Here is a 263,622-nt window from a genome sequence, read left to right as displayed (position 1 = left end):
TTGTGGAAGCGCGGGGGTCGCTGTGCAGTCTGGGATCACCATAGGGACTGTGAAGGTGTCTGAGTCTCGTCTTGCCACGTGCTTCCTGTCTGTGGCTGATTAGCGTCACGGTACCGCTGCGCTGGGTGGCTGATGTAGGAGAGGGGTAGGGAATGGAGAGGTGTGTGTGTTGGGGTGGGGATGGAGCAACCAGCACGTGCACTCCTTGCTTCACAGCTCTTCATCTACCCGCGCGCCTGCGCACGTGCGCACGTGCGCATCCTTCAGAAACTTAACTACCCAACATAGTCCCGTTATTAATTGTGTGTATGACTGCGTGCATGCCCACGCAACGATCAATGTCTGCCAGCAAAATATGGTCGCAAGATAGAAATTTCGAGTGAGTGAGAGTTCAAAAATGTCCCTCCACCCCCCTGCCGCTGACCTTTAACCCCGTCCCGCCTTACCCCCTACAGAGGAAAGTATTTTATACGCCGTGCCGGTGGCTCCGCCGTTTTCAACCGTGCTGTTTGATATAATACATGTCAAAATGTCCTTACTGCTATTAAGGTGCAATTGCAGGGGTCTTCCCTAGCCACGGGCATTGTTGTGGGCTCCTCATGATGGTCTTCACTCACACCAGGGGGTCGTTAGCGCATGAGAATGCTGGGATGGAGGCACTTGAAAGACAAGTACTGTTTTTACTGGGCAAAGTCGTGTGAGGAATTCTCTCCTCTCTCATGTCTGTAGAAGCGTGGAAATCGTCAAGTAGTGCACAGAGGCAGTAGAGGCGAGGTATATGACTAGTAGAAGTCTAACTCCCCCTTATCAAAATGTCACCGACTCTTTTTAATTTACCTGAAACAGTTGGACGAAGGCATCAACCTCGTCTGACACTTAAATGAATTTATGCTCCAGCATTCTGAAAGATCTTAAAACCGAGTCGTTTTTAGTTTATTAGTTATTGGTTTAATAATTCTCCTATGTTTGCTCAACTTGGTTAATAAATTTAGTAGCTGACTATACAGCGTAGACAGAACTTCATTAGCCTCGTAATTCACCCATCGAAGTGTTTGTTCAAGTGGATGGCAATAATTCACTTGTCAGTCCATTTCGCAGTTTGTCCATGATTGTGACAACTTGTCGGTGCTGGACGTTCATAACCAGACAAATATGACTAAAGTTTGACCAGTTAAGAAAAGGCTTTACAAGAAAACACCATTATCCGAACAATTCCCTTGCCAATCCATTACAGTTCATGACTTTATTGTCTCAGCTGATCATCTGTGTGTTATATATAAACTATGTAGATATCATTAGCCCTTGGCACAAAGTTGACGGTTGGAATCTCCTCCCTTCTTCGTTTGGAGTTGGGGTGTGGAGATGGGACACGAAATCGTACACCTTGACAAACTCCTTCCCAAGGGTGTCTGATCTGCTCCTCTGTTTGTACAAATCTCTCCGCTGCTCTCAGTCGCCTCTCTTTTCCTCCCACACCTGTCAACCGCCGCTTTGTAGGAGCGGACCTCACCTGAGCATGACCTCAAAAGAACCGACTGTCTACTCGCTTCACTTGACACAAACCCTATTGGATGCAGAAAAAAAGACCATAAATTATTCATGGCTCTGTGGCTGCCGAGTGATGCCTGTCTGGACTCCAGAACTTCCAAGATAAAGTGCAAACCTGTCGACATGTTTTGTCACAACCTCGTGAAGGAGTCAGCCTCGTTCAAAAACCTGAATCACCGGTCTTCCTTGGGTGAACTGCAAGGTGGCTGGAAATTACATATTGCTGCCTCAGTGTGGACTGGCTTCCATTATTGCCCAGCACGTCCTCAGATTGCAAAGTGAATGAAGGAGATACAGCAATTCAGATGTCAGCAGGTTTTTTTAGGATTAAATCTGTCGAATTATTATTTTTTAATTTAATTTCATATTTTTTACCATTTACATCCTGTTTGTTATTGTGTACCACGTATTTACAGCCAAATTAAAATCAAACGAAAAAAAAAAAGAAATGATGAAGTATACCGGAAACTGCAATTATGTCTCCTTGCTCTACATTTCAAAAGGAAAGTCCGAATTTGGTTTAGTATTATTTTCTACGCAAAACGTGTCAAGTTACGCCATCTTGCTATAAAAAATAGTTTCTTTGAATAAATTTTTAAAAAGTCAGTTTGCTAAGAATCTTTTTTATGAAAAGCAAGTCTTGCATGCCCTTCCCTGTAATTTACCTACAAGAAATAAACAAATATGACAATACTGTCTGGCCCGAGCAGAAAATTATACAGTGTTTACCTGCCGTCGTGAGCTGTGTGTAGCTGTAAATACTATAAAGACAGCACAGAGCAGGGGTTGAGGTGGGGTGGGGTGGGGGAGATAATCGTGAAATTATATACACTTGCTGAAACTGTAAAGAAATGCAAGTACTAGTCTTTCCCACCTCTCTCCACACTCACCTACACACACGCGCGCGCTCGCACTCACAAACCAATCATACGCGAGAGTAACTTTGGTAAAAAGAAGTCTCTTCATCCCAAAAGGTTTAACAACAACCGTTTTCATGGAATGTGACAGCCGTTAACAACACAAACAGCAGTCTTCAAGGCATATTCAACGCTAATGCCTCGGTTTTATTCATCCGCATGTGCGTGCTCCGTGCTGTCACGAGGCTGAGAGAGGAACTCTAAGGTTTGGCCAAGCAGATCAAGTCCACGTGGAGTGGACAGGTACCACGAGCCAAACCCTAGTGTGGGTAGAAGAAAATAGTGGTGGATGTGCATTGCTATCAAAGAGCCAAGATGTATATTCTCATGCCAGCACGCCAGGGCAAGGGATTGGTGTTTAACGCCAAGCCAGCAGCTACGGCTATATATTAGGGCTACGGCTTTATTACTGCAAACCCTGTAAACAAGGGCCACGTGCAGAAAAAGAACAACATCTGAACCCAGGCCGGCATGCGAGGAAGTGCCCAGGTTGAAAGAGAGAAAGAAAGAAGAATAAAAGGAAGAAAAGAGGACGAAGAAAAAAAAAAGGGAAGTAAACAATGTCTCCGTGGAGAAGTGTGTGTCGATGAAATATACAGACGTACATCAGCGCCAAGCGTGTGATAGTGGACAATGTTTTGTTTACAAGGAGAAAAATGCCCCCAAAACTTTCAAACAACAAATAAAAACGTTACAAACATCAAATATCAATGGGACTCCACGAACAGAAAAAATACCTACCAGCCTACCTACACAAAAGCATATTCACACAAATTCACGTATCATAAACATAAACAATTGCGTGCATAGGTTCATCAGCCTGTGTACTTACCTACCTATATACATGTATCGTGATCAGAACTGTAATAATTTGTTTGACAAAGTAAGGAATGTTGTGAATTAGACATGGAGACGGCATCTCGGCCCCTCAAGAAATCGAAAGTGCCTTAAGGAAACTAATTCACAGCGCCCAGGCCCGTGTTTACGGACTGTTGCACCAGCACGCTCTCACAGACTCGCTCTGTTGTCCCATGCAGTAGTCAAGTGACGAGCGCTGCGCAGGACACATGTAGAGGCCTCTCAAAGTCAGAAGCACCCTCGACAAGATAAACACTGCTGGGCAGAGACGTGGGAGCTTGACGGCACTCAGGGATGGGAGCCATCGTCTGTCTATGTAACAAGGGAGATAAATCTACTTTCCTTGCTCTCCAGCTATCGTTCTTTGGCGCAGCCTGCAAGGTCTTGTCTCGAGTAGTTCTAAACAAACTCGTCAGGAAATTTGCTGAAAAGGGTGCACCGTAATCAGGTTGTCCTTAGAACCAGTGGAAGAAGCACAGCCAGGTCTTTGTGTGGGAACAAATCCCACTAACAGATCTAGTAGACCTCGGCAAAGCATTTGACAGCGTCGACGGACTCAGTACAAGAGAGACACATACCAACAGTGGACAGTGCACCGGTGCTTATATTAGTAGGAAAGACTATTCACACTTTCCACTAGGTGATAAAAGGAAATGTGATGTCCTATTCACTTGTTTTAGAAGTGGTTGACCAAGTTGCATGCCTGTATACTGCGTTTTGAGAACAAATTGCTGTGAAGTCGAAACTACATAATTAAATGATGTTCGCCAGCATTTTTGTATCCAACAACCTCGATGTCATTTGACAGATCGATCATTTGACATCGTCCATAAACATGCTTTTGTCTACCACCTGTTCTGCTTTCTTTGCTGCTTATCTTCTTTTTTTTTTTTCCATGACGACTTTCACGTCCTGGTGGTTCTTGGTGCTACATGGTGGAATGCACCCGCTGATAAATGTCCTACCTGGAAGACTGACATTTTCCAGAAGACTTTTTTTTATTGTCTGACTCAAAGCATACTGTTGAGGAAGAAAAAGATGTTCTAGTCTTGTGGGAAGAGGTGCATCTCGTGATTAGTCAAGGCACAGTTCCCACTAAAGTGACACATGCCCCCAAACTCAGGAGTAAAACGGTTTAATTACGCCATAACCACCGCTCACGGCCTGCTCGGCAAATATTACGAGGGCGTCGTGTGAACAGAAAAAGCTGACATTGTACTTGTAGACACTCTTACACAACCACTTTCCCAATCATTTCCATCTTACACGACTTACGGGTAAAGTCAACAGGTCTCTCCCATAGCCAAGCAATATAGTGAATCACAAATATCAGTCTGACAAAACCATATTGTACACTTGATATTATGTGTATATCACGTGGTATGTACCCATGTACAATCCTCTACAGTCGGATACATTTTTGTAATAAATATTCGCCAAAATAAACTTACTATATTAAGTTTATTTGGATTACTTCTGTTCATGCACACGAGCATCAGTAAAGTTTCAATCATTTAGCTGAGCATTTAACATCCTACAACTGCAATACTTTGATGGAGTTCACGCTTGTATAAATCTTTCCACATGACCCACCAGCCCCCAGCAAATAGTTCTGTTTATCAGAATATCTACAGACTTGAAACACTGGTAAAGCTCGTGTACGGAGAGATTGCGAGAACTGCCTGTGTGTGAAACTGTTGCTGTATCGTGTGATAAATGTGATTCAAAGCTTTTGAAAGACATAACTTGCATTGTTGCTACAGCGGGATCCTGATACTGTCATCCAGTGTGTGATTCTTTTATCTCGGGATCCAAATATTTTAACGTTTCCCAAGAAGGTGCCAAGAATTTAAGACCTAAATAATTCTCATCCTTGTTTTTAGCTGAAGCATGTTTATTTACGATGACGATAGCGAGGGGCTAACGATTTCAACTAAACAAAAAGCCCAATAAATCATCCCACTTTATCCAGGTCGGAATTCACAAACTTATCCTTTCTCATACACAAACATACGGCATTTTACTGGCTGCGCCTTTTTGAATGCTTGGCAAGAAAAGATAATCACTTAATTTTTATTTATTTATTTTTTACTTTGGGGAAAGCGACGGTACTGGGTGCCTGAGATGCGGAGACAATTTCCTACAATTACCACAAAGACGCAGACGCTGACTTCTGCCTGGTCCCTTATAAAGGACTGTAGATGAAAATATATTTTGCCAGTTGTAGTGTTTCTGCGGCATGTGATGTCAGGAAGAAAATAATAGAATATCAGCACGAGCCATGCATGTGACCCCTGAGAAAATATTCCACGGAGGTGGGTTTTTGTGTCTTTTTGTTCTTTGTTCATTTGTTTTTTGTTGTTTAAACCAGACTAAAATATATGTGAAAATAATAATATTAGGAAGTCAAGAAAGTTAAGTAGGAAGGTAAATAGACCTTAAAGAAACAAGAAAATAAAGAAAAAGAGATATGAGTGTAAAGAAAATCAGAAGAAAAGCATGTATGAAGATAAGAGAAAAGGGGGGGAAAAAAAGATAGAACGAATGAATGGAGAGGAGGAAGTTTACCGCACTCTCCGCCTGTTTCTTTACTTATTTGACATTTTGCGAACACAGGGTAATGGCCATTTTGGCAGCTCTCCAGTGTTTCAGTGAGACATTCCCTCCAGGGACTGTTGGTCACACTCGCGGATAATGAATGGAGCCACAATAAACGTCTCGCCACCCAGTGCACGCCAACCGTCACAAGTGCAATACGTCATCTGATATCGGCCAATGGCAGCAGGCTATATGTCTAAGTGAAATAAATTATCTCTTTATTATTATTATTATTAAAACATTGAAACATCTGGCTCAGCCAGCCACGTGCTAGGTGAGTGGGATTTATTTTGTAAATGTCCTAGTGTCTCAGTATCTCCACGTTTTGGTCTGGGTAGGTGGGGTGGTACATCTCACACATCATCAGGGTGTTGTCAAGGTAATGTGAACTATTTTATAAGCAGTTTCCGCAGGTCCTCTGAACTAACGTCCACCCACTAATGAAGACTACATGAAAAGAAGGTTCTGGACGTTGAAGCCGTTAACAAAGCAACGAAGTGTCCCGATCGTCTGACCTGTTCTCACTTCCTCCATCGAATGATATTGTCTTCTCTAGTGCTGTGGAGTCAAGGATCGGATTCAACGTCCTCCTTCCGGTGGCATGACCTCGCGGGCCTTCTCGGTCCCCAGAGCGGGATTTACAGATTAGACACGCTCTGCTTGGTGTGTAATGGGAGACACGGGTGGATTACAAGTCAGGCTGTGGAAGCCTTATGTACCGGATGTCACAGTTCCTACACCTAGCAGTCTGCTGAAACACCTGTAAGAATTCTCGCCTTGCAAGGTGGAGGGGAAGGGACCCTCCCTGCTAAAGGGCGACTGGTGCTAGCAGACTACAGGGGACATGTCAGGGATCCTTGTCTTTGCAGCTCTGCTTCGGTAAAGAGGAGAAAAACTCTCCAAAGAAATAAACAAACCTAGCACAAAATGTAAACTGAGACGAGAATTGAAAAGTAAAGCATAGACATTGCCGAGATACCTTCATTAGATACAAACACTAATCAACATTAACCTGCGCCATTAGCAAAGATAGCCGCTGCTTTTAAGTCAGTTGTCCAATTCTTTGCTGATGTTACACAAGTCTGTAAGAGGGTGTATCATAGCCAATACCCAAATGATGATACCCGATTCTCACTGTTGTGGTGACAAGCACATTAGCCACCAACTAACCCGGACATTGAAACTAACAGCGATGGAAGCAAGTGTGAGAAACCGGTGACAGATGGATGGACTGTGAAAATAAAACTTCATTAGAACCTGACGACTACAAACAAGGTAACCGTTGGTTTCACTTTAGGTGTAAACAGCATGAAATTACGAGGTTAACAATCAAGAGTCTGTGGATGTCAGGAAAGACCACCACATTCCTTGCCATTCTGTGGAAACAATGAAGCCCTCCAGCCTAATGTCATCACACATCGCCGCGCGCCGTTATCTGTTCGATCAACGATCTGCTCGCTGGAGTTCCTAGTCTTGTGAGGCAGTGCACGGGACCTCTTGCTTACCTCGGGCCGCTCGGGGCCACTTCACCCTTTCTGCTGGCAATTACAGGCTGGGGAGAGTTTTCTTCTCGGCCTTTTAGTCTCTTTGATCCAAATGGGCATGCACCTATTGACCTGCCTGCATGCGCCCGGAGCGAGGCTTTGCAGAAATATTGAATTACTAAGTTGCGAAAGCCAACTCTTCCCGAATGTTCCAAAGAGCTGACCAGGGTAAGGGTAAGTGTGTGTAGCCAAAAAAATAAAAATAAAGGTGTGTGTGTGAGAGAGTGTTGGGAGGGGGACTGAAAGTGTGCACTGCATGTTTTACCTGTATGTGGGACGTGGGCAGCGGCAGTTTTGAGTTTCCTAAAGAAGCTATCGCCAAGCTGTGATGGGTGGAGCTGTTGAACCACTCGGTGCAAGCGCATTTCAGCCTTCCTGCTTTATTAAGGTAGACCAGTTCGTTAGGATGACGAAACTGCACTTATGTATAAATCAGAGAAAGCAAATGTGTTGAGAGATTTTTTAATTTCCGAAGTCATTGGATTTTGTTGACAGGAACTTCCAGATGTATTACCTCCCAGAAATGGGAAGAAATGGTCTTCCACAATGCATGCGACAACTGCCAAGTCTCTAAATGTTTTTCAGGCCTGGTAAAAGTCTCGGTGTGCTATAGACCACAAACTGACATACAATTAATTAAAATTAAAATAACCATACAATGTACCACGATGTATTATTGCTTGAGTGGTTTGGCCCACTGGATGAGAGTCAGATTAAGACGGTTAAACTGAAGTCAGCCTTAATAATCTTCGACAAAAGAGTGGGTGTAGGACAAGATGGGGCCTCATGAATCAATCATACACAGAAGAACTCAATACAATTCAGCATCACAAGCATCCATGCCGCCTCCTGAGTGTATAATCAGCTCACTGGCCGTGGGGAACAGTTACAGGAGCCGTCTTTTAACGGTCAAGGCGCTTTGATGAGAAGTCATAAACGCACCTCGCCCGTGTGGAATGCACGCGCCATACATTTTGTTTTTTAGCTCCAGGGAGGAGTAAAGCACCGAGTAAATGAAAGCAGAACATTTATTACATCTCCTGCACAGGGTCGAGCATCAAAGGCTTGAGGAAAATCTCCTTTGAACCACTTCAAGTCCGCGCAGACCCCGAGGCCCGAATACGTGGCCCATACCCGTAAAAAGCAGGACATTCTCTAACAGATCGCCCTAATCCCCGGTCACATAAAGTGGGATCTACCCGTGATTTACCCATGACTAATCGGCACACGGGTATAACTTACGATGGTCTGTCGACAGCTCGGGCGATAACACGCGCGACGCCGCGATGTTGTTGTGGTGGCCGAGGTCTGGCCGAGGTTGAATAACCTAACTTCCATGCATGTCTCTTCGCTTCCTATCCGGGTAACGAGCGAGCGCCTGCTTCCTTTGCCGGTTGTAAATCTCAGGAATATCTCTCGCCCTTAGCTCACAGAGGTTTGATAAACTCTTGGGTATGCAGTCGAGGTTTAAATTTGTAAAGCTGATTATCTTTGAGTCCCATGAAAAGTGGTAGCAGTAAGATTAGTAGCTGTCGTCATCATTGTCTTATTAGTGTTAAGATCCTCCTCCTCCTCCTCCTCCTCCTCCTCCTCCTCCTCCTCATCATCATCATCATCATCATCATCATCATCATCATCATCATCATCATCATCATCATCATCATCATCATCATCATCATCCATCATCATCATCATCATCATCATCATCATCATCAATCAGCAATAATCATTATCATGATAATACCACATGTAAACCTGTTTCATTTGATACCTGATGTTAATTTATACTTGAGGTAGGTTCGATGGAGGCAAAGAAAATGTTGAACACAAACCATTATGGTCATTATGTCTGCAATTAATAAAATTAAGGTAATTAACATTTTGTGTGCGACCTGCACTGCACAGGTAGCAGACGGCTATAGGCCATGCTGAATAAGTCCGTAAAACATTATTGTGCATTAAAAAAATCCCTCATCAAGTAAATGTTTCAATAAAGTAATGTCGTAAACATTAAATAAAACTGAAAAATGACAACGGTCAAAGTAAACAAACAAACATCACAGTCACACACCGACCTTCCTTCGCCAAAGCATAGGTGGCCACCTGTGATTATTATACACAAAGATCTGTCCTGTTATTTGAAAAAAGGTAGAAGGAGCGATCCACTGGTTGACTGGACATATGCTAATTGCTGTCATTACCTTTTTTCTAATGTTATAAATAAATAAATGCCATGTCGCAAGAGTGCCAGCTGATTTGTTCTTACTAGTTCGACATCGGGGTAGCTGGACTTTCAGCCCGCTGTCTGTTTGAGGTGGCATGTACTCTGAGAAGAAGACTTGCTGTCCATGTTTGCATACGACAAGCCTTACACCACCGTCATCTGCCTCCCTCCCGACATCCCCTCCTGCCACCCAAGACCGTTTCTTTTGCTGGGTGCACGTCTAAGTGTCACAAACCACCCTAGCAAAACAGTGTCAGATTCCCTCACAGGCTGGAAAACATTACGTGTGCACGAGAAATCAAGATTAACCCCCGCAGTGAAAAGACTTGCAATTACTGCCTTTTAATATTACTTATCTCACGATTATAACATCTTACTTATTTTACAAGTGTTACAGACGGCAGTAATTCAAATTTCTCTGTAATTACTATTTATTTTGTCCGAATGGAAAAAAACAATGTTTTTGTAAAATCCAGATTGGAGACATGAAAATGTGGAAAAGTGTGAGCCATCTATATTAAGTCTTTTAAGTTCATGAGTGATTTTTATGAAGACTGATCACACACACACAAGCAACCATTAAGTGATGCTAGCAATAGAAATTCCAGAAAGATCTCATCTGTTTCACAAGGTAAGTGCGCAGACAAGACTTGTGAGAACGGCGTGAGTGCTTCGGAATTTTTATTTTCCTTTTGGAGAATAACAAACCAAGTAGTTACATAAGCATAACCAATTCACGAAAATCGAAGAAATGTAGGTAGGTAAGCAGAAAGGAGTGTTAATGGTGGTGGAGATGGCGGCAACGGTTAGCTTAGAGTTCTGTTTTGTTTTAATCGTCTTAACTCATTTGTCGTATTGCAGTTCACATTCTAAGTGTATTTTTAAAGCTTACCTTTAATAATAAAAAATTCTCGAATAGAAAAAGCTTTCCATCATGTCACATTGATCTTTCTGATCCTGTACTTGCTGAGAATATCCTCCCTCATTGTTAGATGACTTGTCCAAAACACCATTTTCAGCTCAGTCTCTATGGATTGATGACTCACAAGTCCATGAGTTTTAACATTCATTTGACTTCCGGTAGGAAGATAATACTGCTTTTAAATACTTCCATACAGTTGCCATGTCAGCTTATGCCACTTACTTACCCAGCGTTGACACAGACCAGAAGTGCTCACAATACTGTACATCTAGCTTCCATTGCAAGTGTCGAGAGCTCAACAAAGCTTTATAAACCAGCGCGCGCTCTAGAATGATCAGAATTTTGACATTAAAATATGAAGCAAATAGTCCTGTCATTCACGAGTACAAAACCAGGTAAGTGCCGGACAAGTTCAGGATCAAGAGCTACAGGTGAAGTCTTTTATTCGGTGTATTGGATTGCATCGGGTACTTTTTCTCCACCCAGGGTGTAGTGCTTAATCCCGATGTACCTGGAGAAGCTTAGCACGAAGACCGGCCTTTCTTTACAGGTAAGCACGCACTGCATTAGATGGCAACATTTATTAATTCCCTTCACACAGAAACTTAAGATCCTATAGGGTGCTTCCCTGCCCCCAAAGAAAGCAGCGGTTTCGTGTAGATTAGGTAAGTAGACTCAAGCAAACAGCCAGAGAGGCTGAGATGTCGTGTAGGGGGAATGCTGATCTTCGTCCGCGATGTTTGTCCTCCCGCCACTTCTCCGCTCAGACGTGAACGCGCTAAAAGTAAACCCGTTTATTCAGCGGTCCAGAGCACTTGTGCCGTTAGACACACCAGTTCGGGGTAGCTGCACCCACCTTTCTCCACCTGAAGGTGTTAGTTGGACCTACATTTTTTTTTTTTTTTTTGGTCCTAGTCTTGCGGAAGGTCCTCTTCACCAAATCATTAAGACTCTCAAAAATTGCTCCCTCTTATTCCTCCTCGACAACCTGTCATGCGACGCGCGGAGGTATTTCAAGTGCAGGGCTGTATGAGACCAGTAAAAATATTTCGAGGAATCTGTGTTTGCCATAGTTCTATGCTCCTGAACCACTGATATACTATAAATCCAGGGTGGTGAACACAAGACGACAATAAACGGTCAGTAAATACTTTCGTTGATTGACTGAAGACGGTTGTGCAGGGACAGCCTCGAGATGGTGTGCAAAGGGTTAACCCGTGTCCCACGGTGAACTGACTGTCCCTTGTCCGCGGCCAAACTCCCGTGAAGCCCCCGATTATCCCCTGATTTAATGTCAGGTCAACCGTTAGCGTCTTGCTTTCTGTTGCGGACTTCCGAGTTTTAGGATGTCTCCCAGATTTCTGGGCTTGTGTCCCTAGTCGACCTGCCCAGGTGAGTGAGGTCAACTACACTGACAGTGGCGTGCGGACTGCTCAGTTCACGGACAGGTCAGCTTCCAGGCAGCGTTTGTGAGCAGGACGGGACGGTTGACTGGTCGTTGACAACTGGATACGAATGAGACGTCTCACGAAATGAAAGGTTTATATGCCCGATTCTTCACTACCTCCCGTCTCGTCTGGAGAGTTCACGAAATTTGCAGGAATGAAAAACAGATGTTTAAACCAATGTGCGTACGTCTTCGAGTTTATTCTATAAAAAATGTCAGGTACAAATATGTCATCCTCCTATTCACGAGAGAACAAAGGGTAGTTGGAGAGGGTTGAAGTAGGAGCAAAGTCCTTTACAAAAATTATTCAAAAATAATGACATGCCATTATACATTGATGCCAAGTCCGATTAGTTACATTTTTTTTTTGGTGCCACCAAGCACCTGAATCTCCTTTGCTTCAAGCCGTGGTTGGACTCTTGTAACCAGTTCTTGTCACTCCATTACAGAAAGAAACAAAGATGTGAAGGTTTGGAGAAAAGAACTGTTATTCTCCTTTGGGATAAACCAAACGACGTGCCTGACTGGACGTGTGTTTGAGTCCCTTCTTGGGATCGAGAAATATAGAGCAGACCGCAACCTTTGCCCTCTTCTCGGTGTCCTGGCGTGACACACAACTCGTCCCACAAATCTGCGTCCACTTACATGATAAAAGTGTCATCCCACCAATCCACATACCCTTCCGTGACTGAAGTGTCATAACACTAATCCATGAACACTTCTTTAGATCGCAAAGGGTTCTCATGCCGCTTGCTGTTCCCGAGATATTTTTTTAGCCCTGTCCTTCTAACATTAATGATTCACATCACGGCCAAGTCTCGCCTTCTGAACACCGCTCGAGCTTTGCTCGTATGCCCGCACTTTCACTGCCTTTTCTTGTCAGTTGTTGTTTGCTTACATGCTCGTGGGCCTCATCATGCATGTCACGATGTTGTTTCTTCTTCGAGTCTCTTTAATCTTTATTTCTCTGAAATATTTCACTTCGAACGTAGAAACTTAGAAAGTATATCCAAGCAGAAATATATGATAATTTCTTTTTCGCTATTGTGTGACTCAAAGAAAGGTGGTCCAGTAGTCATGTTACTAATTAAACAATTTAAAACAATTTTAATAACAGTTATATTTTGGCTCAGATATTACCATTTCAACCCATGAGAATTTGTTATGGAAGCATCTAGCAAGGTCGAGCGAACCTTTTTTATTTATTTTTATTTTGGAAAATGGACGGTCCACTGTGAGCACACAAAGACAATACATTCGCCATTATCAAGTAATAAATCTTGAATTATTTATCATGAAATCATTTTTTATAATCAGACTAAACAAGATTTCAAATTGTCATTTTCAGAACTGATCTTTCAACAACAAAAGAAATCAAATATTAAAAAAAATTATTCAGTCTTTTTTAACTGTAGGGCGACGGCTTAGCCACAGAGAACCCAGAGGAAAGAATACTGAAAGTTCCGGTTAAAAGAGGAAGAAAAAGCACACACACACACACAATCACACAGAATCACGAGAGTGCCATACACACAGACGACAATACCTATGGTCACTGGTCAGTCGTTGGGCTGTCATTGTGAGCGATCGTTCATCTCTCCTTCACCTGTGTGTCTATCAGTTTCAGTCTGACGGCCTCTACTGTCATGTCTGTTCAAAATGGCCGGCATGAAGCAGACGGTACAAGGTCTTATCGTGGCCACTCGAGAGAACTGGTAGACTTCAGACAGGTGTCATGGTGTATACCTGACAATCCGTTAAAGTTTTTCCTCAAGTTGAAAACTAGCCGTTGTTGTATTTTACCTTTAGTTTGGTCGGAGATTCAGATGACTAGTGCATAGACATATAAACAGGAAATAAGAAAGAATCGGTAGATAAGAAATAGATAAATAAAAAAAATTTAAACAGTAGGAACAATCTGACCAGCTCAAAGAATTTATTGTCTAGACTTTAAGAAAACTGTAATGAAATGATGTTCATGTTATTGCACGCTCTTGGTTTTTGTAGTGTGATCCTCCTCATGATGAAATTACAGAGCTTGAAACAGATGAAAGATGATCGCGATGAACAAGGTATCATAATTAGATATAATTGACGCACTCACGAGAATCTATCAACGGCCATTTGTGATGAATATGTCATGAATGATTCTATGAACTCTGCATGCACCAGACAGTCGTGAATGCCCGGACAGACAGTCACGAATACCCGGACCAACACAAGCTGGGAGGAGCAGTCTGCGAGTCTCACCCTGTCAGATCCGTCAACATCTCCTGCCATACCCAACCATCTCATTAGTCTTCTCTTTGATCACTTCCACTCCCTCCCACCCTGACCTGGGAAGTCAGCATGGCAATGTCCTATGCTAATCTTGTCAGTGGCATGATTTGTGGCAGACGAGCGACAGTCCTTTGTGTCCTTTCCTGACAAGTGACATTTTGAAGGAACTGCTTTCAACTCCACCTTGCTGCATTCCACTCCAGCCTCACAACTTTCCCACTTCGTAATTTTCGCTCTTGCCACCAACTTGTATTACTGGACTGCTGGCAGACGATTTTTTTCCCCAGTTAATTACTAAAACGAGGCATGAGACTACAAAGCTTCCGGTTTAGTCACATTCTTTGTTTAGCAGAGAACTTCGCAAGAGGCTGAGCGTTGGTCTCGGCAGACAGACAGCAGTCCACCTGTACATGTCCTTGGTCTTCCTAACACACACCAGTGACAATACACAGTCCTTAGTCATCTTGTCACGATGAAGAGAAAGGAGAGAAGAAGAGTCAATAATTTCCTTAATTAAATGAGAAAGTATCACAATACCTTTCCATGCTCCGATACGCTCGTCATTATTTCCTGTGTAATAGAGTTTCTTTATTTATTTGATCGGTTAGCAACAATAAGCATCACAAAACTGTTGGGCTGTGTTGTGTGACTATCTCTTCGTTCCTACATAAACGTGCAAATGGGACCCGGTCTGATATTTACGGGAATTTTAATATGTCCAACTTGAAGATATGAATTAACGTTCACACCCTATTATCAGTGAGCATTACATATTCGCACTTGGCCGTCAAGTCTAACAAGTAATGGCGGCGAAATAGGGGCTGGGAGACACATCAATAAACAAACTTAAAATAACAGGTGTGAATTAAAAAAAGCGTACACAGTCCTGCCTCAATGACACTGCTTATTCTTTTTTGCACTGACTTTCACGAGCAGCAATACGATTAAAAAATAATGTTGTTGTTTGACATTAGTATTAACATTTCCTACTTTACTCGCCTTTAGAGAGGGTTTGACTTCATGTCGGCGGGTGTCAGGTGCCCAGATATTGGGTACAAGAGGCGGTGTTTGCGATCGTGATCAATGTATGCCCTGGAATTCATTTTTCATGCTTATCAGTTTAAATCCTTGTTTACCAACTTGAAATCAATGCTTACCAGTGTGAAATGTCTGCTTAACAGCCTGATTCTACACTTCCGCTAATCAGTCTCCCTACTGGGGACTTGTCCAGAAAATGATTTCATGTTCACAATAGACACACCCAGCCAGTCATTGGAGCGTGCATCATATGATATCGTCAGAATGTCGAAGAAGAGATTCCTTTTCTTTCGTTTATTTTTCTGTGTAATGAAATACAAGATATATTCCGGGAAACGCCCCTTATCCTACAATGGAGGTATCCAAACACTGCGGCTTTATTGTCTTGCTCACGACTCACTTGTCAAAAAAACCGTCGTGTGTCACTCTAACGAACAGGTTTTCTGGCTAATTCATCATTTATGCACGGACGTGTACAGGTGAACTGCTGTCTGTCTGCCGAGACCAACGCTTAGCCTCTTGTTCTTCACTGTTAGTCTCGGCGAGACCAAACAAAGAATGTGACTAAACCGGAAGCTTTGTAGTCTCATGCCTCATTTTAGTAATTAACTAGAAAAAAATCGTCTGCCAGCAGTCCAGTAATACAAGTTCGTGAATACATATTGTCAGCGGGTTTCCCTAGTAACTAGCGGCAGTTAGACTTGCGAACGAGAGCACTAAGTGGCCGTGCTATTTTCTGATCTCGGGAGGTAAATCACGCGAATACGGGGGCTTGTAGGTCGGGGGTTATCTTCCCTTGTAAATAACCTCGGCGCTGGTGCGTAAAGATTTCACTTTTCACGACGGCCGTGTGGACGCTGGTGGTGTGTCGGGACCTCGTCTGCCGCTTGCGCGTGAAGTACCATGTGCCCACCCACCCATTCCTCCAGCCTCCTCCTTTACCACTGGACTACCTTCTTGTCTTAATTTCCAAATTAACCCACCTGATAATCTCTCTGCTTCTGGATTCAGTATCACGTACGGTATTAAAGATAATTTGACACTGACATGCCAGCTGTTGAGACATCACAAGCGACAGCTTCTGATATTAACTCATCATGTCCAATGGGTCTGCTATTCTGACTAGAACTTGTACAGAGAACCTCAAACTAATTCTTGTTCAGTCTTTGTCGACAACAATAAATAAAGTCAACACTTTTTATTTACTTTGTTGAATGCAGTACAAGCTCGTCGATGGCAGCACCCAGCTTGACGACGAGGAATGAGCGGTGCTTAGCGTCACGAGGACGCCCCGTGAAGACAAACTGTCAGCCGTTTAACAGATTATCCATGGTGGAGAGCGCTGACAGTCTCCACTTAGCATTCCTTTTCATCAAACACTCTGGGCCTTGTCAGAGCCTTGGAAACTGCTGCAGGAGCAGATGAGAGATGGCAACGACAGTTTTTAAAAATCTCTTACTGAACGAGTGTTTCCCGGCAGTTGGCATAACAACGATTTGGATAAATGTTCTACTGAATATTCCTTTAAACACCAGTGCATCGACAGTTTACTTATCATAACAAAATACAAACGTGTGGATATTAAAAGTCGTTCTGTTACAAAAAATCGCGTCACGATGATGATGATGATGATGATGATCGATGGATGATGATTGTTATTTCTAAAATAACCTCATTGGTATTATATGTGAGGAACGCATGTGTAATTCATTTCATTCTTGAAGGTGGAGCATGGGACTTGAAGAACGGACGGACAGACGGACAGACGATTATGGCTACAAAGCCAGATGCTCATTCAAGCACTTACTAGTGTACCAAGAAACAATATCGTCTGATATACCCACTGTGATTTGTGGCATTCGGTGTTGCCCCGTTTCTCGATCCGAAGACCCTTGTAAAGTATTTAAAGACCGCAGCGGCTGTCGCTGGACATAAATCTCACACCTTCCACACCCCCTGCTCTAGCCTGTCGTGCTCGTGGTGTTGATGGCGGCAGCAGAGTGTTGGCTAATGAGTACTTTGCCTGGTTTCTGAGTAGAGACTAGGAAGGTAATCACAGGGCAGCCCTGCCCTTCACAGCGCCCTACCTGCCGCAGTAGGGAGAGATTTCAAGATGAGAGTTTGGCGGCCACGATTCTATCTCATTGACAGACGCGCCTGTTAGGTGGAAACACAGTTTTATTGCCTACTATCCATGGGCTATGAGCAACTACAGACTATGTGAGGAGTTGGAGCTCAAAGGTTGAGACAATTAAAAACAAAACAAAAAAAACGAGAGAGAGAGAGTAGTAGAAATGATGTTTTAATTTTAGAATATTGAAACATTCCGATCTGTTTGGAAGGGATGAAGCAGGTCTACCGTTCCTGCTGTTTTGAGTCCTCCTCTCTTTGCCCTCAATTCGTCAGGAGGCTGGAGGTTTCGGAACCTGTCTGGGAATTTGTTTCACTTCAGCTTCAATAAAACGACTGGATGCACTACAGCGACCTTTGCCTATCTCTAGAAAGAAGCTTATCGCAGCCTCGGTTTACGAAAATTTCAGATAACTGTTATTTGTCGCTCGAGATGAACATATTAACGAAGAACCTGGACGAAGGAAGATGTTTGCCAGAAATGGGAGACAGGTGCGGGATGCCAATCCTGACGTGATCTGACGTTTATTTCGCCATCTTTGTACAGACCCTGCAGTGCTACCCGATGCCTATCCATCCACAACCTTCTGCATCTGAGAGAAAGTGTGTGGCTAGACAGTAAGTAAACTCATGTTATGCTCACCACCAGAAAAGTTTTGCCTGGAAACCAGGATGCAGCTCCAAAAAGCGTTTGGTGTTGTGTGAATACACGTTTATATAGATATGTAAATATGATTGCAACACTTTGTGTACAGACATTTACTGTACACTGATTGACATCATCTTCCTACATTCCTCATCTTGGATCGCCAGTGAACACCAGGCTCAAACATTTCTTGCCAAGAATTCATTCATGGCATCCTTAACTTAAAAGCAGAAGAAAAGTGTGTGACCGGTCCGCCTAACCAAGCTTGAAAAAATCTGAATGAACTAACATTTGGGCAAGAAGTCAAATCTCTCTCAGTGTAGACCCTACAGAAATTAATCAGGAAACAAATATTAAAAGCCTTATTAATATGGATAGTATGGAAGCTGTACTGCACTTTCTTCCCGCTTTCTGCTTGTCTTCTTCAGTCCTGCCGTGCATTCCACATATGCCTCACGTACATCAGATATAAAATACGTATGCCACACGTAAACATTAAGAAAGATAAAAAAAAACAAACAAACAAACTATACTTCATGTTAAACAACACCTCAGACAACTATTTATCTCATTTTCCCGAGTCCATATCCGAGGTCAAATGAAGCGCATGTCCGCTCCACAGAGGTTTCTGGAAAACGAACAATAAACGTCGTTCTATAGAAGTCGTCCAACAAAGATGTCAGAAAGAAAACCACCAACTCATACTCATCTTCAAAGAAAATTTGAGACTGAGTCGTTAACGTAAATGAAAAAAAACTTTCCTGAAAACGAAATTAATACCCGGTATCAAAACATCGCCAACCCATCTGGTGTGTCCTCGGTAAGCTTACTTATCCAGATTCAACATTTGAACATTCTTTCCCGAACTGTGTAAAGAACCCGAATCTTTTCAAACATTGCCTTGACGACCGGCGAAGACAGGAGCAAAGGAGCAGAAACCACGATGTAAGGGGCAGGTAAGCGGACTGTTTAACGATGTCGCCTTGTTCGCCAAATGTTTTCACTTGTCCGGCGACAGAAGGTAGCAGAATGTTGTTTCAGCCCAGTGTCTAATCTTGTTCCGCCAGAGGAAGAGAGGACAGAATGAGCAAATGAGCGGATCTTCTTTCTCAGCTAACAAGTTTCACTTTTCAAGACCCCGCAACTGCTGGACGTGTGCTTCTGCAAATAGGTTTTTGACTTACCATGGACAGATTGATCCACTTCATCGGTTACTCTCGAAAATGCAGAAACCGCAGGTTTTCATTGGTTTCTTTCACTGTGAAAGCAGGAGTAAAAGATTCCAAGGGAACGAACTGGTAATTGAGAAATAAATGAGTTAACAAGTGCTCGCCGTTTTTAGTGGTATGCGAGTTGCCCAATGTTTCCAAGTTGCCGTTTGCCTTTTAGTTTTATAATTAACAATATTAGATTAGAGATGTTTTAAAGTTCTATTTTCATCATCGTTAATAAATAAATAAACCTCTAAGTTACTGTATTAATAGTACAATACTTTTATTTATCACTGGTGATTAATTGCCGACAGTTTATATCCGGAGAATGAGAAAGCAAAAGATGAAGAACAGAGGATGATACAACCAAAACAAGCGCAAAAAAAAAAAGTTAGTAAGTTTATTCATAACGGTTATCTCTTGAATAATGAATCGCGTGCTTTGACTACAAAAGTTGTAAAATACATCCTCATGGTGAAGATCAAGACACAGGGTCACCACAGTGGAGGTGAATCTGTCCTCAGGGCACAAGCGCGTGTTTGCACGTGTCCCTCTAACACCCTCAGCAAAGCTCTCTCTTCTTCGCAAATAAGCTGATGGTCTTGGAAATGTTGCTGTAGTCAGTGTGTGTGTGTTTGTGTGTACGTGTGTGTGTAAGTGTGTGTGTGTGTGTGTGTGGAATGTATTTCGAAGTCCGACGACAGACGCTGATTGTCTTGGCCAAAGACCTTTTCAAAACTGAAAAGGAAAATGTAGTGAGCTGAGGTGGACAGGCTGTCAGGAGATGAAAGGTGAATTCTGTTTACCGGTTCACGGGAGTGGAATTAGTTTTCGTCGTTCTGAAAATCTCTCCTGCTTCTAGAGGGTGCATCTCTCTCCTCCACAACCACCTTCCTCACTTTCTCCTAAGCATCTCTTTAGCATAGGCTGCCAAGGATGTGTCTTCTCAGATCATTAATAAGTACTTTAACATAAATTTAAAATGCAATTTGTGTTCCAAATTTAGCCAGCATGGCGCCCAATAACTTTCCTATTCGAAAACGAATAACAGACACAAAAATATTGTTCTTATAAACAAAGCGATTATTTATCCATGAGAATGCTGTAGGAGAAAAAAAGAAAGGGGAAAGATGTCTTTATCGTAGTTACAAACGACGGGCGCGGGTCACAGTGTCATACAAACTTATGAATGAATGAAGCCACAGGTACAGGCTCTCCACCTTCTCAATTGACTTTAAGAGGCTGATCCTAAGGAAGGTATATGTGTGAAGTTTACTAGCAATGGAGCTTTCCTGTCTAATTAGAAGCACCCTAAACAACAGTGGCTCGCTACTCTAAGCTTTGGAGGTCGGGTACATATCCCACAGCCTGCAAAGCTAGAAGTCTAATGGTTGACACCCGGAAGATAAAATTGTGTAAGCAGAAACAAAATGAACTACATTAAACAACCTTGTTCCTTTTACTGGCTGTTAAAAGTAGATAATTGGGATAAAAACACAACATAAAATATAAGCACAATAAAAATATACATATACAAGTAGAAAGTTCGGGGATAGTTATTTACAATCACGGGTATATTGGTATGTATTGCTTATTCTTTATCGTAGGAAAGTATAGTTACCAGTCAGATATGTTAATATCTATAGGCAAGGATCAAATAGGTGAATATCATAAGAGGTGGTTTTAAATTCCTTTCCCGAGTAATGTACACAGGTATACACAGCTGTAATAAATATATTCTTGGTAGGTACTGATGTCTCCATAGAATTAATGATATGTTTAGTGAAGAACGCATTTTTCTTCACTCACTCTCCTGCAATCAACTACTTCCTCACATCTTCTTCGTGTTAAATATATGAAAATTTATTTTAATAATATAGTTTGTCAAGTTTGTAGACTAGAACTAATTCATATATTTTTTTACAGCTTACAAGACTAGTTAGGTAAACAAACATGTTTTCTTCATTAAATCTGGGTGAATATCTCCGTTTCGTTTTCGAGATACATCAGCATCAAACTTGGAAACGAAAACAATTAAGGAAATGAAAGAGATAAAGTAGCAGTTGCTTCACACAACCTTCCCACGTCTAAAATAAAAGTTGGTGAAATATTATTCCTCGCAAGGCAAAGAAATGAAGAGAGCGTTAGAAGAGATAAAAGAAAGTTTGTAAATAACAATCTAGGTTTATGAGAAGAAGCTGCAGAAAAATAACACGCGGTGGTTTACAAGATGCCCAAAAGCCTAACAGGAAATAGAAAAGGCAATAAAGATCTACCTTTAAAAGCTCAGATGGGAAGATGTAAAGGAAGAAAATAGGGAGATGGAAGGAGCGCTTCTAGCAACAACTCAGCGACTTCGCCCTCTCGTACTGGCTCAAATCCCAGAGAGTGAAGAACTGAACATAAATCTGAGCACCATCCAGCAACAAAAATAGCAAACTATACAACAACAAAAACAGCAAATCCTCGGGCATGATGGGATTTGTCCTGAAATGTTAAAGCCAGAGGTAAAATATATCCAGCGCTGCTTTGCAAGATCTTCCAGAAAATGTGGGATATAAAACCAACACCAAAATAATTGGAGACGGGTATAATCTTCAAACTGCCAAAGAAGGGTGCCTCACAGGCATAACTCTGTTATCATAGACAAGCAAACGTTTTAGTGGATAATCATTTTGAAAAAGTTGACCACTATTCTGGACACCATCAGGCAAATACAAGCAGCCTTTAGAGAGAGAAAGTCATGCAGTAATCAAGTCTTCACTTTAAAATACAAATATTACAGAACACAACACACAACAGAACAGCCGTCTCCACACCACCTTTTTAGGTTTTGAAAAAGCGTTTGACAGAAATCATCGTGAGTAATGATGGAAAATCATGCATCACTATGAAATACCAGAAAATAGTAAGTGTAATCAATACAGATTTTCATTGCCAGGGGATTTGTAAACAACTTCAACTTTATCTGCTGGTTTCAGAGATAAATTCTCTCATCATTCCTATTCATGGTGGCCATGGACTGGCTTATGAAACAAAGAAAGACGAGAAAAGAGGAATCCGCTGGACACTTACTTTAGTACTGGAAGACAGAGCTTGTTGACAATGTTATGCTCTCCAGCCAACACAGAGATGCTCAGGAAAAGATCAACAATCTAATCAAAACTGTATTTAAAAAAATTGGATGTACCTAGGAAACAGGAAAATCAGACAGAACGCCAAGTCATCAGAATCCATGCTAAAAGAAATTTAGAACCAAAGGCTCTGTGGAGGAATACAAAATTAAGGATCTTCAGAAGCAATGTTTTTTCTACCTTACTCTATGGAAATGAATGCTGGAAAATATAAGCCAAAATCAGGCAGAAACTAGATACCTAAACCATCTGTCTGAGGAAAATCTTCAAAATATTCTGTCCAAACATAACTACTAACCAAGAAATCCTAACATGAGCCAGCTGCACAAATATGACAACCATAATAAAAAAAGAGAGATGGGGATGGCTAGGGCATGTCTGCTGAATGAAACAAGAGGCACCACCCGAAACAGCTCTTTGTTGAACAGCCGATGGCAAGAGGAAACATGGTCGGCCAAAAGAAACATGGCGAAGGTCAGTGAAGAGAGACCTGGAACAGCATCACTAAACTTGCTGCTGACAGACAAAGATGTAGGTCTTGGTTTCCTTATGTACCACCAAGGTTCGAAGAGAAGTAAGAAGTCCATTAAGCACTCATCCCAGGTTACTGAGTCGAAAGAGAACATGCTCAACTCCATCCACGCATTTAAAAACTGGTGAAAATGGAGACCCTGATTTTCTTGAGCTCAGAGCTGAAGTGGACCGTTTGATCTGCTTCTAGCACTGCATGCGAAAGAAATGCAAATCCCACAACAGATGGTAACCTGAAGCCTGGATCCTGCACACAACCAATAACATCGGCATCATTTTCAGCATGCAAATTTTCACCATGAAGAAATCAAGCCGGACCCACCACTCGGGTGGCCAGCCATACGACACCTTAATGACTGCCACAACCTCTTTATCTTCACGGGTCGTCTCTTGTGGATACCATCCTCGTCTTAAAATGTCAGTCGGAAGGTGTGGAAGGGGCTTGAGCATCGGTTTCATCTTTAGCCTACCTGCTATTTTCCTACCAATTAGGAGCAAGTACCCAGAAGAGGATTTTTTAAAGGGTGAGATGTCTCAACACTTTCGAACGTAAGTGTCTGTTGCTACTTTTGAAGAGTCCATGAAGTTTCAAACTGTTTTGTTTCTGTTTTTTCTTGGATTGCCCTGTTTTCTTACAACTGCATGAGTTACTCTTGAACAAGATGCTTCCTGCTTGCCAATTTAAAAAAAAACGATTTTTTTTCAGAATAAACTCAGGTTACGACTTTTCTCGCGTGTTCAGTACAGGTCACGCCAAAGAGATTACTCAAAAGTGTTAGGTGACACCTCAATTATTGTATAGACCAGTATGTATTCGTACATTGTGCCCTATCTACACCAAGGTATGCACTCAGTCCCTTTCTCATCTATTCAGGATGACATGACTAGTCAACTGGTGGATGTCTTTCATCTTTCTGTGTCAGTGGTATGTTTCGATATGAGAGGGAGACGATGTTCCGGAGTTGGCCATGGACACCAACAAAAAACTGAAAATAGGACGGAAACAACAACAAAGAAAGATTAATTAAGCTCAGGAAATACGGTAAGAAAGAGAGAAGACGGATCTGACAACCTCTGCCGCCTTCAAAAGATGTGCAGACCCTGATCGTACCTCGGTGACCGCAGACTGAACCTTACCCCGTGATACCAATCTCACCGAGGCTGTCCCAAATTCATCATCAAGTGGTCCTTCGTCTTAGTCCAGCCGACACTCACTGACATACAGACCTACAGGGCATATAACTGACCTTTGCTTTATGATCGTATTCTTCATTGTGTCACCAGTGTACAACATACCTGGCACTTGACCATCCCATTGGTATTGGCTACCGACCATGGTCACCGAGGGAAACAGGGTTTCAGGTCCACCATACCGTGTCTGTAGGCAGTTTTAGACAAAGATAAATCGTTTTCTCGCTTGCCTGTTGGCCACGCGCACGCACTCACAAACTCACGTTTGGTTAACATATATATGCAGAGCAACAGACTGCGATTTAATGTAGGGTTCAATAAGAAAGATCATCAGCTTTCAAGATGGAGCACGGCAACAGCCAGTTTAACAAAGTTTACAACACCTGCTTCATTAATTAAACAGAAATGGATGGATAGTGTTGCTTAATATACACTACAAAGTGGTCAGATTGCAGGAACGCTTCTCAAGGCAGCCATGACACTTGATAAATTGCTCATTTAAAGTGTTCATTTTTATTGAAAAGCTTCGCCGTTCTGTTTGTGTGGATTAGTTTTTAGATGGCATCAACATGCTTGGTCTCAACTGTATCCTCCAAACACATTTGCGGCTCAAACCATCTGATTTCATTGGTTGCGCAAACAACTCCCAAAGGAAATGTGTCAAAAAACAAACAGCTGTGGTTTCTTTTTTAGTTCTGGCAGATAGAAGATGCTGTGGTGTTTAAAAAATCACACATCTGGAATACCTGGAATTTTCATTATATTATCGAAATGTTCTTAAGTTTGACTGCGCATTTTTTTTAACATTTCTGGCTTCATGTTTGCTCAGTGCTGTGTTCCACCTCTTCTTCTGGCCTGAAACAACATGAACGAAGCTGCGAAAGCTAATTCTCCTCTGAAGATGCTCTTGTACTTCCGGCTGCTATCGTAGGGAGCAAAACAGGTGTCTTCAGAACCTGCGTCTGTAAAGGAGTCGATTATGGGAGGAACCGAAATGATTGCCACGAAGACATTTGAAGTGGAGCAGCAACAGAAGCGAGTAATACATGCAGATGACTTAATGACCGGATGTAACGAAAGTTTTTAGTTTTTAGTTCGCGGGATGAGCGACTCCATGTACAAAGAGAAGGCAAATAAAGCTAACGGTTCAGCTTTGATTTCGCAAAATGCAGAACAAAAAAGTGAGATTATGTTAACGGGTTTGGAAGGGTATCGGCTGATCTCCACTGTTTGTGGCGTCTTAAAAAAGCTGCTCGGTAAAAGCACTCGCCTGCGGCTGTTAAATCGTCTCGCTTGACAGACGCTCGACACAAGTGCTTTCACTTACCTACAGTTATGCGACCTTTCATGTGGGTGCTCATTCATCATTAGTCTCTTTTCAGCAGCTAGGATCGATGTCGTCAGCCGGCGGTGCCTATGATGAACTTCTTCCTCCAATCCTTAAGCCTGACCAGTTGAAATACCCAAGGAAAACAGGGTGGGAGCAAATTACAAACAAATGTCTACAGAGATTGCAGAAATTTGTCTCGTCATGACAGAAGCCAGAAGTGGGGTTGGGATGGACTGGGACAACATGACAGACAGAGACAGTTGCAGAAAAAAGAGACAGCAAAGGAAGTGGCGGGGGAGAGGGAAAGAGAAGAAAAACATTATTTGAGCAGCCATAAAACCATGACTAGTTCTTTCAGGCTGTCCGGAAGAGCTTCAGAAATCTTAAAAGTAGTTCTTCAACTAGTTCTTCATCCTGAGTTAATACGGAGAGCTGCTCTAAATTATGTTTCTATTTCTACCTTCCCACTGCAAGAACTTTCAAGAATTCTAGCAGGATGTGTTCCTGCTGAATTAGCCTCTGCTTGTTTTCTCTGCAAGTTGTTAACATCAGATACCTTTAACCTTTCGAATGTTCTTCTCAAGGCAGACTTGGTGCTAAATACAAAACTAAAGACCTCTCGGCTTTTATCAGCTTAATTATTTGTAAAACGTAGTAAGAAAACAGACAAACATGGACTGATCGACTCACCCTTCCCCTTTCAAGATCCACTGTAGACAGTTCTGGCTTAAATCGCATCTTAAGCTGACTTTGGTGCGGAAGGGGAAGATGAATCTTATGTCAAGTTTCAGACTAGAAGATTTTCCAGTCGGTTTGACTTTTAAACTTGCCAAAAGCTGCTCTTCTCTCTCCTCTCTCTCTCTCTCTCTCAAAAAATAATTTCTTAACCATTTGGGAACAAGCCCGATAAACTGACAGAAATATAATGTCATTAAAAATAGAGAAGAAGGAGGAGAAGTGATAAGAAGGAAATATGACTTTTCTTTTTAACAGCAGCTCTAAATAACCAAAAATACGCGAAAAAAAGGTTCTTGCAGCTATTAGATAAAAAGACAGTTTTTAATCCATTTTCAAATGAGCTTTAGGAAGCACGAGAAACTCCTTGAAGAACAGAAACTGTATGTAACCTCTACTAAGCAGGATAGTACCCTTTGAAAAAGGTCAAGGAACCAGTCCATTGAAGGGTGGCTGTAAGTTATTCTGACCTCAGTTTACCGGTATCTTGAAAGACGAGGGCTTGTTGGTACCATACTCCTCACCGAGGTTTGGTACTGAGAGGACGGTAGACGATGTTTTCACGACTGCATTGCATCCAGTGGTCTGAGAGGCAAACGGAGGATTCACCTACTCGTCCATGTTTGTGTCTCAGCTTCCTGCACTGTTGCCGCCGATGTTTCCGCCTGACTGACAACAGTAATAACAAACTGTGGCGTCTGTACCAAGTCTTCTGTCGGGCTTCCTGCTATACATCACTGCATCACGTGCTGTTACAGTATTGGAACGTTACTTTCTTGCCAGTGCACACTGAATATTTATGATCGTAAAAATATATTTTTTATCGCACTTGGATTCAATCTAATTTGCTGAAAAATATTTTGTTCTTTCTTCCACGGTGGAGAAATCTCTATAAATATTTTGATCAAAGATGGATAAAATATTCATTGCCCTTGGTCATGATAGCTTTTGACCACCACCACCTCGGCTGAAACCTGCTAGAAGAATAGTAAAACTATTCCAAACAAACATTTTGACTAAAACCATGGCCCAAGCCAAGTAGACACCGAGAGCTTTCCCCTCAAAATGCCGATTGAGCGTTTCTGGTGACCATCTCAATTGTTGCGCCTCCAAACACTCAAGTTCTATTGACACCAGCAGCACCATCTGCCATTCATGTTCAAAGGGACTTGTTTTTTGCTTTGGCTAGTCGACATCAAGCTCAAGTTCTGGTGAGCACTTTTCCCCTCCCGGAAACTGTAGAATGCATTTTTCGGATAAACTACTGACAAAAAGTAGAACTATTCTTTACTATGAAAATATTTTTGCGGATACAAGAAACTTTCCAAATACAAGATCACTTATTTGTCTTGCTTTACCCGGCGAGAGGAAGGATAAAATAATGCGAGGAAGTACCTCGCTTTTCATGTGGTATTTCTGCACAAGGTGAAGGGACATCAAGGGTCTCTCACAAACAAACAAACGTGAAAATATTATTGCCGGAACTGAGACGTGAAACAGAAGCTAGTCCTCACAATGACACCGCCATCAACATGTGAGTGCACCGAACCAAGTGATTTCTTTGTCAAGATGTTTGGTACTTCTGTAACGACTGTCTTCTTTTCCTTCTCCTCTTTCTCTTCTGGAGGTTCTATTTTTTTTATTTAGTATCACAATTACACTGTATTTCATGTATTTGAGCACATTGTTAATTTATTTTTTTTCTTCTAGTTAATAAAGATTTATCTATCTTAGACTCTTGAGAGGAAGAGGGATATCTGGGTACAGTGATAAGATTACTGTGTTTATTCCTATCTTTTATCTTTCTCTTTGAAGATCATAAAGGTATTCATGTTCCTAAAAATGTTTCGTGTCACAGAATAGAAAATAGAAAATTAAGCTGCAAGCGCCAAATGGTCACGACAGCAGAAGGTAAACATTTAGGGGCGAAAACTAATTCCCAAGTTTCTTTGTACTGTATTCAGAATGTCCAACAAAAACTTACCTGCAGAGATAATAGGTGCAAAGTCACGAAAAGAGGCGAGAACACGTCTGGCTGTGTCAGATCTTCACTCCGCCATCACTTCTCGTGTCAGGATATACAGCTCCTGTTTTGATTCTCTCTTCCTCGTGCTTTCTTCTTGCTTTTTGTGCTTATTTGCACACACCGTTCTCTCGTCCCAGTTCTGACTCGAGGAAGGTGTCGATAAACTGTGAAACCTGCCCAAAAGCAATGCGAGTTTTTAGAGGAACACGCAGCAAGGGGAGGATGGTCCCGTTACAACGGCTTGCCACCGTACGAAGAACATCAGTGTTTAGGTTCTGATTATTATTAATAGTCTCTTCACTTCGTTTAGCCCAGTGAAAGATTTTGAATCCAATACCGTATTTTGTTGTAACATTTTACGAAGAAACTTTTATTTTGTTCCCTCACATCTTTCTGTGAGCAAAACGGAACACCCTAATAGGGACACAGTGGTTTATATTTGAAAATATGTGTTTAAATGCGAATGTATTGAAATGTGGCCTTTCAATGCTTTATAACACATTCAGTCATTTAATACGGTGCTCCGTTGTGGTAAAAAAAAAGCGTCCATGAATGGATGGTGATAGCTAAATAATACAATTTCCAAAGAACACAGAAGCTTCACCGTAAGAAAAATGAAAAAGCGACACCAAAGCAATGTAATCAATAACAAGTACAGCATGGTTTACACAAATAACACTGAAAATAAGCGAAAAATAAGAAATAGAAATAAAATAGAAATACTGTAGGAATAGTTGTAGAAATTCATTGTAGACATAAACGACATGAAATACGGAAAACAGCAAAACAAAATAAAATCTGAGAAGACACATTTCCGTCAGTTTAATATCGTCTGCCATTTTCGTGGAAGCTCAAACATGTTCTTGATAGAGTAAGAATACAAAGAAAATTAAATTGAGATAAACGTTGAATATTCAACAGTTCCAACTTCAACGGGGATTAATAAGAAGAAAATTTCTGAAAACAAACTGTATCCCAGTGCCACGTGTGCCACGAAAGTCAGACAAAAACCAAGAAAGCGGCCAAAGCAGATCTTGCAGACAGAAAGCCAAACCCAACTGTTCCTGACAAGTAAAGGGCTGCTTGCGACCCCTGCGAACCGACACGAGCGTTTGGCAAACTAATTTTGTCTGTAATCACTCCTCCGCCCTACAAGGGTCCCTTTTTGTGTTACAACTCGTAAACTGTCTGGGCTTTATTGGGGTTCATCTACCCGAAGGTACCCGCACTACCTTAGAACATGTGCTCGCGCAAAAGAAGAAACACTTTGTTCGTAAACGTCCATCACTTAACGCTGGCTTCTACTGTCTGTCTCTCTACACCGCCCGCCCGCCGTCTGTGAGAACGCGCCAGATGGAACAAGACATGCCAGTCCTCTTTTATTGCCCAGTACTTAACCCTTTCTTCCTCATGTGCGCACTTCGGGACTTGAGTCTGTTCTACCTGCTACACTGGCAGCCGTAATGGAAGCCATTGTTGTGATGAAAGGCCGTTAACTGATGCAAACGTTTACAGTGGGAAAACAGTCTATCGTCTTAAGCTAGTGAATTTTTTTTTCATTCGTTTGGAAGAAGCAGAAAGGGAAAAGCCTGTTTCCTGAAAAACTACAAGAACCCGAGTCAAGAATACACGGTGCAAGTCAGGACCTTGAATTCATTTCCAGCCTCAGTTTCATGCCTGTTGTGGTCGACTGTGTGTACGCACTATGTTATCTTAGACCATTGATGCATGGACGTGTATAGGTGGACTGCTGTCTGTCTGCCAGGACCAACGCTTAGCCTCTTGCGAAGTTCTCCACTGTTAGTCTCGGCGAGCCTAAACAAAGAATGAGACTAAACCGGAAGCTTTGTAGTCTCATGCCTCGTTTTAGTAGTTAACTGGGGAAAAAAAATCGTCTGCCAGCAGTCCAGTAATGCAAGTTCGTGATTGATGCTGTCAGCCAGTGTCCAGGGGAGTTAAGACTCTCAACTAGTGTCCAAGGGAGTTAAGTCGGGAGCTGCTCTAGGTGGAATTGTGGTTGGTTTCTTTTCAGTAGCGAAAACGCCACCTCCATATCACTATCAGCAATAAAATAAGTATACTGTGAGCGGGATGGGAGATAAATCAACGTTCCCCAGAGGAGGTCGTCAAATGTCCAGGGTTACTTCATGCGTTCCTGACCTTCTGGCCATCCCCTTAGTCTCTGAACTTTTGGCAACTGAATTTTTAGGCTTTCGACAACCTTAGTCTTTGTGTTTTTGACCAGTGATTGTTGTGTAAAGCTCTGGAATTCAATCATACATGCACGCGCACACACATTGAAGCAGGAAAAAGAGAGAAAGATCGGGGTGAGAACTCAGAAGCACAAGAAGCTACAGAAAGTGAGTGAGATGTGTTCAGCTGTGCTGTGAGTCACCTGATTAGGCGTCACCTATAAGAAACCTATTCTCGCCAAGAGAGTGCCACGTTTCGCCTTCACGTGCCAAAGGGAATATTACCGTCTTCGTCGTGCAGACGTCAAGGTAACTCGAATACCTTGCCTATGAACAGCCATGAAAACATTTGCTGCACTCTGCAAAAAAAAAAAAATGCAAGTGGTCAAACAAGGCTGTCGACAACGAAGTCCTGTCTGGTTAGAGGTACTGGAATTCTGGATCATGGGCCTGGCAAATATTGGGATATGAACACGATAAATAAAAACCGAAGTAAACCACGAGCGGTCCTGAGATAAATTTATGGCCATCTAAATCGTAAATCCTGTATGAAGGAATTAATATCGTAATTTGCTTGAGGCTCGATATTAAACTTTATGAGGACTATTAAGTAGTTAATAATCAGCTTATATCGACTGCCATCGTGTGAGATTTTTAGCATTTGGAACATCTACACAAACAAAAACACATAACCGGAAATGAGAAGCACGTCTGTCTAATCAAACAATCAAATATACTGTCTGTCTAGTGCTGTTTTCAATCTCTCTGTTTGTTCCATTCATCCCACTGAGCCAAAGGTCAAGCTGGTAGAGAGTAAGAAAGGTCGGGGATGTAACAGCGTTTTAACTGCGCTCGGCAAAACACGGGGACTCTCAACACAAACTTGCTTTGCATGGAAAAACAGGATGCAGTCTCTGGAAATGGAAGACAATTGTTGTGTAATCATTGTTATTATTCGTATTACTGCAGGTTATTTATATTAGGAGGCTTGCTAGATGCCATTTTGCAGGGCAGGTATATTTTTACCTGTGTTTTGATAGTGAGAGTCTTAGAAATGGCGGAGGACTTGCTCGGTTTGTAAATAAACGTCTGGTGCACATAATGCGCAGCTGGCGCACACTCGCATCAAGCACTCTTCCCGGGATTTATCGTCTCCAGACTCTGACATCCGTTCACTGAGAAAACATTTTCAGAACCACTGTAAATCAGACGGTCCTTCTTCATCAGCCTACTGGTCTCTACGTATTTATTACCTTCTCACATTCGATTGTCTGTCTCTCGTGAGTACTTCATAGGAGTGATAATCATTACTAGTCAAGTGAGGTACACTTATTCTTTTCTCTTTCCCTCTCTCTCGAAGGTGAGGTTAGGAAGGTAGAGACTTCTCAGGAATTACATCCATTGGGTAATTTACAAAGATATCCATGTAATCAGAAGTCGTAAAATCAAGGAAGTCTGTAACTGTCATAACTCAGAAAAGAGGGGACTGGGCATGCAAAAGTTATATAATTACATACCTAAAGAGAGAACACATAAACAAACCTCTGAACTGCCCATCAGTTTTCTGCCAGTTCAAATCCGTTTAATAGATAAAGAAATTATGACATCAGAATTCTTGTATGCACGTGAAGGACAGTAGACATTTGTGCGTGCGTCTGTGAACACCTTTTCTTTGTGCTTCATGGTAAAAGGAATCTAGAGGATATCTTCCAAATCATTTTGTGTGAGAAGATACAAGTGCTTAGGAAAGACACCGAAATCAGGAAAATATTCACGGAAATTTTTTGGAAATCAACGAAATCCACATGTAAAGCTTACTTGCGATAAATTCTTTCTAGCGGTAAAGCTAACTTTAAAAAAAAGAAAAGAAAAATAAAACTCTCTCGTTCTTTTCCACCTTGTTTTACAACAAACTACTTTCTTCTACAGAATGCAGTGTTGGCGGCACTTCAGACCCATCTTTTCTCTGTCCCTGTAATGACGGTCGGTGCAAGCCGTCTGCTGGCAAAACAGAAACTAGTTTTACCAGTTTTATTTTATTCCACACACCAGACTTTCAAGTACATGCTCTGCCATGTATATACCTGGAAACAGAAATTCACTCCCGTTATTTATTATGATAAGATTGTCCAAAACTGCAAGTTTTACTGCAAAACGAAAAGCGCAGGAGGCATTCAAGGTCGTTTCTGTATTGTTTCCTGCATTTTTTTTAGGTAACCCCAAACCACGAAGAAAGCAGAAGATAATCGGGTGGGAGTGCACTTGTCACATCTTGGCTTCAGCGTGTTGGTGAGCTGTTGCTGAATACCTGCAGCGCATAAATTTCACGCTTGGTGTAGGCGTGGTGTGTAGGAACACAACAGGGGGACAGCACAATGCATGCACCCGTCAGTTGTTCAAGTGCGTCTTCATCCTGATTTTCTTCCAACAGATTTCGTTGAGTACTTGGGAAGATTTTGTCTCGGCTTTCGCGATAAGTAGGGAGGCCAGGTCATAATTTGTCGGGATTTTTGTTTTTGTTTTTTGTTTTTTGGTTTTTTTTTGTTTTGTTTGTTTGTTTGGTTTTTTTTTTTTTTTGGTTTGTTTGTTTTAACTTGGAGGGTATTTAAAGACCAACCTGAATGGCTTGCGTTTTTTTCCAGCTGTCAGTAGCTGGAGGGGGCATAAACCTAACCTGTAAATTTTAGCTTCAAAATCCATGCCTTGATTAATTATCCGCTACGATTCACACCTGCGATCAACAAGCCGTAACAGCGTACTACGTCACGTTGGTACACCATTCACAACATTGCCAGTCGTCAGCAGCCATCTGAGCGACAGTTCCAGTTATTCGGACTTTGAAAGTCTGCCTTTCTCGTGCTAAAGTAGCAGTTTCTTCAGAACCACGAGAAATGCAGACTGTCAGCGTCCGATTAATTTGAACTGTCGCTCATTCTCTCTCTCTCTCGCTTTCTCCGAATGGATCAGCAAGTATGCTTTCTTTACATCTAGTCCTCGCCCTAAGAAGCATAAATTTTGTTAATCTGATGGACTGGTAGAGTAACAATACAATTTTAAAGTAAAGAAAATCTAATTAATGAAATGAAGAAAGAAAGGGAGAAATTGTTTGCATGAATTCGTATGTGATGTCACGAAGTAGCTACAATATGTTTCTGTTATTTGTCTCTTAAATATGATTTAATAACACTACTTGAAGAGGAGATGGTTGATATTTCCTACTTTCATATATCACCAAATTGTAACCCCTTCATCAAGCCATGAATGAGATTAATATTTCACTCCCCCGACACTACTCACTCTTGAGTTCAGACTTGCTAACCCAATCTGTAACACCAAGCAGCTTCTTCAGAGCTGTAGACTTGTTTTCAAAGGAGCACTCTCATGTTCGGCCAAAGGACAGCAGTGATGTTGATAGAGTACATGAATTCTTTGTCACCCAAGACAGAGTAGTCTTGTCAAAACCTTCTCGTCACTCTTGTTGCTGTCCATTCATAGCACCAGCACATGGGCGGCGGGCACGTGCTTTGAAGACTCGCTCCTCCTGCCAGTCACCGGCGTCGAACGTGAGGTCGCCAAAGCTGCCTCTGGATGTTAGAGGGGAGGGGTACGACATGTACCGGGTAACGTTCATACTTTCTTAACACCTGGTGCCAGGTGCACAACACGCGAGCCCCATGGTTAATGTGAAGCAGTAAACCAAAACGATCATAAACTTTAAGCATTTCTATTCTGCTTTCTTCGCCTCGAAACTGAAGACTTTTATGTATTATTATCACAGTAAATAACGGTAGGAGTTCCGTTTTCATGCGGAAATATGCGAGAGCATGTACTTGGAAACCTTTGCATTTGGATTAAAATAAAACCGATAAGATAAGTATCTGTAAGCTAAAAGACGTTCTTGACGGGGCTAAGTGCCGGAAGCTTTGTAGTAGCATGCCTCGTTTTAGTAGTTAACTGGAAAGAATCGTCTGCCAGCAGTCCAGTAATACAAGTTTGTGGTACCACAGGGCAATAAGTACCTACACTGCTGAACAAGTCCAAGGTCTTACAATTGAGATGAGATAATCGAATAGCTAACGCCCTCCTTGGAAACTTGATGGATGGAGGGATTAAAAAGAACCTGTTTATAACACATGTACTCCTCTGACACACATCGCTCGTTACAAATGCTCACTCACAAAGCAGAGACAGCCATGTACTTCCTATGACCACACCTAAAAGCCGGCCCCAGGAATGCAACATTCTAGACACCGAAACAGGCTTTTCTGGTTAATTAGCAACTTTGAAAGCTTTAATTCTCACTAGCTTACATGAAATGTGGCAATGAGAATAGCGATGTATGTACCTGGCTCTTATTCTGTGAATATTTAAACAAGACTGTTCGGCAATTTCAGACATTGTTTATAGGCAAGTCTAGGGCAATACACAATTTTTTCATTCTGGTTTAGTTAAAGATCGTTGTTCTTAATCATTAATTTGACATCCACTTTCACTGTGGCTGATGTAACGAATTGAAAGTTTTAAAATGTTGTTGATGGAAAATGAAACCGGCTCAGTTTAAGAACCGATATTTAAAAATACACAAGATCTTTCTTCCCTCCCAGTGACAAGAACAATATCATATTAGGAAACGGACTTTCTTTAGAGAAAGGAGCAGGATGAGCAGAATTTGCTACCGTGTAGAAACGCAGATAATGATATGGATGCAAAAAGTAGAGAGAGCATTAGACGTCTGCGTAAAACAAAAAAAATTGTTTAGATATTTTTACTACATTTAAATTTTTAATGACCAAAGATTGACCTTTTAGCGCGTCTAAGTAAGAGGCCATCTCAAGACGAGGCCTTTGAAACGCAAAAATCTGTGGAGGATATCGGATCTCCCCCTAAATTGTGAAAAGCGAGACTTACACACACACAAACACATATATATAGCACCTATCAAGTACAGTGGCAGTTTTACAGGAGTTTAAGTGTAGCATGTGTGACGGGTGTTTTACCTCTATCACTCACTTGATTTGAGAAAATAAAGGATATCTGTTTTATATATTTCAGGCATAACAAATTCTCATAATGTTTAAATAAAGCAACATTAATGTCAAAGATACTGCCGAGGATCCAAATGCACTCTTAAATGTGAAAAGAAGAATCTGCACTGAAACGCTGTTGAAAGGAGAGACATGATCTCTTTTTAATTGAATATGAATGAAATTTTTCTTCTTTCTTGAACTTCAGACTTTTAAATTCGCCGTGAACATTTCAGACGTTCTGGCCAAATATAAAGACTAGCATTTCCTTCGGGTATAAAAATAATAACAAAAACCTGGCGAAGTAACTCACATCAACATGGTACGCTGAGCCTGGGAATAATATAAAAGGCGATATATTTTTCAGCGTCTCACCCGAATCATGAATCTGAATTCTTTTAATTTTCCCTTTGAGGCTCTTGAAATCAGCACAACAGTTTTAAGAGAGACTAAAAGTCGTCTGGATTCTTATGTCTGCTTGCAGTGTTGCCTTGTTAATGTCAAACATGCCTATAAAAGAAAAAAAAAAAGACGAGCTCTCGTGATTTTGTTGACCACACGGCAGCTGCAGCCAAAGTCCTGGAGGCACATATCATGCGAGCTTCCCCAGCAATCAGATCTCCTCGTGAACTCTCGAGCAAGCTTTAAATTTTTTTCTCTCCTTCTTTATTGCATCTTGAAACAACACAACTCCATCTTGCAGGTGACGTATAACGTTGCACAGAAGTGCAATCGTTGACAATCAGCCCCACACACGAGTTAACAGACCCAGAGAGGTGAAAATCTACCCGTGGCACTTGGCTGATACGGTCGTTACAACGACTCTGTTGCAAACTTAAGGAGTTGTGATGCTACCAGTCTTATCACCTGGACAACATGCCACCCTGGGTTTGGTAGCACGCCAAGAACAAACATCTGTTGTCTTTCATGGGAACCTACACTTAACATACTCGCATTATTTGTTGAAATATACTGTTGAAAACATCACCTTCATTTTCGGGTTCAGTACCTTAGAATGTCTTTCTAAAGCAGAAAATTATTGAAAAACTTATTTGAAAGTTTGTTAAAAGCCTTAACAGGCAACGTGATTTTGCCAGAAACCAAACCAGTCTCTTTCGTGGAGTGCCAAGAATCATCTAAAACTGAGCGAGAAATGGTCCAACATGTAAGCGGAATGCGTCTCTAGGACATTTCACTATTGAATATGGGAAAGACTGCAAGTCACCTGCATGTCACATCTGACCTAAAGATAAATCAGTGTATCCTTGTGTGTATTTATGGTCGTTTTGGGGAGAAGTTTCAAATATACCTCCAAGATAATATCTTTTTAAAAAAAAAATGCGCCAGTTTGAGAGTCCCCAAATCAATCACAAACGAAATAAGAGACAAAAAAAATCTAACAAAAAAAAACAAACCAAACACTAAAGCAGTCAATTGATCGCTATACACAAAGTATAAAGTGTACCTTATGGTTGAAATATCTAAAAACATAAGGTATAAAATTTATATGGTTAATGCATAGTTTGAAAAGCGCTCTAGAAAGAAATAGAACCAGACAAACGAACGAACTGAGATATAATTGTCATTTTTTATGTATATTAGCAACTAGATAAAAATTATCGCTTAGTTAGGTGAAGCTAAATATATATCTCAAGGGATAAGGTGCAAGAAAAAGGAAAGACTTAATTGCAGTTACAGCTTCCCTATGTGCACTGTTCGGTTACATGCAACAGTCACACCAGTAACTGTGTTAACGTCTGAGTTTAATTCGCAGCGAGTGGCTCTCAGACGGGATCGTGTTCTTGATTGAGTATTTTCAATGCATGCTTGAGAAGACTGATGGGTGATGGTGTCTGTGCTGGCATTGCTTGATTGGAGCGCAGTGTTTGATACCATAGACCATGTCGTCTTGCTTGAGAGACTCCGTGAAACATTTGGTTTTGATTGCTTGGTTTCGCTCTAATGTGTATGGTTGTGTGCATGGAATGTCGGGGATGACATTCAGTCCTCTCCATGCCCACTGAACAAGGGGGTTCCACAGGGCTCGGTACTCGGTCCAGTGCTCCTCACACTACACGGTCAATCCTGCTCCGATTTTATCAGCGTTCTTGACAGTTCCTTTCTTGAGTACCCTGACAACATTAACTTGTTCAAAAGCTGCCTACCCCAAACATTTCCTCAGTGCTTTGACTGGCGCTCAGGTGTTAGTGATGTTCAATAAGATTAAAATAATTTCTGACAAAACAAGTCATGTAAGTTGGCTAATCCCCCTTTCTCTGTCTTTTAGATAACTTCATTGACGCTGGAGTCGGAGTACCTTTCCAAACTTCTGTAACATATTTTGGCATCTTTATCAAAATCTTTTCGTGAAACTTGTTAGTTCCATCTGCCGAGCAGCCTTCTGACAACTTCTCAAGACTGTGAAAGGTAATACTGCTAGACTTCTCTCATCATTGACTACTTGAGGGTTTATCCTTTGACCAGATAGTGGGGTTGCAAAGAATTTTCACTACAATGCTGCGAGGCTTCTTCTCCGTAAAATATAACCATGAGCACATTACTCCTTTTCTTAGGGAACTTCTTTCGTTCCAGTGAAATTTGTACATTGTACAAAGTTGTAACGCTTAACTTTTCGCCATTTTGAGGGCACGCTTCGAGCGTATTTTTCTGCAACTCTGTCCACATATTTTCCTTCTAGGCTCTCAGTTTCTCTAGAAAAAAATCTGCTGTCCCTGGGATTAACTTAAAGTCCTTTGGTGTTCGTATGTTTACCCCTAGTTGCCCCAGCTGTGTGGGATTCCCTTCCCCTTCACCTGAAATGTGCATCATCATTGTCAGCTTTTAAGCAGCGGTTGAAGACACACTTTGATAGTATGTGCTTGGTTGTTGAGATAATTCAGAATCCTGTTATGCTGTTTTTATGATCTTAGTGTTATTTTATTTATTAAGTATTTTTTAAAGCGATGTGAGCCATTAGTAATCTAACTCTATTATAAGTAATCCTCATTATTATTAAAACCTGGTTCCAAAGAGGAAACAAAATACCCCTAAATTTGAAAATAAAAGATAGCATCTAGTCTTTACTGGCAACAACATTTACGTGCAGAAATATCAGATTTTATTACACAATTTTAGGATAATGCTTGGCGCAGTCTTCATCCTTCCGTAGTAAATTAGAATGTCCAGCGGAGCGAAATACTATGCCGTGGGAAACTTTATCGTAACAGGCAAGTACAGCGACAAAGTGTGACATTTTTCTTATGTCAGCCAGGCATTTCGTCAGGTGCCCAGGTGTCAAGCTATATCGTCTTAAATGTATTAGTTCCTGTAGCATCTTTTACGCTATAGAGAGCCTGAAGAGTGTCAGTTCTCTTTCTGACAGGCCAGTAACTCACCCCATATGTTCTCAGTGGGGTTTTCCTTTAGGCATATTTATGGACATTAAAGCTGGCACACCAGCAGTTTTCTGTGCAACAAAAACAAGGTGAGTTATATGCGGCAGGAATTAAGGTGTACATCCTAATCCATTTTTCCTTTTTATGTGGGCCCGAAACGAAACAAAGCAACTGGCCATCTCCGTTTAGCAGGTATTTTAAATAGAAAGCCCACTGCCGTGGTTTACAGCTCCGTATACAGAAAAGCAGCCGTTTATCAATATTTCCGTAGTCCTGGCTACAGCTGGAAGCATCTGCTTGAAGCAACATCGCAACATGGAGATGTTACAAACTATGGAAACTACCTGACGTAAGAATACACAGTCTGTACCGATGTCCTTATTACTCATTTCTGTCAACAGTCGTTTCTATCCCTCGCTCTTTCATTATGTGTGTGTGTGTGTCTAATTCACACCAAAAAATTCAGTCATTGCATTTTTTTTCAATCGATCAGTTAGTCGAGTCCACTTTAAATCAAGTGATAACAATTTTGATTTCTAGTCAATACAAAAGAATCCTACAAAAGCGTGGCTTTTATAACTGATAAATGTACGATAAAACTTCTATGGCAGATGAAGATGAAAGCAATGTGTAAAAGCAAAGGAAAACAATACAATTAGAATGCAAGAAGTGTGAATGTGCACATATCTGCTGTATTTACTGTCACAGTTTTTGCTTTTACAAGTGCTGTCAAATCTAAGAAATCAAAAGTATCAAGGGCTTTAAGAGCTTCTCACTACCGAAATATTCTTAACAAAATTAATCATAAGAAAAACTGAAAAAAAAATCTATCAATACTGCTAACCGCATTTTACTACTTCACTAAATAGTGCGTGATGTCTCTTACCGTTGCTGGCTTTAGAGAGGCCAGCTCTCTGTTGATCGTTTTTCTGCATTATTTTGAAATATCTCGCCTTTTGTCTGTTTGGATTTCTTGTTGGAATCCTTTTTAATTGTCTTTGACTGGTTTTCCTTCCTTGTGGCCTTTGTTCTTCCTTTTCAGCTTTCCACTTTCATGTGGACTTTTTCTCTAGGTTGTTTTTCGTTTGTGTAGGCACGGAACTCGCAGAATGTCCGTGGTGGAAGTCACCGGCAGATGGACCTTAAATGCGCCAGCCGCGTTTCTGTATTTGAATGCAGTATAGTCTTTCTCATCCGCAAGGTGGCGATGGAACTAGCTTTCCCATCTGCAATCACGACGTTTCTATTTATCTATTCTGTCTATAAATATATTGAATATTTTGTCTTTGTCTTGCGCATGTAGCTTTAAAGTCATGTTTTAAATGTCATCGTTTATTTTTGCATGTTTCGAATATGTCAAACACTTTGAGCTCTCTTTTGTGGTCGGAAAAAGCGCTTAATTAAATATTATTGTTGTAAAACGCTATGAGTCCGGCGTTGGTGCTAGGGAAAAGGGCCTATATAAATGCTGTATTGAATGATCCTTGCTGCTTTCTTTATTCATCGTTTTTACTTTCTTGAACCAGCGGTCAGTAGATGAGAGTGGCACGTATCGTCTGTATTTTCATTATATTGGAATCAAAGAGTACTAACGATGGTGACATTGTGCCTAGTACCAAACACCATACGATTGTTTTCTACATGTCTAGCTATTTGTGGATACATTGTGCGAGGATCAAAAGCCTGAAAATTCGTTGATGCATGTATTTGTCGTGTTATCAAAGACATTACATTGCTGACATATTCCAAATGTGTATGTTAGTTTTTTTTAAAACATTTTTATACAAATAATTTGATCCCAGTAGTCGATTTTACTCACACACTGATGTCAGCTTCATCCTCAAGCATTCTTTTACACGTTCAGGTTTTTTTCTAGAAACTACGACATAGAGATCTAATTCATCCAAGATCCGGGTATTCGTCTCTTCCAGAGTGAAGCAGACGACTCCCACATACCAAAGCTATGACGTCATTTCCTTCCTTCAGACGTTCTTCACAAATGACGTTTCCCGCAGACTCCAGTCTTCCAGTTGCCACCGGCTGCTACACGAACATTTTCTCCTTTTTAAGGCCGAGAGTATCAGATGTGACCAATGGCGTACTTTGTCACTTTCGGTTCTGTCTGCGCATGAGCCAAGACTGTCGTCTGCTCTCGCCCCGTACTTCAGCTACCGAGGTTTGTAAGCCCTCCCAGCAGCTTGTGTTTACAGCCATGCGTGTGTATGAGAAGAGGGTGAGACTGGACATAAACTAAGCGATGTGAACTGAATTTTTCAAAAGATGGCGAGTCACTAGCTTTCAGAGCAAATTTAATTTTAACTGACATGAGTCCGTGCATTTTAACTTTCACTGTTGAATTTTACTTTAGTGTTATATTTGTCTTTCGTCTTCATCCAGTATTTTAGAAATGTTTCTTGACCTGATATCCAGTTTCGGCAACAGATGATTGTTCGCATCTAATTATGTCTGTTCACTGTCATATGTCATATGCTGTCATACGTCCTTACTCTTACACGGGAAGTTGGTTTCTGCAAAACGACTTATTCAAAGGCATAAAGTACATTAGTACTGTATACGCCATATTCGTGAAATGAGTTTTTTACATTTAATTGTTTTGTTGTCTCACTGTTACTGTTTCACATCAGTTCGCGGTTAATGAAACAACACTTTCGAAACAATGTAGTCACCGTCCATCGTGTTCACGGACATAAAAAGAGACAGGGAAAGAATGAGAGAGTGACTCTGAGTAGAGGTGAAACATTCTGACCAACATCGCTGCTCATTTAAAAAAAAAATATACACACACAAAGAAAATTAATCACATTATTTATTCAACATTAATGTCATTTTAAAGACTCGAAAAAGAACATGACACAATAATGGACCGATTCTTCTGGCTAAGAATCTTTTAAAAGAAGCAACGGTAGCAGTTTTCTCTCTTACAAAAGCAACAAGTTTGCCCAAGACCCAGCATTCATTAGAAATCAGCGAAGGGCAATAATCAACAGGATCTTTTAGTGTCGTTGATTGTACGTGCTAAAAACCAAAAACCCACAAATAATTTCTACCAAAAAAATTCTGTAATAATGCTGAAAATGTATCATCCACAGAAATGACGTACAAAAATGTCATTTTTCAACTGCTCTAACACTTTTAAGTCCCCACTTTTATACTCTTCCTCTGCTATATATGTATAGCCGCGAAAGACACCAAGCAAACAGAAAAAAATCACCTCTGTAAACTAGACTGCAAAAGAATCAGTCCTTAACAGGCAGGTCACGCTTGAAAACGTGCAGAAACACTTGCCTCGCGCACTACAATCATATGCCGTAAGAACGAACACTTTCCAAAACAAATTACACCTGTTGTACTACAGGTTACTGTTCAAATTTAAGAAATGCAAACATGAAAAACAGATAGTAGGGTGGGTATGGGGTAAATGACTCAATTCATTTCAATGCAATAAGCACTGTCAGTATCGTATCGTCTTGCATTAACTATAAGTCCTTTCTATTTTTTAGAAGTCTACTCTTTTGAAAGAAAAAGTCTTGATACTTTGCATTACGCAGAAGCCAACATTCTAAGCGAAAACAAATCATCAGACGTGACCTGCCTTCAAATTTCCAACGTACAATGGTATCACTTTGAACAAGCAACAAACATCACAACACTGCATGTTTTTGGTTTCAAACAGCGGCTCAAACAGTTCTGTGTGCATAAGGTGATGTGTGGTGTCCCACTGTTCTGCCTCAAGTCAATAAACAAACGCTGACTCCCCCTTACATTCCCATCCCACGCGGGGGGGGGGGGGGAACCCGCACACAAATGATTGCACGGCAGTCTGAACGGTGATTAAATACGGACTATTTCCTCAGTAATCAAACAATTCGTAAACAAATTTAAAAGCTTAAGTTTTCGACTCCATTAACCCACAAAATGGACCCTATAATCCCAAAGTTTCTTCCTAATGCATTTTGTATTAGCTTGTCAAGGCCATAGCTTTTGACAGGTCTTGCTGGTTTTCATTATAAGTATCTGCTTTGTTCTGCTATCCAGATTTGAAGTAAATCGAAAGAAATGTATCCAATTTAGTCTTGCTGATCAGGAAAAACAAGCCTTCAAACACGTTTATCCAACAGGCGAATGAAGGAAAGCAGATCATTCCTTTCCCCACCCTTTCTGGGATGGGAGAGGGAGCGAGCACTCAGCTATCTCCCCAAAACTGTCAACTTGCGTAAACTGCACATTTTTGTATATAAAAAGTACTTGGACATATCTGCTTCTAGATAAAATTTTAAAAATAAAAACATAATACTAATTTCTAAAAAATTAACAAAACCCCCCCACACCGAATCTTCTTCTTCACAAACATGAAACCAAAAACAATAAAGGGACTCTGACAGATTCATTAATGAAGTTAGTGTGAAACTGTACGACTGGAAGAAATATCTCTTTACAGTTTTAAGAAAAGTTATTGCCGAAGATACCACCCATGAACAAAACAGAATCTGTCAGGGTCCCTTTACAGGCCCGTGCACTGATCCAAATTCTTGCCATTAAATGAGATTTCAGCTTTGAAGCAGTGCAGGCGCTGGCAGGAAACCAGAAACCACTAACTGCATCCACGACAGTATGGGCACACAAGTTTGCTGGCCTTTGCGCATGGAAGTCCATGTATTGCACGGCCGGGACTGTTCGGCGAACGTACGCAGAAGGTAGATAGTGAAGACGACGTCACATGAATTCTAAGCACCCAAACATGACGTCAACTAACGATGTCTCAGTTGGCCCAACTGCTGCTCGTGATGCAACGCAGTAATGGTTTCAAAGTCGACCTTCGACCTATTCTTCAACATCTCAAAGTGCATGGTGAAATGCAAGGAAAATGTGGCAAAAGAGGAAAACAAATAAATGGTAACATATGACAAAAATAATTAGAATTACACTAATCTTTCCTCTACTTACTCAAGTTAGAGCTATGGGTTTAGAAGCCGATACAAGTAAAATAACATTTCAGCCACGAATGCCACGAAGGAATAGTGTGGTGGCTATTATATAGCTATTCGGGTATGCGCATTTTGGAAGAGTCTTAACTATTACAAATCACTGTCGTTTTACTTAAGGCAGCGTACTATGACGAAAATAAATTGTTCAGCAAAAAGCAGGATACATGTATTTATTGTCAGCAGTCCCCACAAAAGCAAGGTTTTTGGGGTGAATGGAGGGACAGGAAGAAAAGACTAGTTCACAGTTTTAATAATGGGCTCTTTCCATCCATATTTCACAAAAAAAGAAATGAAGACCAGTAACATACTGTATGTACACATGCAGTCCAAATTACCCGTACTTACTGCGTGTTTACTTATGGCTGACAGATGTCCGCAAGCAGTCCAGTGTGCCCACGCTTACTGGCAAAAGACAGTGGACAAGAGAGCAGCGTGGCAAGTTCCGAGAGATTCCATCTCTTGTGGTGCCAACACCGGTATCTCCTCACAACGGAAGGTAAATGCTCAATTGTGCTGGTGCTGCCATTCTCATCATGAAGAACTTTTTAATGCCTTTGTATTGGCACACGGGAGCATAAACACAAGGCCCAAGTCTTCCGCCAAAAAATGCATTAGCCACGTGTTCCGGTGGGTACCAACATCTTCAGCAGTTCGTTCGCTCGCTCGTGGCTGGAATGGGAACTGCTCTTCCTCCCGCCCACTTCGGTATCATCTACGTACTCGGTCTGGTCACGAGTGGAATTCAACCTTTCCTGGTCGCAGAACACGAAGAACACCAGGGCTGTGCCACCACTGTGGCCCCCCACACCGTGTTGGTAGCAAAACAACAGCAGCGGTGAAGTTAGTGTTGACTTCACAGAAGACGTTAATGAGAAATGCAAGCCTCTTCCTGAACGATTTGCAGAAGCAGCAGCTGAGCAGAGCTTTGAAGCAGAGTTAATGGCTTTTCCCGTGAATGGTTGACCTTCCCTCGCGCATCCATTGGGCACAGGCGTTTTGCATTCAGCCGAAGGCTCTTCAATGGCAAGCTGAAGTTAGAAGACCAATAGTACTCAAAGCCTGGCATTCGTCCTGCAGTCGTTCTCACAACTTTCTATGCCGTCCGCCAAAGTGTAAAACGTAGCTGTGGAACAGTGTCATACCGCTCCATTGCACGAAAGACGACTAACGATAGTGGGACTGTGGCAGCAAATGTCCATAAATCAACAGCACAACGAGGGGAGGTGGGTAAATCTCTCTCTCTCACACACACAGCAAACGTGATATTGGTGGACAAAAATCACAGAACTATCACAGCAGCAGTGACAGAAGATACACGTGCTTGAACGAACTCTCCGTAATAGCTACTGAGGAACAAGTTCATCAACTGCTATAATTACAAAACACTGGTAGACTGTCATTAACAGACCACTAAAATGTGTTCCCCCTCCCTAGTTACTAAACCACCTGTGGACACTTGGTGCGAAATCTAGCAACCCTCCTTTAATTTCGGCAAATCTTACTGACATGGGGAATGTAAATATTTTCAGGATAAAGAGAGAGAGAGAGAAAGGGGACGGGGGACGAATGACTGTAATTCCCCGATGAGAATTAAATAAACTGCTTGCAAAGACTTCAAACCCTAACAGTAACGACACTCAATTCATCTTAATCCACTCATTTGCAGACACGCGCAATCAAACACTCTTAATGCAAATGTGTATCAGACGCATGCTGCCGAGAAATGTTATGAGTGACAAGCGCCTCAACTAATAATTACCTCTTCAGAAACATTGACAGGGCGTCGTCAGCAGTAAATGAATTAACACGCGTGTACGTTATAAACAAATGTTGCCTAGGACTTTGTTTCACTCGTGCCGCGTTAGCTGTACCTTGAAAGATGCGTTTCTTACCGATTGTTGCTGCAATTTATTTCTAGTACAGCCTTATTTCAAAACAATGTCCATTGTGTTCTACATGCCACAGCAAGATCGTCTTCCCTGAGAGAGCAGTTCGCAAACCCGGTAGCGAAGATTTTGAAGCTTAGAAAAGCTTCTTTCCTGTTTTTTCTTTCTTCTCTTCTTTCTTTTAACCCATGGTCATAACACTTGAAGCGCAAACGCGAAATTTATATCTGATTCTCTGATCCTGTACCATGGAACCCAAAAGACAAAAGCCATAAAAAGCTGATACGTGTCTGCCTTCTGGTTCAAGTTTTACGCGTCGTGGCCTGGCGTCGTCGTTCTAAAGCAGTGGTCATCTTCACGGAATGGAGCCTTCTCAAGTGCTCCGCCTGTCGTTACCTGCAACCCCATGGTGTTGGTTATGCAAGCGTCCTTTTCTTCCTCCGGTTCTCAGGAGGCCGAGGAGGATATAGTGGCCACATAACCCTGTATGTTGAGTCCAAGTCCCTGGCACTGGGTAAGAATGTTCTGGACGGCTGTTGAATTTTCCTGTGAGACCTCATACAGCAGAAACTGTTGGGGTAGTAGGGACGAGCCACAGACAGAGAAGAAAAAGACAAATGGCGCTGGTTACAATTATTCTAATGTATGCTAAGAGGCACAAAAATAAACAGGAGAAAAACGGAGGAAAAAGTAAATCACAAACCTTTTTCTCAAATAATATAATATGACGTCTGGAAGAAGGCGATATTCCCCATGATAGTGAAATAATTATGCTTATATAAACAAAGGCATTCAATATATCATATTCTTCACATTTGTAGTATAGAAGGAATCTCAGGCTGCTATTTAAAATCATATTAAAGGGAAAAAAGATTGTACACTCAATGGCTAACAAAACAAGAAGTATAGGATGCTTAAGAAGAGAGTGACTAAAATGTTATAGAAAACAAAAACCCAACAATATTTACATCTTTCCACAGTGTTACCGACAGCGGCATGGCTCTCACAGCTCTGACAAACAGCCGTTCCACCTGCGGGTAATACAAACAGCTTAAGGGGCACCCATTCTTTAGACAGCAAAGCACCATTCCAAGCAACTCGTCTACCCACACCTCCCATAGGCATGCCATTCAAAGATGGCTCTAAAAACTCCGGAGCATTTTTATTTTCTTTTGACTTCAACACTTTAGAAGCGAGTTACTAAAGCGTGCGTAGCTCCTTGTCTAAAATGCCTCAGGTAGCATACGTGTACGGATAAAGGCAGGAGATAACATCCGAACCAGCTTAAGACGTTGCTATTTATGACAGCTTCTATTAACCTGGGGGACACACCCGATGTATTTAATCATGCAACGCAGCCCAAGACATTGCAATGTATATGACAACTTCTATGACAATACACATACAAAAATACTAACTCAAATACTATGTTACGATAGATATCAGCCCAATGTACAGTAAATTATCGTATTGTCCTACAATCATTGCGATGTTTTCAAAACAAACCAAAAAAAAGCATACTTCATAAAGGCTGTTATGTCACGAAACGGCAGCAGAAACATTTCCAAACCAAACAAAACAAAACAAAACAAAAAACACAACATAAAAATAATTATAAGCATTGATGGCATTTCTGTACTCTTGACTCTTGCTAAATATTTTTTTGTTATGAAATATGCTTATACAGTGTTACGATATCATCAATCGGCAAGAATGCTTTGTGAAGCCGAGACTGTGTAGTGTGCAGTATACAAACGTGCTCGCATGCATTCTGCACATCCCCCAAGCTACTTACCTCCCGGTTCATCAACAGGTGCTGGCTGAGAAGTCTGCATGTTACACATACATTCTTTGCAAAAAAAACCCAAAAAAAGCCAACTAATTTCCCCCTTAATGAAAACCTTTATAGAGACCTTTTTGTATAAGTAAACTAGACATGAGCCCAGTTCATGAAAACAATCGATAACTGTGTAAAATTTTTATAAATACACAAAAATCATATCATTGATACTTTAACTGTTAAATGTATCAGTCACCAACATGTAACAAGCATTTTTATGATTCACGCAGACTATTATGTATACTATGCTATATAATGATCACAAATATTTTCTGTGAGAAAGGTTTTGTGTCTAATATACAGCAGATGCGCTGAAGCAAGAGGGAGACTTTCCAACTAACCTCTTGCGGCGTTCCTTCCTCCTGCGCTAGACTCAGAGCCCTGCAAAACAGCGCAAGTAAAAGAAATATACATGAACACTTCAACAGAAATTATGCATTTTTTAATTTCTTTTTGGTTCTTGCAGACAATGCCTTCCTTATATTTTGCTGTGAGTTATGCGCGGGGGTGGAGGAGGAAATGAGAGAGTGTGCGTGTATGAGAGAGTTCCGCGTCACTGTCAGAACTCAATTCTCGGCCACAAAAACTACCTGCTCCGAGTTTTCCAGGTTCGGTCGGGTTAGGGGCCAAATACCTTGTTACACTAATGAGCACCTTACCTATTTTTACCCAACCCTCACTCAAACATTTCCCCTACCCCCAAACTAATCACAACGCTATGTTTGATGTCTGACCCACTTTCCCAATTCTCTCCCTCTCTCTTGGTCATATTAACAGCGTACACAGGCATGTCCGTACATGACGGCAGCGTTTGGTGACTGAAGAGACAATCACCATCAGCTTTGTAGTTTAACAGCAGCACTGACGGCGTTTCTGGCTGTCTAGGACAGGGGTAGGGAAACTCCGGCCCGGGAGCCGTGTAGGGCCCGCGGTATCCTTTGATCTGGCCCTGCCAAGGCAACCTCAGGCGAGGGTTGAAATTCAATAAATATAGAATCTATTTTCATAGTTACATAAATTTATATTAAGTGAATTACGATTAAAATAAATTTTAATAAAACTTAACACGTAATTAAATAAAAAGGTAAATTTTGGGGGACAAGCACTTGACGGAAAAGTGCTTCCACCTAGAAGTGATTTCCCATCTATTAGGAAAAGAGAGGTGGTAGGAGAAAACCGGAGTACCACCGACGGCCGTACAGAAACTGATACTTACCGCTGTCCGAAATACTGCTCAACAAGGTACATGTAAGGGCTTACCGAAAAAAACTATCAGTCAAAGAAATACAATCTCGACAGACCATATGCAAAAAAAAAAATTCATCCCCGAAGGACAGAAAAAACAGTTGGTTGTTAAGGGTAAGGTGCGGGAAGTGGGAGGGAGGTAGCAATAAGTGATTTTCAAATTTTCTACAGTAACTATTATTTCAAACAATGAGAAATAGAAAACCAGCATGAAAAAGCCTCAAGTTCTCTCTCTCTCTCTGCGGCAATACTACTCATATAAGTAGTTTTATGAAGAAAATGAAAAGATCCTGCAGATGAAAAGCCAAGAGGAAAACGCAAACAGTGGACTTACAGTTTCCAGAGCTGTAGGTTTGCTACTCGATCATAAACAGAAGTTGTACACAGACTTCGTGCTCTTCGCCTTTGTTCATCCTTGATAGCTACTTCTATGCACCTAAAATAAATAAAAAATCAATCAATCACCGTCACAACCGCCGCGTGCTCTCCTCTGACAGATGACAAGGGCGTGGCGTCATAACAGTTACAAGTGTCATTAGCTATTGAGACATTATAATTGTGCTAGTTCTCCTACAAATTCTCTCCCCTCCCGCGCGCTCTGCCTCCCCCTAACGTGAGTACAGACCTGATAAGCAATAAGACGTTGCTAGGCATGAGGTCCAGGAAGGTCTGCAGCGCCGTGGCCTGAGTGTCCGGTGCCACGAGCATGATATAGAAGTCCACCAGCGCATTCACGTGACTGAAGTCACGCCACAAGGGCTGTTTGCAGCGCTGTCTGCGCCAGTAGGGTGCGGGCAGGAGGGTGGGAGCTGTAGTGACGCTGCGCAGCATGGCCTCCTGCAGCTGTTGGAGGGTGGCCGGCGCCAGAGAGGGCGGGCAGGAATGTAGGCGGCGATATAGAAACTGCACATAGCTAAGATGAGGCGAACATAATCAGCTTCTCAAGAAACATTTCACCTACATATGCAGTCAACTCCAGCAACTCATAAATTCTTATAAGTACGTAGTAAAAATTCGAATCCTGAATTTCATAAAATTTCATGCTATAAATCATCACATAATCGAGTACTCAAACTGGAAACAGGCCTGTCGGTGCAAAGAAAAATGTTTTTTTCTTCCCTAGCTCTACACTAAGGAGCTCCATAAATCTTTCCAGAGCTATAATTTGTACCAAGAACATCTACCCTTCGCAAATACCTCCAGCATTCCACTTACCATTTCCAAACCAGACACAGGTCGGCGGCGTCAATGGTAGATGACAGCGCATGCTCGAAGACGTCTACTGCTTCGCTTGTCTCCCCTTGAAGCTCGAGCAACAAACTGTCCAAAACACAGACCTTACTTAACCTCTCATAGCGTGTGAGCAGCAAATCGATTGTTAGCAAGGAGAACGAGAAATCGATCAATTAAACAAACCAACAACCCTCATTGAATAATTTTTAAAAATAATAAACTCCTTTGAGTTTGTCAAAAGAGGAAAAAGAAAACTACCGAACGACGCCTGGAAGAAGTGTCATCGCTTAAAATCTGAAATTATATTATAAAATTATGAAAGTAAAAAATCACAGGAAAACTGTGTCAATGTGCCCAAATGCGTCTTCACCACCCAATGAGCACTGTTCCTGTGTGTTCTCTTTTCTTTATCTTGCTCTCCTTTCATGGAAAACTTACAACACAAAATGTGGAAACCTCACTTCCTGATTTTTTTCCGTTTCTTTTCCTTACACTTACCTTCTTTATGCAAAGTCTGCTCTTGTCGCGTCATCGCCGTCAAATGCGCGAGATGGAGTGGAGTGGGGTGGGGTGGGATGAGAGCATCCAATGTGAAGCGATTTCGCACAGTTGCTGATTTTGGGGAAAGTGCTTCAACCTTGAGGCGATTTCGCACTTAGGGGAAGAGAGATGATAGACGGAGGAGGAAACCAGGGATAAATCCTCGACGGCCAGCCCTGAGAACGGGTATTACATACAATACAAAGAGTGTCCCTAGACGAGATGTGAATCCAGAGCCTCTCGCTGCAGTGGTACAAGCAAATGATTTAACCACTGACTACACTACCGGGCGCCCAGAGAGAGAGAAGGAGGGAGAAATCCACCCACCATAATAACCCAACCCACGGATGTACTCCTGTAGGTTCGTGAACCAAGTCATCCCACTATTATGGAAAAGACCGGTAATTCACCCAGCTCTAGGCGGATTCAGACGGTCTTTCTGACCCGTCACTTTCTTTTGTTGAGGGGCGACGAATGTCCGAACCCTGCCTGGGAGAGGGGGTACAAATAGCACAAAAACTCCTAGTTTCAGCTCTCGGCCAGCTTTAACGACACGCTTCATCCTAAGTCCCATAATCTGCGGCCTGAAAACGGGTAATCTAATCGGCACAAGGGTTTGGCCCGCCTCTAAGACGGACACATGCACGTGAGGTGAGCTGGGAGGGGTCGAAACGTTAGCCCTGCTCGCTCTGTTAACCACTACCTGATCTTTCGCTACGCGTGAGTCCGGGCGGTTTGCTGTAGCCAGCTCTAACGAAGGATTACCGAGGGTCTTCCCTTCCCATTCTCGTTAAAAAAAAACACACACATACACACACAAAACACGTCACTTAAGGGTGCGCTGCTGTTTATTCATAGGTCGAAAAACTGGATTAAGACGCACGCGTCGCACGCAGAGGAGAGGTCTGCTGTATGTTCATGGTTTCTCATCCTGTAATCTGATACGGACAATCGCCTGAAGCCAGGAAAAACTACCAGTTTTCAAAAATCTCTTACGCCCTGGCATCAGCAACAGTCTTGTACAGACTGAGCGCCAAGCGCAGAGTACGGCAATCACTGTTTCACTGTTTTAAACAATGTCTAAAAGCGTAATCACTATGAGAAAGGACACACACAGAGTGTGGCAAGATAATGCGACCTGTTTTCTCTGCAAATACCAACTACCACCATCCACAAAAAACCCACTATAAAACGAAGATCATAACGGTCTGCAGCTATTGCGAGAATGTAGTGAAGGGAACTCACCAATAGCACAGCCACAGGTGGACATCAGTGCCGCTCTGCCTTTCCTTTACTTCGTCTCGTAATGGCGGTAATTTCTTCATCACGGGAACATCAAGACCCAGAATTTTGCTGCACAAACAACGAGACACATGAAGGCTAAAGGAGATTGCTGTAAACAAAGTCATTGGGCTCTGCCTTCGTGCCCGTTCACCCCTTCTGACAAAAAGGGTGCTGGAGCTAGGCAGCAAGAAATGTAATAATCCTCGCAATGTGCTACAACGGGTGAATCACCATACTCTCCCTTCCTAATACATACACAGACCATGTAAATCATGCTGTCGGGTTTCCTCACCAGAACAGATAGTTTGGATCAACTTTTGTCATCTCCTCGTCGCTCACGTTGAAGTGACTGATGACAAATCGCTCCATCAGCTCGAGGGCCTCGTCTGCACAGTCCTAGAAAAGTCACACACACCCTTTATAAGGATTTCCAGAAAGATGTAAATAACCCTTCCCAAAGTATTTCTTAAAGCACAACAATGCTTGAACGAGAGGCTTCTTTAGACATGCAGTCCTTTGGCATGAGCGCGCGTTATAGCTTAACGCTTTCAGTGACTTCCCTCTTACCGTTCTATAATACAGTTCTGATTACGGAGAAAAAAATGCTGTCTTTCAATACTCGACACCAACTGCTGGCATTAAAATGAAAAATGTATGTGGGGCGGGGGTGGAAGGGGAATGTGCGGATCTTTGTAACGGAACAATAGTTACACTTAATTAACGTTCACAGAGCTCTTAATAGCTGTAGCCGTTTGTAAGGCTGTAAGCGAATCCAAGCCTTATGGAACAGAGTTGACCTTTTATGTGTCTGTCGATCTTTAAAATATTGTGTTTCGGAATCAGAACTGTGTTGTTCATATACTTTGGAAATAAATATATATTGTAGCAGTTAACAGTTTGTTAACGAAAAAGAGACTGTATGCCCATGTCAGCGCACTGGAAATGCTGCGCGTTAGGAATGCTGCAAAATCACAGCTGACACACAAATCATACACTATAATTTCAATCTGTTGCAAATAAACGATGTTTTTCACAGCATACATACCTGAAGAAGCTCGAGTAAGGCGAGGTTGTAATGCAGCTTTGCACTGTAGCTATTGGATGCTACAGAATCCACTAGCACCTGAACGACAGAAAACACCCACACACGCGCGCGCACACATGCACGAACACACACACGCTTGTAAGAAATAATTATATCCATTAGCGTGGCCACTGCTGTGCGTGTAAATCACAAGGCAGCTCAAAAAAATCTCTGGCGATAGTTTTTAGTGGTAGTGACGAGTGACTTTGGAAATGCCTGCCAGTGCCTGTAAGTACGATACTTAAGATAAGTGAGAACCCCATCAGCCCGCAAGTTCTGATCTTCAGCTTGCAGGTGTTCATTTGGTTACTCTTCCTGCTTAGGAGTCATGCATAAAAACCCTTAGAGTATTACTCTTACGCAGATTAACCTCCACCGCCAAGTTAACAGCCTTTGATCACCAGGTGTTCACACAGTCTCGAATAGCTTTTGATGATCTGCTACAGCTCTCATCATGATTAGCTTCACTTGCTGGGTTTAAGAGAATTAAGGAATTACCGCCTACCCCACCCCCAATCCCCCCAAAAAAGACTAGAAGCAACTGATTATGAGAAGAAAAAGATGAAAGCGAGCACATAAGGTTAACTTCGAATCCTCTCTCTCACTTCTCGCCTACAAGCCCTTGCAAACGCATACAAGCAGGAAGAACAAACTAACCTGTCTAGCGCTGTCCATATCGTCAGACCCAGCGTAGATGTCTGCAGCCATCAGCCACAAATCCTCCAAGTGAGGCGCCCATTCCAGGACGCGCCTCAGAGTTTCACAGGCCTCGATATACCTGAGAATAAATTCATTGATTGCATCGATTCCTATCATGTTGGCGTCGTGTTTCACATGTTAAGCTCTTAGCAGCGACATTAATTCAGCAGTGTTTCCTAAAACTCTTAGTTGTTTCCCTCTGTGTTTTCCCACAATGATAATTCTGACAAATAATTCTGACATTCTGAGAAAAGCTGTTACTTTATCAAATAAGACCCTACTCTGTGGTTGTCTGCTCTGGTTCTTATGTCCTATCCATTTATCACAACACAGGAACTGTGCGTATGATGTCATGGCTCACGCGTTCGACTCCTTTAAGATAATACCGATTGTGGTGTGATCTTAGTTTTAAGGCCAACCATCCCTTCCCTAAAATATGCATTTATCTCTCTTCTTGTTCGGCAGATAAGTTCCCTTCCCCCCTCCCTCTCTTGCACACACATATACAAAAACACAAAGCCAGCAGCTTACTTGTTGCGGTAGCACAGCAGCTGGGTAAGGTTCAGCGCTGCCTGCACGTACTGTGGAGAGGTGAGATGAGGAAGGGGAGGCGACTCGACAGGTGTCACTGCCTGGCTCAGGTATAAGACAGTGTATCGAAAGGCGTAGTGGGGTCGCGCTTGCTGTGCCACGGAATCCACAGACCCTTCTGCACAGAATCCAACCAGCCAGTGAGGTCATTTCAATATATGGCGTAATGAATGGTTCTCACACGTACACACGCACCAAGTGAGGATACTCACCCGAACCTTTCTGGTAGTGACTATAACTGACCACTGCCCAATAGTACCCACTCTTCCTACTTCTCCCACTCTCTCTCTCTCAAGCCTTCCCCCTCTGTCCCCCACCCCAGCTTTCGCATCCCATTCCTTGTGTAAAAGAGTTGTCATTCCAAGGAATGTATCCCTATGGAGTACATAGCTTCACCACGGAAGCTTCACTTTCGGTCGAAAGCAACAGGTAAAAATTTTAAACCGGGTAGAAACTCGTTTGGGTCAAACCTAGACTTCTTCAAAAGTGGTGTCCTTAAAGAAACCCTTTTGAGGTCTTGTGACCATACCCGATGGTTAACTTCTTTGGATTTCCATACAGATGTGTTCGGGATTTCCGCGTGCATGCATTTATGCACGCGCAAAACACACACACACACGCACGCTATTGATTAATGCACTAAAGTAAACAGACAACGATTACCATAATTACACTTTGATTTGCTGACCTTTGACATAATCCGTCCTGGATTCTGATTGGATGGGTCATACAGGGCGGCAGGTAGCGTCTGGAACTCCATGAGGTGCACGAGGCAGATCCACAGCACGCAGATGTCAGCATGTGTCAGACTCTGACGGTAGCGTTCCTCGCCGTGCGTGCTCTCCCGCACTCCGGCCACACTCTGCGCCACAAACAAGCAAGCAGCTATTAATAACAGCTTCCACACCACACCTTTCAAATATCATGTTGTTGAGGGGACCCTTTCGTGATAAGCTCTTAAACTCTTTCCGGAAGAATATACAGATATATATAGAATTTGGGGCTGTTAAATAAAAACAACAACAACAACAACCAAAAAACCCATTAAAAGTATCCAAGTCAGCACCTGACTGTAGTATATGCGTGTACATGAGTGGCAGTGATCTTAGCTCACCAGCCTAACACAATGCGTTTCGCGAAGACATTTTACTGTGGTCTTTACACATTACTTTGTGTCCTGAAAATCGCCGATCGTCCCTTAAAATCTCGTAGCTTGCGAAGTGCTTTCATCCGTGAGATTCTCGTGGTCCAAAGCATGGCTCCGAAACCCCACCGCGCCCACCCGTTCAAACTTCCTATTCCTTAACAGAAGCCATTTATCGTTTTCTGACCTAGCATTTAATTAAGCTTCTGACAACCAGCCACCACCCAATCTCTACAAACCCCTTTCTCGTTGCCAGGTCTTTCAATGCCAGCAGTTGGTTCGAGAAGCACTTGCTCTAGCCTTCTATTTTTAGCTCGTGGCAAAATTAAAACTTGCTGTCTTTTCCTTCTCCCAATCAGGTCACCTCCCTTGCTCGCCCACCATCCCTGCTGACGCTCGTTTCTTATCGAACACAGACTGATAATGGCAGGCGGTACGACGGTACCACGTGTCACTCAGTGCCTGATACCGACTGCCGACCCCTGCAGCACTCAGTCAGGCTTTGGTCGCCTGCTGGGCAAAGCGGCTCCAAAGATACTGTCTGAAACAATCTCACGATGCCGAAGGTTGAGAATATTTCACTGACTGCTTTCACTGTATCAGGAACTGCAGCAAGGATCCGACATTCTATACAAAAGTGAGAGAGAACATGCAGCGTCAAATGTCCGCTAAAAGAAAACAAAGCATGAAGCTACATAGGCTAGGAGACAATGATGATGGTACATGACCAAGCAGCACACCTGGAAAAAGTTCAGTGCCGTTTTGAAGCGCCCAGACTGACTGTTCAGAGTGACCTTGTAAAGAATCATCTCCAACATCTGGTGAGATTGAACCTCATCCTTGCTATCCGACAAGGATAACTCGCCATCCACGTCCCTGCACAGGAAGTTCAGAGCTCTGATGCACACTGTGTCCTTGGCCTGGAAACCACTGCTGGCCTCCAGAAGCTGCACATCAAAACAAAGCAGAAATTGGTTAGTGACTAGCCCAATGGTGGATCACAAAGCCTATTAAGAAAAATAGCTGAATTTATTTAAACTATTATTAACTTAACAATGAAACCAAGGCCCCAAGATTCTTCCTGTAACAACTCAGCAAAGAAATTACCAGAGTGATTTAAAGAGCAATTACTGCCAAAAGATTTTTGGCAATCACCTCCCAGCACCATTTCATCACACATACTGCTGACAGTCAAAATCTTCAATCTTGATGGAAAACATTTCATCTCTTTCTTATGCATCAATCCTCTGAGGGCAGCTATGACCCCAGCGGGTCAGAAAGTCTTTAAATTTCATATGGTTTCCTTGCAAAAAAAAAAAAAATTAAAAAAAAAACCCCTCAAAAATGATAACACACAGGAAGCTCCACACCCTACATCAGAACACTTCAGATATTTCTGCCCAGCACGACGTTTCCAGCACCTGTCTTGCCATCAAGGATATGAGAGCAACTTGAGAACCGACATCAGCCAGCTACAACCAGTTAGGCATACTACCTGTAAAAGGTCCCTAACTGCCAGATAGTTTTACACCCTCTCTGCTGAACCCTTATTTAAGACACATAGCTGGCGTCAGCCATCTAATGCCACACATCCTTCTGCTAACTCTGTAGATCAGCAGCTGTGCATATCATCATAACGACTGAGCATGGGTAATGAAGCATAATAAGTAAAGTGTGAAGTCTGGCTCTTTAATCAACATCATCTACTGAACTAGTGTCATAAACTAAAATGTATTGACACTTTGATCATATGTGCCACCCTTTGCCCTTAAACCAACATTGTAGTAACACTTAAAAAAATAATATACTAGTACAAAAGATGTCACCTTCAAATTTGAAAACAATATCTTACCAGAACCAACTTAACGTGCTTTATATCAATCACGAAATCTAAAAACCCTAATCCCTAAAATGGCAGTATTTGGGCTTCACTTAATTTTAAGTTCAAGCGTGATGATGAAAATGATAACTTAGCATCATTGAATGAGACAATAGTAATTATTTTTAATCTAAAACCAATGATCATCTCAAAACACAACTTGTACATGAACACTCATTTACAATGAGTTTTATTTTAAAATCTACAGTGCAGTTATGTATTTGGATAGTTCTCCTTGATAACATCCAAAATCTTATCAACTTTTTAGAAAAAAACACTGCATGAAAAATACAAAAGATACAAATATAAAGTTAAATTGACCTAATAGTTTAAAAACAAAAGAATTTGAAGTTTCTTAATGTTAAGTATAGCCTGAATATTTCCTAATTTGTAATCACATTAGAAAAGTGTCTGAATCATACTTTCAAAGATTTTTAAAATGCAGTATGACATAAGTGTGATATTTGGATAATTCATTCCAACATCAAATACTCTAAAATGGGCGTAAATCACAGACATGAAAGAAACTACTGGCACATTGTGTCAAATATGATCCAAAACAATACACACCACAAAGTCTTAACTGGTCAACCATCTTAAATAGGTGGTTTACAAAGCACCCTTGGGGAAAGGCACATTGTGTCAAAGGGAAGTAATTAATTCTAGGGTTATTTGTTTGTTCCAAATTACAAGGTTGCTTCCCATTAAGCTGCCTACATTTGGCATAACCAGATAGGCAAAGTATTTTAATTTGTAGAATCCTCTTTTTATATTTCATTCATTTCGAATTGAATCCTAACTGTGTAACAGGATTTGTTCAGCTGAAAATAGAGTACAGCAAATTATCTCATTCTTAACTTTAAAAAAACACAAATTCTACAGATACCCTCCCATTAAATAAGGCTGCAGTTGCTAAAAACTACATGCACCAATCTCCATGGAGCAAAAAGAAATGTATGATAATGCACAATGCAAAAAGCACTCATGCTAATAATGAAAATGAAATTTACCTGCCACCAAATTTCATAGCAGGGAGCATATTCCAAAGCTGTGTTGCACAAGTCTAAATAGTCAGTGCTAGAATCACCATGACAACGGTAGAGAGTAAGATAGTAAGTCCACAAGTCCACACAATCTTTGTTGCTTTCAAGGCCCCTGGCCAGCACATTTAGTGCTAGGTTCAAGTTTTCCTCCCTGGAGCTGAACAAACAAGATGCATTTCACTAATATTATTTAAAGAGCTGTGCACACATTGCTGTACTAAACTATTTTTGTTTGATAAGAAAAAAATGTTAACAAGACCAGTTATTTTAATAGTGTACTCAGGATTAAACAAATCAGGAAAATTAGCCATTAATTTTCGACAAAAATTTAAGCTCTTGAGTACATCATGGTGAACTGAAAGCAAGCAAATATAAATACCGAGAGGGATTGGAGAGCTTGCTGTAAGCCAAGCGAAGCCAAAGGTCTGTATCAGTGGGTGTGGCTAAAACTGCTCCCTCCATATCCTGAACATCTGCCCCTGTCACAGTTTCTGGTACAAAGTAGCGCACATCCTCTGAATCTAACACTGTGTCCATTTCTGGCACACATAGCTTTGATGCTGTTTCACCTGAAATGTGACAAAAAGTGTTGACAATTTAAGTACTAAAAAAACAAACATTCTCATGCAGGGACAAGTTACTATTACACAGTGCAAGGAAATTCATTCCTTTTTAACCATTCCCAGTTCAGAAGTTCTTGCAGCTCTTTAGATTCACGGTTTGATTCTTATACAAGAAGTTACTATGTCGTCTTAGGGTTATGGGAATAAGGTTTTTTTTTTGTGCTTCATTTAATATACATTACCTATACGGATATACCTATGGACCACCATATTTTCAATATGCAATATAAAAAAATTTCAGAAAGTAAAATTTGTTTATAAGCATTTATAGAGCAATCACCATGCAACAAGTGATTTAAAACCCTTGAGAAATTTGTTCAGTTCTAATTATAATGCTGTCTACTTCTGCCACCAAAACTTTAATGTAAGGTTACCAGCTGTTAAGCTATGGTGAGGGTGCAGCAAAGCAGTAAACTCCTATCGTATATATGTATGCATATAACTAAGCAAGGTTCTTAAAAGGCAGGAAGAGGTTGTGGAGGGCAAGAAAAAATAATCTCACTTATAATGTTGAGAGATGTTTGAAACTCTGAAGATACAGTCATGGAAAAAGTTCGAGTCTCCTCTGTTGTGGGACGCCACACCCGGCTCTCAAAGAACATGGTATGTGGTCGAACTATCAAATAAAACATGTAAAGGAATTTATGCCCTCTCAAAGAACAAAGCAAGTCATTTTAAAATTTGTAGGAAAAAGATCATTGCCAGCAACCTTTTTAAAATACCTTTTCCTGCTAGTAAAAATATTTCTAATTTAAGCTATTATATATTTATTGTTGTTAATCTATGCAACAATCTATTACATCTTAAGATTTTGTAAATGAAATAAGAAATCAGCATGGGTCCCAACTGATCACAGTTTTTCTGTTCTTACCATGTTGAGCACACTCATTGACCTTTGATGTCAGCAGAAGGCAGATGTCATCAAAGGTCATTTTTCCTTATGCTGGGCCAGCAAACCTTCGACGTAAGAATCTGAAAAAAAAAATTTTAAAACACTTAAAAAAAACTGGTGGGGACAGACAGATCTAGTATGCAATGGTGGTGTAGCTGATGTTTATGATACCCAGTCATCCCTGTAAACTGACAAGGTACCAGCTGAAGAAGCTTGTCAAAGGAAAAGGGCACAAATTCTCCAAAGAACAAAAAAATGTAAGGCTGCTAACCAATTTTCTTGGCAACGCTGGCCTGTTCATCTCCATCTGTGACACCTGCAAGCTTGGGACAGTATGCGACAGGTCCTGCAAGAGCTCTTTTTCAGAAAAGCGGTAGTCACGAGCATGTTGCCTGAAAAAGTCCCACTGACATATTAAACATTTTACAAAATACAGAACCTGCTGATATCTGACTATTTAAATAACAGCAATGAAACAGGCAGAGGAAAAAAGCGGCTACACTTGGTTACTTCAAGGTGCTTCTATTTGACATAAAAGATGGATCAGATAGGTCATATGAAGCAAAAAAGAAACCACTAACACAACCAGTTTAAATGCTGATGACAAAATGCTAACCCATGTAGCAGCTACCATACTATCAAAGGAGAAGATTTCAGCCAATCTCACCATGGACACTGCTGGTCATTACAGATGCCCTGTAGCTCATAACGACACAGGATTCGATTTGGGTTCAACTTGTTGGAGTATGATACTGATGGAATGGTCAGATTTTCTTTTGTGCGATAATAGGGGCTAAACCTGCATGTGTAAAAACATGTTTCAGTACAGTGCATAAAACACAACTGTTGCTTTAACTGCCTTAATAAACTTATCAAAGGAACTTTAAGGTCTATGGAGTATTTTTTTTTTATTGACTGGATAAAGCTCAGTTTAAAAAAAATCTATGCTGTCAGGCTTGTGCAGGGATGTGACTAATTTACACTGATAATCAGTATTAGATGAAGCCTGAAGAGTGTAAACAAATTTATGTAAACATTTATGTTGTTGATAGTAATGTTTGTACTGATATATCCTAAGAACTGAAGAGAGGTATTCACCCAGATTGAGAAATAGTAATATACACTGAATTTTGCCAGTCATTAGGAAAAAAAAAAACCTAACCCCACCAGACTTTTAAAACTGTACTTTTTCATTAGGTTGTTGCCTTACCAAGTTAATGACTTCTGAAGTAAACAGGAGACAATGAATGCAAGTCATTTGTGTAGCACCCAAATGAGACACCCAAGTCAAAGGATTTAAATGCCACTTTAGAAGTGCACTGATCTGTATTTTTGATAAATCTGCTAAATACTTTATTTTGCACTTGCTATTATAATACGGAAGACATTCTACTAAAGGCTGAAGTCTAACAAGTCCATCACTGTCACAATCATTATAAATATAGATGTAAGAACTTGTGCAGAGATCACTTTAGCTATTGCTGAATGATAAGATGATTCAAGAGATTGATAATACCCTTTAACACAGGCGGCTCACACAATTAAACAGTTCACACCTGTAAGCCTTAAAATATAGAAGAGGTGAGGTAAAAGCCAAGCCTGCGGGATCTCCTTTTTCCTGACGCTTCTGCTCTTGCAGACTAATAATCTTCAACTCAGGAATCTAAAAAAAAACATGTAAAAGTATTTATTATAGCACGCATGCTTATATTAGTGCAGAATACTACAGATATTTCTCAATGCTCAGGAATCAGGATGTATGATGCTTCAGAGTTCTAAGCATGTTCTCAATGACACATTCAAGCTGCCAGACAAAACAGCCTGTAAAATCAACCTGTGTATCACTGAACTCTTTGTTGCACTTAAATGAGACACCACCAAACACTTTGCTGTCTGAAATGCCACTTTAGAAGTGCTTTTCAAAGCATGTAAATGAAAACAGTAGTTGGTAAATAAAAAAAGCCTTGGAAAAGAATGGCAAGTAATTTGAAATATAGCAAACCTATCAACAGTTCACATCAATACAAGCCACACCAGAAAGATTTTTCCAAGAAGCTAATGAGCAACTGAATCAGACTAGTAGATATTTTAAAATATGCTTAGCACGTTTTGAACACTTTCATGTGCATAATACACGGTACCCTCCCTCATCCCCTCACATAGCCAGAACTACAATCTCTCAAGTAAACTGTATACCAGCAGTTCTCAACCTTTTACCTGTGACGCCCCCCCCCGACCAACAAAGGTATGTCCACGCGCCCACCTTAGCCAGCAATGTAAGCTAATTTCACTAATACTGGTATAAGAAACTTTTAAAAAATGACCACCTTCCCGCCCCCCCTAGGTTTGTGAACCGCGGCTGTATACTCACTGGGTCACAATGGGGACTCAAGTTGGAAAATACTTCCGGTGAAGAGTAACTCTGGCTTGACAGTATTTTAGTCACCTTCTCCTTCTGCAACATTTATTATTTATTTTTCCTAACATCTGATCCAGTGAGAGCAGGAAACCAGCAAACTCAAGTAAAAATAAGCATTTCAAAACAAAACATTTTCCATTATGACTAAAATAAACATTCAAGTACTTACCTCAGTTTATATGATATTTAAGTCAGTTTTTAAACGAATCTTATCCATGAGTTTAGAAGAGTTTGTTGCAAAATACTTAAAGTATTAGCAATTAACTCTTTTTTTATGCAAAACATTAACAACTACACTTTAACACCAACACAGAAAACTGCATGTAAAATGTACATACACAATTTACTAGCCAAGGACCACTTTTCTCCACTGAGACAAAAGTTTCTTATTCCAAGAGAGTAAAGCATTATGTATTTACCTGAATTTTGCAGAGATTTTGCAGCTGAAAACCAAAAGGCATTTTGAACTTTGCAGTCCCTAATTTCTTCTTCCCTACTGGTGACTGTGTGTTAGCATCTGAAGCTACTTCTGGTTTCTTGGCACTTTTGTGCTCCTTCAGCAAAAGATTAGGTTTGGGACTTTGTGAAATATCCAGCAGTGACCGTCTTCGAAGCTTGTGCACAACAGTGTCACTTTCCACAGGCTCTAGTTTGATGCTTTCTAGGGATGGAAGTCGTGTGCTTCTACTGTCACCTGAGGTGACTGAATCAGTCACTTGCTTGGTCAAAGGCTTTTGGTGTTCTGTCACATAAAAGCAGTGCAAATTAAAAGTGGAACTATGTCAAACCCTGGTCCAAAAATGTGAAAAAGAAAGCTTAACAAAATTGTTAACCATTAATTCACCCAATCTCTCATACGCACTACCCACTCTCCTTCCAACCTCAATATTATCCTCACATCTTACATGGTAGATGTACATTTATGCATGCATGCACACACACATCCTACATAAAACCCTATAACCTACTAGTATTGCTAGTGCCTGAAGCAAGGCCACTTTGCTTCCTTTGCATCTGTAGCATTTTGAGATGTCGAATCTTTTCCTCATACTCCTTTGCTAGTTTCTGTAAGCGTGCTTTCTCTGCTGTTCTCTTGTCAGGACTGCAACTTGCAGCCACTGTTGTGGATGTAACAATATTCTCTTTTTCATTTGTCTTTCCCAGCTTGTCTTCTAGCTTCCTTTTCTTTGTGTCTTTTCCCAAAACAGTTATGCTTATCTGAAACAATTTTGGAAGAAACATTTAAAAGTGTTTATGAATACATCTTATACAAAAGTACATCTCAAAATGTAAAAACAGTGAGGTAATAAACAATGGAGTAAACACAACCAGCCCTAGTACTTCAGCTGTTGTAATGAGACATGTTCCTGGTACTTTAGCGTTGTGATGAGATACCGTCCTACCTAGAGTTTAAGGCTTTTTTACAGGATGTTGCCTTACCAAGCTAAAATCATCTGAAATACATAGAATGGCAAGTCATTAGTGCAAGCATTAACATGAGACACCCAGCCATTATTTTCTTTGGGTTCCTCCCATATAGGAATAAAAGGAAATGAAGAGAGCAATAAACTAGCTAGACTGGCTGTAAAAGCAAGAAAATAACCCTTAAGTCATCATCCTAAACATTTCTGTTTCTCCAGCAGAGAAAAGAATAGCCATAAAACCAGCAATAAAAATTAGGTGGCAAGAGAAATACAAAAAAGAAAGTAAAGATACTAGGAGACAAACAACCAGCCTAGTAACACTCTGATGTTCTTAAAGTCAAAAAGGTCTGGAATGAAGCTTAACAGAGAATACCTAACATGTGCCTACGGGGATATTCTTAGAATTCTCACATATGCCGTTGGAGTGTAATGAAGACTAACCAGAAAAAGAAAAACTAAAATATTTTTTAGATTAATACAGATTGGTATTAAACCTTAATAACTGCCTTAACCCACCTAAAGAACTATGGCATAATATACTGTTTGAGTAACATCGATGGTGACAAGCTACCCAAACTCTAGACTAATATAAGATAGGCAAAGGGTAATAACTGGATAACATTCCCTTTCAGTATACACCCATAGACATTTCCATTAATGGGTTAATAAAACTGTTCAACAAATGTATAACTGACTAGAAAATTGAAAGTACTTTTTTAACTACAGTAAATATAGGGTTTTTTCACCCCTAAATAGGACTAGAACAAAACTCACTCCACAATGTAAATTAAAAAAAAAGAAAAAACATTAATTTATAGTCTATAGCATAGGAATAGGGCAACAGCATCAGTAATCAACACCAGCGGCATCACAGAACAGTGCCCAATCCCGCTTCACACCCACTCTGACCCCATTTCCATCCTCTGCTCCCTTAATTTCCCCCAGACTTCCAGAGTGTGAAATCGCATTTAGGTAGATGCACTGTCCCTTTCCAAATTCAACAAGACACCCAGTCAAATGAAACATTTGAATGTCAGTTTAGAAGTGCAATGATCTAAACATGAATTTTTGACTTGGTTACAACTAATGACAGTATAATTCTAATGTTTATATAAAACACAGCCAACTACACATAGAACTATAAATTTGACTACATTTTGGAAGCAAACAATGCTCTTGAGCAATTTTTTGTCAAAAATATTTTCTAATTAAAAAAGGCCAATAAAAATGCCCTGTGCAAAAATTCTTTTTGTGCGATTTTTCTAAAAAAATTTTAGAGTTTATGTTTCACAAACCTATCTTCACAAATGAAAATAAAACAAATCTCACAATTTCTGCACTCACCACTTGGTGTTTACCAGTGACTTCAACCTTTCGTTTGCTTCGTACCAAAGGAATGGCCATCTGTGGCCTGTAGTCTGCTCCTAGCAACTGCTGACCAAGAGACAAAGTCTTCTCCTCCACCCGCCTGTACATTTCTTGATTCTTCAGAAGCCTAACATGAGCCTCCTGAATCTGGAACAGTGCATTTTCTATTCAAACATGTATCTTCAAAGAGCCAACAGATCATGACAACAGCATTCTTCTTCACTCATCTTCTGACACCAAGCTTCTTCAAGCCCCACTATCTCAACAATAAATGGACTTTGTCCTTCCAAGCCCCATCAACTTGGACCAGATTATCTCTCTGACTTCTAACCACCTTTAGGTCTAAACTTAACACATCTTTTTATAACTGCAACTTTACTGTGGGCCTATCCTGACCATAACGATGCCTTAGCCTATCTGTATTTATATAATATATAAGCAGGTATTTCTGTTGTAGAACTGAACATGTCTGTTATATGTGAATATGAGTGCATGGTTGTTGGTGATTCAGTTTACTTCTACACACCATTTCTTTAAAGCGCTTTGAGCACACATTGTTGGAAAAGAGCTATATAAATGTTCTTTACTATTGTTATTATTATTCTGACAATCACTTTACTATTGCCTTTCTTGTTCTTTTTATCTGAGAAGGTGTGAGGGGAAAAAGTTCAATCTGAGTTACATCACATCTAACAGTCAGCCATAACAACTACAGGAAGAGTGGGAAGCATTATTTCTTAAAAGAAGAGAAAAAAAGCATGTTGTTCACCTGCATCTTTGCCCTCAGCACAAGGGGGCGTTTAGACAAGACCAACTTCTGCGCTGCCATAAGTTGTTGTTGCAGCTGAACGACTACATTTTCTGCTTTTTTCTGCTCTGCCACGATCTTCCTGCCTTTTGTTAAAACATCCTGGTCTTCAATAATCAAATGCCTGAAAAAAAAACCCAGGGAAATGTCAGACTTAAAACAAGATGGAAAAGGCAACAATCTGGAGATAGACACAAAGTTTTATGAGTAAAGACAAGTGACAAAAACTAAGTTATGTTGAACAATATTATAAAATTACAAACAAATTCTTTAAACAGTTTAAGTCTAATTTCTTGGATAAGAAAATAAGTAACTTGCTACCTCAGTTTTGCTAGGTCTGTTTCTTTTTGCTTCAGATGCTGAAGACGAATCTGTTTGCCTGGCAGGGTAGTTGCTGATTTCGCATCCTGGTCTTTGATGAGAGACCCAATCTTCTGTTCCTAAAGACAGGCCCCAGAATTTACAAATGGAACAAGTCATAATCAACTTTCAAACTGTATCTTAACATTTGGTGACAAACAATGCCCTGATTATCATTTAAATACACCTTCAGACCAATAATTTCAAGCCATGTCTTCTAAGGCTAAACTAAGGATGTGCGGACATAGCATTATGTGGGTCTAACAAAGAGACATAGCAAAAGCTGTGAAATTCTGAGATTACTATGTCTGACAAAGAAATTTGGATAGTTTTGACGCAATAATATTTTTACATGCTCTTTTAATCTAATGAAAAATTGCACTCCCACACTTGCATTTAATAATTTTGGTGCCTTTACCCCCTTCCGCAAAACTATTTCAGAATCTCTGCATAGATGTTTATCTTTACTCACCTCTACAGTTTTTCGCTGTAATTTGAGGAATCGATCAATATCAAAGTCCGTAATGTCACTCTTGTTTCCAGGGACGCTCTGAAGCGCGCAGTCTTTTTCACTATCTTCCTCCTCAGATGATGAGTCGCACAAAGGAACTACAACTGGCTTGTGCATTGGCAGCTTACCACAACAAGAAACAATATAGCAGTGAATAAATGCAGACATGCAAGCATTACTTATTCAAAAAGTTGTCCAAAAGTAAACCCCTAAGTCTTTCAATGCAATGACTTCATTCTTCATAAATCTTTTCAGTTTAAGAATTTTCTTTCCTTGCCTATATAAATTTTGTAACCCCCACCGCCTTTCTCTCTTACTAATAACAATGAAAAGAACTTATATAGCACTATATTCCAGTCCTACGGACAGGCTCATAGTGCTTTACTGGGGAATAAAATCCAGACAGAAATACACAGCAGCACGCAACATAACATGCAAAGTCGTTAACAAGAGAATGCCAGATGAGATAAAAAAATATGTTAAGCAAAAAAGAAGTTGCTCCAGCATGCACAAATCATTTGAAAAACTGTGATCCTGATCTGAAATTCTGAATTTAAATTCTAGATCTTAAAGTTTCATCTAAACCTAAGCACAGTATGCATATTGAAAATCATTCAAATGCATGAAATACATATCTTAGGTGGCTGCATATTACCTACTCAGGGAAAAATAAGGAAAAACAGTATAAAAAAAATAACTAAATTAGAGACATGTTAATTAGGGAACATGAAATTAAAGGTTTCAAGACTGAAATAAATAGAGCCTCACCAGGTATGCCTTGTGAACCTTACGGGGCACATCTCTAGGCCTTGTTGGCAGTGTGTGGTGGGGTGACTGGGCATCAAATGTTGCTGGGGATGACCCACCACTCTCTGACTTCTTGTTCTAAAATGAGTCAATATATAATTAAAAAAATCAAGATCTCTTGCAATTTCTGTAATGTATTTACTACTTAATAAATATTTAGTACATACACATAAATGCATGCAACTTGCCTCTGCCTGCCCTTTGCGCTTGATAAGATCCTCAAGAAGCTGTTTTCTCAATTCTATCTCCTCTTCATCATCTGCCCCAAATTTAGCTTCAGGCTTCAATAAGTCTTCAGCTAAACCTGGTGATGATCCTTTTTGGGATGGTGGCTCTTCAAAGCCATCTGCATCTAGTGGTGCAACAGTGTGTCTGCAGGGAACCTGGTCTGACTGGTATTTGATTTCATCTTTCATGAAAGTTGCTCTCGTGTCAATCTTGTTAGCAAATCCAACAGAGCTGCTGTAGCTGTTCATCCAGTCTGCACTGTCCTTTAGACCTTCTGAATCTGGAGGCGGTGGGGGTGGAGGCTGGGGAAGATCTTCTGGGAGTGGTGGCTGGGCTGGGGTGACTGGAGGCAGCACCTGAAGTGGCATAGATGAAATGGGAGGGTTGCGTGAAGCAGATGGAAGGATTGTGGGAAAGGAAATCATTCCTGAGTAGCTATCCATCAATGGATAAGGAATCTGCCACTGCCGTACTCCTTGCAGAAGATCCATAGTACATTGAAATTCTGCTGCATCTGCACCCTGACAAAATATACAATGAAGCAGACATTCCAGTTTAGCACTGAGTCTTTAACAACTGTTCATCAGCCACCGAAAATGCAGATTTACAAAAAGCATGAGTTGGAAAAAGATTACACTCAAGTCCTCAAACCACACACAAGGGACTCAATTGAATAATATGTGACCCTCCATGACGAACTGAGTCTTAAGTCAGAAATTTGAGATTTGCCAAATTGCATAGTTTTAAAAAGTACAGGTTCTGAACTTTACGTTGTTCTTCCAGTCCAAGAATTGACTGAGTTATAAATGTTTGAAGTGTGAAAGTATGGTGGAGGCCATTTGGAAAAAGCCGGTTCAAAGATTAGCGTCGAGATGGCCAACCAGATTTGTTTACTTCTAAACTTTTGCAGACAAATCTTGTGATTGGTTAATATTTGAATCGTTCTTTAAAGAAGTTGAACATACAGATTCCGGCTTTCTGTCAAGGTATAACACGATGGGGTTATGACAGGGAAACAGTATCGAAACAGTGTTTGAATTTCATAGAAATTGGTATGGATCGCAGTAGGGTACCTTGATTAAAACGTATTTTAAGTCAATTTCTAACTTTTATTTCAACATAGCAGTGTATTTTCCTCACAGTTTAATAACCAAGGAATCCATTTTTAAAGAAAAGTCAAACTGCACAAAATTTACCCCTATCACCTTTTTTTGGGGCCTCTAGCACAAAACTGCAAAATTTTGATAAATCCTACAAGGCTGCATCCAAGAATAATATAAAGTCAAAAATGGCAGTAACATTCTGGCTTCATTTGTGATTGAAGTTGACGGCAATGTATATAATGACCATCCATAAAGGCAGTTTCTGACTGTAAAGCTATTTAATATCCCCAGAGTTTGCCAGACTTTACTTATGAAACTAAAAAAAAGGTACCCTTTGCTCTCCATAAATGCATCTTACTTTGCGCCATCTTTCTCAGAACAAAACACCTGGCCGCAAAAACTTCATTTGTAAAACTTTTCTTTAGAAAGTTTAAACTTTTTTGCACATATAAATAGTGCTTACCATCAACTGGAGAGGCTGCAAAGAACTGGGCAATCCATAAATATCAAATCCATCTGTAAAAATAAAGAACAAATAATCTATCAACTGCAAAATAAATCCAAATAGAAAATATGAATTTCTCTTACTGTAACTATTCCACCTTCCTCTGCTTTCTTTTTGTTTGTACAACTCAATGTTTAAATGTGTTTTGACATGTTCTCAATCATTCCTCTTTACAAAAGACAGGCAGACATGTACATGTGACAACCTTACCTGTCACTTCATCTCCACTATCAATGTCCATTTCAACTTCTTCATAGTTGTCCCTAAGCTGTTGCTGCTTCCAAATAACAAAAAGAAATGCAACATAAGTCAACATGTTTCAAGGATGGGTCTGAATGTGGACATACAGTTAAATTTACTTTGATGCAAATTCATCTAAGAATCAAAATGCAACCTGTATTACTAACTCTAAAATCCAGTCTACACTGTCACCCTAAAAGAAGTGACTGGGATTGTTCTTTTTCTGCTAGCCATATTGACGATGATTATGCAAAGCTACCAGAGGAATCTGCCATCTGACAGTTCGTACCACTGTACCCTATTTCTCTCCCTTCGATCGAGTACAAACTACAAAGGTTTGCCAGTTTCCAAGCTGTGCTGCTTTGCATCATTATGTCAGAAATTAAAATGTCGAATTACAAATCGTAAAGCATAAACAATCTCCCATCTAATACCATTTACATCTGGCACATATCTATTTATAGTTCAATCATATACAGTAAAACCTCTTTATTAAGACACTCCTGATTACAACCCCCTTAGTTAAGACCGACATATTTTAAACAGATGTATTACACGATATAAACATCATCTTTATTATGACTACCTCCTTATGAAAAGGAGTAACAAGGAATAAACTAACTAAAGCTCCATCTGGGACAATATGAAGACAATGGGGCTGCATTGTATCGCCCATGGCGACCTGTTGTTAGTCAATATAGCTACATAGTAAGACAAAATAAACTGTATCAAGTAATGTATTACCTTGCTTTGACTGTTCTCAGCAATGGTCACATTGAGGAATCGCAGAAATCGTTGTACTTGTTCCTTTGGATCTTCCAATGATAGTATCTTGGCAATTTCTTGTCGACGTTTTTCCTCCCTGTCTTTGTCTCCCTTAATTTTCTGATTCTTTGTTGGCAACTGCATTGGCTGCTTGTCAGTGGTGTTTGTCTTGGGTGACCGATGCAACCTTCTCACAACGCTAACTTGCCGTGCTCGCCTTTTAACTGCAGAGAACACATAATATAAGATAAAATAAGACTTTATTTTCCCAGAGGGCAATTCTGGTGCAGCTCGATTAGATTTATAGAATAGACATATAACACTGATTTAAAATGATCTATAATAATGCATCAATTGCACATAACTCAAGACCAAAGTCAACTTCTAACATTCCCTCACATGCACGTGTGATCTCATACAAAGATCTTTTGAGGCATTGATACTGAGAATGATGAAACACATGGACTGGAAAAACTTGACACTGTCATACCGAGGAAGACAAAAACATGCTCATTTTAAAGCTAGGCAAATCTTTCAATGATCAAAATAAGTTATGAAAAAGAAATTGTTCAGAAACTGTCTAAAAGGTCTGAACTAATCAGTTGTATGCTTCCTTATAAAAACCATTTTGAACTTTACATTTTTTAAAATGGTGGCACTGATTGATGCTAGGACTACGCTGTAAGCACAATGCTACTTCATGTATTAACAGAGTGTAAAGAGATAACTGTTAAAGCCAGCTCATTTTAACCAGACACAACATAGTTTCATTTTTAATGTCATGATTCTGGCAAAATTGCCATGTTCTGGCCTGCAAGATTTTATATTATGTCCAGTGTGGCCAACAGGCGAGAAGAGGTTGGGCACCACTGTGTTAAAGAGTAACTGTTCAAATTTTTTTATGTAAGACATCATTGAAACAAAGATTTTATCAAGGCAAAACCAACATATCATGCCATCTGCCTTTACAATTTACTTATTACACAATCTGGCTTATTACCATTTACTTCATGTTCGCTTGATCTTTCCATTTCACCTCTTGATGGCTTGACAGTTATTCTGTCCAATCTGGTAGGAGCAAATGGCAATGGGCGAGTTCGTCTAGGTTGCAGAGATTTCTCTCTAGCCAATGTGGAACCAAGGCTGCCTTTGTGCCTAGCTAGTCTCTTTCTGCTGGTATTTTCCCTTGTAAATGATTTTTCACGATCCGACATCTTCTCGCTTTCTGCCTGCCTTCCTGATGATGCTCTACCAGAGCTAAATCGTGACATACGATAGCTAAGTGCGTTGTCGGAAAACTGTCCAACCTTTTTGTCACTGACAAAATCTGCTGACACTTGTGGAGTTAATGATCTTGTTTGTAAAGCTGATTCACAAGAAAGGCTGGTGGATAAATTTCATCCTTTTTCTCAGACTGGCAAGCCATTGCGTCTTCAGCCTGTATTGTGTATGTTGAAGGGCTTGATGCTGCAGCCACATCTGAATCATCATCAAAGGCCATCCTGCGAGCTGCTGACTCCAGGGCTATTCGACGAAGCTCTAATTCATCCAGATCTTCTTCTTCTTCTGCTTCAGGAGTCTATATCATAAAGTTTTAAGATTTTATTTTAATGTTTGTCATAAATACATGCATCTAGTAAATAAATAAACACTGATAAGACAATATAGCTTGTTAATTTCAGTATAATGTCTTGCTACTGCTATTTGAAACAAGCATTAGCATAATGACAAACAGAAATTGGCTTTCTCAGTCATATTTCCTTAGAAATATACTTACTAAGCCACCTTGACAGAAAGCGTCATGTGTCTCCCTCTCATTTGTGTGTGCTCTTTCTCTCTCACGCACAAACTGTAAATGTATTGGGTCACAAAAGTAAAATTTTAAAAAATGATTCTTGTAATACCTCTACAGTGGTGGCAGGATCTGGAGCTGGTTGCTTAAAGAACTGGTTGGTGATGTCTATTTCAGAAGGCGAATCTTTCACTATTAATAGTGAAGTAGCCACTCCAGTAATAGTTTTAATTTCATCCAAATCAACAACACCCTCTGCACTACTTTCACCTGACTCAACTTTCATCTCAAAGACCGAAGCAGAATTGTCCACAACAGTCTCAGCACATGCAACAGCAGCTTTTGTGGACAAATTGGTGCTGGCTCCAACAGCTATGTTGGGAACGCTTTCATTTTCATTGCGATGATCGCTGCCAGTCCAGTTAGACAAGCAGGTATCGTCTGCACTTGAAATGTCAGAAGCACCCTGCCCAACTGAGCCTTCTCTTGTGCACTCTATAAGTGTGGTGAAACCAGTGCTGCCATCTCTGTTCTTGATTTGTGCTACCTGGGAATGCTGCTGGGGAACTGGTGTGGTAGTACCTTCATTTTCATAGGTTGCTAACTGCTGTTTAACACGCTGGTACTTCTTCAAAAGCAATTCATATCGATTGTCTGCATTGTTTTGTTCACCCTCTGGCAAAAAGCTGCTTCGATTCGATCTAAGATCATTATTTTGTTGAGAAGCATCACTAGCAGGGTGAGAAGGATAAAATTTTCTCTGTCTCCAAGCTAAAATAATGTTAAGGTTTAAAAGGTGAATAATAACATAAATAATTGCAATAATGAAGAGGAAACAATTATTAACTAGATATAAAGACACGGTACTGCATGAAAGTGTTAAAATTAAAACTTTATCAAGGATACACTTAGTAGAGTTTGGCGTTGGGTAAGTGCTTATCCTAAACTGCTGCTGATTGTGACGGTCTTTGCAGATTCTGTAGTTATTATACCCATCAGTTTCTCTCGATGATCTCGACTTCGTGTACGGAGTCTGTGAACTACTGGAATAGTCCCCGCGTGACTGTGCAGTAAGAAACATCTGCGATGTCTCGTCGTCTGGCTGCACGAAGTCTGGATTAAATTTTTGTCGAGGATCACGAGAGCTTTTGGTTTCATATTTCCTTACTGAAGACTGATCTCTATGCCGTGATGAAAGACTTAACCCTCTCTTTTGAAGAGCAATGTTTTCCACATGGGTAAATTCCCCTCCTGTCTACATGGCGTAACTGTCCTCGCCTAACGTTGCGAACCCCATATTCATCGGCTGAAAACACGCCACATTCGTCATCATCTGTTATTTCTCCTTCTTCTTTAGACATTTTTAAATATTAAGACAACTTTACGAAGTACTTGCTAGTCCGCAGCCCTAATAAATTTTTTTTCTTGTCACACATCCTTCTTTCTATACACCACTCATCATCGATTCAGCCATATTGTGAAAACAAGGATCGGGCTGCCGTTTCCCTACTAGTCAGCGGGAAAATATGAAACAAAATTTGCACCAAATAAAAATTAATTATTTGTTTTAAAATTATATTAAGTTTTTATTTTAGACTTATGACATCATAAAGGAAATTTTTATGGTGAAAAGGGATTCTACTGTTTTTACATGGCCAAGGGGATTGCAGTGTGTTTTCCGGTGTTGTTGACGCCCTCGATTCTTTAGATGGATCTTTTGCGGATATTTTACACAGGCACAGGTTAAAAAGGGGGACTTGAATTGCATCTTAAGAGTTTTTATGCTGAATATGTGGTGGAAGTTCCATGGCGAAACTTTGCAGTGAACGAAGGTCCTAAGTGGGTAGTGGTGGTAAGTTTGTAAACAAGTCACGATCAATTAAAACCTGTACACGTACAGTACTGTATGACACTTCAGTCCTTTCACCACTCAGAGGAAGCGGACGGTCTGTCTCTGTCACTGTCGGACTGTCTGAGTGTCTGTCTGCCTCTCACTCACACACACAATGTTCCAGTCATGTTCAACCTTTTCTATAATTTGTCCTAAGCACTGATTAAGATCCATTAATTTTGTTTATTATGTAAGCAACAGAATTAAGCGAGACCTTTAAGAAATCAGAAAAGAGATGTAAAAAGTGTCAAAGTGATTATGGAGAATCCAATGGCTAAAAAGCAGACATAAACACTTTTTTCCAGTACTCACAATCCGTGAGTCAAATAGCGTGGTCATATGACTAATTCTATGTCTTATATATATATATGCTCTTAAACTATCAACATTTGACTGTGAACTAAAATGTGCATATATAAATGAAACTGTCTCTGTTGTTCAAATCTACTGTAGCTCTGCTGTTGCTGGCCATTACAAAAGGGGTGAAGCAGTAGATTTTATAGTTATGTATTTAGTGTTAGATTAGGGGTAGGGTTTATGGTTAGGATATCAGCTGGGCAAAGCTTATGGCATGACTTCACATGATTTCCTTAAAATATCTCCTGCTCTGCCATTTATTTTTTTATATGGCTGAAGACGGAAGGCTATAATAAATTTGTTACTTTTTATTTTTCAGGGAGCATGGATGATTATCAATATTGGTCTCTTTGTTGGTACATTTTTCCAGTACAAAAATGGTATAGGCTACTTTTATCTGCGTGAACTGGTTGGTGTGAGTATAACATTGTTGCCCATTGAATCTTTAAAATAACTATTCATTATATCATACTGTCCATTTTATCACCTGTAATCCTTGCTATCATTGTGCTCTTTAACAGTGGACTGAACAGGAGTGATAGTTTGGTAGAGAGAGAGATCGAGTGCAAGTGTTGTCTTATCAGCATACTTGCTTGTGTTGGATATGTTGGAGTTGCAGGAAATGTGCTGAAAGACTTTTGAAGGACATTGATAAGCTTGCTGTTTTGCAGGATTCCCTTTCCTGGGCACGTGCCAGTGCAGCCTGCCTGAACTTCAACTGCATGCTAGTGCTTCTTCCTGTTTGCCGTAATCTTGTATCATACATTCGAGGGGCATGTTCGGTATATCAAATTTTCTGTCATTTATTCATTTAACAATACACATTTCCAATTAGTCTTCACCTTATTCTGTTTTCTCCTTAAAGACCTACCTGAATGGTGACACATATCATGCTCTAAAGAGTCTTTTCACACAACCTATGTGATTTGGTCATCAAAAATTAGGAAAATGATCTTACCAATCTTTTACCAACTTTAACCATAAAATGTTTTTTTTTCTTTATACTTTTATACCACATGAGTTATTTAAGCCATTTTGAAACTGTTAGTTTTGAGAAATAATAAGTTTCTCTACTTTCATTTTTAATAAAAATGTTCAAATCACGCACAACTGTCAGAAAAGACAAATAAGTAACTTTGACTAGACCTATATGTAATATTCAAAAATTTTGTTTGACAGTGCTGTCACAACCATGTTCGGCGTACTCTGGACAAGGGGATTACCTACCATAAATATATTGCGTACATGATCTGTCTGCATACAAGTAAGGTTTACCTAAGAGCAGTTAATTTATCAGATTTATTGTGGTGTTTCTTCTTTTTAAGGTGTGATGGTGTTTTATTGGCTGTAATGTTACAGTAGGCCCTACTTTTATTCTTTACCATTTTATGTGGCGAAAAATAAATTCTATCATAAATTATTTGGCTTCCTTCAGGTATCAAAAAGTACACCCCTAAATCCTTTAAATTATTTTTCCCTTCTCTCCCTTAAAGGCCAACCCATGTACAACATTTTTTTTCTTTAATAAAAATTCCCAAACTGCACTTATAAACAAGCCAGAGATCTATATATAGAGATCTCATAGCAATGGCATTTGTACCCAATATCTTTAGGAAATGACAATGAGTAAAACTAACTCCATCTGAGTGTTGAAGAGAATGTTCAGCAATAGCACATTGTGTCATGATCTGTTTTCCTTCACTGAGGTGGTTTTCCTTCACTGGGGATTGCATCTTGTCTCTTCAAATTCAGCTCATGCAGTTGACACTATTCTTAGAAATAGAATTTTTAGAAATACCGCCCTTTCATTGCTTTGCGGGTGTTGGCGTTTAGCGAGGATCAGTTTGGCTACAATAGCTACTTGTGTCATTGGTAATCAATTTGTCTTTTAGGTCTGGGATGATTTGAGTTTTTGGTCTTGGGACAAAATGGTCTTACCTGAGATGAAATGAACACAGCTGGGATGAATTGACTTAGGCTGTGGGGTGATATGAGGTTTAATAAGTCATAAAGTAAGAAATTAGAAACTCAGAATAATAGCAGTTGATCAACTTTTTTTTTTATCAGTAGCATAATCTTACCGGCTGAAGAACAAGTAACAATACGTGTTTTATAAATTAGTAATTTGAAAAGTTGTAAGCATCAATTTTGACTGCCCATATACTTGCCCAGATAGATGTTTTTCTTGTGAGTTATTTGGTAAGGAGTCTATTTTGCCGTAAAATCTCACAAAATAGAAAAATTAAAAGTGAGAAGTGAGATTCCTCTTCCTCCATCAATTATATTGTGGTGCCTGGAAAGTGGATACATAATGATTTAAAAAAACACTATTTTTTATTTATTTTGATTTTTTTCACTCTCTCTTTCCAATTGTTTATTGTATTTTGCAGTTATACATGTTGCTGCTCACTATTTTAATTTTGAGCGCCTGTTGGAGTCACATTCTGCTGACAACATCAAAGGAATTTTAAGTCGCTGGCCCACTTCACCTAATGGTTCCTGGGTCAATCCAATCCGTACAGCAAACACGGTAAACTTCTATGCTAATTTCAGCAAACTTCCATGGCTTATCTTCAAGGGGCAAATAATAGAAAAATGATAGGAAAGAACAAAAGAAGAAATACAACTATTATAATTGCTGTAGGCTTTAACAAAAATGAAATCAAGCTCTACTTTGAAAGAAGTGAAAATAGAAAATCTTTGGAAATCATGTTTGTTAATAATTATTTTGCTCCAGATCATGTCTTAGGTAATGACTGAAACTTTGCTTAACTTCTAGATTTTTGTGTCTGAGATGTGAATTGTACAAAGAATCAAATTGTTCTGTTTTTCTGTTTATGAAAATGTTGGAAGAAGGGGAGTAAACATTGGTGTCTCTTTCTAGGCAGATTTGCTTCCTGGTCCATCTTTTCTCTTGCTGCATTTTCCCCTTTCATTTTGTTTTGTCCCAGTTATCAGCTATCAACGTGGCTCTTCTAGATACATTTATGTAGATAAATTTCCTTTCTACTTGCAGGGATGCATGTATACATTTTTTTTATAGACATGTATTTTGCAGGATCCTTCCCGGGAATTATTTAAGACTGTGTCAGGTGTTACTGGTGTTGTTATTACCCTTTGTCTTGTTCTCATAATGTCTTCATCAACAGAAATTATCAGGTATTTATTTTGACTTGCTATTTTTATTTATTATTCAAAGCATGTAAAGATTTTGAAAAGTGTTGCATATTACAACTCCTAATTTCATTATCTGAATTTTGCATCAATCATGCATCACATATTTTTGTTTCTATTTTTCTTTGTAAGGGAAGAAACTTGGCATTGTTTTTTTTTTTTGTTTGTTTGCTTTTGTTTTGCTTTTTTGCATGGTAGTGTGAAATACTTTTGACAGTACATATATTTTAATATCTTGCGAATATAGCTCTTTGCTTTGTGACAATTATGAAATCTTGGAGTTACTATGAAACTTAAATTTCAGTTTTTACAATAATTTTGGGTCTCTTAATGAATGAACCAGCATCATTGTCAATGATTGTATGCACAGAAATGTTTCTTGTAGATTCTCAGTCTTTAGTGTTTATCAGAATATTAAATATGAAGAGGTGAGGACTGCTAACTCTGATGATGAGTAATTGGTTAGAACTAGTTGTAGCCCATAAACTATCAATAGCCTTCTTGTCTAACAAAGTTGATAAAGAAAATTTTAGATTTCGCTAGATGAAGTGTGTGTGTGTAATTATGTGCCAACTTTATGGTTCCCAGTCACTTAATCCCCAGACACTTCATCCCCGACACTTCATCCCCGACACTTCAAGACTTTTAATCCCCAGTTATGAAGTGTCAACGTCGGGGATGAAGTGTCGGGGATGAAGTGTCTTTCCAACTTTATATCATTTAACACTACCGATTTTTTTTTTATCCCCAGACGCTCATACTTTGAAGTGTTTTGGTACACCCACCACTTGTTCATTATTTTTTTTATTGGTTTTGTCATCCATGGAGTTGAGTGAGTACACAGTGGTAAAATTACTTATGATTTCATTACTTTATTCATTTTTCAAGTTGACTGTTAGATAGCATTCAGTGCTGGAATCCTAATTAAAAAACAAAAAAAAATTAAAGACAGCATTATTTCTGAGTGATACAAGAAAGTATTTATTTAATGACATCATAATTCTAATATAGATCCAATAAAAACAGGCAACACAAAGACTAACATTTAAGATAACAATTTTCAAAGATTTCTTTGGATATTTTAATGTATTTTTTCATGGTGTAGCCTCAAAATCTCTTTAGTGAGAATGTGTAGCTGCTCCCAAAAGCAATATTTCCCAATTTATATCAGTCAGAAGCTTACATTTAAATTATACTACCAAAATTATTCCACATTTATGTATTTTTAGATTTATATTCCTTTGCTAAACAATCCCACTAGATTTTATGCCAAGTAACAGTAAATGTTTTAACACTCAAACAAGCAAAGGCAGAGATAGCAGGGAAGGAGATTAACAAAATAAAAAGTGCATCTTCGTAGACAACCATTTCCTGAAATATTTAAGCTAACATAATCAAAGTAGAAGGAGAACTTGTCTGTGAAACACTCCTGACAGAGATTTACTGTTAAAAAGCATTGATATCAGTATATTTTAATACACATCTCAATAGATATACATGTATTATCTCAGCATTGTCTTTGATTTATACTTCTGTCAATTTTGAGTAATTTTGTTGGCGTTTTTTCCAGGAGAATCATCCATCAACAAAGCAATACAGATGAACACAACCCAGAGAAATGTTCACTACAAACAGAAACCTGGGGCAAGCTGCCTTGTCCAGACCCTGAGTTCATTGGCTCAGGACCCTTTGTAAGAAACCAACTTTGAATAGATATACTCTAAAATTTAATGTTTTAAATGGCACTAGTTATGGTATATTATTTCTTAAATTTTTCGTATATTTTCATCTGCATCTTTTCTGGTCCTAAACACATTTAAGAGTTAGAATTTAGTGGTCATCTTGTCTTGGAATATTTGGGAAAGGAATATGGCTTTTGAGGTTTTATTTTCACTAGTTTATAGTAAAAAGTTAAAGAATAAATGTCGTTACCTGACCTTTTCAGGTGGTTGGGGAGTGAGTTATTAGAAACAGCACTTTTCTATGGGTCAGCTTGTCATGAACTCTGGGGAATGAGCACACGAAGATGGTCATAGGTTGCAATTGCCGCTGCCTTGGGTTAATCACACTCTCACCACCCCTTCCAACTTGGGCCGACATTTACGTGTACACGCACACTTACACTAAATTGCTAATTATACTTTAATTGACTCTGAGCCCCCAGCGTGCATCCCCAATAACAAACACAGGCAGTTTAATGTAAAAGAAGAGGGCCCTCCGATGTTGCTGACATCCAAAGAAACCGTTGATGTCACTCTGTTGATCATAGCGGCGCCCTTCACAAGCGCAGAACTCTAGCACTGCCGTGTGCCACCACGTGTCTGTCTCATCCCTCTAGGTCGGACTGCTGTCTCAAGCTTAACAGTGCCTAACAAGGACGAACACTTATCTACCAGCCTCAGCCTCTACTGTTTGCGACCAAACAGCTACTGGTGATGAAATGTTGTGCACCTATTGAGTTAGTTTAGCTGGAGCAGTCATGATTCCAAGACAGACTCTCGGTGGAGAATTCGAATAGCCTTGAACAGATCTGTGTTACAAACTTCCTCCCCGAAAGCCCAGTGCTAAGACTGCGATTCTTCACTGATCACAATGCCCAATCCTCATCCTCTCTCATGATTGGTCAAGCTTACTACACACTTACTTCCAACCATTCTGCTACCTAGCTACTCCGGACAGGTGGTCACTTTGACTTACCCTTCCCAGCACTCCACCCCCTTCTGTCCCCCTTCTTACTAGTAACACAGTCTGCGACTGTGGCGCCATCCTGTCTGGCTTCCTATTCACTACCTGTGTCCAGTGTGTGGCAATAACAACCAACGCTGTTGTCCTGCTCTAGGTATACCGCAGCCTTACAATTAACAGGCGTATTCTGACCGCTGCTCTCCCCTTCTCTGAGAGATCTCTTGTAGCGACAACTGCCGTCCTGCATTCCGACCGAACCCTGCACTATGTCCATTGCGACATAAGTCAGTCCGCAGCTCACAGGCCCACTGATTCCTGGGGAGATAAACGGTGGTGGGACTTCTTGGGTTTTTGTCCATCTGACAGTCCAGTACCGCCAAAGGCCGACTACTGTGTCACCGCCACAACACCATCTCAACCGCTCATTCCCACAGTTACCCATCCCACCTCCTTACAGTTTGTTTACTAGCGCATCCGCTTGACTGGTGGAGGGAGCAGAAGTGCTGCACCAACACTATAGCCCTATTCCTAGTTATCATATGACAGCTTTATGTGAGGGCATTGCCCATATCCTTTCCATTACTGCCCTACCGTCCCCAACTCTTTAAGGAATCAGGTACCCTTTCCCATCAGCTGGGTTGACTGGTTTGCTGCTATGTGGATATATAATCAAACAAGCATACCTTTCAGTTTAGACACTAGCATTTAAACCACTCGGATATCCATTTCCATATTACATTTATTTTAAATGTTTATTCACAAAATGGGCAATCTAAAGTAGACATTTAAGTAATTTGTCTTAATTCATGGATTCATTTAATCAAAATATCAGCAGAGTAAAGCAACTTGAACCAGAGTATATGATCACCACACTAATCAAAATATTATATAGTGTAACATAATGAGTAAGACTGTCATTGAAAGTTTCTCATGTTCTAATGTTTCATTTTTGCAGAGCTGGGCTTGGGTACTGGGTCCTTTCATCTTATACACTGTTGAACGTGTAATTCGCCTGTATAGGAGCTTACAGCGAGTGGTCATCACGAAGGTACAGTACCAACATTTGCACTCTGCATTGGTGATAGCAGTCTTATGTCCATCATTTTGCTAAATATTAGGATTAATTATTTATAAGTGCATGATTAATAACAATATGTGGTGTTTTCAAATGAAAATACTTCCAATCCTTTAAAAGTGTGGTTACTGTAGGATGTAAAAGTAGGTGACCTACATGGTACAGTAAAACCTCTGTATTAAGACTCACTAAAATCCACCAAAATCAGATTGTAACTATGAAAGGGAAATCAACCAGCCTGCTTTCATTCTATGAACTATAACTATGGACACCTATAAATTCAAATTTATTTATTTAACTGTTGAAATAAAGTTTTTAAAAACCTTATTGTAATGGTTTTCTTTGTTGTTTTTTTGTTTTTTGTTTTTTTGCTCTGTGAAGTTTATTCTGTCATTGTGTTTGACTGAAGATTTATAGTGGAACTAGTTCCGACAATATTCCTGATTGTCATGGATTGGTTCATGAGAAGAACAACATCTAACAGCAACATGGGCGTTCAGTGATCCTTTGCCAAGCAACTTGAGGATCTCGACTTTGCGGATGACATCAGTCTGTTGTCCCACAACCAACAATACACACAGAAAAAGCTCACTTGGCTCTTAGAAGAAGCAGCGATGACTGACCTGACAATCAACATCAAGAAGACGGAAGCAATGCAGGTCAACAACATGCAAGAAGCCACACTCCAACTACATGGAAATTTATTACAGAGGCTGACTGTTTTACCTACCTTGGCAGCATAGCATAGAGGGAGGTGCAGATGAAGATGTAAGAAGTCAAATAAATAAGGCCAGGCCACATCCTGCAACCTATCTGGAACTCCAAGGCTTTATCTCTACACACCAAGATCTGCATCTTTAATGCAAATGTAACATAACCCTGGTGCAGGGTTGGGAGACCCAGACAAACATGGAGGAGATCAGTCCACAGCAAGTCAGAGGCAACTGGCATGACATGGACCCAACTGGGAACGGACACCCAGAACAAGATCTGATGGGGTGGTGTAGCTGCAGCCCCATGCTCCGCTGGGGGCATAAAAGAATAATAATAAGAAGGTGATAGATATGCCTGGAGCAACATGATCTGAGTCACAATGATCCGTGACCCAATGAAGCAAGCAATCTCTGTACTTAATTTATTTACATGGCTTCTGCAGAAAATTGTAATATAGGGTAAATGGTCAACCAAAAGCAGTCTGTTTTAAAATGTCCTAATAGAGATGGTGTTTGTATAGAAAATATGGTGAAACATTTTTGGTTCATAACTAAGAGGAGTCATAGTAGGGAAGGTCTTAATAAGGAGGTTTTACATTACATGTATTAACTGCACAGAGTTTAAAGTATGAATCTTTGATTAACTATTTTGGTTTCATCTCATAGGTCATCAGTCATCCATCTCGAGTTTTTGAACTGCAGATGAAGAGGAAAGGGTTCTTTGCACGCCCAGGACAGTATATTTTTTTGCACTGCCCAAGCATTTCCCAGCTTGAGTGGCATCCTTTCACTCTGACCTCGGTAAGGAAATTTTTAACTCCTTGCACATTACAGGACTGCTTTTTCTTCACTTTTAAACACCAATAAATTAAGGCTTTAATATAGACAAGGACAGTCGTATTGCTTGATTTGAAGGGACAAAAAGTGTGAGTGAAAATCATTGAGACCACATTCATGTCAGGCACCACATGAGGATCATTTCTCAGTGCACATCCGCAGAGTAGGAGACTGGACAGAGGAACTGGCCAAAGCTTGTCATGTAGATGAGGGTGAATTTCAGGAGGCTTCAAAAATGCCCAGGTGAGACTGCAGCATGTCTTTTTATTCCAGCATTTAATGGTACAAATGTTTTATCATCAAGGGACATAAATCCAAGATCAAATACATTTTTCATTAACTTTTGAGATCCTTCTGTAGAAAGTAGCAGTTGCTTCTCAAAATACTCATTGTCTTGAAAGATTCATATGCTTTTAATAGCTTTGATGATAATGTAAGAAGTTATTAAGACATTAACTCAATTTTAAATAATGGCTGATTTTGAAATCCTCAGTTTCTATTGTATTTTCTTGTACTTCCTTTCTTTCCTTCCTTTTTTTTTTTTTTATAAGCTAGCCTATAAATCATTTCATTTTGTTTTTACCTTTTCCACTAAAGGTTAGCATTGGATGGACCTTTTGGAACATCATCTGAGGTAAATGCATGTAGTTTTCAAGTTATAATTTACGTTTGAGATTTGAAATATTTTCCGAAATCATGGTTTTTGTTGTTGATAGCTATGTAAAGGGATTTTTATTTATGAGTTTTTTTTTCATGTTTTTGAACATTTGCTTTGCAGGATTTTATGGATTATGATGTGACTGTGTTAATTGGTGCTGGAATAGGTGTCACACCTTTTGCATCTATTCTCAAGCATATTTGGTTGGTAAACATTTTGAATGTTACCGTGGTTTTGTGAATTAAAAATGCACAAACATCATAAATATCTTTTGATCTGAAGGTTAATGAAATTGCTTTAAGTTTTGTTTAGTTTTTGTAGGATTAATCTTGTGCATTCCATATGTACGTAAGAAAAATACTTACATATAAACAGCATTAACTTTCATAGATTGCTTGACCACATATACTGAAAACTGCGTCTACTCAGCAGATGAGCAAGAAACCTCAAAACTGTAAAAGTTAATTGTGAGCTGGAATATTTGTATTTAAAATGCGAAATGTAGAGCTGCAAAAATTTAATTTCCCTTATCAGCAATTCCCTTATTGAATTTTTTTTTCAGGAATGTATACTGTGATCCCAAAATGCAATATGCCACTGAAGCATGTTTACCTTTTTTGGGTCTGCCCAGATATGCATGCTTTTGAGTGGTTTCGACAGCTTCTGCAATCTCTTGAGAGCCAAATGTCAGAACAGGGCAACCATAACTTCATGTCTCATAGCATTTACCTTACAAGAGGCTGGGATTCACAACAGGTAATAACACAACTTCATCATTGAAACATATATGGCAGGATAAAATTCATCAGCCATTTGAGTATTATTTTGAGAAATATATTTTCTCCTATATTAAAATATTTTGAAATGTTTCAGTGAGTGACAAACTAAATGTTCATGAATTAAAAACGTGCACAGAGCTTCAATCTGAGACATCAGCAAGAATAGAGAGGTTATAGGGTAATTTTTTAGGTTATAGTGGGGAATAAGTAAGCTCCTCTGCTTAAATATTTTGAAATGCTCAAGCGAGTTCCACACTAAATCAAAATGATGTTTGATAAGCGGCTGCTAATAGATCATTCATATGTAATGTAACTTAAATTTATTTCATGTTTGATTGGTAGAAGGGTTTCTCCATCTTCTAAGAAGATTCAGAAATTTCAGCATTATGATAAGGGGATACTTCATTCTGATGCAGGCCAAGAACATAATGTTGCATGACCGAGAATCAGGGCTGGACCCCATCACAGGGCTACAACAGAAGACACACTATGGTCGTCCTCAGTGGGATCGTATTTTTACTTCTCTGGCAGAAGCACATCCACAGTAATAGCATCTTTTTTCTATCGGTTCCAATTTGCTTTGAAAAAGAAATACTAAAAACTAATTGTTATATTTTGTGATGGTATATGGCAGGTATAATTGTAGCTGTCTCAAGTAGCAATAGCATGGCCTTTTTTAGTGCTCATATTTGCTGCCAGTAATTATTATTCCTAATAGAATTTTCCATCCATTTGGAAACAATTCTTTCTCAGAATAAAAGCAGCCTCAATGAATACAGCTTTAGTCTTTTGATTTTCTTTTAATGCGTGCATGGGTTGCTTTTCAGATCCAAAATTGGAGTATTTTTCTGCGGACCAGGTGAGCTGTCAACTGTTTTACATAAACTGTGCAACAGGCATTCCACCATCCAAGGAGCAACTTTCTACTACAACAAGGAACACTTTTAATGGTCTTCTGCAGTCTTTACAGGTTGCATATTGGTATTGTGGGGTTCACGCTGCTGGAAATTTTATGACAAGAATGCATTTAAGGATTTAGTAGTGATCCACACAAAGGAAACAGTGACTGCTTTTATTTACATATTCTTTTTCTTCCATTTTTACAAAGTGTTTAAAAAATAGACATTCTCACCCTTTCCACAAAGGAATTTGTATTTTAGATACAATCCTTGTTTCATAAATAAAAAATAGTCTTAAAAAGATTAAGAATGACAATGAAGAAATCACTGGTGCCTTTACATAGTTTGTTTTTCCCTTTTTTATTTCACATAAAATATGGAAATGCTGCAATCTTGTCAGTGGATGCTTGTTTTTAAGACTTCTTGTGTTAAAGAATGCTGTTTGACCAGCGCATGAACTGTTAATATCACATTGGCACCACACACAAAATGTGGGGGGCTGGTCTCTAGGCTTAATGGCTTTAAGGTCAGTTGTGTGTGATTTCAGATAGGTCCGCTTTTGTCTATTAGCAGTGGAAATGTTGGTAGTTGTGGACAGAAGTTTCTTGACAACTCTTTTGAGTCACATGGTTGCAGAGCAGATTTGAAAACTATGCATTGGAAATTTTGGACAGCTAAAAATGGCAGACAGAAAACTTGGATCAGGTGCTGAATAAAATGGGATAGAAAAAAAGTACAACTAAAAACTTTTACTAACAGTTCTAAAATTGTTTTTTTGCAGATTTATCCTTATAAAATAGAGAAAATTTGTACAGATGGAAATCTCATATAATAGCTAGTCAGAAGAAACTGTTCAACTCCTCGCCATGCCCAATGTTGTGTGTCATTTTGTAATTTATAACATTTTTACAAACTTTTTGAAAATAGATGTCTATAGGCAACAGAGCTAATATTTTTTCATGATAATGCAGTATAAATAGGTAAGATATGAGTGTATGCCATTAGATTATTAGAACTATGGTCAAGGTGAAGTTTTCAGAAGCATTGTCATCAAATAAATTGATTCTTCAGAAAGGAATCAAGTTTTCTGCTTACTTCTATTAACCAATAGAAGTGATAGCTATCTTTATAATTTAGATGTGCTTGGGTATATTTCAATGCAATATTTCTTTAAAACAAAATTAGACTCCTTTAAGTTTTTTCATCATGAAGGTTTCCCGCCCTACCAACTTTAGGAATTTATTGTATATTTTACAGATGTTTGGAAAAATTGCTGTTATCTAGTGGTATAACCTCATCTTGCATTTATTCTATGTAAGGTCTGTGTGGTTATGTGCTTGTTTAGACTAGGTAGCTGCTATGGAACACCAAAGGAAGGAAGATCTCAATCTGCCTTAAATAAGATCTTACCTTTTTGTTACAAAATTATAATAAATGAAAAGATCTGTTGCTGCAACATTTCATAAAAATCCTATCTAAAGGGCAAAGTTGAGCAGGGAACTTGTACTCAAGCTCTCTGAGGCTGTTCAGATATTTGCTACATTTTTTCAAGTCATGACTGCACAGTTATGTTTATATGATATATGTTGTCTGTCTTGCTTATAAAAATAACATTTGTTTTTTTGTTTTGTTTATTCCTTGTTCCTCCTCAAGGAGCCTAGGGCCGCAAAAAATAACATTTATGTAAATAAAATAAGATTTTTATTTTTTCTAAAATACTTTCATTGTTGCTCTGCATGTTTGAGAGAATGTACATTTACTTCATAAAATAGGAAAAAAATGAAAATGCAAAGATCTGAGAGACAAATATGAATGATTAATTTTGTTAGGCCTTTGGGCCCATTCAAAAAGATTGGCATTCAACATATTACAGGAGAAAATACATAATACACAACAAATGAAAAATATCTTTAATGTAGCATGGCATTTCTTTCCTTTGTCACTTAATATAAAGACTTGGCAAGGTTAGTATTATTTCATTTTTTGTAGACATAAGCCTCTGTAGTTTAAAGCTATTTGGTCTAATGTAATACATTTTGGGAATGAAACATTTTTTAGATCTATCAGATACGGACAGCACAAGATAAAATGAAACTCATCTTCATCGTTGTTACGCATAGGGCACATCTTATATTATTGACCGAAAAAGATCTGAGAGAACCTAGAGACAGCTCTTTTCCCTTGAAAACTAGGTGAAGTAAAACCCTGAAAGCTAACATATTATAACTACAATAAATGTATATATCTTAAGGGGTAAACAGTGATTCAGAATAAGAAAAGCTGGCACAAGGAAAGAAGACATAGTCCTGAGCCAGAACTAGAGGCATGCAAGTCTCATCCAAAAACCTGCAAGAAATATCCAGTGTACACAGAAGTGATTTTAATACAAAACATAATCAGATAAATAAAAGTTGACTAAATGCATGTAATATATTACTCAAGAACATGGATGCATTTGTTAGTAAAAAGGTAAGGGATAAAGTGAAGAGTTATGCCCAGTATGCTGATATTAAATCCCTAGAAATAGGTATTTGGCCTGAAAAGTTAAAGTCTACATAAGTGTTAGCACTATTTAACAAAAACAGTTTAATAAAGACCCAGGTAACTAAAGGCCACTTAGTTTGATATGCATACTATATAAGGTACTTGACATTTGTCAGAGATGCAATTGTGAATTTTTACTAAATTTATACTATTCGCTATCAACATGGTTTCAAGGAAAGAAAAAGGTCATCTTACACAACTAGAAGCTGTGGGAGACTTAACTTCAATGCTAGATAATGGTTATACTTGGATTTTAGAAAGGCATTCAATATAGGGTTAGTACCACATGAAAAATAGTAAGCTAAAGAAACTATGGAACAGCTTCATGCAAGTATCCGGCAGCCTATGGAACAGGAGGAAATTTACTTACAAGGATTTGCATTTTTTTTTAACTGGTAGAAAACAAGATGTTAGGAGCTGAAAACTTTAATAAAGTATGTGTTCAACAAAATCCCCTATGGCAGAATTCTTTGTCCAATCTTATTTACGGTGTTTTTCAACAATTTACAAAAAAAAAAGTTAACAGTGTCATGCACAGTAGAAATTGGTCAAAAGCCTATAAAAACTCACTCTTTCTCCTTTGCTTTGACAACAGAAGTGGACTAAATGGACACTTGAAACAAATTCTGAGCAGGAGAACCGATAAAAAAAAATCCACCCCCAGGCTACACCAACCAATGTAAACCTATTGTATTCTTTGACTTTTTGAAGATGGGTGACTTTTCTGCAAAACTAAAGTAAAAGCTATCCACTTGTGACAGGTAAAGGGACAAATTTTGTCCATAAGATATCTGCAATAAATATCCACATTTAGTAGGTGTCTGCTGATCAAAAGGTGGTTTTGTGTTGAAAACTAATCCATGAAGACCAAAAGTGTCCAGACATTGGAAAAGTGTCCAGACACTTTCTCTCTGATGACATTCATCCACCTATGCTGATAAATAAGTAACAAGTGTTTGTAAATATTCGATGAACAGTATGCAGAAGGATTATAACAGCAACCATTTGATATCAAGGCAGGTAATGTTAAATAAGAAAAAAAAAACTAAACAACTGAATACACATACCTCAGATACATTTGTGACTGTCTTATCAATGCTTTTCTTTATTTGTTTTTAAGAAATTTTCACTACAAAACTATCAGCAACATTTTATTTCAGTCAATGTTCATCTTTTGAGTAAGATCTTGAATAATGATCATGTCTTGTGGGTGCCCGTACTCTCACCGATGTCCTACCCTTTGTATGCTGCTGGCGCTCCTCTGAATCATCTCTTCTGGTCTTGTCTTTAGGTCTGTCATTAGAGAAATGTTTTCTAGAATGATCACCCTGGCTTCTTGATTCTTGGCTCCCAGACTGGTCATATCTAGAGGTCAGCTTCTCTCCATCACCACTTCTGTTAGTTTGCACATCATACTTAGGTCTGCTCTTTTGTTGGGGAGGATACATATCCTCTCTGGATGAAATGGCTTTGTGGTGACCTGTGGTCTCTCTCCTGTCTATTCTTGATTGTTTAATGTCCACTTCAGGAGAATAATAGTGTCTTGAGGAATGTTTGTGTTTTCAGTTGAGCATTCTTGAGAAGATAGTGGAACAGAAGACTTATGGCTGGAATGCCTACCAAACTGGCTGTCTCTAGTATCTTGTAGTTTTAATGAAAATGATTGATCAGCTTTTCTGCTTTGAGGAGACATATATGGTTGGTGGACAGCTGCTCGGATAGTTTCTGCATGGCGTGGCTGCTCACCTGAGGCAGATGCAAGTTGTTTGAGATAAACCTCTCTCACACCTGAATGTAAAGTTTGTTCTTGCTCTGGCTCTGTAGTATTATACGCCATCTGTTTTAAAATATCCTGAATATTACTATCGCTTTTTGACTTGATTGCTTCTGAATCTTTGCCTCGCTGCTCTGCAGCACCGTCATTTGTATTAAGTTGTGAAGCTGAAACACATCCTTTGTGCATGTCAGAAGCACCAGTCAATGTGTTTATGTCTTTCAAACCATAGATTTGCGCATTCACATCAGCATTTCCAGCAACAAAGGTGTGATGAGTGCCACTTAACTTACCACAAAATACACCACCCCGTCCTCTGCTTGATCCCCGGCTTCTACCTTGCCTCCGTGGTTTCAGAAACTCTTTACGTCCTTGAAACTGTACATTAAATCTACTTATCGTCTGCTGCATAGCTTGTATCATGTTTATGTCGTCAGGCACAAAGACCATACGAATTTTTCTTCCTTGGATAAAAAGATTTTGAAAAAATTTTCGTCGGTCGCCAAATGTCAGCACACAATTCCGCATGGTAACACTCATTGCAGACGAAACAGTCTCAATAATCCCTTTAACAGATGAATCATTTCTAAGCTCTATTTCCGTCTCAACGCCTTCTAGCGATTTTAAAAGACAGCACAGAGTCCTCGTGTAGAAAAACTTTTCTCTCGAGCTAGTCATTTTGTGGTAAGTTTCTTAAGAGTAGCCTCCCTGTGACTTCTGCGCTTAAGTCATTTACAAAAAGCATACATAAACTGGCCGCATTTACACATTACTAAATAATTTTTATAATAATTTACCTTGTATACTATTATTAACACAACCTTTGAGAGCGTTTTACGAAAGGAGTGATATTTCACTTCTTGTTTTCTAACGTTAGATGGGGTCAACAGAGAGGGAGTTTAGAAACTTTTAGCCAAAGCATCCACGAACTGTTAAAGATGACTTTCATAGTACCTGAAAAGCTCACAGCAGTGTTGAAAAACTTTATAGAGGGAAAATTTGAATCCTGCTTGTCTAGTCTGGAAGAAGTAATACTTGGTAATGACTTCGGATTCTTGGACAAGTTACGTGCGGAAACCATATCTGTCGTCTGCACATTTCTGTCGGTAGGGACTGGCATAAGGGTTGCTTGGGTATAAAAGTATTCCCTATGAAAACTACATCATAATAAACCAACTATTTCCGTCAGATTTGTGCACCTTTTTACTATATACGTATCTAAATTGAAAGAAACTTGTAAGTTTATGAAAGATAAGGAAAGGAACAGACGATAGAGTAAACCTTTAAGAGTAATGTAAAATTGATACAGATTCGTATCATCTTGTTACTCATAGTTGACTTTGAGTGAAATGTTTGCAAAGATTTGTAAAAGGGATTAATCACTGTAAACTCTGTTTCCAGAAAGCAAGCAGCTGCGGGCAAAGTGATGAAGACTCCAATAATATTCTCATAGCACTTGAAAGATTTTGTGTGCAACTTGAAAAGCTTCTTGAAAAACTTAGAAGTAAGAACACAGTTCAATTTAAAAAAAAAAAAAAACACCCATGATTTTATCCTTCAGTTCACAAGGGCAGTGTGTTTTAATCCCTGAATGAATTGTAGCTTCATATTAAATTGTAAGTCACTGGTCGATTCAACTATCAGTCCATTCTGCTATATGCACAAGTCAATTTGTCCTAAACCTTTAGCCTTAGTTGATTCAACCACAACCCTAAGTCAGTTCGACCGCTGGCCTTGGTGAATTCGACCACTGAGTATAGATCTAACTTCGAAGTTACTATTCAGTATAGTGAAACATTTGTTGCCCTTTGTTTGTAAGCAAAATGAAACTACTATTTTTAAATATTAATTAGTCACATGATGTAGGTCAGCTTCCAATATTATCGACTGAAAAATGGATGCTTTTCAAAGTAATATGGTACATGGGTACCTATTTAAATAAGTGCATTCCTTGCTTAGTTTAATATATGCATTTAAAGAGCAATTGGCAAGGTACTGCCATATATATGGCTCATGGCCATAAAGTGGGCCTGTTTAGTGCAACTTCTAATGGTTTGTAAAACTACACAGTCTCTAATTGTTAGTCAAATGAGCCACATGAGTTTGTGGAGACTTAGATGGATTAGAAGCTATTTCACATTGACATATGAAGATATTCTCTGGCTACTTTCTAGCAGAGTGTGTTGTGCAAGCCTTTTTAGAATATAGTTTTGAACAAAAAAATTCATCAAACCAAATTTCTTCGAGGCAGCATCTCCATGAGACACACATATATAGCACAAATAAATGATGAAAGAACAAGATCAGTGTGTGCAGGTCAACCAAGTATGCTAAAGGAGAGTACATAAATATTCACTTATTTTATGGCAGGATTATCACACAAATGATGATGTGGTCAAATCAACTATGGAATGTGGTTGAATTCGACTCAAGCTGTGGTCTAATATGCAAATGGTCAAATCAACTGGCCCCCAAATTGTACTGTCTTCATTAAATTAAATTGTACTGCATTGCTCTGATACATTTTCTCAGCAGTTTTTCTTGCAGAATCATTTGTTCCCAAAAACTGTGCTATGTTCTCACTCTTCCAGGTCTCCCACCATCTTTATCAAGCTTGGAGGCAGAGCTTGTTATTCTGTACAACTTTGGATATTCTCAGCTGGTAAAAGCTTACATGCTTAAAAACACTCCAGAAATGCCATCAAGTTTGGTGCAAAGTATCCTGCATTCATTAAATAGAGGTGTTTATATTTTGCATGGACTACACCTTTTGGTGTATACTTTTTAAGAGCTAATTTGGTAAAATTGTTTGATGTAAAAAATAAATACATAGAAAGTGCAGTAAAAGCTGCACGTTGTGATGTGCTTGACACAGCTATTGGCTGTAGTTATAATGTAGTAGTCAGAACTATGCAGTTAATTTCGAGATGCAATGCATTAAAACTTTAATGGTTTGCAGGCTTTGCTGTAACATCATGTACATTGATTTTTACGCTTGTTAGCTAGGAGATAGTTTCTGTTTATGGTTTGTTTGATAATACAGGGAGCAAATATGTGATCTGTGATTAGCATCCTATATTAGGCTTTGAAAGGTATTAAACCAATGCTTAAAAGTAAGCTTTTAGATCTAGATACATAAATTCTGTCTGATAACTTTTTTTAATACAGTCAGGATAGGATCATAATGCTAAAATTACAATTAATTTGGGATTAAGCCAACTAACAAATTAATGTTTTCATTGCAGTGGGACGCCTTCTTGGATTTTACTCAGAGTTGCAAACTGGTCTTCTAAGAAAACTAACTGTCTTAATCATTTGTTCAGTGTATTGCTGGAATTTGCTGGATTTTTACAATCTTATAATAGTAAGCATTCCTTGCCTATTTGCAATGTCAGTTCAAGCCTAGCAAAGTGAAGGTTTTATTATTTTTTTTAATTTTTTTTGTAACAGATATCTTCAAGGTGTCAATATTTTACATCTTATGCATTTTGTGCATTACTCTGTATTTAATAGGCTTGGAGTGAAAAGTATTACTGTTATTATAATGAAGATATTTATGTGGTGCAGTATTTCATCTGATGGTCGTGCTTACTTTAAGCACCAACAATATTTACCATATACTTAACTATCTTTTAAAAATGTACTCGAAAATGCAGTGGCATTATGCTTCTGTTAAAACAGAATTTGTATTAAAATTGTACGATATGCTTGTAATGGCAAACTTCACAAAGATATTTTGCTCGAGGCAGATAAGTCATCTTTAAGTTTTAAGAATAAGAATTTGTTTATTGGCCAAGTGGCTTTGCACTCGGAATATGACTTGATGATGAAAGAGACAAAACAAAATAAAGAATAATCAGGCACACGCATATACAAACACACTACCCTTTTTGTGTTGACATGTTTGTTTATTTGTTTTTCATCCCAGGTCAGGAGCTGTTTCAGCAAATACAACTACATCTATGTCTCTGTGGTTTAATGTCATTAGCAACCAAGCAGTTAGTACCTGCTGATGGATTGTCATCCACCATACTCCATTTGGACAGATCTAATAAGAAGGTTCTCAGGGCATTCAATTTTCAATGTTTTAAAACTGAATGTGAAAACAGTTAATCAGTAACTACCCTAGAACATCAAAAACTATATTATATGTGAAGAACATTGCCACAAACAAAATTTTGGTATCAGGTTTTGTTTTTGAAGGTATTTTTTTTATAATGTTTATTTTAAAAGATGAAAAACTCTTTTGACAATGTATGATCCACATCTTAATACATAACATTTCAAATTTGTCTCAAAAATGTGTTTCATTTATTTGCAGGTTGTAATGAAGCATGGCTATGTTGTCATCATGTCTCCCCAGCTGAATCTATTAATAGAGCAGAATGATGCTGGTGATATTCTTGAAGATGGATTCTTACCTAGCATTAATAGTTTTGCCAGTCTGGTGGCAGCATTGCTAGCATTTCAGCAGAAAGACTGGAAGGCCTGCAAGCATCAAATATCTGGTGTTAAATATCGTTTATGGAGGCCTCTTTCTTCAGTCTTAGCCTGGTAAAGTGCAGCTGATACCCATGTCCATTTAATTTGTCAGAGTATTGTTAATTTACTGGTGCTGATTTTGGAACTGCTTGTACGTAATGGTGAGTTAAATAGCCAGTTGGGTTTAAATGATGATCTGTACTGTTTCTTCTTAAAATTCTGGGTTGCGTGCATTTTGTTTAATGTTTGTGTGTCCATCCACATCCCTCTGCCTTTTTCAGTTGCTCTCATCCATATGCTTCTCTCATGTTTATGCACATATTAACTCATATCCCTCCTGTTATTAAACATTTTATGTTTGATTATGATGCACATATTTCATCTGAATGTGTGTAGGTGCACACACAATTCTGTGAAGTAGTTAGCATAATTGTAAAGGGCAGAAAGGCATGTTTTTCAGTATTTCTGTGGCAGCTCATTCTTTACTGGAGAGTGGTCACTGCCTGGAAGCTATTGATTATTTACACAAATTTCTTGAGGATTTCACAGCTTGCACAAGTATCCTTGTGGAGTCCATCGCTTACAGACTCTTGGCAGAATGCTACTCAAGACAGGTGAGATAATGAAAAGTGAGTTTGAAAATCTGGAAATATTGTATCGTATAACTTTATAAACAATATATTTTGTTATTGTGTGTATTGACCATATTTGTATGTATTGTGTTAGAATTTATGATTCATTTTTTCTTCTATGTTATAAATTGCGACATTAATTTTATGCTTACTTTTATGTTTGCCTTATTTAATACCATTGCTTCTGATTCAGTTTTTGACATCTTATGTTTTTTTTTGTTAAAATTGTGATTACAGTCGGACCTTCGATAAGTCGACCTTCCCTAAGTTGAAAACCTCCCTACATCGAATTAATTGTTAGTTCCTGGCCAAATACCTGCACCTAGTACGCCGTTTTCCCTAACTCGAAAACTCCGTTAAGTCGAATTTTTTTTGGGTCCCTTTGAGTTTGACTTATCGAGGTCCGACTATTTTTTTCATTGTATGTTGTACTTTATATTTAATAAAATTATATTTATGTCATTTTTTTTTTTTTACCTTCTCAATAGAATGTTTTCTAAAGGACCCTTTTAGAAAAAGCCTTTTTTATGTTTGTTTAATCTGTTTAATTTGCACATGTGTTTACATTTTATCCATTGCTGTTTATTGTCTTAAAATTTTTCTAGTTTTTGTACTCTGGTTATAAGTTATGTTCTTTGACATTTCAAAAATCAAGCTTACAAAAACTTCTTTAAAGAAGCAGTTCTTTCAAAACAGTGAAATAACACCTTCCAAATTTTCCCATCACTGTAGGGCTTTCACCATTTAGCTGCGAAGACACTGCATCATTCACTTAAAGTCAATCCCAATGACATTGCTGCCCTGTATGCCATTTCTCAGCAGTATAAAACACTACAACAAACAGAATCAGAAATAGAGTGCCTCCACCTGTACATGAAGGTAATCATCGTTTTGTTTGCTTTTCTTGAAACTTAAATATCTTTCCTTTTTCATTTGTTTTGAGGAGATTTTATTTGTTTCTTCAACCATCTTTCCTAAATATGATATATTTATTCATTTAAACATTTATTCAACCCTTGCCTCTTACCATACAAAAGAGGGTGATTTTTAAAACTGCATGTTAAAATGAGCATTTACGTGAAGTAAGCTGAAATAAATTTGTTATCTCATTAATTATTGAAACTGTTGAGGTAATTAAGAAACAGGTTTTGGTGCTTCAGCTTATTGATTTCCCGTTTGTGACAGGCAGCATAATGGTTTTTATTTCTCTGCTACAAATAGTGCAATGTCCTCTGAAGGAAAATGTGAGAATTTACTTATCTCTTACTACTGAAAAGCACATTTAAATATCTGTTGACAGGCTTTGGAGGAAGAAAAGGATGGAGGCAAACAACTTTGTTATTTGCCACTGCTTGAGGAGCTGTTGCTTGACACTGTCACTCACAGCAGTCAACTGAGTGTAGAACAGGCATTTTATAATTTTGGCAACCGCCTAGCAGAGCTTAGCAGGTACATTAACAATTTATCTTTGAGATTCCACGATCACATTATTAGTACAGTATGATCTACTTATGTCAATTTATCAATAAAAATCTCATTTTATCTCTTGCAGACACAGTGAAGCATCTGAATGGTACATGGGTCTCATACAGAAGTATGAGGTAGGTACAAATGAAGAAATGTTTTCAATTATGTGAGACATAGGAGTATTTAGAGTAATAATGCAAAAAAAAAATCGTTTTCTCCCAACAGTTTCAGTCTGTGCCGGAGTGCTGTAAAATCTTACTCTTTCCTTGTTTGTAAATGATATATGTAGCATTATTTATTCAGAAGATCCAATGGTTTATTGAAATTTCCTTTGAATACATTTTGCCATTTTGTTTCAGAGTAAGAGACACCACAGTTCTTGTGCAGACTATCTTCCAGACTTTTTGACAATCTGTCAAGAAGCATCCAAGAATCTTTTGCTAGCCAACAAAAATGAGGAATGCCTATTTCTTTGCAATAAGGTTTTGACAGCATTTGACTGTGGATTTATGTCTGGCATTGACATGTGTGAAGAAGACTTTCCTGTGATTTCTTTCCTGGAGAGGGAGGACATGGAAGCAAGGCAGGAGACAAGGACAAGCTGCCAGCGCAAGAGGCGATTAAGTGCAGACAGACAAGATACAGAGCAAGAGCAACTAGCATGGAAGAGAATGAAAAATTCTGCCCTGATCTTGGCTTGTCGAGCAGATGCAGAGATCATGCTGGGGAACTGGACTGCTGCTGTGCAGGATCTGACAAGGTGAGAGTTATCTTACCTTCATTTAAATTCCTCCTCATTTCCTGGAAACTTGACTGGATGGAAGAATACTTTTAAGAGTTGCTATATTGGCTTCAGAATATTTTTTACATACTACTCATAACTAATTAAAAATCTGCCTTATGGCAAAATACTCTAAACAGCCTTGCAGCTTTAATAGCCAACTTAAGTCCACTAATTTCCACTCTTACACACACACCAGCTAGTGAGGTGATTTTAGACTCCACCAACTGATGTCAAATACAGCATATGCTCTGCAGCCATCATCAGTATGCTATATTGTGATTCAAGTGTGATCAGTAAACATCAGTGGAGATTTCCCCCTCCTTGCTCAGATGACATATCAGGGACATTAGTTAATCTAGACAAGCTATCCTTGTTTGTGGCGGATGTCGTTTTGTTAAGGGAGAACGTAATTTAAATCACTATTGTCTTCCCCTGATCTCTGTTTCTTTCTGTATGTGTGTGCATATTTCTATGATTAAAATTTATTTTTCCCTTCAGTTTCTGTTTTCATCTTGACTACCCTCCTTTTTCTTTCATCAATCCTCCATTCTTTTGCTGGGACCATGGGGATGGGATTGAGGCAGATAAACAACAGAGTTTAAAGAGCTGTCAAAGCCAATTTATGGCATGTTTCTGGACTGGAAAGAAGCGTATTGACGTTGAAATATAACATTACTTTGAAGAATAATTGATAAGAAGAAGGCTTTTTTTTAAATAGCCAGGCCTTTGATAATCATCTCATTGTGGGCAGGGCCATTGATCAACTTCTGAAATATCCACATGCTACCAAAAACGCAGCAGCAGAAATTTGCAGATCAGATTTTGCGTTGACCCAGTCCTTGACACCACAACCCAAACGACCTCGTCAGATCTCTGATAGTGGAGGCAAGTTTCTGTTTCATGCTTTATGTTGTTTGTTTTTTTTTGAAATTCTTCATCTCAAAGGTTTTTTTTCAGGGATATCTTTTCTTTTTTCATTTTTCTTTTACACACAGAGACTTGTGCCTAACTTAATTTTTTAAGCTTTTTTAATTTGAGGCCAAGTAAATGAGATAGTTTTAGCACTAATAAATGTGAATGTTTTTGGTAGAAAGATAAAATATGTATTTAAAATATTTTATGTATGTTTGAGACCTATTGCTTAGAATCTTAAACAAAGCCATGCCTAACCTGTGTCTTTCTCATGCACGCAAGAAGCTTTATTATTGTTTCTTACTCAAAACATTCCTCCACACAAGTAAACAATGATGTGATTTAAGAATGATATTATGTGGTGACATTGAATAAAAGTCATTGATGCATGAATATCAACGTATGCATCATTAATAGCAGCATTTGTAGCAGCAGTCTTCCAGTAACATTATTGTTGATAAAGGCAGTAATGACAACAGTAATAAACATTCCTACTGGTGGCAGCCACTTCAGAAAGAGCTGTGTTTAATGCAGTAAACACATTAATTTAATGTAACTTTAATGGGATAAATTTAATGCAGCAGCTTCCTAGAACTGAAATGTAGTATAAGCATTCATTGCTTTCTCACATGGGTTCAGGTGTGCATACATGCACACACTTATGGGACAGTTGGTGGTGGAGTAAAGGCAGTTGGTGCCACAGTGGTTAAAGGACATCTCCATGACAGAGAGATTCCGAGTGTGTGAGTTTGGATCTTGGGTTTGGCGCTTCTCTTTCTGTATATGTCACCTGTTCACAGGACTGATCATTAGTGGCTCCAGTCTCCTGCACACTGTGTGTGTGAATGATTGTAAAGTGCATTTTATTCCTGCTTAAGATATGTGCTGATGCACCCTTATTTATGCATAGGTGTTAATATAAAGCACTCTGTCCACCTTCAATGGTGGTACAAATAAGCAGTTTACTATTTATTCGTCAGTAATGGGTACCTCCATCTGTAATTACCTGCAAAAAGTTTGTAACCAAAAGATTCTGAGGATAATACAGTTTATGTTTACTTTTGAATTGCCCATTTCACATGATTCTTCTGGGGAGTAGGGGAGAACTTTGGTGTACCGAAAGTTAATTAAGAAGCATCACTCTTATGACAATATCGAAGAGGACAGTAAAGCGCCCTCTAGTCGTGCTACATAGCTGACATTTCGGCGACGCAGTTTGTTACCTTGGAATACTCCGTTCTGAAGGTATCGCATGTCAGCAACAGATCGCCACCAAAGATCTTATCGTTTGTTCAGTGTTTTCTAGGCTACGCAGCATCCGTGTACACAAACCATTTATCCTATACTATCGAGGGCCAGAAAGGATGTTTTCCAGCGATAATGGCTTTTAACTAGCTGCTGCTGCTGTTGTTATTCTAGTTCTCGCCGACAGACCACGCGAACATAAGCTGGTATTCAGATGTCCCGCTCTGTGCCGACTCATTTTGGATTTGCGCGAAAAAATAAAGTGTATTTTTAATCTGTGGTTGATCCCGGCGGGTGGTTCAGAAATAGTTGACGAAAGAACAGCTTGTGCAGTGTATGCAAACCTGTTGCGATGCAACATCAAACCACGCAAGCACAGACACACGCACAAAAATACAATATGTGGGCGCGTGCGGACACACACACACAGAGGAATCTGTATACACAGTTGAATGTTACCATAACGGGAGGTGCTACCTGTACACATCCACCTTTAGCCTAACCTCCATTTTGTCAACTGACGTACTTCCATTCCATATAAGAGGTGACAGAGTAATGATGAGTCACCTCGTGCCGTCTTTGTTTTCCTCAAATGTTAAAAAATTAGGTGGCCCAGCATTTATGGCAGCACACTATCGTGCTGTTTTACAACGCCTCTTACGCTATGGCAGTAGGTCATCTGCATAGCAGGTTTGTTTCGTACCACTGTGTCCGTACACCAGGTTTTTCAGAAACTAAGAGGATGCTTTTTAAAAAAAAAAAATCGTGATACGCATTGAAGATACAGGTCTCACACCTGCAGCTGTAACACAAGCCGATTGTCGCTCAAGCATACACCTGCAGATTTCACATAAGATATCGTGATATGTTGTATTCAACTAGGTGCGTGAGCTGGAAAGAACATGGAGGAATTAAAACAACTTTTCCAGTTTCTAGTGTGGCTGCGTGCATTTATAAATATGCGAGTAATGCTTGATGTGCTTGATCATCATCGCACAATGTGTCACAGTTGTGCTGCTGGCTCCATTGTTACAAATGTGTCCGTGCGCGCACCTTTGAATGGTGTGATGCGTGGGTGTTTGGGTGAGCGTGCGTATGGGGCATGCATGCGTAGCTGGGTGCTGCCTTGATGTGAAGCTAACGGGCGCGCGCTCTTCGAAAAATCATGTGTGCAACAGGAAAGAAGAAAGAGCCGTCCTTCGTTTATCTTTAGTTCAGTTTGTCTTTACCTACCACACTCCATTCATAATGCCAGCGACACACACACACGAGATCTAGATGGCGGAGAGGGGTGTTCGCCGTCCGTCAGAAGCTTAATAGGCCCTAGGCCTTCTACCAGAACATATCAATAATAACAGCAAAATAATATATGGAAGTTCGTTACATTTAAAAGTATATTTATCTCTGTCTCCACATACACACAATGTCAATGCACCTAAATACCATGCACCTCTGTCCAGCCTGTCAACCGACCAAAAACATATTTCATGTAGTCAAAAGTGAAAATTGACAAAATATAACACTTTTTCCGGCTGAAAGAATATTCGTCGTTGTCACCGTCATCATCATTTTTTCATACTACTACTTCTTCACCGATACCACCAACATCTTCTTCGTAATCGCAATCGTTGTCATTCTCTCATTCATTTCAGACGACCGTGAAAGCCATCTCAGCGTGGATTCTGCGCAAAGTGACGACTGGAGCAAAATGACCAGTACGATCTGCGTCAAACTGGCCGACGCATTGTCCAGACAACAGGAGGACCGCCAAGCACTTCACTTTTCCCGCCTAGCTGTCCAGATGTGTCCAGGTCAGATATCAGTGCAACTGAAGTCTTGATCCCCCGCAACGCATCATCTTATAATAATGCGATTGCTGTCACGTACGGGGAAACTTTCTAATTTGTCAGTGATGGGTACAGTCTGGAACTTCTAAACTGGTGTATAATTGTTCCAGCCAATATTTATCAAAAAATACAAATACCTATTTTTGTTTCTCATTTGGCATGTTACTTATGTTTTTATGAATGTTTTATATGTATTCGAGTCGTCGAATCTGTGTTCCGGCGTGAATTGTGACAGTACGTGGGTCGTGTTGTGTGTGGTGAGTGTAAGTGTGCGATAGTGTTAGTGCTGTTCTGTGAAGGTGTCATTGATTACTTATAACTGCGAGGTCCGTTACTTCCCTGAAACAAATAAAGCTGTTTTGGATACTAGGCTATGTATTTTTCCCTTGCAGAACAACCACTTACATTTTATTTAGTATTGGTACTTCTTATGTACACATGTAAAAGTTATGTATTTATTTCATCGAACTTTTGTGGATTTTAAAACAGGGGAAGAGAGCGCACTCTATTTCTTGTGCTCGAGCCTGCAGCGCTTGAACCGAAACGAAGAAGGTTACCAGGACTGGCTCCAGAGTCGTAGCCTCCCGCACCATACGGGGTCGGTGCGTGTGCAGACCTTGTTGGAACAGCGACAGGAGGAGCTAAGGTATGGGTGATGTTGTGCCTTGCTCCCATACCTGCCTACTTAGCCCAGTTTCACCAAGGTCTGTCCCAGCATTCACTTTGTGTTTTGCTCGTGGCGTATACAACTCACTACGTAGTCACAGCTTAACGGCTTTGTTGATATAAATGCAATGCTTTCTTGCCTTGTTTTAACTGATTTACTTCATTGCCTGCGACATGAAGCGTTTGTTTTGACCTATCCCACTCTTCTTGTATACCAGTAATAATAAGTATGCTTCTGTAGGGCGGAATTTCATCACGTGGCCAAGCTCTCCGTGTTTCACATTACATTACCAGGCGATGTTTACCAGGCTAAAGAATAAAAAAAATAGCTGATAAGGGAAAGCTCTCAGAAAATTTTGTGTATGTATCCTGTCAATTTATTGCGACACACCCATGAGCAGCTTTGAAACTGCAACTGGAGAAGTGTTACTGCAGAAAATATTTCTTTTGCTTGGTTTATCACCTCGGCATGCACGCGTATACACACACACACACAGACGTATTTAAGTTTCTTTTACTGGTCCCCCCGATTCATTATTACGTCAAACAGCCCAACATTTCGTACTAGTGCATTGTTATCGTTTTCTGAAGGTCCACCGCTTGCGAGGTCGGGAGGAACACCCATCACCTGGGACACGTTACTGACATGGACAAGATTCGCCTCGATGTCTCATGTTTGCAAACTCTGCTCAGCGTCAGGCAAGGCAGGTGACCAGACAGGGTGGGATGACCACCAGGCATGCAGCAGGACAGAGGGTGAAAACGAATGATTAGAGCGAGACGAAAAATTAACTGACTGTGAGCAACAGGGAGGACGGAAATGAATGACTCGAATCGGGATAGACAGAGGCTGTTGTGAGTCACTATAATAATAAACGTATGATTTATATAGCGCATAATCACGCTTACGAAGGGGCATGCTCTCAGCGCTTGAGACAAGTAAGAGACATGGAATACGAAGGACGGAAGGAAAAACAACTATGCAGATAAGTAACAAAAGGCAAACATAGAAAACGCAAAGAGGAATCTGGGAACACAGTAAGGATAGAGAGTGTCATAAATATGCAGAGGAAGACAAGCAAGCGGACTAATCAATTGCCTATAGTCACAACTATGTTGATTAGTGGTGTCAGATATAAGGCTCGTGGAACAGATGTGTTTTTAGTGCAGCTTTAAAGGATTCGATGGTAGGTAGATGGCGGACATAGAGGGGAAGAGTTCCTCTGTTTTGCAGCGCAGTAGCTAAGAATCCATTGACAATATGTGGTTGTTCTGGTGACAGGTATACTGAGCATACGGTCATCGGACAAAGAGGGGAGTTGACTGGCTGTTATGAAGGGAGAGATAAATTTAGAGAAATAAGGTAGGAGCTTGGAGAGAAATCAAAACACAACGCAGACAGCTTGTACTGAATGCCAGGCTCAAGATGTCGCGAATCGTGCCTGACTGATGTTGTCATTAGTGATCTTGCCTGTCACGATGGCGCTCATCAGATTTTAATGCATTCATTAAAAGTCACCTGCAGAAGTTTTGCTGGTCACCTAAACGCTCTCTCTTTCTCTCAGACAGCGGATTAAAGACAGAATTTAATATACGGTGCTCAGTTTTCTTTGTGTGTTGTTTGTATGTGTTTTAGGGATTTTGTTCAGTTTTGTTTTCTTGTACGGTTATCGTAAGCTGAATGGTGACAGAAAACAAGAATCAGTTATCTTTTGCTGATGATCAGTTAAACCCTTGCACCCACCACCACGTTCACTCGAATTTTCTGTTTTAATTTATAGAATCTGTTAGCAGGAGTGCTCATGTCTCGTGTCTCGACGCACAACAGGATTGCGATCATAACGCTCACACAAGCTATCGGCTGGCTGACGTCACTATCGCCCCCAGCCCGTGCAGCTTGGCCGGACTTTTCAGTGGCGAATCCACACTGTCGCATCACGGCATGTATACAGCACTGCGCCGGCATTTTCCTGCTGTACGACACCAGTCATTGTCTCATCGAGCGTTAGTCACGAGTACAAGCACCAGTGTTTCACTTAGCCGTTGGCTATAGTACTGCAGTCTGCACCTCACTGCTGCTGGATGTTTGTGGGGTGGAGGTGCTAATCGTGTTTTCAAAGTAACATATTTATTACACCTGGCAAGTACTTTCATGGAGGGCGAGGTTGGTGTTGATTGTGGGTTAAGAAACTCTAGTCAGTCCAGGATCTTAATTTTGTTCGTAACTTGCAATCCTTCAAGCGCAGAATACGAGCATATTGTATTTCATTGTGTCGCTTTCTCTGCACGCTTTGAAATAGGGACGTGTGTGTGTGTGAGCGCGCGCGCGCGTGTTTGCTCATACTCTTGCCGCGCATGTAACTGTAGCCCATGCCCTGCGGTGATTAGAGTGCTTATTGATTCGCCATGGTCGTGTCGTTGTGACCTGCTGTCGCCACCCATCGCTCTGAGGGGAAAAAGCAATTTCGTTGTCCGCTTGTTCGTCAAGTGCTCGCGGCAGTTAGAGGCTTTGTTTTAACATGCCTGTTCTTGTATGAAAAAAGGACCCCAAAACACGGACTTGAGGGACGTATACACTTGTATACATGTCCGTGCCTTAAACAGTTTGCAAGATGCACACGCCCACACACACACGCTCAGCAATACTACAGTCTGACTGTGGACAGTGAAGCCGCTTCACTCGTCATTGTAGAAATTTTCTCGATTTGTTGTTTGTTGTCAAGAAACTAGATCCTCTCATTTTCTGTGTGCGGCGAGGTGTAGGGTTGGTTTATAGGGGAAAGAGATGAGTGTGAATAATACAATCTCTTCACCAAAAGTTCTGTTCTTGTTGATACACATTAATACCTATATATACGAAACCGGTTGCACTTATTATTGGAAGAATCGTTCTCACATCATGTGTAGATAAAGATGTTGCATTGCTTTTGACTTTATGTTTGCTCTTTGTCTCAAAATAATTACAAACCATTTTTCCCCATCGCGCATGCGAAGAAACGAGAGTGAGCACGCATTCGTTGGAATCCATTATTTGAATTCGATAATGTCCCTCGTATTCGTTGTGTCGACTACAGTGACCTCAGCTGCTGGTGCTGCTAGCGTCAAAGACTAGACATAAATCAACAACGAAATGTCTAGCCGGGCTCCCAACCGTCCTCACGAAAGCATGGGACGCCCATGCACTGTGCACAAACCCAACTGGCCTGCGTCTCATTGTCTGGATCCCACAATTTGGAGCCAAGTTGAAGGTTTTCGCACGTGCAGGATAACCTGCCATTCGCAGCGGAAAGACCTTTCTTAACCACACCTTGTAAACGAGCGTTTGACGAAGAGTCAAAAGCTTGTCAGAGTTTTTAAATAACTGTCAAATAAACATTTCACCAGCCGTGGTTTTATATATATGTTTGCCTTTTACAAAACGGCGAACGTCGAAGTTTAGACTCGGTCTTGCATGGTCTTGGCCCATTAACGCCAAGTTTTTTTTTTTAACTTTTCGACCATTAAAGCAAGTTCTACAGAGGCTCCAAAGTGGCACATTTTATTTTCTTATTCAAATTTGAAGCTGTTAAAGTAGGTCAGGGGTTGGGAAGGGTACGGCAGCGAGGGAGAACCTCACATAAAGCTGGCCCAAATAAAGGGAGATCTGCAGCAACTCACTCTTGAAAGACCTAAAAATGGTAAGGGACGACCTTTGCCACCGAGGAACCTGTAAATAGGTCGGTAAACCGTAAACCATAGTAAGCGCAGTGGCAGTGTTACCTGCTGGGGATTTACAGCAAAGGTTATCGAAAAAAAGAGGTACCTCGACAGGTAAGAAAAGAGCCTAACCCACTACTCGAAGGAAGAACAATCAACATTCCCACCTCTCGATGCCTTTGACACTCCCGAATAGGTGCGGATGTTTGACAGAGTTGTACATTGTGGTCATATAACAACTTCTGTTTACACCCATTCGCATGTTCGGCAGTCTACGTCCGGTGTAAAGAAGGCAGTTTAAACTCTAGAACTCCGATCGAAGGTATCGTTAAGCCGCCATGTTAAAGTTGAGCACCAGTGATGCACTCTTCCTCCCTGATAATATAAAGCCGACTATAAATACCATGGGGATTCTGTACTTTTCATTGACTTATTTACCTGTAATATTTTGAAATGACAATTACCTATTTTGTAGTGCATTAATTTTTATGTTGTAATTTTGTTTATTCCTTTGTCCGACGACTACTTAAAAAAAAAAAAAGGAAAATAATCAACTACACTCAAGCAGCCTAGTTTTTAGAAACTAAACGAGTTTAGAGCTTGACAGAACTGAGCTATTATAGAGATCAGTTATTCCGCTGTGAAAACCGACATTTTTTATGTTATTGGCACGACAATCCATCTGTGGAGTTTTTCTAGTGAATGCCTGCTACCTGTACTGTAGTGTCGCCTCTTTTTCTCGCCAACATCTTTCTGTTTTATGCCCACAGGAGTCTTCCCTTTACGTCATTACGAAAAAAAAAAGAATTTGTCATTGTGTATGACTATAGGTGACTGAAGGTTTATCAGGCCTCTTCCAGGCGTGTGATACAGAGACTTATTGCTCATAGGCTGTTTTCGCCATCTGCACAGAGGGTACATCATAAGCACAAGATAAACCACACGCGTGCGTTTGTGATATATGGAGTATATAATTCTTCAGCGCTTACTTGAGATGTAACACGCTGATTGCGCGGATACCTCTCCCTACTGGTTTTTACTTACTTTTTTTTATAGATATTGTTAAACGAAGACAAATACACAGCGACAATCTTGATATGCGATTCGAATTTGAGTACCTAACACCTTCTCCTGATACCCGAGTTGAGATACTCGGTTGAGAGCAGGTTAACAGGCCATGTTTGCCGACCATGGGTCCGTATTCATGAATCGAGGGTAAGTCGATCCCCGAGGAAATCATCATCAACCATTTTATCTCCAAAGTTATAGGGCGGCGATCCGACTCAGTGACTGTTGCATTAACCCTGTGACCGTAGTTATAAAGCAGTGGTAAAGATTCCCTGGGGTCAAGTGGGGTACAAGCGGTATCCGCGGGGTCTGGACTGTGCGTCACAGCTCCGGAGGTAAGAAGATTGTCCTTGATTTACCTTGAAGAAAAGTCTCCGCTTGACGTAGCTCACGCATGAACTCAACTTGAGAAGAATAGTTGTTGGTATACTCCCGCGGTGTCGTCTTGCAGCCGTGATTGTCCTCATCCTTGCCGCTGTCACCTTTGACCTCTACTGCCTATGACAGCTGCGTGATCCTGATTCAGTTCACTCGATAGCGAAGTCGGGCCGGGGAGGAGGGTGACCTGGATCCCTGTACACTGAGTGCCTGTACACCTGGAAAACTGATCGTTTATATAAATCATTTTGCACCACCAACCGAGTTATGAGATGAGGATTTCCAAGATGGATGACCAGGTGCCTGTTTTCTGTTATTAGAATTTTGTTTCCGTAGGAGCAAACAAACGAAAAGCTAACGACGAATATTCAACAGAACCGCGAATACGCGATAATAAAAGTGAAAAGTTGATTGCTAACGAAAAGCTAAAAACTCCAGACACGAGAAACGTTTTCGGAGCTGCTCCATGACTTAGTAACGCTAAAAGCCGGAGCGACATTTTAGAACAACGGCAAACACGAGGCAAATGTGTTTGGCAAACCGCTTGGGAATAGTTTGTAGCTTAGGTCACACGGGGAAAGGGATACCTTGACCAAGCATCAGATCCCTCACTTAATAGAATTGCAAAATGGCTGAAAAGAATATATAATTCGCTTAACAAAATTGCAAAGCAGCTCGCAGTCAGGGGAAAGCAGATTTGCCAAACCGTTTTGAGTGTATCTTTGTTTTGATGGTTGAGTCCCCAGTACCAAACTAGCCGCTGCCTGTCGCCCAATAGCTTTTCTTTTTAGAAGCATTGTCCTTGCTGTTGTTGCTGACTGATGTACTTTAACCATCCAGCAGCTAAAGCTGCACTGTGTGCATCCACTGTGTGCATCCAGTCCCAGAGATTCGTCTCCGCTCATACACCTGGACGTAGAGCAGGTAGAATTAAATGCGATCCCATAAACTTCTTAAGTGGATACATTGACGATTATGTGACAATTTTTAGCATTTATCGTTTTACCTCACAGTTATGAACAACTTAGCCAAATATAATCATCGTATTCAAACCAATTAAAGCTTTCTTCTAGATGTTATTTTTCCAAGATGGAAGGCCGTTAAAGGAGAGTCATCTGTTCCTTGATATCTTTGCCCATCTGCTATATCTCAACAGTCGGAGTTAAACCGGTGCGCACGTGTGTGAGGAATAGAATGACAGGTGCGTTTTATGTGTGTTGGAATATTAGAGGGTGGAGGCCATGTATGCTTTATGAGGCTATAATGTAATAATGAAGTCAGTAATCGCTTTTTTCTTTCTGTGTATTGCCTTGTAACCAACGATAAATTTGTCATTCGGACAGTCCTGGGACTGAAGGGAAATCTTGGCACTGGACAGGTAAATTTGCAGTCCACTTTTGATCACCCGTGATTCACTTGGGTAGAAGAAAAAAAAAATTGCATTTAATTTGTTGTTTAATATCATTTAGAATTTTTCTTCCTGGTCGCAATATTGAGCCACAGTTGCTGTAAATCTGTGTCAGGGTGAAGGACAAGGTTTTAAAGTTTCGCAAAGCCTCTGTTTTTCGTTCGTAATCTTGATACCAGAGAGGCGTGACTAGAGACTCGAGCACGAACAAAAACATCAAAAGAGACAGGTGTGATGTCCTGGGTGACGTTTATGATGAAGCATCTTGTAAGTGAGCATTGTCAAGTAGGATAGCCCTGCTCTTTTGTGGGCAAAGTTTGATTGAAACAGTAAACCCCCCATACATTCGTCCTATTTTTTCAAGTTTTCAAGACCGAATTAGAAAGGGGGAAGGATATGTCAAAAAATTTGCAAGCAGTTGAATGTCGACATTCCTTAGATATTTGCAGTTTGCTTCGAGAATTGTGCACAAGAACAACTTGTGTATGATACTTCCCGAATTATCTCAATGTTTGTCAAATGAACAGTCTCTGTTGTATTTTTATTTAATTTCGTCAGTGATATTTAGAAGAACATCTGTGTCTGTATGACATCTTTGTCAAATGTCATCAATGCTTTTCAAATCAACTTTAGTCTAATTATGTAAATGCTTATAACATGAACAGTTGTCTTTCAATGATATTTGTGTTCAATACTAACGATGTTAAACAAACAATTGCCACAACAAAGTCTCAACATCTTTTATACTTTAATAATATAGTATTTATACAAATGGGTGCAGCAATGTTTGTTTGTTTGTTTGTTTGTTTGTGTTGTTGTTGTTGTTGTTGTTGTTGTTTTGTAGTCTTCATTTTTAAGGAAGTTTAGTAATAGTCGCAGAAGTAATTATTTCCGAACCTTTCTTGCGAATTTGCATTATGACATGATGTTGGAGAGTATCCTGCTGTCAATAGTTCCCATTATTTCAAAACTCTTAAATTTTAAATCAAGGTTTACCACAGTCGGATAGTATTACAAACGTTTGAATCGGAAGTTATAAATGATAATCATTCGACAATCATCGAAATCGATTCCCTCCACAGTTCCCCTCCTACGCTCTCCCCTCAAAAAAAAAAAAAATCTGAGTAATCTTTGTTTCAGTTCTTTTCATTCATCATGGATGACGAGAAAAATATCAAAGATATCGGAGTTCATTGTCTTGAGTGTAACTGAGTATAACCCTGAAGTTGAAACATTTGCACATCATCAACAGGGCTGAGATGCACGCACAAGGGCGGGCACTGCCACTCTCCTCCTCCTAGTATCACCCTGTCTGCACGCGCTCTCCCTTCCTTCCTTTCGCCTCATGACGGGAAAATCAAGAGTTCGATCTGTGTTCCTGTGCACGGATGTATTAACGGATGTTTTTGAATAGATACGTAGAAGTGCAACTTTAAATTTTTTTTAATGTCGCCCATGCTACCTCGGAGAAACAAATTTGAAAACTACTGTATGTGATTGACTGTTTAAGACTGTGATAAACTAAAAGCCGTGTAAAAGTCGTAAGGGGTGGAGGCGGATGGAAGAAAGAGATGGGGTGAAGGGAGGGCAGCTACTCGTGAAATATCGGGTGTCAATCTCTGAAACATGTCTACAAAATGCTCTCTCTCTCTCTCTCACACACACACACACACACAAAATATTTCCATTCATTCATGAAGTAACCCTTATGAAATAAAGAGCTGTCCAGTATGTGAATGGTGGGGAGGAAGAATAAAATGAGAGACGGGACCTCAGACTTCTATAATCTGTGAAGACTGTGGTCGGGACATGGAGAAGGAGAGGAAAATACGTGTCCATGTGAGAGAGCAAATATTTTGTTTCTGAGGTGGCGGTGACAACCTCCAGCACCTTGTGTGTAATACGATAAAGGAACATTCAGTGAGACCTGGCATTCGCAAACATACATGGCTATTCTTCATCGTCGCCGTCTTTACATTTTCCTCTACACGCTCGTGTGCCTCTTCTACAGAACTCTCACCTGGTCTCGCGTACACTTCTCCACTCCTATTATTAATTAATGCAAAATATGTCTCTATCATGACCTTTTCATGCTTTTTGAGTGGTCAGTGTACTCTGTCTGAACTAGCTGGGACAATGAACTTGCACTCAGGGGGGAAACTACAGTCTGGAGAACCCGTTCGGAGGATGCCCTGTACTCTTGTGAAACTGCAGTCTGTGGGTGAGTCGAGTGGTCAAATGCGCTCGCTTTTTTTCTTCTTCTTCCTCTCCATTTGCGACAGTTCCGCACAAAGTTGCAGAAGTAACAAAACGCCGACAGGATTCGAAAGAATTTAACTCTCCACCTCCATTCATGTTACAGAACGAGGTCTGTGGCCGTGGCACTTAATACATAGCATCCCTTGAGAGATTACAGTTATTCTTGTTATGCATTTTAAAAAAGGATGAAAAAACAACTTTCTGCCATCGCGCTTAAAGCCACTTTGTTTCTGGGTGAGTTGCTGTATACCCCCGTAGTCAGACATCATAAGTGAGTGTTTTTTGTTTTTTTCAATTGGTTTTCTTTTTTTAGTGGGGACCATCCGTCTGTGGAATTCTCATAATTAATATTAGCAGCAAATACTTAAACGCGCATGTTGGTTTCCACAAAAATGTGTTGAAAGATATAAAATTTGTTACACGTGAGGTCTTTGAAAGTAATTTGGAAATGACTTTTATAACTTCAGAAACGAGAAGTTTTTCCTTGAGTTCCCCATTTTGCCCCTGGGAAACGTCGTACTGCCCCCAGAGGAGGTCCCTTGCTTACATGTGTCTTATGGCGGAAGACTGGAGGGAAAGGGGTAGAAAAAAAGTACGAACCACAATTATTATAATTTATGTGGCTCCTAAACATTTATTTCATGGTTTCAAAATTCTCTCAGTTATATATATAAACAACTCGTCATCCGATCTTTAGGGGGTCCCAAAGAGCAGGAATTATTTAGTTCTGCAGGTGTTTGAAATACCTAACAAGCTTCGCATGATGGCTTTCTTTTTTAGCTTGTGTGATTGTGGCTTGGAGGAGCAGCTCCAGGAGAACACGACACTCCAGCAGGCCCCCGGACCATGCCATGTACACAGTATACGGGGGTCATGGGGGACAATGAGTGACGCCAACATGACCTCATGTGTCGGGGGGAGGAGGGGGTTCAACAAGGGTCTGACAAGGTTAACGTTCTTCTTGGCCGCAAGCTTTCTGTTTTAAGTCTTTTATGTAGCTGTGAATGATATTTTTCTTCATTTTGTCTGTACATCCGAAATGTACGTAGCTTGTGGGAAGTAAATAGACCAAAAAATAAAAAAAAGAGACGAGAACTAGGTTTTGTGAGTTTGTACCTGTTTATTGGGTCATCTTTTTTTTTCAACACTATACGTCACCTCGAAACTGAGTGAATGAGAGAGAGAATGAGTGTGTGTCTATTTACTGCATAATGTTTTCGTCATGACCTCTAAAATGAGCGAGAGAGTGTGTTTGTACGAGAGAAAGAATTTTTAAGACCTGTTTATTATTCATCAAGACTACATCAACGTCGTCTTTAAAATGTACTTTTTCAACAGGAAACAGGTCAGAATAGATTCTCACAAACTCAACACACATTGGTATATGAATTTTATTTTCAGGGTTTTTTTGTGTCAGCAAATGAGACGAATGTTTTTAAGACATTAAAGATTTCTTCTATTTCAGGTTTTTTTTAAACTACTTTTTCGTTAGTGGAGAAGGGAGGAATTAGGAATCAGTGGGGTCACGAAATGAACTCTGAGTGGATTGCATTAGCGTTTCAAGGTTTGCCAGGACGAGTCCCCATCGGCCCGTTGAGTGCTTTTTGTGAGAGGCCTCGGGTGCTTACGCCACACTAAATTATCTTCTTTGCCATTCATCAGTAAATCTTACCCCACCAACCCCCACAATCCCTCTAAAAAGGGAAAGTCTCATTCATCTGCCTCGTGAATTTTTTCTTTAAGGATTGAGCTACACACAACCTCGCATATTTGCTTGCGAAAAGGTCGCTACACACTGCTCGACATTGCAGATGGCAAAAAACTCAAGACTGGCGAATTTTCTACCCACATGAGCAACATATCACCACCAGCTCAGATCGTATTACAAAGATAAGCTGGTTTGGTCCGAGGTGCAGTTTTAATTCGGGGCATCTGCAGCCGAGTTTTTAAGAAAATGTCGGAATCCAGCGTCTAAGCTTTCCGTTTACTTGCGTTAAGCAGCATTCCATTCCTTCCCTTCCACACAGGGAGTGCTGTGTCAAGGTCGGTTCATGCAGGATCTGAAGTGCAGAGGCTCAGTAAGCCTGTATCTTAAACCTACATGACACTTCATCATAGTCGCCTGTATTGGTCGAGTGATTGTTACTCGAGTCATTACAAAGTAAATTTCTTGCCAAGATTGGTGAACACCAGGAGCTGTCCACCTCTTGGACCGCTATCAGGTTTCGAACCAAAAAACGTCTGCACCGAGAATTAGTGCACCCACCTCAAAGCTTAATTGCTTTAATTGCTATACATAGCCATGGGTCACGTAATTACTAAGACTCGTTGTATTCAGTGGCTATTTGCATAATTAATAAGTCTGCTTGTGAAAAGTCAAACTCTTAAATTCTTGTATGAAATGGAGGGAAATATACCTCAGTAGACATTAGTTTTGCTGGGATTTTGTTTTCTTTCGTGGTAAGTTTTGAAATTCACAATCCCCCTTCCCGAGAAAGTAAAAGGAACAAAGTACATGTATATATATATATAATCTCGATAAAATGAATTTTGATCTTTTTTAAAGTTTTTTTTTGTAATAGAGCTCGATGTACAGTCAATATCGATATTTAAAGATTTATTTCTGTACATTGTTAATATAACTAGTCCAAAGTAAAAAACATTTCAGTTGTAACGAGATTTTCTAGTGATGCGACATGTTTGTGGGTTGTCTCAACTGAGTTGCCGACCCAGTTTCCCGGTACAGCGTGAGTGGATCACGCGCTGGAAGTCGAGCAGCGGCTAACCTGAAGAGAAACGTCAGAGTTCTGACGCAAGATTTAAATGACGTTCAATTCACCTACGTCAAATGTCATCAAAGAATGGAAGATAAGATAAGATAAGAGTGCCGTCTGTTGCGAGAGATAGTCAAGGAAGATGCTGGAGAATTGATCCTCGGTGTGTGAGAGGAGAACAGTGGAATGGTTTCAAACAAGCGGTGTCAGTTGACACTGGAAGTGAAAGATGATGAGGAAAGATCATGATGAGGAAAGATCATGATGAGGATGGAGTACCTGCCTTTAAAACGACACTACTTCCTGTTCGTCTCTCGATCTTGGTATCATCAGAAAGAAACGACTGGAAGTACGTCATGAAAATGTCTTCATCAACATCACATGCAAGAGGGTCTGGGAATCAAATCGGTATTAAGGATGCCGTGGACGTGATTTCAATCCTCTATGTCCGCATGTTGGGCTAAGACTCGAATCGTGACATCACGAATTATCTGATGCATCGAATTTTTTCTCTGGTTGAAATAGGTTCGTTATATCGAGATTCTACCTCTGTTTTGGAATTCTACACTCTTCTTTGAGACCAGCATCCATTCTTATTATGTTTGTGTGTTTTTCCTTTTTAGTATGCGCTTTGAGCCCGCCTTTAATGGTGGGAAAAGCGCTATTCAAATTCAACATATTGTTATATTATTATTGGTTCTGATCAGTAATTATGTGTAATGTTCTTCGTGTACTAGGACCACTTTAAAGAATTATTTCCTCATTCTATCCCTCAATTTAATCTGTTTTAAGACCAACCCGAGTAATTAGCTTTCATTTAAGTCGGTTAAACTTCTTAGGAGATACTTAATAAGTCTGAAAGTCTTAGCAAGGTAAGATCATTACATTGGCAAGATTTAAGCTTTCAAATATCGTTAAGAAGAGGTCAAATTTCTCTGAAGGCTTATATTTCTCGAAAGGAAGAAAGTCCGCACTTAAACAGATTTGGTGATTTAGTTTTTTAAAAGTGACGACGACTGGACTCGAGTTGGTCTTTAATCTAAGACAGTGGTTCTCAAAGTGTGGTCCGCGGACCACTAGTGGTCCGCCGGCATAAGTCAGGTGGTCCGCGGCTGACAGTCGTCATATGTCAGCAAAGTGATGTTTAAAGTGATGCATTCCTTGCATTAACATTTTAATTACAAAGAACGAGGTATACGTAGTTTTATATCAACTTATTACTATATTACTTTTACAAAAGGACATTTAATTTTGAATTAAAATGAAACAAATGCGGCAATTTAAATTTGAAATTCATAGTACAGACTGATTTTTAGGCCTTGGTGGTCCGCCATAGCTTTTACTTAAGTAAAATGGTCCGCGGTCCGAAAAACTTTGAGAACCACTGATCTAAGACACACCTTTATAAATTAATAATGTTACTTCGTCTCCAGTCCGTGACTTTGGGCTTAGTGTAATCACGTTTGCTTTAGATTAGCGCTAACTTTTAAAATTAAGAGAGGTTGGGTTTTCGCAGTCCTGTCAGGCGCACAGCTTCAATGAAAACACACGGCGTGTTGTGGCAACATTTTTTTGAAACGTGTGCGACGTTCTTGGCGTAAACCTCTCGTAGGCTCGACAGTCTCCGCGGAAACATTTTGCAGGCTTGACAGTTTGCCCCCAAATCCTCCTTTGCTGACCTGTCCACTTCTACGAACACACTGTTTGCACAGGAGCCGATCGCCGCTTCTCCCAACGGTCGCTGCTGGACGCCCCCCGGGTCAGTGACCTTTTGTGGGCTTGGGGTGACTTCTGGAGGAAAGTCACGGGTTGTCCAGCACTACTGGTGGTGATGGCTACGGGGTTGGGAATGTTGGGGAGCACTTGGTGTGAGAGTGGTGCGCAACGGTTTGCTGTTGTCCTGCAAAGAGCTTTCCAAATAAGATGAGCCGCGAGTGTTTTTAAAGGCCTACCAGGCTCTGTCTTTATATGAACGATTTTAGTTAAATATTCAGTATACTTATTTTCCAAATATAACTCAACCTTTCATGAGATACTAGCTTTGGACACCGGGATTCTCATCTGGGGGTTTGAAGAGAGGTCATGACTTCATTTACTGAGAGGTCACCACAACTGCCATGCAACACATCATTAGCATGAACCCAAAACCTCTTAAAATTGGCTAAAGTGACGTCATAAGTTGAAATTTCAATGAATTCCCCGTTTGTTTCTCAAAATGGTTATGAAAAATTGCAGTTCATTACAAAATAATGACATCTGTACCTCAGGTGTGCAGAGGTATGCCATCCCAATACCAGACACGCGAATTCTGAGTACCTCCAGATTACGTTTTGTAAATATTGATACAGGTCTACTAAGAGCGTTCTTATTACGTCTTATGAATATTTACACAGGAATAATTAAGTGTTGTTTTTATAAAGCATACACAGGCAGGTAAACACACGAGAGGTGAAGGCGCGTTCCTAACAAAGACCCAACTCCTTCAGCTGGCTTGTCGCCATCACGCTTCACTTCCACAAGCCTCAAGCTCATTAACCAAAGATGCCGAACTACAACAATCCGAAACCCAGCCCCCTGTCTCCATAAGCTCCAGCCCTTTGTCCGACTCTGTTCTACAAGTCGCTTAGTCAGTCCAAGACTTGTTCGTTATCTCTCTCTCCACTCCCTTCTCCCCCTGGTCGGGAGGATATCGGCAGGCCTTGTCAGTTAGGCCATCTGACTGGGAAACGTGTCTCGTGTCTGACCTTTTCGCGAAAGTTCTTTGATTTTATTTAGGCTTCGCATTAAGTGAGTCCAGCCCCAGCTTAGCTTCGAAACCTCCGTCACAGTCCAAATCTCTTAGAAGCTGCGTGTGGGCTGAGGTCCGAAAAAAAGCGATAGGAAATGGAGGGGGAGTGGGTTGTCTCAAAGTCTCACTCGTATGATCTCTTTACAAACTCCATTTCCCTTAACTCTAATTGACGCTTCTTTTTATCTCATAACAGAGGTGCAGAGAGCGGGATTATCGGTGTTTTACGCCGTCAGTAGCCCAGGATTTCACGGCTCTGACAGCCAGGTAAAGACGTGCGACGTCAGGCCGTCTGCCGGAGGAGAGATGTGAACCAACCACCCGGGGTATGTCTGCTGATAGACTGCACCACGGCAGACGTCCTGGATCATCACTACCTCGTTTGCAAGAATGGATGCCGCTTGACGAAGCTGCTTGAGCAATTTTATGAAGAGGGGAAAAAATGCGTCGATGAAATAAGGTAAATAATATTTTGTAACATACATATGCATACATACATCCAGTGAATGATACCAACAGACTAATGATTATGCTGCTCCATTAGTGCTGGTCGTCTGGGGTATCTTGCCACATACAGTCGAAGCCTCAAGGGACAGATGAAAAAAAAAAATCGAGTTACCGGAGTTAATTTTTTTTCCACTGTGAACGTTTTATTTTAACCAAACGTTCATTTCTTCGATTCGAGCTACGGAAGATGAATATGCAACTAACCCATTAATGTTGAAAATTTGAGTTGGGGAGAATTTCGACTTACGGAAGGGCGACTTACAAAAGTTCGATTGTATTCTGTAACACAGGATTGTGAAGGAGACATAAATTAAGTCACGTGACAGTTGAAGCAACATGAATGGGAAACAAAAGTCCCGCAAACTAAATAATAATAATAAAGCAAGTGTGTGCCTATATGAATGTATGTGTGTGTGCTCGGGTCAGTGGGTGTTTGCATGTGTGACTGTGTGTAGACATGGACTTCACAGATCGCTGATAACACTTGCTATTCTCACAGGCAGTGACTGACATTGAACCGCGATCACGTCGATCCGAGGTGCGAGGGTCAAAGGTCAAGGGCCGCGACGAGAACCTCGTTGCTGTTTGAGAACAGATGACGTACGAGGCAGCAGGGAGGGAGGCGGGGACCACGAGCTGCAGCTTATCAGTAAGAAGCCTGAACTCTCGTGTTTGTTCGGGCTGACCCGCCATCCTGTATCCGCCACTCCGCGGCCTCTGACCACCGCACGGCAATCACGCTGTGAACGTTCACTTGTCAACCCTGTGATGTTAGTGTGCGTGTATACTTGGTTTGTTAGTGTAGGTATCAACACCCTGCTGTTAGTGGATGTGCAACTGCAAGTTACTCTTCTCATGGCGGATGCGGTATTTTAACAATAGTTAAAAGAGAGAGAGAGAGAGAAATTTGATATTTTTGTTTACCAGAGATCAGGATATGGTCGTGTTGTTGTCTAAAAAAATAAGCAACCATATCAACAGCTTTTTTTTGGGGGGATGGAGGGCGTGAGTAATGCGATTACTTGTGTGTGCACTATACAACAGGAATACCAGCTACAATACCATACTTTCTTTCAATGCACAAAAAGAGCTTTTTTTCTTTCTTTCCTTTCTTTTACTACTGTAACACCTGCAATGTTTTCCCTTCGTAAACAGCGAAATGTAGTTCAAATAGAAGTCATGCATAGAATTGTTTTGTGCAGTGATGATTCAGAAGCAGTACTGCCATGAAGGGCAAAAAAAGTTCGGCACGTGTGAGATAAGCCAGTGAAGCCAGTCAATGGTACAGCGGTACAACTCGCCCAGCAAGGGCACTACGCCAGATGACAACTTTCTCGATGTACATGCATGTGGTGGCGGTGGTTGGTGCAGTTATTCATTCACAACTTGGCTGCAGGTAAACAAGCCTGACAGGCTAGCCTTAACACTCCCATCATAAAGCTGGAGATCCGAAGTAGCATACCTAGGCTGGCGCAAGTATCAGCCAAGGAAGCATGGAAGGGAAGGCAGTTGTGGGGAGATGAGGTGAGCACGTGGGGGGTACATTGACGAGCAGGCTACAGAGTGTGACGGTACCTGTGCTCTCTAACCTTTCCTGAATTGCATCATATCGTCTGCATTTTTTAAAAGATTTATTTTACTTATAAGGAGACTACGAAACATTTTTTTTAAAGAATGAAGGTCGTTGTCATCGAGGTAAGCATGAAGTCGTTAACAGATGAGAGAATGTGGATGACTCACGATGGGTAAGTAAGTGTTTGGCGTTGAGGAGAGAGATGGAAAGACAGTTGTCTGATATGTGGTGGGGTGGGGAGAGTGTAAGCGCTTTTTTTTTGTTGTTTGGGGGGGGGGTTACTGTTTGACGTCTGTTACACCATCACAACTGGCTGTCTTACTGCATCCTGTACCATCCATCTGAGTCCGGTACACCCTTTTCTCGGAAGATTTTTTATCTAGTCAAACAAAAGATTCCTTGCAAAAACTACATTTGTTCGACAAAGGGAGTGACACTTTAGAACTTCTAATCTTTCACTACTCGGTAAAACCAGGCAAGTAGGTAAGTCTACACTGCCATGGATTAGTATACCCTGTTCTTCATGTCGTCTGTCCTCCACAATACGGAAGTCCCTACGCTTCGCTAGAATGAAGTGTCTCATTTCTGAACCTTTTTATGAGATATCATTTTACAAAACCTGATTCTGTTTTATAATGTTGAAAGGTTGCAAATAAGGACACAAATGGTACAGATTTGAATGTGCATACCTTATTAGTAGGTATTTCAACAAATGCAGGCAGGTAGCGGGTGTCACGTTTTGATATCAGGAAAAAATGTGGTAATGGGACACTTGTGTACACGTACAAACCTCATGCTCAGTGACATAATCCTGATACGGGTGTTATTTAAGGTGCTTGTGTGAGAGCCAACAAAAAAATTTGTAGCATATGCTTAGGTGTTATAACGCGGATCATCAAGATAACACAGATATAAAACTAGTGACAAGGGGAGGGACAGTTTTTACACATATAATACGAATGTAGATGTCATTAAATATACAGGAACGCAGGCAGAATAGTTAAAATTCTGGAACAAATTATGCACAGATAATTATATATTTGAAAATTGGGGGACTAGAAGGCCAACTTTGTTTAAAAAAATCAAACGCTGAAGCTTTTAATAATATAAAATTAAAATAAAAACTCAAGTTTTGGCTCATTTTGTGGTGGCGGGTCACATATAGCCGAATGTTATCTTTACACGCGCGCTGGTGTCACCACTGCGGCTACACTATGCGACTAGATTGAATGACCTATGTATACAATACAATCTCCTGAAAACATATCCGCAGTCAAGGAATTAACCCAGTTTTGATCGTGCAGACGAGTGATTTTCCCTACAGTCCAGGGCGAAAGGTGATGAGAGACGAGATGTTGTTGGCGAAAGTTTCTCAAAAGTCGCTGCATGTCTCGTGACCGCCATCTTTGTTGAAAGTCGGACCGTGTGAAGCGGACCTAAAGCTTGTAGGAGGGATCCCTCTCTCCCCTCCCACCGGTGTGCAGTAATAAGAGCACGCGACTCGCGACTATTTTCAGCAACAATCACGACCCTTGTCGTACACCGCACATACTTGGGGAGTGAGTGTAGTGGAGGTGCGGCCAGTGTGGACGAGGTGCACACAGTCGACGCCACGTCTGGGTGGTGGTAGTGACAGTGGTGGTGCTGTTGGTGTGGGCGGCGTTGGAGGTTGTCGGGGCGTGCTGTTGAGGCGGTGTAGAAGGTGGTGGACGTCGCAAAGAAAATAAACGGCCGGAGAGAGGAGGAACATTTTCGTTTATTTTTAGAATGATAATGATTATTTTGATTAACATCATCATCAGCATTAATTGTTTGTTGTCTCCTCCTAACGTTTTCTCTAAAACCCCATCAGCCCTGCAAGTCTCACCTCGGCAGTTGTTTGTCAAAGCAGTTCTTTGTCGTGATCAGAAACCGAAACAGGAACTACGACAGAGGGTCCCACGCAAACAATTATAGTTGACACACTGTCGAAAAGGCTTTTCTCTCCCAATCATAGGTAACTGCTTGACGAACGCAGTTAAATACCGACTGAAATGAAACCAGAACTAGAAATGATTGTCTTTTAGTGTTGTCGAACTCTCGTTTTCAAACTAATATGTGACAAACGAAAAAAATATGACGAGGAAAAGAATTTCACTTTCATGTGACCGCAATTTTTATGTGGGTCATGATCACCGGCATTTTTACCAGGTAACAACAAAAGGTTACTTTCGAGGAAAAAAAGTAAATGTGAAGAATTTCCGTTGCTTTTTTTTCAACTGCCTTAATGTGTAAATAGTTTAACTTAAAAAGTTTAGGAACGGAGCTCTATCCTGGTACCGAGTTGGTGGCAACAAAAACACGACCTCACCTTGAATCCCTTCGTACAAAGACGAATAAAAAAAAAGCGTCATTCCACTACATATCCTCGTTTCGACTATTGTACTTCGCATTCCTGTACCAGTAGGAGCGGCTTCCTTCTAGAGAAGGTCAAATCGAGGGTAAAGAGCCTGACTTGACAGCTGTTGTGATGTCAACGACTAACAACAACAACCACACCTTAGGTAGGGTCCAGGTGTTTGTTTACTATATATATATAGCGGGTACCTCATTCCCAAGGTAGATGCCGCGCCTTAGAAAAAAAAAAAAAATGCAAAAGCTGGCACAGAGGTGGGTGTGGAGGTTGGGTGTGACGTCGGTGCGCCATTGACCTGTGCATGGGAACATTCATGCGTGACGACCTGCTGTGAACTGTGGCGAAGTTCAGGGCTAGCGTGAGAGAAGTCGCACTGTACTGGTTCCTCGAAATGACAAACGTGTGAATATATAACACATACATAAACTGGCGACACCCACAATGACTCTTAAGTTTTGCGCGCTGCTCAGCTCACTCCAGCTGGTGATTCACCTTCCGCACCCTCTGCGCGATGGCGTTGAAAAGCCAAATTGCGATCAGATATTAGGGGCTGGGTTTTTTTTTTTTTTCAAGAAATGACTGTCGAAGGGAAGAAGTGACAACTCTCCGTCTACATTTTCCACTGAGTCGTAATTCGTAAACTGATTCCCAGTTTGTCCCCTCTCAATTTACATTCTGTTAGTGACGACAAGGTCATTCTATAGTTATTTTACATCCTTTTGTCTGAACCTCTACCCCACTCCCATTCCACATGAAGAAGAAGAAGACATAGTTTTTGCTATTTTTGGATGGAATCCCGCTGCTTTGATTGTGTTCCGTAAAGGAAGAGGAAGCTTAATTACTTTATCAACAATGTGATAGTCGGTAGAATGGCTGTAGCTCTTCAAGAACTTCAGGGGCTTTTTCTCTTCCTTCCTGCTTTCAGATGAGTCAGCTGTGGGGCAAGTGCCTGTAGGAAAAATCGTGATGCAGACGACACAGCACGTGGCTTGTGTTCAGAGTGAAAAGCCATACAAATGCGTTTAATCCCAAGGGGATGTTATTGTTACCCTGGCAGGTTTAAAGTACACAGAAGGAAGGCTGGCTGCGGAAGGAAGTGAATGGCGGCGATTTATTTCGTGACCATATCCATCCACTGTCTCTTGTTCTCTCTTTATATGTATATAAAACACATACATGCATGCGCGCGCAAACGCACCTACATGAACAATATGTCTAGGAGAAGTAAAAGAACTGTTTTAGCGGGCAAAGATACGCGAGGGTCTAGAACCTGATGGTACTTATGGCAAAACATGACATTCCTGTGCACAACAACAACAACAACTTCAGAGGTATATGTTCTAACACCTGCTTCAGTCCTTGGTGTAACTCTCTGGATACGTGCTCAATCCTTTCTGCGTGGGACTCGTCTACCAGTTCCGAAGAAGGCTTCAGTTCAGCATCTTAACGACAATTATCAGTTGCCTTGACATCTTTGGTCATGAAAGTTCTGGGAACAGAATATCATTAGATTCTAAATGCCACTGAAAATGCCCCTTGACCCACTGCAATTTGCATACCGCACCAAGAGTTGTGGTGATGATGCCAAACTGTTTATCGTTCATACTCTAAATAAACACGTGCCCGTTCAAGACTGTTTTTAACAGCATTCAGAAAAGTACTTTGCGAATTTTTTCCTGACCATTAGCTGGTGACGTGGATCATTCGTTTTCTGGTTAGCAGGCAACATGACAATGGCACATTTTCTGACTTTTCCACAATGTTCGCCGGCTCACCCCCAAGGCTGTGCTTTATCTCCGCTTCTGTGTCTCCTGTTTACCAACATCTGTTTCAGTATCCATAAAGGTCGGTATCTTGCCAAATTCTCCGATGACACTGCACTGCTCTCTCTCTCTTCAGCGGGCCAGTAAACATCCCTAGCGCAGCCTTGGATGAATTTATTGCCTGCTGCGATGACAGTTTCTTAGAACTTAATCATGATGATGATTGATGATGATGATGAAAAAACTGGTGCTAATTTATCAGACTATCCACCTCTTCATCATCAGCGGCGTTGTCTTGTTGTCCGTGACGTCCACCGAAGATCCAACCCACCCACCCCAAAAATACCCAAAGAGAAAATTCTAGGTTCTCTGCCATTTATCTCTACCTGGGTGGTTTTATCCGAGTACTGATTTGAGGACGAGGGAAAGACTCTGGTGTAGAGAGGGAGAGACAAAGCACCATATGCACGGAATTATCTCCTGAGATTTTGGCGTATCTCACTAAGATACGGCTGATAAAGGCCCTTCGGTGTCGCTTTGTTACATCGAATTGTTCTGGCCATCGCAGACGTTTTAGCGAACGATTTCTGAGTGTTTATTTTCAGGGAAGGTTTGAGCTGTCTTCATTCTTCTTGTAGGCATATGTAGGTCTAGACTTCTGTTTACTGTCAACACATTAGGCCAATCACTGACCTCTCACATTGTATTGTGAATGAAAGGGTCGAGATACAGAAAACGCACAGTTGACAGGTGGACCGAGAGTCTGTCACACCAAGGACGTGAATAATTAAGTACACGTTACACGTCACCACACGTCACATCATTTCGCACCACGCACCTTCCCCTTTTCCCCCAGAGACTGCCCGTGGCGTCTAGCGGAGGCTGGGCGGACTAGAAGATTTTTACGATTTTTAAGAAGAATGTGGGTCAGTTCATCATCAAGGGCAACTGCACACGTGTGAAGCCGGTGGGAGGTACGTGGTGGTCGCGCTCGACTGACGAGGAGGGTCCTACAGTGGTGTGTGTACGGTAGACGATCGAGGCAGGGGCGTGGCACGTGCTCTGATATTGCGGACTTATCGCCACCGTTGAAGTGATTTGCACGCCATGTATCTATCACAGGTCGTTGTTTGCTCTGTGTAGTTTACAGGTAACGAACGGAGAGAACAACTCTGCAGTTAAGGTTCTCTCTTTCTCTCTCTCACACACACACATACACTCAAGGAGGTAAGGTTGTATAACATGACAGCTATGTTTCCATTACAAGCCGTGTTTACCGCAATCTTAATCCAAGTTTCATAAACACATTAATTGCTTGACAATGTGACACAATATTTACTCACTGTCGAAAGGGACATTTTCCTTCTTTTTCTGGAAGCTTGGGTGTGTGCAGAGTACACGAGTTGACTAGTGAAGGAAATTATATATTTCGAGATTGGTGACCACCAATACATAATTTCACATTTCTATCAAAGTATACAGGTGAACAGGTTAAAAAGCTTGGCCTTTTATAATCGCTTGATTTTGGGGTGAAGGAATCAAACACCCAAGTTACCTTATTTTGAATAATAGAATGCATCAATATAAGGAGTATCACCTAGAAAACAGGATGCATTCAGAGCACCGTGTGATTAACCAGCAGAGATACCCAACCTTTCCTCGACACTGTGATCAACACACACAGCTTTCTGATCCATCATTATATCGCCACTGGGTGATTAGTAAGCCATCTGCCAACAAGTATGCCGATAAGAATTATTCTTTTATCAAAATCTGAAATGGAAGAAGAGAAGGAGAAAATTACAAAAACAAACAAAAGCAGCAACCACAGCATCATCAACAACAACAACAACGAGAAAGAGAGTTTGGCGACCTGCCAGAATAACCCATTTAGTGTTACAACGTGATAATAAATCTGCGAAGGTAAAGCAATGAAAGGTGATACGGGTATATGTTTCTCGGAAGCAGGAGAGTGATTGCGACAGGCTCGCGAACGCTGAGGGTGGGACTTTCAGGTCGAGCAGACAAAGAAAAGGGTTTGTGTATTTTTATCCTGCCAGCAACTCTTCCCTTTTTTAAAAAAGATGGGTTAATAATAATAATCAAACCTTTTTTTCACATTTCTGGGAAGAAAGATCCCAGAGGTACGAAGCCAACACCAAACGAGCCTGTACGCGAGTCTTCTGTCCATGAGATCTCGGAACAGATGTCATTTGAAGCCAACATGGCATCGTGAAATCACCCCTAACAGCCCCTTGCACCCACAGGTGTCGGGCTTTTTGTAGCTAAAAAAAGTAAACAACAGAGACCTAGAGCCTGATGAGTTTCTGCTGCCTTGTCGGGTGGCGATGGTAGGAGCGACAACTTTCTGGGTAGTGGCAACATCTACATCCCCCACCAAACCCAGTATGTTTGAGACATAATGTTAAGTATTTGATGAGCTTACTAACCTGGGCAACCCAAAACGCGTATAGGTGTGTTTTGAGAAGGTCACGACATCAGATTGTATTTTGATATTCTAGGTCTCCAGATTATGTGATGAGTACAATCATCAAATGTGTATATTTAAGGTATGCCAACTCCTGCTACCTAGAAATTAAAAATCAAGCTCACTATAGCATCAGGCTGATTCATTATCGAATAGTTAACTGCTCAACTCGACCACAACATATATATTCTCCTTAGTCTCGGTCGAAAGATACTGTACAGTGTACAGGAACTGAAGCCACTTTACAGTAAACTTTAGATACACTGATTAAATGTATGTCCTACAGTATGTACTCGCATTCGACACCCCGGCAGCCTCTTCTACCACAATCCCAAGAAGTCATTAGTATCCTATTTCCATTGACAACATGCTCTTTTGTCCCGTTTGGCTCTGAGCTTTAGGGCTACTTTACATATGAAAGGGAGATACGTATAGTCTTGCAATCGTTCCAGGAATGTAGCTATTTTATTTTTCTTCCGTCTTTATTTCAGGGAAAAGAACAAGAAAAGGAAAACCGGCCTTTTATGGGACAACTTTTCTCAGTTTGATCGTATGAACGATTTTTTTTGTTATAAGGAGTAAGGTAGCATTCTCAGATCGTTGTGAACAGTGATTCTGACATTAAGAGGCCAGCCAGGATGACAGACCCGGATTAAAATTCCCGACCACGTACCAGGGCGACACAGAAAAGGCGACTAATAAGCACGACAGCAGAGAGTTACGGAGGCATTTTATCGTCAAAAGTTAGGGGGACAGGAGGTCACGTGTTTATGGCCCCCTTGTGAAGCTACCTCAAAATATCAATTGGATCTTGAGTCTCTCTCTGTGTGTGCGTGCACTTGTGAGTCCTGCAGTGTAGGTACCTAGCTGTTTGTGTGACTTGTCTGTCACGACTGTCACGTGCAGTAATAGTAATACCACAGTGTCTGGCAGTTATGGCATGTTGGGTTTTGTCGTGAAAGGAGATTGTCACGTCACGCAGTACTATATGCCACAGTGTATCAATCGTACCGGATAATGATAATCTTATCACATAACTTTACGTAAGGTAAGTCCCACCACGTTTGTCGAACGGTACGGCGGCGCAACGGTTATCGCCTGTCCCCAATACAGTGATGGTTGGCTGTTCTGGTTCAGCTCTCGTCTCGGGTATGCTGTTCTTTTCTGCATGTGGCATCTGCTTACAGGGCTGGCTGACTTGCATGATATGGACCTATTTGCTGGCTCGGCGTAAACATCTTACCCCACAAACAGACCACCAACACCACCACAACCACAACCACCACCATCACTCCCTCGTTTGTCGCAAAGTAACTTACTTTCGCCGACATCAACTCGTGGATGAAGCATTCCACCACCTTTCCCCTTCCCCTGAACAACTGATGAACTTAAACCAGCTTCATTAGTTTAGTTTACTTCTTGATGCTCCTTTGAGGAGCATAGAGCTGTTAATTCAGCTTCATTAGGATGGTCTGGATGGATGAAATATTCCTTTCATCTGCATCTAGCCGGAACTGCGCCGCTGAACACTTATACACAATTCTTAGTCACAGCTATTATAGCGCCTCTCAAAGATGTGCGAATTCCTACATTTTGTCGCCTTTTCTTATCTCTGAGGTGAATTAACTATACAAGATGTTGATTTTTAGTTGGGCAATGGGTAGGATTCAGCCTGTTACTGGGGTGCCAAAAAAAAAAAAAGAAAACCAAGGGAAAAAAAACTTTGATGTTGAGACATTCTCAATATTTCACACAGATATAAATCTGAAGATTTGGGGGTTTCTTTTTATTGGAGGTCAGAAGCTAAACAAAGTAGACTTACGTTGGCTTCTACTCTTCAGCATATTTCTCTGTGTGTCTGCTTCTCTCTTATAACGTGTCTTCACATCCACACACACAGACACAGAGACCACCACCAAAACACCTAATCACCCGTGCATTCCTTACACTAGGAAATTCTCCACTTAAGTGTCACGTAAGGACCTGGCACAACAGCAGGATGCTTCGTATGCAGCACAACAGCTCTCTGCAGAACGCCTTTAAAAACGACGTAAGAGCTGTAAACATATAAGTTTCTTGCCCGTCTTGCCAACATACATGCAGCGACAGCAGCAAACGTGGCCAAGAGTGATTTCGAACCCAAGACAGAAACTCGATCACCACGTCAGCTTGAGTTTGGTGTCCGGCCGTGCCACGGCATAATAGTATAGTGTGTAGAAATTTAACATCTCTGGGTAAAATGATCAGTTTTTATTTCGTTCTCTTCTGAATTTCTTTTATCTTCTTGTCAGTTTATACCTATAGAAGATTTTTGTTGTTGTTGTTGCAGTAGCAAGCCGTCTTGTTGCAAGAATTATTATTTATATTAATGAGGTTCGCGTCCACAGCCCATGGACCATATAGCTGTGGAGTGGAGGAAGGCAGTTATGAACTAACTGTAAGATATGTCTTGTGTTCTGTGGGATCTATATTGCTGAATTTCAGGAGAATTTTTTTTTTTTTTTTTTTTTTTTTAGGTACGGTGATGTACACTTCATATTTTCATCTGTACATACATCATAAACGTCTTCGTTATTTTTGATCTGCAATTGAACATTTGGAATCATTCTTCAAGTGAACCGATGAAGTCGGGAAAAAGACACCTTATTTTACAAAAGTTTACAATTAGTTTTCAACTATACACTGACCAGACATAGATAAGGTCACGCAAAGACTGTAATATTATTACTACGCCAAAGATGAAAGCTCATGAAAATGTATACATTGAAATGATCGATCGATCCATTATCAAAGTTCTTCTAAATATCTGCTGTAGGAGATTCGGTGTTAATCTGTGTATCATTCCAATCAAGTGTGTCTGTATATAGTTGTTATACTCAGTGATGGGGGTAGGGTGAAACACAAAAGAGGTTTTGAGGCTTCGTTATTTTTCCTAACAACTGTCTATATATAAACTATTAGTAATGTCAGCTTGGTCCGTTGTTCAGAGAGCATATGCGGAGGTGTTTAAGCAGATGTACGTAAACACAGTAGTGGCCCACTCCCGATTTACCCCTAACGCCATCCGGAAATACAATTAAATGTCGCGGACTCCACCCTGAATACAATCCACAGATAATCTTAGTCTGTGCACATGGCGTGCTGCTGTTTTCAAATGAGAACTGTACTTTTCTAACCGAAATGATTGCATCTAGTAATCGAGATGTACGTCGTAAAAGAGCGCATCAACAGTTCGTTTTTCTTTTCATTCTACATGCAAATCCCACTTTTTTTTTTTTTTTTAAACAGTCTGAGGAGCATCAAGTGCGCTCGTATTTGTCAGTTGCAAAAAAGAATCCATGCATGAATAAAGCTGTTAAATAATACAGTTCATTGACGCAATGTAATTATAAATATTTGTTGTTTCTTTATCAACATTTAGTTTTCAAAAGTGCTTTGTCAATTATTTTTCCACGTTGAGTTACTGTTTCGCAGACAATGGCAACCACCATAAACCACGTGATAGCGCGTTCTCGCACGCATGCGCAGTAAGAGCTAGCTTTGGGCGAGTCTGTGCGTCATCTCTGTGTGGATTCTTAAGTGGCCGACGGAGACTCGGCGAGTGCTGTCAAAAGTGTCTGCAGACGGAGCTGCCGATGCGACAATATGCAAAGATTTGAACTGTACATCAAGGTAGTACATTCTGATTATTCCTCCTTTTCTCTTCTCTGTAGGTTTTCTGATTTGAATGGCTTTCTTCTGAAGATGGGAGTGCTTTGCTGCCAGCCTGCGCATAACATTCGTTTATCCGGGCGTTTAAAAAAAAAAAAAACACAGCAGGTGTGGGGCCTGCTTTTCATAAGAATAAGATGTTGGAGTATTGGAGATGTTTTATCTAGAACAGTCAGTTTTTTCCGCCTCTAATATGTGACACATTTAGTGGATGCATTATGACCGTTACAGTAGTCCGACCCACTGTAGATCCGAAAACAACTCATCCGATCGCCGTCTTGATATCCTGTAACTGCATCTTGTGCGACCTAATTGGTGGCGGAAACGTCGACAAAACCACATGAAAGTTCGCACCAACCTTTTACTCTCAATAGGTGATTTTTGGTGTAGACGCAGTCATGTCCACGACTAGATAAGGTCATTAGGACGTAGATTTGATAAGAGCAGTGTAAAGGACATGGGAAGCAAATCTGACACGCCAGGTCGTTAGCCATGTGTACAGTGACAGTGAAGAATAAGAGTGGTTTAAAAATAAGTCTGATAATTAATCCGAATATTATCATCCAGTTCAGATTGCTGACCTGCTGCTATTGAAAAGATCATTGCTATGTATGCTAGTCAATCCCAGTGTCATTTTAACGCAAAGCGTGGAGAAGCACAGGATTTTACAAATTGTCTCAGCAGTTTCTACCTGACCTTAAAGGTTATAGGCAAGCTCGAGAGTGGAAGTAGTTAATTTCGTTTTTCCCAAAAAACATTTAAAACTGACAGGTGCTGGTTGGGACATCTTGGATGTTATTAGAGAATTTGGGTCCAGGCTGGAATACTTATTTCAATAAGAAACATTAACAAATGATGTTATCTAGACAGATGTGTGAACAAGCATCTGTTTCATCTTTCTAAGTGGTGTTGTTGCAAAATCTTACTAACACTTTGTACTGACATAGTGACTGGAACAAATGACAACTTTCAAGTACTCACGCATTGCACGGTAGGAGGGGCTAGTCATTTTGCCCAACACCATATCCACCCCACAGTCCGAGTAAAATCATCCCAGCTATGTCTTTTTCATCTTAACACCGAAAAGTCTCAAAAGATGAATTAATATCTGATATACTCTGGCCAATTAGTGCTGAATTTATTTGACAGCAAGTTATTCTTAGTTGCATGTTCATTGCTTCAGAACAGCGGCACCTCTGCATATAGTAATAGGCAAAGAATGTCAAAATACAATTCTCAATAAAATGATGACAAAAATCTTTAATTTAAAAGATTGTTTAAGTGAAAAATCATGTTTATTGGCTGTTGTTAAGATCATTCTCTGCAGTATAATTCCAGGTGTCAATTTTTTTTGTGAGTAAAATAGTGCTAAACATAAATGCATCTCTTGTTTAAAATAGGCATCTGAGCTTGCATCCATACTGTTTTGTTTGAACACCGTGCGTTCTTTTGTATATTGACGTCAATAGCTACTTGTGTCATTGGTTATGTTCCATCTGTGTGCCCTGGGACGCGATTTGACTTTATGGTGTATGGACGACATGTATTACATGGAATGAAATGGACATAGATGGACAATTTGACTACGAATGTGGGGCATATGACTGAAAAATTACCGTATAATACTGTTTAAATATGATTTTCCTGCTTAGAGAGTGATTAATGCACTTATTTGTTTACATAATTTTTAAGTTCCCAGTCACTTAATCCCCAGACACTCATTCCCCAGACACTCATCCCCAACGCTTCATCCTTAAAATGAAATTTTAACTATAAAAACTTATGAAGCCGGCAAAAATTTAACTGAAATTCAATAATTATCTTCATATAAACATCACAATAAGTTTTACAATTAAAATAAATATTGAAATACATTAATAATATTCAAATCATGCTATAACTTCACGTCATTGACCTCTACAACATTAGCTAAAGTATTTTAATTGTAAAACTTATTGTGATGTTTATATGAAATAATTATTTGAATTTCAATTAAATTTTTCGCTGGCTTCATAATTTTTATAGTTAAAATTTCATTTTAAGGATGAAGCGTTGGGGATGAAGTGTCTGGGAATTAAGTGTCTGGACACCAATTTTTAATGACAGTGTAAACAAACTAAGCAAAAAAAATTGATCAGATAACTCCTTTTGTAAAACAGCCATTATTGCTGTGGTATTTATCTAATGTAAGTACTTTTGCAGATTTATAAATTACACACACAAATTTGCAAGCATTTTTTTAAAAAAAAATCGCTTTATTTGCTTTAGGGGCGAAAGAGCTGGGTTTTAAACATTTTATTGAAAGTAAAATGCTAATATTACTTCTGTTTGATTGTGGCAGGCATCAGCAATTGATAAAGAAACTAAAGGCTCATGCCCAATCTGCCAGCAGTGGTTTATGATCACTGTTCTGCTTGGGGAAACCAGGATGACATTGATTTCAAAGTGTACACAGTGCAGGCAGACTGTCCTCCCAAGAACTTGGCGTTGACCAGGCTGGAGCAAGAAGTTTCCTGTTATCATGGTGCTGTCAGGCCGAAAAAAATGGGCAGACATTTCAAACATGAATATGACGAGTTTTGAGACATTGGAGACATTCTTTGAGAGCATCAACAGAAGCTGTCCGGAGTTGAAGCGCAAAAATGCTCCAAATTTAGCGGCCATGGAAGCAGTACAAGATGTGTACCCGGTAAGACCACAGAAAACATGTGTAATGAAGGAAAGGATTGTGAGAATGAGGGGAGGATACAGATGTTTTTTTAAATATCTCAAGAGTAAAAGGAATTTTACTGTTGATGTCAGTGTTCCAAAGAGTTGCTATTTCAGTGATATGCACAACCTTATGCTCCAACATTTGTACAGGAAGTACAACGGAAAGCTTTCTGCTTTATGCCATTTAAGGAGTTTAAAGCTTTCTGTAAGATTTTTTCTTGAGAACAAAATATTTAAAGCTTATTGCCTTCAGCCTGTGGGTCATTAAGACAGGAACTGCTGCATATTGGAAAATTTCCTTTGAATGTGTTAAAATAGCATACAGGTTAAGTGCATGAAGAACTCTGGGTGTCTGCTTTATCACTTTGCTTAATGCTCAGGGTCACTGTCAGAAGAAACCAACTAAAACATCTTGTTAACACATTCACTATATATGGCATATAACTTTGACAAATGTATTGTCATTTTACTTTCAAGGAGTAGTTTAAAATTATAGTAATGGCAATATGAGTTATAAAGTTAAAATATACTAAAAAAAAGATATAGAGCAATAACGACTATTATTCGTAATTAAAACATGCCACTGGCAGCCAGCTGTAGACCAGACTTTGTATGTTGACTCAGAAATGTTCCTGATTACTTTTGAAAATCTGTTAGTTTTAAAAATTTCATTTTAGCTCTAAATATAGGACCAGGAATTCCTGCAGTCTTTTTGGATATTCTGTCCACTAGAAATATAGCCCGCGGGGTTTTTTTGTTGTTTTTTTTGCAGTATTTATCTGAATAATGCTTGGAAAGATTTCTTACTTCCACATATTCTGTGAAGTAGTTGCTGTATCACTATCGTATATTGCTTTGACATAGAGCAGATTGGGAAGTCCAGGAAGAAATTGCTGAAGCAAGTTTTTAAACATTTAACATAGATTTTAATTTTTTGGTGGGAACACATTCACCTTTACTTACGCACTGTTATTGCTATTGTGACTGTCAGTATATCACCATTATAGATATATACTGAGTTCTTGGAGCATTATTTACTATGATTAGTTGTGAAATTCACAGTGTTTAATGATGACAACAATTTTAAGTGCTGCAGGGACTTGTAAGTGTTAGCAAAAGATTTGATGGTCAGATACACTAGATTGGTGGTGCCCAACTTTTTTCGCCTGAGGGCTGCACTGGACATGATATAAAATCTTGCAGGCCAGAACATGGCGGTTTTGCCGGAATCATGATGTCAAAAAGGAAATTATGCTGTGTCTGGTTAAAATGAGCGGCCTGCATGAGACACCTTCACTGGCCGTAGGTTGGGCACCCCTGCACTAGATGGTAGAGAAAAGAAACCCTGTTAAAATTTTTTTTAAAAAGTAGACAAGCACTAATACACCTCCAGCAGCGCTAACCAGGAGTAGATTAGAAGTGTCTTGGCAAAAGCATTGAATAGTAAGTATCCCAAATACTCTTGGATGTCCTTGGTGATGTCAGAAGAAATAAGTTGGGCTATTGGATACAGAGGCTACAATGTGAAAATGATTTAGAAAGTGATGTCGAGGAAAAAGGTCATAATTTTGTGCAATAATTGTGGGATGTAAATGATGAATTCAGTATTTGCTGTTGGTATTATTCATTTCACTGGACTGTGAATTCTGAATGCATTAATGTAACAATATCACTCTTTTTTTCCAGACTTTCAATGCCTTCCTTTCACAGAAGGCAGACAGACATGATGATAGAAGATTAAAGGCAGAGCTGAAGAAGATTAACGAATTTTTGGAGAGTGAAGATACCAAGTTTTTGGTTGACAATGTCCTGTCCTTTGCAGACTGCTTTTTGCTGCCTCGTTTGCAGCACATACGGGTTGCTGGTGAGGTCAGTATGCGAAGGCTTAAGACTGATTTTACCACCTCCAATGTGCCTATAAGAAAGACCACTTTTTTGTTTTGCTGTGTTTTACAGTATATCAATGTGTTAAAGCTAGCTGATATGGTGTCATATTTTTGTGCTATTCTGAGTAAATGATTATTTTGACAGGACTAAAAGGGTTGGTATCTGAATGAATCAGAAGAAGAAAAATAGTTTTTTGGTTTTTCTATTAGAATTGGTAGTAGTTTTCAACCAGTATTTACTACTTAGGGAAGTGAAACTGCTAAATTTGATATGATATGTTCACAAAATATGAAGTCTTCGACAAACTAAAAAGAGTGTAATACACAAAAAAAAAATTAAGGATCTTTGATTTAAAATTTATGTTCTTCAGATTTTCTATGGACAATAGTTTCCTCTTAAAAAATTAGCACACACTAATAGAATAGCTCACTACAGGTTGCTTTTTTTCTTGTACAGGCTTATCGAGGCTTTGAGATCCCTAAGGAGTATACAGCTTGTGGAAGTACCTGCTGATGCCTACAAACAGAAGCTTTCAAGTCCACCATGCCCCTGACCAGGACATAATTTTCCACTATGAGAAGAAAGCTGCAAACCCACCAAGAAAGGGAAAATGGAGTTCGCGTCCAACACTGCAGCGCTTCACATACACAATGATATCCCTCCACAGGTTGCTGCTGCTCTTAATGGGTCTGATGAGGATGGCGACAGTTTGGATAACCTAATGCCACCCCAGATTGAACAGGCCCAGCATGCCTAGATTTGTACTGGTTTTGTAATGGACTTTTATTTCATTTGGATGTTTTTATTTTTTTTTTAAAGAGAAAAAAAAATCATTTATCTATCGTCTCAAGATTTGTTTAATGCTGTATGCTTAAAAAAAACTTTTTAACCAGATGAGAACTTTGAAAACACCCATTGATGTTGACAAGGTATGACTGTGAATGAGAACTTGCTTACGGAGAGATAGTTGTAGCCCTATTGCAGTTATATCTGCAGACCAAAGTTGCCGATAGATTTTCGTGCTCAGAATAATTTTAATTGAAACTCTGTGATGTGAATAACTGAAGAAGCATATCTAGATATTTTATTTTGTTATTTTGTGCAGATTAAAATATTCTTTCCCCTTTCACTGTCTCATGTGCACCTGTTAGCAGACTTATTTGTTTAATATATTAAATACAGTTTGGGGACCAGTGGAGTGTTGGACAACCTAATTTGAATTAAACTTTTCAGGTTTTCTAATAGGAAAATTCAGTTATACTGAGAAGTTAGCTGTTAACCATTGTCTTAATATATAAATTTGGTCAGAATTAAGTGGCCATGTCAAGATATTTGTTGCATGTTACATAGTGTAGGAAAAAAACTTGTTCTTGTTTTTCCCTTCCTACCCAGTTCCTCTTGTGGGAGCTCTGATGGCGCAGTGGTTAGCACCTGTCACCAATACAGTGTGGTTTGGCTGTCCTGGGTTCAGCTCTCGTCTTGGGCATGTTGTTCATTTCTCAGCATATGTCATCTGTTTACAGGGCTGGCTACAATATAGCCTTAGTTGCTGGCTCAGCATAAAACATCAGTCCTCACCCTCAACCTCTGGGCTTCCAGGGTCCCTAGTTTCGTTTTATGATTTTTACTTGTTTATAATGAAACCAGAAGTACATTATAAATTTAGAGTGCAAAAACTTTAAATTTGAGAACAAAATGATATTTTAAATATAATCGAATAATAGCATAGAAGCAAGATGAGTAAAGATATCTGGGGAAGATTTTTGTTACTTTACTGTGCCTTTCACATTTTTCATCGTCTTAAGTTTTAAAAAATTAAAATGGATTACAGTAGCTGTAGTTGTATGAATGCCACAAGAAATGCATGTTGTCTTCACAGTGGGTGTACTGAAAAAAAATTCAAAGTTTTTACATTTCCTACCCCTCACACTGGCATCTGCATTCATCTTCCTGTTATATGGAAATATGAAGAGAGGATTGCTAAGTACTTCAGTGCCAGGCTTCCATCATGTTTTGTCATTATATGTGTAACTCTTCTAATATATTTGTACTGACCATTTACCAAGTGCATCATGGCTTGTGTTACATAAAGTACTTTTGTTGGAGATAGTAAAACAAAGACTTCCCAGCTACCTCCCTATTTATATGGCTGGAAAATAAGTGACAAATTAAAAGTAGTTTAACAATATTCCATCTGCGAAAAGAAAAATGGATGTAAATGATAAAAGACTTTGCCGGTCAGCATAGTTTGTCAGTCATTGTGGTAACTAATTTCCAGGCTGCAGGTATGGATCCTGCTGTACTCATATTGTAAAATCCCAGGCTAGAAGGTTTTACAGACACCATATGTGTTATAGGGCGCACAAGTTCTTGGGAACTTAATTGTTAATAGAGTTTTAATTGTAGGTCATTTTTAATGACGCTCAAGATCAAGGCTATGCTGACATCATTTCTCCACTTTTTACTTGTTTAGTAGATCTTGATATTGCAGAAGTTGCAGTTGATTGATGTTGTCAGGCATGCTTAAAGTTTGCAAAAAGCACCCTGATGGGACACCAGGAAGAAGTGCCTATGACTTTTGATATGTTCTGAAGAAGTGTGTTGAAACCACCCTCATCCTCATCTCCCATGCTAGATTGAATGAACAGCCAACAGTGCCTAAGCACAGCTGGCAAAGTTTGAGAAATTTGAAACCCCAGTCAGCTTGATCAGCTTTGTAAAAAGCTTCAGAAGTTGTGCTACAATTTTGATTTTTGACTCAAGCTGATTGGAAAGCAATGGCCATTTTGTTCTTTCAGAAAAAAACTAGTCAGCCTTTGAAGTTCTCAGTACTTAATCTCTTACACTGATCAAGCTGCAGATCATATACTTTGATGTGTCATTGTTTTGGGGTTATTGCAAGTCTTTTTTTTTTTCATTTTGCAATAAAATGCCCTTCGGCAATTTAAAAAGGTAGATTACACTTTAGCACTCAGACTTAGAATTTAGAAAAGAAATTTAGTTTCAACTTGAAAATTCCTAATTGTCACAATATGTGTAATCTCTTCTAGAAGTAGTAGAAGAAATAGCAATTCTACAAACATGTTTATAGCACAGACCCTATTAGTTTTTGTTGTTTTGTTGATTGTTTTGTTTTTTGTTTTTGACTTTAAAAAAAGTTTGGTTGAAGAAGCTTGCTGGATTTCATGTACACACTGCAACAACAGCAACAACTGTTGTTGTGTTGAGTATGGTGCTATATAGGTTTTGTAAACATTATTAGGATGGCTTCTTCTATTCTATGAACCTTCTTGTACCTTTAGTCTCTCTCCCCTTTCCATTTTATAACCACTGGTGCTTTACTTAATTCTGTGTACATGATTTTTACTTTTAATCCTTAGCAAAAACCTTGTACATGTTACATTATACTGTTCAGATCTCACCCTAAAAGTAATAATTGAATTTGTAGAGAGCATTTCTCCATGTGGAGGTGAGATTATACAGTTAACATAGCTCTTCAGTTTTTCAGAAAGGTTTGCTTTTACGCTGGTCTAAATATGATTGTTAAAACTAGACCCAAGCTTAGGGATTAGTTTGTATTCATGCATAGTTTCTGTGCATAAAATGATAATGAATTTTTATAAATAGGAATTTAAAAAAAATAAAAATTAGATCATGTCAAAAATAGTGTAATTATGTGCCAACTTGTTACGCTAAAAGTCATTGGTTTCACGGTGTAGATAATATTAGTAGTCCAATCATTTACTAAGCCCATACGGTCAAAACTTGTCCCAGAATTAGGCTGTGCTGTCATATCTCTTTGTGTTGATACCTCTGTTCTTATACCTCATGTTGTTATCTTTACTAATCTACATTAACTACACCATCGTCAAGGATATATGCATTTCTCATGTCACTTCTGTATGTTTAGGTCAGTAATTTTGTTTTATTTTGTATACTTGAATAGCTGTATGCATAAGCTATTCAGTCCTAAAGCATTAATATGTATTTACACCCAAAATTGATCATCGCTGACAGAAATTATTGTGGGTATTCAATTTGGTTATGATTTCTTTTCGTCAGCATTTTGTTGTACCCCATGTACCTTGCATTAATATTTATTCAGCCTGAATCGTATTAGGTCCTTCAACATTAATATGGCTTGACAGAACACATCTCTTGCCTTAAGGCGAAAAAAAAAAGCTTGCCCTTCTAGTCAACAACCAGAAGTTTGAATAAAACATTTTATATCCTAGCAGAGTTATACATTATAAAACTAGCTAATAAATATTTTCTTCATCCATTTTCTGTCTTGCAGGTGTGCATATGCAACAAATAAGAAGTGAAGAAAAATCATTTGCAGTAGTTGATGGTTTGTTTTTATCATAAATCTTAAAAATGCTTTTATTTTTACATCATGCAATTTTTGAAATTTAACCTTTTGTTACTTGGGTGATAATTAGGTATAGCTTTACTCGCTCAAGGTGAGAGATGTGTTTCATTTGTTAAGGCACTGGAAAATTGTAGACAAAATGCAGATAATGCAAAGAAAAATAAACATCACTTTATGTACATGCCACATTTGCAGGTCTGGAAGAGTACAGCCTTTCTCACTGTATCAACAGATCCATGTAATCATTAAAAGCCATTACTAAAAGACCTGCTTCAAATGTTCATCATTTAGTGATGAATGGCATGCAGATAATATTATCAAAGATGATTTAAAATAAGCGGTAAATCATATAATAAGAAATAAGAATGTAGTAAGAGTAAAATTTTGTAGGATATATATGCTGACTGCTGGAAAAGTCTGAGCACTCGAGCAACCTGTATTACAGAGAAGAAAACACACAGACATAATAATAGTCTGAAAACAAAGAGTTTATTGTGTTTTTAAGGTGAATGCCATCACAACTTGCAGCTGTGATTTGTGGCTGTAGTATCAGTAGGAATATTAGCACAACTAACATGAAGTTGTTCATTGATGGCGCACATATAACTATCACGGAGGTTGCATCAACACAGTGGCAGTGAAGAAAATAGATGTAGGAGGCAGGACTGTAGGTAAGAGATCAGAAAATCAACTCTGCACTTCTTGACTCGTGTAGATCCAGAATGTAAACTAGTGGGTGGGTGAGGTGGCGAAGACCCAAAGAAAATGGACCATACCTACAGCAGAAAGTGATGAAAACCTGCAGGGTAGTGGTGATTCAAAATCAGCAAAGGAAAATTCAGGGGTCAAGATGGCATAGTTAAGACATTTGAGACAGACGATGAAGACGAAAAAAGGGGGCTCAGGTTCAGAGAACTGGCAGGCAAATGCAGCAAAAAGCAACTAACAGTCACCAAACACCACGTAAACCCCAAAACAGTAGAAGAGATGAAATGCACAGAACTGGTATCAGCAGTCTTTGTTCTGGAATGAGCATATGCTAGGTTCAGAAACTTCAGAGCTTCTTATACACACATTTTATCAGTAGTAGACTTGACCATAAATACTCCATGTGGTATGACATGGTGGAGTTAACACTAGACAGCAGCCATGACGTGACAAGGAAAAAGTGGTCCAAGATGGTGCCAACAAGAACAAATATTTTTCGTCCCAGCAGAGAACAGCAACAAAATGTTCACTAATGATAATGTGGCTTCTTGTTGGGGCAACAACGCATTGATTTAATAGACTTTTGTAGACTGAATTCATTCCCTTTCTTCACTCAATGTACTATAGACTTTTACATATAAGATTCATTTCTGTACACAATTCATGCACCTGCATCTCACGCATTCATGTGTGTGCACTATGCATACACTTTTTTTACTCCTGCCACTAGCACATACTCAAACTTAATAGCTATGTGTGCCTGTGGTCATTAGCACGATTCAATTAATTTCTGGGTTATGAGTAAACAAAGTTGTACCCAAACAGGAAAAAATAATAATTAAAGACCTTAATAAGTTTCTTCCTGAAAAACAGCAGTGGATATGCACCAGAATATAGTGTTATAAGAATGTATTTATTCTGAAGTAGACGGTTCTAAAAAGTGAAAAGGTTCAGGGTGTGAAACCTTTTCAGTGTGAAAGTTAATTGTAGTGCTAACCTACCACTGGTCTGGTCACTCATCCATGAGATGGTTAAGTTTCATTGTTTAAATGAATTCCATTTCGTCACTTTCCTTTCTCTTTGAAGTAGTCAGCTGTAAAATAATAAGACGCATCATTAATAGAAAAGAGTCTGCTGATGTTATGCAGTAACAAAGCTGACATCTAATTATTGGGACTCTTGGTTTAGCTATGACATAGAGAGCAAGATAAGTTTTGGGAGTTTTAGAAACTGATGCTAGTCTTAGGTATTTGTAAATGATACCACAAAGTCCCCTTTATTACCTGCTTTCCTTTTGCTTGTTTTAGAGTAACATTGCCATTTTATATCATCTGCATATTATTAATCTATGCTCATCTTTTTACCTTGCTACCAGTTGCATTTTCCTAAGGAGATGATAAGTTTTATTCAATAGTTATGATGTTATGACTGGCTCTAAGTATAATAAGTGGCAGAGATCTGTCTGGAAAGAAATGACAGATCACATGGAGCCGACTTGGGAATATAGGGTGAATAAAATGGACTGGAATTTTTTTTCATTCTAAAATTCTCCCACAGCCAGTGAATTGTAACTTAGTGTGTGGTAATGATGAATCCTTGCTCCAAATTTGCTTGCATTGTTTTTGTGATGAAGCACTTAAGATTTTTAATAAAATAAATGTGAATCCACTGCAAATGCTAGAATGCCATCGAAGCCGAACCTATTTATCTGAAATCTCATTGACTTGAACCATCATCCCCATGCATAAGCCCTACAAAACAATGGAATTTCATTCTTATTTCTTTATGGACAGACTTCTTTTTTTTTTCGTGATGGTTAGATAAATCTTGCTTGAAAATCTGTAAGCAATAGTCATCCTTTTGTTTAATATTTTAACAAAAGCTTAAGGCATATTAAAACAGCTACACTTTGAAAATGGCCTGGAGAGAGGACAGTCTCTGTTGCTTAGTGCATCTCTTTGACTCTAAAAGTCTCCATGCCCACCAATAATATATATTGGTACTGTGTATATGAAGGAAGGAGGAGGGATTGGGGGAAGTGTGGATCGACAGAGCTGAACTCCACCCTTCACATGACATTCCCTTCTCACATTCAACTATAGAGTTCACTGCCCCTAAAGCTAGCAGGCTATGGAACCCCCTACATGTACATTCCTTTTTTAAATTGCCTCATATGGAGACACCATTGTTAAATATTATTCAGAATATTCAATACTAAAATACTAGTTTTTTCAAAGTTGAAGAATCTCACCCAGCTTCTCCACAGCTTCTACACATACACCTGGGAACATGTTTTCTGTATATGTTGCCACCAGAAGAAGAGACAAAGTTTTCACCAGAATCAGTCCTTTTTTGCCCTGTATAAGGAATATGCCACATTATCTACTAGGGACATCAATGACACATCAACTCAACAGTATTGCTTACCACGTTAATGAAGTGTTTCTGTCAAATTGTCTGAAATACACGTAACCATTTTCCTGATGGCAATGATTCTTCATGCAACATTCAGAAAGTTTATGAGGTCATTTGCATCCATGATTAAATCAATATTAATAAGCAAAATACCAATTCTTGCAAGAAAAAGTTTGATTTTCAGAAACAGAATACAGCCTCTCCCAGTAAATGAATGCACAAAGCGCTGGTGGGATGAACACATGTTAATGTGAACTCTGTTTTCAGTAACTTTTCCTCTATTGTACTTATTTCCTCATTCTGTTATATATGTGTTTGTGAGTGTGTTATTTCATCCACCCACTTAAGTGAACATGCGCGTGATGGTTTTATTTTTATTCACAGCTACTTCATCAAACTTTCTCATTTATTGAGAATTTTCCTAAAGGGTAAATGATATAATATATTCTTAGATGTTTACAAAATATCACACTTACACACTTTGCATAAATAGAATTTTTGTCAGCGCGAACACATTTGTACTGTTTATCATCAAAGTACAGGCCTTCCTCTCGTGTCTGTGGTGGATTTTTGAAAGCATCCTGAAGCATCTGTATCTGATCTTGATATGGCTGTAAGCATATAGGACACACACACACACACACACACAAACATTCCTAATCTCAGTTATCATCGTTATTTTTAATTAAACAAGCACAGAGCAATTTTTGGAAGGAGAATTGTCTTAAGCATGTATAAGCCAGTTAGCAAAAATTGACCACCCAGAGGCCAATCAAATCTTGCACCACATAATGCACTTACATTGAAACCGACCGATGAAGCTCGAACCATGTTGTCCTTGCGCCGGATAATAGCACACTGCTGGACATTCTCTGTGGCTATTAGGGCATCATGGAGTAGATTTTGAAGCTGAGACATTTTGATGGAATCCTGAAAAGTATGAAATGTCCACTGAGATAATGCCATCCACCACATAGCTGGACCAATACAGTTTAGACTCACAAAAAAATAACTATGATACTGACCATAGTTGATTGTAAACAGCAAAAGGGCAATAAAATATGTTCATTTTTATTAAGCATTTGCTCATCAGTTTAGTTTTTTTATGACTGTTGATTCCAGCAGAAGACACATCTATTTCTAGTTGAGAAAAAAACATTTTTTGTTGTTGTGGTGAATACACTTTTTATCATAATACCTTATGACCATTAGAAAAAGTGAAAATCATGAGAAATAACAAAAGTGATGTGTCATTTCAAAGCCATTTCATGTCCATCAGCCACTATGAAAATGGGATTGTCACAGTGCAAACACATACTTTTTTGCTAGCATTATCTTATATAATGAAAAAACTGTCAGTGGCATGGCAAATAAAATCTTACCGGTATTCCAGGCTGAAGTTTAACATCCACTTTATCAAGATGCCAGTTTTCCATGTCTAAATACTTTGTATGTCACACCAATAACAAAATATCACTCACAAAAAGAGTGTAAATAAAGATAAAAGAAATGATGAGCAACAAATGTGATTCACACCACCTCTGAAAGAAAGGGATGCATATAGTGTGTTACACACTAACACATTCCACAAGGGCATAAATAAATTTTCAAGAAAAGAATGCTAAGAGAAAGTTTCTCAGACACTATGCTGCTCCAGTTTGTGGCTGTTATGCACCTGGGCTTGAGCATTTGGAACATGCCACACTCTCTAGGATAACCATTCCCTTTCACCTCTCCAGCCCAATCTCCCATTGCCTTGACCGAAATGAGACTATTTGATCCTGAGACAAGCAATGTGATAAGTGACAATAATTGACTCTAAGCTTCTGAATGGCACCCTTGGGTCAACTGGTCCAGGCCTCTCTTTCTTGATGGACATTTATCAAAAGTTAAGTGGGTGCTGCCAAGATCTTCAAGAGTTGCCAGGCAAAAGAAATTTTTTTTTCCCATTGCATGGCTCCTGCCCATTTTCAAGAAGTGAGTTACAGAAGAGGAAAGTATGATTTCTATTAAAAAAAAATTATGACTTCTTTTCTCACAAATATATTTCAATTATATTACACCATGGAAAAAAAACCCAACCGTAAGATCCTGTTTTCATCTGTAGATGGTAAAGAAATACTTAATCACTGACAGTCTCATTGCCATTCTATTTTCCCCTTGCTTCTGGAAATGGCTTATAAAATTAACATTTATCACAATCTATTATACTGCATCTTTAATTACTGAATAATTAATGCTGTTGTATGAAAAAAAGATTTCTACCTTTGAACATTGAGGAGACAACTCTGTTTCCATTCAATATATCAAAATCTATTAGCTATTACTGAATTCATCTCTCGACAAATGTTGTTGCCAGCCCTGAATTGACAGGTGCTTTACATATTATAGTTCTCTCTCTTACTGTGACTGCAATCTAAACAGTTATTTGAGTAGTGTAATATATTGGATACTCAGACTTAAAGAGAATACAAAGTGATAGTACATATCCAATATAAAACTTCATAAAGATGTCAAATTTTCACACACTTGAGTTTAAAATTGACTGGGAAATAAACTAAATAAAAATTAATGCTCACTGCTCTTACTGACAACTCCAAAGATTTGCCATCTGTGGTTTCTGTGCACCTAAAATCTGCCAGTGTTATTTTACTTATCAAAGGTGTATTATTATTTTGCAGCTAGCTGACTAAAACCCTTGTATAGAGCTTAGAAACTGGTTCTTGCATTGAATTGTCATTTATGTACAGTGCTTGGTCATGTGAGGTCTGTTTCTTTAGATTGAGTATTCAGCATTTAGGGTATAAAACCATTTATTTTATCTCTCACATTAGTTAACTTTCCTGTTTCCTGCAAGGATCAATGCAGATGCATTTTCTTTTCAGAATAAGTGCACTGTTAAATGAACAGGAACTTTACCCTCTTAAAATGGTTTTTATGGTATTTTTTTTTTGTCTTGTGTTACTACAGATCTTTTTCCTTAACAGAGGTAAATAATTTTCCAAATGCATTTTGAATCAAGCCCACAATGCTAATTAAGTGAGCTTATGGTGTCTTGAACCATCACACTCATTTTATTTCTGTTGCAAAACATGTTATGTCTTCCGCCTTGATTGTTTCTATGTGCATGCATACATGGATATGTGTGTGGGTGAGAGAGAGACAGAAGAGAAAAGAAGGGAGAGAGAAATTTGCATATAATTAAAGGATGAGTGAGGGGTGAAGGATATATATATATCTTTAGTGTGTGTGTGTGTGCATGCATAATATAAATCTTTTGGCACATATATACATACACACATGTTAAAATGCTTTCGAGACAAATAAAGTCAGTAGCAATTTGTAGTGTGCAAGTTAAAGAAGCAGTATGAAGTTATTCTACTTTAAATAAAAGAATATATATATTAGCTAATAAAACACCACCACAGTTTAATATTTTTATCATTTATACTGTTATTTACTCGGCTGTATGCACTAAGCAAACTTCAATATAATGTTTTTATGTTACAATAAATAATAGTTATCATCATTCTTTTTCTATACTTGATTGCGAGTGCCTGAACTCGCACGTGTTAAACTCTATAAGTACAGTTTTATTTTAGGATGGCCAACGATGCCGACACTTTTTAATAAACTTGAAAAAGAAGCTGAAATTAGGATTATAGTTTGGGTTAGGGTTTGTGATGAGTTTATGGTTTAGGTTAGGTTTAGGGCTATGTGTTTTGTGTTTTGTTTTGTTTTTGTTTTTCTCGTTTCGTAGTAGATGCCTATAGACATCATGGCGTCCATAACAACCAAGATCACTGCATCGCGGACCATCCTAAAGTAAAGTAGTTAAATAAAGTAAAAGTTTTAAATTAACTTGAACATACTTTTTTCCCGTAATTTTTTTTTATGTCTGACACTGTAACAGAACAACAGTTATCTCCAAAGGAAACACAAACTGGCACAATTAATGTTCCTCAGAACATTAGTAGCTGAACAAGAATTAGTTCCCTTGTCGCAATACTAGCGGGTGTAGCAAGATAGGACCTCTCCTCAAGAATCGAACTCCCAGCGAGGTATGCAGACGCTGGGATTTTTAGTGTTGCTGAATGGATTAGCAGACAATTTCGTGGTATTTTTTTTATCAAAACCAAAAATAAAGCATGAGTTGTATGTGTTTAGCTTTTTCATGTTTTTTTATTTAAATTTGACTTGTAGTTACTCTTTAGCAGACGATCAAACACCCACTCGCGTAGTGATATCAAAGAAAAATAGTCCCACTATACACATCTCTTTGCAAGCTGTAATTATGAAACTAAAAGTTTTACGGGTTTCTCTACTGTTAAATTTAATTTTGTAGTATGCACAGATCATTGGTTCTCGCTGAGAGCTCGTTCTGTCCTTACAACACCTTGCTGGGAGCGTTTCGTAGTAAAGCAGCTAGGACGGTTAGCACAAAATGGAGTTTAAAAAAGTTACGTCCAGGACACTCAGGACAAGATCAAGAAAAGCATGGGAGTGGTGACATTACTGGTGTCATTTTACATATATATAATAAAGTATAAATTATTATGGATATAATACAAAACTTAAATGCTATGTTCGTACTACCGATAAATTTAAACATCGTTTGTAAACTGAGAGTGAGAAGAAGGTACAAAAAAAGGGACCAAACTCTTACTGTTCCGGTTGTGAATGGTGTACAGCGGGACAGGCGTGAACAGCTTCAGGGGAGACCAGGGCTGGTGTGCACAAGCGAACTTAAACATGAACTTAAGCTTAAGTTGGCTGACTCAACTTTAAGTACAGTAATTCGGTGTGCACAAGACAACTCAAGTCCGCTAAGTACAAAATTTCTTACTCAACTTTAAGACTGCCCTCCCCCTGGTATAAACCCTTACTTAGCCGAGTCGGGCGACTTAAGTTAGCACATTTCTGATTTCTTCGCGTGAAGAGTGACAGAAGATGGCAGCGAGATGACTGTGCTTTAGAATGATGACAAGAAGACATTTGAGGAGGGAACGTGTGTTTGGTGACAGACACAATCCTTTTGACCTGTATGATCCGTGATGTAGCCCTAGTTGCTGGCACGGCATAAAACACAAACAATGTGACCTGTATGACGACGCTGAACTCTACGCTCGATGTCGCTTTCGGCGAGTCGATATCGTGTACCTGTGCGATTTATTACAGGACATCGACCACCCTGGCTTTTAAATTTGACCATTTTTTGAAGCCGTTTTAATTTAATATCTTTTATATTAGCCATTGCTTTAAATAAAACATGCCAATCAACATTTCTATTTATCCTTTTATCCCAGTGAAAGCAACAGTTTGGTATACATGCGTTAGATAATATTTTATCATAATATGGTCTTGCTCCGTTCTGTATTATTCGAATTATTCTCAGAGTTTTGTTTGTGTCATATGTAGAAGGAGATAAATCTGTTTTATTCCTTCTATTTAAGTTTATGTATGTTTTATGGCCTTTATGCAACCATTAAAAGAGACAAAGTCAATGTTAACATCATATTTATTTTTAACAGCTTGATATGATAGCAAGTTTCCTCTTTCATTCTGTCAAGTGTTTGAGTATACATCTTTCTCCACCCATCTTCTATATAGAATTGGCTTATTCCCAATTGTTATTCTATCGTTACGAAAGATAGGTTCTGACAAAATTTCATGTTTATCACACACTATATTCTCTCCAAAAATCCTGTATGCTTTTAGTATATCCATCCAGAAGCTTTTTTGCATTAATATAGTGGTAAACTGCAGGCCCAGTTTGTCCAATAACCTATTATTTTATGTGTAGACAGAATATTTTTTTTCCAGTTGTGGTTACTTTTCTTTATTTTCTGCAGCCATGATAATTTTAACGCATTCATATAAGTTTTAACATCAGTATGCCATGCCTCCAGCCTGGATATTTTTCTATTAATTTTATCATTTTTTTTCCATTCCATACAAACCTAAAGATAGATTTCTGTATGTCATTTATAACAAAGTCTGGAGGGTCAGTAGTAGTAACCAAAGGTGTACTAGTTTTGATAAAATTAAGGACTTATAAGTATTGCTACTCTCCCTAATGGAGTTAATTAACTGTCTCTTTAATCATATTTTGTACAACATTCTTATTTTAGCAAGCTTGCTATCGTAGTTTTAATTTTATACAGTCTTTTACGTAGGTTTTTTTTTTTTTTTTGATAATTGTTTCCATTTTTTCAGGCAAATACCTCGATCTCAAAAGATAGTATCGTGGTTGAAAAGACTGAACAAGACCAAACATAAAAGCGTAACACACGAACAAAGCGACTGTTGATTGGCTGTTTGTCTATAAATAGCCAGTGACGCGAGAGAATTCCCGGGCAATTCCGAAAAGGACGAGAGGTCACTGTCTTGACCCATTTCTTAAGTAAGCAAGCAGTTGAGTCCGCTTGTGCACACCGATGAGAATTCTCGCCAGCAGCGAACTCAGCTGAGTAAAGTTTGCGGTTAAGTCGGCCAACTTAAGTAAGAAATTTAAGTTCGCTTGTGCACATCAGCCCTGGCCTCCCCAAGTTGCTTCAACGAGGCCGATTAGATACTTCAGGTGAGGCTGCAGGTACTCCGCGAACAGCCAGCACTGTCTATCCCCCAAAAGTTATCAGTTACTTGCACTATTATACACTTTGCATCAACTTCTGTGAATCATTACCACATTTATCCTCCTCGTAGTCAACTGATGAAAACTTTAAAGATGTAATAAATCATTACATGAAGTTCACGTGACATAGTAACCTTTGCACAAATATCTATCTACATATCATTCTTTCTTATTCGACGTGACAGCAGAGAAAATATGTGGCATACAGAAAAAATGAAATTAATTAATATTTAGCTCTTTAAAACAAGTCTGAGAGGACCATGGGGGTATGAACGAGAGGTGGATCAGTAGCGTTCGAGTTATACCTCCTTTTAATACAGAAATCCCGTTAGACCAGTCGATATCCTAGGGTTAGGCCTGCTCCCACAACAGTTCCCTCCCTCCAACTCTTGTGGTCTATTAGCTAATAAAGAATTGTCATTGTCATTATAGTTAACCCTATCTTTGCTCTGCTTGTGACTATTGCACCAAGTCGCGTGTTACATACGGGGGGTTGGGAGACTCCATGGCAGGGTGACCTGCAGGGTGTCCAGAGGTGTGTTCGATTTCTGGTACAGAGCTTTGAAGAAGCGAATCGACGTGAACTGAGTGGCTTTCTGAATTTCAGCGTTGGAGTTTTCATCACCTGATATACATTGTAACAGCGCCGGGAGAATTAAAAATGACTTACACTACAAGATTTTCTCATCTGTAGCATTCTGCAAGTTATCTGCAGCTTTAAAGTAAGAAATCTCTTGGATACATCAACAAAAATCTGTGTGTTTCTTGATGTATTTTACTCCTCATGGACTCTTCATTACAGAGAAACTTTAACAATCAAGTGATGTTTAGAAACTAACCTGCATCATTTGAGACTCCATGTTGCTCTGCCCAGAGCACAGCCACACGTCACCGAAGAGCACGTCGTTGAGAGTGACCTGTCCCTCGCTGGAGCTGACGAAAGGTCTGGCTTCTGTCACAGCGGGCAGCTTCACCTTCCACTTGCCGCCGTGAACATGACCTGTGACCGGTGACCCATGACCCATGATCTGGGCAGTGACGGTGTCGCCCTCTCTAGTCGCTGTTCCAGTGAGGACAGCTCGCTGTAGACCCCAATGCAGGACCATGTGGTCGCCATATTAATTGGACACATGCAAGGCGGCCTCACCTGATGCAAAGAAAGACGGCGGCTGTGTGATTGTCTCTGTCCTTTCTCATCATCGCAACACACGCATTGGGATCTGCATGCTAGAAAAAAGCTGATGCATGCGAGAAAAGTTACAAGTTACCAAGTCAGTCGTCACGATCGCCCTACGTCATTGCCAAGCTGACGTATGTCGATTCGTCCGCTAGGCTCGAAAGCAACCGCTTCCCTGGCGCGCTTCTAGAGTTCGAGCAGAGTAACGCCAGAGAGAGTGTTCCGACCGTTACTTATATTTGCTGTTGACCAATTTCGTTTTTTTTTCTTCACTGATCGACACTAACATAACTAGGTACGACTGTATGAAGTTTTTTTGCATGTTTTTTCAGTCTTTCTCCTTTCTTTATTATAGCGTGTGTATGTATGTACGCGCGATATTGCATCGCTTACAACGCTGAGTTTATAGTGTGTGAGGAGTTCATTGTATTTCGTAGATGTGGTAATCGAAGGAAAAACTATTGTGTTAGTGAACGTATATTTTTTTTCATAGTTAGGATTTATTATTTGTGTGTGTGTGTGTGTTTTTGTTCAGTGAACACGGGCAGACTCCTACAGGCGAATCATTCTTTATTGGAGCGAAAGAACGCGCAATTCTCCGACCCGCTGGTGTGCTGGAAAGAGTGTAAAACGAGAGGCACTAGCGGCGTTGTGATATAGGTGTACCTGGAGTCTGCATGGCGTTTGCATTTTGGGTTCAACGGGGTAATTTTATACTGCTTGTTCATTGTTTTATATACTTGTATATCTATTCAGAGATTGGATGTTGCATCAGCCTGGTTAATATTGTTTTGCTCAGTCTATTGATACAGTTTAAAAGTATTGTTCTTTTTTTTTTTTTTTAAAGCTTTGGGATATTGTCAGTGTCTTTCACATAGACCTTGCTTTGGGTTTATTGTGGTTACAGACTGGAACATACAGCCATATGACAACACCCAACATCTAAATGCTCTGTGGTCTCAGTGAACAGACTGATTTTTTCATGTAAAATTTGAACAGTATTGTGTGGTAAAACAGTGCATGTCATTATTCATGATGTATTTTATAACTTGGAAAAGAAATTGCCTTTTCAGATGAATATTTGGTTATCAAACAAGCAGTTCTTAACAGCTATCTTGAAATCCAAATCTTGAAACAACAGATGTTTCTTGTTTGAATTATAGAATAATAGAGATCAAGGAATTCATAGGTTTGGAAAAGTGATAAACAACCTTTTATACCCACAGGTGAATGCTCTAACCACCAGAATATTGGCATCATCACGTGAGCACCATAATGGCCAACATATTGATGCTCTTCAAAGAGTACAAAAGAAGACAGACCTCAAACTGCAGCAGTAGAAGGCGGTATCCAAGGAGTGTCTAACGAAGGTAATGCAGACAATTTTATATTATGGCTTTATTTTCTTTTGTTTTTGGTTTGCCTATTCCATTTTGTTGTGAATTCCCTTTCACAATCTGATGTCGCAGATAGTGTTGCCTATGACGTGGAATATTTTTGACAGATGTTGTCGTGAAAGCGTGGGAGTAGGGCTGTAGTGTGGGTTTGCACATCTGTTTTACCATGCACGTAGTAGATAGGTGACCGATGGCAGACGATCTTTTCTTTTTTTCTTAGACTGCTAGAACGACGCTCGGGTGCTAAAACTTCCAGTTAAGCTTACCACGGTTTAGCGAATGACTTCAATGACTATGTCAGCAAAGTCTGCAAGAGCAACAACAATAAAGAAACGCGCACGCGTGGTTCATGCTGCTGCTGGTAGAATGCCACTGTGCGAGTATCAAATCTTTCGGTTTAGCTTTTTTTTCGCTTCCGCGGCAGGAATATCGACAGATCAAGACAAGTGGCGAACGCTCTTATTCATGCTATAAACCATTCAGACAAAAGTTTCAATCCATTGACACCCCAAGATTTGTTCAAGCACTTTGAAGAAGAATGCATTAAAATGCATCTATTGTTTACCTCTTACTCTTCTTTGTCCTGTACATGTTTTAGATCGCGACTATAAGGCTTAGACAATTTTCACATAGCGGAAGATATCCCCATTAAAACAAAAATTTAGTTATTAATAATCGCGCCATTCATTAAATTTTCAGTAGATCACTTCAGAAGTGATTTAAATATGATTGAGTAGATTAAATTGATTAAGTTGGTTAAATGGATTAAATATTCTTCTTATTGATTTAAAAAACTCGTTGCATATGAATAGGCCTAGATCAACATCAGTGCTTTCAGTTCACACACCCCTACGCCAACACAGATGATTTACAATGTGTCGTATGCTGTAAACCAGTATTATAGATTAAATTCAAGAATAGAAAATAGCTAAATTGATGTTCCAATTTCTCTTGATTTTGTTATTGTTGTGTTGTAGTGTATCAGCTCATACATTTATATTTTAGGTTTCACTATTACAGTCATATGATATTGAAAGCTCACACCACCCCTCAATCATCATCCTGAAATGCACCACAAAATACCGGATTTTATATAAAAGCGAGAGACCGAGGTGAAGCATATAAGCGAACACGTCATGATTCTAGATCTAGAAGTTTAAATGCGATTCATATTTTTTTATTATTTCATACAAAAGAATTTCAGACTAGCGAAGCAAATACTTTTGTGTTCTAAAATACGTTTGTGTTCAAGATTGGTTTAATTAATAGTGCACACAAGCAATGCACTTCGGTAAATTATATTGTTGATATCAAACGTCTGTTAAATTTCATTTTCGCGCTGCTCTTCCGGAAGTACATAACTCTGGATGGGAGCTTAGGCTCGTGGTGGCTGTAAGGCGTGATGGTTGTGGTATGTCAGGTGGCAATGACTGGCCAATGGAACGGGGATTTGGACAGAAAGATCTAGATGCAAGCTCAGCGTTTTTGGGGTAGAAACTTCGGAGTGACGTCAGCGTCTGAGTCTTGGTTGTGATTGGTTGTGGTATGTCAGGTGGCATGACTGGCCAATGGAAGGGGATTTTGGACAGAAAGATCTAGATGCAAGCTCAGCGTTTTGGGGTAGAAAACTTCTGGGGAGTGACGTCAGCGTCTGGGTCTTTGGTTGTGATTGGTTGTGGTATGTCAGGTGGCATGACTTGGCCAATGGAAGGGATTTTTGGACAGAAAAGATTCTAGATGCAAGCTCAGCGTTTTGGGGTAGAAACTCTGGGGAGTGACATTAGCGTCTGGGTCTTTCGCACGCAAGTTTCTGGAGTAAAGTTGACTCAAAGGTGAGCTCAAGCGATAACGAGATAAGTGGTGAGGCGTGTTTTTGCGCGAAGTAGTGTATTTGTGTGTGTGTGATTATATTTAAGGTTATTGAACAGTGACTCACATTAGTTATCTGTTATTAGTTATTTAGCCGTCGGATCGTTTGATACTGTGTGCAACTTCACTGTGTGAAGTTTCCTTTTGGTTTTCTGTGGCCTGCTAATGTGGATTTTACGTTGTGGTACTTTTATGATACAATTTTTCGGCGCATTGAGCGTTTCTCAAGGATTCGGATTTTGCGCGTTACAAAACTCTCTTCTTCTTCTTCTTCTTCTTTTATCTGGACACATTAGACGTAAGGGGAAACAATTGGGAACGTGACCCGACCTAGGGAACCGGCCAAGTAAGGGGAACAACTTATTACAAAGTTACTTGTCTTGTCAGAGATCCAGCCAGAGTGCTAGGACTTTTCCTAATGACGTAAGGGGAGATGACGTCAATGTGTGGTGACGAAAAAAAAGCGAGTTGTTGAGAAACGGCGAAGGAGAAGAAAAGGAATGCTTAATTGTGGGGGAGAGGGATTGTGTTTTTGAGTTGTTGGAAGTGAGAAGTGACTGCCGAGACAGTGCACTTGAAAAGGAGAGAAGAAAGAAAAACCGGAGAGTGGAGAGAAGGAGAAGACAGAGTGAGTTAGTAGAGAGCCTTTGCCAAGACAATGTGCCCCTCGCGAGTGAGTAAAAGATTGACTGTGTTAGTCAGAGGAAAAGCCGTTGTTAGTGACTGTATTTTTCTTATATAGTTAGGATTTGTTCTTCTGAGTTTTTTGTTTAGTAAACACGGGCAGACTCGTACAGGCGAATTATTTTTTTTTTCTGAGAGAAAGAACGCGCAATTGTCCGAACCCGCTGGTGTGTTTGAGAGTGAAAAATTATAGACTCTAGCGGCGTTTGTGACACTTGGTGTATTTCTCCCTTTTGTCATTTGGTAATAATTAAATAACCTTCTTTAAATGACACTAAGTTGTCCTTGAGTTTTCTTTCCATTCGGGGGTTATGCGTGCTTGAGGGCTCGAGCTAACTAAAAGTTTGATAATTAATAAGAAATTTAAGTGTGGGTAGCCACGCGGTAATGTCGACGAGATTTGGTGGGGGTATCGACGGTGTTTTGAACAGGTGACAGAAATCGTACCCCCTACCAAATCTACGGAACCCCGCCCAGGTTTGCGACAGATGTGTTTACTGTTTTCTATGCATTTGCAGATCAAAAAGCTCTTCCGTGTGTAATTGCCTGAAAAGTTTTTGCGGCGAATCTTGACCGACAAGTTTTTATAACTGTTAAGGCAAAGAAGAGAAAAGTTTGCTTTCAACGGGCTTTCAAAGCAGCAGTATCTGATATGCAGTAAGTGATGATACATAATATTAGTATAATATTAGTTATTATTAAGTTTACAGATATGATTTTTTTATACACTTATTTAACCAAAAAGGAGAGGTGCTGATATAAAGTGCTTTATTTTTGTATAATATAAATTGACACTGTTTCATGCTAACTCCACAGTTCAAAATTTGTTTGAACTCTTGTCAGAATCAATTGTGCTTCCATGTGTAAAACTTGCTTAAAGACACCTGAAAACAGAAAGACAATGGGAAGAAGCAGAAGCACCATAGAACTGAAACAAGATGTGTGGTATGAGACTTCTTTAATCTGTAAACCCATTAACTTCTTTAATTTACAAATCCCAATTTTCCCATAATTTAATTTTCTTCAGAAGCTGTACAGAAGAACAATGGGTGCATCAAGGCTTCATATAACATCATCGAAAAAAGCAGCAACAAGAAAGAGTCAACCTCTGTATACCAAACAACTGTATACCTCGCCCCCACCCCTGCACCAGTTCATATTTTCTGATGGAAAAAAGAGACATAGTTATTATCCTCATCTTCAATTAAGGCCAGGCACCTGAGGTAAAAAATTTTTTTATGTTTTATGGAATAGCAAGATTTTTGGTAGTCACCTTAATATAAAACCATTTGGTCTGCATCTGTACTACACTAGTGCCCCCCCCCCCCCCACCCGTATTCGCAAAAAACACTCTTCTTTCAAAAAGGTCTTTTGATACTTATCTCTTCTTGAACCAGAGCTTGATCGTTCTAGTATTGTGCAAAGCTCTATTTCTCTCTCTCTCCTCTTTTGAGTGAGAGAGAGAGAGACATGAACTGACTTTTGTAATACACCAAAGAATGGCTTTTCAGGTTCTTGCAATTATTATTACTTAGATTTCTAGAAAACTTGGAACATTAACATTAACGGTGCATGCTATCAGCAAGACCTAGGGAACCGGCCAAATAAGGGGAAACAACTTATTACAAAGTTACTTGTGTATTCTCCCTTTTGTCATTGGGTAATAATTAATAACATTCTTTTAATGCACTAATTTGTCTTGAGTTTTCTTCCATTGGGGTTATGCTTGCTTGGGGGCTCGAACTAACTAAAAGTCGATAATTAATAAGAAATTTAGTGTGGTAGCACGCGGTAAATGTCGACGGGATTTGGTGGGGGTATCCTAAACAAGATGTATGGTATGAGACTCTTTTAATCTGTTTGAATCTGTAAACCCATTAACCTTCTTTAATTTACAAATCCCAATTTTCCCATATTTTATTTTCTTCAGAAGCTGTACTAGAAGAACAATGGGTGCATCAAGGCTTCAGATAACATCAATGAAAAAGCAGCAACAGAAAGAGTCAACCTCTGTATACAAACAACTGTATAGCCTCGCCCCACCCACCTGCAACCAGTTCATCACCTATTTTCTGATGGAAAAAACAGAGACATCGTTATTATCCTCATCTTCTCAATTAAGGCCAGGCACCTGAGGTAAAAAAATTTTTTTTTATGTTTTATGGAATAGCACAGATTTTTGTAAGTCACCTTAATTAAAAAACATTTGGTCTGCACATCTGTACTACACTAGTTGCCCCTCCGTATTCGCAAAAAACGCACTCTTCTTTCACAAGGTCTTTTGATACTTATCTCTTTCTTGAACAGAGCCTTGATCTCTAGTATTGTGCAAAGCTCTTATTTCTCTCTCTCTCTTCCTCTTTTGAGTGTGAGAGAGAGAGACATGACTGACTTTTGTATTACACCAAAGAATGGCTTTCAGGTCTTTGCAATTATTATTACTTTAGATTTCTAGAAAACTTGGAACATTAACATTAACGGTGCATGCTATCAGCAAGACCTAGGGAACCGGCCAAGTAAGGGAAACAACTTATTTACAAAGTTACTTGTGTATTCTCCTTTTTGTCATTGGGTAATAATTAATAACATTCTTTTAATGCACTAAGTTGTCTTGAGTTTTCTCCATTGGGGTTATGCTTGCTTGGGGCTCGAACTAACTAAAAGTCGATAATTAATAAGCATTTAGTGTGGTAGCACGCGGTAATGTCGACGAGATTTGGTGTGGGTACCTAAACAAGATGTATGGTATGAGACTTTTTTAATTGTTTGAATCTGTAAACCTATTAACCTTCTTTAATTTACAAATCCCAAATTTTCCCATATTTTATTTTCTTCAGAAGCCCCTGTACAAAGAACATGGGTGCATCAAGGCTTCCAGATAACATCATCGAAAAAGCAGCAACAGAAAGAGTCAACCCTCTGTATAGCCAAACAACTGTATACCTCACACGCCACCCCTGCAAACCAGTTCATCAACCTATTTTCTGATGGAAAAAAGAGACTTACAACAAACTGAAATTAAAAACTGTGACTTCATTATATCCCATATCTCAATTAAGGCCAGGCACGCTGAGGTAAAAAAAATTTTTTTTTTATGTTTTTGGAATAGCACAGATTTTTGTAGTCACCTTAATTAAAAAACCATTTTGGTCTGCACATCTGTACTACACTAGTTGCCTCCATATTCGCAAAAAAACGCACTCTTCTTTCAAAGGTCTTTTGATACTTATCTCTTTCTTGAACAGAGCCTTGATCTTCTAGTATTGTGCATCAGCTCTATTTCTCTCTCTCTCCTCTTTTGAGTGTGAGAGAGAGACATGTTTAAAACTGACTTTTGTATTACTGGAAAACCAAAGAAGGCTTTCCAGGTCTTGCATTATTATTACTTAGATTCTAGAAAACGTGGAACATTAACATTAACGTGCATGTTATCAGCAGACCCTAGGGAACGGCCAAGTAAGGGGAAACACTATTACAAAGTTACTTGTGTATTCTCCTTTTGTCATTGGGTAATAATTAATAACATTCTTTTAATGCACTAAGTTGTCTTGAGTTTTCTTCCATTGGGGTTTATGCTGCTTGGGGCTCGAACTAACTAAAAGTCGATAATTAATAAGCAATTTAGTGTGGTAGCACGCGGTAAATGTCGACGGGATTTGGTGGGGTACCTAAAACATAATATGGTTATGAGACTTTTTTAATCTGTTTGAATCTGTTAACCTATTAACTTCTTTAATTTACAAATCCCAATTTTCCCATATTTTATTTTCTTCAGAAGCTGTACAGAAGAACAATGGGTGCATCAAGGCTTCAGATAACATCGAAAAAAGCAGCAACAGAAGAGTCCAACCTCTGTATACCAAACAACTGTATACCTCGCCGCCACCCCTGCAACCAGTTCATCACCTATTTTCTGATGGAAAAAGAGACTTAACAACAAACTGAAATTAAAAACTGTGACTTCATTATTATCCATATCTTCAATTAAGGCCAAGGCACCTGAGGTAAAAAATTTTTTTTTATGTTTTATGGAATAGCACAGATTTTGTAGTCACCTTAATTAAAAAACCATTTGGTCTGCCATCTGTTACTACACAGTAGTTACCCCCCCCCCGTATTCGCAAAAAAACACACTCTTCTTTCAAAAAGGTCTTTGATACTTATCTCTTTTCTTCTCAAGCTTGACCTAGCCTTTGTTTGAAAGGCGATGGAGAGCTCTATCCTCGGAACAGCTCACCCTAAAGCGATCACATCGGGTCAACAATATTCACGGTCCACCGCAGACATGCGCATTCTTTCCACAAAAGATATAAGTGGGCGTCCCTCCTTGAAGGCACCAATAATTATTGGTACAAACATTGGTTATCTGGACAAAACATTGACGCAAGGAAACAATTTGAATGGGACGTCCTAGAACGGCCCAAGTAAGGGGAACAACTTGTTACAAAATTACTGTTCTCCCTTTTGTCATTGTCCAATAATTATTGGGTACAAGCAATAACAAAACAATGTATCAATAATCAGTGTACCACTCCTATAACAAATATTATTTCCAGTATAGTACATCAATAATCCAACGCACTAATAGAGACAACAATAAAGCTGTTCACACAAATTAAAGTAATGTCAAAAATCCAATTCAACAATAAAGACAACGATAAAGCTGGTTCACCAAATAATGCTATCTGTAAGGTATTCAGCAGTCTCCGGTGCTGTAAGTCTTGACGAAATTCCAACGTTATATCCACAATATTATAATACTAACATGACGAAACCCATACGGTTATCTATATCATGTCACTGCAATCCCCCCCAATCCTCTGTTTATAGGAAATACCAACTTTCCTGCCTTTAATTCGATTTATCATAATAGAGTGTTTTACAATACCGAAAGGTCGCTGGCAGAAAGTCTCAGTCCTGCTCATGCGTTTGTCTTCCAAGTAGTTGGTCCGATGAGAGTATGGTGAGCTTAGAAGGTGAGAGAAAGCCTCCCTCCACCGGCGGTTTAAACTCGGGCTGCTCTGATACTCCCTTCCGGATGACGGACGTTGCTGGTGCGCCAAGCCTAAAGAAAGTAGAGCGTAGCCCCCTTGCTCAACACAAAGTTTTCTGGTCCTGGTCCGTTCGGTTGCTCGCCTACGGCCGGTGCACGGCGTGTCGCTCAAACCCACAGAGCTCTCACGGCGAGGACGTGGAACTTCCAAAAACACGAGCAGTGATGTACATCCACAGCATTACGTCCACAGAGATCGCAGCAGCAGCGAGTCGGTGAAGAAAACCACAAATCCACCAAGTTATGATCAGCCGCCCACTGGCCGCTTACGGTCGGGCTTGAAATACCCACCGTGGCCCACACTTCCCACAAAAACAGGTCAACCACGGTTGTCAACCTTCCCCCCCTTCCCCCCCTTCCCCCCCTCTATTGCGCACTTGTCCGTTACAAATCATGAATAAAGATAAATGGGTGTCGTGGTTTTAGATTTCATCTCAGGCACGCTGTTTTCATTTTCTGCATGTTTCAAACTATTTACAAACTTGGTCCTCTATGACGTTTAGAGCCTTAGTTACTGGCTTTATGATGGTTGACCTTTTCTGCTGGCTCTACTGGGAACCAGCTGTAACTGTGTCCTGGGCAGTGCTTGGCTCTCTCGGATGAGAAGCATCGAATTTCTTTAGAAACTCATAACATACATTATGTAGCTCCATGTGGAGATCCAATACAATCTCAGGTAAAACGTCAGTGATAGATCTAAGAAGTCTGAAGAAATGCCTATTTTCTGTCTTTTTCTTTATCCATCTCCTCCACATCCCCTCCATGATGAAACAACCAGATGAAGTTTATTATATAGAAGCAAAGGATACACATGGTTTTAATAATATATGTATTTATTTACTGCAAAGAATTTGTCACAAATGTTTACAAATAAATCATTAAAATTTATCACATACATATACAATCAACAAAAAAAAAACAAAAAAAAAAATCGTTACACTGTCAATTCGTAAAAACGGACAAAAGTCGTCCCTTCATTGTCCCCTTTCGCTGACCACTGCCCACCTCTAATTATCTAACTTGCCTCGGGCCTGTTGTTCTGGCCTTAACGTCACAATTGTGAAGCTGTCCTGCCAGTCTCCACCCCCAAGTCCCTGGCGCGCTTCTAGAGTTGGAGAAATTTCTTGAGAGGACGCTAACATGTTTAATTTGCTACTGTCATCTTGCACCAGTTGTATGTGATCATACCACGAACTCTACATACTGTCAGATTTTAGCGGTAAATCTTGGACAAGAATTACGAATGCTGAAAACATAGAAACAAACAAAAGAGTAAGATCTCTCAAGAAAAGCACTTGCTAAGCAAAAGATGATGAAACATTTAGGATATGTCAGGATATGTGTAGATGAATCAGATGAAATAAGACGCCACTTAAAGAGGCTTGTTGTATAAAAATTTTCTTTCTTTGTTTGATTTTTTCTTTCCTTTATTTTGTGGTTCATTTTTTTGTTCACTTGTATTCGTTTGTCCATTTTTCTTTCCCGTTTCAAGGGGGAGCATAACAAGACCTTATAAACATAAATTGTAGGCAATTGGATCATCATTAAGTCTAGAGTCATGCGCACTTTTGTCATGCATGGTAAGAAGGGGCACCATTTTTCTTTCGGCATGCGGGTTTTCCCCTCTCATGTGTTCATCCACTTGTGAGCGATTAAAAGCTTTCAAGCACGATCGTGCAAGCTAATTAGCGAACTCTCCTGTTCTACCCGGCCCATTTATTGACAACTCACACTTATAGTCTTTAGGTCAAGAAACAATACAAATAAAACAGAAAAAATGCAAAATAAGTCAGGGAAGACGTTTACACAAAAGATGGTGATTGATGCACATGTTTAAGTACTCACGTGGTTCTGGTTCCGCGTGCCTTCGCCAGATAAGCTAGGCCAATGGACTTATTAAGCCTGATTGAACCAGAGCTGTTGCTCCGGTCCGAATCCAACCGAACCTGAAATGATGCCAGTAGTGTAACTCCATAACCTCATTTTTCTGTTGTCTCCTCATAAGACGTCTGACCTGCTTCTCTGACTTTCTGCGAGGCCAGCAGGTGCGAATGCTGTCCTCCTGGCCACAGGTGGTAAAAGCAAGAACTGTCTTCGTTGCGTTTTAACCGTGGGAACCGCGGATGTGAACCGGCGAGACAGCAAATCATATTATTGAGTGAACAAGTCTACGGTTCCTAGTTTTCGTTGGCCAAGGAGCCGCTGTGCCAGCGCCGTCACTATAGCCCCAGCCATGCTATAGGCTATCGCGGTGCCTGGCATCCTGAAATGATGCCAGACCAGAATGAGTGAGTCAGTGAGTGATTCAGTCATTCAGTCATTCTCTCTTTTTTTATTTTTAAGCAGAGTAACACTAGAGAGATGACTATTTTAATCAGTTTGATCACCTCGCTGAAACTCCATAACTTCATTTTTCTGTTGTCTCCTCATATTACTTTAGCTTTTCTAGTTTAAACAAATAAAAACACAAACTAACAAAATTATTACTTATGCTTAGAATATCATTTTAGGGATCATTTTAATGGTTGTGACAAGTCCTTTTGAAACGGAATAAATCGTATCTCCGCACTGAAGTGAAGCAATCAGCTCCGCTCCACAAGCCCCTTTGTTTCCGACAAGAGTAGCACCTGTGACATATTTTGTATCCAGGTTTCTCTTCCCACCTATGTTCCGAATTCTAGTTAAAAACGGCCTTAAAAACGATTATTATTAATTCAAGCTCTAAAGACTGAGCTTTTTTAAATCTATCGTCGTAAGAGATATTAGCATATGAAAATGTAGTAGGAGTTCGCTCTCACTTTCGACTTACGCCGCAGTGAAAATGTACTTTTATTCACAATATTTAGACTTGGCAATGTGCAATTTGTCCAATCTTCCCTCTTTTTCCGGCTACGCGGCTCGCAGGGCAATGTACAGTAATCTTATACTTCATTTTTACATCATTGATACACGCATTCTGAAAACTTTCGTTATTTCGTCATTCACGCTCTCTCATCCATCCTTGCATGCCCGCTCATTTCTTTTACGATATAAAATGCTAGAGTGCAGTTTATTCGTAATTGATTGCATTGACATATATCATATCAAGCGGCAGATGTATTTGACAATATTCTCGAACATTTCTTCCATACAACTAGTGCATATCTCTCTGACCTCAGACATACAGGTTTTCGAGAAACCTTAGCCAGATTTAGACGAATCTTGTGTCCTAAAATTAGGTACTTTAAACAGCAGTTCTCTATGCAATTTGTTATATTACTGTGATGAGATCTACTGGGAACGAGCTGTACCTGTTTTCTGGGGAGGGGCCGTTGGCTCTCTCGGATGAGAAGCATTGAATTTCTTTAAAAACTCGTAGCATACATTATGTAGCTTCATGTGGATATCCAATAAAATCTCCTCAGGTAAAACTTCAGTGATAGATCTAAGAAGTCTGAAGAAATGTATGTTTTCTTTCTTTTTCTTTATCCAATTCCTCCCCCCTCCCTTGGTGAGGGAAAGACTACTCCCCCCTGCCTGTGTACATTTCCTCCGACCTCATCGCCCTCAGGTTGAATGGTCATTCCTGTCGGCGCCGCCATTGCACCCGGCGGTTGAAAAACCATCGCTGGAAGGAACAACCACAATATTAATATGTGTCTCTGAAGTCAGGGTTGTTTAGTTAACAACTAGTGGACTAGGCATTGGACCTGTTTACTGTGCCTACCTCGATCCTTTTTTTGGATAGTTGTGTCCGTCGCCGAAGTCTTTCCATGGCTTTTCGCCCAGGAAACCGCGTTCTCTGGAATTGCTCCTTGAGTAACACTTTTTGCCAGTTTAATATTTTTTTCTTCTTCTTACTCTTCTTATTGCTTGTGGTCCTGCAGGCGCAGACAAGGCTACATGATGTCTATGTTGATGAATAAGATGTTATAAGATGCCACTTAAAGAGGCTTGTTTATAAAATATTTTTCTTTGTTTGCATTGGACCGGAATTACATTTCCTACGACCTCATCGCCCTCAGGTTGAAAGGTCATGTGGCTCGTTGGTATCGGTCTGCAAATAATTAAAAAAAGACTTAATTAATGTGTCTAGGCATGCATATGTGTGTGGGGGTACATTAAATTAACTTAACCTGATCCTAAAGAAAAAATTTGCACTTGGCTTGTACTTCAAACTTTTAAAAAAAAGAAGACATTATACATGTGCATATTCAACCTACTATTATAAGAACACCCATATAACACACCAATGATTTATGGAAGACAAGCAGAGTAGAAAAGAAGACTACCAAAATAAAAACTGTCACAAAGAAAGCAGAAAACAGAGATCCCTATCTCCACAGGCAGACAGTTGATGAGAGATTTCTTCAACTTAAAAAAGTGTTTGATTTCATCCTTCTTTTGATTCTTTTTCCCCCCTTGGGGAGGGGAGGATCACTACCCCCGGGAGATGGCTCATCTATGTTTATCTGCAAATAATTTAAAAAAGACTTAATTAATGTGTCTAGGAGGCGGGCGTGAATTCTCAAATACAAAATAAATCATCTGTCATTAACTTGCTCAAAAGAGTCAATTTTTACTACAAAAATGAAAAAGATAAGAGATCTGAAAAATTAAAACATTAATCAAAAATCCTGTTATAAACAACCCAACAAAAATCTTTTGGTGTTGGAGGTCCAAAAGGAAAAAGATATATTCTGGATGTGCCTCCCAAACCATAGCTAGATGATGTTCCAGATGGACATCCAGTAACCTGTAATGCAAATGGTTCCTGAAATTCCAGAAATCAAAGGGAGTCAAAGAGAGTGAACTTCAGTAATGACCAAGCCTACCTCTATGTACTTTACTGTCTACTGATTAATTGCTGATGAAACGTGATGGTTATGGTTACTGGCATGTGACAACACGGTTATGGTTACCGGCATGTGATCAGTCAAGATTACGATTACTCATGCGATCAGTACGCTCACTTGTGATTGGTTCGGTTATCTCGGCTACTCTGTTATGAGATTAGAAATCACTATGATGTCAGAAAGATAGGACTGAATTATGTTGAGAGCGACAAGGATACGTTTAACTGTAAAACATTACAAGTGTGTTTCATGGTACCAATGGGATGTAGACCACAAGGCAGACCCTCTAGTGAGTCTCGTCCCTCACACTTCCTCCTAACTGCTGCAATAACAGGTGTGTGTGTGTGTGTGTGTTGCTGCAATAACAGGTGTGTATGTATGTGTGTGTGTGTGAGAGAGAGAGAGAGAGAGAATGTTTAACACGTGTTCAGTGGCGTAGGAAGATGTTCGGCTTTGGAGAGGGGAGGGGACAACTCTATACTGACAGTGAACGATGTTCACATTCTTGCCTTAATATCTTTTTTTGAGGGACCGGTTGCGTCCCTTGACTCTACCCCACCCACCCTGGAGGTATGTAAGATGCAATGCTCAGCACTTCTTTATACCTGAGTCGACGCTCCAGTGAGCACGGGAGCACCTTAGGGTTCAGTGATATACAACCTCTGGTCGTCGTACAGAATCAGGTGAGTCTGTGACCAGACGCTGGAGGTCAGTTCAACAGGCCGCAGGTGATTTGCGAGGGAATAATCTTCTGTTAGCCTTTTATTGCTGAATTGTTTGGCTTTGTTGAAGGTCTTGTTACATTATGAAGACTACTATACTTGACTAGTATGACAAACCAGGTTTACGAAGTCTACTTGGTTGTCTAGGCTTTATTGTCAGTAATAAAACATTGACCACCTCGCCATCGGTAATCGATAGAACAAAAGCCAGCGCTCAGCACACCTTTGCTTGACCTTCGCTCATAAATATTTCCAGGTAAGGGGTGCAAGGATCAAGCACCTGTGCAGTTTATTACTTCCGGAAGCCATGAAACACGTAGTGACGTCACGGTGTGCTTGGGTGCAGTGGCACCAGTCCCCACCCCACATTCCATCCCAACATCCCATCCTGTCACGGAAACTTGCAGTGAATGGAAATCAGTGGTCAAGATTGCGTGCAAGACAGAGCTCACAGGATGAGAAAGAAAACAGAGCTTCTATGTTATAGTATCTCGTCTCATCTAAACTAGGATAAGTAAGGCTTGTTGTACACAATAGACTGTAAAGCTTGTTGTAGACAACAGACTGCCAAGAACTTGTAGACAAGCACGTGTATTGCGTCCGCATACGATCCATCACACAAGCAGTCCAGGCATTGTAGCTTTCGTGTCTCCTACAAGGACGCTGTCATCAGTCAACAACAACAACAACAACAACAACAACAACAACAACAACAACAAAATGATTGGGGCTACGAAGGCTCCCACCCCTTCTTTCCATTACAGTGAAAAGACAGACTGGAGTAGTAGAGACACCTCAAATTGCATTTCCTCTTACCTCAAGGCCGAGGTGGGCGACGGCGCTGATGAGGGCGACGGCGACGTTGAGGGCGATGTTGCGCACGACGCTACTGAGCGCGCCTATTGATATACCATCTCTGGAAGGAAGAACAACAATGTTAATACTTGTCTCTGGTCAGGCTCCCTGTGGGACCCTGGGGTATGCTTGCCTAGCAAGCATTGTAAGAATAGGGTCCCTGCCATCCAGCCAGTAAGAGGCGACTAAGTAGCAGGACTAGGGTACTCAGCCATGTTGAAGCTTCGTACTAGCATGTCTGTTTGCCATGGCTGCAATCGTCTGCGCCTTCTGCCACTTAAAGAGGCTTGTTTATAAAATTTTTCTTTGTTTGCATTGGACCGGAATTACATTTCCTACGACCTCATCGCCCTCAGGTTGAATGGTCATGTGGCTCGTTGGTATCGGTCTGCAAATAATTAAAAAAAGACTTAATTAATGTGTCTAGGCATGCATATGTGTGTGGGGGTACATTAAATTAACTTAACCTGATCCTAAAGAAAAAATTTTGCACTTGGCTTGTACTTCAAACTTTTTTAAAAAAAAGACACTATACATGTGCATATTTCAACCGACTATTATAAGAACACCCATATAACACACCAATGCTTTATGGAAGACAAGCAGAGTAGAAAAGAAGACTACCAAAATAAAACTGTCACAAAGAAAGCAGAAAACAGAGATCCCTATCTCCACAGGCAGACAGTTTGATGAGAGATTTCTTCAACTTAAAAAAGTGTTTGATTTCATCCTTCTTTTGATTCTTTTTTTTCCCCCCTTGGGGAGGGAGGATCACTACCCCCGGGAGATGGCTCATCTATGTTTATCTGCAAATAATTTAAAAAAGACTTAATTAATGTGTCTAGGAGGTGGGCGTGAATTCTCCTGCTCTGGTGACTGGAGCTCCAGCCATGTCAATGCCCATTTGGCTGCGTAACGAAACACTCTCCATATGAACTGCATCCTGAAAAGATACCAGTAGTGATGATGATGATAATGAATATTTATATATTTTTATAACGAAGGATAGGTGGGATTGGCAGGATAGAAACCAAAGAATATTAGCTGCATAATTATAACATTCATATAAAATGGCGATTCTTTTCGTCTTTTTGAATACAAATATACGTACGTTCAATATATATATATTGAATAAGAAAGCGATCCTGTTTCGCGGGCCCAACTTCTAATTCTTATTTTGAGTTTTTTCTGGCGGCATAGGTAGCTCTTCTCTTCCGCCGCCACTTGGCCCTTCGATTGCAGAACCACGTCGACATTTGTCGTTGTCGATATATGATTAACACATATGTTCCCAATTCCACAATCCTAAGGAATCACCACCCTTCCATTTCAGATATATTTACATACAAATATCATCATGCACAGAAGGAGGTCAACAAAACTGAAAGCATACGAAACTATTTAAACTCTAGGAAAAAAAAATGTGTACCAAGCTACCTTCTAAATGGCATACAAAAGTAATGTCATACAGAGTTAAGCTTTCCTATTGTAGAATCAAACCTCAATGTTTTTAAGCTGTTGTGCATTTTAAATATTGTTAATTTTCTTTTATACCTTACAACAGTGATGCCCAACCTTTTTCGGCCTGCGGGCCATATCCATTTCGGACAGCCGTGTCGCGGGCCATATCCATTTCGGACAGCCGTGTCGCGGGCCACTTCACCGCAAAAATAAAAAAAAAAAAAAAAAAAAAAAAAAATAGAGCAGATACCATTTTTTATTAGAACCAAGTTGTACTTACCATTAATTATGTAGTAATTAGTGGGATATTTGAAGTTGTTTTCCCGAAACCAACTTCTGAATGTCCGGCTGCATGAAGAGACACCAAGTCGGAGCACAGAATTGAAATGTTCGTCCATCGAAAAAAAGATTGAGAGACGCCCTTACGTAGGGATAAATACTTCTTCGCTTTTTTCGTTTTTTTTCGGTTTTTTATTACTAACATGCCGATTTCCTGCACTGTGGGCAGAAGTTTCGCGGGCCGAATATGGCCCGCGGGCCGTAGGTTGGGCATCCCTGCCTTACAAGATTAATATTTCGTGATCAACTCAGTACTTGTACTTATTTATGCTTATTTCTTGCTTTCCTTAATTTATAACATATCTATAATACCGACAACTCTTGGAATTACATTTCCTCTGACCTTATTGCCTCTGTCGGCGCCGTACCTGTGCCCGCTTGTTCGCAAACCACCTCTGGAAGGTAGAACCACAATGTTAATACGTGTCTCTGAAGTCAGGGCTGGTTAGTTAACAACTAGTGGACTAGGCATTCGATCTGTTTACTGTGCCTACCTCGATCCGTTTTGTGGATAGTCTTGTCCTTCTGGAAAGCTTCTTTAATGTTGAAATCGATGGAAATTTGGTTGCATTGAAACTCTTTTCCAAAAGCTTCTTTTGCCACGGTTTCATTCTTCTTGCTCTCCTTCTTCTGGCTGGTGGTTCTGCGATAGGAAGGTGCAGACAAGGCTTTAGGATGTTGTAACGTTTAGGAAGAGAGTGTTAAATGTGTATGCGAGCGTGTGTGAACATCTACATGTAAACCACGCTTGCCGCACTCTTTCACTTTTCACCTCTCGCGGACACGTACACGCACACAAAAGCGCACACAGTTTTCACAAAGAAAGCAAAAGCAGCATTAAATGCTTTTCCTGAGCAAACAGTACTCCCAAGCATGCAAAAGTAAACACAGCCGTCAGGTTTTATAGTTTTTTGTCCCCAGGCTGTACACAAAATTAGAAGCAACATGAAGAAAGTACCTTTGCCAATTTGGTTTATTTTCTCCATGAATGGAGTGAATGGAAATCAGTGGTCAGATGCGTGCAAGACAGAGCTCACAGGATGAGAAAGAAAACAGAGCTTCTATGTTATAGTATCTCGTCTCATCTAAACTAGGATAAGTAAGGCTTGTTGTACACAATAGACTGTAAAGCTTGTTGTAGACAACAGACTGCAAGACTTGTAGACAAGCACGTGTATTGCCGTCCGCATACGATCCATCACACAAGCAGTCCAGGCATTGTAGCTTTCGTGTCTCCTACAAGGACGCTGTCATCAGTCAACAACAACAACAACAACAACAACAACAACAACAACAACAACAACAACAAAATGATTGGGGCTACGAAGGCTCCCACCCCTTCTTTCCATTACAGTGAAAAGACAGACTGGAGTAGTAGAGACACCTCAAATTGCATTTCCTCTTACCTCAAGGCCGAGGTGGGCGACGGCGCTGATGAGGGCGACGGCGACGTTGAGGGCGATGTTGCGCACGACGCTGCTGAGCGCGCCTATTGATATACCATCTCTGGAAGGAAGAACAACAATGTTAATACGTGTCTCTGGTCAGGCTCCCTGTGGGACCCTGGGGTATGCTTGCCTAGCAAGCATTGTAAGAATAGGGTCCCTGCCATCCAGCCAGTAAGAGGCGACTAAGGTGGACACCTCACCTAGAGGTAAAATAGGTTGTGGTAGGGCTAACAACCCCACCATGTAAAAAAAATCATATTACAGAAACTCTGAAGTCAGGACTGTTTAATAGTGGACTAGGTATTATAACTGTTTACTGTGCTTACGTAAATCTTCTGCACTTTGACGTGCGTTCTGCGACTTAATGTCACCACTGTGACATGCGATGGGTATTGCGACTTCTTGTAGCTAACATCCAGCAGTTGTATCTGCCATGGCCGCAGTCGACGGCGCCTTCTGGCTTCATGTGGCTCGTTGGTATCGGTCTGCAAATAATTAAAAAAAGACTTAATTAATGTGTCTAGGCATGCATATGTGTGTGGGGGTACATTAAATTAACTTAACCTGATCCTAAAGAAAAAATTGTGCACTTGGCTTGTACTTCAAACTTTTAAAAAAAAGAAGACATTATACATGTGCATATTTCAACCTACTATTATAAGAACACCCATATAACACACGAATGATTTATGGAAGACAAGCAGAGTAGAAAAGAAGACTACCAAAATAAAACTGTCACAAAGAAAGCAGAAAACAGAGATCCCTATCTCCACAGGCAGACAGTTGATGAGAGATTTCTTCAACTTAAAAAAGTGTTTGATTTCATCCTTCTTTTGATTCTTTTTCCCCCCTTGGGGAGGGGAGGATCACTACCCCCGGGAGATGGCTCATCTATGTTTATCTGCAAATAATTTAAAAAAGACTTAATTAATGTGTCTAGGAGGTGGGCGTGAATTCTCCTGCTCTGGTGACTGGAGCTCCAGCCATGTCAATGCCCATTTGGCTGCGTAACGAAACACTCTCCATATGAACTGCATCCTGAAAAGATACCAGTAGTGATGATGATGATAATGAATATTTATATATTTTTATAACGAAGGATAGGTGGGATTTGGCAGGATAGAAACCAAAGAATATTAGCTGCATAATTATAACATTCATATAAAATGGCGATTCTTTTCGTCTTTTGAATACAAATATACGTACGTTCAATATATATATATATTGAATAAGAAAGCGATCCTGTTTCGCGGGCCAACTTCTAATTCTTATTTTGAGTTTTTTCTGGCGGCATAGGTAGCTCTTCTCTTCCGCCGCCACTTGGCCCTTCGATTGCAGAACCACGTCGACATTGTCGTTGTCGATATATGATTAACACATATGTTCCCAATTCCACAATCCTAAGGAATCACCACCCTTCCATTTCAGATATATTTACATACAAATATCATCATGCACAGAAGGAGGTCAACAAAACTGAAAGCATACGAAAACTATTTAAACTCTAGGAAAAAAAAATGTGTACCAAGCTACCTTCTAAATGGCATACAAAAGTAATGTCATACAGAGTTAAGCTTTCCTATTGTAGAATCAAACCTCAATGTTTTTAAGCTGTTGTGCATTTTTAAATATTGTTACATTTTCTTTTTATACCTTACAACAGTGATGCCCAACCTTTTTCGGCCTGCGGGCCATATCCATTTCGGACAGCCGTGTCGCGGGCCATATCCATTTCGGACAGCCGTGTCGCGGGCCACTTCACCGCAAAAATACCAAAAAAAAAAAAAAAAAAAAAATAGAGCAGATACCATTTTTTATTAGAACCAAGTTGTACTTACCATTAATTATGTAGTAATTAGTGGGATATTTGAAGTTGTTTTCCCGAAACCAACTTCTGAATGTCCGGCTGCATGAAGAGACACCAAGTCGGAGCACAGAATTGAAATGTTCGTCCATCGAAAAAAAGATTGAGAGACGCCCTTACGTAGGGATAAATACTTCTTCGCTTTTTTCGTTTTTTTTTTCGGTTTTTTATTACTAACATGCCGATTTCCTGCACTGTGGGCAGAAGTTTCGCGGGCCGAATATGGCCCGCGGGCCGTAGGTTGGGCATCCCTGCCTTACAAGATTAATATTTCGTGATCAACTCAGTACTTGTACTTATTTATGCTTATTTCTTGCTTTCCTTAATTTAATAACATATCTATAATACCGACAACTCTTGGAATTACATTTCCTCTGACCTTATTGCCTCTGTCGGCGCCGTACCTGTGCCCGCTTGTTCGCAAACCACCTCTGGAAGGTAGAACCACAATGTTAATACGTGTCTCTGAAGTCAGGGCTGGTTAGTTAACAACTAGTGGACTAGGCATTCGATCTGTTTACTGTGCCTACCTCGATCCGTTTTGTGGATAGTCTTGTCCTTCTGGAAAGCTTCTTTAATGTTGAAATCGATGGAAATTTGGTTGCATTGAAACTCTTTTCCAAAAGCTTCTTTTGCCACGGTTTCATTCTTCTTGCTCTCCTTCTTCTGGCTGGTGGTTCTGCGATAGGAAGGTGCAGACAAGGCTTTAGGATGTTTGTAACGTTTTAGGAAGAGAGTGTTAAATGTGTATGCGAGCGTGTGTGAACATCTACATGTAAACCACGCTTGCCGCACTCTTTCACTTTTCACCTCTCGCGGACACGTACACGCACACAAAAGCGCACACAGTTTTCACAAAGAAAGCAAAAGCAACATTAAATGCTTTTCCTGAGCAAACAGTACTCCCAAGCATGCAAAAGTAAACACAGCCGTCAGGTTTTATAGTTTTTTGTCCCCAGGCTGTACATAAAATTAGAAGCAACATGAAGAAAGTACCTTTGCCTCTTTGGCTTATTTTCTCCATGAAATAAAGTAACACAATATTATAAACTTTGGTGTTTATTATAATTATAAAGTTTATAAATAAATTTTATAAAAATGTTTAGATCAAGATTTTAAAGAGCCCGGCCTGTTTTAAGGGGTGTTGCTTGTAGTTGGTTTCTCTACATTTGGAGACCTTGCTTCTTTGCTTTTAAATTAGTTACGACTGCCTTGCTTGCCAGATGGTATATCCTATCTTTAAGTTGAACTTTTGCTATTCTTGGAAGATCAGCTGTAATTTCCTTTATGTGGGAATAAAAGTCGGATCCTTCCTTCAAGGTTTCGCCACCAGTCTCCACTACATTTGGGGGCTGCTCTTGGCCAGTTTTCATTCTCTGCAAATAATAAAAGAAGACTTTATTAGTCATGCATATGTGTGAGGGGGTACATTGGAAACAACCAGATGAAATTTTCTGATGGCTTGTTGATTTGAGCATCAGTCAATTCCATCACTACTAATAGTCAATTCAACCAAATTATCACGTGTGCTATCATTTGGCCACCAAAAAACTTCAATGTACTCCCCTTTCTCCTCTTTTGCTGATTTTGTACACACTAGTACACACTAGTACATCTCCCGTAATACATCCACAGCATTACGTCCACAGAGATCGCAGCAGCAGCGAGTCGGTGAAGAAAAACCACAAATCCACCAAGTTATGATCAGCCGCCCACTGGCTGCTTACGGTCGAGCTTGAATTCCCTCCCCAGTTCACACTAGACCAGGTGTGAGCACTGCCTGACATGCACGTGGAGTTCACTTAATTTCGTGGCCCACACTTCCCACCAAAAACAGGTCAACCACGGTTGTCAACCTTCCCCCCTCTATTGTACACTTGTCCGTTACAATCATGAATAAAGATAAATGGGTGTCGTGGTTTTAGATTTCATCTCGGGCAATATTCCATCCTGAAATGATACAAGTAGTGTTATAATTCTTTAAAGCAGAATGAGTGAGTCAGTGAGCTGGTGTAGGGAAAATTTTACTGTTTTTACACTTTTATTTTGTAGGGTGTGTGTGGGGTGTGTTTGTGTAACATTGTTAGGCAAGGTGCCTGAAAAACTTTTTAAAAACTCTCTTGTTCTCTTTCACTCTCTTTCACAGGTATTCTGTATTCTTTACTATTTCTTTATCACGGGGGGTAATGTACATATTAGTGCACTCCCATCCATCCCTGTGTACAATATCTCCCACACACACGTTTTATCAATTTAATTAATTCACTGTCCTTAGTAGTATCTTTACAAATCGAGCTAACTCTGCTTTTCATAGCTTACAACAGTGATGCCCAACCTGCTTATTGCTGTTGCCTTCTCATCCAGTAACTTCTGGTTCAGAACCAGCGCTGGAAAGGAAGAACCACAATGTTAATACGTGTCTCTGAAGTCAAGACTGTTTAGTTAACAACTAGTGGACTAGACACCGGACCTGTTTACTGTGCCTACCTTTATCCATTTTTGAGGTAGCTTTGTTCGTCTTGAAAGTACTAACAGGACGTCGGAAGTCGCGTAGTGGCACTTCTTAAAACTTTGAATCAGCATGATCTTTTTCCATCTTTTCAGCTTTGTTTTGGTGTGGCGTTGAGGTGCAGGCTGTGGTTGCTGTTGATGTTGCTCTTGTGGTTGTGGCTGTTGCTGTTGTTGCTGCTGTTGCTAATTGTCACGACGACGCCGGTGCCTCTTGTCTTTCGCTCTCTCCAACTCACCAGCGGGTCGGACAATTGCGCGTTCTTTCGTTCGTTCCAATTGAACTTTTGCTATTCTTGGAAGATCAGCTGTAATTTCCTTCTATGTGGGAATAAAAGTCGAATCCTTCCTTCAAGGTTTCGCCACCAGTCTCCCCAGGTGGTAAAAGCAAGAACTGTCTTCGTTGCGTTTTAACCGCGGACGTGAACCGGCGAGCTGCTACTTATGACACAGCAACTCCTATTATTGAGTGAACAAGTCTACGGTTCCTAATTTCCTCTTCTAGAAAACTCCACTCAGAGCAAAGGCAAGATTGATGACAGTGACCTCAAGGCGCAAACTAGAAAGGTCTAGAGTCTTTTAAAGTTTAGCTTCATTAGCAGAGTTGACAGCAACTCGTAAGCGATGGGCATTTAGGTACATCAGTGTGTGTGAGAGAGAGAGAATGCTTAATCTAAAAGTAATGACCCTGATAATTACAATGACCTTTGTTAATGACACGTACAGCTAAACTAACACTGACAATAAAAATACTACCCAGCCTGTTAAAATACTCACCGGGAGGAGGATTTGGCTGTGGCTCCTGGGATGGCTGGGGTGGCTGGAGCTCCAGCCGTGTCAATGCCCATCGGGCTGCATATCGAAACAGTGTCCGAATTGTTCTCCATATAAATTGCATGCTGAAAAGATACCAGTAGTGATGATGATGATAATGAATATTTATAACGCGCAGTTATCCATTTAAAAAAAATGCTCATTGCGCAAAATAGATGCACACATGTAGTCCCCACCCCCAATCCACACACGCACACGCACGCAACTATAATAGAGAAAAAAAATAGTGTAGTCATTCTTCAAACCAGAATGAGTGGGGCTTTACTATCAAATTAAAAATTTTGGTATCCTACTATATAGCTACTGTTAGTCTTGTTCTAATGACTTGTCAACTGAAGGACGTTTTACAGACCAAAACAAATGACAATGTTTTAGACGTATCGAACCAAGCTGTCTTCAGCTACAACACCGCAGCAAAGTAGGGTTAATATATACCACCAAATACATCATTGGGGCATTATTGGTTGAATGTGGGGTTTCTCTGGGCAATGCATGAATGGCCCAAGATTGGGATAAGATGGGCGGTACATTAGTACCAAGATTCCACCAAGACTGGCCCAATCTTGGCCCAAGCATGGCCAAACTATCACCTCCAATGAAGATCCAATGAAAAGACCAAGGAAAAGCCAATATTGGTATCAAGGCAGACCAAGGAGGCACCAAGCTCGGCCCAATCTTAGTGTGTTTGCTGGGTAGTTCTCTTTTCTTTTTGGTGTGTTGGTAGCCTTGGGCAGTTTTATTCCAAAACTTTTACATTTACAACTGCTTTTTGCCGTGATATGGCCACAGTTGCTAACACGGCATAAAACACAAATAAACAAACAAACCACTACTACTAGTAATAATGTATAATCATAAACAATGTCTTACCTTTTTATCAGTTGACCTTTGTGACAACGCACAGAGCCTCGATCGTTTCTAATCTCTTATTCAGATCCGTGATGACACATATACACGCATTCTTAAAAATGTCGTCACTTACATCAGGGTTCAACGAGGTCACATTACTAGGCGCACAGCTACTCGCCATATATATATATTGCATTGTATTCTGAAACGATACCAGTAGTGTAGTCATTCTTCAAAGTAGAGTGAGTCAGTGAGCTGGTGTAGGGAAAATTTTACTGTTTTACACTTTTTGATTACCTGTCCGAAGCTTCAGACTATACGTTGTCAGTATTTTACAGACACGTACATCTAAAATAACACTGGCAACAAAAATACGACCGCAGCGTGTTAAAGTACTCACCGGGTGGAGCTGGTGGAGCTTGTGGCTGGTGTTCCAGCTGGCCCCACACCCATCTTGTCACAAAGCGGAAGAGCCGCACAATCGCTTTCCATATGCATTGCATCCTGAAAAGATACCAGTAGTGTAGTCATTCTTCAAAGCAGAATGAGTGAGTCAGTGAGCTGGTGTAGGGAAAATTTTACTGTTTTACACTTTTTGATTACCTGTCCGAAGCTTCAGACTATACGTTGTCAGTATTTTACAGACACGTACATCTAAAATAACACTGGCAACAAAAATACGACCGCAGCGTGTTAAAGTACTCACCGGGTTGTGGTATTGGATCTGGTGGAGCTTGCGCCTGAGGCTGCTGGGGCTCCTCCTGGCCCCAGACCCAGCCCGCAATGTAGCGATAGAGACGAATAGCCGCCCTCCATATAAATTGCATCCTGAAAAGATACCAGTAGTGTAGTCATTCTTCAAAGCAGAATGAGTCAGTGAGCTGGTGTAGGGAAAATTCTACTGTTTTACACTTTTTGATTACCTGTCCGAAGCTTCAGATAATTCCGTTTTCCTTATTTAGGTCTCTCCCATCGGCGGCAATATTTTCTTTGTTAAAGAGGATAGGGCTTTACTATCAAATTAAAAAATTTTATATCCTACTAGTTCTCTTTTCTCTGACTCGGGCTGGTCCAATGGTTAGCGACTGTCGCCAATACAGTGAGGGTTGGCTGTCCTGGGTTCAGCTCTCGTCTCGGGCACGCTATTCTTTCTCTGCATGTGACATCTGTTTACAGGGCTGGCTGCCTTGCCGTGATATAGTCTTAGTTGCTGGCTCGGCGTAAAACACTAATATACACGGCTACTCCCTCCGCATTTTTACTAAAGTTCACTGGAAATTCTTCTCCAGCAGCACCTACAGCATTCCCAAAGTCTGTCCTGAAAACTTCACCGTCCCAACTGCCAGCGGCCGCAATTACAACGGCTGCGTCCCTAGCATTGTCGGTACCAACGACACCAGCATCCGTTACCCTTCCATCGACGTCTTTATGTACACCAGTGACAGCTCATACACCAGGTCTTTGTGCGACTACGTGAAAGTAGCCCATGGTGTGAGAAATACCGTTGTCTATCGTTTGGCAACGACGTCCTTCGAAGGATTCACTGCCCCCGTGCCCAGACAGACCAAGGAGGTCCTTGCTCACGTATATGATCTTGATACATGTTTCTCGCCTTTCCACAACCACCGGATAGGTCGCGGAATGTCAAGCAGTAAAATATCTCGAGTAAAATGTCGAGAGTTAAAAGACATGTATCCTGCGTACAATGTGGTGTGAACTGAGCCAGCCTCTCTGTAGGAAACTATACAGTCGTAACTTTTTACCTTTGCACAGACGCTGTGGTGCTTTTGGTTTCTTGATATCTGTTGTTGTGTAGAGTATGAATTGCTGACTAGAGTTAGGTCACAACTGTGATGTTTCACTGAGACAAGGGGCTCTGTACCCTGTGACTACTGCAGTCGTCTTCGGAAAGTCACAGGTGCGTTTGCATCTTGCTCCGGACGATGAGTGGGAAAACTCCCTTTGCTTACACAAAAGGATAGACACTTTGTTTTGTGTGACAGGTCAAAGATGGCATATGACACGTCTGATGACAGTCCAATTCTTGACCTCCAGAATCTACAGAACCGTTGCACGCTGATTGGGAGACTTCCTGACTAGTCAAGCTGATGTCAATAATAAGTCATCAGATCCACTTGCTCTTTCATTCGGAATTGGTCCATTCCTTTTTACCATGCACACCAAACTACTGTTTTCACTTATTACCTAACAGTCATGCAGTTTCCAACCCGTCATTTTGTAATGACCTACACTTGTGCCTCCCCCCCCCCCATGCCGAAAATAACATGAGTTTACAACACGAGTAAAGGTGCTGTGTCACGTGAAGTCTTGCATGATTATTATTGAAATCGGTCGTTCCAGCTAGACAACTCCTCTCCTCGTCTGATGATCGTCTTTTTACTTTTCCTGTCAACATATGGCCACAGGATGTTTAGCTATTGTACAGTCAAACAATGCAACTCTTTCCCTTTCCATATCCGCCACCTACCCGCTATTGAATTCTGTACACGTGCACTGAAAACACACCTCTTCCGTAAACATGACTCCTTACACCAGTGGTTCTCAACCTTTTACTTGTGACGCCCTCCTGACGAACAAAGGTACCTTAGCCAGCAATGTAAGCTTACCACCCCTTAGCCAGCAATGTAAGCTAATTTCACTAATACTGGTATAAGAAACTTTAAAAAAATGACCACCTTCGCGCCCAACCGTTTGAGAACCGCGGCCTTACACCCTTTCCCATTGCTAGTCCTTTATCACACCCAGGCCTGTTCTTAGCCCCCGCGGGGCCCGAGGCAAAGCGCATGTGCGGGGCCCTCACGCCACGATCACACGGTTTTCCATATGCCTAGTTACCATATCAATCAAAAGCGCGGGGCCCTAGGCAGATGCCTCGTCCGCCTGCCCCTAAGCACGGCCCTGTATACACCCCTTCTCCCCCACCCCGTTACTGACTCACTCGTTCAAAACACAAGCATAGATAAGGAATTTCGATACGCGCTAATTTTTACAAATTTATTTTTATTTTTGGGGGGGGTTGTGGGGTGTGTGTGTGTAACATTGTTAGGCAAGGTGCCTGAAAAACTTTTTAAAAACTTCACTTCATATACCCGATTCTGTATAGATTACAATAAAAGTGAGTTCTCATGCAAGTTTCAAGTAAGATTGTTCCTTTTCTACACATAAAACTGTCACAAAGAAAGCAGAAAACAGAGATCCCTATCTCCACAGGCAGACAGTTGATGAGAGATTTCTTCAACTTAAAAAAGTGTTTGATTTCATCCTTCTTTTGATTCTTTTTCCCCCCTTGGGGAGGGGAGGATCACTACCCCCGGGAGATGGCTCATCTATGTTTATCTGCAAATAATTTAAAAAAGACTTAATTAATGTATCTAGGAGGCGGGCGTGAATTCTCCTGCTCTGGTGACTGTAATGACTGCTCTTGATAATTGTCCTGCTGTTGTGAACGGAAGTGTTTCTCAACAGTATTTACACACAGGGTGTGTATTTTCGATCAGTTCTAATTGCATGAAGTCCCTTTTGGGAATTATTGTTGTCCTCTGTTGACTGGAAGTGTTTTTGAACACTTCTAATCATACAGCGTGTATTTCAAGCTCCAATTTCATGAGCTCCCTTTGTAGAAGCTTTTTAATTATGCTGGTTATCACCTGAAAAAAGGGGTTTGGGGAGGCTGGTGTTTCCAGCTCCCTCCCTCCTTTTTTTTTTTTTTTTTGGCAGACTTCTGCCAGGCGCCGGGCTTATCTTCGAAATATTAATAAAAAGACTTAAAAAGGTATCCTGACCTCCAGCCTCGGTACCTACAAAGAAAAATTTGGATTTTAATCAATGTTTTGAATGAAAAACGTACAAGTATTGAAAAAGGCATACACACAATTCCATATGTCATATAACAAAACTGTTAGTGTTTTTATAAAAGAGACAGTAATCTAATCCATGTCATAAGAACTTTCTGTTATCTCAAGAGGTCTAGGAGATATAACCAGTCAAACATGGTACCCACCTGTTGACCAAGCAACAGGGGCAGTTGCAGATGAGGCTTGCAATCCACTGTTGTACTCACTTACAATGTGATGGCAAAAATTGTGAATGAGCAATCTCGTGTCTCTCAATGTTTCCTCAGGCAAAACTTCTGTGAGGCTGGCCATCATTGCAAAGAATGCTTCATTGCGAGACCTTTTGTTTCTTAACCTGCTCCTTTTTGCTGAACTATCACTCCCCCCTGGGTTTTCCTGCAAATAATTTAAAAAAGACTGAATGTGTCTAGGTATGCACATGTGTGTGTGGGTACATTGGTACTATTCAGTTGAACTTGGGCCTTGGGGAGCCGTTGGCTCTTCAGGAAGAGAAGCCTTGAATTTCTTTACCGCATTATAGCAAACATGGTGTATCTCCATGTGTAGATCCACAGAGTTTCAGCTGATATAAGATATAAGATATCAAGCTGATTACAGTTGATTGTCGGGGGCACCTATGCTCTTTCCCGAATAGAAAAGTCTCCAGCAGGCACTCCTATTAGGGGTTAGTGGCAAAACATGTTTCTAACTTTTAAAACTGTTATGAAAAGCAACCTTAGAAACGTGCTTCTTTTCAAATGTTTCCTAAACTAATATTTAGATGTCTTGCACAAGCGTTTACGAAACATTGTGAGGAATGAAATTTGGCTTCAACAGTTTAAAACAACTTCGGTTTTTAAAATTTATAAATGTATGTTGTACACTGTGTTTCTATCAAACTGATTACCTAACTAGATTTAAGGCCTAAAAGTGTTAGAATTAGCAATAGATTGTGAAACTGGATTCTGGTCTCTATGGTAGTTTCTCTGCAAGTGGCATATGTTTGATGGGCAAGCTATTTTGTCGTGATACAACATTAGTTTCTCTGCATGTGACACCTGTTTGAAGAGCCAGCTCTTTATGTGTGTACATTCCTTTTGTATTAACGAAGGATAGGTGGGATTTGGCCGGATGGAAACCAAAGAATATTAGCTGCATAATTATAACATTCATATAAAATGGCGACTCTGTTAGTCTTTTGAATACAAATTTACGTACGTTCAAATAATATATATATATATCTACTGAATAAGAAAGCGATCCTGTTTCGCAGGCCTACCTCTAAATCTTACTGTAAGGATTTTTCTGGCGGCGGAGGTAGCTCTTCTCCTCCGCCATCACTTTGCCCGGCGTTTGCAGAACCACCTCGTTCTCGTTGTCGATATATGATTAACACTTATATTCCCAATTCCACAATCCTAAGGAATCAGCACAATAATAATTTTTTCTGTGCTGAGGGGGATCAATTATCAATTTCGACAGATAATAAGAAAATACTTTATGTTTTGAAGTATACCTCCCTCCCACATTCACACATCTAAAAGAAGTTTTTTTATCAAGGACCATGTCTGATGAAACCGTTATTTCGGACAGGTGATGTGAATGTCATGTTGGAGTCATTAGCCTTGACTTACTTGGGCGAACTAATGAGCGATGATCGATTTCTTCTCCTCAAGCATCATGTCTTTGGATTAGGAAGAAAGGATGTTTTATGGTTCTATTTTCTGAATGTCAGAGCGCACGCTCGATAGCCATTTTTCAAATTTGTATACCTGCACATGGTACGCACAGGTGTCCCTATAAATGTAAGGGCATGCTGCTGTCAAGTCCACCTCACACACTCTTGTGACAATTTCTTTGAACAAATTACAAAAATTACCTTGGGTCAGGGGTCACCAGTCACAGGACAAGTGGCTGTTAAAGCTGCCCGCTTAATGGATGGAAACTGTTCAAACAAAAGTAAGACGTGCTTTAGTGTTGTTTTTAACCGGGAAACAATTGGACGAAGGAAACTGGATTCTGGTCTCTGTTGTTTTCTTCTTTTGAATACAAATTTACGTACGTTCAAAAAAAAAATATATATATATAGTTTTATATACTGAATAAGAAAGCGATCCTGTTTCGCGTCTCTACCTGACAAATGTAGACGGAACTTTGCGGCTTTCTTTCTTTTTCGTCGAGCAGGCGGCCTCTGTCGTAGTTTACGACGGCGGTTTGAAAACCAGGTCTGGAAGGAAGAACCACAATGTTAATACGTGTCTCTTTGAGTCGTAGTGCTATAATAATAATAAGATAAAAATAGCCGTCGTCGTCGTTGTCGTTGTCGATATATGATTAACACTTATATTCCCAATTCCACAATCCTAAGGAATCAGCACCCTTCCATTTCAGATATATTTACATACAAATATCATCAGACACAGAAGGAGGTCAGCAACACTGAAGTCAGGGCTGTGATCCTGTTTCGCGGCCATACCTGAGATTGTCATTTTGATTTTTGAAATTCATATAATACAGAGTGATTTTTAGGCCTTGGTGGTCCGCCATATTTTGTACTTAAGTAAAGTGGTCCGCAGTCCGAAATACTTTGAGAATCACTGGACTAGGCGTTTACTATTTACTGTGCTTACCCGGACCCTGGCTGCTGGCAGTCCTGTCTTCCTTTCAATATCAGCGCGAGCAGCCATATCGGGATAGCGATTTTGTGTAAAGGATTCTTCCAAGGTCGTAGCTGGTCGTCCCCCATTTGCCTCTGTGGCCTACGCACCGTCTGCGACCTTCCACGAGGATATGTGTAGATGAATAAGACGTTATAAGACGCCACTTAAAGAGGCTTGTTCATCTAATTTTTCTTTGATTAGTCTCCAGGAAGGGGAGATGAAGCTTTTTCGGCAGCTTGATATTGAAGCACGGTGTGGTGGCATATTTTATGTACTTGCAGATAGAGATATTGAAGAATCTCCACTGGAAGTTTTGATGTCAGGCTTGCCATTAACGAGAAGAATGCTTTGTTTTTCTCCTTTTTTATATTCTTCTTCCCTCTCTTTGATGGGGCAGAATCACTCCTACCTCGCTGTGACTCTTCTGGGTTTGGTGCAAACAATTAGTTACTGGCTTTATGATGGTTGACCTTTTCTGCTGGCTCTACTGGGAACCAGCTGTAACTGTGTCCTGGGGAGGGGTTGGCTCTCTCAGATGAGAAGCATCCAATTTCTTTAGAAACTTATAAGATACATTATGTAGCTCCATGTGGAGATCCAATACAATCTCAGATAAAACGTCAGTGATAGATCTAAGAAGTCTGAAGAAATGCCTGTTTTCTTTTTTTTTTTTTTAAGCCATCTTCTCCCCCAACCCCACCCAGATGATGAAACAACCAGATGAAGTTTATTATATAGAAGCAAAGGATATACATGATTTTAATACATGTATTTATTTACTGCAAAGAATTTGTCACAAATGTTGACCAAAAAAAATCGTTTCACTGTCAATTCGTCAAAACGGACAAAATGGCGTCCCTTCATTGTCCCCTTTCGCTGACCACTGCCCACCTCTATTTATCTAACTTGCATCGGGCCTGTTGTTCTGGCCTTAACGTCACAATTGTGAAGCTGTCCTGCCAGTCTCCACCCCCAAGTCCCTCGCGCGATTCTAGAGTTGGAGAAATTTCTTGCGAGGACGCTAACATGTTTATCACTAAGTTTGCTACTGTCATCTTGCACCAGTTGTATGTGATCATACCACGAGCTCTACACACTTTCAGATTTTAGCGGTAAATCTTGGACAAGAATTACGAATGCTGAAAACATAGAAACAAACAAAAGAGTAAGATCTCTCAAGAAAAGCACTTACTAAACAAAAGATGATGAAACATTTATTGACAACTCACACTTATAGTCTTTAGGTCAAGAAACAATACAAGTAAAACAGAAAAAAATGGAAAAATAAGTAAGGGAATACGTTTACACAAAAGATGGTGATTGATGCACAAAACTCACTCACTCCAGAGCCTGTTAAAGTACTCACGTGGTTCTGGAGGCGCTAAAGTAGTAGTATTTTTAAGCAGAGTAACACTTCACTGTCTCATAGACGATAAACCAACGCTGCGCGCCGATTTTGCTGTTGAATCGGACGCTGATGATGGTGTCTTGCAGGCCTCTGTGCTGCGCGCCGATTTTGCTGGTGAACTGCCCGCTGACGAAGGTGTCTTGCACGGCGACGTTGCGCTGCGCGCCGATTGATGAACCAGCGCTGGAAGGAAGAACAACAATGTTAATACGTGTCTCTGGTCAGGCTCCCTGTGGGACCCTGGGGTATGCTTGCATAGCAAGCATTGTAAGAATAGGGTCCCTGCCATCCAGCCAGTAAGAGGCGACTAAGGTGGACACCTCACCTAGAGGTAAAATAGGTTGTGGTAGGGCTAACAACCCCACCATGTAAAAAAAATCATATTACAGAAACTCTGAAGTCAGGACTGTTTAATAGTGGACTAGGTATTATAACTGTTTACTGTGCTTACTTTGATATCTTGATGACTCAAATCAGTTCCTTTATGTAATACTTCCACTGTTTCCGGGCGTGGGAAAGGCTCGACGTTATAAAAGGTGACAAGAATTGTTTTCTTCCAGGGGGGCAATGGTGACCGACGCCTTCTGCCAGGTGGTTCTGCAAGATAAAGGGGCAGACAAGGTCGCGTGGAGGGGGAGATGCAGCAGCTAAATATTCTGCACCGCTCTGTGGCGAACACTATGTACTAAAAGATGCAGATCTCCCTGTAAATAATTTTCAGGAAGCACATGAGTTAGACCTGCCATTAGGAGGAAGAAGGCCTCATTGTTTCTAGCTCTAGACTCATACCTCCTCCTCCTCTGATCCTACGGGTGAATCTTTCAAAGTACACCTCCCTCGGTGTTTATATTAAAGATGCATTTTAATAAGGCGGTTACATGTATGTTACATTGCGTATCCATATGTCGGATGATGGAATTTGTTCTCCAAGGTTCCTTTTACTAGTCAAGATAAGAGTTTGCAGTTGGCCTCCCCTTTGTGCTGAGTCATAACGACGTTATTGGTGTATGTCCCACGCACACACACACACGCACACATACACACTCACAGAGCATGCAAGGTATTCGTGAGTTGTTTTTTCTAGATGTACATTTGGAAGGTAAAGTAGTAAAATATGTAAATTACGACTTCCACAGCTAAGCATGACTTTCAGGTCAAGGTGCTCTGCAGCTGGCAACTTACTATGGTGACCACATTTTTCTTCAACGAGGACCCCAGAGTTGTATTCCATCCTCTGGGGAACAGCTTCGAAAAACAGAGACACCGTTTCTGCTCAGATCGTGGGTTAGGGGTCACCGGCCACAGGACAGGTCCAAGACGGCAAGTGGTTGTAAAAGCTGCCCACTGTGATTGATCCCGAACCTTTCGTCATGATACAAATTTACGTACGTTCAAAAAAAAAGAAAAAAAAAAAGAAAAAATACTGAATAAGAAAGCGATCCTGTTTCGCGGCCCTACCGAAGAGAGTTATTCTGATTTTTTTTTTTCGAGAACGGGCGGCGGTAGAAGCTGGCGCCTCTTCTTTCCGCATTTTCCTCCGGCGATTGTAGAACCACGTCGGGAAGATAGAACCACAATGTTAATACGTGTCTCTGAAGTCAAGGCTGTTTAGTTAACAACTAGTGGACTAGACATTGGACCTGTCTCGCCTCCTCCTCCTACGTGGAGAGTCATTCTCGTCGGGTTTTTCCTGCAAATGATTGAAAAAAGACTTAACCTGTCTACGCATGGTTTACATTTTCTGCTGGCTCTATTCCGAACCAGCTGAACATGGGTCCTAGGGAGGAGCCGTTTGATCTCTTGGATGAGAATCAAAATCAATATAAATCAGAGCTTTCTCAGGTAAACAATAACATTGTCCTTCTTTCAGAGTACAAAATAAGACTAACAAAGTAAAACTGTCACAAAGAAAGCAAAAGCAACATTAAATGCTTTTCCTGAGCAAACAGCACTCCCAAGCATGCAAAGTAAACACAGCCATAAGTAAAGTGGTCCGCGGTCGGAAATACTTTGAGAACTACTGGACTAGGCGTTGGACCGGTTTACTGTCTACCGCGACTTTTGTTGCTGGCAGTCCTGTTCTCCTCGCCAGCCTCTTGAGGACAGCCGGCTTGGGATAAGGATTTTTTTTTTAAATTCCTGTTTAAGGGCGCGCACCTGGTCTGTGCCGAATTGTGTTCGACGGGTGCGCAGCCTCTGCGGCCTTCCACGAGTGCTGGACGTGGGTCCTGCGACACACGGGCAGACAAGGCGTCAGGATATGTGTAGATGAATCAGATGTAATAAGACGCCACTTAAAGAGGCTTGTTTATCAAATTTTTCTTTGTTTGATTTTTTTCTTTCCTTTATTTTTTGGGGTTTTTGTTGTTGTTGCTGTTCACTTGTATTCGTTCGTCCATTTTTCTTTCCCGTTTGAAGGGGGAGCATAGCAAGACCTTATAAACATAAATTGTAGGCAATTGGATTATCATTAACACGACCTCTTATACATTTTTAAAAAGTCACACTATGCTTTTTTTACAACTACAGAAGATATAAAAAGCTACATGCGGTAAATTTAATGAAAATATAAGTACATACAGACTATTTTAGGGACATATCTCTCCCTCCAACGCTTTGAAGACAAATGGAGCTGTGCCCCTATTAAGATATACACCACTGCCCACGTGATTACATTTACAAACACCTGTATCTTTCGCACGATGCCGGTGGTTCCTGCAACAGACAGGGGCGGACAATGCGTCAGGATGTGTGTCGATGAATAAGATGTTATAAGACGCCACTTAAAGAGGCTTTTTCATCAAATTTTTCTTTGTTGGGTCTCCAGGAAGGGGAGATGAAGCTTTTTTGGCACCTTGATATTGAAGCACGGTTTGGTGGCATATTTTATGTACTTGCAGATGGAGATCTTGAAGAATCTCCACTGGAAGTGTTGATGTCAGACTTGCCATTAACGAGCAGAATGCTTTGTTTTTCTCCTTTTTTATATTCTTATTCCCTCTCTTTGATGGGGAAGAATCACTCCTCCCTGGCTGTGGCTCTTCTGGGTTTTGCTCCAAACAATTAAAGACTTAATTAATGTGTCTATGCATGAACTATTTCCAAAGTCTACCACTGTTCTGTGGCAGTAGTTATGTATAAATAAAAAATTTCTTGAGGCAGCACATTTGTCAGGCTTGCCATAAGTAAGAAAAACCTTTCATTGCTCATTATTTTCATTTTCTCCCTCCTCCTCTTGGACAGTGAATTAGTCTCAGGCTGGTGATCATTTAAAAAAAAATCCTCGTTTCATGATCTCTTCATTTGCAACCTCCTCCTCTTCATTGAAGAATCACTCGCCCCTGGGTTTTGCGGCAAATAATTAAAAAAAAGAGTTAATGTGTCTAGTGTCAAGTGGAGGGGGAGACGCAGTAGCTAAATATTCTGCCACCGCTCTGTGGCGAACACTATGGCGGTTGCTGTTGCTCTTTATCTTGTGGTTGTTGTTTGTGTTATGGTTGCTGTTATGGTTGCTGTTGCGGTGGCTGATGTGGTTCTACCAGGTCTAAAATCCACTGAAGTCCTGCTCTGGCAATTCTAAAGGCTCCGTTCCAGAAAAATTCCATCCTGAAATGATACAAGTAGTGTTACCATTCTTTAAAGCAGAATGAGTGAGTCAGTGAGCTGGTGTAGGGAAAATTTTACTGTTTTACACTTTTTGATTACCTGTCCGAAGCTTCAGACTATACGTTGTCAGTATTTTACAGATAATTCCGTTTTCCTTATTTAGGTCCCTCCCATCGGCGGCAATATTTTCTTTGTTAAAGAGGATAGGGCTTTACTATCAAATTAAAAATTTTTATATCCTACTAGTTCTCTTTTCTTTTTGGTGTGTTGGTAGCCTTTTTGCGCTTTAAAACATGTATATTTTTTTTATACGACTTGGGCAGTTTAATTCCAAAACTTTTACATTTACAACTGCTTTTTGCCGTGACTAGACACCGGATCAGTTTACTGTGCCTACCTTGATCCACTGCTTTGGTAGGTTGGTTCTTTGGGCTAGAAGCAGAACGATGTCTGAAGTCGGATATTGACATTTGTTGAAGTTCAGTATCAACATCTCTTTCTGCAATTTTTCGCGGACACATACACGCACACTAAAGCGCACACAGTTTTCTCAGGTAACCAATAACATTGTCCCACATTCAGAGTACAAAATATGACTAACAAAGTAAAACTGTCACAAAGAAAGCAAAAGCAACATTAAATGCTTTTCCTGAGCAAACAGTACTCCCAAGCATGCAAAGTAAACACAGCCGTCAGGTTTTATAGTTTTTTTTCCCCCAGGCTGTACATAAAATTAGAAGCAACATGAAGGAAGTGCCTTTCCCCATTTAGCATGCCATCTCACTTTCATCCCACGTTTTGCCATCCTGACACCATATCAAGAATAACGTCACTTCAAAATTATAAAATATTAGATCGGAAACATTTATGAATTTAAAGGCAGCCAAAGGACCACATATGCATTAAACCAAACGCAGTGACTATATTTCTATGCAAACCATTACCTTTGAAGAAAACATTCTGCTTTTAACACCAAACCCTTCATCCCTGTAAAATGTTTAACTATACTCTCTCCAGTATAACTTCACTTTGTAAACTATTGTGAAGGAAAAAGGTTGGCGCAAGCTTTTTACAGCAATGCAAACAAAAAAATAAGTAGTTTGTCCATGCTCTTCCTTAAATATTTTTTGGCAGCTGAACAGGGTTCATGAACAGATCATTGTGTGATTATTGATGTTCATTCATATTTTTCTCTTCCATCCTACACCACTAACACTTAAATTTTTTTTATATTATTATTTGATTGTTCAGTTTGCATTGGTGGATATATGTACACCCACATATTTTGTCAGGTAAGGTGACCTGTGCAGGACCTAAAAAATGCGAGTTACCCACTTCTGTACAAAGGAGTGAAATTTTCACCACTTGTGAACAAGTTGTGTGTTCAAGTAGAGGAAACTTAAATGTATGAATGCTTTTACTTTTAATGTAACAAAATTGCTTTTCCTGTGTCTTTTTAAAAATTGCATTTTTCTTCAAATTTTTTGAGGATGTTTCAATTAGCCCCAAGCATTTTTTTTCGGTCAAGATTTATTTCCTTCATGAAATCAAGTATCACTATATTGTAAACTTTGGGATTTATTATGAAAGTTAATAAATAAATAAAAAAAATGTTTATATCGGTGATTTTGTGTGCACGTATGTGTCCGCGAGAGGGAGAATCAAAATCAATATAAATCAGAGTTTTCTACATGTAAACAATAACATTGTCCCACTTTCAGCACTCTTTGCTTTTCTTTAAAAAAAAAAGAGGGGGGGGGGAATTGGCTACAAACAGTATGGCTGGGGCATGCTGATTACTCTGCTATTGTGTAAAGCAAGAAATGTTTGGGTTTTTCCCTTGCTCATACGTAGTTGTCCTAGCGCCATATACTAACATCTTTTACTTTGTTAACAATGGTGGCTGACCTATGTATATCATGTGACTAATTTCTATTTTTTTAAATTTTATTTACTTTAATGCATATACAATGAGCAATTATACTAAACAGTAACTTTGCTAACCCTGAGCAGACAGTACTCCCAAGCATGAAAAGTAAACACAGCCGTCAGGTTTTATAACTTTTTTTTTTCCCCCAGGCTGTACATAAAATTAGAAGCAACATGAAGGAAGTGCCTTTCCCCATTTAGCATGCCATCTCCATTTCCCCCCACTTTTTGCCATCCTGACACCATATCAAGAAAAACGTCACTTCAAAATTATAAAATATTAGATCGAAACATTTTAAGAATTTAAAGGCAGCCAAAGGACCACATATGCATTAAACCAAACGCAATGACTACATTTCTATGCAAACCATTTCATTACCTTTGAAGATAACATTCTGCTTTTAACACCAAACCCTTCATCCCTGTAAAATGTGTAACTATACTCTCTCCAGTATAACTTCCCTTTGTAAACTATTGTGAAGGAAAAAGGTTGGCGCAAGCTTTTTACTGCAATGAAGAGGTTAAGATATAAAGTTGGCTGGACAGACTTTGTTATTGTTATTATGTCAGACTATAAACTTCAGGGGTGGGGAGCTTTTTTTCCTCCAAGTTCAGAATAAACAATCTTTCCATCCCAAAATCCTTTTTGTACGCACATTTCACAGCCATAATAGCCGGAATGACCTTTCACTTGCTTTACAAATGCACGAGCAGGTGTATCACAGATAAAACAAGGCAAAATAATCTGTACACACTGAGGGATACCTTCTAGTTCCACTGGGCCCTGCTGTAATTCTGTCATATCCCTTACAAAGTCTTGTAAAAACATATTAATATCTTCGGGTTTTCTATCCCCACAGTACAAGCCAATTACAAAAGGGTCAGTTTCTACAGGACTATATATTCTCCCCAGAACAGGCCAAAACTGATTACATGAGGAATTAAAGAGTGGCAGACCATCGATATTTACTTGTATATATAATAGGTTTCAGAATTTGTGGCCATTATATTTTTCTGAAATAATACTCCACAAAAAAACTGGATGGGAAGAAGAGAAAGTATCCATCAGATACAAAGATGCAAATGCATACACACACATTGGATGATAACACTCAATATACTTGGTGTTTTCTTTTTTATTTGCTGGTTCAATCGTCAACAAAAAATGAATTTTTATCATATTGTGCCCTGCAAACTGGTGACCAGACTACAGTGAAGAAATAAGAAAAGTTAAATACTTCAAGTAACGAAGATTGTCAAAAATAAACTTAAAGAATTGTGCTCTTGGATAATTAAGAGAGGAAGACCATAAAATTAACAACAGTATGAAGGAAAGGAGAGAAGCATAATTAATTGAGAAAAGTTGTTTGATGACTGAAGACTAAAAATGATGTGGGACAACTGATGCATGTTGAGGACTGCTGACAATGTTGATCTACAGTATCTTGGTGTGAACAAAGTGGATAAACGACATCAGATTCTGCCAAAATCCATTACTTTTCAGCATGAAAGTCTTTACATGTAATTTGTAACACCTTGTCTTCGCTTCATCACAATTAAAAATAGTGGAGTATAAAAATAAAAATTAAGATCAAGTATGTATGCCAATCCTTGTATCATAGGCATCAGTGACGTAGTATAATTATTGCAATCTTTTCATAAAAACAAAATTCTACTTAGCTCTTAACAGTCATTTTTGTCATAGTCTGTTGCAGACAGGGCAAGCTTTGTTATTCATCAGTCCTCATATGCAGAAAGCCCCAATTGGACTATCGTCACGATAGTGCATGTAAATTTTGATGCAGGGGCCCTTTTTTGCAGCACCATGTTGTACAATAGCTGGCTTTTGGGGGTCCATGTATCCTAATTTTCATCTGCTATCGTGATAATAGTCCAGTTGGGGTTTCCTGCATACAAAAGTTCTGGTGTATAGGAAATGCACACTATATTCATGTACTTCAAGGTAGTGAAATACATATGCATGAATGAAAAATTGTTTGCACACTGATTTAACCTCAGTTTGTATGTGTGCGAGTCTGCATGCCAAGGTGTAGTTACACTCTATTATTCAAGAGACTGGTGAAAAATATTGTACGATGCAGAGGGTGTAAGGAATACATTATATATTCAACTAAAAATAAAATGGTGAGACATAGGGTGCCTGCCACTACAGGCTGGCAAGGAGTGGGATTTGTATAAACATAGCACATACATCAAGAAATCCAATTATTGCTTATGTTAAGGAGAGCAATATAAATAAGCAGCAGAAATAAAATCCATAAATCTCTGATAGAAACTGAAAAGGACAAGAATTGGAAAAGAAGACTGTGAAAGGAGAAAAGATGTTAAGCTGCAGAGTTCATTTTCTTAAAGTTTGCAAATTGTGCAATTCAGAAAAAAATAAGTAAAAAGCCAGAACACTGAATAAAAATATGACTTGTGGAAAGACAGTAAATCCTACCATAAAAAAAAAATACTTTCCAGTTGTCAATATTTCCTGATGGTGCAGATGCTAACTTCTCCCCACCAGGATGTCAATGCTGCTTTGACTAGAATTTTAAAAGATGCCATATCTCTACTTAACATTTCAAGGATTCTTTAAAAGAAATTTTGTTTAGCATAAAAATTATCATAAACACTGCTCCTAAATCAAAACTTTTCCTTTTGAAACAGTTTATCTCAAATTGTAATGATCTGGAAAATACAAAGAACTTCTTGTAACATCGTCTGAGGTGGATGAATATCCAAAAGCATGACCAGGTAGTGAAACGTTCTACTGGAACTACTCTTTTTGAATGAAGCACATGACTGAACCTATGCTACAGCAGCATCCAACTGTGTGTTGCCTCACTGCAGATCACACAAGTGCATGAAAAGATTATAAACACGGGTACCAGGAAAAATGAATTTTCATTAAAACATGTCATTCCTTGTGACTTGGCACTTTTTAGTCGCCTAATCACCTAGCAGGTTATCCACAATCTGCAGAAAGATACTTTGTGATAATTTGCACCTTATATCAGAAGTACACTATCTTTATGTTGCAACACTTGCTAGATCTCACTTTTCTAGCACCTCTAAGATTCCTGAAGTGGTGTCAAACTACCTAGTGATGTCCAGAGCTTGCACACTGGATGTAAACAAGACGCTATGTTGCATTCCATGCACCACAGCTGTGGAATTAAAGTCAGTCTGTCAATCACAGTGGAAGTGGTCTTTGTCTTGTTCTGCTGTTAAGGATGTTTGAAATTTTTAAATGGGACCTTTAACTTGTTGCAGTAAACTTTTCTTTGCAGATGTCAATTCTTAACAGCAGCCACCATGCAGTTCTGTAACACTTCTCTTTTCCTTTCCAATCAGAAGGTTCTTAAGCATTTGCAGGAGCTGGAATAGACATTGAAAGTCTTACGAGGTCTTTGACTAGTCATGCTAGTTGTCCATCTCAAGATCCATGCCTCATAAATAATGTCGAAATTAACATGAAATAAATTACACACAGCCCTTAGAAGTTTTTGCCAAGAAGCTCTTGAAATGAAGTAGCCTCAGTGCTAATTCTTCCAATATGATTCACAGCAGGTGAATTCTGTCACAGGCACAAAATCCAAAATGAGCATTGTTGTCTTGTCAGGATGTGCACCCAGGACCTATCCTTGAAAGCAATTCAGTAGTGACTTCACCAGTTATGTTCCAATACATTTCACTTCTTGTCACCTCAGGCACACATCGCAGAATCCACGTGCACAAACCATTTTTGGCAGCTTGGGAGAATAAGATACACCATGAGGTCAAGAGGATGATGGTCAGATGATGCCAGATCTGAATGTCTCTGTAGTTCCCACATTCTCGATGCGACCCCCTCTTGCTCTCAATGCTTTCTGTTCCAGAAGACTTTTCCATGCTACCTTATCTTCTAGTGTTGGAGCTCGAAAGATTTTCTGTGAAGCTGGAATGGTGTTGCTTGGACTTGTGTAATGTTGTAACAGAATCTCTGTAGCTGTTAAATAATCCAAATCAGTTTTATTATTTTTTAATCACTTTAACATCAGCATGTAGTAGGTCTCAAATCTTAGTGTATCTACATATATATTTGTAAACATTTAATTACTGATTGTTAATGCTTATTTCTTCCATGGGAAAATGAAAACAACAAAATATAAAAAAAATATAATGTAATTCTTGTGAAGAAATTCATCTCTTCTCCAAAAATAAAAATGGAAAATGTCTGATTTTTAAGTAAACTATATTAATCATGATAAAAATTTTACAAAATACTCACAATGTTTTCTGCTTGTTTCTATGCTACATATATTTCGAAGCAGAATGGGTTCAGATACAACATGCAGCTGTCCGCCCTTTTCTGGCTTCAGCAACATAAGAATGTCTGAAAACAGCACCATCATCCCCTGCAAGCAAAGACGATATGCACCTGAAGCAGATATCCAGCCAGACATGCGTCACACAATAAAGACTACACACAAAACACACAAAAGATACACACCTAACTGATAAGCACAATTTTTTCCTTTGTGTACACTATAATTTAAATATTGGGTACTAGTAAAAAAGAGACAACGTGAAGAAATGTGTTAACTAGTGTGGATCTAATATAAGCTGTAGCCTGACTGGCTATACTAGAAAATACACTGATGAAACGCACCTTAGCCCATTGGCCACTGCACCAGTGAAAAACATCTCCCTGGAAGATGATGTGTCGATCTTCTTGGCTTAGCTGAAACACCTGCAACAAAATGTCACTATGAAATTGAAAATCAACTTAATTGTTTGTCTCAAGAGCACATTGTAAACAGTTTATTCCTACTAAATAATTTTTAGTTAAAAAAGCGATTCTGAATAAACAGAAATAAAATTTCTTACGAGACTCTTTTGAGGAAATACAAGTCTATCTTCAAGTTCTTTCACTTCATGCTCAAAAGATTGTAATCTCTGCAGAGATGATGGCACCAATGGCAGATTTTCTTGACTGTCTGCTGCCACAATTAATGCTGCCTGCAAGAAAGCAATGAACAGATCCTGGTTAACAATGCTTCTGTAAAGCATCTTTAACAGCTACAACAAAGTAGAACATAACTACAGTTATGCAAGAGTGCTTATTTTCAAAAGAAAAAATTTGCAGGTCTATTGTATACATTTACTACCCGTATTTTCAAAAAGAAAATTTTAATTTTCAACAAAAGATATTCTCTGAGGAAAAAAAAACAAAAAACTGTAGATAAAGGGAGACAACAACCCATCCACACTTACCTTGCATGTCGTGATACCTCAAACAATATGCATTATATGACTTAAAAACTGCCTTTATACCTTTAGATGAGCTGTCAGAAGAAGATGATGCCAAGCCGCCTCTTCCAGAACACACAGCTGCTGGAACTCTTGGTGTGGGAGGACAGTGATGTCAGGCTCTGGACCCTAGCATTGCTCATGCTGGTGATGTTGATGACACAGTTGTTCATAACTGAACGCAAACAGGAAAGAAACTTTAGATCAAAATAATGAGTGAAATCTAGCAATCCTTCCAAGTGGTTCAACACAAATGGATAAAGTGGGTGGAGGGCATAAAGTTAAACATCTGATTGATCAAGTTCATAAAAATTTACATGTATGCAGTCTTAGTGACTGAAAGACACTCGGTTTTGACATCTCAGAAAACATTATGTTTGACAGAACCCCTTGCACTTGTTTAGAATGTGAGGTGTTGCCTGGTAAGATGCATTATTTGTTCTCACCTTGAATCACCTGCTTCAGAGTAGCGTGATCAGGACTCTGGTGGGGTGTGAAGGAAGATGTCCTGCAGGACCACAAACAGCTCCCTGATGTGCTGCAACATAAAAACACAAATTCAAGACAGGGTAAAGTGATAAATGTTCCAAGCATGTTTTGTTTTCTACTGGCTACTTCTACACTACAGCCAACAATTTAAAAAACTCTGAATTCACAGAAACAGCAATGAAAATATATGGTTCTACAATGGTGCTTTCCAGCTTTAAGAATATAATTCTACATTAAAATCATTGTACGAAAAAGCTAATATACCTGTAGAGACTTGAAGATAAATGCACTGATGCTAGGTTGCCCAGGCTCCAGTGCTGGTTCCTTCACAAATCGCACAAAGTCATGGTTGTGCTGTAATTCTGACAGGACTCGATTGGCTTCACGTAAAGCCAAAGCATACGTTTCATGTGCTTGACAAAGCATCTGCACCTATAATTTACAAAAAAAGCATGAAAATATTATATGATTACAATTACAGGAAGCAATCCACATACGATCTTGCTGCACTCACAGATCTTTAAAAGCCATTAGATATACATGTGATGATTTTTAGTTTTAATGGCTATATCAATCATGGGGTAATGCTGCACCAAGTCTGAGGTCGGATGCATTTAATTTTATAAAAGCAAAAGTAAAAATCTAATTTATAAACGCACAAAATAAGTCTCCCTTCTTAACTGAATCTGCTCCAACTGTTAAAAAGTAGTCACCTACCACCAAATTATAATGGCAGGATACACTACATTCTTTGGAACTGAAGGTAAAGTGTAAAATGTTTTATGTAGGGAACAGATGTAACTGACATGCTACTCACTTTAGACTGATAGATCAGAGCAATTGATGTTGCAAAATGGCTACTTCCACTCGACTGAGAATCATCGTCGGACAACGACCACACAGATGGAGAGTTTTCCTGCATCTGCTTGACGTGGTACTCCGAGATCGTAACAAGCTAAAAAAGGACAGAACACAAAACATTTCTGACTTCAGGTCTGACTTTTTATTTTCAAATTTTCCTTATCACAATTTAAAACTTAATGGAATTGGCTTTTTTACATTATTTATACTATGCTATGTAAATTTGTGCTCTAAATCACTATAGTCAATTTAGAGTAGTACTCACTTTTTCAACATTTTGAAAGACTGCAGAGTGCTGTGTTCCTGAAAGTACACAATGTCGGAGGCGTCGGGAATACCGCTGAATACCAGCATGCATGAAGTCGATGTTTCTTTTGCTCATTAGCTGTTTTACAGTCCATCTGGAAAGAACAAACCACAAATATTTACAGTTTGTTAAATGATAGATTTGGGTTATTTTTCAATCTGTTTCAACTCTCGTCTTTGGAAATCGTTTTTGTTTAACAAGAAAAAATTGGTGCTTGTTGGAATTTGCCCGACAGGGAAAGGTGCATAGGGTGCAGTCATGTCATAATCTGCAGACAGCTCCTCCTCCTCGTCGCAGTGATGAGGAAAATATGGAGGTGGCGATCTGTTACTAATAACTCTACAATGTCAACACGCTTCTTCAATGATTGTTGTGCTGACGATACAGACTGAGCGTTGAAAAGCCCAACATAAAGCGAGCGTTTGTCGTTTGGGGGAAACTAGTCTCCTGTGTAATACAATTATTAAGTTCGTGGTCTCCTGTTCGCATACGACCATATGTTGATTTGGTCAGTCGTGTTTCCAGCTGGTGTGACGGGTGATGATTGATGACATTAACTGCTTCACTCTGATCGCGCCAATGGTGATCTTGATGCCGACGACGAATCAGAGAATCTTTACAATTGCTGTGAATGCTGAAAGCACTATATAAACACGCTGCGGAAGGGAGAGTTCGAATGACGTGTGGGGGAACTTGATCCAGTAATGAGTTAACACACAGCGAAGCTTTGGCAGAAGTGGAAAAATGGCGGAGAACGTAACCGTTACAGCATGAACGTATATCCCCGTAAATATACACGTTCATGGTTACAGCACGCGGATATTCGTGCAGTTGCAGTAAAATCCACAGAAACAGAAAGCAAGGCAATTACAAACAGTGAAAACAGTAACAAAGGAAAGTTGTAATTAAGTTCAACTTGTAACTAAAAGAAACCTATGGGTACGAATAAGGAAAGACTTTGCACAAAATAATATACCTATCGCTGGAGAACAAAGCAACTCGGCCTGTCAGGTGCAGCTTCGTTTTCATTACAACCACGTACAGACTTGTATTACTGGACTGCTGGCAGAGGATTTTGTTGTTGTTCCAGTTTACTAAAACGAGGCATGATACTACAAAGCTTCCGGTTTAGTCACATTCTTTGTTCAGGTCCGCCGAGACTAACAGCGGAGAACTTCTCAAGAGGCTAAGCGATGGTCTTGCTAGACAGACAGCAATCCACCTATACACATCCATGATTAGAACACTATTAATTAGAGCCGGTGATGAATACTTAGAAATATATTGTGATTATTAATACCTGTAACAGATCTTTTTTACTTGAAAATTATGAACAAAGTGCATAATTTACTGCATGTTAGATATTTAGTTTACTACATAAAAAAAAAAACCAATCCCTAGACCCAAAAAAATCTGATATCAACTAAGCATTTATGTGAACTTTGAAAAAGATCTCGGCCTTTACTCTTCTATAAAAGAATATATATATTTGCCTGTTAAGCTATTTCTTGCATATGTTTATATGTTTCTTTGTGATCTGTGGTGAAGAGCAAATTCCAGCAAAAGTGGAGAAACTTAGATTCATTGCAGAAAGCAATAAACATAGAACATTTCTCTATCTCTGTTTCACTGACAAAGGTGTTTTAAGTCATGGCTTTTTACTTACAATTTATTTGTGTGTGTATGTGTTTGCAAATTTAAAAGATTTTCTAAAATGAAGAATCAAAATAGGATTATGACATTTAATAAATTGAGATTTTTGTTCTTATTTTCACGTTACTATTTTACTTAAAAAGGTTTACTAAAAGATTGTTGTTCGTTCTTGAAGGTCTTTCCAACACAAAAATACATGTTGTAGACTTTCTCCATCATGTTGCATGTGGCATCTGTTTATACAAGGCATTCTGCCTTGCTGTAAAACACCAATCCCGCCCTCCTCCATAATGTGACCAGTTTATGTGAAGCTTTCATAAAATGTAATGCCCACTCAAGCAGGTGATCAGTGTCTCTTTGTTCATCACACAGAAAGCATCAGGTACCAAGAAAGCCTATATGAAATTTTATGTTTGAGAAGTTCTGCTACATATTTAAGCTCCAGTTATTTAAAATTTTGTCGCTGCCCTACGTGCCGACCGGCATAATGGGCAGTAAATAAGTATTTAAAATTTATTTCAGGAAAAAGGTAATGTACCGGCTTGCTCAATTCTTTTGAATGATGCAATGTTCTTTTAAGTTTCTTTATCTCACATAGAGCCTGTTGGCCATGTCATATCATGTCAAGAGTGACCTGGCATTCTCATCAACTTTACAGAGCCACAAGATTTTAAAATATTTTTTTAATGGCTTTGGCTGGGATACCGCACTTTAAAAGCTCACATTATTATTATTTTATCCAGATTGCTAACTATTATGTACCTATGTAGCAAACCAAGAATACGAGCAGATTTTTGTCAAAGAAATACCCAGGCAACATGTTCACACATAAAAAAAAACCCTATGAGAACATAATACCTGAAGTTACTTTTAATTTAAGCATAATTATGTACATAGAGATTGAGAAAAGGAAAGTGGCTAGCATTCAGATAATAAGGTCTGCTAGCAAGCTTTTGAGGAATGAGTTATTGCAAGGCGGCAAATAAAGTCCAACAGGTACATTTGGAGCTGAATTTCATGACGGACATTAGTGACAAAAAATCCTGGAACACCAGCCTTTTCCAAGAGACCCTGTTGATCCATAACCTTCTTATCCAGCTCTTGCATGATTTTCACATCCCGCCGTCGCAGTTCATCTTCACAACGTTTTTCTAGAGTCTGCAAAGATACAAATGACAGTGTATTTGTTCCAATAAGAATAAATAACAACTATAGGCTGTTTATTTACTTTTTTAATTGTCAAGGTAAAATGATCATTAGTTCCAGCTGAAGAACAGAGAATACTAAAAACCAACATAAAAATCAACTTTTATTGCAGACAACAAACTGTTTATCAGCTTGCCTTCATTTCACGTTCCACTTGGGCCTGAACTAGTGGGAGGTTGTGTGGTTTATTTTGATTCTGCAGCAACAGCTCCTTGTGTTTTTTCTGCATTTCATGTCGCTGTGCTGGAAGAAGTTAATGAAATCTTTTTACATCAGGTTGAGTTCTTTCAGATTACCCTTTCTGTGTCATCACTAATTCTGGCAAGTGTGAAATGAAAAAAAAAACTGTCTAGAAAGCAATATATAAAACCATCTAATCCTTTTGTGATGTCACATTACTAATATTAACTAGTTATGATAAAAAAAAGATTATTTTATGAGTTTACAATAATTTTCATATGCAATATGAATACATAATATTCAATTAGGAATGAAAAGAAGTAAATTGTGGATGAAATGGGTAGTTACAAAATTGACAACCCACAGCATTGAACAATTGTACATTTTCACATGAAACAGTGAATTGTTTGATAAATACCCTTGTGCTCATTGATAAGCCGAAGGCGTTGTGTGTAGAGTGCCTTCTCTTCCAGGTGCTGTACTTCCTCTAGTGACTTCACAATGTCAAAAACTGTTCCATCAAGCATTGAGCTTGCAAGTGAAGACAGTAAGTCATATGGCAGACGCTGTTGATATTTTCTGAAAATGTGAAATAATGTCACTGAATGTATACACATATGACATATCGAAAACTGGGCTACAAATGGTTACCCGGGTGGCACGCACAACAGTATTTTATGGGAGTATCGATCGAGTTCGATCCCAGTGAATATATTGGGAGTAGGATTTAGCAAAATTATAAACAGTGTAGTTGTGTGCGATTATGAATTGCCGTTAATCAATTCCATGTTTTAACTGGGTCACAGAAATATGTTATCTTTGAATCTACGTCAAATGCATTCACGTCCGGCTCCAAAACCCACTCTTCAAGAAGTATATCTTCCCCAAAGAAGCGAACTCGATATCTTCCGATTACTCGATCATCGATTCTTCATTTTTGTTTATGTTTCCCACATTTTCATCCGTTTGCTGCTCATTATTATTTCTTTGCTGTATTGTTAACTGTCGGTTTATTTGTAGTGTTTCGTGTACAGAACCTAGAAATGCACTCGTCAAATTCAGTTGTTATTATTATTGTTTTTACTTCTGCATCGGTTAAAATTAGGCCCGACAGGTAAGGCTCATAGCGTCATGTGATCCATCTGTTCCAGCAACAACTCTATAAGCCACTTGGAGTTGTGAAAAGCTGTAGTTTTCGGACTGAGAACGTATCTGTAAGAAAGGATATCTTTATATTAAATGGAATTCATCATTAATCAGTTACTTATGCATACCCTGGAAGTACTCTAGCCATGTTTTGAAGGTCGCCAAGCATCTTGTAGTGGAGCTTTTGCCTTTCCTCCTTTTTGTGCAGGTCTATGCCACTCATTCTCTGGCACTGTCTTTCAAACAATTTTTCGTTCCTCTGTGTGTGTGTGTGTGGGGGGGAGGGGGGATCTTGATACAGTAGTTATATCCCTTTCCATGGGTGACCAAATCGTTGACACTCGTAGGAAGTTTCTATAACTTCTGGTACCGGAGAATTAAAATTAGAGGTTATTCTGGCATATTTTCTTTTCTAAAATAATTTGCAGTGCAAGCTATTTGGGTACTGTAATATTGTTCTAGCACGGACGTGTAATATAAGTCCGTGGTTATGGTTTATGTTGGCCGAGATCCAGACGTCGTCTGCAAACGGAACAGATGAGGAAAGGCATCTTTCTACGATCTTTTAAGACTAAACAGACATTTAAACAAAAATTGGAAGAACCTACACGTGAAAAGGAAAACTGAGCCCTGCTTACGATGCAATCGTATAATATGTGCAAAATGGGTAAGGTCCAAAGACAACTTTTTTTTAACGTATTGTTGTAAGCGCCTGGTAAGCTGATCATGATTTCAAAAGAAATAGTAAACATTAAGGGAAGCATAAAGTAGTCAAGGATAAACCATAAATTTAAAACGAACCAGTGAGGTAGAAGAGGGGGCAGTTCTTGCTCAAGATCTCAATACTGCAAAAATTTTTTTATGACTTTTAAATAAAAAGATTATATAGGACCAGAAAAGATTTACACGCTTATATACATGTTGTTTCACATATTTAAACCTAACCCAGGTTCACAGAATAAGATAGAGAAATCCAATATCTAAGGTGACGATGATAAACAACACTCAGAGGAATCCATATAATGTGAAGCTTGCAATGCATTCTATTACTACATGAGTGCCTATATATTCTAGATTTCATGACGTAATGACCACAGTGTGTACATTAACCTATGAGATTCTGAGAACTTAAAATAGATTCCTTTTTTCTGGATCCCAATCAGGACAAGGACACCATCTGATCACAGTTAATCACCTTTGTACACACCTGTAATGTAGGATTGGATTGCATGGACATTTGTCTTGGCTCATAATACACTGTAGTACAAATATAGAAACATGAAAGGATTAATGTTAAACATGCCTTACATTTTTATGAAGACTGCTGATGTAGTACTCTGCAAAGTACTTGTGTCTGTCTTATGTAAAGATGCATCAAACATAAATAAATGTTACCAATTAAGTGTATATAACATGGTTTGACCATATAACAGTTGCTCGAAAGTGGAGAAGGAGCCTCCATGATGTCCCAGTGAGAAGAGGTGCAGCTTTTGTTTCAGACCACCAGCTCCTAGTAGCAGTCTTCAAGATTAAGCTGAATTCCTCCATTGATCCAGCAGGCAGACCACACCACAAATTTAATACTCAGTACCTCAAGAACAAAGAAACAAGGGAAATTTATAACTGTGAAATCAAGAATAAGTATGAGGCCCTTTCAGGACTAACACAAGAATCAGTGGAAGAACACTGGTCAACACTGAAGAGCATTTGGAAGACAACCTGTACAAATGTTCTAGGGAACAGGGAAGAAAGCACAAGGAATGGATGACTCCAGAGGGATGGGCAAAAACTGAATAAAGAAAGGGATTGAGACAGAAGCTCAACCAGTGTCAAGATCAGCAAGAGAAGGTCTCAGAGCTGAATGATGGGGAACCCAACCGCCAAGTGAAGATGTCTTTCAGGGAGGACAAGAGGCGCTTCACCCATGAACTGATAGGGTTAGCAGAGACAGCAGCTACACAGGGAAACATGAAGCGACTATATGAAATAATACGAGCTCTGTCAGGCAGGAGCATTAACTCAAAGAAACCAGTGAAAGACAAAGACGGCAAGACCACAACAGACGATGTAGTATGGAACACTTCGAAGAGATCCTGAATTTGACCTCATCCACCATTCTTACCTGACAAGCAACTGAACAACTTTACATCAACACCAGCCCTCCCACTAAGACAGAAATCATCAAAGCTATCAGATGCATGAAAAGGGGAAATGCAGCAGGCCCGGATGTCATATCTCCAGAAGCACTAAAGGAAACAACTTAATCCTGGAAACAACAGCAAAAATTTTGCAGCCCCTTCTACAGAAGATCTGGGAACAAGAGCTAGTACCAACAGACTGGAAACTAGGCCATCTGGTCAAGTTACCAAAGAAAGGAGACCTCTCCCAGTTCAACAATTGGCTGGGGATCATGCTGCTGTCCATCCCCTGCAAAGTCCTGACAAGGGTAATACTAGACAAGAAACTGAGACCAGAACAACCAGGATTTCGCCAGGATAGGTTGTGCACTGACCATATTGCCACCCTCTTCATCATCATTGAGCAGTCAGAGTGGCAATATACTTCCTTTATATAACTTCTGTAGACCTTGAGAAGGCCTTTGACAGTGTAGATGGTCAGAGACTGGATTATGTGCAAGACGACCCAAGACAGTGGACCTTCACAGAACAGCTAGAGGACCTGGACTTTGCAGATGACATTAGTCTCCTATCTCATCGGCAGCACTATGCACAAACCAAACTTACCAAGCTAGCAGAGGAAGCGGAGAAGACTAGCTTAAAGATCAACAGAAAGAAGACTGAAGTGATGAGAATCCAACAAGGAAAGAACATCCTGGAAACAATCTGATTGCTTCAAGTATCTGCGGAGCATTGTCAGCAAGGATGGTGCCGCGTCTGCTGATGAGGTTTTGTTGTGGCCCTATGCTCCTCCCGGAGTAACAAAGAATAAACTATGCTAAATGTATATAAACTTCAATTCACCCAAATATGGCTTTTGTGAAGCTTTTTTTTTTAAAGACACACACATGAGCTCACATATTTTACCCAAACAGTCACTCAAAACAGATAAAGGAAGGAACAGGAATTCTGCCTAGCCCAATAGCAGTTAATAAATTTCTGCTGAAACTTAAGTCTCAAAACCTGATAAAAATCAATTTTAAAAAAAAAGATGTTCCATTAACTCCTTACACTTTCGTAAAGTATGCGCTGTAAGTACTGCACACTAAGTGGATTCATCTGAAAAGCATGAGCTTATCCTGCATCCATTGCCATCTTGCATTTTTTTTATCATTCACCTGTTGGCTTCGTAAATTTGTTTTTTCTGTGTAACAGTGCTTGGAGTGTTCACTTTAAAGGATGGGGATGTTTTAAGTAATAATAATGATTATTATTAATTCTTTACAGATATAAACCTACATGAACTCAAAGTGGCAACAGCAATAGCTATTCTGAGAAGTAAACCAGAGGGTGTCAACGTTAAACAATATGTTCAGCAGTTATGTGATGATTATAAACAAGGGCAAGAACAGTATCGAATACGGTACCTGCAAGCGAAAGAAACTATTCTTCAACTGAGGCAGCAGCAAGTTATTGCTTTCTCGCAAGCACACAATGGTTTGTGTCATAAAATAAAGTGTATAACATTGTTCAGCAAAGAATATTTGTGAGATCTTGATCTATGTACTTTAGATTTTCTGAATACTGGAAAAAAATTAATTGGTTAGATTTATAATTATTAATAATAAGGTTTCTTTAAGAGATCTGTAATCACTCAAATCACTGTTCCCAGATCCCAGGTTGGTCTATTAATCTCTTATGGTTTTTATAATAGTTTAAATATAAACATGGTGTGTGCCAAACTCCAAGCATAACCATTGGTTGCTTTATCATCTTCCTCAAGACTGAACATTTTAATAAGATCTGTATACACAAATAATAATTAAAATCAGTTTTTGTGGTGAAAAGATAAATAAAAGTACATACTGATGTATAATGAAATTATGCAGATACAAGCATGTTAAAATGTTTTGCACAGTCATTTATCGTCATGCATTGTTGCAACAGCCTTTGGACAAGGTATGGGACCAACAAGTACAGATGTCCTACCATCTCCACCATGTTCTGAAGAAAACACAAGTGAAGATTTTAGTCTGTGTATTAGCAGCCCACGTGTTTTGACCACTAGTTACCAGTTTATTCAAAGTGTAGTGCATTTACTTGGATCATTAGAGGTAATTATTTATAATTCCTTGATAGATAGAAGTTTAAATTAAATTTTTTACAGAAAGAAAGCAACAGTTATTGCAAAGTTTTTGCATATAATATTTTAAATAGTAAAGGGCAATTGCATGTCGACTGTTATGCTTGTCTTTAGATCTTATGAGCAGAGGCAGCCTTAGCAGTATGCAGGGCCCTGTGGGGTCCTGGGCAAATGTCATATGTGGTCAGAGAGCCACAAGTGTAGGGTATATACCACAAGAATCTCCTATTTTGGGGTCCCCTCAGGCACTGGGGCGGTTGCTCCAATTGCCACCCCAAAAGGCCACCTCTGCCTATGATTGTTAAAGTCAACAAAATATAGAAAACATCCCATTAATAAGGCAGTAGGTAATGAAAGTGATAGAATTTTCTAAATAAAAATAAATAAATACTAGTATTTGTAAAAATAAGGCTTTTGTTGAGTCTTTAGTTTTGGTTGTTTGCTGTTCTATGATATAATTTTGCCTATGGACAGCCGCTTTTTAAAAAAGTGAAATTTGTGCAGGACTTAGACAAGTTTGAAAACATGGATTTCCGATGTACAGAAGATGGAAATGCATCAGAAGAAATGTGGCCATTGCTTTCCTTAACATACACAGAGTTATATTCTACTCTGAAGGAAACTGTGACAGCATGCATTAAATCTCTTAAAAGATCTGTTGAGTATGATTCAGGCATGCCTATGACATGCCTACAGCAGGGACTAGAAGGAATAACAAACTTGCTCAGTCACAGATGGACGAATGAAACTGTGCATGGCCATCAGCTTAAGAACTGCATGCTAAGAGAACTCGGAGATCTTATAGACTGTGTAATGTCATCATTGCTTGAACCTGTTGGATCTGACATGATACAGGTAGGTGTCATTTTTGTTAACATGTTAGTTCATAAAATCACATCCGCCTTTTGTGTCAGTATCATAACCCACTATTAAAATGTTTGTTTATGAGAGACTTGCGTTTCACAGTTTTCAGTGGTTGTGTTTTGGTTATTGTGTTTGACTTTGAAGCAGAAAGTCACAGTTTGAAGCTTTCTTAGCAGAGTGAATGGAAGAAAGTCTTTTAAACTGTAGAAACTATTTAAATCAAAAGTTGTTTGGTAGGCTAACAAGTAAAATTTTGTTGTTGCTATCAGCTAGGTTTACTAGTTTCTGATATAAATATATACTCTTTTTCATTATTGCCTTTGGCAACCCTAGAATCGAGGAGTGGGTTGAACAGAGTTTTTAGAAATTTGCCTCCAGAATTTCGTTTTAATTATTGTAACCTTGACATCAACCTTATTTAAGTGTAATTTGTTTATAGAGATTTTTTTTTTATATCTGCTTCTTGACGTGTATAACATTTTTTATAACCACTAAGAAAATGGAGTTACATTTGTGGGTTTTTTTCAAATCAACAGCCACTGCCTAAAAGAAGACTGCTGTTCAGAATCCTAACTCATTTTGCTGTCACCATGATGGTACCAGAAAAATATGCTCTACTCACAACTCTAGTGGAATATGTACAAAGGTTATGCAGTTTCTTGCGAACTTCTCTTTCTGAAAACCAGTCATTCAGTCCCGACTGTTACGAGCGTCTAGGATATGTATTAGATTGTCTACATAATGGGATATTGAGTTGCAGACCTGAAACGGCAGATTTAAAAATAATGAAAAACATACAGACTGACCTGGAGAACTCCCTCCTGCACTTAACATCACCACTTCCTTTTTTGGCTCATGAAATTTGGAGACTGTGTGCCATGATTGAAACACTTTTGGTACCGTGCCTTATTTGATTTTTTATTTGATTTGTTTAAAATGGCATTAATGGCTTTGAAGACAGCACATTCCAGAATCTGTTATATGTATCTGATTTATGTGTTGTGAATTTTATTGTGACTGGATGAATTTAATAAGTTATAATAATGACGTAAAAGTGCATCAATTATTATACATTTTAAAGTTGTTTTTTTATCAAGCTGGAAGTATTGACATGACACTAATTAAAATTCCAAGAAACATTCTTTAGGTCAAGATATGAATGAGCACTTTTCTTTACTTTCACTGACAGTCCTGTGTAAGTTAAAAAATAATCTTTAACCAAAAAACACTTCAAAACTTACAAAACACATTTTTTCTATTTTTATTTTCAAATACAATATCTATAAAAATGGTGGCATTTTGTAAACAAGAGATGAAACAGTTTTTAAAAAACCCTCACCTTAGCCATCTGAGATTCAGTGTTAACCCTGCAAATTATCCAAGATGAGTTACCTGCAGTGGGTTACATTTGTAAATTTTCGAAAGTACAAATGATAGATGACTGTGAACTCACAACCATACTTACAAAGATGTTTCTTTTAATGGCAGACAATGGTTTAATACAGAGCCATAATGAGGCAACCCTGATGTGTCTGCTCTAATTTAGATGTGTAATGTTGGTAGAGAGAAAAGTCATTATATTTCACTCTGAAGAGATATATGTGGTTTACGGCTGCTTTTGAACTGGAGAAATGGCAATTAAATACCCAAGTAAAACAAACACAAAAACAATTTTTTTAAATGCTAAATGTGTGACTGTAGTATAGATAGAAAAATAATTGATACAAATGTTTCCCTACGCAAAACATTAAACTAATTTTTTTATAATAATACTGGAATGTTGCTCAATCTGAAAATAAAACATCTAGTTACCATAAGGTAATACAGTTCAAGCTCATTTTTCAAAAATAATTATTAATGACATACTGTATGTGTATTGCTATTAAAATAAGTGTTATTTCTTAAACTGGGATCTACCAAAAATGTATGAAGATCTCAGTTAAAGCACCAAGAATTCCCAGGAAGGGTTTTCGATGAAAACGAGATGTGACAAATATTTTGAAATTAAAATGTACATCAGATGCTACTTGCTTTGCTTTCGTAAGACAATCATACAAAATATTATAGTTACAATTCAACTCACACCAGTTTGTGATTCCCCTAGCACAGTGGTCACACAAGAACCAAATATTAGGAACAGAGAATTGATAGAAATCTTAGCTTCTGCTTCTTCTTTTTTCTTTTTTTTTTAAGTTAATACATCGCCAGCATGGCATGCCATATATCTTATTAATGTTTACCCTACAAGTGTCGTAAGCAGCTGTGTTGAGTTTATTAAATAAAAGGGCAGTTGAAACAACTGTACAGATACAATTAGAGACTTAAAACTTTTTCTCTTTTCTTTCAATTAACAGGAACTGTCAATAATATGTATTTTTCCAAGTACCAGCTATACTCTATGCTAAACTGGAAAAAAAATATTCCTGTAAAATTTTAAAGGACAACTAATAATTGTCTGCCAGGTGTTCTACTAAGCCGGCAGCTGGTGCTTTGCTACATGAAAAATGCCACTGAGGACAAAAATAACTGAATGTTCAAATTACAATAAACACCTTTTCATAACGACAGCTGAACAGACCCACATAGTATACCCTGAAAATATTAACCTCTTGTGTTGACCAGCATGCAACAATGAGCAGAGAGCACATCTTGGAAACACAACAATAAAAAGCAGGATGTATGCAATATGTATACTATGACAACTTGTTAAAATGTAAATGACAAAGCATGCACAAAATGAAATGAACACAACAAATTCTGAAGAAAAATAAGCATGTATGGAAACTCTCTACCTCATTCAGGACATGGTTTGATATAAAAAAAATGACTTGCAATACTGACATTGTGTTGATGATCCATTCCATTTCTAAGAAGATAGGGGAATTATTAGCACCAATCTGGACCATTGTCACTGAAGTGGAAAACTAATACAAATATTTATGTCTATAACATATTTTGGTAACACATTAAGTGTTAAAAAAAAATTTGATTTGGACAAGAAAGCCTATAAATTGTATAACTAATGAGTGGTTTGATAAAATTAGTGACAAAATACACAATACAAAATATTTCATCTGTTTTAAGCCACTATCTAATTTAAAAATACTTTTGCTATTTATAAAGTATTTATACATTATTCTTAAATGTTTTTGTTTTTAACAATTATGAAAATGTAAACTTTTGATGTATCTGGCAGTTGGAAAAATTAAAAATTTATATGAACACAAAACCAGACAACATCCACCAAAGTTCATATTAGGAAAATACAACAAATACATTGTTTTTAAATCTATTTGGCAGGCAAATCCATGGACCATGTAACTTGGAAAATGTTTTAAAGCAATGAAACTTAGTTATTAAAAACACCACAAACCTTTGCATCAAATCACTTCTGTTTGATCACCTAAACTTTTAAAATATCTACTTAGGCATTGCTGATTCACAACATCTTTACCTGTTACAAAACTCATTTTTACTAAATTTATTTCTATTTTTCTGGTCAGGGTAGTAAAATATTAACTGTATCATTTTGCAGACTAATGGAACCGATACTTCTGAGCAGGTTTTAAAGACACATAAGTTTTCTTCATGTCTTCAGATTCTTGTCGCTTGACTTCACTGAAACGTTCTCCTTTGGTACTGACAACCTGGCCATCTCGATATCGAACCAACTTCTTCTCTTCCTGAAAAAAAAGTTCAAGCACAGAACAGATTAAATTGATTTTTAAAAGCAAACATTATACTTTCAACAAGAAGCAAATGAAAAGTGAACTTAATGCTCTGGGTAAGTTTGATGTGTCTAACATAAGAAACTTAAAAACTGAAAAAAATGATAGCATATGACGTTACTGCATAAATCACCTAAAGCCCATGTTTGAAGGTAAAGTTAAAGTTCTTTCTAGTAGTATCAATTTCATCCTAATGTTGTATACAACAAATTCCAACACATTTCATTCAGCATTGTTTAGGAAGTTTTTTGTTTTTCAATAGCGATAAAGAGTAGAAGAAATTATAGATATGGGCTACCTGAGGGGTATTCCACATATATGTAATACAAGAAAAGTTAATAAAAAATAACATTTTCCTACACAGTGATGAAATATCTTTTCTCTTTTTTTTTAAAAGGGACACTAAAAAGTAAGACAAGTAAAAGAAGACATTTACCCTATAAATTTGCAACATATTAAAACTTTAAATAATCAATATTTTTTGGTATAATTTTGCCTTTGTAACTTTGGTTGCAGTTTATAACTATTCTAAAAAGAGTCCTAAAGCTTTGAAATATGACTTAAACTGCTTACAACCTTTGTTAGTAAAGCTGGTTTGTGTGTTCTCTTGTCCTCATTTGTGTCCACAAAGGAGTACCTGATTTTGTAAATACAAGAAATAAAAAGGTCGCCCAGGTGGTCTTCATTTAACAGAATTGTACAATGTAAATTTTGTACAGTTTTTGTCACAGGCAAAATAATTTAAAGCAACAAAAACTGACAGCATGAGCAAAACATATGTCTGTCTGTATAAGAACAATGAACAAATCTTTATATATGAGTATGTGAGAGAGAAAGCAAGAAAGGGAAGTAGGAGTAGGGGAAAGAGCACATAAAACATTTACTTACTTTGCAAGAATGTTATCTTTCAGTGATTCATCATTATGGCAACCATGGCTGACCCCTGAACAAGATTTCTGTGATGTGAAAAGAAGGCCAAAATTTTATTCATAGAAAATCACAAAATAACACAAAATTCTGCATTGTCCTTTTCCAAAAAAAGAATTTTCACCATTCACATACCATAAATTTCTATGTGATGTGCAAATATACACTACCCAGATGAAAGACAAATCTGTCTCTCGACATAAAAAAAAATTAAGTACACTTAAATGTCGTTTAAATACATGTAAAATAAGAAACTGAAATTTTTCACTAAATGCTGGGTTTTTTTTTTCTCTCTCTCCTCCACAATTGTTTTGTCTCTTTTTTTTTTTTTGTCAACATACTAAAATGCACCTTGCGTGGCTGTGATGCTGTTGCAGAGATAGCTGTTCCAGTTTCTTGCCGATAGAGAAGAACCTGTGCTGCTTCTTCAAGGTTCCCACCTGCCAGATGAAAACAACATTCCAACTCCGCCTGGCTTGCACCCGGACAAAGTTCACGCAACAGGCTGAGCTGATTCTGGTCCATTTCCAAGTTAACATTGAGCATGTCTTGACCATCATGACATCTGTCCTTGCCTGTTGATAAGGGAGGATGGTTATGCTGACCACTCTGCTGGAATGAAGACTTCATCTTTACTTTAGCTGTAGTTAGATTTGGTTTTCTCTCTTCTGCATTCTCGTCCTTTTCAGTGGTGGATGAAAAGGCTGAAAAAAGCAGAAAGAAAAAAAAAGTGTCTTGCAGAAATATAACTGAAGAATATGTTATCAAAACTAGTTTACTAATTTTAATTAAAAGCAAATCTATACCTGACTTTTGCACAGTGGACAACTTTTCTGCAATGTTGAACATCCATTGACACACCTCTGGACTGCACAAAAAAATGGAAGTATTTCATAAGTGTTTAAATAAAATGATTCCCAATAACTAATATGATGTCAGTTTTCCACTAGAAAGATAAAGTTAGAAAAAAATCCAAAGGCTGCACAAATTATTTTACTTCTAAATAAAAAATTTTAATCGATAAATAAAAAAAAATCTTTACAGGATACCAAAATCAACAATAAATTCCACATTCAGAGCAACAGCAATAAAAACTACACAAAATGTTGCAATGAATGGATAACTCATCTGCAGAACTACAGTGAACATAAATTCTATTAAGCAGTCCATCGAACTCCTCTAACACCACCACCTATAAAAAAAAATGTGTAATGTCTATGACAAACACAAACATAAAGCACCACCTGGAAAATACACAGCACATAAACAGTAATGACTGAAGTACATGTAACGTACACTGCTTTCATTACACTTTCAGGAATAAATATAAAGCAGCTTAAATATATAGTCAATTTGAAATTTTTGCTGCTGCTACATCATGTAAGTAAACAAATCTTACATGCTGACAGCTGAAAACCCTGGAAGATATGCCTCCATCATTTCCGCAAACAGTTCCACATCTTCTGTGTCCTCCATACTTTGATAGCTTCCAAGGTCTTCCAGAATTCCAAGTACATAATTCAAAACAATTTCATCAATAGATCTGGTGAGGAAAAAAAAAAGTGAACATTAATCAATCAATCTTTATTGTCTGTACCAAGCATAATCCAGGACAGAAATTGTTCTTTTGCTCACAAAAATAATTTATATATGTCAACTGTAAACATAACATAATGTATATATATACCCATTTAATGACATTTAACACACACGCACACCTATACCCTCTGACACATACACATGAACTTCAAGCAATGTTTCTCTTATCTTGGATACAATCCTATTGAGGATCAATGAGGCGCTGTCAATTTTCAAATATGTCAGTGGTGATGAAAGTGAAAAATGATCAAACTGAAAAAATGATTCCTATCTTTGCAACAGCTTTGTCAGTGGTGGTAAGGGAAGTAATAAAAAGCATGAGATGCAAGTTGGATAGTCACAAAGTGATCTCCCTGCAGGCCCATCAAATCAAGATGCTACTAAACTTACATCATCTGGAAAATTATGACAAACTTCAACAATACAGGGAGTCAGTGACAGTTTTTGGCATTTCTCAAGATGCGAGTTTCTTTTAGCCTGAAAATGAAAACCCTGTGATCAGCCAACAGGTCGAGGCCAACCCGGGGAGACATAATTCTGTTTCCCTGATTAGTCAGCCACCAATGACCTGAATATTTGCAAATGGCAGATGCAGATTATGTCTTTCAACAGTTTGTGCTGCTTTGTCGAAATAAATTTGTTTGACCAGCAAGGAATCCTCAGAAAAACTAAACACCGATGAGTGTAGCAGTCTGAAGTTGACAAATATGTGCTTATGTTTCTTATCCATGTATGTTTGTGGCTTCACTGCAAAAAACTAAATGATGTAATTTCTCCTAAAAATGTTATATGATAGGCCTACATGTCCTTGTGCCTTTTATTGAAGATGGTGATTGCTGCTGACACGAAGGACCTCTGGTAGGCAGCTTTCTCCACAGGTAACACTTTGTAGCGCCTGCCCGAGGGCAATGGCTGAAAGTTGCGATGGAGAGGTTGTGTTTGGTCATAAGTGATGCTATATGCCATCTTTCTGACTGCATGAAGGTACAAGTCAGAAAGTGGCAGCTGTGATGTACCAATAATTTTATTTGCTTGGTGGATGACTGGCCAGCCTTGCTTTGTCTTTGACATGGAGGTGGCGATATCAGATGGCAATGTTAAATATACGGATACTTTCAATGAGGGACATGTAAACAGTTTCCAGTCCCCAAAAAGCTGACAATGAAGCTGCAGAGTTTCCTCAAAAGGTGTAGCCTTTGCTGGGCTTTTTGTACACTCGGTGAACGTAATCACTAAAGGAGAGCCTTCTGTCTTATCACTGTACCAAGGTACTTAAAACTGGCAGCCCACTGCACCTGCTGTCCTTTGATTTAAATTTGTGATGAGAGAGGGGTACTGCCATCTCTTCTATTACGTGCTCTCCCAAAGGGCATTTCTTCCATTTTTCAATATTCAGTTCCAGAAAGCTGTTTTGGCCTCAAGGCAGCTTCTAAGCATCTCAGTTGCTTCAATTGTCCAGGTCCTAATACATAGTGGTTCTGGCTTTTTGTGGTTAATGAGCTGTCTGTATGAGGGCAGCAGATGAACAATGTTCAAAATCAAATCAAATCAAAATCAAAATCAAAACAGACTTTATTGTCTGTCCAGGAGACCCAGGACAGATCTGATGTGGTCTGATCTGCCAAGCGACAGGTGAAATTTCGAAACATAAGTGTCCAGCCCATTACCTAAACACCTATCAAGCATTCTGTCGAGGCGGATGGGACACATCATGTATTAATGGAGACAGGGAAGCAGCTTACTGACATCACAGTGGTTGAAATCACGGAGCAAAAATATGGGCTAGTCTGCTGATCTAGTCATGGCAGGATTATATCTGTCCGCAATGTGCTCAGCTGCAAGGATGAAGTCTGGGCTGGGCTGGGCATAGGCTAGTATCACAGTGATTTGGCCAAATTCATGAGCTAAAGTGTGACCTGAAGGACACTGTCAGTGTCTCATAATGTGAAGTACTATGTAGTTTGTGGCCTATTTCTCACTCACAAGTATGGATCGAATCGTTGTGTATCCTTCTAGTTCAAATGTTATGTCATCTGTTAGCCACGTTTCAGTGAATGTTGCAATCTGATGTTTTTCTTGCTATTTTAGGTTCTTTTAGACAAAATTTTTACTACCAAGCTTGCAGCATATAATGTTTCCAGATGAATTCATGTTGAAAAATCTACATTTTCTCAGATAACCAGGGCCATTATTCCAAATTCTTACAAAGGATTAATTCACATCCGCAAAAGACTGCAACATTGTTCTTATTAATATTAATTGTTCATTTTGGATAAAAAAATGTGTTTTCTGATGCAGGCAAAAATTTCCTAGTGTAATATGTACAGTAAACATTTCTTACTAATTTTAATAATCATAATCTCTTTGAGTAAGCGGTTGTAAAAAGTCAAAACAAAATGTTCACCAGTAGCAAACATTTCTTAGAGCCAATGAAGGAATTTATGCTGACATTATGCAAATATGCATAATAAATAGTACACCAGTACTACAAAGCATTCATCAGTAATTTCCATCCAGAAATATGCAAGGGATATTTCTAAAATGTATTAAAATAAAACTGTTGTGGGTTTTATCCACCACTTTCACCTGAAAACAGGTTTTCATTGTCTCAAAAAAAAAAATACATATCAATGTAATGTGCTAATATTGTAATCTTTATCCCCAGCAACTCTTTGCAAATTTTTTAATGTAAAAATGTTTGATAACAAGTAACAACAAAATATCAACATTAATATGTTTATTACACAATAGCCTATGTGATGAGACTTCTAACCTAAAGTTTTGTTTTCAGACACCCTATGTGATTTACATACTTTTCACTGCAATGGGAAACAGTCATTCCATTTACCAGAACTAGCTGATCATTAGTCAGCTCAGACTGGTCATGACAAAAATAATGAATAGAGTTGTACAGACATCTTTAAAATAGCTATCACTTACCGTATCGCATCTCCCAAAGAGTGTCTTACAAGAAAAGCTTCTAGTTCTGATTTCACTATTTGTTCTTTGTCATTCAGCTCCATGTCTGGAAGATATCCATACAGTCTCCTTTACGGAAAAATAACAAAGATATATATTCGAAGATATTATTTTATTTAAATATAATAATTAACTTATTTGACAATATTAAACTTCCTCCACATACATATAAACATGTATAAGTATGTGCAGCAATAATACAGAATGGGAATGACATAGTAGTAATAATAGTAATAAATGTAATACACAAATCCCCCTACATCGTAAATATAAATTCTACATTCATTAACGAAACGTCTAAGTCGAACAAAGGCCGGGCTATTTCAAGGGTCAATAAAAAGGTTCATTAAGCACTAACTGCTGTATCATCTACACCATAAATTCCAAAACTCATTAAGGTATCCTTTGCAAAACACGCATTTACTTAGTTTGAAATGAATTACGAGGTCAGCCAAATTATGTAAGGAAAATACAAATTCTAAGAAGGGCAATTTTATGCATGCACATCACTACAGCGTTTATAAGCGTACAAATAATTAATTTTATAAACTTTTCATATTTTGACTTAAAACATAACCAAAAAAACTGACGCAAAAAAATTTGATTAAAATTTCTTTTGAAAAAAACCTTCTAGTGTCGAACTTACTCTGCGGGTTTCAATCTGGCTCGCCGATACTTACACGAACCGGAAGTAAACAAATCTCTTTAGGTCTGTAGCCTCGTTCGCATCCACTGACCTGTGCGAGGTTCGCCAGTGATCATCAGTATCGTCTATTTGTTGCGGAAATTTGGGCCAATTTTTTTTTTATTGATTAGGCGCACATCTAATATAATTATATGGACCACGCACTGATTAAATCTTCGAATCTCTCTAGCCCCACTTGCTAGGTCTAGGACACGTACACAGCAGTTTTCTTTCTGCGCTCCAGTGAGCATGCCTGACTTCTAAATTTGATGTTGTCATGAACTGGACTGACTTTTTCAGGTTTCTTAATTGCCTCAGTTTTTCTGTCAATGTGGCAACAGCCGTACGTGTCCGTGCCACCACAAACTAATATTCGTCCGTGGTGCCACTTTTTGTAGAAGTCATAGCTGCAGGAACTCACCAGGGGTTTGTGTGCAGGACTCGCACGGGTAGCTGACAATGTGCGAGTGCTCGTGTATGAACGCAGTCGACAGTGCTCAGAAGAAAGATGATGATTGTGGTTGAGTATTTAGTCGTCAAATGGCGGACTGTTGTTTTTCCCTGGTAATTTTTGTAGTACGTACTGCTTGCCCCAGAGTTTAAAACTAGTCATTAGCTGTGTAAGTTTCAAACGGCTGCCAGATCTGGTAATTTAAGTCCTACCTCCTGTTTTCTTTACGCTGGACTACTGACAGGACTCAGGAATGCATAGCTGACGTCAAGTTCTGGATGCTTCAAAGGCTGCAACTAAAAGCTAAATGGCGATTCCATCTACCAAAGCCCATCAACTTGCTAGAACAGACCTGTCTCTGACCGGCCCGCCCGCCAGTATATATACTATATATATACAGTATTGGGTAAAACTGAGTTAACTATATTGGTCCGGCCCTCTAAAACCATCCCAATTTCTCATGCGGCCCCTTGGTAAAATTAATTGCCCACCCCTGTGCTAGAATGATCTAGGTGGTTCTAGTCAAGGCCGCACGGCGGTCCTATACCGCATCAAAGCGCTGACGGCTAAAGTTCTCACATCCCTCCTCCGGGCTTAACCATTCTTGCCATTTAAGTTTTGGCCTATAACATGCAGTCAAAGACACTCTTTTATAGTGGTGTTGGAAGATGATCAGGAGCCTGTCATTTAAATCACACAACAGAGAATGCATCTTTATCTACTTCAATAATGAATAATAACCCAATGAAGTTGTTTTGTGCTGACCGCTCTTTTGGCATAGGAAAGTAGCTGACTGGTTTAATTTCAAGATGTTCTTAACTAGTGGGTAATGAAAGGGTAGAAAAACGGAGCAGAAGTATCTGTACCGAAATTTTCTGTCTTTGAACGAGAAAACTTTTAACGTCTCACATCTAGGGAGGATTAGAAGGAGTGTACTCCTTTTTTGACATGGTTACGAACAATCTCTGATAGTCAAAGCTTTGGCATTAGATGCTAAGCACTTCCTTACATCATAAGCCCAGTTTCCTCCCTGCTGTACCAGAACCTGTGTCCTTAGTTGAACTTTTTGGCAATCTGCACCAGCCAGTTCCACAGGTTCTAGCTTATGTGCAAGTTTTTTTAACCTTGCTAAACTGATACATGCAGTCATCGCGTTAACCAATGTTAGTTTCTTCTCTCAGCTTTAATGGTGATGGTTTGCAGGTAGTATAAAAGATAGATAAATGTGAAATACACTTCCTATATGTACAACACAATAATAGACCTGATTATTTTTTTGTTCATTGCCTACTGTTTGAGATGCCTACATGTGTGTGCAACCAACAGTGCAAGCAGTAACATCTCAATTGTGTGATCGGTATGTCAAGTGGCACACATCAAGTCAAATTTCTCACTTGGCTAATAAATTCTTATCTTACCATATATTACTTCCTCACCCACCCAAACACACAAACCAGAGAGACTGTAAATACAAAATTGAAGAATTATCAGTTTACTGTCAACTGCTTAATTACAAAATTTTTCAAAAATCAGGCAAACTGAGGTGGAACTTAAAACACAATGTTTACATTAAAAAAAGTTAAGACAAGGCCTGTGATAGCAAGTTCTTCAATTGTTCATTCCTAGTCCAAGCATAATAATAATAATAATGACAAAAGCTCACAATCTGTAGGGTTTACGTTACAATGCATCTTTCTTGCATCAAGTTAAATCTAATTTCTTTTAAGCTTTGGCAGAGTAAAGCCCTTCTCAATAGCCTTTTCTAATTAAAAGCTGTAGTAGGTACAAAATATGCACTTAATCTCAAATGCTATTGGTACTTTTTAGTACTTCAGGAATTTTTAGAAACTAGTTTGCATTGCGGTGCAATTTGGATTTCGTCCAAAATGTGAAAATTCAATATTTATGCACTTGATACTTTCAGTATTCGTGTAATAAATAAGTCACCTGGAAAAATACTCCATTCAGTGGTACCACTGTGTCTAATGATGCATTGAGCCTGTAACCCAAACAAGTTACGTGTATCATAATCTGCAAATCCGAAAAGAGAACTGTCCTTGGAAGCAGGAAGACCTGTAGTGTACTGTCCATAACTATGCAAAATCACTTTTTAAAAGCTAATAAATTTGTAACAAGATGGATTTTTGAAAATCAATTTAAAGAGAGGCAATGTTTGACTTGCACATTCTTTCAAACTGATGGGTTTGAGGGGGAAAAAAAAACCTTCAGCAAAGAGAATATGAAACTGTGATGTCCCAACAGTACAACAGCTTCTAAGACATTTCCCAGTATTTCCACATATACATGCCCAACAGCAGGAATGACATGGCTATGCCAGAAAGGAGTCCCAAATGAATCATGATGTTATGCAGCACAATAAGTCTGTAAGTATTCTGGTTAGTCTTCATCCCAATCTTTGTTCTCTTTGGCTTTTGGACCCCCAGCTGGCTTGGCCATGATGATCTAGAGGAGAAAACAAAAAATAATGAGCACACCAACACCAACACAATGGATCTTTTTAAAAACACTCTTTACATAAAATGAATACAAAATGAAAAAGACTCAAAAGCTTATAAAATCCTTCAAGTTAAATAAAAAAAACATGTTGGTTCAACCTGCATAAATCACACCTACTCTCAGCATAAACAATGCAGGCATTTAGTCATTAAACAAGATCTTGTAGATATCCAGTTAGAAATGGGTAACATACCTGGTCTACTCTGAGTACAGTACAGGCAGCAGTAGTTGCAAATTTCATTCCCCATGACTTGCTCACAAATAAGTCGACAATGTTACACTCTTTGGCATCCATTACACTAGAGGCATCCTAAAAAGACATCATGCGCAATAATTAGAAATGCACTTCCCTTTCTTAATTTTAAGTCTTTAATATTGTGTTTTGCTATTGCCACGATCAATCAATGGACAGGGATATTATACAAGAAGAAAACCAATCTACCCATTGTATACACTCTGAATGTTTAAGTAAAAATTGAAGTAAAATTAAGGCATGAAAAAACCCCTAACTCATTAAGAAAATATTTTCTTTACTTCAATGTCAACACCAGAAGTCTGCTTCCCTTCCTGGTGAGCTGCATACAGTCTTGACAAAATATCCGTAGCCTGAAATCACCACACACACATACACAAAAAAGTAAATTCTTACATTTGCCAATTTAAAAAATGGGTCTAGCACTAATGATAATGGTGAACCCAAATGGAAAAAGATGCAGGTGACATGTTTGACGATGCTCATTTGCATGTTTGCATTGTCAAAATAGACCAACTGCTCTATGAAGGGCAAACACTATCAAAATGTGATACTGTGCTGTACAAGCTTTTCACCATCAGAACCTGTATACATCACATCGCTAAAGCATAATTTTCACTCCTGAATATATCTATATTATTAGGAAGTTTAATTTTTAAGTGTGTGAAAAAGAGAATGTTGAAGGGACAGTACACTACAGAAGTACTGGTTGTCTTATTATATAAAATGAAGCAGGTTTGGTTGGTACTAGATCTCTTACCTTCATGCCAGCATTTTCTGCGAGTGCACGTGGGACAGATTCTAAAGATTCTGCAAACTTTTTAACAGCATACTGCTCCAAACCTGGCAAGCTCTAATAAAAATGAGAATGAAAAAGAAAAAGATACATGTGCTTGTAAAATGCAACCGATTCATCCTTATGCATAATCTTCTAATAGGTTCTCCCTAGATAAGTAAATATAGTCCTCCTCTTAGCTTCAATTAGGAATTAAAAAACCATTATCAATAACTTGAAAATATCATTGCAACTGAATAAAGTTTATTGACAACACACCCCATTTCAGTATATTTGCATAACAAAATTTATCGAATGCAAATAATTTTAAGAGGATTTCAGTTGGTAAAAATTTTACTCAAGACTAACCTCTCCTAAACTAGTTATCTGTTTGGCCAATTCAATTTCTGTTGCACCTGCTCCTGGAATTAATCTTCCGTCCTGAAACAAAAAAGCTTATATTGTTTAGGAAAGATCCTGGGAACAACCACTCTTTTTTAAGAACTGTCTCTGGGAAGATAAGTCTTATATATATATATTTTTTATTAGCTACATCAATTTCAGCTACCCACTCCTGACTGGTCTGACTTGACCAATAAAAATGGTGAACAAAAAAATTTGACCAATTTGACCCCTTCCCCAATAGCTCTCTCACAGGCATGTGTTAACAAAACCAAATCTTCAGGCACTAACTGAATCTCTGGGTAGAGTCTGCGCACGTGCATGAAGTATTCGAAATAAGCGTAAAGGACAAAACATCACAAAAAAACATGAAATAAAACATTGCAAAAGCAAAATTACACTACTCACATGATTTGAGCTGGCTTTGATAAATAAAAACTAGAAAATGTTTAATCCATCAAGGCACACCTGAAGATTTACACGAAACATAACGTCTTGCAATAGTGTGCATGCATCACTAAAATCCCCACACATGCACAGACTACACCTGGATATTTAGATATGCAGGACCAGCAGTTGGTACAGTGAACATATTTGATAGCAGAAGACTTCACATGCCACACATGGCGTATCCATGTGAACACAGAAACAAGGTAGCTAACACATGTCAACTGTGTAAAGCTGGGGCTGGGGTGAGTTGGTCAAATTTGTTTTTCCTGTTTATTGATCAGGTCTGACCAACTGGGAGTGGATAAGTCATTAAAAAATCTTTTCCAATTTATTGTCTATATAAGTGGAATCAAACTTAAATTATATAACACTGAATGAGTGCTAAGTTCCCTGTAACGTAAAATGAACAATTGTAGACTACCTTTGTAAGAGCTTTAAATGTGTTGACACCATCATCCACAGCCCTTTCAATATCGTCCATGATGTTCTCAGACGATCCTCTTATGATAATAGTTGTGATAGGGTTCTCATCTTTGTCTAAAAAAGAAAAAAAAAATCCGATAATTCCATCAAGTACAAATAATCTTAATAATCAAATACTGCTTAACTGCTAGCTAGCTCAAATAGCACACTGCATAACAGGCTAGCAACATTTATTCTGCCATTAATATCAGGCACTAGATTATAAATAATGACATTTATCTCTCCATGCCTTCTGCATCACCAATACACTTACCCTGCTTGAAGACTACAACAGATGTTTCCCCTATTTCATCAACATATACATTGTCACAGTGGCCGCATTCTTCTGTTCTTGGTGTTGTCTGAAAAAATGGTAAAGAATTATAATGTTGGGAGTAAATCAAAACTGCTAAAAGATTTTCCTGCCACTTGCATATATTTGACTTTTAAAATAAAACAGACAACTAGACTTACTTGCATGAAACAGTAGCTCATGTCTGTGCACTTGAGGTGCATACTCCAGACCCAAAAAGCCACAAAAGACCCCAACAAAAATCATTAACAGAAAGCACTTAAAAAAAAAAAAATAATAATAAAAAAAAACCAACAAAAAACAACCTACTATTTTGGGTAAAGCAGTAGCACCAACAGCTTTACATAGTCGACGAAGGTCCCATTTTGACGTGAGCCGAACAACCAGAACTTTGTACTTGTTGCAATAATGTTGCGCAAGGTCTCCAACCTTTCCTCCAGTCACAATCACATTCACACCAGCATCTACAATGCCTTTGATATACTGCACAAAAAAGAAACCAATGATGCATTTAATACTCAAATGCAACATGTGCTAAACAAGTCTCCTCCCCCACCTGAAAAAACCCGGTTTGTAACTCAAAGCAAATTTTCCCATTTAAAATAATACAAATCCAATTAGTCTGTTCCACGCCCAAAAAATGTCAACATAAAAATCAATTAATATAATATTTTATGCAGTAATTTTCTAACAAAGAACAATGAAAACTCGTGGATTCTCTTAGTGGCAGATGAGCTGTGGCTTGATTTTCTAATCTCCACTTGCACTTCCATTTACTCCTAACTGTGTGTTTTACTGTGTGTGTAAATGTCTGTATGAGTATGTATGCCTGCCCTTGTCAGCAAAAGAAAAATTTCTGTCTTGGGTCTCCTCGACAGACAATAAAGTCTGATCTGATTTGATTTGATTTGGCACAGAGCAGGAGGGTATATCCTTCATTGGTTTCTGGCCAGGCAAAGATTTCTCCTCTGCTGTGATATAGGTTAACTCACTAATAATAAGTTCTTGGAACTCGTGCACTAATTTCTCTGCAGCAGCTGTAGCATCCCCATGTTGCACTGCACAGCATATGCTGACACTGCTTACTTTAAAACCCACACGACACTACTGCGAAGGACACAGGTGATTTCCTAGCATCAATTACTATTTTTGATAGGTTGCTGCCACATGCTGGCTTCCAGTTTTATCTCAAGAACTGCTGAGATGGTCAACCTCTACCCCTCTGAAAATTGTGTGTTCAAAGGCTTTAGGGCTGAAGTCTGAAGAGAGAAAATAGCAAGGTGCAAAAGAAGATGAATGTAATGAAGCTATGGCAGGGTTAAACAAAATATTTAAAAATCCACTGACTGGTCGTAAGCTGCAGATATCTTTACCTGCTCCATCAGGTTCTCTTCTCCTTTGCTGAATGACATGAGTTCCTCTGCATTTTTGATCAGCACCGTACCCTATGAAACACATAACTGTACATCAAGTTTCACCTTGCAAATTACCATGTCTCTTAAAATCAGGCACTAGAGCTGCATCTAAAAAGGTCGTTAATACAAAGCAAGAACCCAAGCACAATGTAAGATTTGTAATAGAAACAAAAAAAGTAGATGAAAAGATAGAAGACCTCTACTCATGTAAACAGATGCATAATTTACCTGATTTTAAGAGGTCTAATTAACAATTTTTAACATTTCAGATATCTACTTTTACAAACCAAAAATATAAAAAAGATAAAATGGATGCCAGAAAGAGTGGAAAGTGGCCTTGTATTAATACCTTTGTTTCTGTCTGCATGGCATCAAGAGGACAAGAAAATATAGCTATCTTGGCCTTGTTTACTTTGGTGACATCTCCTTCTACCTGTCTCTTAAAGACCATGCCTTGCACCACTTCACTTTGCAGTACACCAGAACCCTAGAAAAAAAAAGTACTGGCAGTTAGCTGGCCCTTATCACAAGTCAACACATCTAGAAGCCAGAGTGGATGTAATTCAAACAGTTCAAAAGTGAACCCAGCAATACAGCTTTATTGCACAACCTCTTATAGGCTTAATTAAAGAAAGAAAAAAAAAAAAAGGCACAAAAGATCGATTCCTTGAAAAAAATATTGTGATGCATATTCTCTCACTATTTAAAAAAAGAAACAATTAAATCTCACTCAATTTTAACTTAATATCCATAGCCAATTACATCACAATCAGAAAGTAAGTCAAACATAAAGGTCCTCACCAAAATTTTGCACACTCTGACATTGTCCACGTTAAAAGAGATCTTAGAAGTCAGCACTGAAACTGAAACAATTGGAATTGTGTCATTACCATTATCAGCATGTGCAGTGCTTCAGACTGTGAGGTAGACTTTTGCTGAAACATTTAAATAAATTCTGACTACCCATCAGTGGTTGAAATTTCACAGAGACAATTGATGAATTCTTAAAATACATACATCAACTTTCAATGCATGGGATAAAAGGAATGACTATTTGAACTTCTCCTTTTCACACCCATTTGTTAAAAACCAATCTATTCCCTCCCAATTCCCACAAATCAACAGAAGAATGCGTTGACTTACCACAAGCATTGATAATAAGATCTGCCAAGAAATCTTCATTTCCATACTGCTTGCTCATAACAGATGTGCGAACAGAACTTTTTACTTCCTCCTTGCTTCTCATGTTCTTCACTTCTCCAACAACTAAAGCTGAAATATTCAGTATTGAAATCTGCTTGTTACTACATGACAGTCACAAAAAAAAAGTCTACACATTTAGCTACAGCATTTTTTATACATAAATCTGTGCGCAACTGGTAGTGTCAAACACCATGTGAATTTCAACACAACTTAGCAAGGATTGGCTGGCTTACTGTACCACAGGTCACCAAATGTCATATACATAAACATCTGTATTTTGTACTCTTATTACTTGTTTTTAAGTTTCCACAGGACCAGCAAGTAAAGAAGCAAGAAGCTCCTACATTATTAAATAATCACAATAACATGACTTATAGCTGTATGGTTGTAAAGCACACTTTAAGTGCATCTATCACCGCCCTCTCTCCTTTTTTTAAATTAAAAAACGTTTACAGGATACTAAGTAAATTATCAAAGAAACTGTGGGAAAAAAATGTAATGTAACCACATTATTACAAAGACTGCTTTACTGCACATTTCATCTAATGGCAAAATGTTTATGAAAACCGACAATTGATGAACACTTGAAAGTACATTAGATTAAAAGCTAGTGGAAAAATGTTCTCTTCTAACAAAGAAAACATAATGTAAACCACACTTACTAGGAAGGATCTCCTGTGCCTTCTTATTTGCTAGTTCGTAGCCTTCGATCACTTCAGTCACAGACAGACCCTGAAAAAACATTTCAATATTTAAGCCAAAGAATAGTACCGCTAACAGTCATTTGAAACCCATATAAATAAGCAGCAAATCCACTTTTATTCAAACCAGATACATTACAAGAAAGAAATGCTGAAAATAGGTTTTGTGTGACACATTATTATAAGCTTCCTGTTAAATTTGTTTTCCCTTACCTACAAGACATTCAGATTACACATCAAAAAAAACTGTGTCCAAGATTAAGATTAGTCTTGCTCATATACAAAACAAGATGAAACTCAAATACTTGACAGATTATTTTTGCACAGGCTACCAAGTGACATGCCCATAGAAATAAACAGACACCTGAGTTATGTGCTTTAACCTACAATTTTTGTATGCATTCTGCTAGGTCAGAATGTGATTCCATCCGTAGAAGCTTCACTTTACTAACAATTGCTAATCAGCAAAACTTTATGACATAAGTTGCCAAAACATCACACTAAACAAATGGGTCCAAGACTAAGATCTGTTTTGCTGAGAAGACATCTGAATTAGATACTTTAGTCCACAATTTTCTTGTGTTCTGCAAGGTCAGTGTGCTAATTTTCACAACCTAATTTCAACCACAGCTGTCACTGCTACTGGGGTTAAAACTATATAAATGCAAAACTACATTTATAATATGAAAATACAAAAATGGAGATTCTGTTTAAGATTCAATAAGCATATGTTCAGTTTTGTCCATGTATACTCATTGCATCCACTACCAGGCCTAAGAAACATTGTCACACAGTATAGAACAGCATTAGTCCCCGGCTAAACAATACAGACCACATTAAACAAATGTTTCCAAGATTAAGATTTCTCTTGCTCATACATATATATAAATATATCAAACAAGAAATGACTTAACACTGGACGAGTCTTTTTAGCACAGGCTACCAAGTGACATGCCCATTAAAACCAGCAGACACCTGAGTTATGTGCGTTAACCTACAAAGCAATCTCTATCTTCCAACTCATAGAAACAAAACACTGCGCTGTCATCATTACCCTGCAGTTCAATTTGCCCCTGTCACACAGCTGTAATCCTTATAACAAACATTAACAATCAACGTAAACAAGTTAACATCTGAACAAGTGAAATTTGCCTCTTAGTCCATACCAATTTGGCAAAATATCATTTTCAAACTAAGCAAATGTGTCCAAGATTAGGATTTGTCTTGTTCACATAAAAAAATGAAGGACATGACAACCAAGGATGCATCATTTTTGCACAGGCTACCAAATGACACGCCCATAAAAACAAGCGGACACCTGAGTTATGTGCTTTAGCATATACTTTGTACCTGTTGATTACAGGTGGAAATTGCCAATTCTGAAATTAATAATAGTTGCATTTTAGATGCTGAAATTTACAGAATGTATCAATATTATCTCTACCTACTAGAAATTCCATAAATATCAGATCTCCAAAGTGGTGTTTTAACCAATATGGTGATTTTGAATATGAATCTTTTAGATTCAATCTAAGAATTATCTAAACTAAGCAAAGTGTAGTGTTATTGCTAAAAGCATATACTGAACATAAATATATATTTTTAAACTTTTGTTTGAACACATTCATAAAGCCATTAGTGTACAGCTTCTGAATGATTTATGTACACTACCAGGCTACAGAAACATTGTCACACAGTATAGAACAGCATTAGTCCCCGGCTAAACAATACAGACCACTATAAAGCAAATGTTTCCAAGATCAAGATTTTTCTTGCTCATACATATGTATAAATATATAAAACAAGAAATGACTTAACACTGGACGAGTCTCTTTAGCACAGGCTACCAAGTGACATGCCTATAGAATAAAGCAGACACATGAGTTATGTGCTTTTGCCCAACATTTTCAGTTTCCACTAGGTAATAATAATAAAACCAAAAGCTCTGACACATGCTCAAATGTTAATGTTGCATCACAACGGAACTAGCAACTTCCATTGTTATTAATAATTGCCCATATTGCCCAGAATTAGAACCCTTCCCTTTTCTTCTGCTATCTTTAACTTCCTTAACCACAGGTTGGGTGGGAGATGGAGCTTTGGAGCCAAAGACCTAAGTAGGCCTGGGAACCAGCAAACAAGCTTTACAAACACAAACCATCAGACCCTCCCCATGGTTGTTACAATGTTTAAACCAGTGATGCCCAACCTTTTTTTGGCCTGGGGGCCATACGCCATACACATTTCCGACATGCGTGTCATGGGCCGCTTCACCGCAAAAATACAAAAAAAAAAAAAATAAAAAAAAAATAGAGCAGATACCATTTTTATTAGAGACAAGTTGTACTTACCATTAATTATGTAGTAATTAGTGGGATATTTGAAGTTGTTTACCCGAAACCAACTTCTGAATGTCCGGCTGCATCGTAGAGACACCAAGTCGGAGAACTGAATCGAAATGTTCATCCATCGAAAAAAAAGATTGAGAGACTCCCCTAAGTAGGGATAAATACTTCTTCTTCCCTTTTTTTCCCCCCGTTTTTGTAGGTCTTTTTTTATTACTAACATGCCGATTTCCTGCACTGTGGACAGAAGTTTCGCAGGCCGGATATGGCCCACGGGCCGTAGGTTGGGCATCCCTGGTTTAAACTATTCAGTCCTAACAATCACCACAATGCTATGTAAACCACAGCCTATTGCCTTAAGGTGGACATGAAGTATAAATAGATATAAAAAAAATCAATACTATGTTATGAGGGAACTAAACACCAGGGAGCACATTTGCTTCAGATGTCAAGCTATACACACTAAAAGGAAAACCAGGCTGGTAATCTGTTAAAGAATGCATATCTAGTACTTTAAAACAGCTTTACATGCCTTAATAAATGCACTTAAGATCACAAATAAATAACAGTACTGACAAAGTACCCTGCCAGTTAAGTGGGCTCACCATTCGTAAAAGCTCTTCTGCACTCTCCAAAAGAGTTCCACCAAATACAAGCACAAAATTTGTCCCATCCCCGCATTCCTGTTCTTGCTGTTGTGCTGCCATCACAAGCATTTTAGCAGCAGGGTGTTCAACTTCAAGCTCTCGAAGAATAGTGGCTGCATCATTGGTGACAAAAAGCTTTTCCAAATGGTTGATAACCATTTTGTTTTGTCCTGTAATGTAAAGAGTTATGTACACGATTTTCCACATGGTGAAGTTACAGCCAACACAATGTATTGACTTCACACAGAATGTTTTAATGCATAAGTATTGAGAGGGCAAAATATTACAAGTAACTCAGAAATACAAGGGCAAAACAAGAAAAAAAAAAAAATGCTGGTTTTAAAGAAATTCACAAGCTACTGACTACAAGGTCTTACCATGAGGACCATAAGCTGATCTAGTTGTTTTAGCCAGTTCTTTGCAGGCCCCAATATTCCTAAAGATAGCCTCCTCAAGACCAGAAAAATGCTGGAAAAAATTAATGTGATATAAAACAGCTGATTAGCCACTGTAAAAAAAAAATTATAAAACACTATAAGAGTGTAATAACAAAATTTATCAAGAGTATCAGTATGTTCAAATTTATCATGGTATCTTCATCAGCTTTTGGAAATGACCCTTAACACTTTACAGTTCACTGGAACAGTAATAGCATTAAAGAAAGACCCCCCCCCCCCCGCCAATTCGGGGGATGAGCAAGAACCTTTTACAAATAACTTAGTTATAATGTTCTTGCTTGCAATGTACCAAAATAGCATTAAAAAATATCACAGCTTATTGTCTAGCCATTGTATATCAATTTCATTTCAACCTTTGTCAACCACCACCCCCCCATTCACTCCAGAAAAACGGTTGAGTAGAAATGTCACATTACACAGACTATCCATATTTGCTGTTGCCTTAAAAATGTAAGTTTGAGCTACTGTTTTTTTTTTTTTTATGCTACCAAAGCTGAGTCATTGTTACAATGTGTCACAAAAGGTAGCTGAGTTTGTCATAAACTATAAAGATTACATAAAATGATAAGTTTTCATAATAAACATTGAAAAGATAGGCCCCATCTTCTTCAGTTCTTCTTGAATACGTGATTCATCTCGAATGTGGTTACATATCCTTGCACATTGCGATAATGAGTATGCTCTTTCCAAAATCGAGCGTTGTCGTCTTGGTCAGTTACAACTTTCAGGAACCGTGGGTGACCAAAGATGGCATTTGCACACTCCTCCAAGTCCAAATCGACAAATTTAAGTATTATCAAAATATATCGACATAATTCTTGGCACAATTCATCCCTTCCCAATCGCACTTCGTTCCAACATTGTTCGCTGGAGAATATTCTCGAGCTTGTGGAATGGTGCGGGCATGGCAACCTCGTGGGCCGAATGGAGCTTGACCATCTTTGACTTATTAACAACAGATGAGATCAAAATGGAGCATTTTCTGTATAAAGAATATACTAGATTGCGATATGGTAAAATACAGCCTTGTCTCTTACCCTTGCACCGTCTTTAAGCATTTGGGCAAAGCCCGGTGCGCGTGGTACGTGCAGCGCCATGTTTGGAATCCGATTTTACCCAGAGTTCTTTGCGAGTCGAAACTAATGACCGATGGCGCATGTGCAAGGGCATCAAGCCGTGGAAGTACTTCCAGGATTGTCATAATAATTAGGATAAGACTGTTTCAGCTGAAGGAGAGACTAGAAAGACAATTAATGGTTGATAACTGTCAAAATTATGAAGAGACCGCGGAATGCTGACTGCGGAAAAATACGAAGACCGCTGAAAAGGAACAAGATAACGGATGGTATCTATGGGAGGTATGTTTTCACTTTTTCAATATGGCAGTTCATTGCATATTTTACCAAAAGTGTCAAAAATCTCTAGAACCATTGCTAGCTATAGGCGATTTTACCGACAAGGAAGCATGATGTGCATGACTGGAAGCTAGAAAATTAGTTCTTTGCATGGCTAGTCTATTTGCGAGAGTTTAGAGGTATTTAGGAGAATGCGTCAGGCTTTTGTTACGTTGGCATGGTTTCTGCGTTTAAATCGCTGGGCAGAAGAGAGAATGGCTCTCCATGTCTGGAACTGAAATAGACTAGACTCTCGGTTTCAGAGATAAGAGTCCGTGAAGATGTTTTGATAGCACAGGTTCGCTGTCTAATCGTAGAGTACTGAATCAGATACTTTGATAAGGTGTGGATGGGTGTACATGTACTATATGTAGAGTTTTAGGTTTTAATTTTTGCGTTCTTTTAAAGCTCTAGAGAAAGTCATGGATAATTAAACCATTAAATATTTAGTACTTTTAAATTTCTGCTATAAGTCGATCATAGAAGCTAATATTTAAAATTACCATTGTTTCACAATTTATCACAATACACACAACCAAAACTAGTAACTTGATAGGACTGACCTTAAACAGTAATTTTGTTTGGCAGTGTATATGACGAATGTAATTTTTTATCACAGGCAATAGTAATTGTATCACAAGTATTTCTTCTGACATTTTTGAACATAGCGTTATGAAATTTTACATGCTCTTAAATCATTTTCACAAGTGAGGCTATTATTTTTTATGTTAGTTTTGGTTGACAGATAATTAAACTCTGTTACACCAGTGTCTGTTAATCAAAGTCTTGCTTAAGGTCATAAAAATCACGAATAGGTTTAAGCTTAAATTAATGTTTTTTTTTCCACTTTTTATATATTGATAAATAGAACTGTTTCTGTTAGAGCAATAGTTTCACTGCTTTTGCCTGTGCATGATGCAGAATTGGAAATGTGTGTGATTTCTATTAAGAATCATTTATTTGTATTATGTTTGTAACCCTTGGTAGTTAAAAAATGGCTTTTGTTTATCATGGTACTGTTTCAGTTTATCTGATTTATAGTATGTACCTGTTAAAAGCTCTAGAAGAGTCACATGATGCAAAGTAGGGGATGGATAATATCTTGGAATATCACCCTAGTATTATTTCAACATTATACTTAACAGAAGTTTTAAAACTGGAAATATTAAATTAAAATATTAAAATATCATTGAGCAAATGCTTATACAACATTATATCAAATCCACGCAGTAACATATTATTTCAGATTTATGTTGTTTTATTTTGGGCTAATGCATTTAAACAGTTTAAATATTTGTGAAGTTACACTATAGCAATGATTAAAAATAAATTGCTCAATTTATGATGCATTTGTAGAAGGAAAATTTTTATGTTTCAACTGTAATTATCGAAAAAGTGATGGCCTTATGCTCCATTGGGGGTGACTAGGAAAAAGAAGAAGTAATAAAAGATGTGCTGTTATTAGTACTTCCTTGCTATGGTATAAGGAAGGTTGTTTTTATGAGACTGATGTTTAGCATGCTAATCAGCAGCTTGGTTTACTCCACACAATTAAGTTTCCACTATTTGTGAGGAACAAGGAAGCAAATGTTGGGAGTTGCTGATAACTGTCTTATTCCATGTGAAAATGAAATGGGAAGTGCCTTTGTGATAGAGGTTCTTGTGGTAGAGCTATCATGCTGCATTACTTTTTAGGGTTGCTTTTAAACACTTATAATGCAAAGTACATAAGTGTAAACAACATTTTTTTTTTTTTTTTTTTTTTTTTTTTACTTTGTAAGTAAATTTTTTACTTTGTAAGTTGTTGCTGATGAATGTTTTAAGTTATGATAACACTTTTTAACCTTTTATTTGTCATCTGAAGTGACATGATTTTCTCCCCGTGCACTTTTCAAAACAAATTTACTTCTTGAACAGCATCCGACTTTTGTATTAGAATTAGAATATTTGGAATCAATTCAGGAAGGATTGATTTCTTTCAGTTTTGCATTCTTAAGTCTTTATATCTCAAAGTAGCTCCCGCCCCCACCCCACAACACCTGCACCAAGCCAATGCAGTGGATGAGGGGTGGAGGCTGAAAGGAATATTGTAGTATTAGCAATGTGATTAGGATATGTATAAAAGTGTCACAAAACAACCAAGAAAAGAATTGAAGTAGTCATTCAGATGCAGCTAGATGTACCTATACAGGATTAGGTGCACCACACGGGCTCTCTCAACAGATTTCATGCGTAGATATTAAGTATGTTAAAGTATTTAAATGTGTTTATTTTTAGCCTTTTAAAAGCTTTTATATATTTTTTGCAAGCTTTTCATTTATGTTTTCCCCTAGTTGATATATTAACAAGATTTTTTTTTTCTTGTCTTTAGAGTTTTCAGGTTTTGTTCAGGGAGAATCAGACAACTTTCCAGACTCCACATTTTTAAAGGCCTCAAAAATTTAGAATCGAAGAGGTGTGCTTTCTGGCCATTTGGCTATATATTTATATTGGAATTTAAATACTTCTTGCCAGCTAGGTTGTGAGGTGATTCCAGTTGGCATTTATAGCACTAGGTGTGGAGGACAAGAATGAAGGCTGGGGTAGAGATAGTTGGAAAGACTGATGTGTATTCCTAAGTGAAGACATACTAATAATGAAAATTCAGTAAAAGCTCTGTTAGAGCACACCATTGTTAACACCCATAGCAATTTCGTTTTTAAAAACTGAACTGTGGAAGCTGAGTTTTACTTAGAACAGTAGTGTTTAATCACTCAAATCAAAACTGTAGGAAACTAAACTGATCAGATGGCAGGTAGCCAACCATGAGTTTGTGGTGTAGTTTTTGGTGTCAGTTGATTAACATTCTAATAACTGTAGAGACAGAACTTGCTTTGCCTAATGCTTTCAAACATTAATGCAATGTTTTCAATTAATAGATGATTTTTATTTTTTAGAAATTAGTGTATTAATTAATTCTGTAAGTGCTGTTCACATTTTCATGTGCAGCACATTCCTGTATCTGCGTTTTTTGCTGGTTTGGGCGCTGGTGCTGATGGCTGATTTCATCCTTGAGTTCCGTTTTGAGTACCTCTGGCCATTCTGGCTCATGCTACGAAGTGTTTGTGACTCCTTTAAGTATCAGGGACTGGTATGTAATAGATTTTTAATCTTAAGGTTTTTTGGGACAAAGATTTTGTTCTTGTATCAGAATTATTGAGAGAGAATTTTAGGCCATGGTGCAAGGTGATTAATATGGTTACACAGCAAAAAAGGCAATCAGTGGGGTAAGGTTGAGGTGGAGAATATAATGTCTGCTGCACATCAGTAATTCATCTTCTAAGAATTTTACCGACATGCTGTAATTGATGTTACTGTATAGCGTATAGGTATGAGCATTATGAAACAACCAGTATTTCTCATTTTTAATCTTCAAGCTTTTATAACTTTCAGCTTTAGAAAATACCTTCTTTTCTTACACTTACAATTTGATAAAGAATTTTTACAATTTAGTTGAGAATGAACTTTTTATAGGAGAGATTGATAATTGGTATAAGAGTGAGAAAACAAATGACTGCAAATTGTGTTTAGACACAAAAATCCAAACATATACAGTTAAAGACATAGATTCATTTTGTTTTTATAAAGCTAAACAATTTCACTTAATATTTTTTGCAGGCTTTCTCTGTCTTCTTTGTCTGCATCGCCATCACATCAGATGTCATCTGCTACCTGTTCATACCTGTTCAGTGGCTCTTCTTTGCAGCTAGCACCTATGTGTGGGTGCAGTATGTTTGGCACACAGGTTGGTGCAAATAATCTCCCTGTTGCTGAATTTTTGTTGTTTTTTTATTGCATGTCTATATTGTTCGAACAACATATGGCTCTTTAGATAATATATGATGTTAATAACTACTCGTGTCATTGGTGATCGATTCGTCTTTTGAGCTTGGGACAATTTGGCTTTCAGGTGTTTGGACAGTATGGTCTTACCTGGGATGATGTGGAGGAACCAAAAAACAAGAACAAGAGCTGAGATTAACATGATATTGCAAAACGAAGGGTGGGAAAAAGGACTAGCATTATGGGACAGGTTGTTAGGAGTAATGTTTATGGAAGAGGTGTGTTTTCAATGCATGTTTAAAGGATTCAATAGTGGGTAGGTGGCGGATTTGGAATGGAAGAGATTTCCATTGTTTCACTGCACAATAACTACAAATCCTGTGGCCATATGTTGTTGTTTTGGTGACAGGAAGAGTAAGAAGACGATCATCAGATCAGGAGCGGAGTTGTCGATGTTTCAAGGATTTGTTTTTCATGCGCGAAGGCCACAACAGCATAGATGAGAAATGAACTCAGGGCAACCAGCCTTCACTGTATTGGTGACAGGCGCTAACAGCGCTAACCGTTGCGCCACCGGGCCTCCTCAGGGCAGGTGTCAGCAAAGAAATTAAAACAGAGTACGGACAGTTTGTACTGAATGCGAGAACGGATGGGAAGCCAGTGTAGAAAATGAAGGAGAAGAGTGGTGTGGTCCCATTATCTAGCTTTAAGCACCAGATGTGCAGCAGACTTCTGTACTTTCTAGAGTTTGTGAAGAAGGTATTCATGGCAGCCAGCAAGCAAGGAGTTGCAATAATCAAGCCTGGATAAAACAAATGCACAGACAAGAGTGTTGGTAGTGGGCGTAGATAGAATGTGATCGATGGCGCTGATCTTGCGTAGTTCATAATATGCAGACTGACAGACACCTGTCACTTATTTAGCAAGATATTTGTCTGCCGTGACAATGAATCCCAGATTCCTGATGGAGGACACAAAGGTGATGTTGGTTTCGCTCTTGCTGTGGGGTGATTTGGTCTTGGGGTGAAATGATTGGCCCCTGATAGTAATTTAGTAACCCTGAAGGATCAATATCTCTGCAGTTTCTCTTTTTGCTTTAGTTTCTTGTTTTCTGTTGGTTTAGTAACTTTGCAGAAAGTATAGCATCCCTGGCTTCCCCCCAACCTCCTTCTCACCCTCTGTATATGTTGTGCACATGCATACAATTTATTAATAAATAAACTGGAAGATAGAGCATAGAAAAAAGACACCTCTTGAGAAGATCATCTGATTGCTGCTTAGGAAGGTTTGCTAAAAACTGCTTCGAACATTGCCTTTGTTTTATGTGGTTCCTAGCGCTGCATTACTGCTGTGAAAGTCAAATCATGGGTTTTGTTTTAAATGAATAATGGTTCATTATATATATATACACACAGACACAAAATATCCTTTTGTAAATCATGTAAGGGTTACTGAGCATTCACTTTGAGCTTAAAAATATGGATGGTTATTTTAGCATTTCTTGCCCCAATTTATTTCAGAATGAGACATATGATTGTGTATTTCAGAACGAGGTATATGCCTTCCAACAGTATCACTCTGGCTTCTCTTTGTCTACATTGAAGCATCTGTTAGACTGAAAGAGTTGAAGAGCTTGCCATACTACTTAGACCTTTGTAGACCTTTTGCAGCACATTGGTGAGTTATTCTCTGGGCTGCCTTTTTTTTTTTTTTTTTTTTTTTTAAATGAAGGCAGTGAAAACAGTTGAGTTTATATTCATAGACTGATATTATGCCAAGTCTTGATAGTCTCGATCATTTTAGATTTGTTCTTATTTGATTTAAATCACAATTACATAGTTATATAACCTCATATTCCGTAGACTGTCTTGATAGCTTCCTCTTGTCAGGAATAAGTTTTATACTGCTGCTTGGTAGCTGTTAAAGTTCATATTGTGCCAGGCACAGTTTCTTTCTTGCTTAGTCTTTCCTACTACCTCCGATCTATTATATGGATGTTATAGCATTTCTCAGGAAATTAGGGGATTTTATTTTATAAATTTTGTTCCAATGCTTATGTCTGCAGTATTGGCTATCCTGTCGTCACATTAGGCTTTGGTTTCAAGAGCTACATCTCATACAGACTAAGACTGGTGAGTAGAGCTTTGAGAAAGCTTTTCTTGTTCTTGTTTAAAGGTTTCAAATCAGTTCTGATATGGGATAAAATTGCTTGCTTCCAGTTGAATGGACATGATTCTTTAGTCTTGTGAGAGAAACCTGGGATTTAACAAAATATACCCGATAAAATTTCCATCTCTTAAGATTTGTCTTTTTTTTTTATTTATTTATTTATTTATTTTTTTTGGTATGGTGGAAGAGTGAAGGGTTTTATTCTCAGTACTTCATGATCACATTATGTGTTTGGTTTAATGTAAAAGAAAATGTCTGATTCCAGTTAATCAACAATTTATACTGATGATCACTTTATTATGTCAAACTTTTGCCAGACTCTACCCATTTAACTATTAATAATCAGTGGTATGTATACATGTAAATTTGACTTCAATAAATATTGCACATTTAAAAAGAAAAATCATCCAAACATTCAGTAATATTCATGAATCCTTGCATTAGCTATAACCAATCCCCTAGAAAAATAGCAACTTAACCTGAGTACTGTCACTGTGATAGAGCCTCTGGTGATGAAGTAAGCACTGACAAACAATAAGACTTGCTGTATGTTTCAGCGCCGGCAAAAAGTAGTGCAGAAAGAGAATGAATTCTACATGCAGATATTACAGCAGGCCCTGCCTCCAGAAATGCAGTATACAGATAAACCAAAAGGTTTGATTTTCTTTAGTTTAATTATATGATGAAATTTTGTTTTTGGCAGAGCATAAATTCAAAACATAAAACATGCATCAGTTTAACCTGTTCTTTATGGACGAAATCAATAAGAACAATTCAAATGGTAGTGAGGGCATGACGTTCGTGTTTCATTATTTATGCTTATTAACCTACAGCAACATCAGTGAACATCATTTTAAAGAGCTTTTTTTATGTGGTGTGATTTTTAAGAAATATAGTTTTTGTGTTTTTCTTATACCAAACTCAAACAAAAGAGGGTAACTGCATGGAACGGAGAGTTTATGTCATGAAAATAGGTCATGAATTGTTTTTATGATTTACAAAACATGTATAGAAACATAAAGTGCCAAATAATAAAATATTTTATTAGATTATACATTAAACATCAACATACTTATTATATTTTTCGTGTCAAATTGAGAAACTGACAACCATCTCAAATATGGCTCCTGATCTACCCACTCATTGCTTACGTTTAAGTATAACAAAATACTTGATTGGTTGACTATTTGAGCTTCCTAAGGGAAGTAATTCAGAGAACAATTTCTAAAGTACCAACAGTTCTTTTATTTATTCATATATTTACACACATTATGATGTGTGTCGTGGGTTTTTGTTTTTGTTTTCTTTTATTTATAGTGCGCAATACAGGCACTAGTTGAGAAGAAAGTTTGTTTCTCAGAAAACATGAAAACCATACCATTTTGAAGTGCAGCACGGTCCACAACATTGAAATATATAATCTATTAAAAGTAATAATGTATGAATAGTGCTTTGAAACAAAATAAAGCTATTATCTGTTTTGAATAATTTTGTTCAGGACTAGAGGCCTACTTCAATTCAGAAAACATAATCAGCGACATAATGCTGATAATACCAGTGCAGTAAAAAATTTTTGTGGGTGCAGACATTTTCATTTTCAAATATTTTGTAATGCCAAAAACTAGAGGAGAGAAGAAAATATTAGATGTGGAAATGCTTTATATACACCTTTCTGGAACATCCATCAGTGAGGTTTGACAAGAAAGCTAAAGCAGTAATAAAGCCATACTTTGCAGTGTTTCAAAACTTAATTTAAATAGTGTGTGTACATGAGATTGATAAAAATTCACCTTTATTGTGTGTAACCATTTTTGTGATGTATCTATTGCCTGGAGTATCATATGTCCTCTATATTTCATTGTATATAAATATGAACATTTTTTCTGTAGTTTATTTAGCACAGAAATGTCAATCTGAATGCTTGTTTTCCCAACATGCTTTTACTTCATCATAACCATATATTTTGACTGTTAACTTCTCTTTCAAATTACCAAAAGTTTGTTTCCTTTGGATATAAATATCTTTTCTGAATATGAATTTTGTTCTTTTCGTTGTTTAAAAAAATCAGGGAGGGCATATTTTCAGCCCACCACACATTTTTGTTCATGGTGGGGAGGTAGGCATTTTGTGACGGAGTACATTTAAACCAAATAAAGTTAATGTTCTATGGAAGAATAGAAAAGAAATTGTTGGTATATATGAGGTAGTAGTAGGTTTAATGGCTGTGTTTGTTGTTTTTGGTTTTTTTTTTTGGTTTTGTTTCTTTTTTGGTTTTTTTATTTGGAGGTGTTAAGAATAAAACATGTTTACTTTGTTGGCAGCTTTACCATCCAAAGCAGAAGAGGAAGTAATCTCCAACGGCGTACCAGGGAAAAAGTTATCCAAGGCGGAGGAGGAAAAGGAGGGCAAGAAATCCTCCTCCGCACCCTCATCACCCTCCTCCAAAAGCACAGATGTCAACGAAGATGATGAGTTAGAATACATAGAAAAAAGTTTACCCAAAAAACAAGCCAATGTCAATCAGTTTGACGAAATCTCAGACAGTTTTTCGGGGGGTGAGCCACCCACAAAAGCATTTAAAACGACAAATGGGGTGGCGACGGCCGTAGCAGGTGTTTCGTCGGCAGCAGCAATGGCAGTGGCAGCAGCGGCAGCAGCAGGGACAAGTAAGACCGTCAGCAAGCAGCTCAACAGTAGTAAAGACAATAGTGCCAAGAAAGGGAAAAACTATTGGAAGGAACAGCTGCCTCCAGCTGCCACTTTCACAAACAACAAAGATGAACATATTAGTAGGTGAGTGAAGTGCACATCTGTGTTTCTTTTTCCTGTGGTGTGCACATAGTTTTGTGAAGAGGGATGGTGTTGGGTGTGATGTGAGCTTTGGTCAGGGGCTTAGTGTAGATGGAATCTGTCTTCTAGATTCAATTAGTTAAAGTGTTATTTTTAGTTTTCTTTGTCACTTATGCAAGATTTGTTATTTTAAATTAAAGAATTCTTCCAGTGTTCTTTTTTGTAGATGTGTAATACCACTCAAAATTACTTTGTATATCAAGTTGTATTGCAGCCATGCTGGAGATGAAGCAGCTGTTTATGTTGGGTTAAATGGTCTAGAGCAGAATAGACTGTCTTATAAAAGATGCTGGTATGAGTGAAAGAAAGACTAGTTGCAGCTTCAGAGTAGTCCATGGGGTAGAGCATTTCCTTGATTTAGCCAGATAGACAACATATAGGCTGTGAAGGGACCAACTCGGTCCAACATAGCAGGCATCAGTTAGTGTACTCAAATCTGTGCATGCAAACATACAGGCATGCATACATGAAAAAACCTGGATGAGAGAAACCTGATTTTAAATAATTGCATTTAAAATGGAAATTACAGGATCTGAAATTGCAACCTTATAGCTCTCATTGGATCAGCTTTTGCATCGCTGGCTTTTGTAGTTTGTAAATTAGCCATTTTTCTTTTCAGATATTGTGGGCATCCTTTGTGAAAAGTTTGATTTATGATGAATTAATTAATTTCCAAAGATTTTCTGAGGTCATTTGCATCATGTCACTCATTATTTGTGAATTTTGATTTGATGCTTTATTATTGCTACAGATTAGAGGCTGATATAAAAAAACTGAAGGCTGACTTACAGAGCAGTCGCAACACAGAGCAAGAGCTTCGGGTACAGATCAACAGCTTAACAGCCGGAGAAAAGTCCACACGCTCTGAGCTGTATCAGCTACAACAAGACAATGAAAATTTACAAAACAAGTAAGGTGATGTTTTCACGGTCATGAAGTGAACCTTTTAGCAGTTAATGAGTTCATGCTTCTTTTTAATAGACAAATTCATATGGTTTAAAGTATGATACAAAAAGGAAAATACATACACACTATGAAATAAGAGAAGGAAGGCAACAAAAAGATTGAGGTACAGAAAAAAAAGACGTTACAGGATACACCAGACAACATGAACTACGAGGCTTAATAAACTTTATGAAATCCGTTGAAAACATTTAATTGGTCATTTGCCCTTTTGATAATAAAATTTTCAGTGGTTTCCATGTATGCTCATTTAATTTGCTGGCTGGTATCAACAGGCTTCACAACCTGGTCACTGCACGACAGCAAGACCGTTCAGCTTTGGCAGCACTTGAGCGGCGACTGGCAGATGAGAAGCGAACACGAGCAGCTGTGGAGCAGCAGTTACAGGCTGAACGCAAAACCAAGAAGGCAGAGGAAGCTGCTGCTGCTCGTGCAGTTGCAATGGCAGCAGCTGCTCGGTAAAGATGGATAATTTCATGAGTCTGCTAATTATTTGTATTCACTTGATTTCTAATCAGAGCAATCTTAAAAATCGCAGAAATTGCAAACCTATGAGGCATATATCTGGCATAAGTACTTGGGTAATATGTTATGGAGAATATTGGGACAGAGGTCAACATAGCAGCTCTTTTTCAGAAGATGAGCTGTTATAGAGATATGATGATGCATCATGAGAGCTGAAGCATTGACTTTGTAATCTTGCCAAATAATTGAAATGGACACACACTGGACAATGGACACACACTGGAGCCATTTTTTTAAAATGCATAATTATTGTTAATGTCATGTTACCTAGAGATCAGGCAACACCCTATTGAGGAAATTGGAAGTACAGGTTTGAGAAAAGGTTGATGTTCATTTGCTCAAATCTTAGAAATGGAGCAGTGTTACCAGCTGTGATTTCCAGAATTAGGATAATAAAATAGCATACATACTAGCTTATAAACCATTGCAGAAATATGAAAAGGTAGTGTTTTTTTTTTTTTTGTAAAGTGTCATGAGTCTATCCATAGGACCGGGATATGGTGCTATATAAATTCACTGTAGTATTATTATTTTGCCTCCTTACAGGACTGGGGAATGTACAGATAGTTGCAAAGCTCGGCGTCGAGACTTAGAAAATGACATAAAACAGTTGCGGCGGGACCTCAAGATTCGAGAAGACCAGTATCGTCAGCTTGAACGAGAAGTCCAGGTATCCTCTTCATTTTCCTATTCCTTATTATACAATCTTGCATCACAAAGTAATCAACAGGCACTTTTAATTTGCTGTCTTAAATTTTATCAGAAGCATCAGTATATTTCCATTATGTTAATCAGTTGACCTTTGAAAAGCAGTGTCATTTAAACCTTAAAAGCACAACTATTTTGGCTTGTGATTTTGTTTTTATGATTTCAAAACTCCTGCCAATGAAAACCATTGATTTGTCATATGACTGGCTGTTTTCAACAAGGCTGGGTGTGGTGTGTGCACACAGTCAATGCGACAGTTCAAAGATGCTCAGAAGGAGGCTGAAGTTCTGCTAAAAGCACTATCAGCCATGCAAGATAAGAACATAGAACTGGAGAATAGTCTTACAGCAGAGACACGGTTTAAACAAGACCTTTTCTCAGCCTTGGGTGAGGAGAGACGGGTCATCAAGGTGCTGCAGAGTGAGTGTTAGACATCATTAACTCTTTAAAAATGATAACTTGACATCATTTTGCTACCCTGGTACTCATGAAATTTGCTCAAAATCATTATAAACCATTTAGTTAAAAAAAAAAAAAAACACTTTTGATTATAGATATAAATATTAAAAATCGGCCTTCCTTGCCTGAGTGCTTCTTAGTAAACACATCATAAACTGGATGTATCCAATATACTTGCTTAAAGTTTCTTTAAATATCAGTTTTTATATTGGCTTATCCATCTTTTTTTTTCATCTTTATTTGCCATTTGTATTGATAAAAAGACGATATTTTATTTGGAAATGTAAAACTAAAGGTTTGTAGATAATTTTGTTATGAATTTTTTTTTAAAGTAGAAAATGCCATAAAACATAGTCTGACAATTATCAAACTGCAGCTCCACAGTAAATTTGTAAAAAAAAATTATTGTTTTATTTATTCTTTATATCCTTTGAATTATTTAATGGATGTAAGTGCATTGTGAAGAGCTTTGAAACTGCTTTTTCATCAGTCACAACTTGTTATCTCACCAAACCTGCATCTCACCATCTTGTGGCAGAATGGATTTTCGTGAAAGTTACTACTAGTTTTTGATTGTGATTTTCTTTTCTTTCATTAACCTTGCCTTTCACCCAACATTTGTGTTGGGGCTATCGTGGTGAGACAATGAGTCGAAACTTGTATTTTCAGGATACTAAGAGACAGCACTTTGTTATGGCAAATTTTTTTTTTTTTTAATTTAACACATACAGTATACATAATATATTGAAAGAACATAAAAAAGCATTTATTGTGTGTAAGAAACAGTGATGAGCCAACAGAGTGTCACAGACTGTGTGATGTTTAATCAGTTTGAATAATGTTATTGTGCTATTTTCAGAAGTCTTTATCAAACTTTTACCTAACATGCTTTTTTATTTTCTTGTAAAGAAACACATCTACCAAAAGTCCTTATGCTCGGTTTGGCAACCTTTATTTTAATATTGTCAGCATTATTTGGGGGGGGGGGTATACAGGTAAGCATATCACTGTCAGTTGTATGTTTATTCTGTATGTTAACTGATAAAAAGCCATTTTTTGTCTGTTTACCTGTGCTCATATGAGCCTGCTCTCCCAGTTAACATGCACAAATTGTCGTACTTGCTATTTATTGCCTGTGTCCTTGAATTCTTATTCTTTTTCTCCCCCAGACTCAATTCGGGAGAAGGACTGTGAGATCACAGAACTCAAATCCAAGATAGCAGAAGTGATGGCTCTTATCCCTAGCACCAGCACCTACCAGTCTTTGGGTTCTGAACGCACTTCCTCCCCACTGTTCTCCTCCAGTTTTAGGCAGGAGGACATTGCTGTTGCCTCCGACCTCAACCCAAACGCCTCAGATTATACTCCGAAGACTGCCATCTAGAAGTCCGCCACCTATTTGTCTTCTACCAGCAGCAGCAACAACTACAACAGCAGTGATTACCACAGCTGCCAACAGCAGATACAACTGACTGGCATTCTCTGAATCTAAGTTTAACAACTCCCTTCACTGCCATGTTCTTGTAGCTCATGTTCTACTTCTAATTTAGCATTGAAGACAACATTGTTCCTTCTCCAACGCAACCTCCTAATAAAATATTACTAATTCAGTGATGATTTTTTTTTTTCACTCCTTTCAGAGATTATTACTAGGTTAAGATTTGCTGAAGTCCAACTTCATGGTAGTGATATTGAAAAGACAACAACTTAAAAGGACCCCACACCAAAAACTTAAACCTTCCGTGTGCTTGCATGAACACATAATGTATGCATCCACACACACATAAGCATGCATGCAAACCACCATTCATCTGTGCATAAAGAAATTCGTGTGGATTATTTTAGCTTCATTATTAAAACAGTAATTTTTTTTTTTTTTTTTGAGGACAGTAGAATTTTGAAACAACAGCTGATCTCAACGTGTGATACATATTCTATTTCACAGAGTGGTTATTATTCACAGTGACAGTGAATGACTAGTAACAGCAGTAACTGGACTAAAGTAGCGCAATTTCTCACTTGCTGATCTAGTCATCTTGAAGATGCACAGATTTGCCTCTTCTTCATCTTACTGAACTTTTGAAGAAAAATACAGCTTATCTCCCCTGCCTGATTGCTTGCATACAACACACTACACAGGGTAATCTTGTTTGGCTCAAGCCTCGTGAAACAGCCCCTCTTTCACACAGGAAGTCAGCTGTTTTTCATTCTTATCGGTTTGGCCTAGACTCCATCGATCCATTGGCAGCTGATTATTGATGTTCACACTAAATTTTACTTGATGAGCATCTGCCTGCCATTTTTTTTTCCCCATCTGTTTGAAGTCTTTGTTTCAAGCCTGCTGCCTGTGGCCACTGAGTTGGTGCTGCCATTATATGTGTTCCAAGTTTAGTTTCTCCCCCCTTCCCCCAATGCTGAAACACTGCTGGGGTTGTGTGTTTTGGCGTCAGTGGACTGCATTATGTCAATGTGCTCATCTTTGCAGTGACATTGTTTTTTGACAGGCTGGGTTCATGGCTGACTGTTTTTTAGTAATTTCAGCAGAGACAAGAAACTGTTTGTATGATTTTGTTAGTTCTTTCCTGGTTGTTTTAATTTCTGACTTAAAATGCTTTAAAATGGTAACATAATTGGTTGGTCAGTGTCGTATGCTGCAAGGTATTAAAAATGTGAGGAGAATGGTTCTAGAAGTTAAATTTGAAACAAAAACATACCTTATTTCAGTTAGCTACATAGCATGAGATTTGCATTGGTAGTGTGGGTTGGACTGAATTTCTCTTTGAGTTTACTTGTGATGCTTGGTTTACCGTTTGTTAAACTGGAGAAGGGGAAAAATGAGCTTTATAGTTTTCTTCCTGAGTATATCACATATCAAAGGACGCTGGGAATCTGGAAACAGAATAGCCATGGAGATACTTATCAGATTCAATTTTTACAATATCGAGATGGAGAATTAATGTGACATTAGGGGGAAAAAAATCCATGTGCTTTAAGGTACACAAAAGAGCTTTTGCCTTTGTTTAGTTCAGTGATCTCAGTAGAGAATTCAACACAGACACTACAGTGGTGCTTTGCCTTATAATGTGACAATGCCTAGCTGATGCCGCCTTTTTATAAGCCAACATTTAAAAACTCAGCAATCTTGGTAAATGTCCAGAATAGCTGTTAAAAAAGTTAATTTGCATATTATTGGAAAAGTTGTGAAAGTTATTTTGTCAGCAGTTGTAATATGCATCTCCAGTTTTGACAAAATGACATTGCTCCTGTGCCTTGTTGTACTGTCTAGAATCTTGAGTGTTGATTTTTTTGTGCCATAAAAAAATGTTATAATTTAAGTCTCTGTCTAAAGTCAACCATGTAGGTTTTTTCAAGAGCTTTTAACCACAGGCTGAAAACCACAAAATCATATGTTGGTTGGTTGTTTTTTTAAGTTTGATGCAAAGTTTCATTAGTTATATATCATCTGACGCCAACAGTATTTTAAGCTGAGACTTATGGAAGAGCACATGCTTCTCTTATGTTTATGGGAGTCAGTGGGGTCTAAAATAATTTATATCTGGAGTGTAGTGTCATCTTCAGCTCTTGCTTTTAGTAATTTTGTTTTAAAATGAAAAAAGTCTCTCCATTGTCTGGCACCATCTTGAGAAAGTTCCAACACCACTGATGTATGGTGTGGATGTACATGAATTGTATGAAATATGGATGTTGTAATGTGTGACTAAGTGATCCTCATGTTGTGTCAAGAATGGTTAAACTGTTGCAAAACTTTACAGTCCTTTTGTTATTCATTCAGTACTTTATTTTTCTCCTTTTTATCCCAATATTTCCATTTTGGTTAAAATTGATTGCAGATTATTTCTCTCCTCTTAGGACAGGAAACAATCTCCTGTAAAAATATGTGTTTATTTATATCATTAAAATATGTTTATGTCCATGGTCACACATGACAAACATTTGGCTTACTGTAATCATAAGGTGAATTGTGTTTAAAGTAAATTCTGTAGAGCATCACAGATTGAATGGGATACTTTTTTTTAATTTTTTTAATATTTTAACTAGGTGATCTTTTTAAAGCTCAGCATGTGTTCCACATTTGGAGTTTAATTACATTTTGATAATACTGGCACTTTATCATAAAAATGCATTGCTAGATTTTCCTCTCTTTCTCCTGTCTATCTTAACTGTGGAGGGAAAAAAGTATCAAAGTATGATTTTACAGGAACAATTACAGCGTTCACCTAAGATCGTGTTTTGAAAATAGTTTTTCGTTTAGCAAATACAGGTAGTCCTCGACTTACGACATTGATCCGTTCTTACACAGCGTCGTAAACCGAATTTCGACGTAAGTCGGATCCTACATTCATACAGTACTGTACCATGATAACAGTACTGCAAACACTTAGCCTATCCAAACACCTATCCTAAAACAGTACAGTAAAATATTGTGCAGTACACTGAGTACAGTACGTGTTGTTATCACTGTCGCTTTCATAGGAGCAGATCCTTTCACATGTTCAATGCGATCTTTATCCTGGATAATCGTAGCGACAGTCGAACGACTAAGTCCTAATGACCTACCAATTTCTGTTGCTGTTTCCCCCTTCTCAGATTGCCTTATGATATCCACTTTCACCTTCATGGTGATGGCCTTCCTTTTCTTTGATGCACTGTTATCAGATGAGTCTACCTTTCGCTAAACCTCGTAAGTCGAATGAGCGTCGTAACCACGAAACGATGTAACTCGAGATCATCGTAACCCGAGGACTACCTGTAAGTAGGCACAAAATTAAATCTCTGTGTTGAAGTGCTTTTCCAAATGCACCATGTCAGATGGTTTTTTTCCCCTGGGCCTTCTCAGAGACAAAATGATGTCTTTGCAGGGCTAAAGAAATGGAAAAACAAAAAAGCTTTTAAAAATTAGCAAAAATGTACACTCATTTGATTGTTCTGGAAGGATACCATTTCTTCAGTGATGTATGACATTTTACTTGTTAATTGCTTTGTCTTAAACAAGTCGTCTTTAATGTCACATATGTTTTTTAGTTCATATTTTTTAAATTTGAAGGCAAACATTTCATTAGTTGAAAAAGTGTATGGAGAAAATGAAGACAGATAAACAAAATATTTATAGATATATTCATAATTCTGCGGGTGCTTAAAAAGGCCATTGTTCTTATAGTTGGCAATGACAGAAGTGCCTCTACACTCCCTGATTCATAGAAAACAAAATGTTGCTGTAGCAACAGGTATGTGATAGTTTTTGTTGAGGATAACACGTTGGTTTTAGATGCAGGGGCAGACAAACTAAGAATGCAGTTCATAGTCTGTTTATTTTATAATTTTATATTTTATATATTTTTATTTTTTATTTTATTTCCCTTTTATTATTTATTTGGGTGATGTAGTGCTGAGACAAAAAAATTATTGCAGTGATTGGTGGGTATTTGAGATTCAAAAGACTACTTAAGGGGTTCCTTGTTGGTTGCTCAGACACCAAGGAAGGAGTTTACAAAAATTCTTTGGTATTAGAATAACTATTATAACAGTTTAGGATCTGTTTGAGTCAGGAGACAAACTACTGTTGGTTTATCTGGTAAAATCTTAGATGGCTAAGAGTTTGCAGCATTATTCCATGCTTTGTTGGTCCAAACTGCGGGTGATTAATTCAGGGTTAGGAATACTTATAAATAAATATGTGAGAGAAATGGCTATTAACCTCTGATTTAAAATTAGTGTTGGATTTCATGAGCCATATATTGCTATTTCAGTCCAGCTACCTTAGTTATTTTTAGGTACCTATTGCAGCTAAATTTCTTTGGCTCCTTAAATTGTGTTCATTGACTGGGGGATATGGCATGTGTTCTTTGATCATTTCAATACAGAGCAGTTAATAAATGGGAGTGATCTCTGTAGGAAGCAATTGATTGGGGAGACAATACCAGAACCCCTTCTGTTTTATCACACACATCTGACTCATTCTGTTTTCTATCCCGTGCCCCCTTTCAACTTGCAAAAAAGAACCGGGAGAGTATGCTTTCTGTCTTGTCTTTCATGTGATGTTTTGCTGTTATTACACTAGTTCAGTTTGCAAAAGCAGCCATAATTGCCGATAAGACCATGAACAACAAAATATATGTGCCTGTGTATGTAAATGCAGGCGTAGTGTGTAGCCATATAGTTGCTGCTGTGATCATGGGGGAAAAACCTATTATTTCTGAATACAAGCAGTACTATGAAATTTGTTTTGAAAAATAAATCTTGAATTCACAGTTTATGTAATAATAGAAATTCCACGAGGTAACACTTAAGGTAATTTGTATTAGGGCTGCAAACTTTTCTAGCATCTGTTCTGCCGTCTGTCTTGAGTTTTTTGCATTTGTTGGTTTATTGTGAGAAGATAGTTCATGCCGTAGAGGCTTATTATTCTTGCTGCCTGGTGAAATAGTGCTTCAGCTCATCTGTTGTTTTACCTTTTGTTGTGTGTAGGCAATCAGGTTGCCACTTGCCAGCATTTTTGTCTTCATGTACCACATATAAGCTTTTATTTTTATTGAATAGTTTATTTTGGGGATTTTTGTAGAGGGAGGGAGGGGACTTTTAAAATATTGAGTATGAAGCAGTGGATGATGGCCCTTTGCAGACTTTCAGCATTCATTTGTCATGTTTTTATTTTTTAAATCACACTGTTGTATTCAACCTTTTTGTCTTTTGGTGGCATAGTTGAGCTAATGGTAGACATGAGCTTGAAAAAGAACAGTCCATTTTTGCATGGTGCATCATAAAAGTTACAACGCTGAATTTCCTGACCGAGGCATTTGCCACTTGCACACCAAAATATTTGCTCACATGCTGCAGCTACTTCCACACATCCACATAAACACGGGGGCATGCAGACATGTATGTGTGCATGCAAGCCTTAAACGCTGCTATTCTGCTACTGTTAACAGAGATGATGAAAAAATTTTTGCCTTTTTTTTTTTCACCCAGTTGGTGGACTTTTTTTATTTTGTTTTTTTCTTTACAAAGAAAACCAGTACTGCATGTCTCAGCTGCTGTTGGATTATTATTGCAGTTTACATAAAAACGTGTACAAACATGAGATTTTAACTTGACCTGCCATGTGTCGTGATGAAAATAAATACATGCCCAGTGTTCTGGTGCATCCAAGACATTGTATCTGCTGGCATCCATTTTGTTTATAACATGAGTGTTATCAGGGCAAAGAAGGGCTCACAATGTTTACTTTCATTGGCCTCCATTTTCTTCTAAGAATATTAGCTATTATTAAAACAAAAAGTACATGTATGGCCTTGTAACCTTTCGGTCGTTGGAAGTGAGGTGTTAGAGACTTGACAATTCTCATGCTAAGCATTTTCTTCCCTCCCTCGCTGCATTACCTACCCCTACACTCAAAGAAATCAGTTATCCACTTCAGAGATGAGTCTAACGGGGAAAGTACATTGTCACACGGATATCAAGCGTAACCTTCGGAACCCGTTACCGATGCTCTAGCGGTCTAACCGGCACTTGGCTTCCCCTTACCGTCTGTGTGTCTGGTTTTGAAACCTTTGCACTGGGTAATGTGGCCATTTCTAAATGACAAAGACAAGGGATATCTTGTAGCTTTTAAAAGAAAATGGAAACGCTTTCAACTGAGAGGTTACCTGGTGCCAGGTGTGTAGGACGCCAAACGCTACAGCTGAACCTGAACTACTTGTACGCATATCTGCTGCCCATTAACCATTACAGCACTTAGTGATGCTGTCAGCATCTTGGCCCAGCTCAGTAATTGTTTTAGCAGGAGATTTTTTATATATTTTCGTTTTGTTTTACAAAGTAGGTTTCGTGAATGTCAAATTGACACGAGCAATGGTGGCTATTTCACAGCCGTGAATATAAATGAGTTTGGGGCTGAGAGTCCAAACTTTCCTCCAGCTCAACCACTAAGAAAGATTCGGAATTCCCTACTGGTATTTAGGGCGGATGTAATGATTGTGATAGTTTTGTTTGCTGTCCCCGCCCCCTCAGCCATCGCCCCATCTCACGGGGCAAGTACAGTAGTAGGCCATAGTGTGCGCGTGTCGCTGCGCGAAGATTTGACCTCCATCCTTTTGACTCGGCATTCGCTCGGAGCGCCAGTGTCTTAGTATTCTCACACACTACTAACCCACTTTACCTGCTGAAGTTCCGGAAGTGGCCCATTGATTGATACCCCGGGACTGAATCACCTGGTGGTAACTCAACAGTAACGGCCTCACCTCCTCCACTCCCCACCCACGCACAGTATTCACGAGGAACAGCGACATAGTGCTGTCACCGTTCTTACAGAATAAATAAGCAACTAAAGGTCACCTCAACACTGCAACTAAAAGGTGTTACGGCTGATCGATCTCTGAATGGGATTGTCAGTTTTTCTTTCTTAAGAAAGCAGGTGAAAAGCTGCCAAGTCTAACACCTTTTGTCATTGACTCGTGTCATGATCAAAAGTTGCTGGGTTAGTCATTTAAAAGGAAAGTACTGTTCGATCCATTCAAAAATAATTCTGCAATGTGGGGAGGAGGGTGATGACAGTGAAGGGAATTAATGGGCTGTATCGCAACGGAGGGCGATCTGAACCAATGATCCAAGTCATGATCACCACATCGAGTGATAACAATTGTCTTCAACCACTGTGCTATAGGAAGACCTCCCCTAAAGGATAATAATAATCCTGCGCGTTGTGTGATTATAAAGACTGCTACTTGTTCGTCTTATTTTTAAATATAGATGAAAATTACGGAAATACAATATAAATAATTAAAATAGTTTAAGTACTTCTTGGGAATGATTATAAACACGAAATATTCACACCAAAGTCAGGGTGTTTTTTTTTTAAAAAAGTATAGTACAGGTGGGTTAATTATAGTTGTGTACCCGTTCCTTTTTTGATGCAGTGAAAGTAATCAATAAACATGAAGTTGTTCGTAATTATGCCATCGTTTTATAGATTGTCCTATATAATCTTCTTAATTCGTTCGTAGAAAAATTGCTCCTCACATTAGAGATTAAGAAAAGCCCAAAACAAAAACAAAACCACGTTTCCGGAGAGGTAGAATTCAAATGGAAATACGGGTTAACTCGTAAAGAAATGACCGTGCACTTTGACAGCAAGCAGAGAGTTGTACACGGTGTTTTCCGAGTGCTTTCAAAGCGCGTGCCGTCCTTGCAGGTATCGCCACATAGCTTCCTGTCACAGAAACAGCTAACGGCCGGTGTACTTTGTCAATAGACGTGAATAAACGATCGCTCGAATCACTTATCGAATTAGAATTTCCTGTCCACCGTTCGTTAGAACCTACCGTCGCCTTTTATTTATTTTTAAACCGGTGACCTCCGGATAAAAAGTCTTTTTTACAGGACGGCCAATGATTGGTTGATATCGACCTGTTCATACAAAACGAGGCCTGCCATAGGTCACAGTGGAGTAGGCGGACCCTCATTCAAACTGCTTCTGACCTGTCGACCCCCCACTCCCCCGTTGGTGTGTTCCCTCCCGCGTGTTCGTATTCTCGTTGTACGGATTGATTGGGCGGTTCCCTTCAGGAAACAATATCCTTCACGAAGACAAAAAGACAAAAGAGGTCAGAGTTTAGAAGTAAGAGTTGGGCGAACGACGGGACCTATTGTCACCGATTACGTGACTTGTTGCAGAAACACAAGCCCTCGTCAGGTCACGGGCCTATTGGCTGGAGGAAGCGCGGCTGCGGGAACAGCCTCACCTTCGCGGTGTGAGAGTTGTGTCGCGTGCATGTACTGTCGTTGCTGTGAGTAGCGTCAGTCATGGCCAGGAGCGATCGGCGGAGACAAACCGGCTAGATTCTCGAGGAGTATGACAGGCAGACTTCTACCCCAACACCCTCCTCCAGTCTTTCGTTTGATAATGTGAAAGGAAAAAAGAAACAACGAAAACTGTCCGCAATGCCACTCGCGGACAGGACGATCGAGCCCGTGTACCTGGGCAGACGACAGTTGCGAGAGGAGGAAACGGGTGAGGAAGTAGTGCAGGTAGCGGTTACACACAACGCCTTGCTAGGAGCCCTCGTCCAGCTGGCCAGCTTGGTCCGGCACGCGGACGACCTCTTCTGTGACCTGGCGGATGAGTGCCAGAAGGTGTTCGACCATACGGAGAGGATTATCCACAAAGTCAAGCGGATCAAAGAGGGCGTGGGTCACCTCGACTCAAAAAAAGTTCCCATCCGTGAGTACTAGTCCAGTCTTTTTTTGTTGTACTCATTCTGGCACTCACGCTTACCCGCTTGTCAGTGGGTTTGTTTGTCTGTTTGTACCAGTTTTCTCACTCGTAAATGATTTGGAAAAATATACAAAGACTACGAAACAGATGATGTAGGTAGCGAATGCCATTTGAGTGAGAGTTGTAAGCAACGGAGAGGTCTGCATTATTACAGGAACAAACAAAAACAAAGAAATTTTTCGAAGCTTGGAAAACCAGTTTCGGTAAATAACGAGGCGACGGGTGTGCATGTCTAACAGCGGGTCAGGTAAATGTCGGCACCAAGGGGTTAATGTGGGAAGTGACCTGAGATCACCGAACAATTGAAATGGTGGGCAGCATTCTATTCTTGTAATCAAGTGTAAACTTTTAAAATGCTGAAAGTATTTCTTTTCTTAGGTTTTACTGTTATGTCAGACAGTTACAAAAATGTTTCCATCCATGAACAGCTTGACAGTTTTCACAACCATGTAAACAATATTTTTCATGACGCATAGAGAATACAGCTTGTGTTGATTATCGCCGATTGTTCAGATGTGAACCTAGCAGAGCTAATGTAAAAATTATTTTTCTTCTTTTTGGTTTAGCATTACTGTCCTCACAAAAAGTCGGATAGTCTGCACTGGGGAGTCAATAACAATTTATTGTATTTTGGTAAAAGTAACATTCATTCATTAAATCAGTGTTAAAAATTAGGTTCACAGTTTACAAAATACATTGTGTCGTTTATTGTTTGTTTATATCAGAGCTGTGTGTAGCTGGTACGTTGAAGAATAGGAATTGTAGCTGCTCCTGACATTTAGTGAAGTATGCTTTGTAATAAATAATATACGGAGTTTGAGAGACTTGCCAGAGTTATTGTTATTGCCAATTGATTGCAAATATTTGGATCAATTTTTAAGCATTTCTTAGGAAAGCTGGTCTGTTTGGTTTTTTGGGGTTTTTTTTTTTTTAGGAAAACTAATTGCCGCATCAAACGGCGGTCCCAACCCTCTCAGGGAAGTAAAGAATCTTTGTTCTTGAAAGGGAAAGTGCTTCCACCTAAAGGTGATTTCGCACTGTGGGGGCCTGGGGTGAATTAGGGGAGTGGAGGGGGCGAGGTTAGGGTGGGTCACTTTCAGGACATAACTGAAATCCACAGTGCAGGAGCTGTGAAGTCTTCGGTGCATTATTTTCTTTTGCTTCTTTTGTAGTCATTCATCCGTTGGTGTATCTTTATATGTTAATGATATACAGGTGTACTGGGCAGTCGGCGAAGAAATACTTATACTGCGAAGGTTCAACTACTTCTGGCGATGCTGCGGGCATTTTTTGAGGAGTGGCGAGGCATGTTGTAGAGTGTGGGGGCTTCGTGGTCGTCCCAGTCCGTTGAGCAGGCAGTTCACGGTGACACCGGAGCTAACAGCTGGAGCATCAAACGTTTTTCACGCTTGGATGGCTCTGGACAGTTCGAAAAATCAAACCCGCTGGGGGCCACCACGGAATAATTAGTCATCATCTGTCATCACCAAGCCCCTACCTCGCGCCGAAGTACTCTATGTGTGTGTTTGCGAGCGTGCGAGATTGAATTTTTAAAATATTAAAATAGGAAGAAAAAGACTGATTCATTTAGGCAGGGTGGCCATCCTCATCTCTGACGCCCATGAGAGAAATCTCATCTCAACACATTGTTTGCAGCACATGTTGCTCCACTCCTCCACCACCCTTGAAAAAAAAAAAAAAAAGAGAGGCTGGAATGATGATGGTTGTGTCTCGGCTGACAGTCTGAATGAACAAAGCAATCCGCACAGCAGCTACATGCAGGCGTCAAGTTGAACAGTTAGGACGAGGGTGGTGGGTGGGGTACTCAGCCTCGCGCGCGCGCGCTCTCTAGGAGGGGGGGGGGGAACTGATCGAAGCGACACCTGTGCAGGTAAGGCCTTGTCGTGCTGTCGACATCGTTACAGTTCCACCTTTGCCGTGTTCTCTTTGTTGTCAAGGCTTCCGAATTCGCGGTGAGCAAAGCGGTCTTGACGCTGCTAATGCCTGCTAAACGGCATTAACATTTAGCCTCCTTTGATGCATCCGCGGGTTGTACATGCCTGGGATTTCTTACTTCGGGAACAGATAAAAAAAAAACAGTTGCTTGCTTTCTGGTTTAAAAAAAAAATTAACGTTTGAAAATGCTGCTGCTGACGCCATCAAGATCCCAACCTAGCTTTTCATCCCCATTCACTGCAACCCCCGACCTACCCGTTGTTTGTAAATGTAAAATATTCAGACAAGCGACGAGGTCTTACAACAACAGTGTGATTAAAGTTTTGTTTTTTCAGATTGGGTTTATGAAAAAGTAGTAAAATGATTCGATGAAAAGTCCAGAAAAATCAGTTGATCAGTGCGGGGTCTACATTGTTGAGAGGGAGGCCTCAGGCGGTGGACACTGTGATCATATCAACAGTTTTCAGGGTCTGGCGGGACGAGAGATCATAAAGCCACTTGTGATCGCGTGTGGGGTGGGCTGGTTACATCCTACCCGAGAAAGGTTTGTTCAGATCGCATAACCGACATACTTCACTGGTTGTGCTTTCGGCATGATGACAGTTTTTTTTTATTTTTTTATTCTTCGGACGCTCATGAATGTGTGTGGGTGTGTGTGGATGAGATACCAACCGTTTTCCCTGTTCCTTCTCGTATTGTGAATCCGTTTCTGGTCGGTCGGGGGAAAATCCTGTATGAGTAGAATTGTCATGTGACGTGCTGCAGAGGATAATAGGGGGAACTGTACCTTCTCCTGTTGGATGGGATCTAGAAGCCCGGAATGGTGGGGTTGCCAAGACATTATTTCAATAATCGTCATCATCGTCATCGTCGTTATCAAGATTAAAGAGTAGTTTTCTATATTTTCACCCATTATTTTCTTCTCTGTATCTCAGAAGAGTGTCTGGTGTGGTCAAGCCTCTTGTTGGTTACAAATCCATGAATGAATAAACAAAATATACTTCCATAAAATTTGTGGTAGGCGCATCAATCAAGCGGTACTGCGAATTCGCACCTGGTCACTTAAACGGGGAGATTACCTGATTTTGCTCTCATTCAACGGTGATCATCAACGATTAACCTCACTTCTGAGGTAAAATGTTTCAGCAAAGAGTTGAGCCCCACCCTGAGCCCCTATTTTCAGCAGTCAGAAACTCAGTGTAACACGATTCTAAAACGGAAGTCAGCTCTGTGTTCTTTTGCGTAGGTCTGCACTCTTCTCGTGTCACAGAAGAAAAAAATTCGCTATTGAGTTTCTAGATGATGATACCAGTAACGAGGGACACACACGCCCGTTCGTCTGATACCCGACTTGTTGTCACCCTTCCTCATCTGACTTTGGCGAAGTCGTAAGTAGAGCATGGAGATCGGCAAACTCGGTAATCCCAGGGTGGTTCATAGTCGAGTGAACTTGAGTTTGGTTTCTAACTTTTAACATTTGTGGCTTGTGAAAGAGGCTCACTTCGATACTCGCGCGCACACACACACTCAAAGGGATGGGGAAGACAGAATATCTTGAAGTTATGAAGAAAAGACACGCGACAGAAATTACAATATAGTTCCATGGTTAAAAAAAAGTTCAGAACTTCAAAAAAAAAAAAAAGTCAAGTGTTTGACTAGTGCTGCTCTGGGACAAAAGAATAAGGGACAGTGTTTGGGCGATTTTTTTTTTTTTTTCACTTGTTCCCTTGTGACTTGTGGATTAAGGTAGTATTAGAGTAGAACCATTTTGGCACTCCACCTCCGGCAGGTCAGTCGCGCGCAAGTTTTAGTCTTTGCCAAAACCACTCGGGACGGCTCAGGTCGATGGAGAGAGTGGTAGTGGTGGTGGTGGGTGGGGGATGTTGGGGAAAGGGGGAGGGTTATCGACCACCAAAGCGCACAGAGAGCTCGGTGGCGCCAGAGTGTTTGTTGTTTCACCGTAGAGGAGAGTGTTGCTGCATTGTGCGACAGACAAACTCGGGGTGGGAGTCGACCGGAAGTGGACATGATGCTGATCGTGAAGAAAGTACGACAGTTCCTGCAGAGGCAGAGAGATATTCGTGCTGCTTGTGTAGGACTTAACTGTTATTGATTAACTGTAAAGTCTCCTCCTCCATCTTTGTTCTAATTATAGTCATTATCACTACCACCTGCATCATTATTGTCAGGTTACCACCGCCATATGATACAAAGTAATGTAGCAGAGTTATGATTATCCTAACATGTTCCTTCAACTAGGTTTCCATGACCTGCTGAAAGCTTGTGTGTCCTTAAACCTTTCATAAATATGGACGAAAGTTGACAAAGTTTTTGTATAATCGTCTTGTAATAATTTTTACCAGGACTTAGACAAGCATTTAATCGGTTAATCGGTTAAGAATAGCTTGTGTAGGGAACATTTGCAAACCTACATGCACGTGAAACTGCTATGGGACTTGGCAACTCGGTTGCTATGGGAATACCCAAGTAGAGGCTCAAGAGAAAAAATACTGTTGAAGTTACGAGACTCAAAGTGTGGAAGCTATGGCTTCTGTCCAGGAACACCTCCCCCACACCGTCACGCTTCACCGCCATCTTGGTCTAGTGGAAGCAGAATGGCGAGGGCCCGACGAAGCTGATCTGCACGTGCAGGTCCATAATTGATGTTCTCAGACTACATTGCGTGTGTTAAGCTGGTCGCTGGGGAGGGCACGTGGTATTAGTTCGGGGGTGGGGGAGAAGACAACTTTTCTCATTAGGGCCAAAAGTACTCTTTAATTAGAACAAGAGTGCAAAGTAAGCAAGTACTTGTCGTTTGTATTCTGTTTTCTAATAAACATCTGTCAGTGATGCAGCTAAAAAAAATGGAATGGGTCGTTTTCACTCACGTGATACACACGTTAGCAACGAGGCGCTGTCCGCCATCTTCCTTCCCTAACGCTTCGCGTTTCTTCAGCGGCTCTATATCGGCTTGTGTCACGACACCGCTAGCGTCTCTCGAGCACACCAGCGGAGTCGGACAATTGCGTGCTCTTTCACTCAAATAAACAAAACGATTTTGCCTATACGAGTCTGCCTATGTTTATTAATAAAAAAAATAAATAAATAAAAAACCCTATGAAAACACAGTCACTATAACAATGGCTGTTCCTTTCGTCAAACACATTTACCAAGTCCACCGAACTCCTTGCACACTATTAAAACTCACTGTCTTGGCAATGTCTCCTCTAACACAATCACACAAAATCCTGTATCTATTACTATTCAAACTCACTGTCTTGGCAATGGTTCTTCTAACACAATCACATATCTCCACTGAATCTTCTACACATTATGAAGCACACTGTCTTGGCAATGGCTCTTCTAGCACAATCACAAAAATCCACGGAATCTACTATTAAAACTCACTGTCTTGGCAATCAAAACTTTCGACTAACACAACCTCCAAACTAAAATGTACTCGATCTCTTACACACTAGTGAGACACACTGTCTAGCAAATGGCTCTCTACTCTTAAACAAGCGTTCCACCTCTCTCCGAATCCTTTTCTCTTCTCCCTATTAAAACACCACTGTCCCGGCAGTGGCTTCGCCCTTCAATAAGAAACACAATCCTCCTCCCCTTCATTAAGTGTCCAGTTTCACCTCCTCTCACTCATTGCTTGCTACCCCAATCTCCAGTCACACCTATTCTTTCTTTCTTCTTTAACATCAAACAAGAACTTTTGCACATTCAAATGAATATTTTATTAATTCTTTTCAGAAAATTTTTGTGTCTGCTGACAGAACATAACTTAAAAAAAATCATTACAGGGTAAGAAGAACATATCAAAATCCCAATCTAAATAACATCACTGATATGGATTACTAAGAAGAACTATTGGTTAGGTAATCTAAAATCCACAAAGAAGCTTCTGGCATCAATATTGCTCTGAATTAGCTTCTGAGGAAGCAAACGGCATTTGCATTCAAATGACAATAAACATTTGATTCAATTATACATGTTTGAGTAGCCTGTTAATAAGCAAAAATTATTAACAAATATTCTGTCAACAGCAAATATTTGAATCAACATCATACAAAGCATGACAATCTCCAGCAAAAGAACAAATTCTATTATTGTTCACAGTTTCACATCAATTTTACCAAGTAACTTATCTGATCAGTTGGATATCGTCATGCTATTATAAAATAAAGTGCGAAAGAAAAAGAACTACAGTAAGGTAATTGTGCGATTTTATATCTGAGAATAACTTCTATGGTAATGTAAACATATACAGATTGCAAGCATGCATTCTGAAAATAAATGCTGATTTCAAACTAAAAAAAATTGCACTATAGCTACTCAATAGGCACTATGGATTTATGTAAATTTACAATGCAGCAACAAAGCCGAACTATTTTGTCTATGACTGGATTATCATCACCAGGCTTTGTTGCCATCAGGTCAATAGGCACTTTTTAGACTGCAAAATTCCAAACTTTCTGCGAACAAAGCCTATAACTCTCTCAACATGAATTCGTACAGAGGCTATTTTTCTCGAATTTTCAACTTGTAGTGGGGTGAAGTTGCTTTTTTTCCCATGGGTAAAATCTGAAATTATTAATTTAGCTTGATAAAAAAAGAACTTCATCTTCAATGTTGAAACCTCTGTCGGCCATAATTACATCTCCTGTAACAAGTTGGACAACAAAGAAGTATTTTCAATGATGTGTTTGTCTGAAGGCCCTGCCACCAAATGCATCTGAAATGTAGCTGATTGAAACCTTGTGGTGCGATCCCAATCAGATATTGGCAGAATGATATTTTTTATAGTTGGAATACAACTTGGATCTGAATTGGTTTGGCCCGAGCGGTTTCTGTGCTTCAAGTTCAAAACAGTCAACAATAACAGCAACTTTATCTTTAAAGTTTCTTTAAAGCACATAGGCATAGACAGTTTCAGAGCTTCTCTTGAAGGCCAGTGCAACAAAAAAGACAACCGTGCTACAAGTACATCAAGAGTTCTATGAAAACTCCTTTGCACAGTTGACACGGATACTTTCAGCTGATACCCTATATCCTGGAATTGGTAGTTCAGTCTGATCTTAATTAAACACAGCAAAAACTCTTGCTCTTTGGACAGTGACTGTGTTTCATTAGACATGTATGGCTCTACCGTTCTGAAAATAAGGTCCATTACTGCCCAATGAAGGAAGTCCCGTGTAGAATGGAACTTTAGCTCTTCATCTTCAACATACACCTGTCTTCATAAATAGAACAATGTTGTCTGTTTTTAACTGAATCAAGAAGTCGGTCTCAGAGTCCTGCATGATTGCATCCATATTTAGTCCAGTCAAATCTGTTTGAGTGTTCTGATCATTTGAATATGAATCTTCTATGCCACCATGTAAAACTTTCTTCGCAAGCACTTGAGCAACCAAAATCTGTTTGAGTGTTCTGATTCATTTGAACATGAATCTTCTATGTCACCATGTAAACTTTCTTCCCAAGCACTTGAGCAACCAAAAACACTTTCACATATTTTTTCTTCCTGGCTGTCTCACTGCTGATTGATTTTCGCTTCTTGCTTGCAGTATGTAGAGTATGCATTACTTCTTTTGCGAGACACAAGCCTCGAATACCTGTTTTTCGAAGTCTCAGCTTCTGAGCAAGTACTTGATCGCTCATGTCCCAAGTGTAGAGTGGGAAGCCACGAAGGGCTGTTCCGAAAATTCACATATGCTGGCTTTCCTAGACACAAGAATAAACAACCCATGAATTACATCTTTGTGATATTAACTACAAAAAATAATAATAATCAGCACTGAAACAAAATAACCAAATACACGTCTAAAAAGAAAAATAATGAAGTAGAAATAACATTTTTTTATCCTCTCTCTCTATAGCTATAGTTTATTAGTCGTGGTCATGCATAATGAAAGTCTTGTTTGATGTTCACTCAAATCACGTGAACTGTCACCAACCTACAATGAAGAGAATATTTATCACAATGTGTACAACATGCAGAACAATGTTAAATACTTTAGCAAAACTGGAAAAAGTCTGGTTTCTTACCGCCAACAAAGTGTTTCGAACAGATAAGTATTTTGTTCCACTTCTCTTCTGTTGTAATATCCTCTCGGTAAAGCAGACGACGTCGTTCTTCTGTAAGTTTTCTTGTTTCGTCGCCTTGGTTCAAAATAATTTTGGGTATCTTATGAAAAGATACATCTAGAGGAACATTTCGTTTACTGCAGGGCTTGTTTCCGCATCCTTTTATACCGCAGACGACCATGATAACCGATCAGTTGCCAGCAAAGCTTCCGTAACCACTGCTTAGTAGGGAAAGAAAAATGGCCGCTGAAGCAGCTCGCAAAAACTGATGACGTCACGTGAAAACCACCCATTGGCCCGGAGACCTTAAAATTCAATGCACAACTCGCGTCTGCGCGCATGTGCACCGAAGCGTTTATTAAAAATAAAATTAGAAATCGTTGAGAGTTGTATTGTGATAGTCTTCATTGCCCCTAAGTGTCAATCAATAGCCTTGAAAGAGGCGGTGTCTCACATTGTCATGTTGCAGCCTTGTTATCCTTACTCTCACGCGTCACACCCCTCCACAGTCGCGCCAGGTGTAAGGAGGGGTCAGAGGAGGGTGCAGACCCTCCCGACCCATTGCATGTGCCTTGCGTGTGTGCGCGTGGGCTCTTGTTTCAGCTAGTCGATGAATGCACGATGAGGCCACTCCCCGATATCGGACACACGTCACCGAGCTGTCACGTCACGGTGCGCCGGTGGCGCCCTCTCTGGTGGCTGTCGGAAGTAAAGCTGTTACACGCACAGGACTTGCGTGTGCAGTCTTCAAAGTCGCACACGTTGTCGAACCTATGACTATATGACTATGTTACCCGGTAGTACCTAATGGCGTCTTTGAGTGACCCTCTCCCCGACCTTTCGCAAGCTTGTCACTCTGGGTCAGTCTAGGGTCTTGTACATAAAAACCCTCGCGTGCTTGAGTGCTTCTAGGAATGCACACCTGACTGAAATCCCACATTAACCGCACTGAAGCGTGAAACGAGCGATGTCAGCTGACTGAAAATGTCATATTTGTGAAGCACACGCACGTGCGCATGCATGCACGTGACTGCGATCCCTGCATTCAAGCCGTTTATGTTAACGCTTTTGTGAGTGAATGAGAGAGAGAGAGAACGTGTCTGTGGACATTGGAGAGTTCTCGCCACCTCTGCTAGTGTTTAAAGCTTTAATGTGATTTAAAACGCGAGTTTCGATGGCAGAATAGTTATGAGCAAACGGAAACAGTTGAAAAAAGTGAAGGCAGATGGTGGTTGTCCAGTTTTTTTTTTTTAAAGGACACAACAGACACGAGCCTGTGTCCAGCAGCATGACCTACTTTCTGCGTTGCCCCCATTTTGTGGGCTGAACCTCGTGGGAACAAAAATCAACCTGCCTTCCCCTACCCCCCTCCCATGACCGAACCCACCATATCAGGGGAGGTGTTCGAGCAACATCCGCTTTTTTTGTTTTCTCCCACTTCCCAAGTCAGTGTGCCAGGTCAGTAAAAAAAAAAAACAACCAGCAGTTAGCAAGACCAGAGGGCGACATTTGCAGAGGTCTTGTCGGCATGCTGGATTCACTCCACTTTCATCTGCGGAACCAGCGAGTTTCAGCCATCAAGCCGACATCTTTCCGTGTAGTGTGTGCATCCTTTCGCTCCTCCTTGTTCCATAATGGTTCCTGCCTGGGAAATGGTCGGATTGCCAAGTTGTGTCACGTGGCCGGAATGCTGGCTGACAGGCGGTTCTTTCATCTGCCGAGGGCGATTTCTTTTCGAACGATCTGCGGACAGCCTGTCAGTGTTTGCTCAATAAGGGTACCCAAGTCGCCTCGTTGTGGCCGGCACGAACAGATTTACTGGACGTTCTGTCTGTACCCTCAGTGAACAAAGTAGAAAAGTACCCCGTGATGGACGTGCAGTGGAGAACCATACCGCTGATAGAAAGAAAGGCGCATGCACGCACGCGCACCTGTACGTTTAACAGGCATATGTGATTGGCAGCGTCAGATAAATCTCCCCCTCCCCCTTTTCACCTGTGCAACGTCATTGTCTCTCCTCTCAGCGCCAGCCAGCCAGCCTGCCAGCCCAGAGACTCGAGAACCACACAAAGAGATCGTAATAGCTGCCGAGGGTTTTTCTAGAAAGTTCATCCCGCACACTCCGTTCGTGAACTCAAGTCCAACACTCGTGTTCCTGCGTACTGAGGCTTTCATTAACAAACTCGTATTGTGCTTTGTGACTTTATTTGAGTTCTTTACATGGCCTTCTGTATCCACCTGCCAAGTTTAGTAACATTTGACAATAGGCTTTGGGTTTGCAAGGCCGATACATCACGGACGCCAGGCGTGCCACGGATCTGTCCTTTGATTATCAGTTTTTGTGTTTTTAATGTTGACCGTGTCGCCTTCCTTCGTCCACTCTCGTATCACGGGGAAGCGGGTAGCCGAGTGGTTAGAGCGCATGCATCCGAACTGATGCGCGCAGGTTCGATACCCGAGTAGCGCAGCAAACTTCTCAGTCAACCCAGCTGCTCCCCAAACGACCAGAAAAGGTTAGGGAACGACCTATTAACTTTCATCTTTTACTTCTCATCTCAAACACCTGGAATGAACAGAAAGCTGTCGTGCGATAAGGAATGTGTTATTCGTAAGTGAATAACTTACTTAGATCTTATACCTTTTCTCGGCGTCATGTCTTCGACTGTAAAATATCCCCCCCCCACCACCACCACCACTCTCACACACACCTCATGGCGATGGACGGGCTGCGAACACGAGACAGCGAAGAATGTAATTATCGAGTGCGCATGCGCACGGGCAGTTTGATGAATATATCGCATATGCCCCAATTAATTCACGAATGCGCATGCGCAAACTGAGCAGAAGCAGAACTAACCGGAATTCATGTGTGATTTATGCACGAGTCGATGGAGTGCTTTTGTGTCAACCAGTAAGACCTTATTTGCATTGTCCCCATCCCTCCCGTCTCCCCGCGCACATAAAATTCAGGTTTGAACGGTCGTTTGCATTGCGCGAGAAAAGTGAACTGTTCGCACCTAGGCCTTGAAAGGTGGGTAATGTTAACAAAATGTATCGGATATTGCCTGGTCGGCCTGACAAATTGTCGACGTCAGTAGAAGTAACTGAGATAAAAAAAACAAAACAAAAAAAAACAAAAAAAAAAACCCAAACAAAAACGGCAGTTTGGAATAATTTCGTTTCGCACTATTACCTCTACCTTCGGCTTCCACTCATTTTTCCAACCGCAGTTTCCGACCTCTCGAGTTCCGCCACAATTTTTGCTCCGCGGTTGCCGGGGAACTGCGCATGCGTGTGGCAGTCGTTACAGCCCTCGAAGAGCGAAGTTGTGACGAGCGCTCGCCAGCGGTGACCACAGTTCTCACGGCATTTCGCGGTCCTGCGAGACTATTGCCTGCTCAAGGGTCATGTGTGGGGATATTTTACAACCTATCGAGTTCAGCCTTGACGACACTTACTTTAATGAAGGTGACACCATGTTATCGGCTTGGTGCGGTAGAAAGAATTGAGCTCTAGGGTCACATCTACAGTCTACAGGTAGTTTCAAGTCGAATTGACCTTAAAGCCATCGTCAAGACATCCAGAAAGTTTATGCATGCGTTATGCTTTGTCTGTATGCGGAAGTAATATGCACGTAAAACCATTTGTGCGAATAGATAAAACTGTTAGCGAACAATTCCCACTACTTTCAAAAGATGACTGCTTATCAGTGACAATGAAAACACGGAAGGCGATAGGATAGAACAGACCTGGGCAAAGGCCGGCCCGCGCTCCTGTCTGTGACCGGCCCGCCCGCTCACCCGCCAGTATATATACTATACATACAGTATTGGGTAAAACTGAGTTAACTATATTAGTCCTGCCCTCTAAAGCAATTCCAATTTCTCATGCGGCCTCTTGGGACAATTAATTGCCCACCCCTGGGATGGAAGGTAGTCTCGGTTTCTTTTTCTTGAGTAGCGCTGGGTAGGAAGAAAGCTCCCCCCCCAAAAAAAACAAAACAACAACAACCCCAAAACAAACAACAAAACGGTTGTGTAACGTTTAAATCGGTCACAAGCACTGTGACCGTGCTGTTCATCATGTTTCTAGAACTGTCCTGCCAGGCACTGGGCCCATGTTTTCAGTAGACCTGTCACACCAAACACGAGTACAAAACTGTTTTTATGGCTGGGTTTAGTTCGGTGCGGGATACAGATAACACTTTAGATAAAACTGGTCCGCTCAGGAGGTACAAGTGTTTGAGCACCGCAGTTGTCCCCTCCCTTTTGGAAAGAGGTCATGACCTATTTACCGGCAATGCCACAACAGAAAACTCGCCATTACGATATCGCCTCGTTAGCTTGAGCTTTAAGCTTTCTGATTGGGTGTTTGGTGAATGACGTCAGAAGCTGGTATTTAGGTCAAGTCACCCGTTATTCTTTCTCATTGGAGCATCCGGATGACAACAGTCGCTTGTCACCACTGCAGTGAGCAGCTCACGGTTCACATCTCGTCTCGACCTCGGACACTTTGTATGTGACATCTGTGCACATTGTCAGCATTCACCATTCACACTTATCGCCTCTTCTTTCTTTAAAAAAAGGTCTAAGTTTCATATCTCCTGTATCTATCGATATCTCAAAAAAGCACAAACCGTTCAGGCTGGTGTTTAAAAATACCGGGCTTAAGAATGCGGTAAATTTTACCTTCAGGTATTTGTTTAATGTATATTTATTTAGTTTGAACATACTTGCAGATACCTGACCTCACAAACAATTACAAAGGTGAGCACACGGGGTAAGAAATGACACACAGCTAACATTCCACCCGCCATACCTTCTTTGTTAGCCGCGCCGCCACCCGGGGGCCAGTTAGTAACCACCCGTGCTAGTCACGTCTCTGTTCATTTGAAACCGGCGATAATCTTCAGCACCTCGATAACTGTAAACATTCCTCCACAGACCACTTGTTTACCTGTACCCTTGCTCGTGCGGGTGTCGCACCTTTTGCTGTCAAGGAAAACTAATTTTAAACCCACCCCTAACCCCCCAGCACCAACTGTCAGAGACTCGTGTAGCTGTAGGAGTAAAGTAACTCCTCACTGAACACTCCATACACTCCATACCCGGCGCCATTGCATCTCGTGGCTGAACGAACCATGAAATTTATGGCCTGATTATTGCATCCGGTATGGCATCCCCCGCCTCTCGTCTTTTTCATTTCTATCTTTAGAAGCTGGTTTAAAAACTGAAGCACTCCGGGCAATGCATGCTTTTCTAGTCTGGAAGTTAGCGACACCTGATCGTGACAGGTGGGCGTCTTTATTCTGGGGGCAGTCAGCAGCAAATTAGACTGTGGTAAGGCTTTCACCCGTTAAGAGAAGCTCAGAGAGGGTAGATATCTAGATATCTAGATGGCTCAGTTACCTGCTACCCTTTTACCGGCTCTATGAGATAGGTGAGAAGAGTAAGGGAGGTGCATGCAACTTTATCTACCGCTCAATTATCGTCTTCATTGGTAATGTCGGCTGTCTGCACTTATTTTTCTGGTCAAGCCTGGTAGCACTATCTTCAAACCCATAATTTTATTGCTTTACATTCCAAAAATACTACGGCTGGATTTCGTATTGAGCACATAATCAAGTTACTGGGTCCTCGCTCATCGCCTCAATGACTTAGAGAAAGTAGTTGTATTTAGTTTCTAATTCAACAGACGAGAAGTAAATAACTTTATTTAGTCTTTATAAAGGGACATAACACACTAAACGGTTAATTGACCGCCTCGGGTATCAGGTCGGTACTTGCGGGTGGGACACGAATACCCACCCAGTGCTTGTCGCCTTGTGAGGAAACTGTATATGTCGGTGCTTGGACAGCGGGTGTAGGTGGTGAGTGTGGGGTGTGGGGCTGTGAGGAAGCAGTTTCACTGAGATTTATTGCCCCTTGCGCATGTCGTGCGGTTTGCTGCCGGAAATTGGACAGCTCACCTCGCAGGTTCGGGTGCTTGGACGTGGCGCAGGTGACAGGGAAGACAAGGTGTGACACCGGGTGGCAGTGTGTCCCTTCGCACACCCTTACCATGCCACCCTCCTCCTCTCCACTCGCTCGTTCTCTCTCCTCTCAGTCGTTGGCCAATATCGCGTGCACGTGGAGGGTGGGACAAGACGTAGGTAGCGACACAACTATGCACCCGGGAAGGAATGAAGAACCGAGGGTTTAGAGCTTCAGAGCATTTGGATGTGTGCAGTGCCACTTGGTTGCCAGGACACCCTAAGGGGGTGGAGTATCTTTCAAAACCGCTTGGAGGATTGATACTCGCTAACCATGTCGATCGACAAAGATATGAAAGGGGAGCGGGTCTCGATACACTTGTGACTGTATTCATGTGCAGAGAGTGAGAGAGAAAGAAGCAGACGGGACCACAGCAGTTGAGGACGGTTAAATCGAACGATGGGTCGAAGTTATGGCAAACCTGTTGAAGCGTGGGAATATGTTGTCTGGATGTCAGGGAAAACCGTATAACATGCATGGGCGGGGTTACGACAGCTCGGTTGAGAATTTCACACCGTGGCCATTACTGACATACAACATGGAGGTGGACGTGCAGAAATGTAACAAAGTATGTACACGATTAGAACTGTGCAAACGATCTCACAGATACAATTACATAAGTCTGAAAACTGCACGCGAATATGTATATGAGAGACAGTTGAATGGTGGTCACGTGGTGTAGGTGGTGTTAAGTGGTGTACGAGCTTACAACCACGTGTGTGTCAGACCCGCCTTCAGGAAAGTTGGGGCTCGTGTGACGAGTGTCATGTGACATGTCACAAGAAATGCGTATAATGTCGACAGGTTTAATGCAGTGAGAGGTGAGATTATGTCTGTCATGTTTGCACCCGACATTGTGGGAGGTCGAGAGAGACGAGCAGTGAGTAAAGTCAGAGCCTCCTTCTCGTCATGACATCTCCAGCTGTGTTGTTGTTGTCAACTTTTGATCCCACCTTTCATTTTAGTCAAGTGGACTTGCCTGGCGTTGGTGTAAAGAAACAGTAAAACACTTCTACTCTTGGTGCTCGACAGGTTTACAGCTCGTGGTTGGGGCACACAACCTTCTCTCTCTCTGCGACTCTTTTTCCCATCCTTCCCTCTTGTCTCATCGGTACCCTCTCAAATTATGAAGTTGCCAGGGTAGTAAACATGTCGGATTTTCTTCAGGATATATATATTCTTTTGGTTTGATCTTTTTTTCTGCAGCCACCGGTAACATCTTAGAACACAGAGA

At 39.4% G+C, this 263,622-nt stretch overlaps 13 protein-coding genes and 5 long non-coding RNA genes across 30 annotated transcripts; 7 read left to right on the top strand and 11 right to left on the bottom strand.

Annotated features, from left to right (window-relative positions):
• Window positions 1-26,826: 26,826 nt before the first annotated feature.
• On the bottom strand, window positions 26,827-41,428 carry LOC112566614. Its single transcript, XR_003099667.1, has 4 exons — window positions 40,741-41,428; window positions 39,808-40,147; window positions 28,269-28,483; window positions 26,827-26,953 (listed from the first exon to the last, which is right to left on the bottom strand). It is a non-coding gene; the product is annotated as an uncharacterized LOC112566614 (long non-coding RNA).
• A 2,523-nt stretch (window positions 41,429-43,951) lies between these two features.
• On the bottom strand, window positions 43,952-59,620 carry LOC112566000 (zinc finger C3H1 domain-containing protein-like). Its single transcript, XM_025241919.1, has 16 exons — window positions 59,521-59,620; window positions 58,775-58,964; window positions 58,363-58,552; window positions 56,214-56,420; window positions 54,993-55,191; window positions 54,270-54,447; window positions 53,697-53,817; window positions 53,001-53,078; window positions 52,248-52,351; window positions 51,917-52,024; window positions 50,114-50,218; window positions 49,524-49,811; window positions 49,233-49,334; window positions 47,995-48,034; window positions 46,782-46,844; window positions 43,952-46,383 (listed from the first exon to the last, which is right to left on the bottom strand). Exons 1-16 carry the CDS (start codon window positions 59,618-59,620, stop codon window positions 46,261-46,263), a joined length of 2,196 nt encoding a protein of 731 aa, XP_025097704.1. The 3' UTR covers window positions 43,952-46,260.
• Window positions 59,521-73,730, bottom strand: LOC112565521 (zinc finger C3H1 domain-containing protein-like). 2 transcript variants are annotated; one of them, XM_025240970.1, is made up of 20 exons: window positions 73,147-73,730; window positions 72,353-73,011; window positions 71,449-72,027; window positions 70,428-70,672; window positions 69,654-69,720; window positions 69,402-69,454; window positions 67,796-68,356; window positions 67,569-67,685; window positions 66,762-66,923; window positions 66,251-66,369; window positions 65,891-66,053; window positions 65,098-65,268; window positions 63,298-63,547; window positions 62,749-63,071; window positions 62,282-62,365; window positions 61,467-61,573; window positions 60,578-60,709; window positions 60,182-60,302; window positions 59,890-59,990; window positions 59,521-59,634 (listed from the first exon to the last, which is right to left on the bottom strand). In XM_025240970.1, the coding sequence occupies exons 3-19, from the start codon at window positions 71,717-71,719 to the stop codon at window positions 59,940-59,942; spliced, it is 2,997 nt and encodes a 998-aa protein (XP_025096755.1). In that variant the 5' UTR covers window positions 71,720-72,027; window positions 72,353-73,011; window positions 73,147-73,730; the 3' UTR covers window positions 59,521-59,634; window positions 59,890-59,939. The 2 variants fall into 2 exon arrangements, with proteins under 2 accessions (XP_025096755.1, XP_025096756.1); XM_025240971.1 differs by having other exon boundaries at window positions 69,654-69,717.
• A 151-nt stretch (window positions 73,731-73,881) lies between these two features.
• Window positions 73,882-87,024, top strand: LOC112565522 (cytochrome b-245 heavy chain-like). Its single transcript, XM_025240972.1, is given in 17 exon segments — window positions 73,882-74,092; window positions 74,808-74,903; window positions 75,160-75,270; window positions 75,668-75,752; window positions 76,879-77,018; window positions 77,547-77,647; window positions 78,414-78,494; window positions 79,233-79,353; window positions 81,303-81,395; window positions 82,802-82,936; window positions 83,097-83,215; window positions 83,570-83,606; window positions 83,751-83,833; window positions 84,193-84,208; window positions 84,210-84,386; window positions 84,826-84,953; window positions 85,237-87,024. Coding segments are annotated over 16 exon segments (1,635 nt in total). The 5' UTR covers window positions 73,882-74,092; window positions 74,808-74,816; the 3' UTR covers window positions 85,358-87,024.
• Window positions 87,025-87,204: 180 nt separating this feature from the next.
• LOC112565523 lies at window positions 87,205-90,362 on the bottom strand. The gene has a single exon (XM_025240973.1). It carries the CDS (start codon window positions 90,302-90,304, stop codon window positions 89,351-89,353), a length of 954 nt encoding a protein of 317 aa, XP_025096758.1. The 5' UTR covers window positions 90,305-90,362; the 3' UTR covers window positions 87,205-89,350.
• Window positions 90,363-90,507: 145 nt separating this feature from the next.
• LOC112566566 lies at window positions 90,508-103,255 on the top strand. 2 transcript variants are annotated; one of them, XM_025242797.1, is made up of 14 exons: window positions 90,508-90,664; window positions 91,028-91,130; window positions 92,218-92,367; window positions 92,872-92,990; window positions 93,555-93,685; window positions 93,948-94,722; window positions 95,473-95,619; window positions 96,041-96,189; window positions 96,293-96,341; window positions 96,567-96,967; window positions 97,743-97,876; window positions 100,801-100,959; window positions 101,485-101,641; window positions 102,253-103,255. In XM_025242797.1, exons 6-14 carry the CDS (start codon window positions 94,558-94,560, stop codon window positions 102,371-102,373), a joined length of 1,482 nt encoding a protein of 493 aa, XP_025098582.1. In that variant the 5' UTR covers window positions 90,508-90,664; window positions 91,028-91,130; window positions 92,218-92,367; window positions 92,872-92,990; window positions 93,555-93,685; window positions 93,948-94,557; the 3' UTR covers window positions 102,374-103,255. The 2 variants fall into 2 exon arrangements, with proteins under 2 accessions (XP_025098582.1, XP_025098581.1); XM_025242796.1 differs by having other exon boundaries at window positions 90,508-90,732.
• Window positions 103,256-113,191: 9,936 nt separating this feature from the next.
• On the top strand, window positions 113,192-130,947 carry LOC112566567. 3 transcript variants are annotated; one of them, XR_003099645.1, is made up of 6 exons: window positions 113,192-113,769; window positions 116,229-116,492; window positions 117,039-117,188; window positions 117,742-117,935; window positions 128,233-128,430; window positions 130,811-130,947. It is a non-coding gene; the product is annotated as an uncharacterized LOC112566567 (long non-coding RNA). The 3 variants fall into 3 exon arrangements; XR_003099644.1 differs by lacking the exon at window positions 113,192-113,769 and having other exon boundaries at window positions 115,109-116,492; XR_003099646.1 differs by lacking the exons at window positions 113,192-113,769; window positions 128,233-128,430; window positions 130,811-130,947 and adding an exon at window positions 125,250-125,805 and having other exon boundaries at window positions 115,109-116,492.
• A 43-nt stretch (window positions 130,948-130,990) lies between these two features.
• On the top strand, window positions 130,991-137,704 carry LOC112565997 (chloride intracellular channel protein 4-like). Its single transcript, XM_025241912.1, has 3 exons — window positions 130,991-131,158; window positions 132,868-133,050; window positions 133,525-137,704. The coding sequence occupies exons 1-3, from the start codon at window positions 130,991-130,993 to the stop codon at window positions 133,579-133,581; spliced, it is 408 nt and encodes a 135-aa protein (XP_025097697.1). The 3' UTR covers window positions 133,582-137,704.
• Window positions 137,550-148,261, bottom strand: LOC112565709 (profilin-4-like). Of its 3 annotated transcripts, XR_003099479.1 has the most exons (6): window positions 148,037-148,261; window positions 141,365-141,493; window positions 141,040-141,174; window positions 140,400-140,505; window positions 139,150-139,241; window positions 137,550-138,216 (listed from the first exon to the last, which is right to left on the bottom strand). XR_003099479.1 is itself a non-coding variant. In XM_025241365.1 (5 exons), exons 1-5 carry the CDS (start codon window positions 148,220-148,222, stop codon window positions 139,213-139,215), a joined length of 585 nt encoding a protein of 194 aa, XP_025097150.1. In that variant the 5' UTR covers window positions 148,223-148,261; the 3' UTR covers window positions 137,617-139,212. The 3 variants fall into 3 exon arrangements, 2 of the variants coding, with proteins under 2 accessions (XP_025097150.1, XP_025097151.1); XM_025241365.1 differs by having other exon boundaries at window positions 137,617-139,241; XM_025241366.1 differs by lacking the exon at window positions 148,037-148,261 and adding an exon at window positions 141,946-144,400 and having other exon boundaries at window positions 137,617-139,241.
• A 305-nt stretch (window positions 148,262-148,566) lies between these two features.
• Window positions 148,567-149,717, top strand: LOC112565710. The gene is made up of 3 exons (XR_003099480.1): window positions 148,567-148,669; window positions 148,910-149,079; window positions 149,601-149,717. It is a non-coding gene; the product is annotated as an uncharacterized LOC112565710 (long non-coding RNA).
• Window positions 149,718-164,155: 14,438 nt separating this feature from the next.
• Window positions 164,156-168,772, bottom strand: LOC112566719. 2 transcript variants are annotated; one of them, XR_003099683.1, is made up of 4 exons: window positions 166,996-168,772; window positions 166,084-166,232; window positions 165,933-165,984; window positions 164,156-164,177 (listed from the first exon to the last, which is right to left on the bottom strand). It is a non-coding gene; the product is annotated as an uncharacterized LOC112566719 (long non-coding RNA). The 2 variants fall into 2 exon arrangements; XR_003099682.1 differs by lacking the exon at window positions 164,156-164,177 and adding an exon at window positions 164,560-164,732.
• An 18,881-nt stretch (window positions 168,773-187,653) lies between these two features.
• LOC112566236 lies at window positions 187,654-192,021 on the bottom strand. Its single transcript, XR_003099541.1, has 5 exons — window positions 191,872-192,021; window positions 191,425-191,556; window positions 191,207-191,287; window positions 190,826-190,952; window positions 187,654-190,543 (listed from the first exon to the last, which is right to left on the bottom strand). It is a non-coding gene; the product is annotated as an uncharacterized LOC112566236 (long non-coding RNA).
• Window positions 192,022-192,591: 570 nt separating this feature from the next.
• Window positions 192,592-195,130, bottom strand: LOC112565986. The gene is made up of 4 exons (XM_025241898.1): window positions 194,481-195,130; window positions 193,463-193,598; window positions 193,154-193,291; window positions 192,592-192,768 (listed from the first exon to the last, which is right to left on the bottom strand). The coding sequence occupies exons 1-4, from the start codon at window positions 194,531-194,533 to the stop codon at window positions 192,592-192,594; spliced, it is 504 nt and encodes a 167-aa protein (XP_025097683.1). The 5' UTR covers window positions 194,534-195,130.
• A 723-nt stretch (window positions 195,131-195,853) lies between these two features.
• LOC112566235 (protein DGCR6L-like) lies at window positions 195,854-197,989 on the bottom strand. The gene is made up of 4 exons (XM_025242284.1): window positions 197,818-197,989; window positions 196,962-197,122; window positions 196,500-196,606; window positions 195,854-196,315 (listed from the first exon to the last, which is right to left on the bottom strand). Exons 1-4 carry the CDS (start codon window positions 197,910-197,912, stop codon window positions 196,100-196,102), a joined length of 579 nt encoding a protein of 192 aa, XP_025098069.1. The 5' UTR covers window positions 197,913-197,989; the 3' UTR covers window positions 195,854-196,099.
• LOC112566233 lies at window positions 197,187-205,962 on the top strand. 2 transcript variants are annotated; one of them, XM_025242281.1, is made up of 6 exons: window positions 197,187-197,757; window positions 198,199-198,356; window positions 201,094-201,303; window positions 201,754-201,920; window positions 202,454-202,804; window positions 203,350-205,962. In XM_025242281.1, the coding sequence occupies exons 2-6, from the start codon at window positions 198,329-198,331 to the stop codon at window positions 203,725-203,727; spliced, it is 1,134 nt and encodes a 377-aa protein (XP_025098066.1). In that variant the 5' UTR covers window positions 197,187-197,757; window positions 198,199-198,328; the 3' UTR covers window positions 203,728-205,962. The 2 variants fall into 2 exon arrangements, with proteins under 2 accessions (XP_025098066.1, XP_025098065.1); XM_025242280.1 differs by lacking the exon at window positions 197,187-197,757 and having other exon boundaries at window positions 198,133-198,356.
• LOC112566234 (CUE domain-containing protein 2-like) lies at window positions 204,975-212,834 on the bottom strand. Of its 2 annotated transcripts, none has more exons than XM_025242282.1 (8): window positions 212,693-212,834; window positions 212,008-212,115; window positions 208,868-209,011; window positions 208,275-208,336; window positions 207,820-208,172; window positions 207,430-207,497; window positions 207,118-207,178; window positions 204,975-206,496 (listed from the first exon to the last, which is right to left on the bottom strand). In XM_025242282.1, the coding sequence occupies exons 2-8, from the start codon at window positions 212,088-212,090 to the stop codon at window positions 206,350-206,352; spliced, it is 918 nt and encodes a 305-aa protein (XP_025098067.1). In that variant the 5' UTR covers window positions 212,091-212,115; window positions 212,693-212,834; the 3' UTR covers window positions 204,975-206,349. The 2 variants fall into 2 exon arrangements, with proteins under 2 accessions (XP_025098067.1, XP_025098068.1); XM_025242283.1 differs by lacking the exon at window positions 212,693-212,834 and adding an exon at window positions 212,471-212,546.
• A 1,824-nt stretch (window positions 212,835-214,658) lies between these two features.
• Window positions 214,659-226,310, bottom strand: LOC112565999 (T-complex protein 1 subunit theta-like). The gene is made up of 16 exons (XM_025241918.1): window positions 226,161-226,310; window positions 225,043-225,133; window positions 224,624-224,835; window positions 221,635-221,704; window positions 220,913-221,041; window positions 220,571-220,632; window positions 220,119-220,256; window positions 219,728-219,799; window positions 218,664-218,837; window positions 218,316-218,403; window positions 218,001-218,116; window positions 217,097-217,168; window positions 216,713-216,805; window positions 216,234-216,305; window positions 215,893-216,009; window positions 214,659-215,645 (listed from the first exon to the last, which is right to left on the bottom strand). Exons 1-16 carry the CDS (start codon window positions 226,218-226,220, stop codon window positions 215,580-215,582), a joined length of 1,632 nt encoding a protein of 543 aa, XP_025097703.1. The 5' UTR covers window positions 226,221-226,310; the 3' UTR covers window positions 214,659-215,579.
• Window positions 226,311-226,342: 32 nt separating this feature from the next.
• LOC112565998 (macoilin-2-like) lies at window positions 226,343-242,203 on the top strand. Of its 4 annotated transcripts, none has more exons than XM_025241915.1 (13): window positions 226,352-226,481; window positions 228,889-228,972; window positions 229,506-229,647; window positions 230,175-230,301; window positions 231,887-232,016; window positions 232,405-232,471; window positions 233,066-233,162; window positions 234,830-235,301; window positions 236,110-236,268; window positions 236,597-236,779; window positions 237,393-237,516; window positions 237,800-237,974; window positions 239,183-242,203. In XM_025241915.1, exons 1-13 carry the CDS (start codon window positions 226,399-226,401, stop codon window positions 239,395-239,397), a joined length of 2,058 nt encoding a protein of 685 aa, XP_025097700.1. In that variant the 5' UTR covers window positions 226,352-226,398; the 3' UTR covers window positions 239,398-242,203. The 4 variants fall into 4 exon arrangements, with proteins under 4 accessions (XP_025097702.1, XP_025097701.1, XP_025097700.1 ...); XM_025241914.1 differs by having other exon boundaries at window positions 237,776-237,974; XM_025241917.1 differs by lacking the exon at window positions 228,889-228,972 and having other exon boundaries at window positions 226,343-226,481.
• Window positions 242,204-263,622: the final 21,419 nt, after the last annotated feature.

This window comes from Pomacea canaliculata, linkage group LG6, assembly GCF_003073045.1.
Source record: "Pomacea canaliculata isolate SZHN2017 linkage group LG6, ASM307304v1, whole genome shotgun sequence".
Lineage (NCBI taxonomy): Eukaryota > Metazoa > Mollusca > Gastropoda > Architaenioglossa > Ampullariidae > Pomacea > Pomacea canaliculata.
The sequence above is the reverse complement of the archived record's forward strand: the minus strand, read 5'-3'. Positions and strand labels throughout refer to the sequence as shown.

Coding starts and splice junctions, on each gene's coding strand:
- LOC112566233 (XM_025242281.1), top strand. CDS start 198,329: ATGCAATCGTATAATATGTGCAAAATGG. Junction 198,357..201,093: donor GTATAATATGTGCAAAATGG/GTAAGGTCCAAA, acceptor AATTCTTTACAG/ATATAAACCTACATGAACTC. Junction 202,805..203,349: donor TTGGATCTGACATGATACAG/GTAGGTGTCATT, acceptor TCAAATCAACAG/CCACTGCCTAAAAGAAGACT.
- LOC112566566 (XM_025242797.1), top strand. CDS start 94,558: ATGTTTTTCAGTATTTCTGTGGCAGCTCATTCTTTACTGGAGAGTGGT. Junction 94,723..95,472: donor CAGAATGCTACTCAAGACAG/GTGAGATAATGA, acceptor CCATCACTGTAG/GGCTTTCACCATTTAGCTGC. Junction 96,342..96,566: donor GTCTCATACAGAAGTATGAG/GTAGGTACAAAT, acceptor ATTTTGTTTCAG/AGTAAGAGACACCACAGTTC.
- LOC112566000 (XM_025241919.1), bottom strand. CDS start 59,620: ATGTTCTTTGAGAGCCGGGTGTGGCGTCCCACAACAGAGGAGACTCGA. Junction 53,079..53,696: donor ATATGGACAGCGCTAGACAG/GTTAGTTTGTTC, acceptor TCTGTCGTTCAG/GTGCTAGTGGATTCTGTAGC. Junction 46,384..46,781: donor CGGTAACACTGTGGAAAGAT/GTAAATATTGTT, acceptor CTACCCCAACAG/TTTCTGCTGTATGAGGTCTC.
- LOC112565523 (XM_025240973.1), bottom strand. CDS start 90,304: ATGACTAGCTCGAGAGAAAAGTTTTTCTACACGAGGACTCTGTGCTGT.
- LOC112566235 (XM_025242284.1), bottom strand. CDS start 197,912: ATGAGTGGCATAGACCTGCACAAAAAGGAGGAAAGGCAAAAGCTCCAC. Junction 196,607..196,961: donor GCTTATCAATGAGCACAAGG/GTATTTATCAAA, acceptor AACTTCTTCCAG/CACAGCGACATGAAATGCAG. Junction 196,316..196,499: donor AAGTGGAACGTGAAATGAAG/GCAAGCTGATAA, acceptor GTATCTTTGCAG/ACTCTAGAAAAACGTTGTGA.
- LOC112565986 (XM_025241898.1), bottom strand. CDS start 194,533: ATGAAAACGAAGCTGCACCTGACAGGCCGAGTTGCTTTGTTCTCCAGC. Junction 193,599..194,480: donor GCTTTGTTCTCCAGCGATAG/GTATATTATTTT, acceptor TGTTCTTTCCAG/ATGGACTGTAAAACAGCTAA. Junction 192,769..193,153: donor CTCTGATCTATCAGTCTAAA/GTGAGTAGCATG, acceptor TGTAAATTATAG/GTGCAGATGCTTTGTCAAGC.
- LOC112565998 (XM_025241914.1), top strand. CDS start 226,399: ATGAAGAGACCGCGGAATGCTGACTGCGGAAAAATACGAAGACCGCTG. Junction 235,302..236,109: donor AAAGATGAACATATTAGTAG/GTGAGTGAAGTG, acceptor TTATTGCTACAG/ATTAGAGGCTGATATAAAAA. Junction 237,975..239,182: donor GGTCATCAAGGTGCTGCAGA/GTGAGTGTTAGA, acceptor TTTCTCCCCCAG/ACTCAATTCGGGAGAAGGAC.
- LOC112566234 (XM_025242282.1), bottom strand. CDS start 212,090: ATGGAGCTGAATGACAAAGAACAAATAGTGAAATCAGAACTAGAAGCT. Junction 209,012..212,007: donor TCTTTGGGAGATGCGATACG/GTAAGTGATAGC, acceptor TTTCCTCACCAG/ATCTATTGATGAAATTGTTT. Junction 208,337..208,867: donor GGGTTTTCAGCTGTCAGCAT/GTAAGATTTGTT, acceptor TTTTTTGTGCAG/TCCAGAGGTGTGTCAATGGA.
- LOC112565997 (XM_025241912.1), top strand. CDS start 130,991: ATGGTGCTGTCAGGCCGAAAAAAATGGGCAGACATTTCAAACATGAAT. Junction 131,159..132,867: donor CAGTACAAGATGTGTACCCG/GTAAGACCACAG, acceptor CTTTTTTTCCAG/ACTTTCAATGCCTTCCTTTC. Junction 133,051..133,524: donor ACATACGGGTTGCTGGTGAG/GTCAGTATGCGA, acceptor TTTCTTGTACAG/GCTTATCGAGGCTTTGAGAT.
- LOC112565521 (XM_025240970.1), bottom strand. CDS start 71,719: ATGTCACGATTTAGCTCTGGTAGAGCATCATCAGGAAGGCAGGCAGAA. Junction 66,924..67,568: donor AGGTTCACAAGGCATACCTG/GTGAGGCTCTAT, acceptor TGTTGTGGTAAG/CTGCCAATGCACAAGCCAGT. Junction 63,548..65,097: donor TCACTGGTAAACACCAAGTG/GTGAGTGCAGAA, acceptor AAATTGTTTCAG/ATAAGCATAACTGTTTTGGG.
- LOC112565709 (XM_025241365.1), bottom strand. CDS start 148,222: ATGGGTCATGGGTCACCGGTCACAGGTCATGTTCACGGCGGCAAGTGG. Junction 141,494..148,036: donor TGGAGTCTCAAATGATGCAG/GTTAGTTTCTAA, acceptor CATACTTTTCAG/GATTCCATCAAAATGTCTCA. Junction 140,506..141,039: donor ATTCTATTTATGCAAAGTGT/GTAAGTGTGATA, acceptor TTCCTTATACAG/GGCAAAAAAGGACTGATTCT.
- LOC112565999 (XM_025241918.1), bottom strand. CDS start 226,220: ATGGCGCTGCACGTACCACGCGCACCGGGCTTTGCCCAAATGCTTAAA. Junction 220,257..220,570: donor TCAGAGTGTGCAAAATTTTG/GTGAGGACCTTT, acceptor TTTTTTTTCTAG/GGTTCTGGTGTACTGCAAAG. Junction 215,646..215,892: donor CTGTACTCAGAGTAGACCAG/GTATGTTACCCA, acceptor TTTCTCCTCTAG/ATCATCATGGCCAAGCCAGC.